The sequence below is a fragment of the Coregonus clupeaformis genome, chromosome 8 (genome assembly GCF_020615455.1).
Source record: "Coregonus clupeaformis isolate EN_2021a chromosome 8, ASM2061545v1, whole genome shotgun sequence".
Taxonomy (NCBI): Eukaryota; Metazoa; Chordata; class Actinopteri; order Salmoniformes; family Salmonidae; genus Coregonus; species Coregonus clupeaformis.
The window spans coordinates 24,702,552-24,907,246 of record NC_059199.1 but is presented as its reverse complement, the minus strand read 5'-3'; the positions used below and the strand labels follow the sequence as shown (position 1 = coordinate 24,907,246).

Here is a 204,695-nt window from a genome sequence, read left to right as displayed (position 1 = left end):
TCCTGACGGGCCGCCCCAGGTGGTAAGGGTAGGCAATGACACGTCTGCCACGCTGATTCTCAACACTGGGGCCCCTTAGGGGTGCGTGCTTAGTCCCCTCCTGTACTCCCTGTTCACCTACGACTGCGTGGCCAAACACAACTCCAACACCATCATTACGTTTGCTGACGACACAACAGTGGTAGGCTTGATCACCGACAACGATGAGACAGCCTATAGGGAGGAGGTCAGAGACCTGGCAATGTGGTGCCAGTACAACAACCTCTCCCTCAATGTGAGCAAGACAAAGGAGCTGATCGTAGACTATAGGAAAAGGTGGGCCGAACAGGCCCCCATTAACATCGACGGGGCTGTAGTGGAACGGGTCGAGAGTTTCAAGTTCCTTGGTGTCCACATCACCAACAAACTATCATGGTCCAAACACACCAAGACAGTCGTGAAGAGGGCACGACAACACCTTTTCCCCCTCAGGAGACTGAAAAGATTTGGCATGGGTCCCCAGATCCTCAAAAAGTTCTACAGCTGCACCATCGAGAGCATCCTGACCGGTTGCGTCACCGCCTGGTATGGCAACTGCTCGGCATCTGACCGTAAGGCGCTACAGAGGGTAGTGCGTACGGCCAATACATCACTGGGGCCAAGCTTCCTGCCATCCAGGACCTATATACACAAGTATTTTGGACACACACCCGAACCTATAGCGCTACCGCCAACGCATAAATTGACTATTGCGTTAGGTTTGTTAAAATACAGCCCTTAGAGTTAATTTCCTGCAATTCTACACATTCTGCCATGGGATATAGAGAAGATTTAGCAATTTTATAACACATTTCCTGCAATTTGACACATTTTGCCATAGATTGGAGAGAAATGTTAGCCGTTTTTAATAAAATCGACCATGATTACTACAAGTTTAGATAAATGGCTAGCCTCATTTACATTTCTTCATTAACCAGAAAATCAATAAGTTATTTGGGGTTGTTTATCAAAGATAGCTGGCTAACTCACTGATCCTGCTTTGTAGTTTACCCCTTTGTTGTGTGGTTAGTTTGTTTATCTCTGTAACCTGAGGTGGTCATTCTACAGTCACAAGAAAGTGCTTCTGTGCCAACATTCCCAAAGAAGTAAAAATTGAAGAGATCAGGGATGGAGTGCCATAGCTGATCACAGGCTCGAAAAGTGTTGCACCATATATTTATATATGTTTGTCTTACTGTAAGTACACAGTTTAAAATGTAATTTGACTGCTTAATGATTTAAGTGTCTACATCAAAATGCTGGTCACTGTATTGTTGAAAGAAAATTAGATGAAACCGCACAGTGTTAGATGCTAATAATTAAGAGAACAAAACCGTCCTTATATTTAAAATACTGCTTTGAATAAAATCTACTGTTGTCAATAATCCTGTTTGCCCTTTTGCCATAGTTCCTGACAAGGATAGCTCAGCAACACAGCACTCAGTGGATCCATTGTCTCTTTGCACACCTTGATCCCTTTTAATAACAGTTTCCCATTCCCCTCCTCGACCTTCAGCCAGTCTGGTGCAGCTGTTGGCTGTCAATGCAATGGTTCAGCCATCTTGGGTCTCAAGGGTCCCTTAGTGTTACTGGCCCAGTATTTATTTAATTTTATTTAATTTAACCTTTATTTAACTAGGCAAGTCAGTTAAGAACAAATTCTTATTTACAATGACGGCCTACACTGGCCAACGCTGGGCCAATTGTGCGCTGCCCTATGGGACTCCCAATCACGGCCAGTTGTGATACAGCCTGGAATCGAACCAGGGGGTCTGTAGTGACGCCTCAAGCACTGAAATGTAGTGCCTTAAATCGCTGCGCCACTCAGTAGCATATACACCTCTCTGGTTTGGCCTCACCCTCCCTTAAGGGAGACTTCAATCAGTCTGTCGAAAATCGGAGCCTGACAACGTTAATTGATCAAATGTACCGAGGGGGAAGGTTCAGTGTCAGTGTACTGACAGTTATTAGGGGGTATTTGAAACTTGTAGAATAAGTAAATTAAGGAAGGGAGAGTGAGTGAGTGATTGTGTCCATTTAAAAAATAAAATATATATATATTTCTTAAGGCTATAAGTTATTTTGTGTAATTATGATTTCACAGCTAACTTGTTTTGTTGTAGCAAACCATTTCAGCATGGCTATCACAAGCTCTCTAGAATGTGTGAGTGGATAAACATTTAACCTATGGCTTTGCACTCCACTCTGTGGGCTGTGTGAGCATGACTCAGCAGATTAGTGCAGTGTGTGTGTGTTTAACTTCTGATTGATGGATTGTGTTTCCGTGAAACCAGCTGACTCCTGGCAGTATCTGCACCCCATCCTCTTTGCACCCTTCTTTAGTCTGCTCTACATTGCTCTCTCACACACACACACACACACACTTTGCACCCCACTCTACTCAGCTCACACACACACACAGAGACTCACACATAGAGAAAGCTAAGCCTTTTATTCCACGGCTGCTGCTTTGGCATTCACTGTAGGGCTGAAATTCGCACAGGATTGCACACGACGCAGAGGGGCACAGAACCGTGCGGTTTAGCCCTACTCCTACAGTATATTATCTCTCTCCCTGTCTGTACCTTGGTCCATTCTCTCCTTTAATCCTCTTCAACGTGAGACACTGTCCTGGTTGAAGTGGGAGCTGTGAGATGCTGAATGGACTTTGGATGGTACCCTCGGAGCAGACTATTGTGCACTCTTCCCCTCCTGAACCCAACCCTGGAGGAACAAGATCATAGTGTTTTTAATTAAAGCACGCGACGGCTGAGTACGGTAGATAATCCGATTTAGCCTGATATCCCTCTGCAGTCATTATACGGTTCATGTTTCCTCTCCCCTCACTGGGAGTTTTCCCTTCCAACACTCTGGGGCCTTCAATCTGTCCATTGTTTAGGCTCTCTGCTGGTTTGGTGGAGGTGATATTGCCCAATACTGTACTGTACACCCTGGCATCACACCAAGGTCATCAATGTCAGCGATCTTAAATTTAAGAAGCTTCTAAGTGGTTAGAATATGTGTGTCATAGAGCAAATCTCTCATCTTAAATACAGTAGCCTATCACATTTAAGAAGTTGTCGGCAGCCAAGTCAAATGACATGGCGTTTCTGTGTCCGTTTCTGTGTCAGCAGCTTACACAGAGGGCTTTGGAGAAGAAAATAAAACCTGTCTCAAGGTTTACTATTACCCCTCAGCCTCCCACACTAGATACATTGACATTTAAATCCATCCTGTAGCCGTATAACCCCAAATTTGAATGAATAATGGAAATAAAGTAATAGGCATTATATTCTAGCTTCACTCAAGCCTGAAGGCAGAAGAAGCCTTTCATTTTTTCAATAAAACCCTCTCTATTCCCCTTATCACTCAGAGCAGCAATTTAGCACGGCAGGGCGCACAGGATGAGTAAGTATCTATTTCAAGTGCATGTTGTGCTTCATACTTTAATTTAAATAAAGATAGTTCACAAAGCAGTCTGTGCCGAGTAATGAATGTTAAAAGGACAGGAAACCTACCAAAAGGTGATCCTATTATAGTTTTTGTCCAGTGTATCATTAATAACGTAGCTTTAGGGGCTCACACAAGTTTGAATGGTGGGTTTTTTTTATCCAAAGAGGGAGATTATAATGACACATGACACATTAGGGATGATCCAGCTACATCTTTTACAAATACAGTAAGCCACTTCACCAAAAGGTTCAAACAGACCAAAGAGGGTACATAGATAAATTATACTGGGTAGTGTTGATCGCAGAATGACCACCAGGTGTCGCTTTCACACAGCTGAACTTGCAGTTGAGCTCTGCTCTACCGTAACACCATGAGTGAGGTATTAAACACCTATATTTGATGTACATACTGTATCTGTTGTAAAATAATGACAATGTATTTTTGTCTTAGAGTTGGTGTTATATTCGTAGTCATCAATATATTTCAGTGTAATCAATGGCAGCAACAATAATACAAAAAAAAATAAAGATGGAATCCTTAATTGAAACAATAACAAAGCGGCACCTCGTCTATGTTTTGATAGAAAGCTGAGGGATATGGCCTTGGAGAAATGTAATTTAAGAGCTCTTTATGGGAGCACTGACCATCCATGATATCAAAATTATAGTTTTAACCATGTTTTGAGGATGTACAGTGTTTGTTTACATTTACTTTGTTTACAAACATTGGAGTATAACAAGCTTGTTATATTTTGTGTTCTGATGGGGTACGACAGTTAAACTGAGCTCATGAGAGATGTATAAGTTATATTCTTCAAGAATCAATGGGTATAAGTCATGTAGCTAGCAACTAAGGAGTCTATCTTTAATTAAACGCTCATATTTCATGCTTTACGGTTGAGATACATACTCAGTGTAAGGTCTCGCGATGTTTGACAGTTGCGAGATCCTGGAGAAAAAGGACTTGACATATGTCAACAAATAAGATACATTAATACTAGCTAGCAACACGGGTAAGTTTACGTCTTGCGTGGTTAGTCATTTGGACAATATGAAAAGCGCCAAAGGGAACGTTTTGTTTTGTATAGCAAGAGGACAAATGCATACTAAGACAATAACTATCGTCTCGTTTGCTAACAGCTTGCTAGCTAGCTAACGTTAGCTAGCTAACCTACTGTAGCCAGCAATTTTAGCCATCTAGCTAAAAAAAACGTTATTACATCAACTGTGGTTTAGTAAGTTGGGGTGCAACGTTGCAGATACAATGCATAGAGCTCACATGTGGCTATTACTGTACTGTCAGGTTATACTGATGTAAGTGTTAATGGCTTCCAGAAATGTACTATATACAGTTATTTCACTTACCAGGCTGTTCTAATGCATGTGGTCATGTTATGCTGCTTTGTTACTCATGCATTATCGCGTCATAAATTATGTCTTATGACCTCATTTAAAAAAGGTATGCAGTTTTGTTACTCATACATTTTTGCATCTTCATTCAGTTTGGCTTATGATGTCATTATTTATTTATTTATTTTAAGGATACATGTATTTATTTTTACAACCAAATCTACATTTTTTAATGTAAATGGTATGTTATAGAACGGTCCAGACACCTTTTTTGTGATTTCACTTGTTTTTGAGACACTTACCACAAACAGCAAATCACTTCCTCATCCTCATTGTTTAGTATGGGGGCCCATAAACACCCAAATACGTCCTTTTAGAAACGGCAAAGCCATCAGTATAGTGATGCAGGTCTTTAGATGTTGTGCACATAAAATTGTGTCATTCTGAACGTTATCCGCAACGTTATATTCCCTTTTGTGCGACTCGAGACGTTTCCCCTATCACTATACTGAGAGCTTAGCCATTTCTAAAAGGAAGTACAGTATTTGGGTGTTTTTGGAGTCATGGTTAAAAAAAATTCAGGGCCCCCATACTACACAACGAGGATGAGGAAGTGATTTTCTGTTTGGGGTAAGTTTCACAAAATCAAGTGAAATCACAAAAAAGGTGTCTGGACCTTTCTATGACATGACATTTACATCAAAAAGGTAGATTTGGTTGTAAAACTAAAACATATCCTTTTAAGGTCATTCAACTTCAGTTGCACCTTCTACAGTAGCTGCACCTTGATTGTTATTATTAATCTAATCATCATGACTTACAGTTCACTAGAGCCTCAGTTTGTAGACTATTATGCCATGGACCTATGGTCACTAGTAAAAAAAAGAGGAAGGTGATGGGTCTCTTCTACCCCTACCCAAGTCTGCATGGGGAAAGGAGGAGGCTGATCCCTACTGTGATAGTGGAGACTACTGGCCCTTTGCTATTTTCCCCATGTGCGAAGAGGAGTTCGTCCTGCAGGGAGGAGTCCCTATATCGCGGCCTACCTTCAGCACCATGGGGAGTAGCAAAGATGAGGAGCAGACAGCAACTGTGGCCTCCCCTCTGAGAGATGAACTTGGCAGCGTCAAAGAGACTGCCTCAAAGCCTGAGGGCTGCGAGGCTTTTGCTGGCAAAGGTCTCAGCCTGGAAGAGGTTTCGCAGCTACCAGAGAAAGAAGGTGAGATCTTCCTCAGAGCGGACCTTCAGGGTGGAGGCCTGGGAAAACTGCTGCCTGCCTTATTTTCAATAAAAAAAAATATAACTTTAATGACTGCTGCTGTGTTTCTTTTACATTAGTTAAGATAAGAAATAGATAGATATAGATAGGTAAGTTCTAGGGTTTCAACAGGTGATCGCACACAAACCATAAAAACAAAATAAACATAAAAAGGAAAAACCAAAGAGACTGAGATGCAAAAATATTTATAATTTAGTTCCATACATTAATAAAAATACAACAATTGCTAGTGCAAAGTGCAATAAAGTGCTAAACAAAAAGAGAACACTCATTTTTGTTTAGCACTTTATTTCACTCCACTGGCACTTTTTGTATTCTTTTGAGTATGGAACTGGCTGATGGACTAAATAAGGGTTATGGTTAACGTGAAGCTTGGACATAAATAGCTTGCAATTAATTTTTGATAAATAAATAATTGTCACATAAGGAAATTTGTCTGGGAACAATATTGTTCATTTATTCATTCATTTATTTATCAACTCATATCATTGGGAATGTAACATCAAGAAATTAACCAGTCTGTTTCTCTTTCCCTGTCTCCCCTGCTCTCTCTCCCTCTCCCTTTCTCTCCCTCTATCCCCAACCTTTCCCTTGTCCATCCTTCCAATATCATACGACCAAGCATGCCAAGGTGTAACAGTGTAGAATAGGCTGACCCCTCGCTGCACCTTCAGGTCATCTGCTGTCTACATGACCACCCCTCCCATGGAGGCGTTCGCCGGGCAGCAGGCTCAGGCTGCCCGTGATGTCAACACGGCATCGCTCTGTCGCATCGGCCAGGAGACGGTGCAGGATATCGTCTTACGCACCATGGAGATCTTCCAGCTGTTGAGGAACATGCAGGTGAGTGTTTCTTGTGACTTTTTGTGTTGGGGTGGGTGTAAAGGCTGAACAAAGTTCATGGGTTGCCTTTGATTATGGATGGTGCTGGTCTGTCAACCACCTTTATTACACGCAAAGCATTGTTTGCATGTGCTCCTCTTCCATTTTACGCACGCACGCACACTCACACACCGATTCAGCTTCATTTGACCCCAGACTGACAGCATTACATAAACTGACAGCACAACATTGATTGACTGTCATCCAAGAGGTAAAAATTGTGTGGCACTGGTTGGAGTCTGTTGAACCAAATAAATATCCCTCTCTCTCCCCACAGTGATATCAAATAACAGTAACACAATATGACATGCATTGTCCCTCTGCTTTGTGGTGAGAATGGATGGGTATGGGCCTACGAGCAGAAAGCTAGGCCAACTAAGCCAGCTTTAATTATTGCCCTAGGAAGGCATGTCCCAATCCTGTTTCACACTTGTTTTTAAACATGGAGGATGATATAATTGGGTATGTAAAGGCCTCCATTTTATCATTAGACAGTCACCATCTGTTTATACCGCTTTTCGCCCTTCTGTTGACACATTGGAAAGATCAGACTGTGCCCTGAAGATGAGTTCAGGACAGGTTGGGTGCGTCCTAAATGGCACCCTATTGCCTATGTAGTTCACTACTTTTGACCAGGGCCCATACTAGGACTCTGGTCAAAAGTAGTGCACTATATAGGGAAAAGGGTGCCATTTGGGACATAGTCAGACATTGTCTCTCTCTGTCTGTGTCTCAGAGAAGATCCTTCCTCAACTCATTAAAACAACAACCGAGACAGTCAAAGACAAAAGAAGAATGCATTACCACAAGCCACACTGACTCGCCACAGAATGCACAAACAGCACTGTTGTGACTTGTTTCACTGATCACAGACTGTGTGTGAAAAAAAGATCACTCCTGTAGGCATGTATACAGGTATACAACTCACCTACCCTCATGCAGGGAATCGTTTCAGGCTGTACAGGATGTTTACGATCAGTTAAAAGCGCCTAAAGCTAGTTAGCATTAAAGCTCAGTTGAAATTATCAGTTAGAAGTGCCTAAAGCTAAAGTTAGTTAGCATAAAGCTCAGGTGAAACAGTCCGAAGCAGTTTTAAGTTATATACATATCATGTAGTTATATGTAACTTCTCCTCTCGGTGGAATGCCATGTAACAGCACAGTAAAATGAATCAATTTAAAACCGTTTTTTAGTCTACATTGCAATAATTCAGTTATTATTTTACAAACCCTCTACACTTCAGTTACCACCATAAACATTTGAGTAATCACACACTGATTACCAGTAGTCAAGGAGGGACTAGTCAATGAGTAAATAGGAGGCCCTGTATTGGCCTGTAGATATTATTAAAATGTTATTACATTACTAAAAGAGTATGTAACACACTTATTTCCTATGTCATCTCCCCCAGCTGCCAAATGGAGTGACGTACCACCCCAACACCCACCAGGACAGACTGAGCAAACTGCAGGAGCACCTGCGTATGCTCTCTGTACTCTTCCGCAAGCTGCGCCTCGTCTATGACAAATGCAATGAAAACTGCACTGGTCTGGACCCTGTACCCCCAGAGGTGAGTGGCCACTGTCCCAGAACCACTCTGTGTATCACAATCAATATCTAACCAGTTTGAACTGGACATCATTTACTTGGTGCCTGGGCGATTCTTATCTCTCCCACTCTGTCAGGTCTACCTCGGCAGGTCTACCTCGGCACACCATATTCCCTATATAGTGCACTACTTTTGACCAGGCTCTGGTTAAAAGTAGTGCTCTATACAGGGAATATGTTTCCATTTGGGACGCAGTCCTCGGCTCAGCTCTACATTCAATTCAATGGTGCTCTGTGTTTGCCCCTTAGTGGCTGTTATGGACACCCACCCACCTCTAAAAACCCACCACTTTATCTTACTGAGTTACTGGGGTGGCTACTGTTTCAGACCTCATGCTGGGCGATTCCACTGTTTTATTGTTGCAGTCTTTTCTCCTATTGGTTTGGAGCCATTTGGTTTTAATCCAATGTTTTAGAACTGACTGCATGCACACATTTAATTAGGCTTTTCTTACATCTGACGGAGGCATTTTGCGTTAAACATATGAGAAAGTCCAAGGTAAAGGAATTATGCTGAGACTCCCATTTTTCACTTTAAAATGTATACCAAACAAAACCATATTTAACAAAAACACATTTACAGGAAGAACTGTGCAGATACAAGGTTTGGTAACAGGATAAAACTTTTTCTCCCCAATTGGTAGTTACAGTCTTGTCCCATCGCTGCAACTCTTGTACGGACTCGGGAGAGGCGAAGGTCGAGAGCCATGCGTCCTCCGAAACACAACCCCGCACTGCTTCTTGACACACTGCTCGCTTATCCCGGAAGCCAGCCGCACCAATGTGTCGGAGGAAACGCCGTACAGCTGGCGACCCAAGTCAGCGTGCATGCGCCCGGCCGCCACAAGGAGTCGCTAGAGCGCGATGGGACAAGGACATCCCGGCCAGCCTAACCCGGACGACGCTGGGCCAATTGTGTGCCGCCTCATGGTTCTCCCGGTCACGACACAGCCCGGGATCGAACCCGGATCTGTAGTGATGCCTTAGACCGCTGCGCCACTCGGGAGGCCTACTGTCATTTTGTTACCAAACTTTGCATCAGCACAGTTTTTTCAGTAAATGTTTGATTTACTGTGTAAATTGTTCAAAGTAGAGTAGAGTTGTATGGTTTGTTCAACTTTGAAATCAATGTTTTTTGTTTGGCAGACATTTTCATGTGAAAAATCAGCGTCTCAGCGTAATTCCGTTAATGTGGAATTGCCCATATGGCATACTGGCTTGCTGTATTTCTCTCTCATGAGGGAAAAGTGACAAATATAATTAGCAATTCTGGTCATATGTAAACCTCACTGTCCATTACACTCCACAGTTGTACCAGTTCATTTAAAATGTTTACATATTCCCAGAGGCTGTGCAAACCACTGACTGTGCTGACCAACCAATACCTCACCACACCATGTTGTTTGGAGGAAGTTGATTTTGGCCCTCCTGACACTGCTATTTATCATCCCCTAAAACTCAAGTGGCTGACAAGCCTGCTATTGGCCGGCCGCAATCCTGACAGTCGTGCTATTGGCTAGCCGCTGAACGGGCTTTCCCCAAACAGGAAGTGGAATCAATGACTCAGCCAGCGTGACCTCATCACGTTCCTAATTAGCAGCAGGCCTGGTAATGAACAGCTGGCGAAGGCTGCCCACGTCAGCGGTTTTCTGTTTTCTCCCCGAGCCAGGCAATCAACTGAGCCCTCGTCGTTCTTTGGCATTTCCTGCACTGTGAGCGGCCATGTCATTTAATTTACTTATCCTCCACGCATTATTTTTCTTCTTCTTTCTTCTCCCTATTTCGTTCCCCCTCTCTAAGTAAGGCAACCTGGAGAACTTAATTACCCCCATTCTTCTCTGTCAACAGGCAAACCACATCCATCCTCGTGTGGAGGAGAGAGACGGGTTATAACTCACACGTACAGTCACAGAGACACACAGACACACACACACTCTTTCTCGCTCGCCCCCTCTCTCTCTACCCCTGCACATTTTCCCCCTTCCGACTGCCAAAAACAGCTCTTACCTTTAAATTCAAAATGCGTTTGGCTCATTGCTGGAATTATGGAAGTAGAAAAAGTTTTTTTCTCTCTAATACTTTTTGGACTCTACGCCCCTAACAATCACAGAGTTGGCCTAATATAATATCCAGCACGTCTTCTGTCTTCTCTCTAACACGAATCAGACAGCTTTGGGTTTGGCATCGGTCTCTCTGACTGACTAGAGAAAACTGCCAGAGCTGTCTCTTGTTTTTCTCATGTGATTCTCTCTCCCTGCCTCTGTCTCTGTCTGTCTTCTGGCCCTATCCAGCCCCATTCAGCCCTGCAGTAATTCTTTGGTCACAGCCTGCTTCAATCACTGTCTACACTGGCCTCTGCCAGTTGCTAAACCTCAGGTCACTGACTGCAATGAAACGCAATCAACAACTAGGCTATTCAGAATGTAGAATAGCACTCAGCCTCAGATTTGTTTTGGACTTCACTGTGTTTTCACACCTGCTAAGGCTTTTGGTTGGCCGGTAATCGTTATTCCTCTTGTACCTAATCTTATGTTTTTCTCAAATCATTACCTCGTTCCTACATAACCGTTTAAGCAATCTCACCTCACACAGCTATGTATGATAATAGAAACCCAGTAGACGATAGTGTAAAGCTAGTATAATGGTACCATTTAAGATAAGCGTGTTGGTCTTGATGCAGTGCAATAGAGAACAATGTGTTCCGTACGGCACTGCTCATTATCCTGCAGACCAGCAGGTGTCAGTGTGGTTTAAAGCAGTGGAGGAACAGCCAGGCAGATCGAGGAGGGAGGGAGGGAAAGACCTCAGCATTCTGAGAGGGTTTTCAGCACAGCAGTCGGTGTAGTGTCAGCCAGACAACGTCAAGCACAGCGAGTGCTTAAAATGAGTTAAGAACTTGGGTATGGACTGTGGAGAAGTCCTAGTTCTGAAATGGTGGTGGTGGTATGGAACTGTTTGTAGATTAAATATTATTATTAAAGTGTTTTCGTGATCTACACCAAATCCCAATTTTCGCAACTCTAAGGAGACAAGATTATAGCAGTGTCTGTACATGAAGGCAGTTCTAATTCAGTATTTTAACAGGGAATCGAATGTCCTAGAAATCCCTTTGTACAAGCTCAATAGGGAGAGTTAGTGCTCATGCAAGCAGTATAGATAAAGTAGACTTTTAGAGAAGGGGCTAGTGAAATTTCCATTTTTATTTATTTTGTTTGATGAGAGACATAAGCCAATGAGCCTTATTTATTTTTCATGTTTTATTTATCCTTTATATAACCAGGCGAGTCCCATTGAAATGGTAATCTCTTTTGCAACGGAGCCACAGACAAGAGACAATAAATGTATTTTCCAAGCCAAAGTACCAAACTACTATCAATGTACCATCCCCTCACTGAACACCAGTGGTCATTGTATCTTTTTATATACCCCCCACACACACACAGCAACTCATCCCCTATGTGGAAGACGACAGCAGCTCCAAACACAATGAACGCTCGGCCAGCCAGGCCCGCCCAGCAACAGAGGAGAGGAGGGAGATCCTGGAGGTTAACAAGGTGAGCTAGATATAAATGTACAGTACACTGGGCTTTAGAGCGCACAGCCCTGTATATAAAAAGATAACCCCAATAGGGATTCCAGGAGGAGAGAGATGGGCCAAAAGAGAGAGAAAACAGATTATACAAAGAGAAAAAAATAAATGGAAAAATATAGTGTGAAAACGCAAGCTACAATACTCTCAGTACTCTGTGTACAGTAATTTATTTTCGTATTAATAGTCTGTCTTTGACTGTTGAAAATAGTTTTTGAAAAACTGCAACATGCATTATTTGCCAGTGTTGCAGCTTTTTTTTAGCTCCCCAGTCATGGTGGGTGTGTGCCTGTGTGCGTGCTTGCCTGTCTGAGTGTGCTGAATCATAATGGAGAAAGGTCACGGGTGTCATTGATGAGTATTGGTTATTTTTAAGAGCACTAGCTCCCTCGCTGCTCTTAAAGGTAACTACTACAGTAAAACATGGGCGTGAGCGCTGAGCTTAACTCAACTCAGGCAGATACCAAACAAATGGTGTATCCTCTGCATGTACACAAACCTTCCATAAGCATCAATATCAGTATTCTAGCTGGACCATGTTGCTATGAAGCATACCACCACTGAAAGGAGAGTAACCACGCACATCCAAACATAACACCAGCTCAAACTATAATGAACAAAAATATAAAAGCAAAATGTGAAGTATTGGTCCCATGTTTCATGAGCTAAAATAAAATATCTCACACAAATTTGTTTACATCGCTGTTAGTGAGCATTTCTCCATTGCCAAGATAATCCATCCACCTGACAGGTTTGGCATATCAAGAAGCTGATAAACAGCATGATCATTACACAGGTGGACCTTGTGCTGGGGACAATAAAAGGCCACTCTAAAATGTGCAGTTTTGTCACACAACACAATGCCACAGATGTTTCAAGTATTGAGGGGGCATGCAATTGGCATGCTATCCGCAGGAATGTCCACCAGAGCTGTTGCCAGAGAATGTAATGTTAATTTCTCTACCATAAGCCGCATCCAACGTCATTTTAAAGAATTTGGCAGTACGTCCAACCGTCTCACAACTGCAGACCACATGTAACCACACCATCCCAGGACTTCCACATCAGGCTTCTTCACCTGCGGGATCATCTGAGAACAACCACCCGGACAGCTGATGAAACTGAGGAGTATTTCTGTCTGTAATAAAGCCATTTTGTGGGGAAAAACTCATTCTGATTGGCTGGGCCTGGCTCACAAGTGGGTGGGCCAATGCCCTCCCAGGCCCACCCATGGCTGCGCCCCTGCCCAGTCATGTGAAATCCATAGATTAGGGCCTAATTAATTTATTTCAGTTGACTGATTTACTCATATGAACTGTAACTCAGTAAAATTGTTGAAATTGTTGCATGTTGCGTTTATATTTTTGTTCAGTATACATTGAAAGCAGAGTAACTACGAATGTCCAAACGTGGCCCAGGAGCTGGATGAAAATATAGCAACGAAAACAATGAAAATACTCATTTAAAATTGGGAGCACTGAGCAAACAGTGAAGTGGACAATCGAACATTTACCGTCTTAGCTGCTCATACCACAATGTTACTACCCAAACCACAGGGCACATAGAAAAAACAAGGAGAATGAGAAGCTTCACTTGCATGTCTGCAGCAGCCATCCCCTCTTCACTTCACAATGCTCTGCTCAGAGCCCAAATGCCCAGCTGAATATTAAAGCTGCGATGAGAAGAACATGTTTTGGGGAGTTAGAGGTTAACTCATCAGGAGGGGAGTGATGTGGAAAACAGATGTTTAGGAGGCTCAGCTGCATCTGCTGCAACGACCTGAGCCAGATAGATAGAGCCAGATATACCAGATTCCACAAGGAAAAGAGATGGAGGGAAAGAGATGGGAAACGAGAGTTGACATGTAACCGGATGGGATAGATGGGAAGATTTTAGTGTGAAGACAGACCACATATTGAGCCAAATACCGGATTCCACAGGACGAGAGAGAAAAGAGAGGCTACAGAGAGAGAAAAACTAAAGATGGATGGATAACCGGACCGGATGGATAAAGAGGAGATTTTAGTGTGAAGACATACTGTACATATTGAGCCAGAGAACATTCCAGAGAACGTGAAACGGGCTGAAGATTTTAATGGAGATTTGAATGGGTAGACATATTGAGACAGATAGGATTCCAGTCGTTCCAGAGGAGGAGAGAAAGAAGGGAAAATAAAGAATACTGAGAGAGAAAAAATCTAGAAGACAAATAGATGACCGGATGGACAGATATGTAGACAAAGGGAAGATGTTGGAGGGAAGGTCTCCATATCGAGCCAGAGAGGATTCTCCATTAGAAGAGAGAGAGGAAAAGATGAGACACCTTGAAGGAAAAAGAGAGAGAAGATGGAAGACTAGAACAGACAGATGTACTATATATACAGAAGTATGTGGACACCCCTTCAAATTAGTGGGTTTGGCTATTTCAGCCACACCCACTGCTGACAGGTGTTAAAAATCGAGCACACATCCATGCAATCCCCATAGACAAACATTAGCAGTAGAATGACCTTACTGAAGAGCTCAGTGACTTTCAACGTGGCACCGTCATAGGATGCTACCTTTCCAACATGTCAGTTCATCAAATTTCTGCCCTGCTAGTGCTGTCCCGGTCAACTGTAAGTGCTGTTATTGTGAAGTGGAAACTTCTAGGAGCAACAATGGCTCAGCCACGAAGTGGTAGGCCACACAAGCTCACAGAAGGGGACTGCCGAGTGCTGAAGCGCGTAGCGCGTAAAATGTGTCTGTCCTCGGTTGCAACACTCACTACTGACTTCCAAACTGCCCCCGGAGGCAACGTCAGCACAATAACTGTTCGTCGGGAGCTTCATGAAATGGGTTTCCATGGCCGAGCAGCCGCACACAAGCCTAAGATCACCATGCGCAATGCCAAGCGTCTCTGGAGTGGTGTAAAGCTTGCCGCCATTGGACTCTGAAGCAGTGGAAACGCGTTCTCTGGAGTGATGAATCACTTTTCACCATTTGGCAGTCCGACGGACGAATCTGGGTTTAGTCGATGCCAGGAGAATGCTACCTGCCCCAATGCATAGTGCCAACTGTAAAGTTTGGTGGAGGAGGAATAATGGTCTGGGGCTGTTTTTCATGGTTAGGGCTAGGCCACTTAGTTCCAGTGAAGGGAAATCTTAATGCTACAGCATACATTCTAGACAATTCTGTGCTTCCAACTTTGTGGCAACAGTTTGGGGAAAGTCCTTTCATTTTTCAGCATGACAATGCCCCCGTGCACAAAGTAAGGTTCATACAGAAATGGTTTGTTGATTGGTGTGGAAGAACTTGACTGGCCTGCACAGAGCCCTGACCTCAACCCCATCAAACACCTTTGGGATGAATTGGAACGCCGACTGCGAGCTGTGGCTGAATGGAAGCAAGTCCACGCAGCAATGTTCAAACATCTAGTAGAAAACCGTCCCAGATGAGTGGAGGCTGTTATAGCAGCAAAGGGGGGACCAACTCCATATTAATGCCCATGATTTTGGAATGAAATGTTCGATGAGCAGGTGTCCACAAACTTTTGGTCATGCAGTGTATGTAGACAGTTGGAACGATACTGGAGTGAAGCTTTTCAGATCCAGATAGGCAAGTTCAAATAAAGTCACATAGTTGACACCTGTATACAGTAATATCCTCTGTAGCTCAATTGGTAGAGCATGGCGCTTGTAACGCCAGGGTAGTGGGTTCGATCCCCGGGACCACCCATACGTAAAAATTTATGCACACATGACTGTAAGTCGCTTTGGATAAAAGCGTCTGCTAAATGGCTTATTATTATTATTATTATTATTATTATTATTAGAACAAACAGATGTGAAGGCACACAACTATAGCCTGGTCCCAGATCTGTTTGTGCTGTCTTGCCCATTCCTATGGCCGTTGTTTGGCATGATCATAGGACAGAACGAACAGATGTAGGACCAGGCTAGCCCTCGTGATTGTCTTTGCTCCAGCCCAGCAGGAAAGGTAGGTAAAGAGTATTTTAGGTTATAGGAGGTACACTGGAGGAGCTCCACGATAAATTACTCCTCCATGGTAATGTCTTGCTGCTTTATGGGTCGTCCTGTGTGTGAGTGATAGCCTGCTCTCGTTATCTGTCGATTGGGAGAGAGAGAGAGATGCATTAGCCATAATTAATTGCCACCTAATGGTCTGCGATTGCTCAATCTCTGAGCTGCAGACCTTTTGTACTGCAGAATGTGATTGTACATATCAATTCCGCTTTCCTCTCCTCTGCTCCAACGAGAAACACAAACTCTGAAGCGCCCAAGTGACCACAAATTAGAGCCTTAATGAATGCCTTGCATTAGTGCTCACGCCAATTAATGAGAGGAAACAATGAATATGAAAAACAGACCAATCGAATCCCTTTATCGAATTGAAATTCTGAAGATGTTTGGTGGACAGGCATTTTCGTCCCATCTGTCGCCTTTTCCCCATCTGTCGCCTTTTCCGTCCAAGAAGGACCCCTGAATGACTGCGTTTTCTGCAGAACGGATAATGATTCACTGGGCTCAAGAGTACTAAATAATAATTCCATCGAGGATATGAGGCTGCTGCCCTGTCATCTCCCCATCACTCTTTCCCTTCCCTCCTCCTGCTACGCCCTCTACTCTCCTTCCTTTCCTCCATCCTTCCTTCTCTTCTTCCCCCCACGGATCCTAACTGATGACCAGCTCCTACGGGGGTGTCACAGTTAGTACCCTCCCCGTGATACGGGTGGGGACCCGGGACCATCTCCAGTGCCTCTCTGTTGCAGCCCTGCCGTCACCACTCGGCCAGCGTTTGATTTAATACCAGCGTAAGTGTGAATAAATTCCTGTCAAAGCCCATTAAGGAGGCCTTGGAGAGATCTGGCCTGTTATTAATTCTCCACAACTCCTCTCTTTCTCTCTCCGTCTCTCCTCCTCTCTCGCCTCCCTCCTTCCCTCACTGTCCCTCGCTCGCACACACTCCCTTGCTTTTTTAAATATCCTGTTAATTACCGCTTCTGTCCTCTTTATTCAAATGAGAAGGTGAGAAATTAAAAGCAAAGGATGTTTGTAATTCCAAATAGGGGAAGGGTGGGGGGGTTGGGGGGAGCTGTCGTGGATAATGAATTCCAGTGGTATTGGCAGATTAGCAGCGTTATCTGAAGAGCGGGCCGCGGGCTGTGGATGCCTGATGATAAACCAACAGAGACCTGGATGGTAATGAGACTCACTCGTCGAGAGGGATACTGATGGCTTCTCTCTCTCTCTCTCTCAACTACTCCCTATCTCAACTACTCCCTCTCTCTCTCTCTCTCTCTCTCTCTCTCTCTCTCTCTCTCTCTCCTCTCTCTCTCTCTCTCTCCTTCCCCTCCCTCCCTCCCTCCTTCCTTCCCCTCCCTCCTTCCCCTCCCTCCCTCCCCCTCTCCCTCCCTCCCTCCCCCTCTCTGGCTGGTAGGAGCGTTGGGCCAGTAACCAAAAGGTTGCTGGATCGAATCTCCGAGCCGACAAGGTAAAAATATGTTGTTCTGCCCCTGAGCAAGGCAGTTAACCCCCAACAACAACTGCTTTCCGGGCGCCGATGATGTGGCTGTCGATTTAAGGCAGCCCCCCGCACCTCTCTGATTCAGAGGGGTTGGGTTAAATGCGGAAGACACATTTCAGTTGAATGCATTCAGTTGTACAACTGACTAGGTATCCCCCTTTCTCTCTCTCTAGCTCTCTCTACACACTCTAGCATTAGCAGGCTGTTCACAGGAGGCGCACGAACCTCCATGTTATTAGCAGACTCATGTGTAGCCCATTAGACCAGTGTGTCGGCCAGGGGCTTTTTAATTGGTGAGCAGGAGGTCAGAGGGGAAACGCAGTGCGACACTTGTTGTTGGAGGATCGGGGTGCTGTGTTTGGAATGAGAACGTTTTTCAGCAGTTTGTAGTGCTATTAATGTCGAGTGAATTCTCAGATTATTTTCTATTTTGTTCAACCGTTTAAGGAATATGAGGGGAAAAAAGTATTTGGTGGCAAAACCCTTGTTGGCAATCACAGAGGTCAGACGTTTCTTGTAGTTGGCTACCAGGTTTGCACACATCTAAGGAGGGATTTTGTCCCACTCCTCTTTGCAGATCTTCTCCAAGTCATTAAGGTTTTGAGGCTGACGTTTGGCAACTCGAACCTTCAGCTCCCTCCACAGATTTTCTATGGGATTAAGGTCTGGAGACTGGCTAGGCCACTCCAGGACCTTAATGTGCTTCTTCTTGAGCCACTCCTTTGTTGCCTTGGCTGTGTGTTTTGGGTCATTGTCATGCTGGAATACCCATCCACGACCCATTTTCAATGCCCTGGCTGAGGGAAGGTTCTCACCCAAGATTTGACGGTACATGGCCCCATCCATCGTCCCTTTGATGCGGTGAAGTTGTCCTGTCCCCTTAGCAGAAAAACACCCCCAAAGCATAATGTTTCCACCTCCATGTTTGACGGTGGGGATGGTGTTCTTGGGGTCATAGGCAGCATTCCTCCTCCTCCAAACACGGCGAGTTGAGTTGATGCCAAAGAGCTCCATTTTGGTCTCATCTGACCCCAACATTTTCACCCAGTTCTCCTCTGAATCATTCAGATGTTCATTGGCAAACTTCAGACGGGCCTGTATATGTGCTTTCTTGAGCAGGGGGACCTTGCGGGCGATGCAGGATTTCAGTCCTTCACGGCATAGTGTGTTACCAATTGTTTTCTTGGTGACTATGGTCCCAGCTGCCTTGATCATTGACAAGATCCTCCCGTGTAGTTCTGGGCTGATTCCTCACCGTTCTCATGATCATTGCAACTCCACGAGGTGAGATCTTGCATGGAGCCCCAGGCCGAGGGAGATTGACAGGTATTTTGTGTTTCTTCCATTTGCGAATAATCGCACCAACTGTTGTCACCTTCTCACCAAGCTGCTTGGCGATGGTCTTGTAGCCCATTCCAGCCTTGTGTAGGCCTACAATCTTGTCCCTGACATCCTTGGAGAGCTCTTTGGTCTTGACCATGGTGGAGCGTTTGGAATCTGATTGATTGATTGCTTCTGTGGACAGGTGTCTTTTATACAGGTAACAAACTGAGATTAGGAGCACTCCCTTTAAGAGTGTGCTCCTAATCTCAGCTCGTTACCTGTATAAAATACACCTGGGAGCCAGAAATCTTTCTGATTGAGAGGGGGTCAAATACTTTTTTCCCTCATTAAAATGCAAATCAATTTAGAACATTTTTGACATGCGTTTTTCTGGATTTTTTTGTTGTTATTCTGTCTCACACTGTTCAGATAAACCTACCATTCAAATTATAGACTGATCATTTCTTTGTCAGTGGGCAAACGTACAAAATCAGCAGGGGATCAAATACTTTTTTCCCCTCACTGTAACCAAGTTGACTAGAGTATTTTTTCTTCTCAAAGTGTGTTTGGATTCGTTAACTACAGCAAGGCCGGCTGAAAGTCTTACTGGTTAGAAAGAGGAAGACCTAGGTGTACAACAGTACGTCTATCGTGACCATGGTGATGCCACCAGGTTGATAGGTTTAACAGCCAGAACACTGTGATTCCCACCTGTTTATAAATGGATCCTGTGAACTTTAGATCTGTTGGTGCGAAGAGTAAAACGACTGGAATCTTCTGCGCCGACAAAACAAAAGGGACACTTTGCCACTCTCTCCAACCCCAAACCTTGTTCTCATTCCCCTTGCATAAGAGGAGCAAAAATAACATCTCCAGTCGGTTGAGACTTTAAAGTAGAATTACAACGCCTTTCATCTTTCCCAGATATCTGCCTGCCTCTTTTTCTCTTCACGGTTGCGTATGAGATCTAGCCCAGATGCTGTAAGCCCCTGACAGCTGAGGCAGAGATGAAAGAGCCCGGCTCGTTGGCACTGAGATGGAGAGGGGGGCATTACTGAGCAAATGCCAGTCTAAAGCCCCCTACACCTCACACTACACCCGAGCTCTCCAAGCTAACCCTCTCTACATTTTTACATTTACATTTTAGTCATTTAGCAGACGCTCTTGTCCAGAGCGACTGAGTTAGAGCATTTCACAGGCATAGTAAATACACTTTTCCTCAATAAAGTAGTTATCAGCAAAGTCAGAGCTGGGGGGGGGGGGGTTTATTGTCATGCAAAAGTCTGACCGTTAATTAACATAAATAGATTTTACATCTCCAGGCCTTCACTCATACAAGCCGCATACAAGTCACTGATGCGCATCATTGGAACATCTACATTAAAAAAAGTATAATAAATAAATTTTATATACACCATCACAATAAATCCATTATTTATTTTAGGCAGGACTAAAGGAAAATTATGATATGAAGAAAATGTATTTCAGAAGAACAGAAATGAGTTGGCCTACTATATTATTATTATTATTATTATTACTGTATGTTATCTGGTTATGCTCCATGCCATAGGCTGTAGGCTTGTTCATTTAGCAGACAAGATATGCTTTTAAGTCCCGTGCCATTATTTTATATGATTTGATATTAAGAAGAATATAATTGAACCTAGCTGAATAAAATAGAAAGTATATTTTTCCCATTACAGAGTGAGTACGCATATGAAGTGGCTATGTTGAGCATAAAAGTGAACAGGTCCTATACGCTAGATTTAGAGTTATTTTACAACTTTAGTTGTGAATGATACAAACCTTAGAATGTCTTAGAAATCAAAACATATATGGGCTGCATGATGCGACTATTATAGGCTATTAATGATTTGAGAAAGTCTCAAAAAGAGCTTCCTCTGTTCCTTGCCTCAGGCTGCACACGTCCTGTTCTCTCATCAAGTGATCATATGTTCACCCATCAGACTATTCTCAATTTAATCTTGTCTTTACCAATATGTAACATTAGTTTAGATTTAGAATAGACCATTATCAAATGGGCAGGGGCAGGGGAAAAAAGAGATGTCATCTGTATGCACTCGAATGGCGAATGGAGGCCACTTTCCCGCCGGTTCGTTTTTTCAATCATGCCGGTTAGGCTACTCTGGTGGTGAGATACTCTGTAGCTTAAGGTAATGTCAGCCTATTAATGATGAAAACATAAGAAATGCCCTATTACGAGGCTATTCAAAATAAAATACAAATTCACTGTAATTGTAGGCTAACTCTGTAAGCCACCCTGCACAATCAATGAACCAACATCATCACCTAGGCCTATACATTCTCTCCCAGACTCATGGATATAACATTTGAAGCGTAGCATAAGGTAACCAGTCCACCAGTATGCATAATAATACAGTCCACACTCAAAGGCGATTACTAGAATTTGTTTAATTTTGGAGTATAGGCTAGACCAATATGTACCAAAGACATCTTAAATCAAATGTTTTTAAATGTTTTTCTTCCGTGCGTAATATGCGGTAGGCTATGTATTGTATAACGGAACAATCATTATTTAATTTTAATTTTAATTTTTAGCTTATATAGGCCTATGCATGTGCATAAACTCTAATATGCCTATGGGTGTTTTGAATTAATCATCACCGTAGAAAGCACTGTCCATTTCATTGTGTAAGGCTTTGAAACAACATCCACAATGTCCATGTTTTCCACTCAGTTTCAACCTGCTGTTGAACTTCTTTCTTCAAATTGATCAATCACAGTGAGGTGAGTTTTAAAAGCATAATACTGTTTTGATGATAAATGTTTGATGTGATTTTTGATTGCATTTGCATTGATGCCAGAGTGGTTAGAGGGACAATAGAGCCCTGAGTACCAGGCCATTAGCGACCTGATGATCATTAGCGAGTTGAGAAGATTACCGTGACTCAAGGGTATGGCGGTAATACGGTCACCGCAACAGCCCCATCTCCAAGTTACCCCTCCAAAACACCTTAAACCTTCTCTTTCCAAGCTTCCCCACCACCTCCTACCCCACACCCTCTTTCTCCAAGTTAACCCTCCACTATCTGCTCACTCTTCAAGAACCCTTCCAGTATGGACAACATCTCACTTGTTCTTGCAAGTGCAAGCCAAACCCTGTCCTATTCATTCACACTCTTTGACTATATGGCACCAGGCTCAGACGAACATTGATGGTCTGTAACGTTAGCACCCCCATAAAAAAGGTGAAACTTTAAAAGAAAGCTTTGTGCAGATATACACTATATATACAGAAGTATGTGGACACTCCTTCAAATTAGGGGATTTGGCTATTTCAGCCACACCCGTTGCTGACAGGTGTATAAAATCGAGTACACATCCATGCGACCTCCATAGTCAAATTTATGCTGTGCTAGAGCTGCCCTGGTCAACTGTAAGTGCTGTTATTGTGAAGTGGAAACGTCTAGGAGCAACAACAGCTCAGCCGCGAAGTGGTAGGCCACACAAGTTCACAGAATGGGACCGCTGAGTGCTGAAGCGCATAGCGCGTAAAAATCGTGTGTCCTCGGTTGCAACACTCACTACCGAGTTCCAAACTACCTCTGGAAGCAACGTCAGCACAAGAACTGTTCGCCGGGAGCTTCATGAAATGGGTTTGAATGTCCGAGCAGCCTCACACAAGCCATGGGCAATGCTAAGTGTCGGCTGGAGTGGTGTAAAGAAACGCATTCTGTGGAGTGATGAATCATGCGTCACCATCTGGCAGTCCGACAGACGAATCTGGGTCTGGCAGATGCCAAGAGAATGCTACCTGCCTGAATGCGCAGTGCCAACTGTAAAGTTTGGTGGAGGAGGAATAATGGTCTGGGGCTATTTTTAATGGTTAGAGCTATTCCACTTAGTTCCAGTGAAGGGAAATGTTAACGCTACAGCATACAATGACATTCTAGACCAGGGGTGGGCAAACCTTTTGGCTCAAGGGCCACATTGAGGTTTTGAAACCAAGTGAAGGGCCACATACCCATTCCAGCCTTGTGTAGGTCTACAATCTTGTCCCTGACATCCTTGGAGAGCTCTTTGGTCATGGCCATGGTGGAGAGTTTGGAATCTGATTGATTGATTGCTTCTGTGGACAGGTGTCTTTTATACAGGTAATAAACTGAGATTAGGAGCACTCCCTTTAAGAGTGTGCTCCTAATCTCAGCTCGTTACCTGTATAAAAGACACCTGGGAGACAGAAATCTTTCTGATTGAGGGGGGGTCAAATACTTATTTCCCTCATTAAAATGCAAATCAATTTATAACATTTTTGACATGCGTTTTTTATGGATTTTTTTGTTGTTATTCTGTCTCTCACTGTTCAAATAAACCTACCATTAAAATTATAGGCTGATCATGTCTTTGTCAGTGGGCAAACATACAAAATCAGCAGGGGATCAAATACTTTTTTCCCTCACTGAACATATGCTTGCAGAACAATTCTACCCTTGTATCATCTCTACCGTTGTTTTTTGTGAACACATTTCTCACAACATTTTCACAAAATGGATATAATTTATGAAAGCATATTAAGGAACAATTCTCATCTCCTTTGTGAGCCATATTTATAGTTATCCAATCACCTCATCCCAAATCTGACTGATTAGTTATTACCTGTATCCAAGTGTATTGATGGATAATTCTCACAGAATTTAATAAATTTGACCTGTGACGGGATTTGTTGTAATTCATGACTGAGAACGTTTGTTCACACACATATGTGGACCTGAATAAAACAAGCATCCTTTGGGCGTACTTTTTAAAGTTAGCAAACTTTGTTTCATTCAGTGAGCCATAGAACTGGTCAATTGTTGCTGTTTTGTACTTCTCCTTCAAAGCACTGTCACATTGGATGTTGATTAACTCCAATTGTGTGTCTGGTGGTGCTTTCTCACTGTCGAAAGACAGGGGGCATGATACAAGCTCCAGCTCAGTCTCAATCTTGGTGAAGTCTGAGAAGCGGAGGGAAAACTAAGCATGCAGGTCGATTAATGTGCTACTGTGTCTCAGTGCGGCACTGCGATTGTGGGCGCGTTCAGTGCGGCCAGTGTCGGAAAATTTGCGGTGTCTCTGATGTCAGTACTCTCATCCAGTGCTATAGAAAAAAGATTTAATCCATCTGCTTTTTTCTTCAACTCTGAGATTAGCTCCTCACCTATCACTTCCACACGCCTGGTGATGGTTCTGTGTGATAAGCTAATTTTCTCGAATTGGCTTTTACTCTCAGGACAAAGTATACCAGCAGTCTCCACCATACACTCTTTCACAAACTCCCCTTCAGCAAAAGGTTTGCTATGCTTTGCGATTTTATGTGAGTAGAGCACCGTTTAGTAAACATATTTTGTTGGGCTTTTAAGTTTGTGGCAAGTTTTGAAACCTTCCTTGCCTTTTTCTGAGAGGACAGATTGCTAGTGTAGTTAGCATGCTTGCTTGAAAAATGACGATTGAGATTATATTCCTTAAAAAACTGCAAAATGTTCTTGGCATATCAGACATACCACCTTGTGTCCAATATTAGTAAAAAAGTATTTTGCTGTCCATTCTTCTTTAAACACATGACATTCAGAGTCCACTTTTCTCATTTTCAAAGCACTCATTTTTCACGTCAAAAGTCGTCAAGCAATGAAGTGGCTATGATGACTGAGCGCATTCTGAATCTGACTGTAGTCCCAAATACAGAGCACGCTGCCAGGCAAAAAAATGTCTCGCGGGCTGGATTGAAGTGCCCGGCGGGCAGGATGTACTTTGTCCCCCCTTGTTCTAGACGATTCTGTGCTTCCAACTTTGTGGCAACAGTTTGGGGAAAGCACAAAGCAAGGTTCATACAGAAATGGTTTGTCGATCGGTGTGGAAGAACTTGACTGGCCTGCACAGAGCCCTGACCTCAACCCCATCAAACACCTTTAGGATGAATTGGAACACCGACTGCGAGCCCGGCCTAATCGCCCAACATCAGTTCCAACCTCACTAATGGTCTTGTGGCTGAATGGAAACAAATGTTCCAATGTTCCAACATCTAGTGGAAGGCTTCCCAGAAAAGTGGAGGCTGTTATAGCAGCAAAGGGGGACCAACTCCATATTAACACCCATGATTTTGGAATGAGATGTTCGATGAGCATGTGTCCACATACTTTTGGTTTTGCAACTCTGACTCTGCCGTAAGAGAGTTACTCCAGATGGGCAAATGCATTCCCTTTAATCATATTGTGTCCCTACTGGGTTCCGAAACCTATGGTCTCTCTCAACTCTTCTCCCAATATCATTTAAAGAGATGATGGGGGAAACTATTCAGTTGTTATTGTCAAACTCACATGAGACTGGATGATAATCCTTCTCATAGGCTCTGAATAATAAACTTTGATATGAAGGCATCATCTGCATCATCAAAAGTCTTCCCTTCCGTCGTCTGCTCCTTCATGTCTCCACTGTCCCTGTTATCTACTTTCTAAACTGCCTGATCACTGTGCAGATGCTTTTATTTGAAGGAACTTGTTGTGGGCGCTTGGAATTCAACCTACAACCTTTGGGTTGCGTCTAGTTTCCTAGCACAATTCTCTAACCATTTGCACCTTCTGAACCCTATATACAAGCTAATCATCTCACAGCCCCCAATCGCAACAGGGCAGGTTTCTTCTTGTGCTTCTAATTTAATTATTTCCATGTCACCACGCCCCGAGCGCACAACCTACACTCTACCCTCATCAGCCTGCTCTAGCTTTAAATCCTAAACACCGCTTTCAGGATTGGATGAACTTTTCAACTCTGGGATTACACATTTTCTGTACTGAAAATACATGTGTGCCTCCTTGACTGTAAAGCAACTTACATGCAGATGTGAGAGTGGATCCCCTGGTTTTAAAGCTAATATTTAGTGTTTCCCAAAGAATGCATCCATAGTCCAAGTGCTTGGGTCAGACTCACTGTTCTGTGATTCACGTTATCCAGCACGAAAACAGTTATACATCAACTCTACCAACTGCCCTGTGTAGCTCAGTTGGTAGAGCATGGCTCTTGCAACGCCAGAGTTGTGGGTTCGATTCCCACGGGGGGCCAGTATGAAGAAAATGTATGCACTCACTAACTGTAAGTTGCTTTGGATAAGAGCGTCTGCTAAATGACTAAAATGTAAATATGCAATGGACTGTGTTTGGCCCCACCATTGGTTTTAAGGAGAGGGTGTGAAATGGAAGCTTAGCCTCTGTGCCGCTCATATATAATCACTATGAACAAAATCCCAAAGTAGAGCCCAATCAATACCGCTACCTGGCGGCAAGTCAAGTGCTGAAGAAGGAAAAAAAGCACCAGCGGCACTGCTACTTCTAAAGCAGCAGAATCAATGGGAACTGTTCTGCAACAGTCGGCTGACACTGCAAGCTTTCCAGCTCAGTGCTGAGGACATACTGAAAGGCGTGGTGTATGTAGAGGATGACAACATGGCTATTATATTTCTGCCAGTGAGCAGTGGAAGGCTTTATCTTCTATACCTTGGGCCTTTGTCCTCCTGGGAGGCCCATGCCAACTAGGGCAGTTAAACTCTTCCTTAAAAAAGCCATAAAGTTTGTAAATTCAATTAAGGTTATTAACCCTTTACACTCGTGGGAATTGGCCTATATGGATAGGGCTAAATTTAAATGTTTCTTACGGAAGAAATATGAAAAGCATAATAACCATGGTAGCAATTGAAAGATGACAGTTTGGAGATTATGGGAAAATTAGTAGACCAAAGGTGAGGACACAACAGTTCACCTGACACAAGACTGAATCCAAACATAACACTGTTGATTTTATGTGCATTTGACATTTACTGTTTTTTTGCCGCATTTGTTGATAACGAAGTCTGAAAATACTCTGAATACATTCAGTAACATGATAAGAATAGTCCTGGAAAATGTGGGTTAGGTGCAACATAAAAAGAACAGGAAGGCCCGCACACTGTTTATTCTCCCAATTCACCGCTTTATTGACAACATTTCGATCCGAAACGGATCTTCGCCAGGTCAAACTGATGTGAGTGCTCACATCCCAAAATATACAAATTTCCCCTCCCAAATAGGTCTGTATTAAAACCACCCCCCTCCCTCTTTATCAAAATGTCCAGAAAACTTGTTTCATGCACATCAAAGGTGAGGGTGAATTTCAGATGTTCAGTGCTTATATTGATGAAGGAGTGGAATTTATAAAGTTCTCTGCTGTACTATGAAATAAAAGAAATATGTCATCAATTAAGCGTTTCCAGAGCTTGATATGGCACAATAATGGATTGTTAGGGCTGAAAATCACATTATTCTCAAACAACCCAACATACAGATTGGCATAATTCAGTGCCATTGAGCTCTGCTTCTAGCTCCTAAGCCACCTTGCAGTATTTTGTTTTTTTGTGTGTTATTTCTTACATTAGCCCAGAATGTTTTTTTTTGGTGTTATTACATACAACCAGAAATAACTTTTGGATATCAGAGCGGCGGTAACTCACCAACATTACGACCAGGATTATGACTTTCCCGAATTGGATCCTTTGTTCGTACCCCCCAGGGCAATTGAACTTATCCCAGAGGCTCCAAGTCGCCGCCGGCGGAGAAGAGGAATTCGGAGTGGACTTCTAGTCCGACTCAGGAGGCGGGCACACCATCCACCGCTTCCGATTATATTACTCGCTAATGTTCAGTCTCTGGACAATAAAGTAGACGAGCTCAGGGCAAGGATCTCCTTCCAGAGAGACATCAGGGACTGTAACATACTCTGTTTCACAGAATCATGGTTCTCTCGGGATATACTGTCCCCGTCCATACAGCCAGCTGGGTTCTCAGTTCATTGCGCAGACAGTAAGAAATATCTCTCCGGGAAGAAGAAAGACGGGGGTGTATGTTTCATGATTAACTACTCATGGTGGAATTGTGATAACATACAGAAACTCAAGTCCCTTTGTTCACCTGACCTAGAATACCTCACAAACAAATGCAGACCGCATTACCTCCCAAGAGAATTATCTTCGGTTACAGTCACAGCCGTGTATATTCCCCCTCAAGCTGATACCACGACGGCCCTCAAGGAACTACACTGTACCTTATGTAAACTGGAAACCACATATCCTGAAGCAGCATTCATTGTAGTTGGGGATTTTAACAAAGCAAATTTGAGGAAAACGGTACCGAAGTTCTTTCAACACATTGACTGTAGTACTCGCTTAGGGAAAACACTAGATCACTGCTACTCGCCTTTTTCGAGATGCCTACAAGGCTTACCCAAACCAGAAACCGTGGATAGATGGTAGCATTCGGGCAAAACTGAAAGCGCGAACCACCGCATTTAACCATGGCAAGGTGACTGGGAATATGGTTGAATACAAACAGTGTAATTATTCCCTCCGTAAGGCAATCAAACATGCAAAACGTCAGTACAGAGACAAAGTGGAGTCGCAATTCAACGGCTCAGATACGAGACGTATGTGGGAGGGTCTATAGACAATCACGGAATACAAAGGGAAAACCAGCCACGTCGCAGACACCGACGTCTTGCTCCCAGACAAGCTAAACACCTTTTTTTCGCCCACTTTGAGGATAACACAGTGCCACCGACATGGCCCGCTCCCAAGGACTGTGGGCTCGCGTTTTCCGTGGCCAACGTGAATAAGACATTTAAGCGTGTTAACCCTCGCAAGGCTGCTGGCCCAGACGGCTGGAGTGTTTACGGACATATTCAATCTCTCCCTATCCCAGTCTGCTGTCCCCACTTGCTTCAAGATATCCACCATTGTTCCGGTACCCAAGAAAGCAAAGGTAACTGAACTAAATGACTATTGCCCCGTAGCACTCACTTCTGTCATCATGAAGTGCTTTGAGAGGCTAGTTAAGGATCATATCACCTTACCTGACACCCTAGACCCACTTCAATTTGCTTACCGCCCCAATAGATCCACAGATGATGCAATCGCCATCGCACTGCACACTGCCCTATCCCATATGGACAAGAGGAATACCTACGTCAGAATGCTGTTCATTGACTATAGCTCAGCCTTCAACACCATAGTACCCTCCAAGCTCATCATTAAGCTCGGGGCCCTGGGTCTGAACCCCGCCCTTTGCAACTGGGTCCTGGACTTCCTGACGGGCCGCCCCCAGGTGGTGAAGGTAGGAAACAACACCTCCACTCTGCTGATCCTCAACATAGGGGCCCCACAAGGGTGCGTGCTCAGCCCCCTCCTTTACTCCCTGTTCACCCATGACTGCGTTGCCACGCACACCTCCAACTCAATCATCAAGTTTGCAGACACCACAACAGTAGTAGGCCTGATTACCAACAATGACGAGAGGTGAGGGCCCTGGCAGAGTGGGGCCAGGAAAACGTCTCAACGTCAACAAAACAAAGGAGCTGATTGTGAACTTTAGGAAACAGCAGAGGGAGCACGCACCTATCCCCATCGACGGGACCGCAGTGGAGAAGGAGGAAAGCTTATCATCCAAAAGGCGGGGTCAGTACAGGTGCATCAAACCTGGGACCGAGAAACTGAAAAACAGCTTCTATCTCAAGGCCATCAGACTGTTAAATAGCCATCACTAGCCGACTACCACCCGGCTACTCAACCCTGCACCTTAGAGGCTGCTGCCCTATATACAGGTTTACATACACTTAGGTTGGAGTCATTAAAACTCGTTTTTCAACCACTCCACAAATTTCTTGTTAACAAACTATAGTTTTGGCAAGTCGGTTAGGACATCTACTTTGTGCATGACACAAGTAATTTTTCTAACAATTGTTTACAGACAGATTATTTCACTTATAATTGACTGTATCACAATTCCAGTGGGGCAGAAGTTTACATACACTAAGTTGACTGTGCCTTTAAACAGCTTGGAAAATTCCAGAAAATGATGTCATGGCTTTAGAAGCTTCTGATAGGCTAATTGAAATAATTTGAGTCAATTGGAGGTGTACCTGTGGATGTATTTCAAGGCCTACCTTCAAACTCAGTGCCTCTTTGCTTAACATCATGGGAAAATCAAAAGGAATCAGCCAAGACCTCCGAATTAAAAATTGTAGACCTCCACAAGTCTGGTTCATCCTTGGGAGCAATTTCCAAACGGCTGAAGGTACCACGTTCATCTGTACAAACAACAGTACGCAAGTATAAACACCATGGGACCACGCAGCCGTCATACCGCTCAGGAAGGAGACGCGTCTCCTAGAGATGAACGTACTTTGGTGCAAAAAGTGCAAATCAATCCCAGAACAACAGCACCTTGTGAAGATGCTGGAGGAAACAGGTACAAAAGTATTTTACTTTTTTTTTTTTTTTTTTTACATTTTTAGTCATTTAGCAGACGCTCTTATCCAGAGCGACTTACAGTTAGTGAGTGCATACATTATTTTTTTTATTTTTCATACTGGCCCACCGTGGGAATCGAACCCACAACCGTTGGTGTTGCAAACGCCATGCACTACCAACTGAGCTACATCCCTGCCGGCAATTCCCTCCCCTATCCTGGACGACGCTGGGCCAATTGTGCGCCGCCCCATGGGTCTCCCGGTCACGGCCAGCTACGACAGAGCCTGGAAGTATCTATATCCAAAGTAAAACGAGTCCTATATCGACATAACCTGAAAGGCCGCTCAGCAAGGAAGAAGCCACTGCTCCAAAACCGCCATAAAAAAGCCAGACTACGATTTGCAACTGCACATGGGGACAAAGATCGTACTTTTTGGATAAATGTCCTCTGGTCTGATGAAACAAAAATAGAACTGTTTGGCCATAATGACCATAGTTATATTTGGAGGAAAAAGGGGGAGGTTGCAGGCTGAAGAACACCATCCCAACCGTGAAGCATGGGGGTGGCATCATCATGCTGTGGGGGTGCTTTGCTGCAGGAGGGACTGGTGCACTTCACAAAATAGATGGCATCATGAGGAAGGAAAATTATGTGGATATATTGAAGCAACATCTCAAGTCAGGAAGTTAAAGCTTGGTCGCAAATGGTCTTCCAAATGGACAATGACCCCAAGCATACTACCAAAGTTGTGGCAAAATGGCTTAAGGACAACAAAGTCAAGGTATTGGAGTGGCCATCACAAAGCCCTGACCTCAATCCTATAGAACATTTGTGGGCAGAACTGAAAAAGCGTGTGCGACCAAGGAGGCCTACAAATCTGACTCAGTTACACCAGCTCTGTCAGGAGGAATGGGCCAAAATTCACCCAACTTATTGTGGGAAGCTTGTGGAAGGCTACCCGAAACGTTTGACCAAGTTAAACAATTTAAAGGCAATGCTACCAAATACTAATTGAGTGTATGTAAACTTCTGACCCACTGGGAATGTGATGAAATAAATAAAACCTGAAATAAATCATTCTCTCTACTATTATGCTGACATTTCACATTCTTAAAGTAAAGTGGTGACCTAACTGACCTAAGACAGGGAATTGTTACTAGGATTAAATGTCAGGAATTGTGAAAAACTGAATTTAAATGTATTTGGCTAAGGTGTATGTAAACTTCCGACTTCAACTGTACATAGACATGGAACCACTGGCCACTTTAATAATGGAACACTAGTCACTTTAATAATGTTTACATACTGCTTTACTCATCTCATATGTATATACTGTATTCTATTCTACTGTATTTAGTCTATGCCCCTCCGACATTGCTCGTCCTAATATTTATATTTCTTAATTCAGTTATTTTACTTTTAGATTTGTTTGTATTGTTGTGAATTGTTTGATACTACTGCACTGATGGAGCTCTATTAGCCAATACAGTTGCATACGCAGGGTCTGTAGTACACAGTGACTAGGACAAACAAGGGCACTGTCTGGATGAACGCTTTAGACTGCGGGGTAACCCAGAGGAATGGCTGCATGACGCACGGGACCGCTACAAAAATATGACCCAGGATGACAGCCTCACTCACAAACCACCCCGCCCCCCTGACCAACGAGTCCAATGCTTCCTTCAATACTCCCACTTGGCAAACAGTTCAACCATATCATTAAAGAAACGTTGGCACATCTTGAGCACTGACCCACAACTGGAAAATAAGTTTAAAGAACCCCCGCAGGTAGTCTTTAGACACACCCCCAACATCAGTCAAATGGTGGTGCCACTTAGCACCTACCTAGACAATGTGCCGGACGGTAATTACAGATGTGGCCGATGTACCCAGTGTGACTTTACGAACAAATGCACAACGTTCAATCACCCCCTCATGGGCAGGGCCATCAAGATTAAGGATATCGTTACTTGTTCTACAAAAAATGTGGTATACCTGATCAAGTGTTTTTGTGGTCTATGCTATGTAGGAAAAACAAAACAAGCTCTGAAAACAAGGATAGCAGAACACAGGAGTAATATCAGGACTCTTGATTAGAGAAACCCTGTGGCTGCGTATTTCATGGAGGCTAGTCACAACATCAGCTCTCTGAGATACATTGGTATCGAACATCTTAAGGCTCCTAGGAGGGGTGGAGATACTGAAAATCTATTACTGAGAAGAGAATCGTATTGGATTCATCATTTGTCCACCATGTCTCCTAAAGGTCTGAACCAAGAGTTTGATATCAGACCATTTCTTACATGAATATGTTACGTTGATTTGTCTTGCCATCCAGGTCTCCACTTGGTAATTTTGTATACAGGTATATTAGATTTTCTGTAACTACTACATGTGCCCATCTCATTGATATCAAATTATTTGAGGTATGCAAGTTGTTTTTGAAATGGGTCACTGTAATTATATCTGTGTCCTGTGCGTAACGGTCATATGGGCGGTTATTCCAACAGTTTCCAACTATTAGTATTATTTTATTTTTTATTTTTTACTGTTGCCTAGGTTTTAACTCGGAACGATTTGTATGTACACTGAGTGAACAAAACATTAGAAACGACTTTCCATGACATAGACTGACCAGATGAATCCAGGTGAAAGCTATGATCCCTTATTGATGTAATCTGTTAAATCCACTTTAATCAGTGTAGATGAAGGGGAGGAGACAGGTTAAAGAAGGATTTTTAAGCCTTGAGACAATTGACACATGGATTGTGTATGTGTGCCTTCAGAAGGTGAATGGGCAAGACAAAAGATTTAAGTGCCTTTGAACGGGGTATGGTAGTAGGTGCCAGGCACACCTAGGGCTGTTGCAGTGACCGTATTAACGCCAGACATGAGTCATGACCACAGTAAAATTCCACGTGACCATTGAGTCAGGGTAATCTCCTTTTATGTACTCTGGACATGCTTTGGTACTACCCAACATGCTAGCTACCATCAAGTCCTAATGGCCTGGTACTCAGGGCTATATTGTCTCTCTAACCACTCTGACATTAATGCAAATTAAATCGAAAATCACATCAAACACTTATCATCAAAACAGTAGGCCTATCATACTTTTAAAATTCACCTCACTGTGATGATCAATTTGAAGAAAGACAGCAGGTTGAAACAGTGTAAAACATGGTTGTTGTGGTTGTTGTTTCAAAGCCTAACACAACGAAATGGACAGCGTTTTCTAAGGTGATGATTAATTCAAAACAGCCATATGCATATTAGAGCTTATGCATATGCATAGGCTTATGAGCCCAAACCCGAAAAAAAAAACTGAATACAAATTATGAGTGTGCGGTTATACAATACATATCCTACTGCATATTATGCATGGCAGAAAAACATACAACTTTGGTACATAATTGGTCTAGCCTTTACTCTACTTACTCAGAACTGACTCATCCTCGGCTGCCAATGAAAGCGAGGAAGCACTGATAGATTATGGAGGAGGGTGCTATCGCAGCGATACGAGTACACTCTTCTCCTTTTCTTTCTTTCCTCTCCTCTCTTCTGTCCTCTCCTACCCACCTCCCCATCTGCCTAATCCCCTCGCCTCACTCACAGACACTTACACTTGTAATTCCCAGCCAGATCCACCAGAGTGAAAGCAGCGATTTGAATCACCAGCGACAGGGCGGATTAGCCGAGTGAAATCCAGATTGAAGGCACGTTTTTAGCACGACCCGCTATTCTCGATTTTGGCCGGCAAACTTTAAATCTCGTTGAAACCGTTCGTCAGTTATCATCGAAATCCGCTCAATAAAAAAGGAACCGGGTTCTGAAAGGGTGGCGTGTTTGTAATTGTAGATGAAACGTAAAAAAGGGGGTATCTCTCATCTATTGATATGATATCATAACAAGATTAGTTTTGTCTAATTAATCAAAACCCTGAATGTCTCTATTGGGGCAAAATCCAACAGAATCAATTACTGAAATGTAAATGATGTAAGATAATAGACTGTCTATCTGTTTGTACTTTCAGGACTATACCAGACTGTTTGAAAATAATAGAAATTACAGTGTGAGGGTGGCTGAGATGTTGCCTCCAAAATGTGATAGGAGTGATAAAGCTTTTGGGGTTTGCTCTTAGAACTTTGTCACTCAGCCGAGAGAGAAATCTTTGGCATATTTGAATGTACCAGAATTGTTATAAGAAGATGTTTTGATCAAAAAGTATTCCGTCTCTCACCCCATTATTGAGGAGGGCTCCTTTGATCTCATTTCGAGATAAGGGTTGAAGAGAATCAGATGAAGGGAACGGAGAGAGAGCGAGAGAAAAAGTGAGAGAGAGAAAGACAGAGCAGCCCCAACGCTTCAGCCTCAACGTTCACTCAGTCCACACAGCGTTCTATATGATAAACCATCAACGCTCAGATAGTTCTCACACTTCTTCCAATTGTTCTCCTTTAAAAGTGCGACTAATAATGAAGTCATTCCGTTCAAAGTCTCCTCCTGTAAATCTAACCGTCCCTCAGATATGCATAACCCCTTTGTCTAATCTTTGCTTTTTTAACACACTGATTTGACTTGAGAGGAACCCTTTAAAGTCAGACTAAGAAAGGAGAAGATCACGGAAGCTGTCAAGATAAAAGTTCTGGGTATTAATGAGTAATGGGTATCATCTTGAATCGCTCTTCTCTCACTCAGCGGATTTGGAAGGACAAAGAAAAAGTACATATGAGAGGAGAGGAGATATGCTGACATGAAGATTGCCAGTGCCCTGGAGCACTCCAACATCTGCCCGGGTGAAACCGCCTCTCTGTCCTCTGCCCAGGTGTGCCATGAAAGCATCTGAGAGAGAGGCAGGATCTCCTTGGCAGTTGGCCATCACTCGTCACGTTCACCTCACATGCCCTGGAAACACTTTCATCCTCCATCTCATCGTCCCCCATACCGCAGCTGGCTGTCATGGGAAAGAGGAAACAACTATAACAATAACCTGCGTGCACGTACGCAAACACACGTCTGTCAGTTCACTGTACTGTATCAAGTTGTGTCTATGCTAGCTCAGGTAGGCCTATTGTCTGTGGGAGGCCTCTACAGACGGCAGATGAAAACACAATTCTGTGTTTACTTTCATGATTTGTTGACCAACCACCCTGCTACGCCCTACACAATGTCAGACCGTGTCAAAAGGAACGAATGTGGATGAAAACGGTCTTGAGTGGCAGGCGAGGAAAGGAGAGAGTGCATCCCCAGGATCCCTGAAGAGAGGGAGCGAGAAAGACTGAGGGAGGGAGGGAGTCGGACCCTGCAGCGGCAGGCAGGCTAGGCTGTTCTCTCTCAGATTTGACCGACCAGTCAGAACTATCAGAGCCATCACTTTCCATCAGCAGTGGGATCATTCATAGACCTGCAGCTTTGAAATATGAGTGTTAAAAATATATTCCACTTCTGTTTTTCTCCCAACGGTATTTAAATGTTACGTCACAAGGCAGGGAAGGTTGGAGTAGCAGTTAATTCAGTCATCTGAGTTTTTTTTTTAAGGATTTCTGATTAGTTTGTTGGTATTTATTATCACACTAACAATCCATATACAGTGAGGGAAAAAAGTATTTGATCCCCTGCTGATTTTGTACATTTCCCCACTGACAAAGACATGATCAGTCTATAATTTTAATGGTAGGTTTATTTGAACAGTGAGAGACAGAATAACAACAAAAATATCCAGAAAAACGCATGTCAAAAATGTTATAAATTGATTTGCATTTTAATGAGGGAAATAAGTATTTGACCCCTTCTCAATCAGAAAGATTTCTGGCTCCCAGGTGTCTTTTATACAGGTAACGAGCTGAGATTAGGAGCACACTCTTAAAGGGAGTGCTCCTAATCTCAGCTTGTTCCCTGTATAAAAGACACCTGTCCACAGAAGCAATCAATCAATCAGATTCCAAACACTCCACCATGGCCAAGACCAAAGAGCTCTCCAAGGATGTCAGGGACAAGATTGTAGACCTACACAAGGCTGGAATGGGCTACAAGACCATCGCCAAGCAGCTTGGTGAGAAGGTGACAACAGTTGGTGCGATTATTCGCAAATGGAAGAAACACAAAATAACTGCCGATCTCCCTCGGCCTGGGGCTCCATGGAAGATCTCACCTCGTGGAGTTGCAATGATCATGAGAACGGTGAGGAATCAGCCCAGAACTACACAGGAGGATCTTGTCAATGATCTCAAGACAGCTGGGACCATAGTCACCAAGAAAACAATTGGTAACACACTACGCCGCGAAGGACTGATATCCTGCAGCGCCCGCAAGGTCCCCCTGCTCAAGAAAGCACATATACAGGCCCATCTGAAGTTTGCCAATGAACATCAGAATGATTCAGAGGAGAACTGGGTGAAAGTGTTGTGGTCAGATGAGACCAAAATGGAGCTCTTTGGCATCAACTCAACTCGCCGTGTTTGGAGGAGGAGGAATGCTGCCTATGACCCCAAGAACACCATCCCCACCATCAAACATGGAGGTGGAAACATTATGCTTTGGGGGTGTTTTTCTGCTAAGGGGACAGGACAACTTCACCGCATCAAAGGGACGATGGACGGGGCCATGTACCATCAAATCTTGGGTGAGAACCTCCTTCCCTCAGCCAGGGCATTGAAAATGGGTCGTGGATGGGTATTCCAGCATGACAATGACCCAAAACACACGGCCAAAGCAACAAAGGAGTGGCTCAAGAAGAAGCACATTAAGGTCCTGGAGTGGCCTAGCCAGTCTCCAGACCTTAATCCCATAGAAAATCTGTGGAGGGAGCTGAAGGTTCGAGTTGCCAAACGTCAGCCTCGAAGCCTTAATGACTTGGAGAAGATCTGCAAAGAGGAGTGGGACAAAATCCCTCCTGAGATGTGTGCAAACCTGGTGGCCAACTACAAGAAACGTCTGACCTCTGATTGCCAACAAGGGTTTTGCCACCAAGTACTAAGTCATGTTTTGCAGAGGGGTGAAATACTTATTTCCCTCATTAAAATGCAAATCAATTTATAACATTTTTGACATGCGTTTTTCTGGATATTTTTGTTGTTATTCTGTCTCTCACTGTTCAAATAAACCTACCATTAAAATTATAGACTGATCATGTCTTTGTCAGTGGGCAAACGTACAAAATCAGCAGGGGATCAAATACTTTTTTCCCTCACTGTATGTAGAGTATATAGAGGGAGCACTGCATGTTTGTGACATTGTATTGTTTGGAACAGTGCTTATGTATGACTCAACAGTATATCAGAGGCTTACAGCTTGCTGTGTGCTCGAGTCTCATGACTGAACTGAAATTCCAAAGATAAATCTCTCAACTCATAAATAGAAGATAAAGGACATCTTTATTTAAAGAGTCGCTGGTGGGGTTAATGAGGTACATCCCGTATAGTACAGTACACACTCCTCCCTCCCAGTGACTCATAGTGAAAGCCTGGTGTCAAAAGAGAGAGAAGAACCCCCTAGAGACACACTTGAACTGTTCCAAATGTTCCACTCCGGAATATCTTCAAGGACAATCAGATAAATCGTTTATATTAAGAGGGGCTGTGTGAAATCGATTGCTGAAGGTGTTATCTGTGCTCGCAAAAATGGCTGGTAATTAGTCACGGCTAAAGGAGCATTAGAGAGAGAGCAAAATGGATTTCATCTTAATATACAGTGCCGTGGAAAAGTATTTGCCCCCTTTCTGATTTTCTCAATTTTTGCATGTTTTTTTATACTGAATGTTATCAGACCTTCAACCAAAACCTAATATTAGATAAAGGGAACCTGAGTTTACAAATAACCAAAAAAAATTATACTTATTTTATTTATTTAATTAACAAAGTTATGCAACACCCATTTCCCCTGTGTGAAAAAGTAATTGCCCCCTTACACTCAATAACTTGTTGTGCCACCTTTAGCTGCAATGACTGCAACCATTCTACAGGAGAATGTCAGGCCATCCGTCTGTGAGCTGAAGCTGAAGCGCAGCTGGGTCATGCAGCAAGACAATGATCCAAAACACACAATCAAGTCTACATGAAAATAGTTAAAAAGCAACACATTTGAAGTTTTGGAATGGCCTAGTCCAAGTCCAGACCTAATCCCAATTGAGATGTTGTGGCAGGACTTGAAACGAGCAGTTCATGCTTCAAAACCCACAAATGTCGCTGAGATAAAGCAGTTCTGCATGCAAGAGTGGGCCAAAATTCCTCCACAGCGATGTGAGAGACTGATCAACAACTACAGGAAGCATTTGGTTGGAGTCATTGCCGCTAAAGGTGGAACAACCAGTTATTGAGTGTAAGGGGGCAATTACTTTTTCACACAGGGGAATTGGGTGTTGCATAACTTTGTTAATTAAATAAATACAATAAGTATACATTTTTTGTCATTTGTAAACTCAGGTTCCCTTTATCTAATAAAAGGTTTTGGTTGAAGAACTGATAACATTCAGTATCAAAAATATGCAAAAATAGAGAAAATCAGAAAGGGGGCAAATACTTTTTCACAGCACTGTATTTTCACTGAACTGCAGATACAATAGCTCCTGAGTGTCTGTCTATTTCTCTCTCTCCCCTCTCTGCATGCTATCTTCTGATAGCTAGTCAGACCACTATCCTGATGCATGGCTAGCTAGACTTTGCCAACGCTGGTGCTAGGCCTAGGTCTGACTTAAGTCCTATAAGGACACTGTTGGCAGGTGTGCTTTTTGGAGCAGCTTTGCCATTATTTGTTTGTGCATAAACCTCAGCAATAAGGCAATTGAGTAAACCGCAGCTGTTGACTAAGATTGGATTAGTGTATTCAAAGGTAATCTGCAGGCAAACTGGCTGTGAGTGATTGACCTTTCCCTGTTGGGTTGTGTACTATACCTCTGAGTCAGGGCCAGATGTGTTAGTTTGGAGATTAAACTACTGCAGGGATTGATAATGTCAGCCAATCAGCTCTCCTAGTTCAAAAACAAAAGGAAAATCCTCCCATGAAAAACTACCATATGTTCTTTCAGTTGAGGCTCTTGAACCTTATGCCTCTTCCAAAGCTTTTCAAAGGCATCTTATCAACCAACCACCACTGTTTAAATATGTGTATGGCTACGGCTTGTTTGATCGGCTCTGACAATGTGATTTCATGTGCTTTATTACAGAAGCTCAAACAGAAGAACCAACAGCTGAAGCAGATAATGGACCAGCTCCGAAACCTCATCTGGGAGATAAACTCCATGCTGGCTGTTAGGAGTTGAACGGCAAACACGGCGACACAGAGAGTGTGACACACAGGCACGCATACATACAGTGGGGAAAAAAAGTATTTAGTCAGCCACCAATTGTGCAAGTTCTCCATCGCTGCGTCCTGCGCATGTGCAGGAGTCCCAGCGGAACCACAGAGTGGGCTGACGACATGAGACCCAAAAGTGACATGATCGACAGCGCCGTCACCGTGTGATTCGGACGACACTTCCTTAGGGCTAGCAACAAGGCTACCCTTCGGGGGTCCGAAATTCGAGCCCTCATCCTCACAGTGTCTAGCTGTATCCCCAGGTAGACACTCTGATGAGTGGGCCAGGGCGCGCTCTTTTTCCAATTCACAGCAAACCCCAGACTTGTGAGATGCATCACTGTCTGTGTTGTGTGAGTGATCGCCAGCTCTGCTGACGGGGCGAGAACCAGTAGGTCGTCCAGGTAGGCTAGTAGCCGTATTCCCTGACGACGCAACGGTTCCAATGCCGCCTCCACACACTTGGAAAATGTGCGAGGTGCCAGGGCATACCCAAATGGCATCCTCGTGTATTCGTACGCCACCCCTTGAAAGGGGCAGAGGCTAGCTCTCTGAAGCAGAGGCTAGTATCGACAATACATCCTCAAGGGGGATGTCCTCCCTGAAAAACGCCCAACGCTGCTTCCTCTCCTTTAAAGAAAGGAGGGCGCAGGAGGCGCAATTCGGGGGACTGCAGACGCCCTCCTTGGCATGCTGGGATCCCAAACACACGAAACATAAGTCATGGTGGTCACCGGCCGCCATGGAGGTGCATCTGCACTGAGCTCTGAAAAGAGCTTTTGGGGGGGAGAAAATCACCCGGTGTGCTCATTTAGACGACGTTGATGACTGGAATATCAACGGCGTTTTCGTCCTGAGTCTTCGTGCTTCGTCTCTTCTTGGCTCTTCAGTCTAGTCATCCAGTCGCTGAAGAAAAAAGGGGAGGCTGATTGAGGGAAGCGTCCCTCTTATAGGGACACCTGTACTCCTATTGGCTGTAGGTGTGTGCATAATTTTGTCTCAGGCTGCTGCTGCCTTAGGGCAGAGGGTAAACCATTAGGAGCAGAGCTCCCCTATGGGGCGGAGCTCCACGATATAGAACTGAACTTGCTGTCATGTTCCAGGCAATGTTTTTCCACTCCTCAGTTGCCCAGTGTTGGTGACCGTGTGCCCACTGGAGCCGCCTCTTTTTGTTTTTAGCTGATAGGATTGGAACCCAGTGTGGTCGTCTGCTGCAATAGCCCATTCGTTACAAGGATCAACGAGTTGTGTGTTCTGAGATGCTGTTCTGCACACCATTGTTGTACTGCGCTGTTATTTGTTTGTTTGCGGCCCACTTGTTAGCTTGCACAATTCTTGCCATTCTCCTTCGACCTCTCTCATCAACGAGCTGTTTTCGCCCACAGGACTGCCGCTGATTGGATGTTTTTTGTTTGTCACACCATTTTTGGTAAAGCCTAGACATTGTCGTGCGTGAAAAGCCCAGGAGGGCGGACGATTCTGAGGTACTGGATCCGGCGTGCCTGGCACCGACGATCACACCACGCTCAAAATCGCTTAGGTCACTCCTTTTGCCCATTCTAATGTTCAATCGAACAGTAACTGAATGCCTCGATGCCTGTATGTCTGCTTTATACAGCAAGCCACGGCCACGTGACTCACTCTCTGTAGGAGCAATCGATTTTCGTGAACGGGGTATTGTACCTAATAAACTGGCCAGTGAGTGTAGTTATCACCTACAATATGGTTATTAAGAGGACTTTCAGAGTTGTGGTTTGAAAGACTATAGTCATGACTTTCAGTATAATTAAAATCAGGTCTAAATGCAGGACAATATGTAGACATTTTATATATTATTTAATCCCTATATCCTAAAATATTTGACAAATACTAAATTTACCCATTTAGAGGGGTTTTGAAGTTCGATTTCCCTCAAGATGTTTTTATACATTCTTAAACCAATTTAGGTAAAAGGATATACAGGGCGACATTTTCGTGGTGCAGAAGAGCACAGATCTGTTCAAAAATACTAGGGCACATTGTTGAAAATAAGTTTCAAATTAAATCACTGGCAGATTGAAGTTTGCATTATTTTTCCCCGCACAGATCTGAGATCTTTTGCACCACGAAAATGGTATTGTGTGGTAAAACGAAGAGGGAGTCTTATTGTGTATTGTATTTTTTCTGTTTTGTGTGGTTGGCTGCTTGATGTAAAAGTGTCAATGCAGCATCTACTGGACTTTTTATGATCATCACAATGTCTCGTTAACTTTTGTACTTCTATGGCGCTATAAATCCTGCTGTGATTTAGGCCAACACTGTTTCTTTCTGTTCTATTTTTATATCTGTGTTCTCACTGCTCACGAGGACAGCCAGATCAAGTGGGGAAGTTTCTTTGTGGGGTTTTTGGATTGTCCCCAGGCTTTAAAAGCTTTTTTAAATTACTGGCAGAAACAGTGCCGGCCCAGCCAATAAGCAACATTAGGGTCCCGCAGCCACTGGGACCCCCTGACCCTTGGATTGAATCCCGGTGTTATTATACTGATGATTTGTCGGGACAGATGGTTTGTTTACATACAGTGCATTCGGAAAGTATTGAGACCCCTTCACTTTTTCCACATTTTGTTATCTTATTCTAAAATTGATTACATTAATTTTTTCCTTCATTAATCTACACACAATACCCCATAATGACAAAGCAAAAACAGGTTTTTAGACATTTTTTGAAATGTATTACAAATAAAAAACTATCACATACAGTACCTGTCAAAAGTTTGGACACACCTACTCATTCCAGGGTTTTTCTTTATTTATACTGTTTTTTACATTGTAAATTAGAATAATAGTGAAGACATCAAAACTATGAAATAACACATATGGAATCATGTAGTAACCAAAAAAGTGATAAACAAATCAAAATATATTTTAGATTCTTCAAAGTAGCCATCCTTTGATGACAGCTTTGCACACTCTTGGCATTCTCTCAACCAGCTTCATGAGGAACGCTTTTCCAACAGTCTTGAAGGAGTTCCCACATATGCTTAGCACTTGTTGGCTGCTTTTCCTTCACTCTGCGGTCCAACTCATCCCAAACCATCTCAATTGGGTTGAGGTCGGGTGATTGTGGAGGCCAGGTCATCTGATGCAGCACTCCATCACTCTCCTTCTTGGTCAAATAGCCCTTATACAGCCTGGTGTGTTTTGTCAGGTCATTGTCCTGTTGAAAAACAAATGATAGTCCCACTAAGCGCAAACCAGATGGGATGGCATATCGCTGCAGAATGCTGTGGTAGCCATGCTGGTTAAGTGTGCCTTGAATTCTAAATAAATCATAGACAGTGTCACCAGCAAAGCACCATCAAACCTCCACCATGCTTCACGGTGGGAACCACACATGCGGAGATCATCCGTTCACCTACTCTACGTCTCACAAAGACACGGCGGTCTCAAATTTGGACTCATCAGACCAAAGGACAGATTTCCACCGGTCTAATGTCCATTGCTCGTGTTTCTTTGCCCAAGCAAGTCTCTTCTTCTTATTGGTGTCCTTTAGTAGTGGTTTCTTTGCAGCAATTCAACCATGAAGGCCTGATTCACGCAGTCTCCTCTGAACAGTTGATGTTGAGATGTGTCTGTTACTTGAACTCTGTGAAGCATATATTTGGGCTGCAATCTGAGGTGCAGTTAACTCTAATGAACTTATCCTCTGCAGCAGAGGTAACTCTGGGTCTTCCTTTCCTGTGGTGGTCCTCAAGAGAGCCAGTTTCATCGCTTGATGGTTTTTGCGACAGCACTTGAAACTTTCAAAGTTCTTGAAATGTTCCGTATTGACTGACCTTCATGTCTTAAAGTAATAATGGACTGTCGTTTCTCTATGCTTATTTGAGCTGTTCTTGCTATAATATGAACTTAGTATTTTACCAAATAGGGCTATCTTCTGTATACCAACCCTACCTTGTCACAACACAACTGTTTGGCTCAAATGCATTAAGAAGGAAAGAAATTCCACAAATTAACTTTTAAGAAGGCACACCTGTTAATTGAAATGCATTCCAGGTGACTACCTCATGAAGCTGGTTGAGAGAATGCCAAGAGTGTGCAAAGCTGTCATCAAGGCAAAAGGTGACTACTTTGAAGAATCTCAAATATAAAATATATTTTGATTTGTTTAACACTTTTTTGGTTACTACATGATTCCATGTGTTATTTCATAGTTTTGATGTCTTCACTATTATTCTACAATGTAGAACATAGTAAAAATTAACCCTGGAATTAGTAGGTGTGTCCAAACTTTTGACTGGTACTGTAAGTATCAGACCCTTTACTCAGTACTTTGTTGAAGGCAGTGATTACAGCTTTGAGTCTTCTTGGGTATGATACTACAAGCTTGGCACACCTGTATTTGGGGAGTTTCTCCCCTCCTGCGTTGTCTTGGCTGTGTGCTTAGGGTCGTTGTCCTGTTGGAAGGTGAACCTTCGCCCCAGTCTGAGGTCCTGAGCGCTCTGGAGCAGGTTTTCATAAAGGATCTCTGTACTTTGCTCCGTTCATCTTTCCCTCGATCCTGACTAGTCTCCCAGCGGGCTGTCATGTGCCTTTTACTGAGCAGTGGCTTCCGTCTGGGCACTCTACCATAAAGGCCTGATTGGTGGAGTGCTGCAGAGATGGTTGTCCTTCTGGAAGGACAGAGGAACTCTGGAGCTCTGTCAGGGTGACCATCGGGTTCTTGGTCACCTTCCAGACCAAGGCCCTTCTCCCCCGGTTGCTCAGTTTGGCCAGGCGGCCAGCTCTAAGAAGAGTCTTGGTGGTTCCAAACTTCTTCCATTTAAGAATGATGGTGGCCACTGTGTTCTTGGCGACCTTCAAAGCTGAAAAATGTTTTTGTACCCTTCCGCAGGTTGTGCCTCGACACAATCCTGTCTCAGAGCTCTACGGACAATTCCTTCGACCTCATGGCTTGGTTTTTGCTCTGACATGCACTGTCAACTGTGGGACCGTATATAGACAGGTGTATGCCTTTCCAAATCATGTCTGATCAATTGAATTCACCACAGGTGGACTCCCAAGTTGCAGAAACATCTCAAGGATGATCAATGGAAAAACAGAATGCACCTGAGCTCAATTTCGAGTCTTTTTTTGCTTTGTCATTATTGGTTATTGTGTGTAGATTGATGAAGAAAATGTTTTATTTAATCAATTTTAGAATAAGGGTGTAACGTATCAAAATGTGGAAAAAGTCAAGGGGTCTGAATACTTTCCGAATGCACTGTAGGCGATGGTTTCTACGGTTGTGGCTGGATGGAGTAGGCCTACAGCTCCATTTAGTTGTTGCATCAGAGACAACTGTTGTTGACAACTGTATCATTTTAGCTAAGCCTCACCCTAACCTTAACCTCAGGTTCGATTCAATCTGTATCGCGGAAGATCCGCATTACACTGTAAAGGTCATTTCCAATTAGGTCGACATATGTAGCGTTTACCGTGAATGCACTCTCTGCGAACGCGGAAACATTGCCTTTAAATTTTAATTGAGCTATAACGTGGATATCCCGCGATACCGATTGAATCCAGCCCCTCATTCTCCTAATCTGCTATGTTAATTTACCTAACCTGCGGAGTTAGTTCTCCTAACCTGCTATGTAAACAAACCATCAGTCTCGACAAATAATCAGTATCACATCGGCCTCAATCATGTTCTGAGGGAAGCTCCGCCTCAAGAGCAGAACTAATGTGATTGGTTGGATAAAAGTAGGTGGTTTACAGGTGAGAGTCAAATAAAAAAAAAGCCCTTGGAGGCCATTACATGCGTTGCGACCCGCTAGATCACCAGTTCAAATCCGGATTCAGACTTTTGTTTTCCAACCTTACCGAACATTCTTAACTAATTACATTTAGAATCTATTAACTTTCAAAATGTCTGACTGAACAGCTTTAAATATGTGAAAACACCAGAGCATTAAATAACTACTGGTCAGGAATGTGGGGTAGGTAGCCTGTTACCCCAGGTAGTCTTCTTACAATCACTGGGTAAGCCCATGTTGGCTAAAATGTTTTAGCCAGCTATCTAAACCTTCTAGTAATCATGGCTGAATTACCAACCAGTTATGCAGGGAACGTGCCCAGGGGCCCTGACCTCCAGGGGGCCCCCATTGATTTTGTTAGTCACTCTCTCCAAGATGTCATATGAATATGGCATAAGCCATAGCAAAATGTGTAGAATTGCAGGAAATGTGCTTTTAAACGGCAAACCTTTCTATTAAACCCATGGCCAAAAGTTGATGTTTTTTTGCACATAAGTCTAGGGCCGGCTATGGGTGGAAAGATTGAGACTGTGGCCGACAACAGAGAAACAGAGAAAGGGAGGGGGGATAGTACCGTACATGTCGGATAAAAAATGCTTTTATGCTCAAATATTGAGATAATAACCCATCATATCGAAGTAACTTGGAGTCACGTGATAACATGTTGTGTGGTCCTCCCACTACGACTTGTCCGGGAAAGTATGCAGTTTATTAGGATACAGATGTAATTAATTTCACAGGGTGGTGAAAGTGCAAGGTGATGAGCCTTTGCAATAAATATCGAGGGTCTTATTCTGGTGACATGATCATCGATGCTTGGCTGCCGTTTGACAAATACAAATAATCGTGTTCTTTTGTCCATAATAATCACATCATGTAGACTATTTACATTTACATTTTAGTCATTTAGCAGACGCTCTTATCCAGAGCGACTTACAGTTAGTGAATGCATATTTTTTTTATACTGGCCCCCCGTGGGAATCGAACCCACAACCCTGGCGTTGCAAACGCCATGCTCTATCAACTGAGCTACATCCCTGCCGGCCATTCCCTCCCCTACCCTGGACGACACTGGGCCAATTGTGCGCCGCCCATGAGTCTCCCGGTCGCGGCCGGCTGCGACAGAGCCTGGATTCGAACCAGGATCTCTAGTGGCACAGTTAGCACTGCGATGCAGTGCCTTAGACCACTGTGCCACTCAGGAGTATATCCGCAGTGTATCTGCAAATGGTTGGCTAGATACCAGCGTGGACACACTATATAACGCAATGTTTTTGTAAGAAAACCATCAGTTGGCAAAGGGTAATATCTACAAAACGTCCACTCTGTTACAGATTCTAGTTTTGGAAACAACTATTGAGATCAAATGTTTAAATCGATAAGAAAATTTGCAGGACAGACACTTCAAAACCTTGTTCCTTATTTATTTTTGGACTGTCTGTTTTGCCATTTATGAATGTGTTATTCAATGTGTTTCTATGGGCTGTAGCAGTACAGGCAAACTTCAATGTTTCATCAAAAAACATTTTTATATCCTTTTTTTTTTTATACCTACAGGGGTCCTAAAATTCTAAATCAAATGGCTAAATGATACATTTTATGACAATCTTAAAACATTTCCATATGTTAGCTTAGTAGATATTGCAATCCAACGGCTTAGACCTACAGGGGTAAAAAAAAAAAAAAAACTAATTTACCTGGTCTATTCTGTAATGTAACTCAACATTACTATGCTTAACAGTAGGCTACACATTGCCTCAAAGCAATAAAGAATAGTCACGCAGCAATGATCAATTTATTTTTATTTTTATATAAATCATTCTTACAAAATTGGCATGTTTCTATTTCATTTACCTCTATAAAAGTCATTTGTTAATTACAAGGTAGGCGGGAGGAAGGCATCAGGACAGCTGGGAGCAAATTAAGTCATTACAAAATATATTGTCTGTCTGATACAGTTAAGTACTGATAAATAATTCCATAGAAGTGGTCATGCAGGCGCGTTGTTGGTCGTCACCACAGTTTAATATCCAACAGAAAAGAGCGGTCACGGATGAATGACAGCGGTGATGAAACTCCAGTGTATGTCAAGGGGAATGAGAGCCCTATATGGTGCTCCTCTTCTGACTGACGGTCAAAATGGCAGTTTGTTACCATGAGCTCAAAAACCTAAATTTTATAAAAAGGCACAATCAAGGACAGATAACCATCCTGCACATCCAATCACACTGATACAGATGCCATGCATTGGTAAACCATAGAATGTCTGGTATCCTATGGTTTTATGGAAGGACATGTTTAAATGAGAGTTGTATTACAAGGTCATATTTCTATTTCATTCAACATTACTGTTTTGAGTTGAGTATATTTGTACCAGATATGACAGTCAGAGAATCGACAGTTTCCCCCAATACATCAATGAGTATGCAGATGTGGACAGTGACACAAAAAACATTATGGTGAATCTAAGATACATATTACAGCAACAAACGAAAACCCTCGATCTGTTCAAGAGACCCAGGTGCCATTGTTGCTTTTGTTCACATCGAAATGCTCACAGCAAATCCAATTCTAGATTATTGGTATAATCTTGTCTCCATGGTGATTACGAATTAAATGACATGGTAACACAAATGTATTTCTATATAGGAAGATTTTAAAAGCAAAAGGGATGTTTTTATTCCGTGGAAATAAAAAAATATATATTGGCAACAATGTGAAAAAAATTAAAGAAATGTACATTTTACAAAATCTAATTTTTTTTTTGCTCATCAACTGTTCCTTCAGCCAAGAAATCCTGTTATTTCCCCCCGTCATTTCATACTATACACTGTCTGGTTTTGCTCACATATGAAAATAAATATACATGTTTATGTACAGAAATGACAGTTAAGGTCTTCTGAAATGTCTCTGGTTTTGCCCGTGAAGTCAATGTGCAAGGCTGGGGACTTTCGCTCTTGAGATAATATAACAAGTTCGTTCAGACAATCATAGATAGAAAAAAGCTTGATACGAATTCAAACAAAGATGGTTTACTGAACTTCAAAAGGGGACCAGATGCGGGCCAACATTTTTCATAATCATTGAGATGCCTGTCTAGTGCCAAGAGATCCAAGGCTTGCTGTAAGTCAACATCAAATACAACGTAAATCTCTCTTGGCCAATATCAAGTCATACAAGTTCATTCCAAACTCCTTCTCCCGAGTACATTTCCAGAAAGAAAATACATGATATTGAAAAATCTAGTGAAAAAACAATATATTGACAATAAACCAGCTTTGAAACTGTACTAAATCTAACTGTACTGCAGTATTAAGTGTTATGCTGATAATTGAAAATGACAAGAGTGGATGGGCCAGGCCCACCGATGACACAATATCAACTCATTGGCATATACACTTAGTGGACACTGACCTCCATTGATTGTATCCTGATATGGAAGGTGAAAACAACTAAATCAATGTGAAGGAGTCTACAACGACCTCGATAAGAAATGACGCGGATACAACGAAGGGGGAGAAGAAAACGGATTGTTGAGCTTTGGCTCACAGCTGACACACTATTGGCCGGTTTCTCGGAGCCAGATACAGCCTAGTTCTGAACTAAAATGCACTTTCAATGGAATATCTCCATTGAGAATAATTTTTTGTTCCAGGACTAGGTTTAATCCATGTCTGGGAAACTGGCCTTTTAAGTTCAGTCACCTTCACAATAAAAAGGCAACTAAAGCACACTACGCTCCTTTAAGTCTTCAGACATTCAAGTACCTGTTCGAGTGGACTGGCAGGGCTCTGGTGTGGTACAAAGACAAAAGCTTGTTTACAATGGGATATCACTATAAAGTAATGAGCTTCCACATCTCAAAGCTATTTCCTTGAAATTGATCAATAAAATAAAGTATAGAGGTTTTTCCTATTCGACCATAATACACATTACCACTAACTGGCTACAAAATGTGTCAGGCCAAATGTAGTTGAGCTGGGATGAATCAGTATTGTGAGTACAACAGCATCACGGGAAGACTAGGAGCAACAGAAATTATGGACAAAGAGGGTACTGAAGAACATTACAATGACAAGGCTAGGTGAAAGGGAGCTGGTTGTCTTTTCACTGTACGCCTAGAGCCAAAGGGTCAAGGTTGTGGGTCACTGCATCCAGAGCAGAGTCAGACATGATGGAAAATATAGAGACAGACGGTTTCATCAAGGGCTGCTCCCCAGGGAAACCAAAACTTCAAATGAAATGTCTTTCTCTAATTAAACAGAAAACATATGTCCTCTGACGAATGGTGTAGGAGATGGCTCTGTCTATCGAATGGCTTTGAGGCTTCTATTTCTCCAACATCATTATGATGAGGGAATCTAGGAAGAACAACGAATATTACAGAGGGCATTTCGACTAGATAGCATCTTCTCCTGCTTTCGATATCGATTTACGGGAAATATGTGCAATAAGAAATGTAAAAAAGGCAGCCCTAAATGTGAATTTCGAGGACATGGCACAACAGACGCATTTCACATTTAAATTTCAGAAATCTGTAACACTCCTGTGGAAATGACGCAGGCAACTAAAGACCTGTTTAGGGTCTAAATTTAGCATAAACTCCTTCTGCCACGGTATTGCTCATAAGCAATTCAGGGATAATAAATGGGTGAAAAGGGTTTGGTTTAGAAGGCAGTGTTCTGCTCCATTTCATCCAGAAATGTTCATGTTGCTCATTCCGACGAAGGGAAAGTACTCTGTTTGGGCTTATGGTGGGATGAGCCTACTTTGAGCCTCTGTACAGATACTGGCGCTGAACTTCTGAGGGGAAAATAAAAAGACGAGAAGAAAAGTGAAGGAAGGAAAAAGGGTACATTTAAAATGTGATATGCTTCTGGCTTATCGTTGCGACAAAAATAGAAATCTAACACCAGAAAATTAAGGAATGAGCATAGAGTGGATGTTTCTGTGGGGTTTGTGACTGCCTCATGGCAATATGAGTGCCACCATTTGAAAATGGTGGCTTTTAAACCGTCCTTCCAGTAAAATAATTTAATTTAATCACGGGACAGTTCTTAGGACGATAAGACCCCAAGGCTTCAGACCAGTGTACACATGGGAGGGAAGTATGGTTAGAAAAATAACAAAAGTAATGGAGGAACATGGTTTCCCAGGGTCCAGAGCAGGGGCTGGTGGTGAGTGTGTCAGGGGTCCTGATGCAGACATAGGGAGGTCATGAAGGAGTCAATATGGGGTTAGGAGGGGTTGCATTGAGTCTAGGTTACCAGCCCGGGGCAGATCTGATCTGAGGTTGGGTTGCCATGTTGGACACCTCCCTTCCTCTACCATCCTGCACATGTGCAGAGAGTGGCAAGAAAAAAAAAAGTATGTCGTAATTCGCTCCTTGGTGGCATAAAATAAAATAAATCTAAGAGTCTCATCATCAGTAGTGTCTTTGTGTGTGTTTATGTGAACATACTATAGATCCGTATATTCTTTGAGTGTATACTTATAGTTCTCCAGACACCGCCATTTTGCTTGTCAAGTCCTGGCGCTGCTGTGGTCATTGGCAATGTGCTGAGTGGAAGACCGAGCTGTAGCGCCGCCTAGGATCAGGCTCCAGGTGGCTGACTGTCCTACTGCCACTGTCGTGGTCCTCCTTCGGCTACGGCTGCTCTCCACAGAGTCTCTGGCTGTTACCGCTTCTACCGCCTCCCACGGCCTCTCTGGCAGGGGGCGCACATCCTGTCAGAGTCTCTCGATGTCCCTGTATTTCTTGCGCAGGATGGAGACCTGGTCCTTGAACAGCACCGGGTCCAGCCTCATTTGGGAGTGGACCAGGGGCATGCCGCCAAACCAGCTGGCGAACTTGTTCATGCACGTCTGCCGCTGGGCGAAGTGGTCCGGGTCGGCCCAGCGCGACGCCCGTGACGACTGCACGGCGGGAGGAGAGAGAAAGAAAAATTGAAGATAAGTTATTGTTAGATCATAGAAGCATGTCATGACACTAAATAATATCAGGGTTTCTCAAAATGGTGGGTGGGGACTAGAGCTGGGCGATATGGAGAAAAAGTTATATCGCCGTAAATGTAACTATTTTGCTCGATAACAACAATATATATATGTTTTATGGACAGTTACTTTACATTAGCGGCAGGGCAATTATTATTATCTAGACAATTATTTTCCAATGCTAAGTAAGACAACTGAGATGGTAGCCCATGATCAAAAAATAAAGCTAATTCATCTAACATCATTTACAGGAAATGCATGATTGATATTTTGATGTGCAACCTGTCAAAATAGGAACCAGAATTATCAGATTTATTTTTGGCTCTATAGAGAATATGACAACATATTGGCCTATGTTATTCAACATCTGAGGAAGTGGGAACTCAAAACACTTAGCTAGATTGCTAACTCTAAATATGATATTGCTGCTAGTAGGCTAATTTAGAATATATTAGTAAAATGTGGGCCAATGTCCTACAAAAACTTTCCAGTGCTAGGCCTAGGCTACTTGATGTAGGCTATTCACTGCAAATGGCGCGTCCGCATCGGCTCCGGGGCACCTCAAAACCATACTAACTACAGCCTACTCCGGTTGTAAAGTGGTGCCACAAACTCAGTATTAAGAGGTGAAAATTAAATTACAGTGCCTTCAGAAAGTATTCATACCCGTTGACTTATTCCACATTTTGTTGTGTTACAGCCTGAATTCAAAACGGATTACATAGATTTTTCTTATCTCACCCATCTACACACAATACCCCATAATGACAAAGTGAAAACATGTTTTTAGAAATGTTTGCAAATGTATTAAAAATTAAATACAGAAATATCTCATTTACATATGTATTCACACCCCTGAGTCAATACTTTGTAGAAGTACCTTTGGCAACGGTTACAGCTGTAGTCTTTCTGGGTAAGTCTCTAAGAGCGTTCCACACCTGGATTGTGCAACATTTGCCAATTATTCTTTTCAAAATTCTTCAAGCTCTGTCAAATTGGTTGTTGATCATTGCTAGACAACCATTTCCAGGTCTTGTCAGATTTTCAAGTAGATTTAAGTCAAAACTGTAACTCCGCCCCTCAGGAACATTCACTGTATTCTTGGTAAGCAACAAGTGTAGATTAAGCAACTTGTGTTTTAGGTTATTGTCCTGCTGAAAGGTGAATTCATTTCCTAGTGTCTGGTGGAAAGCAGACGGAACCAGGTTTTCCTCTAGGATTTTGCCTGTGCTTAGCTCCATTAAGTTTCTTTTTTATCCTGAAAAACTCCCCAGTCCTTAACGATTACAAACATACGAATACAATTATGCCGCCACCACTATGCTTGAAAATATGGAGAGTGCTACTCAGTTGAATTGGATTTGCCCCAAACATAACACTTTGTATTCAGGAATAAAAGTGAATTGCTTTCCAAATTGTTTGCAGTATTACTTGTGTGCCTTGTTGCAAACAGGATGCATGTTTTGGAAAGTTTTTATTCTGTACAGGCTTCCTTCTTTTCACTCTGTCAATTAGGTTAGTATTGTGGAGTAACTAGAATGTTGTTGATCTATCCTCAGTTGTTTTCTCCTATCACAGCCATTAAACTCTGTAACTGTTTTAAAGTCACCATTGGTGTCTTGTTAAAATCCCTGAGTGGTTTCCTTCCTCTCCGGTAACTGAGTTATTAGGGACGCCTATATCTTTGTAGTGACTGGGTGTGTTGATACACCATCCAAAGTCTAATTAATAACTTCACCATGCTCAAATGGATATTCAATGTCTGCTTTAAAATGTTTTACACATCTACCAATAGCTGCCCTTCTTTGCGAGGCATTGGAAAACCTCCCTGGTCTTTGTGGTTGAATCTGTGTGTGTGGGGTACAGAGACAAGGTAGTCATTAAAAAATCATGTTAAACACTATTATTACACAGAGTGAGTCCATGCAAGTTGTGACTTGTTAAGCACATTTTCACTCCTGAACTTATTTAGGCTTGCCATAAGCCCATAACAAAGGGGTTGAATACTTATTGACTCAAGAAATTTCAGCCTTATATTTTTAATGAATTTGTACAAATGTCAAAAAACATAATTCCACTGACATTATGGCGTATTGTGTGTAGGCCATTGACAAAAAAAACTATATTTAATCAATTTAAAATTCAGGCTGTAACAAAATGTGGAAAAAGTCAAGGGGTATGAATACTTTCTGAAGAAACTGTATATACTCACAGAAAGCTGTGACTCTCGTCTCAGTAACTAGAACAATAGTTTTTGAACAACGGTCATTTTCTTGTGCTTCTCTCCCTCCTCCGTGCGCAGTGGGGAGAGGGAGTGAGTCTTCAGCTGACAGCGAAACAGAGACATGCAGATAGGCCTACTTTCATAGCAGGAATCTACATAATGTATAGCCTATTAATGTTGACCAAATAATGGTTTTAGAACAATTTACAGGAACGTTGTGTAGCAAAATCACAGAAAATTACAGATGTAAGCACAATGCTTCAGTAAGAGGAAGACAATGTCGGTGTCTGTAATTTTCAATTTATCGTCCCAGCTCTAGTGGGAACTCAGTGGTGGCCCGTGGCTCTTCCTTTTGGGTTCCAGCTACAGACTAGACCTTGGACAGAAATGTTAGCATTGAATACTGAATGGGTCTCTAGAGAAACCAAAAGGCTTTAGAGGAGTCAGAAAGGCACAACATTTTCCCCACTGCTTTAAACTGACTATACTTATCACTCGATGAGTGACTTGACCCTCCTGTTGAAGATTCTTAGCTACCTCGATTTTTATGAAGATGTTGGGGAGGAACTACGATGGTACATGAAATACCATACCAACACCATGACAGAGATCATATTGTTCATGATGCACTACACACACCTGGCCATCATCTCTTTGTACTACTTCTTCAATTATAATATACCACCAATACCACTATAGATCATATGCGTTATAATCAAGCAATAAGGCCCGAGGGGGTGTGGTATATGTAAGGGATAATCAACGAAGGGCTATGAGTTCTATGGAAAATAATGAACGACATGGAAGGAGTGTTCCACGACGCGGAGAGCCCCGAGTTGATTATCCCTTTTATACCAAGGCTATAATTTAACACATTTGCCGCTATAAATGTGTTCAATATCCACTGAAGTAGCTAGCAAGTTCACCAGATGGCTAATGTAGTTGCCTTGGTAACCAAACAAACAGACTTGCTAATCTTAAAGGGCAATTCCACCACTTTTCAACCTCATATTCAATCTCCAGCACCAAACCAGTGTCTACATACAGTGGGGAAAAAAAGTATTTAGTCAGCCACCAATTGTGCAAGTTCTCCTACTTAAAAAGATGAGAGAGGCCTGTAATTTTCATCATAGGTACACGTCAACTATAACAGACAAAATTAGAATTTTTTTCTCCAGAAAATCACATTGTAGGATTTTTTATGAATTTCTTTGCAAATTATGGTGGAAAATAAGTATTTGGTCAATAACAAAAGTTTCTCAATACTTTGTTATATACCCTTTGTTGGCAATGACACAGGTCAAACGTTTTCTGTAAGTCTTCACAAGGTTTTCACACACTGTTTCTGGTATTTTGGCCCATTCCTCCATGCAGATCTCCTCTAGAGCAGTGATGTTTTGGGGCTGTCGCTGGGCAACACGGACTTTCAACTCCCTCCAAAGATTTTCTATGGGGTTGAGATCTGGAGACTGGCTAAGCCACTCCAGGACCTTGAAATGCTTCTTACGAAGCCACTCCTTCGTTGCCCGGGCGGTGTGTTTGGGATCATTGTCATGCTGAAAGACCCAGCCACGTTTCATCTTCAATGCCCTTGCTGATGGAAGGAGGTTTTCACTCAAAATCTCACGATACATGGCCCCATTCATTCTTTCCTTTACACGGATAAGTCATCCTGGTCCCTTTGCAGAAAAACAGCCCCAAAGCATGATGTTTCCACCCCCATGCTTCACAGTAGGTATGGTGTTCTTTGGATGCAACTCAGCATTCTTTGTCCTCCAAACACGACGAGTTGAGTTTCTACCAAAAAGTTATATTTTGGTTTCATCTGACCATATGACATTCTCCCAATCCTCTTCTGGATCATCCAAATGCACTCTAGCAAACTTCAGACGGGCCTGGACATGTACTGGCTTAAGCAGGGGGACACGTCTGGCACTGCAGGATTTGAGTCCCTGGCGGCGTAGTGTGTTACTGATGGTAGGCTTTGTTACTTTGGTCCCAGCTCTCTGCAGGTCATTCACTAGGTCCCCCCCGTGTGGTTCTGGGATTTTTGCTCACCGTTCTTGTGATCATTTTGACCCCACGGGGTGAGATCTTGCGTGGAGCCCCAGATCGAGGGAGATTATCAGTGATGTTGTATGTCTTCCATTTCCTAATAATTGCTCCCACAGTTGATTTCTTCAAACCAAGCTGCTTACCTATTGCAGATTCAGTCTTCCCAGCCTGGTGCAGGTCTACAATTTTGTTTCTGGTGTCCTTTGACAGCTCTTTGGTCTTGGCCATAGTGGAGTTTGGAGTGTGACTGTTTGAGGTTGTGGACAGGTGTCTTTTATACTGATAACAAGTTCAAACAGGTGCCATTAATACAGGTAACGAGTGGAGGACAGAGGAGCCTCTAAAAGAAGAAGTTACAGGTCTGTGAGAGCCAGAAATCTTGCTTGTTTGTAGGTGACCAAATACTTATTTTCCACCATAATTTGCAAATAAATTCATTAAAAATCCTACAATGTGATTTTCTGGATTTTTTTTTCTCAATTTGTCTGTCATAGTTGACGTGTACCTATGATGAAAATTACAGGCCTCTCTCATCTTTTTAAGTGGGAGAACTTGCACAATTGGTGGCTGACTAAATACTTTTTTCCCCCACTGTATGTGAAACAGCGTGTTTCTATGATCTGTGGTTAAAAAGAAAAGTCCCACAAAAAATGCTTCTCTGTCACATCACAGGGTAGGATAAGTAAAACAAACGGTGATTTTCAAAACCGGCAACATGTTTCTAGCCCAAGGGAGGGCAATTTCTTGCTCCCCACGTCACCGCGAATCTGTAACTGTTTGAAAATCACTCTTTTTAAAATGTTTTAATTTTTTATGTCATCAGGGTGGAACTTTTTCACATACAGTGGGGAGAACAAGTATTTGATACACTGCCGATTTTGCAAGTTTTCCTACTTACAAAGCATGTAGAAGTCTGTAATTTTTATCATAGGTGCACTTCAACTGTGAGAGACGGAATCTAAAACAAAAATTCAGAAAATCACATTGTATGATTTTTAAGTAATTAATTTGCATTTTATTGCATGACATAAGTATTTGATACATCAGAAAAGCAGAACTTAATATTTGGTACAGAAACCTTGGTTTGCAATTACAGAGATCATACGTTTCCTGTAGGTCTTGACCAGGTTTGCACACACTGCAGCAGGGATTTTGGCCCACTCCTCCATACAGACCTTCTCCAGATCCTTCAGGTTTCATGGGCTGTCGCTGGGCAATACGGACTTTCAGCTCCCTCCGAAGATTTTCTATTGGGTTCAGGTCTGGAGACTGGCTAGGCCACTCCAGGACCTTGAGATGCTTCTTACGGAGCCACTCCTTAGTTGCCCTGGCTGTGTGTTTCGGGTCGTTGTCATGCTGGAAGACCCAGCCACGACCCATCTTCAATGCTCTTACTGAGGGTAGGAGGTTGTTGGCCAAGATCTCGCGATACATGGCCCCATCCATCCTCCCCTCAATACGGTGCAGTCGTCCTGTCCCCTTTGCAGAAAAGCATCCCCAAATAATGATGTTTCCACCTCCATGCTTCACGGTTGGGATGGTGTTCTTAGGGTTGTACTCATCCTTCTTCTTCCTCCAAACACGGCGAGTGGAGTTTAGACCAAAAAGCTATATTTTTGTCTCATCAGACCACATGACCTTCTCCCATTCCTCCTCTGGATCATCCAGATTGTCATTGGCAAACTTCAGACGGACCTGGACATGCGCTGGCTTGAGCAGGGGGACCTTGCGTGTGCTGCAGGATTTTAATCCATGACGGCGTAGTGTGTTACTAATGGTTTTCTTTGAGACTGTGGTCCTAGCTCTCTTCAGGTCATTGACCAGGTCCTGCCGTGTAGTTCTGGGCTGATCCCTCACCTTCCTCATGATCATTGATGCCCCACGAGGTGAGATCTTGCATGGGGCCCCAGACCCAGTGTGATTGACCGTCATCTTGAACTTCTTCCATTTTCTAATAATTGCGCCAACAGTTGTTGCCTTCTCACCAAGCTTCTTGCCTATTGTCCTGTAGCCCATCCCAGCCTTGTGCAGGTCTACAATTTTATCCCTAATGTCCTTACACAGCTCTCTGGTCTTGGCCATTGTGGAGAGGTTGGAGTCTGTTTGATTGAGTGTGTGGACAGGTGTCTTTTATACAGGTAACAAGTTCAAACAGGTGCAGTTAATACAGGTAATGAGTGGAGAACAGGAGGACTTCTTAAAGCAAAACTAACAGGTCTGTGAGAGCCGGAATTCTTACTGGTTGGTAGGTGATCAAATACTTATGTTATGCAATAAAATGCAAATTAATTACTTAAAAATCATACAATGTGATTTTCTGGATTTTTGTTTTAGATTTCGTCTCTCACAGTTGAAGTGTACCTATGATAAAAAATTACAGACCTCTACATGCTTTGTAAGTAGGAAAACCTGCAAAATCAGCAGTGTATCACCCCTACAAATCAGCTGGGCTAGACAATCTGGACCCTTTCTTTCTAAAACTAGCCGCCGAAATTGTCGCAACCCCTATTACTAGTCTGTTCAACCTCTCTTTCATAACGTCTGAGATCCCCAGAGATTGGAAAGCTGCCGCGGTCATCCCCCTCTTCAAAGGGGGTGACACTCTAGATCCAAACTGCTACAGACCTCTATCCATCCTGCCCTGCCTTTCGAAAGTATTCGAAAGCCAAGTTAACAAACAGATCATCGACCATTTCGAATACCACCGTACCTTCTCCGCTATGCAATCCGGTTTCCGAGCTGGTCACGGGTGCACTTCAGCCACGCTCAAGGTCCTAAACGATATTATAACCGCGATTGATAATAGACAGTACTGTGCAGCCGTCTTCATCGACCTGGCCAAGGCTTTCGACTCTGTCAACCACCGCATTCTTATTGGCAGACTAAATAGCCTTGGTTTCTCAAATGACTGCCTCGCCTGGTTCACCAACTACTTCTCAGATAGAGTTCAGTGTGTCAAATCGGAGGGCCTGTTGTCTGGACCTATGGCAGTCTCTATGGGGGGTGCCACAGGTTTCAATTCTTGGGCCGACACTTTTCTCTGTGTATATCAATGATGTCGCTCTTGCTGCTGGTGACTCTCAGATCCACCTCTACGCAGACGACACCATTTTGTATACATCTGGCCCTTCATTGGACACTGTGTTAACAAACCTCCAAACGAGCTTCAATGCCATACAACAATCCTTCAGTAGCCTCCAACTGCTCTTAAACACTAGTAAAACTAAATGCATGCTTTTCAATCGAACGCTGCTGGCACCCGCCCACCCGACTAGAATCACCACTCTCGACGGGTCTGACCTAGAGTATGTGGACAACTACAAATACCTAGGTGTCTGGTTAGACTGTAAACTCAACTTCCAGACTCACATAAAGAATCTCCAATCCAAAGTTAAATCTAGAATCGGCTTCCTATTTCGCAACAAAGCCTCCTTCACTCATGCTGCCAAACATGCCCTCGTAAAACTGACTATCCTACCGATCCTTGACTTCGGCGATGTCATTTACAAAATAGCCTCCAACACTCTACTCAGCAAATTGGATGTAGTCTATCACAGTGCCATCCGTTTTGTCTCCAAAGCCCCATACACTACCCACCACTGTGACCTGTACGCTCTTGTTGGCTGGTCCTCATTACATGTTCGGTCGTCAAACCCACTGGCTCCAGGCCATCTATAAATCACTGCTAGGCAAATCCCCGCCTTATCTTAGCTCATTGGTCACCATAGCAGCACCCACCCGTAGTCTGCGCTCCAGCAGGTATATCTCACTGGTCATTCCCAAAGCCAACACCTCCTTTGGCCGCCATTCCTTCCAGTTCTCTGCTGCCAATGACTGGAACGAATTGCAAAAATCTCTGAAGCTGGAGACTCTTATCTCCCTCAATAACTTTAAGCATCAGTTGTCAGAGCACCTTACCGATCACTGCACCTGTACACAGCCCATCTGAAATTAGCCCACCCAACTACCTCATCCCTATATTGTTATTTATTTTGCTCTTTTGCACCCCAGTGTCTCTATTTGCACATAATCTCATGCACATCTAGCATTCCAGTGTTAATACTATTGTAATTATTCTGCACTATAGCCTATTTATTGCCTTACCTCCATAACTTGCTACATTTGCACACACTGTATATATATTTTCTGTTGTATTTCTGACTTTATGTTTTTTACCCCATATGTAACTCTGTGTTGTTTTTATTGCACTACTTTGCTTTATCTTGGCCAGGTCGCAGTTGTAAATGAGAACCTGTTCTCAACTGGCTTACCTGGTTAAATAAAGGTGAAAAAAAAAAAAAAAAGTATCAAATACTTGTTCTCCCCACTGTATGTTGACACTGGTATTGTGCTGGACACAATGAAAATTTGGTTGAAAAGTGGTGGAGTTGCCCTTTAACTTTAACTAACCAAACCATCAGTCCTAGCATGCTATAATGAAAATCGAATTCAACAACGGCAATTATGTTTTCAATTCGACTTTTGCTTTCAAAAGCAGCTCAAACATATAACATGTAAGAATGAACTTCATAGCCATCTAATTATAACATGAATTACAGGGAAATAATGCACGCTCTAGAATGCCCTTCAAGCCAATCAGAAACGAGTATTCAACAATGCCAGGTTATAATAAACATTTTTGCTAAAAGTATTATTATATTATTGATCGATTGACTATGACTTTTCAGATCACCCAGTAATGCTATCTGCAAGGTTAGCTCCAGGTAAATATTGCAATCCTTTAGCCATTCCTGGACCTGTGTCCAAAAACAAGCTACAAATGGACAGAACCAAAACAAATGATCTAATGATTCTGTCTCTTCACAGCAAAATCTGCAGAGCTGGGAAGATTGTATCCCCCATATAAATAACATTCTATTGGTAGCAAGAATTTTATTTAATAATTTAAATTGAAAGATTCTAATTTTTGAATCCGGTGTCGTTTTGCGTGTCAGTTCATAAACACTATGCCATGCGATCTGTACGTCAAAGATCTCTTCCCAACTATTTTGCAATCTATATGGGACGGCTGTCAATCCTTTGGTCCTTAAGTGAAACTGATTTACTTTTTTATTTATCACAGTTTTCCTTAACCAATTATGTTCTTTAATGCAAGGCCGACAGACAAGTTCCTTACTTTCTCCCCCTTCCACTTTCCTCTTCCACTTTTGCGGTAAGGCTGCAATTACTTGGTTGTAATTTTGGGTAGAGCAGACATTTCCATATGTTTTTGTTAGCTGCATGTGCGACATAACTCCACCAGTCCTACCGATGATATAATTTACGAAGATTATACCTTTTTTAAACATTCTGTCAAAAAATAAAGGTTTTTTGTCAATTAGTATATTTGAATTTAACCACAATATTTGTTGCATTATTTGTCCTGTCGTTTCTGGAGGATTAAATTGAAATTGCAACCAACTTTCTATAGCTTGTTTTAGAAATAGTGATATTTGGGAGATGATTTCCTTTTCAAATAACTGCAAATGAGTTGTTGTAATCTGAATAAAGGGAAAAAGGCCTTTCTTGAACATTGGGTGAGACAATCTTACTAATTTGCTTGAGAACCAGTTCGGATTTAAGTATAACTTTTGTATGACTGAAGCTTTTAGTGAGAGGTCTAATGCTTTAATATTTAATAATTTTTGTCCTCCGAAATCATATTCATTATATAAATATGCCCTTTTAATTTTGTCTGGCTTGCCGTTCCAAATAAAATTGAATATTTTTTTCTCATATAATTTAAAAAACTGTTCGCTAGGCGTAGGCAAGACCATAAGCAAATAGGTAAACTGGGATAATACTAAAGAGTTAATCAGGGTGATTTTTCCACAAATTGACAGGTATTTTCCTTTCCATGGTAGTAAGATCTTATCTCTTTTTGCTAACTTTCTATTAAAATTCATTGAAGTGAGATCATTTATTTCCTTTGGGATATGTATTCCGAATATATCCACATCACCATCATACCATTTTATTGGTAAACTACATGGTAATGTAAAAATTGTATTTTTTAGTGATCCAATACGTAATATAGTACATTTGTCATAATTTGGTTGTAATCCAGAGAGGTTAGAAACTGTATCTAGATCCTCTATGAGGCTGTGGAGGGATTCTAGTTGTGGATTTAAAAGAAAACATGAATCATCAGCGTACAATGACACCTTTGTTTTTAAGCCCTGGATTTCTAATCCTCTGATATTATTATTGGATCTGATTTTAATAGCTAACATCTCGATGGCCACAATAAATAGATATGCCGATAGTGGACAACCTTGTTTCACTCCTCTTGACAGTTTAAAACTTTCTGAGAAATAGCCATTATTTACTATTTTACACCTAGGGTTACTATACATGATTTTGACCCATTTTATAAGAGATTCTCCAAAATTGAAATGCTCCAGGCATTTATATATAAACCCCAGTCGAACTTTATCAAATGCCTTTTCGAAGTCTGCTATGAATAGTTGGCCTGGTTTCCCATATTTTCCATAGTGTTCTATTGTTTCCAATACTTGCCTTATATTATCTCCAATGTATCTTCCATGTAAAAAACCTGTCTGATTAGAATGAATAATATCCGACAATACCTTTTTAATTCTATGCGCTATACATTTTGCTAGGATTTTTGCATCACAACACTGAAGTGTAAGGGGCCTCCAATTTTGTAAATGGACTGGATCTTTATATTTTCCACTTGTATCCTGTTTCAGTAATAATGAGATCAGACCTTCTTCTTGAGTGTCAGATAATCTACCATTTACATAGGAGTGGTTAAAACATGCTAATAACGGTCCTCTTAGTATATCAAAAAAGGTTTGGTATACCATCCAACCCTGGAGTTTTCCCAGACTTAAAGTATTTAATTGCATCCAGAAGTTCCTCCTCTGTAATTTCACCTTCACATGAGTCTTTCTGTGTGGCTGTTAATTTGACATTATCAATAGAAAAAAAATCTCTACAATTAGCTTCAGTTAGAGGAGATGGAGGCGACTGAAAAGAAAACATATGCTTAAAGTACTTTGTTTCTTCCTTCAAAATATCATTTGGTGAATTATGGGTGACTCCGTCAATTGTAACCAGTTTCATTAAGTTCTTTTTGGTAGCATTCCTATGTTGAAGATTAAAAAAGAATTTTGTGCATTTTTCCCCATATTCCATCCAGTTTGCTTTATTTTAATAATATATTACACTTTTATTTTTTAAATAATATATTGCACATTTAAAGGTATCCCATACAATAAGGGGATTCGCTGTACCTATGTTATGTTGGAAAAAGTCAGTTATAAATTCCTTTGTTCTAATTATAAATAAATTATCATCCAATAGGCTTTGATTACATTTCCAATATCCTCGCCCACATGGAAATTCAGTAAGAGTAATGTATATGCCTATTATATGATGGTCCGACCGCATTCTGTCCCCTATCAACACTTTTTTTTACTTTTGGTGCCAACGAGAATGAGATAAGAAAGAAGTCAAGACGACTAGCTTGATTCAGTCTCCGCCATGTATATCTCACTAGATCAGTATATTTAAGCCTCCATATATCTACTAGTTCTAATGTATCCATGACATTCACAATTTCCTTAAGAGCATGTGGGTGATTGTTTGTGGTGTGATTTCCTTTACGGTCCATTGAGCTATTTAAAACAGTATTATAATCCCCCACCATAATAATATTGTCTTGAATTGCTTGCAGGGTTGATAATTTATTATATATATTGTCAAAGAATTGTGGATCATCATTATTTGGTCCGTAAAGGTTAATGGGCCATATCTGTTTATGGTCCAATAACATATTTAAAATAATCCATCTACCTTGCGTATCTATTTTGACAATTTGCACATTCGGATCAAAATTACTATTAATTAATATCATCACCCCTTTTGAATTTCTTTGCCCATGGGAGAAGTATATTCACCCACCCCATTCTTTTTTCCACGCTACTTCATCTCGAATTGTTGAATGAGTTTCCTGTATACAATAGATATTATATTCCTTCTCTTTGAGCCATGTAAATATTGTTCTTCTTTTGTTATTATCAGCTAAGCCATTACAATTATAACTGGCTATACTTATTTCACCATACACCATAATGAGATACAAGTTTCAAGTCTATTTATCATTATATATGTTTGTAAATTTACCAATAAAAAATACCGTAATGATTGAGTGTCCATATAGCTGTACCGTGATATTTGCATTGCTACGGAGTAACCCTTCAATTGTTCTCCACTAATTCACCTGCTAAAGCCCCTCCCCATCCCAAGTTGAGCCGTCATCCCAGTGATCAGCATCCCACCCACAGTTCACGCGTAGGATTCTAACATATAACCCGTATTACATTTAATTCATTGACAAGCAATTATTATCCTAGCAAATAATTCCCGTGGTCCATCCCATACCCCCCCCCCCCTCCCCCCCACAACAGATGCCAGACAAGCACACACGCACATACTCACATACTCCAACACACTCAACCCCCCTCCTCCACAATCCACCATAAAATCAGATACTCAACGGCTGTTATATCCCAGAGCCCAACTCGAGAAATAACCTGATTTACGAGTGCACATACAGTTAAAGCTGATTGAGAAAGCATGCAGATTGAGCAGAAATTGATAACAATGTGAGATTTGATTAATCTACTTAATCTATGTCAAGTCCTAGGTGATGGAGATCAGATCCACCCTCTTCACCTGAGACACATGTGGTATATTGGCCATATACCACAAACCCCCAAGGTTGCTGCCTTATTGCTATTATAAACTGGTTACCAACGTGATTAGTAATCAAGAGAGAACCATCACACTCTCCCAGAAGCTTGGCTGGTGAGTAAAACACGCAAATTCAGACAAACAAAAAGGTGTAATGGGTTCGCACTCAAAAAGATGTTGCAGAAAGCTTACTTCATTATTTGATTTTTTAAATAATGTTCACTGCATCAAGGATAGCGTACGCAGACGTTTCGGCTTTACAGCCTTTTTCAGTGTGTAGGTACAATTGAATTTTAATTCAAAACAGTATTTGTAAAGAACAACCGATGAGCAGCAGGTGCTTCTAATCAGGGTTGCCACTCATCTGCCAATCAGGGATGTGGCTTTTCTGATCTACCTGTATACAAATTAGTCACAAAGAAATACAGAATTATAGGGTACGGGAGCGAGCAGTAAGCTTTATGCGACATCTTTTTGTGTGCGAACCCATTACCTTTTCGTTTACCAACATAATTAGAACAGTAAAGATAAATAGAACAGTAAACAAGTATTTTTGCATCATACCCGTAAGTATATTGTCTGATATACACATGGCTGAAATGCTGTTTCAGCCAATCAGCATCCAGTACCCAAACTACCCAGTTTATAATGTGTTATAATACATACCTGTCCCATCATGGTCTCTTTGTACTGCTTCTTCTGGGTGACCTTGATGGGCGGCAGCTTGGTGACAGCTGACACCAGGAAGTTCATGAGGATGTCCTCACAGTTGGCCAGCTGGTCCACCAAGCCCTTCAGGCTGGCAGGCAGGAAGTTTGTGTACAGGAAGTGGTAATATCTGAGGAGGAAGAATAAATTAGTGAACAGGAAGTGGTAATATCTGGAGAGGGAGAAGAAGAAGAGTCGAGAGGGTGATTTGGAAGTGCTTGGAAAGATCTGGGATGCACTCAAGATCGAGTTTGAATCGATTTATTCGATTGAGTTAATCAAAGCTAATCAAACAGTTCAATGTCAGTTTTATAGACAGTGCTGAATTGAGTCTTTGTTGAACAACTGTATGAAAAAGACAATGTAATGAGGTTTGGAACAGGATCTATCATGCTCCACTCAACATGACTGACGTATGTGGCCTCAGGCTACTTCCTACAGTAGTGTTCAGTTCAGGCTGATGTCACTTTCAATTGTCTTTGATACCTTTCCAGCCATTACAATGAGCCCGTCCTCCGATTTCTTCCTCCACCAGCCTCCACTGGTAGTCAGTGCTTTGACTTGGACAGGTCACCGGACCAGAGTACCGGCACCTCAAGTTCTCTACTGCTTGTCTTCCTGCACCTCTTATAGAATATTAGCTCAAAGGTATTGTGGAGTTCCTGCACCTAAATATAAACAGTACCATTATCCAAAATAAGTACCGGCACCCATTTCAGTCCATGTCAAGCACTGCTGGTAGTGATGTACTGTATAGTAGGGTGAAGTTGCCCCTAGACACTGATCTTGGGTCAGTTTTGCATTTCCCCTACTAAAGGTTAAGCTAAGGATTGGGGGAGGGGAAGCTGATCCTAGATCTATACCTAGGGGAAGCTTCACCCCAGAGCTTGTACTGTAGCTTTCTGTACCTGTGGTAGATGGCAGCTCCGGTCAGCACCATGGAGTAGTCGTTGGTCCACTTGGAAGTGTAGCCCCAGCGCTCCTTGTTACTGTCCCAGAAGTGGCTCCGGGCCGGGTAGCCCACCAACCGCTCTGGAAAGCTCTGCCAAACCGTGAAGGCAAAGTCCACCTGAGGAGGAAGACAAAGCATCATGTTATTAAAGAGATACTTTGGGATTTTGACAATGAGGCCCTTTATCTACTTCCCCAGAGTCAGATGAACTTGTGGATACCATTTTTATGTCTGCGTTCAGTATGAAAGAAGTTAGCGGGAATTTCACGAGTCAATGCTAACTAGCGTTAGCGCAATGACTTGCTTGCAGATACCATAGACTTCAAGTCATTGTGCTGACGCAAGTTAGCAATTGCGCTAGCGCTAGTTAGCAACTTCCTTCAAACTGCACGCAGAGACATAATAATGGTATCCACAAGTTCATCTGACTCTGGGGAAGTAGATAAAGCACCTTATTGCCAAAATCCTGAAGTATCCCTTCAACATACATTTATACACTATGAAGGCACATTCTCTCCAGGCATAGACATACACACACACCCTCTCTCGAATGCCTCAACACACCACGCAGGCACGCACATGTGCGCACACACACAATCACAACTCATAACACAAACAGACATCTTATTACAAAAATGTGTTTTCAAATGCCCTCTTCAGTTGGCTGACCTCTCGCTGGTTGATCAAAGGATTTAAACAAATAATTAGAGAAAACATCAGACGGAGTCTGGCTGGTTCCAGCAGCAGCCACACAAACAGAGCCTGCGTCCCAAATGACACCTTACTCCCAATATAGTGCACTACTTTTGTAGTCAAGTGGTCAAAAGTAGTGCTCTATGTAAGGAATAGGGTGCCATTTTGGACGAATAGAGTGCCTCCACCAGAGACTGAATTAAGAGTGTATAATAACACAGCCACACGGTCGCCACAAAAACAGCCTTTATGGGCTCCCACTCAAAATCCTGTCAACATCTGTGTTCTCATGGTATTATGCCAAACTCTGTGCTCGAGGAATGAAGAGAAAAGCCACCCCAGGAAGGAGAAATTAAACAGCACTTGGTGGCCACAATGTTGGGTTCCTCAATATGCAGGGGATCACAATGTGATTAAAGATGACAATTAGACAGAGAGAGATGTAGAGAAAGAGAGAGACGGGGAGAGCAAGAAATTGAGAAAAGTGTAAGGAGTTGGAGGGATAGAGAAAGAGATCAATAGAGAAACTGCTAGAGTTAAGAAGAGGGCAAAATACCAGAGAGAAAAGGGGAGATCGCTACGTACTATATAAGAGAGGGAGGAAGAGAAAGTTGCATGTGGGACAAAAGTGACACAGAGCGAAGCAGTGAGAGAGGGAGGTTTGGAGCGCTCTATACTTTCACTCGCTCTCTCCCTACCTCTGTACTCTCATAATTTAATATAATATTTAATATGCCATTTAGCAGACGCTTTTATCCAAAGCGACTTATAGTCATGTGTGCATACATTTTTACATATGGGTGGTCCCGGGGATTGAACCCACTACACTGGCGTTACAAGCGCCATGCTCTACCAATTGAGCTACAGAGGCCCAGCCAGCCAGCCAGCCTTGGTCCCTGTCAGGTGAGTAGTGCTGGCGAAGCGTGGAGGAGTGGCGCTCCCTCTCTATTTCCAATTTGAGAATACACAGCTGGTAAAACCATTTCTGAAAGACGTATTCTGATAAATTCGAAGTAAATTCTATTTAATTACTACTAAAACTCCATGAAAAACTATAGAATGACAAATCAAATAAATATATATAGCAGCCTAGAGGTAGGTAAATGGTGGTTTCTTCCTGTCTTCTCTCTGACGGTGGCGAGAATTATGAACTATAGGCTACGTGTGTGCACTGCGGAGGCCTGTCGGAGGCTTGACCACTTTGGCCAATCAGAACGTTAAAAAAATATCCAAAGTCACTGTGTGTCTGCCTTGATGTTCATAAAACTCCACGGACCCCCTCTTGCGCAGTGGAACCCAGAATGATGTGTGACCACTTGGTTAAGGCGACGCCGTTCTTCCAAGGACACCCAAACCAGAATGGACACCGCAAAGCCCAAGGAGCCTGACCCTTTCTAAAAGTTGCTGTAGCCCTGCGTGGGATATTTAGCCTACATTGGCTATTGGTTGAGACGCAGGGCCCGTTCTAGCTTGGTATGTCAGGGTGGGCAATTGGAAATGTGAATTGAGCCAAGTTGGAGGTAATAACGCATTTAAGGTTATAGTTTTTTGAGATGCATGAATACACCACACCAAAAGCTTGATTTTATGGCTGTTTTAAAACAAATTTCCTGGAATTCTACAGAGTAATGATTTATGTTCACTACTTTGTCATTTGACAGTTCATCTCTCTGTTTTCTTTTATTCTGTAATAGGGTATATTGTAACCATGTGTTTAAGCTAATCAAATGATACAGCGTGTAAGCTACACAATACAATGAAACTCGCAATAAAGCTCTCCACGCAAACAGTGCAATGATATTAAGCTATTTGTATTTACATTAGGCTATACCCTACAAATAGCTATACCATGTAGTCGTAGGCCTGTTAAACTATACTGTAAATTATTGTTGTTGTTTCCTAAACTGGCCGAATGGCAGAGCTATCCTTCAGCACCACTTTAAATGATTTCTCATCAAGATCTGTTGCCTACGCCTAATAGTCATACTCATCACTTATTATTATTACAAATAGAAGATTATCACGTCTCACAATGGCGCTCGTTCAGTAAAGTTAGATCAAAGCTGAATCAATGTCTAGCAAGATCACATAATGATTCATGTGCATGTTTCATAACAGAACCGAATATAATACCATAGCATAGTAGGCCTATAATGTTACTGCTACACCAGAAACAGCTTATCATTTCTAATGAGATTTTAGGATGGTTAGCTGAAGCTGAAAAAGAACAAGCCACTAGGCAGGATATATGCTTAGATTGAAACAAAATACAAGAAAGGCTAATGGTTTAACACTGTCTTCTCTAATTCGCTCACAAAACAGTAATTCAAGAAGATCTAAATGCACACTCCCATGAAACTGATTGAGATTAATCAAATGATTGGCATGGAGATGAAGTTTCACCGGTAAAAATGTGAAGAATTATCATTGCCTATTTTGAAATTAGGTAGCCTATCCCTAACTTGGTGTTTGAGGGTATTAAAAATAGAAAATGTTCTTTAGACAATATGTGTGGGCATAGGCAGATGCTATTCAATTGGCTACATCTGTCGGTACAAACTTTGAGGAAATTCTGACGTCATTTACATATTTTCTTTGCACTCCCGCACCTAAAAAAAAATAGCATTATACCACTGGTCCTTGTGCTGACACAGCGCCACACAAAGCACTGAGGGCCCTGGAGTCATGCCAATGGTGACATTATCCCCATCAGCAGAACAGAGCGGAGCAGAGGCCCCAGCAGCCTGGTTGGCCACTACACTTACAGGGAGGGAGGGAAGAGAGAGAGAAAGAAAGAGGGTTGAGAGATGGAGAGAGAGATGTAGGGGAAAGATACAGAGACAGACAGGGAAAGAGAGGAGAGAAAGAGAGAAGGTGGAAAGGGGGATAGTCTGGGGAGCTACATGAGGAGAGAGAGTAGCCAGTAAAACAAAAGAACAACAGCATGAGGTGGAGTGAGGCGAGTTTAGAAAAGCAAGGAGTTCAAGGGTAGAAAAGCAGGGGAGAGTACCAGCGCTCTAGAGAGAAAGTAGTCCCCCATTCCAACATAGTAGTAGGCAGTATCCATAGTGATGTGTGGAGGAACACTAACCTCTGTTGTCGAGAGCACTGTGTCCTCATCCAGACTGAGCACGGCGTCGGTAACCATGGTCTCGTAGGGCAGGAAGCGACTGCTCATCACCTGCAAGGAGAGACCGAGAGCACACAGGGTCAGCACTCTGTAGCTCAGTTGGTAGAGCATGGTGGTTGCAACGCCGGGATAGCGGGTTCGATTCCGGGCACCACCCGTACGTAAAATGTATGCACGCATGACTAAGTCGCTTTGAATAAAAGCATCTGCTAATTGGCATATATTATTATATATTATAACAGCACAAGGGTGGGATGCCAATACATAAAGCACTGGATAGAGTCGTCCCATGAATTAATGGGTTCCTTTAGTCTTCTACATTCCTTTTGTGACCAGTTATGAATATGGTAAAAATATGGTGGAAACTTCACCTATAGAATAGATTGGATTGAGAATATTCGCTTGAATGTTGTGAAATCCTACAAACACACACACAATAGCCCTCATCTTACATTCATTTCCCTTTCCTGACTGTGACAGCTTTAAATAATTACAAAATATATAGTACGGGTAGCAGAGGGATGGTGGGTGTGTGGAGGGCCACACTGGGTAGGTAAAATATTGTCTTAATGATTATGTGGATATATATACAGTACATACATTTACTGACATAAATGCCAAGGGTGGATAAACACACACTTAAGTGTATGTAAACTCAGCAAAAAAAGAAACGTCCTCTCACTGGCAACTGCGTTTATTTTCAGCAAACTTCACATGTGTAAATATTTGTATGAACATAACAAGATTCAACAACTGAGACATAAACTGAACAAGTTCCACAGACATGTGACTAACAGAAATTGAATAATGTGTCCCTGAACAAAGGGGGGGTCAAAATAAAAAGTAACAGTCAGTATCTGGTGTGGCCATCAGCTGCATTAAGTACTGCAGTGTTTCTCCTTTGCCAGTTCTTGCGGTGATATGTTACCCCAGGCACCTCCAAGTTCCCAGACATTTCTGGGGGGAACGGCCCTAGCCCTCACCCTCCGATCCAACAGGTCCCAGACGTGCTCAATGGGTTTGAGATCCGGGCTCTTCGCTGGCCATGGCAGAAGACTGACATTCCTGTCTTGCAGGAAATCACGCACAGAACGAGCAGTATTGCTGGTGGCATTGTCATGCTGGAGGGTCATGTCAGGATGAGCCTGCAGGAAGGGTACCACATGAGGGAGGAGGATGTCTTCCCTGTAACGCACAGCGTTGAGATTGCCTGCAATGACAACAAGCTCAGTCCGATGATGCTGTGACACACCGCCCCAGACCATGACGGACCCTCCACCTCCAAATTGATCCCACTCCAGAGTACAGGCCTCGGTGTAATGCTCATTCCTTCGACGATAAACGCAAATCTGACCATCACCCCTGGTGAGACAAAACCGCGACTCATCAGTGAAGAGCACTTTTTGCCAGTCCTGTCTGGTCCAGCGACGGTGGGTTTGTGCCCATAGGCGACATTGTTGCCGGTGATGTCTGCTGAGGACCTGCCTTACAACAGGCTTACAAGCCCTCAGTCCAGCCTCTCTCAGCCTATTGCGGACAGTCTGAGCACTGATGGAGGGATTGTGCGTTCCTGGTGTAACTCGGGCAGTTGTTGTTGCCATCCTGTACCTGACCCGCAGGTGTGATGTTCGGATGTACCGATCCTGTGCAGGTGTTGTTACACGTGGTCTGCCACTGCGAGGACGATCAGCTGTCCATCCTGTCTCCCTGTAGCGCTGTCTTAGGCGTCTCACAGTACGGACATTGCAATTTATTGCCCTGGCCACATCTGCAGTCCTCATGCCTCCTTGCAGCATGCCTAAGGCACGTTCACGCAGATGAGCAGGGACCCTGGGCATCTTTCTTTTGGTGTTTTTCAGAGTCAGTAGAATGGCCTCTTTAGTGTCCTAAGTTTTCATAACTGTGACCTTAATTGCCTACCATCTGTAAGCTGTTAGTGTCTTAACGACCATTCCACAGAAGCATGTTCATTAATTGTTTATGGTTCATTGAACAAGCATGGGAAACAGTGTTTAAACCCTTTACAATGAAGATCTGTGAAGTTATTTGGATTTTTACGAATTATCTTTGAAAGACAGGGTCCTGAAAAAGGGACGTTTCTTTTTTTGCAGAGTTTATATTCACTAGAAATCAAAACACCTCCCACACTCACATTCAGCCAGAGAACCACACACGCTACACACGCGTCACACACACGCGCTCCCCCCCCCCCTTTCAAACGCTTTGAATAACAGCCACCACCCACTTCCTTGTAACCTTTTCTCTGGAGAAAGACTCAGCACTGAAGGTCGGGTCATTCCAAGAATCTTTCGAAAAGTTGCAGTTTATATAAAGTATAGTGTGTGTGTGTATAATGCATAAAGCGTTGGGTAGAGAGGCTGGAGAACAGAGGCTGATGTGTCAGAAATACACAGGTGGCCTCTTTTCTTCACAACACGTCATACCCACCGACCGCTGCCACAAAGTGCCCTGAACTGAACACACTGAGCCGAATGACTCATCAGATCGCTGTGTGTAACTGTATGTGGCAGAGAAGTGTGGCAAAAACAACTAAACGACTTGACAACACAATTGACTCAATATGTCTACAATTCCCAGCCACGTTTTAGTCGCTCAGACGGGCCAAAAGAAAAAAAAGAAAAAATCCTTCCCCTCCGTTCCGTTCTTCGCATTTCCACTGACGTGGTGGGAAAAGAGAGGAGAAAAGAGAGAGAGCGAGAGGGGGGGGATTGAGGATGAGAGACTCATCACAGATGGTTTGTAACGTTAGAAGTGTGACACGTTCGCCTGGGAGGGCTCGTACGCACTAGGAATGCAATGCAAGCTCTTAGAGGAGGAATCAGCCTCCAGCACTCCTCAGAGAGCGAGAGAGAGAGGGAAGGAGATGGAGGGCGAAGGAGAGAGAGAGAGAGAGAGGGAGAGAGAGGGAGGGAGAGGAAGAAAGAAAGAGGGAGATAGGAAAAGAGAGAAAAACAGTGACGTATAGCGAGAGGGTAAAGAAAGACTGCGAGAGAGTGACACACAGAGACAGACAGAGAGAGAGACACAGACAGACAGACAGAGAGAGAGACACAGAGACAGACAGACAGACAGACAGACAGACAGACAGACAGACAGACAGAGCGAGAGCGAGCGAGAAAGGGCCAACAAAATGTGTTGTGTAAACCACAATAACACTGCTGGGCGGCTCGTGGGGGCTTCAATTGAAGAGTCGTAAAGCAGAGGGCGCATGGCCACCATTCCAGCCCAGAGAGGCCAGGAATAGCTCTTCTCTCCTTCTGTACTCATACTACCCACTACAGGGCTGGTGGCTCAGAGAGAGGCTCGCCATGTTTGGCTGGGCCCGCCACAGTAAACAACGAGCCTGCCGCAAGCGCAACAAACCACAGACCTGGGTGGTATTCAACTCCGGCCGTTGTCGCCGACCCACAGCCAAAGACAACGCTCCCTCTGTGATTGACAGCGTAAGAAAACCAGAGAGGTGGAGAGAGATGTGGGGAGAAACCAAAACTCTGCCCGCTCCGTTGTGACTGATGAGTGAGAGAAACCACTCAAATTGATTGACAGCTCAACAAAAGTTGTGGTGTTAGAGTGAGCCTGACTAACACCACACTTCAGCCTCTCAAACTACTGGCACAGATCACACTTCCTGTGTCAACTTTTACCTCTCACGATGAGGGCGTAGAGATGCCAAGACACTGTAGTCGAACCCCCTACGGAACACTGACAGACCAAAGCGTTGTCAAGATAACCTCTAACAATCTGTTAGGACATTATTTCCTCGACCTAAACAATGGTTTATGGCATGGAATTGCAAAGTCAGCTGTCAACTTATGACATCTGCTATTCAATGCATATGACAGCATTATGCAGCTCCAAGGTCAATGATGGTTGTATATGAAGATGCCTAGAAACTGCTTCTCCAATAGAAATCCCAGATCACACTTGAAGGAGATGTCATGGTGATGTTAGCTAGTTAAGCTCATGCGCGGAAACACGTCATCAGGTATAACGGTTGTGTCGCACCGAACCTCATGCCGTCAAATCAAAAGCGCTCCTTCAATATAAGGTTGTTTTTTACTAAATGAAAACGTGTCAGTTTGTCAATTTCACGAGGTTGGAGAAATAACATGTTCAGCTACTTAAAAGGTGCTACGCAGAAAATGTCCATAATATATCTGCAGTAATAGTGGAAAGATAGTGTTTCACAGTGTTACTTACCCACCAGTGTTGTGATTGGCTGTGATATTTGCCTATTAAGTTCTCCATCCATTGTCAAAATGGGAAAGCTGTTTTGACTTTGTGGCTGTGTTATCTAGTGGAAATTGAATCAAGCGGCCAATGTTGAAATCACTCTGTCGTTTCCTGGTTGCTAAAATTCTACACTGTTCGCTAAATGTCCTTTTATGTGAGAAAACAAGTACTGACTAGTGTAGGAAATCATTGTGCCATCTAAATCATTGTGAAATATATTTTCAATCACAAAAATACATTTTTTTTTTTACAGCTGTTTGAAGCTGGTTGACCAAAACAGAAACTAAAAGGCTCAAGCCGAGTCTCCGCCATGTTACGGGGAAATGGGATGCGGGGGATATTTGTTTTGAATGCAGCCTAGTGCTGTTGCAATTCACCTAGCTTCCACACAGGGGAGAAATTCTGAGAAATTATATGTGTAGCACCTTTAAGACAATGTCTCGAATCTCGGTTGTGCCTTTAGAAATAGAGAAAATAAACTACTAAGGAATAATTTTTTACTTCTCTCATTGACTTCCCAAACCACAAACCCCGGTCTGGTCTGACGAGTCTGCTTCGAAGTGTTCCCGGAAATATCGTGATGTTGGGCCTCTGGGTTTATAAACGCTGTGGTCAAGTCCTCATATGATCAAAGCATACATAAGCCAAAATGATGGCACTGAACAACGCTTGGGGGCGTAGTGAAGCCAAAATGAAGGTATTGTACTTGAAGGCATAGAGAAACCAAAATGGTGTCCCAGCTCACCTTGTTTTCTCCCTCGATGACAATGACGGGCACAGAGGTGGCAGGCCAGTGGTGCTTGGCAGGGAGAGGCTTGTCACAGTTCCACAGCACAATGATCTGAGACGGAAGAGAGAGAGAAGGGGAGTTGGGGAGAGAGAAAGACAGAGAGAGACAGTGATTGAGAAGATAGGAGGGGGAGGTAAAGGTGGAGGGGGAGGTAAAGGTGAAGAGAGCGGGGGAGAGGGAGAAAGAGGGAGAGAGAGCAGGAGGAGAGAGATCTCATGAGAATCACAGATATGACATTCTAAAATTACACCTCATTTGCATTTTTATTTATTAACCAAATAACACTACATTCCCCCATCGTACGTCTTCAACATTTCTCATTATCTAATTCAAAACTGACATTTCAATCCATCCAAACACCCCACAGTTACATTGAATTGAGTGCTAAAACGTCTGTTAAATGGGATCCCTTTTCACCTTTTCAACAATAGTGCCTCAGATCATGTTTTACATGGGGGCTACATGGGAACTGTGTGTTCTGTGCCCTTGTGACCGACTTCCCTAACATGTAATTATACCTTGAGTTAACCTTAACGATCCACTTCACTTTGACACCCGTCCACATGCATGTTTAATGGAGGGACACACACGACACCTGAATGTACGACTACACAGGGATACGGTGTATCCCTCTGCGGCGGCTCTTCTTCTCTCACACATGCACACACACGCTTTTGTTTTACTCCAGCTGACATGGGAGATGACGTGTACGAAAGAGAGACAGGCGGAGAGACCCGGCGGAGAGACCCGGCAGAGAGACCCGGCAGAGAGACCCGGCGGAGAGACCCGGCAGAGAGACCCGGCGGAGAGACCCGGCGGAGAGAACCGGCGGAGAGACCCGGCAGAGAGACCCGGCAGAGAGACCCGGCAGAGATATGGCTGGATGGATGAAGGCTTGTAAAGGGATGAGCATGCTTACAGCCATGTGTGGTGAATGGACAGTGCTAAGACACACACGCTGTCAGAGCAGCGTGAGAATCCATTCTTAGATAGATCTATTCCTGCTTCCCTCGGATGATGACAGAGGAGTTGGCAGGCAGATGGCGTCTCTGTCAACCTGCCAGCTGTGGGTGTGAGAGAGAGGCGAGAGAGTGTGCATGTGTGAGTGTGTTGTCTTGTATGTGTGTTTAGTGTGTTCTGTATGTGTTGCAGTGTGAGTGTGTGTCTAGGTGTGCGTGTCAGTGACGTGAGCGACAGATGCACACCATTCTTCTGTAAAACTGTGGAGCACACGCACTCACAGCAGGAGGTCCACAATCTCTGCATGTATGTCTCTGCCAGTGCCGGCTCAAAGGTTTTCTTTCCCAATATTCTCTCCCCCGCCCTCTCCCTTTCATTCACTTATTTATATCCCTCTCTTCACCTCCTCTTCCACTTCCCGGCCCCCTCAACATGGAAGTCTTTGTGAGATGATAGAAAATGTTGATACTTTTAATATGTACGCGGCTCTCAGCTTTGCACAGGGAGCCTGGAATGTCGAATACAAACACTTCTATAGAGAAGGGAGGGTTGCACACCTCCCTATACGTTGGGAAACATCTAAGAAGCATTATGGTGGAGTGTGTGTAAGACACTATAATACACACAGCTATCGGGGGGGGATGACTTTGGTTTCATTTCCCCAGCCCTGGTTAAAACCAGCGAAGGGATCAATACTTCTTGTATCCAGCGGAGCAATGGGGCTTTCAGACGGACAAGCACGCACAGCCACATGCACGCACACAGAGAGAGAGAGATGGAGTCGGTACCATGGAGACCGATACCCGATCGGTACAAACCACCTTTCTAATTCAATCCACAGGAGTTAACGCTGAGATGGTAGAGAGAGGTTGGTCCTCTATTGGTGCTGGAGAAGTGTCATTTAAAAAACTGGCTCGGCAATAATGCTATGAAATCACTCACAGTTGGAGTAATATTGGGTTTCGGGAGTGTTCCGACAATTGAAGGGACACACAGGAATGTGCACACGCCCAGAAACACGTTTGTGGCTTCTTACCTGTGCACAGTACTGCGATTTGGCAACAGCCACCAGCAGCTTGAGGATGGGCTGGGATTGGGAGACCAGGGGGGTGACTGCATGGATGACTGCTGTGAACTTGGGGTACGGTTTTATACCTGGAACATAACACAGATCAAACTTACAGTATTACTGGTCGGGTTTGATACCTACAATACAGACAAACATATCATATTTTTTACAGTTTGATGGCTGGAACACAGACAAACAGAAAGTAGGATATTGACGTCACTCTGTCTTATATAACTGAACAAAGACACACATATTGGTGATTCTCAGAAGTTTAGTCTCCTCTAGGCACATTTCTTTTGATATCTCCAAATCCATCAGCTTGTTCAAAGTCATTATCTTTAGTTTCCTCAATTACCGCAGGCATAGCAAAAATCTGACAAAAAGAAAGACAAAACATTTGGGAGAAATCACTCTAAACTAGACCTAAATTGTTCCTTCTCTGTATGTTTTCACATTGTAGTTATTGGTTATTGGTGGTTATGCTTTAGTATTTACTTATAGACCATGCTTACATAACCAGTTGATTATTACCTCATTGTTTACGAGATGAAAGGAGACTTCTTATTAAATGATTGATCCCACTAGGTGTACAATTCATATCCACAACACCAATCAGTTTTATGAACTACGGTAAACAAACTAAGGGGTAGAGTTATTGGCTCCTCATAATAACAGATTGGATTCAGAGTGTCATTATGAGATAGAGAATACAGGAGAATCAGTTTCGTTTAGTTATCCAACACTCCACCCTCCACCTTGTCTCTTTAAAACATCCACATGCTTAATTGTCGACTCTGTGAAAAACAAATAAAACTCACCGCGGGGTAAGCCATGCTTGTCACTGCGCGATTGTTTTAATATCTGCGCCTTGCACCGAGGTGCTCGATCAAAAGGGTTGTGTATTGAGGGAGCTGACTTCATCGACTATATGAAGATAGAGTTACATGGAGGAAAAGGGCTGAGTCCCAAATAGCACCCTATCTTTTGAGCGGGACCCATAGGGCTCTGGTCAGTAGTGCACTATATAGGGAACAGGCAGCCATTTGGGACGCATAAAGGCCTTTGAGGTCACAGATTGTTACAGAGGCACAGTTTGTGTTGGTGAACCGGTGCAGTGGTATATGGCGTGCTCGCTGAGTGAAACGAACGACTGACTGACTGTTTAGTGTGTCAGTGGGCCTAATGCGAGCATCAATCAAGGGTACTTTGAGTAATGGTTTGTTATAGCCGCTGTAACAAGTCAATTGATAAGGTGGGACAGCGTGTCAGCTACATAGTCATTTAAGACTGTCACAGCTGGCGGTCAAGGTTCTGGAAACAATGGTTTCTAATTTCAAGGATGTTTGAAGGGGAGCTAGTAGCTAGTATATTATAGGATAAGAGAGATGTTTAAGACGACACAAGGACTCTACCCATAAAGATTGTATGTACGTAGTATGTCCTACTTGACCAAACACATAATGAGATTATACAGTGGGGAAAAAAGTATTTAGTCAGCCACCAATTGTGCAAGTTCTCCCACTTAAAAGGATGAGAGAGGCCTGTAATTTGCATCATAGGTACATGTCAACTATGACAGACAAAATGAGAAAAAAAATATCCAGAACATCACATTGTAGGATTTTTTATGAATTTATTTGCAAATTATGGTGGAAAATAAGTATTTGGTCAATAACAAAAGTTTCTCAATACTTTGTTATATACCCTTTGTTGACAATGACACAGGTCAAACGTTTTTTGTAAGTCTTCACAAGGTTTTCACACACTGTTGCTGGTATTTTGGCCCATTCCTCCATGCAGATCTCCTCTAGAGCAGTGATGTTTTGGGGCTGTCGCTGGGCAACACGGACTTTCAACTCCCTCCAAAGATTTTCTATGGGGTTGAGATCTGGAGACTGGCTAGGCCACTCCAGGACCTTGAAATGCTTCTTACGAAGCCACTCCTTCGTTGCCCGGGCGGTGTGTTTGGGATCATTGTCATTCTGAAAGACCCAGCCACGTTTCATCTTCAATGCCCTTGCTGATGGAAGGAGGTTTTCACTCAAAATCTCACGATACATGGCCCCATTAATTCTTTCCTTTACACGGATCAGTCGTCCTGGTCCCTTTGCAGAAAAACAGCCCCAAAGCATGATGTTTCCACCCCCATGATTCACAGTAGGTATGGTGTTCTTTGGATGCAACTCAGCATTCTTTGTCCTCCAAACACGACAAGTTGAGTTTTTACCAAAAAGTTCTATTTTGGTTTCATCTGACCATATGACATTCTCCCAATCCTCTTCTGGATCATCCAAATGCACTCTAGCAAACTTCAGACGGGCCTGGACATGTACTGGATTAAGCAGGGGGACACGTCTGGCACTGCAGGATTTGAGTCCCTGGCGGCGTAGTGTGTTACTGATGGTAGGCTTTGTTACTTTGGTCCCAGCTCTCTGCAGGTCATTCACTAGGTCCCCCCCGTGTGGTTCTGGGATTTTTGCTCACCGTTCTTGTGATCAATTTGACCCCACGGGGTGAGATCTTGCGTGGAGCCCCAGATCGAGGGAGATTATCAGTGGTCTTGTATGTCTTCCATTTCCTAATAATTGCTCCCACAGTTGATTTCTTCAAACCAAGCTGCTTACCTATTGCAGATTCAGTCTTCCCAGCCTGGTGCAGGTCTACAATTTTGTTTCTGGTGTCCTTCGACAGCTCTTTGGTCTTGGCCATAGTGGAGTTTGGAGTGTGACTGTTTGAGGTTGTGGACAGGAGTCTTTTATACTGATAACAAGTTCAAACAGGTGCCATTAATACAGGTAACGAGTGGAGGACATAGGAGCCTCTTAAAGAAGAAATTACAGGTCTGTGAGAGCCAGAAATCTTGCTTGTTTGTAGGTGACCAAATACTTATTTTCTACCATAATTTGCAAATAAATTCATTAAAAATCCTACAATGTGATTTTCTGGATTTTTTTCCCTCAATTTGTCTGTCATAGTTGACGTGTACCTATGATGAAAATTACAGGCCTCTCTCATATTTTTAAGTGGGAAAACTTGCACAATTGGTGGCTGACTAAATACTTTTTTCCCCCACTGTATATTCTAGTGAGGCAACTTTGAGCAAGGTAACTTTCCTTGTGTAGCCCTACTATATCTATAGCTCAAGAAATATTGGATAAAGGACTGCTGTTACACAGATACTGAACGACTGGTGCTACGATGCAATGAATGCGATGGAGGAGTGGAGTTTTTCCTAGCCAATGTGTTTCTGCTTGTGCTTGCTCTTTGGGGTCTAGACCGGGTCACTGTAAAAGCACTTTGTGACAACTGCTGGTGTGAAAAGGCCATATAAATACATTTGATTGATTGGTTGATTGAGAGGAGGGGTACTCACCTAGTGTGGCATAGTAGAAGGGGAAGTCTCCCAAGTGGGCAGAGTACTGTGGCAGGGTGAAGAGCCCCCCGGGGTGGCTGTTCCACATCAAGGTGCTCCTGGATTCCTGCTGCAGCACCCGGTCCTGGATGATCTGAGGGTAAGAGCGGATGGTTGGAGGTTAAACCAGTCCCTCCAACAAAACGATCATATAGACACTAAACACCAGTCACTCAAAACAGACACTAAGGTTATATTATTAATTAATATATATATATACATCTTTGTATTATACTACAACCCTAATCTAGCGCATCTGATTCTAATAATTAGCTGGTTGATAAGCTGAATCAGGTTAGTTACAACTGGAGTTATAGGAGGGTAGCTCTCCAGGAACAGGGTTGGAGAGCCCTGTAGTAGACTGATCCTGTTTAGTCAACTTTAGATGGCAACAGGGTAATATCAACTGTATTACTTTATTTATATTTGCAACGCTCTAAAATGTTTCAGCCACTTAATACTGTGAGACCTCAAACAGGAGCCACTTACATACATCTGTACTACTATGGACACCACGACAGAACAAACCAGTTATGCTTTAGTGAAACACCAGTCGCTACAATGAGGAGTCCACTCATTTATTCCCCCCACAAATAGACCAGTCACTCACATCCAAACACCAATACTGGACTGGCCATTTTCCCCTGTTGCTTTCTCTGAGTGGGGATGCAATTTGCTGCTGCCGTGTTATTGAGGCCCGCCAGAAAGAGATATTACCACTGTGCCCTTGAGCAAGGGCTAAATTGCTTCCGTAAAACAGACATGTTTGCAGCCGTGTTTTATGGCTCTCTATTGAATCCTACTGTGGCGGACTAGGTGGCAGGGTGACTTGGCCGTTGGTTTGGTAACAATGTGAAAAGTCTTGGTTGGTTTTGGATGGAAAGCGACGGTGGGCGGCTCGAGACGGGAAGTAATAATACCGCTGGAGGGGTTTTTATTTGTTCATTTGGATCCCCATTAGCTTTTGCAGAAGCAGCAGCTACTCTTCCTGGGGTCCACAAAAAACATGACAAGTAACAAAACACTGATAGACAAGGAGAGTCACACAAATGTAAAATACAATGATATACAAACAATACAACAACAAAAGAATACAAACAATACAACAAAAATGTGTGTGTTAGAGTGTGTGTCCCCTCATAGACCCCGCCGTTCCATGAGATGTTGTTTAATCCGTTTTTTAAAGGTAATTTTGCTGTTTGCTTGAGTAATTGGAGAGGGAAGGGAGTTCCATGCGATCATGGCTGTGTACAATAGTGTAATAATATTGACAAAGTGAAAATGTATCTGCGAAGGCGGGGATAAAGAAAAAAAGAAACGAGAGAGGCAGTTTTTCGCTGCTATGGCTCCTCAGGGCAGTCAATAACCATTTGCCTCAGCCCAACAGATTAACTTGGAATCCTTTAGCCTCTCAATAAAATGCAGTCACCACCTTAAAACTGGGGCCTTAAGACCTTATGAGGGGCTATTTTTCTTGCATGGCTGAAATCCTTCCCCTGGAGCGTCATGGCCGAGCATGATGGACGACTCAATCTAGCCTCCCAACAGCTACAATCAGCCAATTAGGAGGATGATACATAAATCCACTCTCTTTTGGAAACACACGGCGGGAACAGGGAAGGCTCCATTGGCTTTGTGATTGGTCAAAACAACCTCAACGTCCTGACAGGAAACGCAACGTGATTGGCTGGGCTTGTTCTCTCTCTTGTTTACTCGCTCGCCAAATGAGCCGCCCGCCACACACAGACGCTGGTTTGTGCAAGTGTGTGAAGTCGGGAGAGGATGACACAGGGAGTGAGTGTGTGTGAGGAGATTAAATCTGTCGAGAGAGATGGGTGTGTTTGTGTGTGTGTGTGTGTGTGTGTGTGTGTATCGGCCTAGATCTGCAGTTGAGAGAGCGAGACACCGCCGAATGAATAAACCATGGCGCTCGTTATCTCGGGGCTGCCAAGGCAATGCCATTTACATGTCACACACCCCCCCCACCAAATCTCTCTTACCCGTTTAGCCCTCGTTTCTTTCTTGAACACATTCTCCACATAAACAACAACACGGCTAAGTCACCAGGCTGTGCCGTGTTACAATCCCCCCACTCCCCCTCAGCACAGAGTGACATATCAGCGGGGTTATGCCTGGGTGCCACCGTCAAACAGCCGGGGCCCAGACACAGAGAGATATGGAGACACGTGTGTGTGTGTGTGAGATAGCAGCGAGCCCAGGTTGAGACTAGTTGAGAAAAAAGTGATTGGCGAGACAGACTAGAGATATCCATCAGGTTGGTGGGAGGCTAGCATGAATCCCCAGATTGGAGATATGGATGAGATTGTGGGGCAGGAGGTTGGTTTAGATACATTTGAGATTGGTGCAATGCTATCGCGTACACTGTGCCCTATGAGCGTTGAAAAGACATTAGGGCTGTCCCCGACTAAAAAAAATATTGGGTCAGCCAAGAGTCGTCTGTTCTTTCGACCAATCGATTGGTCGAAATTTTAAAAGGTGTATTTTTTCATATATAGAGACTCATCCTATGTGTTTTAATCAAATCAGCTATATGCACTGAGCTTGTCTGATGCTTTCAGCTCACTGAAATAATTAGGACACACAAATGACTAGAGGGAATCCGACCGCAATTGATTTGATTGTGCCAGGCCGGGCTCAGACTTGCTGCGCTGTTTTAAAAACAAATGACAGCGAGTGACTGTGTGACTAGCACCCGTTGTCTCTCTCCTCCCTGCTGCAGCGATCACTACAGGACATCAAGTGTTTCTTGTGCTTTCCGTGTTACTGAAGCTGCTACATAATTACAGCCATTTCTGACTGAAAAGTTATCTTACTGAAATCCCTAATTTGTTTAGGAAAAACATTCCCTATTCCCCCTTGCTCGCTTTACATGACACATGTATGCATTGCATGCACGTGACCAATAGGGCCTGACATATAGCATATCTTAATCATATCAATAAACTGTTTATAACAAACTCCGAACACCGTAACAGCAAAATGGATGCAGAGGACGTGACAGATCGAAACGGGGGAATGTTTACTGGTTGCTCAGGAGGTAAACGGGAAGTCAGATTGTGGAATAAATTTGACTAGTTGTGGAAAATACTGGAGATAAAAAAAAGAAGGTAAAGCGCAAGCGCTGCGTGCATATTATATATGCTAAACAGGTGCTGTAATATTACAATATAATTGTTGTGACCTTTTGGAAAATGTAAACTAAATAAATTAAAAATGATAAATAATTGTTTTGTTAAGCCTTTATTACAGCAAAGACTAAATACAGTAGGATTCATTCGTGAATGCAATTTCCGAAATGAAACGGTTTATTTATTGTTTACGCTAATTATTCAAGGGTCGCTTTGTTATATTATTATTTTACTAAAATGCTTGATTGCATTTCAAATCATGAATGACTCGTATGCTGTGTGATGACATGAACGAATGAATGACTGATAAAGTAGCCTATATAAGTATTGAAATATAGGCCTAAGTAAATTACGGTATTAAGACTAAACAGCATGCGCTCTTAGGCCTACAGCTCGATGGTGGTTATACAACGCTGCTATACTAAGCCTACTAATGATAATGACATTACTTATTATTATAATGATGATCTTAATAATAATAATAGTAATAATAACAATAAGAAGGAGATCAAGAAAAAGGAGGGTTTTTATTATTATAAATAATATAAACAGTGTAAACACTAAATAAATTATAAATAATACCAGAGGCTGTTACTAAACACCTCCCTCTGCAATTGGATCCTGGACTTCCTGACGGGCCGCCCCCAGGTGGTAAGGGTAGGCAACAACACATCTGCCACGCTGATCCTCAACACAGGGGCCCCTCAGGGTGCGTGCTTAGTCCCCTCCCGTACTCCCTGTTCACCCACGACTGCATGGCCAGGCACGACTCCAACACCATCATTAAGTTTGCTGATGTCACAACGGTGGTAGGCCTGATCACCGACAACGATGAGACAGCCTATAGGGAGTTGGTCAGAGACCTGGCAGTGTGGTGCCAGGATAACAACCTCTCCCTCAATGTGAGCAAGACAAAGGAGATGATCGTGGACTACAGGAAAAGGAGGGCCGAACACGCCCCCATTCACATTGACGGGGCTGTAGTGGAGCGGCTCGAGAGTTTCAAGTTCCTTGGTGTCCACATCACCAACAAACTATCATGGTTCAAATGGAATCTACTAATATGAAGGGGTGTCCACATACATTTGTATATATAGTTTATATCTACAGAAATAAGACAGATCCTGCTTCTGTTGCCTGTTTGAGTGTTTGTTTAATCAAATAAACATTTTCACATGCACCGAATACAAGCCCTTAACCAACAATGCAGTTTTAAGAAAATAGAGTTAAGAAAAGATTTACTAAATAAACTGTAGAACATTTTGAGAATCTGAGGGGGAAAAGGCGTTGTCGTGCCCTCTTCACAACTTTCTTGGTGTGTTTGAACCATGATAGTTTGTTGGTGATGTGGACACCAAGGAACTTGAAACTCTCGACCCGCTCCACTACAGCCCCGTCAATGTGAATGGGGGCGTGTTCGGCCCTCCTTTTCCTGTAGTCCACGATCATCTCCTTTGTCTTGGTCACGTTGAGGGAGAGGTTGTTATCCTGGCACCACATGGCCAGGTCTCTGACCTCCACCCTATAAGCTGTCTCATCGTTGTCGGTGATCAGGCCTACCACTGTTGTGTCGTCGGCAAACTTAATGATGGTGTTGGAGTCGTGCCTGGCCATGCAGTCATAGGTGAATAGGGAGTACAGGAGGGGACTGAGCACGCACCCCTGAGGGGCCCCCGTGTTGAGGATCAGTGTGGCAGATGTGTTGTTACCTACCCTTACCACCTGGGGGCGGCCCGTCAGGAAGTCCAGGATCCAATTACAGAGGGAGGTGTTTAGTCCCAGGATCCTTAGCTTAGTGATGAGCTTTGAGGGCACTATGGTGTTGAATGCTGAGCTGTAGTCAATGAATAGCATTCTCACGTAGGTGTTCCTCTTGTCCAGGTGGGAAAGGGCAGTGTGGAGTGCAATAGAGATTGCATCATCTGTGGATCTGTTGGGGCGGTATGCAAATTGGAGTGGGTCTAGGGTTTCTGGGATAATGGTGTTGATGTGAGCCATGACCAGCCTTTCAAAGCACTTCATGGCTACAGACGTCAGTGCTACGGGTCGGTAGTCATTTAGGCAGGTTATCTTAGTGTCCTTGGGCACGGGGACTATGGTGGTCTGCTTGAAACATGTTGGTATTACAGACTCAGTCAGGGACATGTTGAAAATGTCAGTGAAGACACTTGCCAGTTGGTCAGCACATGCTCGGAGTACACGTCCTGGTAATCCGTCTGGCCCTGCGGCCTTGTGAATGTTGACCTGCTTAAAAGTCTTACTCACATCGGCTACGGAGAGCGTGATCATATAGTCATCCGGAACAGCTGGTGCTCTCATGCATGCTTCAGTGTTGCTTGCCTCGAAGCGAGCATAGAAGTGGTTTAGCTCGTCTGGAAGTCTTGTGTCACTGGGCAGCTTGCGGCTGTGCTTCCCTTTGTAGTCTGTAATAGTTTTCAAGCCCTGCCACACCCGACGAGCGTCAGAGCTGGTGTAGTACGATTCAATCTTAGTCCTGTATTGACTCTTTGGCTGTTTGATGGTTTGTCGGAGGGCATAGCGGGATTTCTTATAAGCGTCCGGGTTAGAGTCCCGCTCCTTGAAAGCGGCAGCTCTACCCTTTAGCTCAGTGCGGATGTTTCCTGTAATCCATGGCTTCTGGTTGGGGTATGTACGTACGGTCACTGTGGGGACGACATCATCAATGCACTTATTGATGAAGCCAGTGACTGATGTGGTGTACTCCTCAATGCTATCTGAAGAATCCCGGAACATGTTCCAGTCTGTGCTAGCAAAACAGTCCTGTAGCTTAGCATCTGTGTCATCTGACCACTTTTTTATTAACCGAGTCACTGGTGCTTCCTGCTTTAGTTTTCGCTTATAAGCAGGAATCAGGAGGATAGAGTTATGGTCAGATTTGCCAAATGGAGGGCGAGGGAGAGCTTGTATGCGTCTCTGTGTGTGGAGTAAAGGTGGTGTAGAGTTTTTTTCCCTCTGGTTGCACATTTAACATGCTGGTAGAAATTAGGTAGAACGGATTTAAGTTTCCCTGCATTAAAGTCCCCGGCCACTAGGAGCACTGCCTCTGGATGAGCGTTTTCCTGTTGACTTATGGCCTTATACAGCTCATTCAGTGCAATCTTAATGCCAGCATTGGTTTGTGGTGGTAAATAGACAGCTATGAAAAATATAGATGAAAACTCTCTTGGTAAATAGAGTATCTTATGATAAGCTGTAGACCACACTACCTCAGGCGAGCAAAACCTCGAGACTTCCTTAGTATTTGATTTTGTGCACCAGCTGTTGTTTACAAATATACACAGACCGCCACACCCCTTGTCTTACCGGAGTCAGCCGTTCTATCCTGCCGATGTAGCGTATAGCCCACTAGCTGTATGTTGTCCATGTCGTCGTTCAGCCACGACTCGGTGAAACATAAGATATTACGTTTTTTAATGTGCCGTTGGTAGGATAACCGTAATCTTAGGTCATCCAATTTATTCTCAAATGATTGAAGATTGGCTAATAGGATTGATGGGAGAGGCAGTTTACTCGCTCGCCTTCGGATCCTTACAAGGCACCCCGACCTACGTCCACGATATCTCCGTCACTTCCTCATGCGAATGACGGGGATTTGGGCCTTGTCGGGTGTCTGTAGGATATCCTTTGCGGCCTCCTCGTTGAAGAAAAAATCTTAGTCCAATACGAGGTGAGTAATCGCTGTCCTGATATCCAGAAGCTCTTTTTGGTTATAAGAGACGATGGTAGAAACATTATGTACAAAATAAATTACAAATAACGCGGAAAAACACACATAATAGTACAATTGGTTAGAGGGCTGTAAAACGGCAGCCATCTTCTCCGGCGCCATTCTTATATGCTTATATAGATCACCATGCGCAATGCCAAGCGTCGGGTGGAGTGGTGTAAAGCTCGCTGCCATTGGACTCTGGAGCAGTGGAAACACGTTCTCTGTTGTGATGAATCACACTTCACCATCTGGCAGTCCAACAGACGAATCAGGGTTTGGCGGATGCCAGACGAATGCTACCTGCCCCAATGCATAGTGGCAACTGTAAAGTTTGGTGGAGGAGGAATAATGGTCTGTGGCTGTTTTTCATGGGTCGGGCTAGGCCCCTTAGTTCCAGTGAAGGGAAATCTTAATGTTACAGCATACAATGACATTCTAGACGATTCTGTGCTTCCAACTTTGTGGCAACAGTTTGGGGAAGGCCCTTTCCTGTTTCAGCATGAGAACGCCCCCATGCACAAAGCAAGGTCCACACAGAAATGGTTTGTCGAGATCGGGGTGGGAGAACTTGACGAGCCTGCACAGAGCCCTGACCTCAACCCCATCGAACACCTTTGGGATGAAATGGAACGCCGACTGCGAGCCAGGCCTTATCACCCAACATCAGTGCCCAACCTCACTAATGCTCATGGCATTAGTGTTCCAACATCTAGTGGAAAGCCTTCCCAGAAGAGTGGAGGCTGTTATAGCAGCAAAGGAGGGACCAACTCCATATTAATGCCCATGATTTTGGAATAAGATGTTTGACGAGCATGTGTCCACATACTTTTGGTCATGTTAGGCTATTGATTATAGACCTAATTAAGTTGAGGTTTCCTCTCTCCTCACTTTTCTTAGACAAATAAGTCATGGGCTGTTTTCTCATCTCCTCATTCTGCTGCTGCCTCCGCCGCATTGTTCTCAACACCAATATGCTGGTTAACTGTGCCATTATGCACATAGCAACATGATCTAGAAAAAGGCAGCAGTTAAACAGCGCACTGATGTTTTGCAGAACCGCGGACAGCGACCACTATCCAATGCTGGAGAAAGCCCATTTGTTATAAAATCATATTATTTTGTATTAGCGTTGCACCATTGATCTTACGTAATATAACCATATACAATTTCAGAAGCACGTCTTAGAGTGATGGACTGTGTCATACCCACGGCCTCCACAATGGATTAGCCCACTCAGACAGGCGCGAATCAGACAGGTGTCTTGTACACCACTGCTTGACTAAAGAAATCTCGGACAACCAACAGCCTATATCGACCAAACAATCGACCAGTCGACTAAATGGGGTCAGCCCTAAAAGACATTGAAAATATTATTTATTTTTGTGCTCATAGAGTGATGAGGGGGATCCATTTGCAACCATAGTGTGAGGGGTCTGTGTGCAAGGCTGGCTGGTGTAAGGTCAGTCTAGCATGAGACGGAGACGTGGGAATAAACAGAGAGATTGCAGTGAGGCTAGTGTGATATTGGAACTCTGGAAGAGAGAGCAATTGATAGCCGAGGTGACGGAGAAAGAAAGCAGGGCTTGACATTCACTTTACTTGTCCGAAAGCTCAAGTCACTTGTCCGTCCGTCCCCCCCTACCCCCCAAAAATGGTCTGTAACACCATGGGTCAAAAAGATGACAGAAAATTGTCTTGTATGATGCAAGGAACCACTTAACCATTATCACTGGTATTGACAATGGAAGGCTCCTGGTCTCTAATCCCATGTACTAGATCTCCTGCCGTTGTGGCCTTAAGCAAGGCACTCCACAAAGTAAAATACTGCACTGATAGGCTACTGTATAAAACGTGGTCCATCAACCCTCCATCTGGAGAGCTACTGGGTTTGCAGGTTTTTTATCGAACCCTGCTCAAAACACACCCAGTCAGCTCATCAAGGTCCTGTTGAGCAGCTGATTTTTTAAAATGTGGTTTGTTTGAGCAGGGCTGGAGCAAAAGCCTGCACACCCAGTAGCTCTCCTGGAGGATGGTTGGCCAACCTGCAACATTACAATTATAACCAAATACTTTGTCTAGAAAATAATTCCCTCATTCAATGAACCAGGGGTCAAATGGCTAAGGTGGGCAAGGTAGCTATCTAGGATGTTTATCTATTTGTAAGGTTAAAATATTCAGTGTTCAGGGGAGATCTTGACAGCATAGGAGTTACTTGTCAATTAGGCTATTCTAAGAATATTTTTTAACTGTCAGAATTACATGGCAAGTATTGAATAGAGGAGAATCCTAGCCAATTTTGAGCACTTGAGAGACGGTTTTACAACTGGAGTATGCAGCATTGGTTTCATAAACTGCGTGTCAGCCATTTGCGGTTAAACACGAGTGCTGGTGGAAAGTTATTTTAGGACAATGACAATGCATGCTAATAAATACTTAATTAACGAGATAACCAGCCAAACGACACAATATGTCTAGTTAGTCTGTTGTATATCATTATTTTACTTGCTGCGCAAATCTCTCTCTCCTCTCCCTCCCCAGCAATGGCCCACAAGCATGTTATGCACACACCATGATTTTTACTGCTGACCCAAAATGTGCTGTAACTGGGCAAGTAACTCACTAGCAATTATTTTCAACAAATTAGCAAATGCGGCTCGCTTTGATCTTAAAAACGCATCTCGCAACTGCATGGTTGAAAGACTGCTCGTGCCTGTCAATGCAGGTCTACAATAATTATACTCTGATGCGCTCTGCAGAGACTGGGAGGACAGTGAGCAAAACATCGCATCCAGAGGATACTTTGAACCAATTCTGATCGGAGTAGTCCATATTGTCATTTCTGCACAATTGTTTTTACTTGCAATGGGCAAGTGTTAATGTCAAGTCCTGGAAAGTGTGTGTGGGGGGGGGGGGGGGTCTCTGTGTGTGTGAACATGTATGTATGTACACTACCGTTCAAAAGTTTGGGGTCACTTAGAAATGTCCTCGTTTTCCATGAAAACATACATGAAATGAGTATGAATAGGAAATATAGCAAAATGCATAGGAAATGTAGTCATTGACAATGTTAGAAATAATGATTTTTAATTGAAATAATAATTGTGTCCTTCAAACTTTGCTTTCGTCAAAGAATCCTCCATTTGCAGCAATTACAGCCTTGCAGTCATTTGGCATTCTAGTTGTCAATTTGTTGAGGTAATCTGAATAAATTTCACCCCATGCTTCCTGAAGCACCTCCCACAAGTTGGATTGGCTTGATGGGCACTTCTTACGTACCATACGGTCAAGCTCCTCCCACAACAGCTCAATAGGGTTGAGATCTGGTGACTGTGCTGGCCACTCCATTATAGACAGAATACCAGTTGACTGCTTCTTCCCTAAATAGTTATTGCATAGTTTGGAGCTGTGCTTTGGGTCATTGTCCTGTTGTAGGAGGAAAATGGCTCCAATCAAGAGCTGTCCACAGGGTATGGCATGGCGTTGCAAAATGGAGTGATACCTTTTACCCTGTACAAATCTCCCACTTTACCACTACCAAAGCACCCCCAGACCATCACATTGCCTCCACCATGCTTGACAGATGGCATCAAGCATTCCTCCAGCATCATTTCATTTGGTCTGCATCTCACAAATGTTCTTCTTTGTGGTCCGAACACCTCAAACTTCGATTCGTCTGTCCATAACACTTTTTTCCAATCTTCCTCTGTCCAGTGTCTGTGTTCTTTTGCCCATCTTAATCTTTTCTTTTTATTGGCCAGTCTGAGATGTGGCTTTTTCTTTGCAACTCTGCCTAGAAGGTCAGCATCACGGAGTCGCCTCTTCACTGTTGACGTTGAGACTGGTGTTTTGCAGGTACTTAATGAAGCTGCCAGTTGAGGATCTGTGTGGCGTCTGTTTCTCAAACTAGACACTAATGTATTTGTCCTCTTGCTCAGTTGTGCACCGGGGCTTCCCACTCCTCTTTCTATTTTTGTTAGAGCCAGTTTGCGCTGTTCTTTGAAGGGAGTAGTACAGTCGTGGTAAAAAGTTTTGAGAATGACACAAGTATTGGTCTTCACAAAGTTCGCTGCTTCAGTGTTATGAGATATTTTTGTCAGATGTTACTATGGTATACTGAAGTATAATTACAAGCATTCCATAAGTGTCAAAGGCTTTTTATTGACAATTACATTTAGTTTATGCAAAGAGTCAATATTTGCAGTGTTGACCATTCTTTTTCAAGACCTCTGCAATCCGCCCTGGCATGCTGTCAATTAACTTCTGGGCCACATCCTGACTGATGGCAGCCCATTCTTGCATAATCAATGCATGGAGTTTGTCAGAATTTGTGGGTTTTTGTTTGTCCACCCGCCTCTTGAGGATCGACCACAAGTTCTCAATGGGATTAGGGTCTGGGGAGTTTCCTGGCCATGGACCCAAAATGTCAATGTTTTGTTCCCCGAGCCACTTAGTTATCACTTTTGCCTTATGGCAAAGTGCTCCATCATGCTGGAAAAGGCATTGGTCATCACCAAACTGTTCTTGGATGGTTGGGAGAAGTTGCTCTCGGAGGATGTGTTGGTACCATTCTTTATTCATGGCTGTGTTCTTAGGCAAAATTGTGAGTGAGCCCACTCCCTTGGCTAAGAAGCAACCCACATATGAATGGTCTCAGGATGCTTTACTGTTGGCATGACACAGGACTGATGGTAGCGCTCACCTTGTCTTCTAGGGACAAGGTGTTTTCCGGATGCCCCAAACAATCGGAAAGGGGATTCATCAGAGAAAATGACTTTACCCCAGTCCTCAGCAGTCCAATCCCTGTACATTTTGCAGAATATCAGTCTGTCCCTGATGTTTTTCCTGGAGAGAAGTGGCTTCTTTGCTGCCCTTCTTGACACCAGGCGATCCTCCAAAAGTCTTCGCCTCACTGTGCGTGCAGATGCACTCGCACGTGCCTGCTGCCATTCCTGAGCAAGCTCTGCACTGGTGGTGCCCCGATCCCGCAGCTGAATCAACTTTAGGAGACGGTCCTGGCGCTTGCTGGACTTTTTTGGACGCCCTGACGCCTTCTTCACAACAATTGAACCTCTCTCCTTGAAGTTCTTGAAGATCCGATAAATGATTGATTAAGGGGCAATCTTACTAGCAGCAATATACTTGCCTGTGAAGCCCTTTTTGTGCAAAGCAATGATGACGGCATGTGTTTTCTTGCAGGTAACCATGGTTAACAGATGAAGAACAATGATTTCAAGCACCACCCTCCTTTTAAAGCTTCCAGTCTGTTATTCTAACTCAATTAGCATGACAGAGTGATCTCCAGCCTTGTCTTCGTCAACACTCACCTGTGTTAACGAGAGAATCACTGACATGATGTCAGCTGGTCCTTTTGTGGCAGGGCTGAAATGCAGTGGACATTTTTTGGGGGGATTAAGTTCATTTTCATGGCAAAGAGGGACTTTGCAATTAATTGCAATTCATCTGATCACTCTTCATAACATTATGGAGTATATGCAAATTGCATCATCAAAACTGAGGCAGCAGACTTTGTGGAAATTAGTATTTGTGTCATTCTAAAAACTTTTGACCACGACTGTACACAGCGTTGTATGAGATCTTCAGTTTCTTGGCAATTTCTCGCATGGAATAGCCTTCATTTCTCAGAACAAGAATAGACTGACGAGTTTCAGAAGAAAGTTATTTGTTTCTGGCCATTTTGAGCCTGTAATCGAACCCACAATTGCTGATGCTCCAGATACTCAACTAGTCTCAAGAAGGCCAGTTTTATTGCTTTTTTAATCAGCACAACCGTTTTCAGCTGCGCTAACATAATTGCAAAATAGTTTTCTAATGATCAATTAGCCTTTTAAAATGATGAACTTGGATTAGCAAACACAACGTGCCATTGGAACACAGGACTGATGGTTGCTGATAATGGGCCTCTGTACGCCTATGTAGATATTCCATAAAAAATCTGCCGTTTCCAGATACAATAGCCATTTACAACATTAACAATGTCTACACTGTATTTCTGATCAATTTGATGTTACTTAAAGGGACAAAAAAAAAAGTTTTTCTTTCGAAAACAAGGACATTTCTAAGTGACCCCAAACTTTTGAATGGTAGCGTGTGTATGTGTGTGTGTGTCTGTGTACGTATCTATCTATCTATCTATCTATCTATAGTGGGGGAAAAAAGTATTTAGTCAGCCACCAATTGTGCAAGTTCTCCCACTTAAAAAGATGAGAGGCCTGTAATTTTCATCATAGGTACACGTCAACTATGACAGACAAAATGAGGGAAAGAAATCCAGAAAATCACATTGTAGGATTTTTAATGAATTTATTTGCAAATTATGGTGGAAAATAAGTATTTGGTCAATAACAAAAGTTTCTCAATACTTTGTTATATACCCTTTTCTCAATACTTTGTTATATACCCTTTGTTGGCAATGACACAGGTCAAACGTTTTCTGTAAGTCTTCACAAGGTTTTCACACACTGTTGCTGGTATTTTGGCCCATTCCTCCATGCAGATCTCCTCTAGAGCAGTGATGTTTTGGGGCTGTCGCTGGGCAACACGGACTTTCAACTCCCTCCAAAGATTTTCTATGGGGTTGAGATCTGGACACTGGCTAGGCCACTCCAGGACCTTGAAATGCTTCTTACGAAGCCACTCCTTCGTTGCCCGGGCGGTGTGTTTGGGATCATTGTCATGCTGAAAGACCCAGCCACGTTTCATCTTCAATGCCGTTGCTGATGGAAGGAGGTTTTCACTCAAAATCTCACGATACATGGCCCAATTCATTCTTTCCTTTACACGGATCAGTCGTCCTGGTCCCTTTGCAGAAAAACAGCCCCAAAGCATGATGTTTCCACCCCCATGCTTCACAGTAGGTATGGTGTTCTTTGGATGCAACTCAGCATTCTTTGTCCTCCAAACACGACGAGTTGAGTTTTTACCAAAAAAGTTCTATTTTGGTTTCATCTGACCATATGACATTCTCCCAATCCTCTTCTGGATCATCCAAATGCACTCTAGCAAACTTCAGACGGGCCTGGACATGTACTGGCTTAAGCAGGGGGACACGTCTGGCACTGCAGGATTTGAGTCCCTGGCGGCGTAGTGTGTTACTGATGGTAGGCTTTGTTACTTTGGTCCCAGCTCTCTGCAGGTCATTCACTAGGTCCCCCCGTGTGGTTCTGGGATTTTTGCTCACCGTTCTTGTGATCATTTTGACCCCACAGGGTGAGATCTTGCGTGGAGCCCCAGATCGAGGGAGATTATCAGTGGTCTTGTATGTCTTCCATTTCCTAATAATTGCTCCCACAGTTGATTTCTTAAAACCAAGCTGCTTACCTATTGCAGATTCAGTCTTCCCAGCCTGGTGCAGGTCTACAATTTTATCCCTGATGTCCTTAAACAGCTCTCTGGTCTTGGCCATTGTGGAGAGGTTGGAGTCTGTTTGATTGAGTGTGTGGACAGGTGTCTTTTATACTGATAACAAGTTCAAACAGGTGCCATTAATACAGATAACGAGTGGAGGACAGAGGAGCCTCTTAAAGATGAAGTTACAGGTCTGTGAGAGCCAGAATTCTTGCTTGTTTGTAGGTGACCAAATACTTATTTTCCACCATAATTTGCAAATAAATTCATTAAAAATCCTAAAATGTGATTTTCTGGATTTGTTTCTGCTCAATTTGTCTGTCATAGTTGACGTGTACCTATGATGAAAATTACAGGCCTCTCTCATCTTTTTAAGTGGGAGAACTTGCACAATTGGTTGCTGACTAAATACTTTTTTCCCCCACTGTATCTATTACATTTACATTTTGCAGAATCTATCTATCTATCTATATATATATATATATATATATATATACACACACACACACACACATATATACACACACATACATACACATACATACACACACAGTGGGGAGAACAAGTATTTGATACACTGCCGATTTTGCAGGTTTTCCTACTTACAAAGCATGTAGAGGTCTGTAATTTTTATCATAGGTACACTTCAACTGTGAAAAGATCCAGAAAATCACATTGTATGATTTTTAATGAATTGATTTGCATTTTATTGCATGACATAAGTATTTGATCACCTACCAACCAGTAAGATTTCCGGCTCTCACAGACCTGTTCGTTTTTCTTTAAGAAGCCTTCCTGTTCTCCACTCATTACCTGTATTAACTGCACCTGTTTGAACTCGTTACCTGTATAAAAGACACCTGTCCACACACTCAATCAAACAGACTCCAACCTCTCCACAATGGCCAAGACCAGAGAGCTGTTTAAGGACATCAGGGATAAAATTGTAGACCTGCACAAGGCTGGGATGGGCTACAGGACAATAGGCAAGCAGCTTGGTGAGAAGGCAACAACTGTTGGCACAATTATTAGAAAATGGAAGAAGTTCAAGATGACGGTCAATCACCCTCGGTCTGGGGGCTCCATGCAAGATCTCACCTCGTGGGGCATCAATGATCATGAGGAAGGTGAGGGATCAGCCCAGAACTACACGGCAGGACCTGGTCAATGACCTGAAGAGAGCTGGGACCACAGTCTCAAAGAAAACCATTAGTAACACACTACGCCGTCATGGATTAAAATCCTGCAGCGCATGCAAGGTCCCCCTGCTCAAGCCAGCGCATGTCCAGGCCCGTCTGAAGTTTGCCAATGACCATCTGGATGATCCAGAGGAGGAATGGGAGAAGGTCATGTGGTCTGATGAGACAAAAATATAGCTTTTTGGTCTAAACTCCACTCGCCGTGTTTGGAGGAAGAAGAAGGGTGAGTACAACCCAAAGAACACCATCCCAACCGTGAAACATGGAGGTGGAAACATCATTCTTTCGGGATGCTTTTCTGCAAAGGGGACAGGACGACTGCACCGTATTGAGGGGAGGATGGATGGGGCCATGTATCGCGAGATCTTGGCCAACAACCTCCTTCCCTCAGTAAGAGCATTGAAGATGGGTCGTGGCTGGGTCTTCCAGCATGACAACGACCCAAAACACACAGCCAGGGCAACTAAGGAGTGGCTCCGTAAGAAGCATCTCAAGGTCCTGGAGTGGCCTAGCCAGTCTCCAGACCTGAACCCAATAGAAAATCTTTGGAGGGAGCTGAAAGTCCGTATTGCCCAGCGACAGCCCCGAAACCTGAAGGATCTGGAGAAGGTCTGTATGGAGGAGTGGGCCAAAATCCCTGCTGCAGTGTGTGCAAACCTGGTCAAGACCTACAGGAAACGTATGATCTCTGTAACAAATACAAAGGTTTCTGTACCAAATATTAAGTTCTGCTTTTCTGATGTATCAAATACTTATGTCATGCAATAAAATGCAAATTAATTACTTAAAAATCATACAATGTGATTTTCTGGATTTTTGTTTTAGATTCCGTCTCTCACAGTTGAAGTGTACCTATGATAAAAATTACAGACCTCTACATGCTTTGTAAGTAGGAAAACCTGCAAAATTGGCAGTGTATCAAATACTTGTTCTCCCCACTGTATATAAGCCTCCTGTAGCTCAGTTGGTAGAGCATGGCGCTTGCAACGCCAGGGTTGTGGGTTCGATTCCCACGGGGGGCCAGTATGAAAAAAAAAAATGATGCACTCACTAACTGTAAGTCGCTCTGGATAAGAGCGTCTGCTAAATAACAAATGTAAAAAAATATATATATATATATGTAATTTGCTAAACAGGTTGGGCTCAAAACAGGTAGGGCTCTGCCCCGACATTATACATTGGGTTAGGGCCGGGTAGGGTCTTTAATTATTTTTTTTTATCAATAACTAGGGTACGGTAGGGCTCGGGTATCACTAAATTGATCAATACATTTTTAAACTGAGCCATTTGCTTGTGCTCTGCTGCACAGTACATATCATGGCGTCAGAAGTGCTTCCACCTTGTCAAATACAAGACAAGAACATTGTCCGAGTCCACATTTACCAAAAATAATCAAGTTCCTTGAGGTTAGAGTGACGAAAATTAGTTAGTGTACAGCTAACTGCTCTGTCTCGTCATTGAGCAGAACAGCAAGCAGAGGCATTGCTATGGATATTCAGACAAGCAGAGCCATGCACAGAGCGCATGCAGCAGCACGAGCTGCGCAGGGAGCGAGAGACAGACCAACGAGCAGCTAATCATACTAACGGAGGAAGTTATTTCTGATTTCAGATAGGGTAGGACCTTAAATCTGGTCGAAGCAATAGGGCCTGGGTAGGGCCTGAATGTCGAAGGCACGGGTACGGCTTGGGCTTAACATTCATGCCCTTGCAGGGCTCTACCTCACAATACGATATTATCACGCTACTTAGGTGCCGATACGATATGTATTGCGGGTCTCACAATTCTGTGTATTGTGATTCAATACTGTGATTTTATTGCGATTCGATGTTCCAAACTAATTGCTCACCATATTTCTGCTACAGAGGGACAAGAGAGAGCCATGTGAAGATGAGTTATCAGTCATGGACATAAAAGTACTGAAAGCAAATTGGCTCCCTATTTAAAAAGAAGATGGAGAACAAGCTATGAAGGAAAAATACTGGACTTTTGCTGCAGGTACAGCCAAATAGTGCAAAAATAATATTGCGATATTGAAAAAATTATACGATACCATATATTATCAAAAATAATATTCCGATATGTAACTGTATCGATTTTTTCCCACCATCACTAATATACATACGTACATACACTACCGTTCAAAAGTTTGGGGTCACTTAGAAATGTCCTTGTTTTTGAAAGAAAAGCAAAAAATTTTGTCCATTAAAATATAAAATTGATCATAAATACAGTATAGACATTGTTAATGTTGTAAATGGCTATTGTAGCTGGAAACGGCTGATTTTTAATGGAATATCTACATAGGCGTTCAGAGGCCCATTATCAGCAACCATCAGTTCTGTGTTCCAATGGCACGTTGTGTTTGCTAATCCAAGTATCATTTTAAAAGGCTAATTGATCATTAGAAAACCCTTTTGCAATTATGTTAGCACAGCTGAAAACTGTTGTGCTGATTAAAAAAGCAATAAAACTGGCCTCCTTGAGACTACTTGAGTATCTGGAGCATCAGCAATTGTGGGTTCGATTATAGGCTCAAAATGTCAAGAAACAAATAACTTTCTTCTGAAACTCGTCAGTCTATAATTGTTCTGAGAAATGAAGGCTATTCCATGTGAGAAATTGCCAAGAAACTGAAGATCTCGTACAACGCTGTGTACTACTCGCTTCACAGAACAGCGCAAACTGGCTCTAACCAGAATAAAAAGAGGAGTGGGTGGCCCCGGTGCACAACTGAGCAAGAGGACAAATACATTAGAGTGTCTAGTTTGAGAAACAGACGCCTCACAGGTCCTCAACTGGCAGCTTCATTAAATAGTACCCGCAAAACACCAGTCTCAACGTCAACAGTGAAGAGGCGACTCCGGGATGCTGACCTTCTAGGCAGAGTTGCAAAGAAAAAGCCATATCTCAGACTGGCCAATAAAAAGAAAAGATTAAGATGGGCAAAAGAACACAGACACTGGACAGAGGAAGATTGGAAAAAAGTGTTATGGACAGACAAATCGAAGTTTGAGGTGTTCGGATCACAAAGAAGAGCATTTGTGAGACGCAGACCAAATGAAAAGATGCTGGAGGAGTGCTTGATGCCATCTGTCAAGCATGGTGGAGGCAATGTGATGGTCTGGGGGTGCTTTGGTGGTGGTAAAGTGGGAGATTTGTACAGGGTAAAAGGGATCTTGAAGAAGGAAGGCTATGACATTTTGCAACCATGCCATACCTTATGGACGGTGCTTGATTGGAGCCAATTTCCTCCTACAACAGGTCAATGACCCAAAGCACAGCTCCAAACTATGCAAGAACTATTTAGGGAAGAAGCAGTCAGCTGGTATTCTATCTATAATGGAGTGGCCAGCACAGTCACCGGATCTCAACCCTATTGAGCTGTTGTTGGAGCAGCTTGACCGTATGGTACGTAAGAAGTGCCCATCAAGCCAATCCAACTTGTGGGAGGTGCTTCAGGAAGCATGGGGTGAAATCTCTTCAGATTACCTCAACAAATTGACAACTAAAATGCAAAAGATCTGCAAGGCTGTAATTGCTGCAAATGGAGGATTCTTTGACGAAAGCAAAGTTTGAAGGACAATTATTATTTCTATTAAAAATCATTATTTCTAACCTTGTCAATGACTACATTTCCTATGCATTTTGCTATATTTCCTATTCAAACTCATTTCATGTATGCTTTCATGGAAAACAAGGACATTTCTAAGTGACACCAAACTTTTGAACGGTAGTGATATATATATATACACATATACACACACACACAGTACCAGTCAAAAGTTTGGACACACCTACTCATTCAAGGGTTTTTCTTATTTTTTTAACTATTTTCTACATTGTAGAATAATAGTGAAGACATCAAAACTATGAAATAATACATATGGAATCATTTAGTAACCAAAAAAGTGTTACATCAAAATATATATAATATTTGAGATTCTTCAAATAGCCACCCTTTGCCTTGATAACAGCTTTGCATTCTCTCAACCAGCTTCATGAGGTAGTCACCTGGAATGCATTTCAATTAACAGGTGTGCCTTTTTAAAAGTTAATTTGTGGAATTTCTTTCCTTCTTAATGCGTTTGAGCCAATCAGTTGTGTTGTGACAAGGTAGGGGTGGTATACAAAATATTTCTTTAACACTTTTTTGGTTACTACATGATTCCATGTGTTATTTCATAGTTTTGATGTCTTCACTATTATCCTACAATGTAGAAAATAGTAAAAATTAAGAAAAACCCTTGAATGAGTAGGTGTGTCCAAACTTTTGACTGGTACTGTGTGTGTATATATATATATATATATATATATATATATATTTGCCTGTTTTGCATGTTATTTTGACATTAATACGTGTCACATATCAGTTTGCAAACAATGAAAAAATATATATAATTTAGTTAAGAAAGCCGCATACAAACATGGTCTCGTTTTTGCTTCCTTGAGTAAGGCAGCTCCAAAATGCAGATGTTTCAGCCTAACTCAGTCCTTTCTGTGGTGGTGGGAGAGCCAGCGGGAAATACAGAGCGTAGGGGTTGGTAATGTTCTCTAGTTGCGCCGTGATTGGCTCAGTGTTCTGTCACTTTTTAGGACACTACATCGCCACAAAATCTACGGGTAGAGCTCGAAAATTCAAGCCCCTTGGGTGCTGCCATAGACTTACATTAGAAGTGCCCATCCAAGAAGGCTCAAGGTCATTGGCCACAGATAAAATGACGTCAAATCACGTTATATCTATCGTAGCTTTGATTGGACTGAACATGTCAACATCATACTTTCAAAATGTTAGCTAGCAAGCTAGAAAGCAGTCATCATCATGAATCAAGTCGACAATCTACTGGCAAATCCTTTTCAATCTTTGTCATATGAAGATAAATTATAGTTAAAACGTATCGGTGCTCATCGGCCATTGGACATAAACATTACACAACAAGTTGGAAATCGCAAAATCAACAATGAGTGGTTTGGAAGGAATCAGTGGCTAACTGCACGCTTTGCAAAGCAATAACTAGCCTGCTATTCTGTGGAGAGGGTTTCTGGTCCAAGTCTAGGTTTAAGGGATTATTTTCCAAGCTTAAAAGGATAAACATTAACTCGCCACACACCATGGGCCAGAAAAGGTTGAATACATTGGCAATGCTGTCAATCCAACATGACTTCTGCCACGTTCAAAACAACTGGAAACTCGGAAATCTCAGACTTCAATGAATTCAAATCAAACGTTATTTGCCACATGCACCGAATACAACAGGTGTAGACCTTACAGTGAAATGCTTACTTACAAGTCCTTAACCAACAATGCAGTTTTAAGAAGAAAAAGTAAAAAATAGATAAGTAAAAAAAATTTAAATATTAAAGAGCAGCAGTAAAATAAAATAACAATAGGGAGGGTATCGGTACAGGGGGTACCGGTACAGAGTCAATGTGGGAACAACTGGGAACTCTGGAAAAAAAACTAGCTCTGGTCATCCAACTCGGAATTCCAAGTCGGGAACTCGGGCCTCTTTCTAGAGCTCCGACCTGAAGATCACTGACGTCATAATTCAACCTTGTTTTTTTCCAGAGTTTCCAGTTGTCTTGAAAGCACTATAAATCCAGGGAATGCCAGACTTTGATGACAAAATTTGTCCACAAGAAGGACCGCCGCGCCACCTTCAGGTTCAAGTGAGCACAGCACAACAAGGTGAGTCCAAAATTGTTGTGTGCTGCTGCATAAGTTATATAATATGCCAGGGAGATATTTACTGTAGCTAAGAAAGTAATACTAAGTGTATGTTGTGTAGTAAGCCCATGTGCCTCACCCTAATAATTTGGTACCGTTCCCCCTCATAACTTAGCCTACTGTTCTGACTTAGTGGTGCACATGTAGCCTCTAGCCTGTTTTAGAGAAATGTAATCATTGAATATTGTAAGAGCTTTCATTGTCTGCTTTTATGCCCCCTTTATTTATCCTACGGTTCTGACTTTGTGTACAGGGAGAATACTGTAAGAACGGCCCATGTTCTGAATTCTGTCGCTGTACATTTCAAAAGGGCTGAACAAATAGTTACATTGACTACGTCCGTCCTAGCTCGCTTAATCGGAATTACGTATTGCTCGTCGTTCCCTTAGTAGTTTGTACATCTCAACTGTCAGTAGAAACCACATTTGTATAAGCAAGTCAATTTTTTAAGAAGGCAGTAAATGACGCTGAATGAACTGTTTCACTGCCGGACAAGGCTCCGCTGATAGCCAGGTGTAGCGGTGGTAAGGATTCACTCCATGGTGCTGAAAAGAAAGCTCTGCTGTTGGGACAGCTTTATGTAGGCCCTAACAGTTTGTGGGCACCGTTTGTCACCGTTATAGTGCAATTAATGTATTGTTTACTGTTGTGTAGTGGCTTTGCTGGCATGCATCTAAAATAATTGTTTGGGTTTGCCCCACCAAGATTTACATGCTAAAAATCGACACTGGTTATATATAACCTCCCGAGTGGCGCAGTGGTCTAAGGCACTGCATCGCCACTAGAGATCCTGGTTCGAATCCAGGCTCTGTCGTAGCCGGCTGCGACCGGGAGACCCATGGGGCGGCGCACAATTGGCCCAGCGTTGTCCAGGGTAGGGGAGGGAATGGCCGGCAGGGATGTAGCTCAGTTGGTAGAGCATGGCGTTTGCAACGCCAGGGTTGTGGGTTCGATTCCCATGGGGGGCCAGTATGAAAAAAAATATATAATGTATGCACTCACTAACTGTAAGTCGCTCTGGTTAAGAGCGTCTGTTAAATGACTAAAACGTAATGTAAATGTAATATGTGTGTGTCTGTCGTTCTGTGTGTGTGCATGTGTCTGTGCGTGCATGTGTGTCTCTCACCTCCAGAGTGGTCAGCACAATCTTCTCCACAGAGGAGAAGTAGGCCTCCCAAAGGAACTGGGTCTGCTGCCTCAGAGCTAGGATCTTATCCTGATGGATGGAGCGCACCGTGGACGGGATCTGGATGTGAGGAAGGGGGACACGGTTAGAGAGAATGGAGAGAGGATGATGGCAGGGAGAGGATGGAGGGATGAGGGCGTGGAGAGGGGGGGTGTAGCGATGAGTGAGGGGGGGACAACGTACCATGGTCAGTCAGCGAGAGGGGGTCGAGGAAGGGAGGGAGGGGGGAAACATGGAGGGACTAACTGAACTTGTCCAATAACAAATGCCCGTTTTCATGTTCGCTACGGTGTGCCTTTAATGGACCCAGTGAGTGGACTCTCTTACCAATCAATGACAGTCATCAATCAGTTAATCAGGGAGAACCAATAGCAGTACAGGAGGATGGAGGGGGTTAAGGGGTTGATGTGTTGTGTGTGTGTCGTACCTGCAGCAGGAGCCTCTCGTCCCCGATGACGGCCGCCGTGTTCCAGTTGATGATCTCAGAGAAGGGCAGCTCCCAGCCGTTACTCAGCATCACAGGCACACAGGCTGCCTAAAGACAGATATATACAAGACAGGAATTGTAAAAGTATTCTTCTCTCTCATTCACACACACACCGTCTCCTCTCTAGAAGAGTGGACAGCCAGACTCAGTGGTGTGAGTCACAGTGAACGCGTAGGAGAGAGGAGAGGGAGAGACAAGTGTATACTTTCTGTGGAGAAGTGTGCACTAATATTAGAGGTGATGACGGAGCACTTCAGAGCGTGGAAGTAGATAGAGTTTGAGGTGGGAGTAAGTGCACTCTCAGTGAGGAAGTGTGCGGTAAAGTGTGCGACAGGTGAGAGGTAAAGGTTACGCAGTGTGCAGCGGTTGGATGGAATCTGACAAGTGGAAACGCTGTAGGGTTGGAGTGAAGGGCAAAAGTGTGCAGCAGTTGAGTGGTATATGGAAAGTGTATATGGAGTGGGAGTAAGTGTGCTTAAAAGTGTGTGGTAAGCATGTGGTATAGAAGAGGTTATGAGTGTGTGAGTGTTCTGTGGTTGGACAATACTTGGTGGAGACGTATGGAGTAGGAGTAAGTGTGCACTTACAAGTGTGGTAATGAAGTGTGTATATAAGAGAGTGTAAGGGTTATGTGATACTTGGGAGGAGATCAAATAGAGTGGGTGGGAGGGAGTAAAAATGCACTTCCAGTGTAAAAAATAGTGAAGTTGCAATATAAGTAGTTTCACTGTGTGAGAATCACAGTGTGGGAGTATAAATCATGCAGCAGTGGTGATGGGGAGAAAAAAATATTGCAATATTATTTGAATACTTTGACTCCAAGTTTTGGAGTCAGGTAGTGTTAGATGGCGCAAGTCAGCTGTACCGGTGCCAAAGTCCTGTATTTTTCATCCTATAGCTTGTTGTCAATCGTTTTATTTTTAAATAGTGAGAAAACATGTTTTCAGCACTTATTTCCATGACTGATCAAAACTCATTTTATCACGCTCTTTTGTCTCTTGGCAGCAGACATATACAGTGAGGGAAAAAAGTATTTGATCCCCTGCTGATTTTGTACGTTTGCCCACTGACAAAGAAATGATCAGTCTATAATTTTAATGGTAGGTTTATTTGAACAGTGAGAGACAGAATGACAACAAAAAAATCCAGAAAAACGCATGTAAAAATTTTTAGAAATTGATTTGCATTTTAATGAGGGAAATAAGTATTTGACCCCTCTGCAAAACATGACTTAGTACTTGGTGGCAAAACCCTTGTTGGCAATCACAGAGGTCAGATGTTTCTTGTAGTTGGCCACCAGGTTTGCACACATCTCAGGAGGGATTTTGTCCCACTCCTCTTTGCAGATCTTCTCCAAGTCATTAAGGTTTCGAGGCTGACGTTTGGCAACTCGAACCTTCAGCTCCCTCAACAGATTTTCTATGGGATTAAGGTCTGGAGACTGGCTAGGCCACTCCAGGACCTTAATGTGCTTCTTCTTAAGCCACTCCTTTGTTGCCTTGGCCGTGTGTTTTGGGTCATTGTCATGCTGGAATACCCATCCACGACCCATTTTCAATGCCCTGGCTGAGGGAAGGAGGTTCTCACCCAAGATTTGACGGTACATGGCCCCGTCCATCGTCCCTTTGATGCGGTGAAGTTGTCCTGTCCCCTTAGCAGAAAAAACCCCCCAAAGCATAATGTTTCCACCTCCATGTTTGACGGTGGGGATGGTGTTCTTGGGGTCATAGGCAGCCTTCCTCCTCCTCCAAACACAGCGAGTTGAGTTGACGCCAAAGAGCTCCATTTTGGTCTCATCTGACCCCAACACTTTCACCCAGTTCTCCTCTGAATCATTCAGATGTTCATTGGCAAACTTCAGACGGGCATGTATATGTGCTTTCTTGAGCAGGGGGACCTTGTGGGCGCTGCAGGATTTCAGTCCTTCACGGCGTAGTGTGTTACCAATTGTTTTCTTGGTGACTATGGTCCCAGCTGCCTTGAGATCATTGACAATATCCTCCCGTGTAGTTCTGGGCTGATTCCTCACCGTTCTCATGATCATTGCAACTCCACGAGGTGAGATCTTGAATGGAGCCCCAGGCCGAGGGAGATTGACAGTTATTTTGTGTTTCTTCCATTTGCGAATTATCGCACCAACTGTTGTCACCTTCTCACCAAGCTGCTTGGCGATGGTCTTGTAGCCCATTCCAGCATTGTGTAGGTCTACAATCTTGTCCCTGACATCTTTGGAGAGCTCTTTGGTCTTGGCCATGGTGGAGTTTGGAATCTGATTGATTGATTGCTTGCTTGTGTGGACAGGTGTCTTTTATACAGGTAACAAACTGAGATTAGGAGCACTCCCTTTAAGAGTGTTCTCCTAATCTCAGCTCGTTACCTGTATAAAAGACACCTGGGAGCCAGAAATCTTTCTGATTGAGAGGGGGTCAAATACTTATTTCCCTCATTAAAATGCAAATCAATTTATAACATGTTTTTGTTGTTATTCTGTCTCTCACTGTTCAAATAAACCTACCATTAAAATTATAGACTGATCATTTCTTTGTCAGTGGGCAAACGTACAAAATCAGCAGGGGATCAAATACTTTTTTCCCTCACTGTAGAGAGCAATATGTTTGGAACATCAAATGGCAATAAAATCACAGTATCGAATCGCAATACATATAGAATCATGAGAATCGCAATTCCCAGCCCTACAGCACAGGTGTTGGGATATAAAGGTGTGTCGAAGCCCACTGAACTGCAGCGCCTCCAGTAATCGTGTGTGTGTGTGTGTGTGTGTGTGTGTGTGTGTGTGTGTGTACGGGCCCACTCACTTGCAGCGCCTCTAGGAAGCGAAAGGATCCCAGGCGTCTGCCCCGAGGCACCAGGCAGAAAGTGGAGTTGTGCAGCATCTCTCTGTAGTCATATCTGTGGAGCAACACACACACAAACATGGTCAGTACATCACATACGGTCAGTACATGTCTCACACACACACACAAAGTAGAGGCTGTCAGGTTTCTCTCCTATAGTCAGTCATACACCCTCAGGACCAAACGTACAGTGCCTTCAGAAAGTATTCATACCCCTTGACTTGACTATAAGTGCTTTCCACACCTGGATTGGGCAACAGTTGTCCGTTGTTCTTTTAAAAATTATTAAAGCTCTATCAAATTGGTTGCTAGACAACCATTTTCAGGTCTTGCCATAGACTTTGAAGTAGATTTAAGTCAAAACTATAACTCGGCCACTCAGGAACATTCACCGTCTTCTTGGTTAGCAACTCCAGTGTAGATTTGGCCTTGTGTTTTAGGTTATTGTCCTGCTGAAAGGTGAAATAATCTCCCAGTGTCTGATGGAAAGCAGACTGATCCAGGTTTTCCTCTAGGATTTTGCCTGTGCTTAGCTCCATTCCTTTTAATATTTATCCTGAAAAACTCCCTAGTCCTTAACGATTACAAGTATACCCATAACATGATGCAGCCACCACTATGCTTGAAAATATGGAGAGTGGTACTCAATAATGTGTTGGATTTGCCCCAAACATAATACTTTGTATTTAGGACAAAAGGTTAATCGCTTTGCCACATTTCTTGCAGTATTACTTTAGTGCCTTGTTGCAAACAGGATGCATGTTTTGGAATGTTTTATTCTGTACAGGCTTCCTTCTTTTCACTCTGTCATTTAGTTTAGTATTGTGGAGTAACTACAATGTTGTTGATTCATCCTTAGTTTTCTCCTATCACAGCCATTAAACTAACTGTTTTAAAGCCACCATTGGCCTCATGTTGAAATCCCTGAGCAGTTTCCTTCTTCTCTGGCAACTGAGTTAGGAAGGACGCCTGTATCTTTGTAGTGACTGGATGTATTGATACATCATCCAAAGTGTAATTAATAACTTCAGCATGCTCAAAGGGATATTCAATGTCGAAAAACATAAAAATTCGAAAAACATAATTCCACTTTGACATGATTGGGTGTTGTGTGTAGGCCAGTGACAAAAAAAGCTCAATTTAATCCATTTTAAATTCAGGCTGTCACACAACAAAATGTGGAAAAAGTCAAGGGGTGTGAATATTTTGTATTCACAGTACTAGCTAAGCTCACCTTACTGAATAGAATACACTCACACTCGCATAACAGATCACACACCCCAGTATACAGTAAGTCCCTCAGCTCCATCCTGTAACATCAATCATATACAGGTACGGACAGAGGACAGAAATCTCTCAATTTCTCCATCACAAAACACACATTTTCCTAGGGATTCTCACTGCAGTGCAATTCCTCATCTCCCTCTTGCTCCCTCCATCCCACTCCTCTATCTCCTCTCTCCTTCCCTCTAAATCTCCAGTGAGGTGTGCCTTATTGCTATTCAAACAGAATGATCAACCCTGCCAGGGGTAATGAGCTGAGTGACACCTGCTACCAAGATGCAAGCTGCTGCTTAATCAGCCACGAGGGGGGAAGGGGGGTACACACTAGAGGTCTGTGTGTGTGTGTGTGCGCTCCAGAGAGCAGGAGCAGTGTGTACACACCCGAGTGAATTCACACACTCAGGGTGGCAGAGAGAGTAGGTACACAGACAGCCGTTTACTGGGGCTTTAACCTCTACTAGGCCCAGGAGAAAGACTTTCTGCCCATCTTTCTCGTTCTCCTCTCCTGTCATTGGGAGAGTCTCAATTGCATTTCCTTGATTCCTCTTCTCTACTCGCCTCCTTCTCAAAACCAATTTGATGAGAAGGTCAGAGGTCCCTCCACTCTGGCCTTCTCATCCAATTGGTTTTGAGAAAGAGGTGGGGAGAGGATGTGTGGGATCAAGGAAATACATTTGAGATTCTCCCATTGCCTTCCTGTTCAATTCTCTTAAATCACATTTATAAAGCCCTTTTCACATCATCAGTTGTCACAAAGTGCTTTTCAAATCTCCTCTATTCACTTTCTCCTTCTCACTTTTCTCTCCCTCATGCACTACCCTCCCACTTACCATCCTTACTCACTCTCCCCTTACCTCTCTCCCTCCCATTATAGCCACTACTGCAGAACTTGCAAGGGAGTGTGAGCGGGCTAAAGACAAGTCCTTCAGGTTAGGAGGTTAAAAGAGTGGAGAGGCAGAAAATCATTTCTCATTTAGCACGGTCTATATGGGGTGAAGGTGAAAGGACACAGTCATTCTCTCTATCCCCCGCTCTCTCTCACCCCATTCATAATGCCATGAGTGTGGAAACACCCAGTATGCAGTGGGATGATGGCCATTTACTGACACTAACGGAAGTGTGTGTGTGTGTGTGTGTGTGTGTGTGTGTGTGTGTCTGTCTGTGCGTACTCACACCACACATAGGCTCACCTAAGATGCAGAGGGACACATCTACTGCTAGGATTCAAAGCACATACAAACAGGCACACACATTCACTCTCGCCAACACACACACACAAGGCAAGAACTAATAATGGCCAGCGCACCGCACTAGTCAGTGCTGAAAGTCACATGTATAAAACATAGTCAGCCCATAACATGCATTACACAGACACACCTCGGTGGCCAGGAGCGGAGTAGCGGACGACAGCTGCACACCCAAGCATTGACATTCTATCACCTGCCGATGGAGACAGAGATGGGGCACACACATATTTCTGCACCAGCTGTCTCCCTGTACAGTGCTGCCTCCCTCCCGCCCCTCCCTGCCTTAATGCCATAAAATATCAATTTGACAAACTCTGACCTAAAAAGCTGTAGCGTCTCCCTCCCGAGCACATCTGTTTTTTGAGTTAAAGTTAAAGATAAGATGTGCCCTTGGCATTAGGATATCAGGGCCTGCTCAGAGAAAGCATTTGTAAGCAACGCCTCAGTAGAGTAAGGACGTACTGCGCCATCTGATAGGATAGCCTGGTCAGTTTAGATATGATAGTCTGGTCCCGTGTAGCTCAGTTGGTAGAGCATGGCGTTTGCAACGCCAGGGTTGTGGGTTCGTTTCCCACGGGGGACCAGTATGATTTTTTTTTATTATGCACTCACTAACTGTAAGTCGCTCTGGATAAGAGCGTCTGCTAAATGACTAAAATGTAAATGGTCAGTAGACTAACACAGCAAATGTTTGGTTTAGTTCATTTGGAGTGATGGATCTCTAAAAAGTCCACGTATGTAGTTAAAGTGAAGGATTAAATTGAATTTTTAGCTGGAGAAAACTCCAACACGGTTGCTGAGGTGAAGGATTCAATAGAAGCCTTAGTGGGGAGGAAACGCCATCTGTAGCTCATTTATGAGCTGAAATGGCACACTTGCTAGGGTGAAAACTGTGATTGGAGACTTAGCTGGAGGAATTGTTGCATTTCCATTGTTGTTTTCGTTGCACTTGCATTCAGTTGCATCTATGAATCACGTTATTATTATGAATAGTATTGACGTCAAACGGGAGAACCAAGGACACAGGTGATTCCTAATGTTGTGAGATTCTCGCTAGTGTTTACAGAACAATTGGTTCTTAGAGATTAGGAGCAGGACCTGCAATTGTAACAGTAAGCAACTAACAAAATGGATGACTGCAGTGTAGCCATTATGAGTACATGATGTATGGATTGCTAAGGCATAAGAATATGAAAGTGTGTATTCTTATTTTACATTTATGTAGTTCTGTACCTGTCTATCAATGTTATGTATGATTTGATTTGATGTAGTTCTGTCCTTCAGCTGTAATTGTCTAATAATGTTACTGAGTGGCTACGGATACAGAGTTTTGTATCCCAATTTGCCCAGGGTAGAAATACAGATATTTCTGCGCATGTGCAGAGTTCCCACGTAGCCGAATTCCCATTCCGCTGCCTACGTAGCTGCAATGCTGAGTGCTCCGCTGCTGCTCCCCACTCCTTAAGCGCCTTGGTCTGTTTTTTTACACAAAATACATTATCAACATGTACATACAAACTTTGCTGTCAGTATTGCAAACATAAGCGTGACACAAACAGGCAGTCTGGCAATTTCATATTTTTCTTAGCTGCTGAGTTACATGCAGCTATTTAGTCTTGCCACGATATCAGCATATACAGTGCATTCGTTAAGTATTCAGACCCATTGACTTTTTCCACATTTTGTTACGTTACAGCCTTATTCTAAAATTGATTAAATAAATAAAAATCCTCAATCTACACACAATACCCCATAATGACAAAGCGAAAACATGTTTTAAGAGGTTTTTGCAAAACAGAAATAACTTATTTTCAGACCCTTTGCTATGAGACTCGAAATTGAGCTCAGGTGCATCCTGTTTCCATTGATCATCCTTGAGAAGTTTCTATAACTTGATTGGAGTCCACCTGTGGTAAATTCAATTGATTGGACATGATTTGCAAAGGCACACACACCTGTCTATATAAGGTCCCACAGTTGACAGTGCAAAAACCAAGCCATGAGGTCGAAGGAAATGTCTGTAGCGCTCCAAGACAATTTGTGTCAAGGCACAGATCTGGGGAAGGGTACCAAAACATTTCAGCAGCATTGAAGGTCCCCAAGAACACAGTGGCCTCAATCATTCTTAAATGGAAGACATTTGGAACCACCAAGACTCTTCCTAGAGCTGGCCGCCTGGCTTACTGAGCAATCAGGGGAGAAGGGCCTTGGTCAGGGAGGTGACCTAGAACACGATGCTCACTCTGACAGAGCTCCAGAGTACCTCTATGGAGATGGGAGAACCTTCCAGAAGGACAACCATCTCTGCAGCACTCCACCAATCAGGCCTTTACGGTACAGTGGCCAGACGGAAGCCACTCCTCAGTAAAAGGCACATGACAGCCCGCTTCGAGTTTGCCAAAAGGACTTTCAGACCATGCGAAACAAGATTCTCTGGTCTGATGAAACCAAGATTGAACTTTTTGGCCTGCATGCCAAGCGTCACGTCTGGAAGAAACCTGGCACCATCCCTACGGTGAAACATGGTGGTGGTGGCAGCATCATCCTGTGGGGATGTTTTTCTGCGGCAGGGACTGGGAGACTAGTCCGGATCGAGGGAAAGATGAACGGAGCAAAGTACAGAGAGATCCTTGATGAAAACCTGCTCCAGAGCACTCAGGACCTCAGACTGGGGCGAAGGTTCACCTTCCAACAGGACAATGACCCTAAGCACACAGCCAAGACAACGCAGGAGTGGCTTCGGGACAAGTCTCTGAATGTCCTTGAGTGGCCCAGCCAGAGCCCGGACTTGAACCCGATCGAACATCTCTGGAGAGACCGGAAAATAGCTGTGCAGCGACGCTCCCCATCCAACCTGACAGAGCTTGAGAGGATCTGCAGAGAAGAATAGGAGAAACTCCTCAAATACAGGTGTGCCAAGCTTGTAGCGTCATACTCAAGAGGGTCTGAATACTTATGTAAATAAGGTACTTCTATTTTTGTATTTAATTTTTATTTGCAACAATTTCTAAAAACCATTTTTCGCTTTCTCATTATGGGGTATTGTGTGTAGATAGCTGAGGACTTTTTATTATTTATTTAATCGATTTTAGAATAAGGCTGTAGCGTAACAAAATGTGGAAAAAGTCATAGGGTCTGAATACTTTCCGAAGGCACTGTATATAAAATTATATTGGTTGCAAGAATTTTATACAGTGGGGAAAAAAAGTATTTAGTCAGCCACCAATTGTGCAAGTTCTCCCACTTAAAAAGATGAGAGGCCTGTAATTTTCATCATATGTACACGTCAACTATGACAGACAAAATGAGAATTTTTTTTTCTCCAGAATATCACATTGTAGGATTTTTAATGAATTTATTTGCAAATTATGGTGGAAAATAAGTATTTGGTCAATAACAAAAGTTTCTCAATACTTTGTTATATACCCTTTGTTGGCAATGACACAGGTCAAACGTTTTCTGTAAGTCTTCACACGGTTTTCACACACTGTTGCTGGTATTTTGGCCCATTCCTCCATGCAGATCTCCTCTAGAGCAGTGATGTTTTGGGGCTGTCGCTGGGCAACACGGACTTTCAACTCCCTCCAAAGATTTTCTATGGGGTTGAGATCTGGAGACTGGCTAGGCCACTCCAGGACCTTGAAATGCTTCTACGAAGCCACTCCTTCGTTGCCCGGGCGGTGTGTTTGGGATTATTGTCATGCTGAAAGACCCAGCCACGTTTCATCTTCAATGCCCTTGCTGATGGAAGGAGGTTTTCACTCAAAATCTCACGATACATGGCCCCATTCATTCTTTCCTTTACACGGATCAGTCGTCCTGGTCCCTTTGCATAAAAACAGCCCCAAAGCATGATGTTTCCACCCCCATGCTTCACAGTAGGTATGGTGTTCTTTGGATGCAACTCAGCATTCTTTGTCCTCCAAACACGACGAGTTGAGTTTTTACCAAAAAGTTATATTTTGGTTTCATCTGACCATATGACATTCTCCCAATCCTCTTCTGGATCATCCAAATGCACTCTAGCAATCTTCAGACAGGCCTGGACATGTACTGGCTTAAGCAGGGGGACACGTCTTGCACTGCAGGATTTGAGTCCCTGGCGGCGTAGTGTGTTACTGATGGTAGGCTTTGTTACTTTGGTCCCAGCTCTCTGCAGGTCATTCACTATGTCCCCCCGTGTGGTTCTGGGATTTTTGCTCACCGTTCTTGTGATCATTTTGACCCCACGGGGTGAGATCTTGCGTGGAGCCCCAGATCAAGGTAGAGTATCAGTGGTCTTGTATGTCTTCCATTTCCTAATAATTGCTCCCACAGTTGATTTCTTCAAACCAAGCTGCTTACCTATTGCAGATTCAGTCTTCCCAGTCTGGTGCAGGTCTACAATTTTGTTTCTGGTGTCCTTTGACAGCTCTTTGGTCTTGGCCATAGTGGAGTTTGGAGTGTGACTGTTTGAGGTTGTGGACAGGTGTCTTTTATACTGATAACAAGTTAAAACAGGTGCCATTAATACAGGTAACGAGTGGAGGACAGAGAAGCGTCTTAAAGAAGAAGTTACAGGTCTGTGAGAGCCAGAAATCTCGCTTGTTTGTAGGTGACCAAATACTTATTTTCCACCATAATTTGCAAATAAATTCATAAAAAATCCTACAATGTGATTTTCTGGATTTTTTCCCCTCAATTTGTCTGTCATAGTTGACGTGTACCTATGATGAAAATTACAGGCCTCTCTCATCTTTTTAAGTGGGAGAACTTGCACCATTGGTGGCTGACTAAATACTTTGTTTCCCCACTGTATGCTGATAATGGTGTAGATTCCACTAGATGTAGAGCTGTACAAGAAGTGAATAAATTGTAACCCTCGTACCTTCTTGATATATATGATATACAGTGAAGGAAAAAAGTATTTGATCCCCTGCTGATTTTGTACATTTGCCCACCGACAAAAGAAATGATCAGTCTATAAACAGTCCACTGCTTGCCCCTTCAGCCGGCTAGCTGGGGCACTTAGCAGGGTCACTGGTCCCCGGCTGAGGGGTACAGTAGAGCTCACCTCTCCTTTCTCCATCCCATTTTCTTTTCCCTCTAACAACAGCAGAGCTCTGTCATCCTGCTGACCTTGAGCTGCTGAGGAGGAAACCGAGTAGCCCACAGGCTGTGTGTGTGTTGTTTTAGTGTGTGTGAAAGTGTGTGTAAGAGGGATAGATACAGTTGAAGTTGGAAGTTTACATACACTTAGGTTGGAGTCATTAAAACTCGTTTTTCAACCACTCCACAAATTTCTTGTTAACAAACTATAGTTTTGGCAAGTCTGTTAGGACATCTACTTTGTGCATGACACAAGTAATTTTTCCAATAATTGTTTACAGACAGATTATTTCACTTATAATTCACTGTATCACAATTCCAGTGGGTCAGAAGTTTACATACACTAAGTTGACTGTGCCTTAAAACAGCTTGGAAAATTCCAGAAAATCACGTCATGGCTTTAGAAGCTTCTGATAGGCTAATTGACATCATTTGAGTCAATTGGAGGTGTACCTGTGGGTGGATGTATTTCAAGGCCTACCTTCAAACTCAGTGCATCTTTGCTTGACATCATGGGAAAATCAAAAGAAATCAGCCAAGACCTCAGAGAAAAATGTGTAGACCTCCACAAGTCTGGTTCATCCTTGGGAGCAATTTCCAAACACCTGAAGGTACCACGTTCATCTGTACAAACAATAGTACCCAAGTATAAACACCATGGGACCACGCAGCCGTCATACTGCTCAGGAAGGAGACGCGTTCTGTCTCCTAAAGATGAACACACTTTGGTGTAAAAATGCAAATCAATCCCAGAACAACAGCAAAGGACCTTGTGAAAATGCTGGAGGAAACAGGTACAAATGTATCTATATCCAAAGTAAAACGAGTCCTATATCGACATAACCTGAAAGGCCGCTCAGCAAGGAAGAAGCCACTGCTCCAAAACCGCCATAAAAAAGCCAGACTACGGTTTGCAACTGCACATGGGGACAAAGATCGTACTTTTTGGATAAATGTCCTCTGGTCTGATGAAACAAAAATAGAACTGTTTGGCTATAATGACCATCGTTATGTTTGGAGGAAAAAGGGAATGCTTGCAAGCCGAAGAACACCATCCCAACCGTGAAGCACGGGGGTGGCAGCATCATGCTGTGGGGGTGCTTTGCTGCAGGAGGGACTGGTGCACTTCACAAAATAGATGGCATCATGAGGAAGGAAAATTATGTTGATATATTGAAGCAACATCTCAAGACATCAGTCAGGAAGTTAAAGCTTGGTCGCAAATGGGTCTTCCAAATGGACAATGACCCCAAGCATACTTCCAAGGTTTTCCATAGCATAATCCTGAGGAAATATGATTCAGATGAGAGGAACTGAATGTGTGTGTGTGTTTCACAGGTCTGATGCAATTAGGTGACCCTCTCAATCAGACCCACCAGGAACAACTTTCAACAGTCACCATGGCAACCCCCATTTCGTACCTCCACTTAGAAGGGTGACTTAATTACATGCGTTCTGAACTTCATCCAGACGCAAAAAAACAAAAACCTTTTTTTTTTTTTACCATTCTTCCGATTTTTTTAAAGAAACTCTTTCAGAAACGAAGATCCTTCCTTAGTCCTCCATTAGCCATGTTTCTCAGAGGGAGGAGGTGGGGCTTGCCTGGGCAAGGCACCAGCAGTGCACTGCTGTCAGGCCTGATGCAGTATGGGTATCCGACAGACGCTAGCTAGAGCAAACCCTCCCTCCGGGCCAGCTCGTTCTAAAGTGATGAAAACACAAAACCGCAAACAACCTCGATGTTCTCCAAAAACACTGAGAAAAGGATCCAATTAAGGACTTTTATGAGGCTGTTGTCACATTAGCCTAAGAGATCTCTCGTCTCTCTCCCAATGTGTGTGTGTGCGCGCGCTGTGTGTGTAATTACCCTGTGTGTGTGTGCGCTGTGTGCATGTTTTGCCTGAAGGGGGCTGAGATGTGCTTTAGTCAGTCTGAAGCTGTGTGGCTTAACCGTAACAATGAGAGGGGATGGAAGTAATACCGCACCATGGAGGATTAGGGCCACTGTGATATAGTGCATCAGGCCTGGGAGCGAGCTGTATGCTACGGTCAGACCTTGAGGCCGTGGGTGGTGTGTGTGTGTGTGTGGGAGGGGTGTATGTGTGTGTGGGAGGTGTGTGTGTGCGAGCGAGCGAAAGCGAGAGAGAGCGTGATAGTGAATTAATAAAGGTAGATGAGTGATGCAGTCTGAGAGCATGTGTGCGTGTTTGTGAGAGAAAGCTTATTAGTATACCGGCCTATAGGTGTAGGAGTGATTAAGACTGAGCATATGGTGTGAGTGCCTGTGAGTGTATGCCTGTGAGTGAGGCCGATGTGCTGCATGGTACAGTATGTGACTGATTAAGACAGGCAGTGTACTGTGTGTGCTGTATATCAGGGACATATGTTAGTGGGTGTTTGCATTAATGATTATCTGTCCGCATATGCGTGTGGCTGTAAATATGAGAGACAGAGGCAGTGCGATGTGACTGACTAGTGTATGTGTTTGTGTGTGCATGTGCACGCTTGCCCCCGTAACCCTCAACCCTGGTTAGTGCTGAGTGATTAACCAAAATGTTGGTTATTTTTATGTTTTTAAACATCTAATTGACTGAAGTCGGTTCAATTATTTGAATTCCATTTCGTTAGTTTTTTCCCCCTGTGAGCTCAATGCGCACATTGCATAGTTTCTCTAGAGATAAATCAGATACAGCCTGAACTGTGTGATGTTGTAGGGAGTTGTAATTTCCAACAAGCCAATATTCTACATAGTTTAGGGCATACAATGTGGTAATTAACTACAATGACCATAATCCATTGTGCATTTACTTGTCTGGTCTGTTTCTTTTACGCCTGCTACAGAAGAGAGAAGAATATGAGATGGTGAGGTGATATACAGAGCAGCTGTTGCTTTGTGAGGTATCTCTACCTGAAAATACATGATCTAAGTGATTGATAGTTGGTATTCAGTGGTGATAAAAGTATGCCTTCTTTACTTTGAAGAACTACAAACTAGGGATTTTGTCAGACAGCATAGGCAGCAGCTCTATAGAGATGAGATGATGACTTGGAATTAAATAATAAAGTAATCAAATAAAACAAATATAATGTACACAACTGAAATATCTTTTTTCAGTAATGTGAATAAATTATGGTTAATAAGTGATATGCAATGTCGTGATGTGACTAATGTATGACTGTTATTTATCGAATCAACTAACTATGTTTAATTGTCACTCAATTAAATTAATCCTGTAACAATTAACTCATTAGGAATTTGGGGCACCATGGAAGAACTTGTTTAATGAGTTACCATCTCCCGAATTAAACTCTTAGAAGATATATATGTTATATATCGATAAGTCACTTATTAAATAATGACCTCTTATCAGTCTCATTCTGAACATCGCATAATAGAAATGCAACATGTATTTACGTGTAGCTGTCCTCGATAGTTGAGTTGATGTAGGACTGGTTTGCCCACCTGAGATCCCAATGTCCTTGGTTGAGTTTCTGGTTGTAGTGGTGGTTAGAATGAAAACTTCAGCGTACCCTGTAGTTCGTAGAGTTGATCTGTCAGAATAGATACTTCAGATGTATCAGTGGTTGTCAGAGAGGGATTGTTCTTCCCAATTCGTGTCTTCATTGAAAGTTCTCTAGACGACTATACATGCCATCTGCAGACTGAGATAAGGTCTAGTGCATTGTCTTCTTCTTCACCTCATGTAGAGGTTGAGAGTTTCAGAGTTTCTCCATTTCAAACGTGTGGACTAACGTCTCACGTTTTCTGGTCTTTCTGGTCTAACCATTTTGTAACGTGTAGCTTCAGCTTCACGCTTCCTGGTCTGGTAGAAATTCAACCATTTGCAACATCCATTTTACATTTACATTTTAGTCATTTAGCAGACGCTCTTATCCAGAGCGACTTACAGTTAGTGAATACATTATTATTTTTTTTATACTGGCCCCCCATGGGAAACGAACCCACAACCCTGGCGTTGCAAACGCCATGCTCTATCAACTGAGCTACATCCCTGCCGGCCATTCCCTCCCCTACCCTGGACGACGCTGGGCCAATTGTGCGCCGCCCATGAGTCTCCCGGTCGCGGCCGGCTGCGACAGAGCCTGGATTCGAACCAGGATCTCTAGTAGCACAGTTAGCACTGCGATGCAGTGCCTTAGACCACTGCGCCACTCAGGAGTTTATACCGTAATCTGCTTGGTCTTCCTTTGGTAATGGAGTTGTAATTTTAAACCATTTTGTAACATTTAGCTCACGCTTCACGTCTGCTGGTCTGAGGTGAATTTCGTCACGAGGGGCTTTATACTTGAGTAGAAAAGGGGGCTCATCTGGGCGTGGCCACTGACTGAGAACAAATCAATATGGAAACAATCATCTCATCTAGAATGCTAAAACCACATTATCTTCACAAAAGTATTATTATACTTAATCATTTGTTTTATACAACAATTAGATGCAAACCTCATAACTGGGAAGTGTACACCCCCAGAGATACAGTTATGTTGTTCCACCGTCTTTAATGACATCACAACATAGTAACGAATTTGACATGATTGTTCTTTAAGTCGCCACCGACCATTTCCCACATTCTTTTAAGTAGGAATATTGTTTCATTATCCACTTCTGGATGTTGGAGTCTTGGCGGGAAGAGTTCCTTTGTCTCACAGGGAAATTCCCTCTCCCAATACTGCATGGCACGGAAACGAAAGTGTCTGCAAGGAATTTACAACCGGTCATAAAACTGGCCCGCAGGAGAGGGGGTGTTCAAACCTTTACCTAGCCGGCATCTTTGATCCTCAACCCATGAGGGCAAGTCATGACAGCAGTAATGGGCAGTCACTACCATCATGGGTCTTTTATTAATTGTTTTATTCTGTGTTGTTACAGCATTCAACCCAAATAATCGAAACTAAATCGTAAACCTTGATTATTCTTTAAATAATCGAACCGAAACCGAATAGACCTCAAAAAGCACTAAGCGCTCAGCACTACCCCCTGTATTCCCCACTCATCATCCCCGCGGCTGGATGCCCTGCGGTGTGTGTCCGGTCTTCTCTCCTCCTCGCTCCTGTACGCTCTCCTCCACAACTAATTCATTACCCTAATTAGGCCTCATTATCCAGCTTATGCTAGTTCCAATTAGCATCCTAGCATAACATAACCCTGAGGTCCGCTTCCCCAAACAAAACACACAGGCTGTGTGCAGGGTCCCATGACGGCCGTGAGGTCTGGCTACACACGGGGGAATCCGATCACGCTCACTTACAGTCCAGAATCCAGTAAGTCTTACTCTCCACTTACCAACTGACTTTCAGAGAGGTCTCCCTTTCTAAATAGGCAAAAAAAACTCCCCTATTATGCATGTAGGAAGGCGCAAGACACTTTGCTCTTACAGTATTGTTCATCAAGTTATAGGGACTACACCTAAGAACCGACCATCAGTGTCAGTCACACCTAACTATAGTAAAAAATGTTTTTAGTTTAAAGTCAATTTGCCCATTTAGTTTTTACATTAGTATTGTCTTTATTATTCAAACAAGTGATAATGTTTGGGTTATTGTCAGTACTCCAGGAAGAAAGTGGACGTTTTCTTGAACAATCTACACATGACGATGGCTAGCTAGTTAGCATTAGCTTGTTGTGACTTGAAGGCTGAGTAACTCCAAACAAGGACTCAAAACCAAAACAGTTACCTCAGGAAAGTATTGTCAAGGTCCTAGCTAGCTTAGCTATGCTACCATATAAAGAAACCTTGAATGTTTAAGAGTAGCTAGAGGTAGTGAAGTGAGTGACAGCCCGTATGGCATGCTAACTTCTAGACAGCCAAGTGAATCCGTTTCCCACTTATACCTCCCCCCAGCATTTCCTCCTAGCCTACCATTCCCCTGTCACGTGTAAGCCTGAATATTTTACAAATACACAGATAACAAGGGTCCCTCCTGCCGAGATACTAATTCACTGTGACGGCTTTATCCAATGCAATCTTTTCAATTTGTTTTCTCCGGTTTTTTTCTAGCTGTTTTCCTCAGCAAACAGATGGAGGCAATTTTTCAGTTACATTTAGTATCTGCCCATTACTCAGACTCCCCAATGACTAACTCTCCCTCCAGAGGATGAGGGGGGACTTTTAGAGGGACTCTCAACTCCCCCAGACATACTTCAAATCAAAGATTATTGGTCTCGTACACTGTTTAGCAGATGTTCTAGTGGGTGCAGCAAAATGCTTATGTTACTAGCTCCTAACAATGCACACAGCCACGCACACATGCACAATACAGTCTCACAGCACCAAGACAGTTCAAATATAGTCTGACACACACACACACACACACACACACTACAGACACACACTTCACAATCAGTGCGATTGGCTCCCTGTTCCGGGCCCTGAGTCACATCAGAGGTCCAGACTGTCTGCACACACACTGGAGACCAGCTGTGTCTTATACTGCAGTGCACTTCACTTCCAGATGGCCCTCACGCTGACGCAGTGTGTGTGTGTGTGTGTCATGCGTGTGTGCGTGCCATCCGTGTGGGAGTATACGTGTTTGTGTGAGTGAGAGACGGTCTTGGATTTAGACAGCACATGCTTTGCTGCAGCCTCCTTTTAAACTCATACATTTGTCATCAGAGCTGCTGGAATAGATAGCACAGAGCAGAGGAGGCCATATTTAGCCATTGAGCGATGGACTTTTATCTGCAGCACACTAACAATCATATCAATATGGAAAAACACACACACACACACACACACACACACACACTCATAACTCATGTGCAAATCCCAGTGCATATGGCCCTGGTCTCATCTGCCTCTAGCTCCACTCCTCAAGAAAGATGACTGAAAACCTAATTAACTCAAATAACATATTCTAATTTATTCCATTTAAAGGCTAAAATCACAAACTCAGGGCCATATGCGCCCCCAGTTGCAGCATAGCATGCGATAAAGTACAATAAAACACAGACTCACAAATAAAAATATAAATGGATGAATGAATAAAGATCGCTAAAGGGTTCAGAATATGATTCCCTAGCATAAACAGTCATACTACATTTGAACAGTAGTATTTTGACTCTCGCTCTCTTCAACACACACACCAACACAAATAACTCTGTTCTCTTTCTCTCACTTACACTCCAACCCTAGCAATCATGCTCTGCGTGAGTCTGACATATTCAAAGGCGAAGCAGCAAACCCTCACATTATATGACAGAGGAGAGCTGCACAGGGATAATGCCTGACAGAGTGAGGGTGAATGAGAGCAAAGTGCTGTCTGTCTGTCTGTGTGTGTGTTTGTGTGTACACTTGAGAGGCTTACAAAGTACCAAGACACAGGAGCAACATGAATCAGAGAACGAGAGGATGAGAAAATACATCAGTATGACAATGGTTCAATTAAGAATTATTCAGAAAAATCTAATTCTATACAAAATTCTCCCACTGTTTTTATAAAGGGCTTAATCCTGATGTGAAAATGTGTGCACATAGCCCTTACCTTCGCATAGGTCTGAATGAATCATGCATTGATGAAAATTTGAATTATTCACACGGACCTCAAGCTAGGACCCTAAGAGAAAGGAGTCATTGTTTTTGTGCATTGTTTCTTGTCTGTTGATGTGACTAATGCCACTAGAGAAGGTGGCCTTTGGCCCTAACCAACACATCTTAGTCATATGACACACCTTAGCCTGGCAAGCCGTCTGGTCTCATATGACCCATCTTAGGGCTAAAGCCTGGGTGGAACCTAGGGTCGGGTCAGTGGGGTCAAAGGGCACTCTGGTCCCCAACCCAACAAACAAAAGGCACAGGGTGGTGGTAGTCTTTGAAGGGGGTTGTTGTTCGCTTTGTGGCTGTGGGGTGTCTAGTGTGTGTGCGTGTGTGCGTGTGTGTGTGTGTGTGTGTGTGTGTGTGTGTGTGTGTGTGTGTGTGTGTGTAATCCCCCGCTTAAGCCCGAGGTGAGAGCAGTGAGCAGCCCCCTGGTGCAGTGGAGCTGTCTGAGAGGAGGAGAGCTGTACGGGGAACAGCTGTTCCTGAGCACTCGGCGGCGAGGTCAGGGGGAGAGGCGGCCGCGCTGCAGCTGTGTTCTCAGGGCGGCTGGGACCCAGAGAGGAGTGGGGCTGTTCACAGACAGAGCCAGGAGAGGGTCACACGCAGAGAGACAACAGAGAGATGGCAGATACAAGAAACGCAGAATCCCGCACACAGACCAAAACAGAAAAACAACCCAAACACAAAGAATCTAAATCTACAGTGAATCTCTCACACTCACAGAGATTAGAGTGAAAGATCCAGCAGCACAGAGGCCAAAATTGCAGTAAACAGCCTTGCCAAAACTAGGCTTAGAGGCAGCAACTACAGTGAAAGTCCAGAAAGTAAGTCTACAAAGAAAGACCTTTCATGCAGAAACCTCAGAAAAATAGATTATTTGCAGAGAAACACCTTCTGCACAGAAACCACAAAGAAATAGCTTATCCAAAGATAGAAGCCCTTTGACTTCTTTACAGGAGTCTAGACTAAAGAAGCGGAAGAACTGTATGTCCGACCTTGTGTTAGACAAACCTACTCAGTACAAGAAAGATAAAAGTGAAGGTAGCTGTGACCCTTCTCCGAACTTCATCACGCTTCAATTCGTACTCGAGTTACAATTAAGAGCGCACATTTTAGACTGAACCGACTGTAGTTTAAATAATCAAATCCCAATAAGGATCGGATAGAGAAGGAATGTGTTTAAAATTGAATGAGAAAGTGAGTTTGAATGCTAGCCTTGACTTCCAGCCATGAACCCGTTAAGGTTGAAGAGAGAATATTATGAAAATGTATGCACTCACTAACTGTAAGTTGCTCTGGATAAGAGCGTCTGCTAAATGACAAAAAATTTAAACGTAAGAGAAGAAAGATGGGGGAGGGGAATCATAAGTCAATAATAGAGAGGACTAAGTAGTCTCCTAGCAACCTGTTTCTGATGGACCACAGCGGCTTACTTTGTCTCACTTGCAGATAGAGGGAGTGAGACAGACGGCCCCATCCCAAATCGACCACCTGACTCCTAGCCCCTATGATCTAAGAGGATTGGAAAGGAAGGCCTAAGCAATATGGTAATAACTCTACCTTGCTCTCTGATCTTCTAGGTGGAATTCGCGCATATATTGCATCCCTCTCAGATCTCCACAAATGCATAAGGGGTAAGGGCTAGGGGTCAAATCGGTATTAAGCAAGAGATGAGGACAACAGATGTTTGACATATGCACTAAATATGCAATATACCATCAAATATAGTAGATAACCACTAAAGTAATAGGCCAGAGGTTTACAAGACACAGTAATAGATTGGGATCTATTGAGCATGATTCTACACTCCTGAGGTGGGGTTGGTTGGAGGATGATGCCAACACCACCAGAGTTGTGGCTTTGATTCCTGCATGGGTCGCAACTACTGAATGTGTGACTGAACCGTAAGTCGCTTTGAATAAGCGCACCAGCCAAATGACCGTATTGTAATTTACATTCCTGAAGCTGAGGAACCATGGCTCCTTAACCCAGTAACTGGACATACTTAAGTCTCCTTCAGGGCTGTGTCATTTCACCTTTCATTCTCCTCATTCAGAACGCCGAAGAGTATTTTTTCCGCAGTGTGCAATCAAGCAGATAGTCTACGTTTTGAATCTACAACAGAGGGATATTGTTGCCAGAGAGCCATGACTTCAGTCACTAAGAATGTCAACCTCTTCATTTCAAAAGGGAGACGCTGAAGGTGAGTTGTCGGGAAAAGAGAGGAAAAAAAGAGAGCGATGGAGTAAGGGAAGGGAGAAAGAACGAAGGATTAATAGTAGCAATTACGCCGCGACTATCTCTGTTCGCAAGCAGCCCATGCATACTCTCAAAGTGCTCAAAGAAGTTTGTTTGACAAACAAGGACACCTTTACATATGGATTTCTCTTTGTGGGGTACACACAGATACACACACTCACTCCTCTATCTTAGACTCTCTCATCTTGAATGCATAATCTTGTCTTTTTCCTCACTGTGGTAATCTAGTGCTTTGATCCGTCTCAGTGAGGAGCTGTCGACTCATATCCAACCATGTAATTCAGCCCAATGAGGTGTTTGAGGAGCCGCCATTGTTAGCCACCCCCTCTGACAATCGAGACAATCTACCTCTGAAAGTCATAATCTCACCAAGGCTTTAACCGTCTCCGACTAAGAGCTCAGTTATTTTCGGCGACAAACACAAGCCACAAAAGCCACTCTCAAACACGATGGAGAAACAACTCAGAGAGCAAGTAAACCATTGCCTCTCATAATAGGCCTGGCTAACTGCTTCAGCGCCAACAGTGACTGCAATTACCATTGTAATAACGGCTAATGGTATTGCTAATCATAACAATAGCGCAGTGTGAAGAGAAAATTGTGCTTGCAGGCCCAGATGCAGTGTAGGGCAATTAGGCTAAGGAAAATAACTGGGGGCCCGGCCTCCTTTGTTTGATTCCATCTTATCAGGCCCATCTCTCTCTGGCACTCTGCTTTCACTCCCTTGGCTTTGAAGTCAAAAAGTAAACACAATAAACACGGCTGCTGATGTCTGACGAGAATTCAGTGAGAACGACTGACTTGGAAGTGACACAGGTGGACAGATGGCTGAGAGAACCGCAAGCCATGATGACATGACAGCTGAACCTTTGATGGAAGGGTAAACGCCAAGGAAAGAAATCCTAGAATTAGTCTTCTACTAAGCATTGTCAGGTTTCCGTAGACTCGTAACAGTTTGAGCTAAAACGCTAATGATAGGCAATGAAAGCGGCAGGTTAAAAGGTATCATCAGTAACAACACTGCGAGAGCTTGCACCCTCCATTTTAACTAGCGCTTCTATCGAAAAAGGCAGTGCAAGTCCCAGGAGCCCCTCGGTGCAATGCTGACACACTCCCCTTCAGCTGAAGCAGTTCAAAGAAGCTCAATAAAACATTTACAGCGCTGAGAAGGCTGCTTCTTCTTCTCCCTCTTTCCATCTATATCCCCGCTCGCTCTCTCTCGTTCCCTCTCTCTACTATGAATGACCTTGGGTTAAACACATTTAATTAGAGCTCACAGGATCTGCACGCCCCCTCCTGCTCTCAGAGCTCAAAGCCGAGCCCTCTGGACAGCCATTAAATCACATGCGAGCCGGAGCTTCCAACTGTCAGACCACACAAGCTTTCTTCTCTTCAGGCTTCGCAATCAAACATAACAGGGCCTTGATCGACGGGCCAAGGTTTCGAGCTGAAGAAGTGTTCCCCACACACATGCATAACATTGGTATACTACATGCACATGGTACAGAGGAGTGAACAAAGACCGATACACTCCTGCATCCCACTCCCTCAGACCTTCTTCATACAAGATAGTGCATTGCAAGCCATAGCTTTGAAAAGGTACCTCCATCTTGGAGATTTCCAGCACGCAAGCCAGAACTACATATTTCACATATGGGTCACTTGGGTCAGTAACACTGCATAGTGTGCGTTAATGTTGCATCGCCAACATTGAGAATAACCAGCAGCCATGATTAGCAATATACACTGAGCCATAAAAATGTATATCTAAACATGAGAAACTGTGAGGTACCTGTGATTATCGCTATTGGACACAAACACCGCAGGCTACCTATTACACATCATGATGATTGCAGGTTTTCTAAAGAAAGTCTATGCACATTGCCTACTATGTGCCTGGATAAAAAAAAAAAAACAGCCAGTCAGTAAAACAGAAGCGATCTAATTTCCAATGCAACATCTGGGGAAATAAAAGGTCACAGAGATTTATATTTAGATGCTCCAGGTATTTATTTATTTCCACAGAGCAGAGCTGACAATGGAGTTATGTGAAAAACTGCACAGAAAAAGGCAGAACCAAACGTTAGCATAAGCGCGAACGTTCCCAGGTTAGCCGTGTTTAGGGGTTTGTCTTCCTGAGGCGTCAGAGAGAGATCTCATTAGTCTCTTTATGAATATTTGTGTTGGAAACTCAACTCCCCCGAGGAAAGTTTCATGGTGACACTTGGAAGGGAAGAAAAAGAAGATGGATTCTCAACTCGGAGCCCCGATCCCCAATCAGATAATAAATCACACCCTCCTATCGTTAGCAACAAAAGGCAAAAAAAATGTTAAACACGCCACAAGAAGTAGACTCAGGAGAAAGCAAAGGCATACAGGAATGTACAGGCCCTAATTAAAGGCTGAGAAAGCTCTTGGGGTAGCTGCTAGGCCTATTTTCCCTTCCACTTTATGACGCTTTAGGTATTTTCTGCACCCCTCGAGGTGTATAAGAACATGATTAATGCTTGTTTCTAGTGGGGATCCGTTTTTTCTGTGGCATTCGCATTCCGACGAGGACAAACTCTTAACCTGGCAAATGAGGAGTACTGATTCACCTTTAATAACTCAAAAGAGATGTGGATCTCACTCAGCTCCGGGCGAGGGATGTTTCAAATGATATCCATCAACGGCAGTTAGCAGCGCTGCACTGTCAACAGGGTCGGCCCGCCCATTAGGCAGGATTAGGGTGGCAGATTGACGAGGGCGGCATTTTCTGAGGTAAACTGACCAAGACGCACACCTCACATAATTCTGCCCAAAAACAATGAAAACATGTCCATGCCCAAAGTGCCTCTCCAGTGTGCTGTTGGCGAGACGCAACGCTGCGACGCACCACCAATGCTCAAGTAACCTAACATAAATCATGTAGCCTATAGTAGAAAGAGTAGTAGCCTATGTGGTTTTTCTGTAGCCTAGACTGGAGATCATATTTATGACCATGTTACGAGACAAAATTACATCATGCACGTAGCCTAAATGGCGCCCTATCAAATAAAATGAACTTCGATTTTAATATTTTTATATACACGTTAACAAACACCATATCCTAAAAACAGGACATAAAAAAAAAAAAAAGTAAAGACAATATGGAATGAAATTAGGCTACTAATGACTGCTGTCCGGGAGTTAAATTGTCATGAATCAGTGATTTCAATTGTAGGCCTATTCATAAATGTTTGACAAGCTGATCGTAGCGAAGAAAAAAATACCTCTGCATTTCCCACTGTGTAAACACATTGATTCTCATTGCAGCTAGGCTCAAAATAACTCCTGATAAACTTGGGTAGCTGATATGCTTATAATCTTAAAATAGCCAAAATGATTAGTCTTAAGCCTTGGTCAAGTATCAGGACTAGGATAATGAAGCCAATGCAACTGCCTGCTTTACAAACGGTACGACATGGATGGGCATCCATAAAATTGCATTGCGGGCCGACACTGTAGGCTACACTATTCAAGTTTTGTGGGGACAGGGCGGCAGACCAGCCAGAACCAGGCCTGACTGTCAAAGCACCATTTGGCTGCTGTCCATTACAGGAATGCATTTTTTTTACATATTTTTTTTTACACAGGTATTCTCTTGCACACCAGTAACCATGCAGTGTGGGAGAATATAAGGGCTGAGGAGAAATTATTTCAATTTCAGTTTTTCCTAGTATGTGGATTGTGGATAGAGGTCCGGATGAAAAATAGGTCAATAATGAAGATGATTTTAATACGTTTCATTCCATTCCTCTAACAATGATAATTGAGCTTGACTGTGAGCATATGGTTTGTATAGTTGAGCGGAGCGCATGTTGTGTGATGAGGTTTTGTGCGAGTGACTTACTTTCGAGTGGCCTGTAGGCAAATAGGCCGAGCTGAACTAAAGTTTCAATTCAAGTGAGCAGGCCACGGAATTTAGCTAGTGTGTGTTAGTGTTAGTGTGTGTGTAGGCCACAGAGTTTAGTTTTGTGTCTCTGTGTGTGTGTGCGTTCATGTCTGATTCTCCGCTTCGGTGAGCATTGCAAAAAATTTGACTTAAACAATGATCCCAGTCAGTTTTTCCAGACGTACTTTCAACATCCTGGTGAGTTGTCTGATTCATGACTCCCAGTGTTTTGACAACAACAATGACTTTTTATGGCCTTGGCAGATGTCTAATCCAAAGTTATACAAAATGGTAAACAATGTGAGCTCATCTTTAAAAGGACGTTTAAAGTAAGCAATGCTACACTCAGCAGCACTCATTAGAGCAAAATGACCCTTTTCATTGTAAGCGTCAGTAAATCAGCCATACCAGATACATTTAATTGGCTCATCACTCTAGCTTAACCCCAGCCACGACGAACCCCAGTGATGGGTACTCATAGGTAGCCAGCCATGTATACTCCTCATCAAGACAACAGTCTGCATTCATGGTCATGCATTTCCACCCCGCCTGTCGAAAAGTACAAATTGCCTAACTGTGATGATAATAGCCAAAATCATCAGGAAAGTTAATCAAAGAATCTTCTTTATGCAAATAATGAGGTTGAACAAACCTGTCGGGGCAATCGCAAGCAAAGCTCGCTGTTCAATCAATGTCAGATTCTAATTCCAAGATATCACACCGCAAGATCCCTTAATTCAAACAGCCATATGAAATATCTCCCTACAAAGCAACACAGACTCAGATGGGCCCAGCACACCTCTCCACCGCTGTAGCCCTGGGAAGATGGACAGATCATGAAGCAGCGTTGTCTGGCTGCCATCTTGAGAGGCCAGAGAAGAAGCTGTGCATGCTGTTGGCTCCTCGGCCCCCCTATAGTACCCTCTCAGATATCCATCAGCCCAGCGGCTCTCTGTTTGACAGACAGAGGGCTCATTCTAAAGCAAAGCCCTTTCTTTCACACCACACACCGCTGGCACAGATCCAAATAAAGCCGTTCTGAGGGGCTTCCCTTGACCCAGAGTCTCCTATGGAGAACAGGAATGCTTTGTAGAGGAGGGACGGCAGGGAGGCGGCAGTCAAGGAGACTGAGGCGAGAGAGGAAATAAACAATCTAGACACCAAAGACAGACACACACTTGCGTGCACACACACACGCCATAGGGGATACACTGGGTCTGGGGACCTTTAAGATGATTGTCCAATAGATCCCATTAGACATTTGTGCCACGTTTTGAATTGGCTTTTGAAAAGGGTGATACAACTGATGTGATTTGATTACTTAATAGGCCTAAGCCGAGCTACGCATTGATTATTGAAGAGAGAGAAAAACAACTCCAACTGTGATTTGATTATCAATGAGGACCGCTAGCTGGTAGTGGTAATGTAAAGCGATGCTCAGGTTCCTAAACATGAACAAATCCTTTAGCTGTGTTGTAAAAGCGGCTACCTGACAGAAAGGCGCTCTGCTTCGGTTACTAAAGAGCAGCAGTACACAGTGGGGAAAAAAAGTATTTAGTCAGCCACCAATTGTGCAAGTTCTCCCACTTAAAAAGATGAGAGAGGCCTGTAATTTTCATCATAGGTACACGTCAACTATGACAGACAAATTGAGAAAAAAAAATCCAGAAAATCACATTGTAGGATTTTTAATGAATTTATTTGCAAATTATGGTGGAAAATAAGTATTTGGTCACCTACAAACAAGCAAGATTTCTGGCTCTCACAGACCTGTAACTTCTTCTTTAAGAGGCTCCTCTGTCCTCCACTCGTTACCTGTATTAATGGCACCTGTTTGAACTTGTTATCAGTATAAAAGACACCTGTCCACAACCTCAAACAGTCACACTCCAAACTCCACTATGGCCAAGACCAAAGAGCTGTCAAAGGACACCAGAAACAAAATTGTAGACCGGCACCAGACTGGGAAGACTGAATCTGCAATAGGTAAGCAGCTTGGTTTGAAGAAATCAACTGTGGGAGCAATTAATAGGAAATGGAAGACATACAAGACCACTGATAATCTCCCTCGATCTGGGGCTCCACGCAAGATCTCACCCCGTGGGGTCAAAATGATCACAAGAACGGTGAGCAAAATCCCAGAACCACACGGGGGGACCTAGTGAATGACCTGCAGAGAGCTGGGACCAAAGTAACAAAGCCTACCATCAGTAACACACTACGCCGCCAGGGACTCAAATCCTGCAGTGAAAGACGTGTCCCCCTGCTTAAGCCAGTACATGTCCAGGCCCGTCTGAAGTTTGCTAGAGTGCATTTGGATGATCCAGAAGAGGATTGGGAGAATGTCAGATGAAACCTAAATATAACTTTTTGGTAAAAACTCAACTCGTCGTGTTTGGAGGACAAAGAATGCTGAGTTGCATCCAAAGAACACCATACCTACTGTGAAGCATGGGGGTGGAAACATCATGCTTTGGGGCTGTTTTTCTGCAAAGGGACCAGGACGACTGATCCGTGTAAAGGAAAGAATGAATGAATGGAGCCATGTATCATGAGATTTTGAGTGAAAACCTCCTTCCATCAGCAAGGGCATTGAAGATGAAACGTGGCTGGGTCTTTCAGCATGACAATGATCCCAAACACACCGCCCGGGCAACGAAGGAGTGGCTTCGTAAGAAGCATTTCAAGGTCCTGGAGTGGCCTAGCCAGTCTCCAGATCTCAACCCCATAGAAAATCTTTGGAGGGAGTTGAAAGTCCGTGTTGCCCAGCGACAGCCCCAAAACATCACTGCTCTAGAGGAGATCTGCATGGAGGAATGGGCCAAAATACCAGCAACAGTGTGTGAAAACCTTGTGAAGACTTACAGAAAACGTTTGACCTGTGTCATTGCCAACAAAGGGTATATAACAAAGTATTGAGAAACTTTTTGACCAAATACTTATTTTCCACCATGATTTGCAAATAAATTCATTAAAAATCCAACAATGTGATTTTCTGGATTTTTTTTCCTCATTTTGTCTGTCATAGTTGACATGTACCTATGATGAAAATTACAGGCCTCTCTCATCTTTTTAAGTGGGAAAACTTGCACAATTGGTGGCTGACTAAATACTTTTTTTCCCCACTGTATATCCCTAGCTGTGATTTGGTTACTTAATGCGGGACACAAGAGCACCACAGTCAGAGCTATCGCTACACCCTACGGAGAGAATATTCACTGACTTTTTATTCATGAGTCCCTTGAGAGAGGTTACTTATCGGTGGGCACACACCCCTATCAGAAGAGCACTCCATAACACACGGCTGCAGAGGGGAGCAGTGAGAGCCTCTAAGTGTCTGAAATATACTCAGGACATACCTGATGACTCCTCTTCAGCTGGCTAATACTGTGTTAATGCACACATCTGTGTGAACGCTGTGCTTGGAGAGTGAAGGGAAAACACTCTCCCCTTGAGCTCATATTCTTTCTCAAGATGATAAGTGTGACATTCTGGCTTGTTGGTTGTAGAGACGGAGGTGAAATGGATGCTTGGTTTTATATCAGCATGTAAAGCACTATTTTCAAGTATGCAGCTTGTAACAGAAAATAAAAAAATCAAACGTACTCTTCCTCAGTAAGGAACACAAACAATTGTATGTGAAATATTGGCTCCATTAATTTATAAGCCATTATTTCGTCTTGCTACTACTCGTCTACTACTGTCCTCAAACCTTCCAGGGACGACGAAGCAAGTAACGCTGAACCCTGTCTCATCGCCATACTTTTCAAACTGGGCCTAGTCACTTCCAATTAGGATTATTGGGCTGACGCCAAGACAGTGTGGCCTAGTACTGTGTAGTGGGACAGACCGACGACACCTCAACAACGCTCGACTGACAGGAGTTGACAAGCGTTCTCCCCTCAGCAATTCACACAGGAACTGCTGACACTGGAGTAGGGAGGAAGATTGAGTTCCTCCCACAGATAACGACGGCAAGCCGCAAACATCAAACTGAATGTAGACTCTTCCTGAGACTGAAATGGCGATAACGGGCCGATGCAACAGTGCTCTAAACGTTGTTGTGGATAGCACATTTGGGTTGCCAATATTAACACTCAAAGTGCGTGTTACAGTTTGGAAGGGAAGAAAAAAGTGTTCGCAAACTGCACACTCATACTTTCTCACATCCCCCCCTTCTAGTCTTTTAAAGGAAAAAATACTTCACGGCATTCGACTAGCAAAACAGCCTTAGCGTGACGCTGATACAGGTCTACTAGGAAGGTATTTCCCAGCTAGTAGGGGCAAACAACCTGTGGAATAATTGTAGAGCACCGCTGAGGGTGAACATAACACAAGTAAAAGCAGGGAGCGTGTAGCTCTTAACCGGGTCTCTGAACGACGCTACACCTTCGCCACTTTGGCAGACTGATGAGTTCAAAGAGCTCATGGTAATAGCCTGTCTCCAACATCCCCCTAACCATACATCTTTCCAAGCAATAAAAATGGGAAAGCAATCAGGTGGGAAGAGGGGTGTGTGTGTGGGTATAAGAAAAAGATAATGTGAACCTATATGTGTGTGCCAGTGAGAGCAAGCTAATGTTTGTGTGTGTGTTGTGCACTGCATCCAAGATGAAGCCATGATTCCCACCCATCACTTAATATGATTAAAGAGTCAGACACAATAAAAAGCATTCCCCCTTTTCTTAAAGTAACCAAACAATTATGGAGAGCGGCCTGGGAGGGATATTTACTTTTTGTCTGGAGCCGGAGTGAGCGAGGCGCAGGCAGCCAAGCTTCGGGCTTCGACACGGACCTTCCAGGGCAAATCACTGCTGCATTTCTGTGAGGGCATCTGAATCGATCGGCCCACTCGTTTTGACTTTCCTGACCCTCACTCATCTCACTCCTCCGTTTCGTCATTCAAAGAACGATCAAGCATTGTCTAAGATCTGCTGATCCATGTTGGGTCGTTTACAGCAAACACGCATGGTTCTGGGTCCTTAACATGCCACCACTGTCACACACTCTCAGGCAGTGATTGACAAAGACGTAAGGCCTAATCAAATGCCGCCAGTGTCCACAGAGTTTCATTCAACCATCACCCCCATAACAGCACGTCAGACCTGCCAACCGGCCTGCTTCCACACTGAGGAAGAAGGCATTAAGAACAGAAAAGGAGGGAAAGAGGTGAGGGTTGAGAATACGATATTATAGGCTCACCGATGTTGTCGGCTGGTATTGGCCTTTTTGACGCAATATCGGTATCGGCCGATAACTCCACTGATAACCAATAAATAGAATGAAAAAAGGGAATCTCATGCTTATCTGAACATTTGCGGCCATTCTCAAGATGTGTCATTTCCACAATTAATGAATTCAACATTTGAAGCAGAGTTGTTGTACAATTGCTCTTTTGGATGACAATTTATGGATTACACTTTTTTATTTCCCCACTGTAAAACAATATATCGGCAAACATATTGGTATCAGTACGTTTTGCTCCCCCCCCAAAAAAATCTGAATCGGTACCGATTCGGCAACTCCCCTATATGTCCGGGTCAGGGTCAGTGGAGGCTACTGAGGGGAGGACGGCTCATAATAATGGCTGGAACAGAGCAAATGGAATGGCATCAAACATAGAAACCATGTGGTTGATACCATTCCACAGATTCCACTCCAGCCCGTGTGGTCAGGGTGCCCCGTCTCTTTCAGGGTCACAGACAGGGCACAGATACCTAACAATTCCCATGGCAGGGAAGAGAAAACAGAGGAGACTGTCAAAACTGTCCATGAAGAGCAGACAAAACAACAGCAGGTGGAAATAAACAGAGAAAAAGAGAGGAGGGGAAAAATATACATTTTGCTCTCCAACCAGCTGTTTCTTAATTTTTCTCATCAGAAATGTGTTCAGATCCACTGGGATGTAAAATACCCTTCTGATTAGTTAGTATGTAAATGTGAAAATCACTACATTTTACCTGCATCAGTTATTTTGAACAAGTGGGGCAAGTAATGCACACGTGCGTGTTATGTACAGTGGGGAGAACAAGTATTTGATACACTGCCGATTTTGCAGGTTTTCCTACTTACAAAGCATGTAGAGGTCTGTAATTTTTATCATAGGTACACTTCAACTGTGAGAGACGGAATCTAAAACAAAAATCCAAAAAATCACATTGTATGATTTTTAAGTAATTAATTTGCATTTTATTGCATGACATAAGTATTTGATCACCTACCAACCAGTAAGAATTCCGGCTCTCACAGACCTGTTAGTTTTTCTGTAAGAAGCCCTCCTGTTCTCCACTCATTACCTGTATTAACTGCACCTGTTTGAACTCGTTACCTGTATAAAAGACACCTGTCCACACACTCAATCAAACAGACTCCAACCTCTCCACAATGGCCAAGACCAGAGAGCTGTGTAAGGACATCAGGGATAAAATTGTAGACCTGCACAAAGCTGGAATGGGCTACAGGACAATAGGCAAGCAGCTTGGTGAGAAGGCAACAACTGTTGGCGCAATTATTAGAAAATGGAAGAAGTTCAAGATGACGGTCAATCACCCTCGGTCTGGGGCTCCATGCAAGATCTCACCTCGTGGGGCATCAATGATCAAGAGGAAGGTGAGGGATCATCCCAGAACTACACGGCAGGACCTGGTCAATGACCTGAAGAGAGCTGGGACCACAGTCTCAAAGAAAACCATTAGTAACACACTACGCCGTCATAGATTAAAATCCTGCAGCGCACGCAAGGTCCCCCTGCTCAAGCCAGCGCATGTCCAGGCCTGTCTGAAGTTTGCCAATGACCATCTGGATGATCCAGAGGAGGAATGGGAGAAGGTCATGTGGTCTGATGAGACAAATGTATAGCTTTTTGGTCTAAACTCCACTCGCCGTGTTTGGAGGAAGAAGAAGGATGAGTACAACCCCAAGAACACCATCCCAACCGTGAAGCATGGAGGTGGAAACATCATTCTTTGGGGATGCTTTTCTGCAAAGGGGACAGGACGACTGCACCGTATTGAGGGGAGGATGGATGGGGCCATGTATCGCGAGATCTTGGCCAACAACCTCCTTCCCTCAGTAAGAGCATTGAAGATGGGTCGTGGCTGGGTCTTCCAGCATGACAACGACCCGAAACACACAGCCAGGGCAACTAAGGACTGGCTCCGTAAGAAGCATCTCAAGGTCCTGAAGTGGCCTAGCCAGTCTCCAGACCTGAACCCAATAGAAAATATTTGGAGGGAGCTGAAAGTCCTTATTGCCCAGCGACAGCCCCGAAACCTGAAGGATCTGGAGAAGGTCTGTATGGAGGAGTGGGCCAAAATCCCTGCTGCGGTGTGTGCAAACCTGGTCAAGACCTACAGGAAACGTATGATCTCTGTAATTGCAAACAAAGGTTTCTGTACCAAATATTAAGTTCTGCTTTTCTGATGTATCAAATACTTATGTCATGCAATAAAATGCAAATTAATTACTTAAAAATCATACAATGTGATTTTCTGGATTTTTGTTTTAGATTCCGTCTCTCACAGTTGAAGTGTACCTATGATAAAAATTGCAGACCTCTACATGCTTTGTAAGTAGGAAAACCTGCAAAATCGGCAGTGTATCAAATACTTGTTCTCCCCACTGTACTTATGTATTTTGTATGCTTTCAAATAGATTTGTATGTTAATTCAACCCCTCTCATTTCCTCTGTGTGCAGATCATTAATCTGTAATAACTCGGCCCACACAGTCCCTCCACAGAAACACCGCTGCCCACACATTTTCTCTACACACATGCACGCGCGCACAGAAACACACACACAAAACATTTGCCTACAGGAACACAGACAAACATATTTTCCTGTTGCAATTCCACACCACATTCGGTCAGGGATTCCCCAGTAAATCTCAGGAGCATCACTTTACCCAGCACAACATAAATGCTTTCAAAAGCAATTTATTTAAACCTGCCCGAAAAGGCAAAAACAATGGAATGCTTTAATACCGCCGTGAATTATTAATTCCATGAGCTCAAAATTAACCTGAAACCTCAGTAATGCTAATCAACTTTAATCTACAGAGACCATTTATGCACAAGGCTGTTGGTCAGGTTCCTCTAGCCCAGAAAAATATTAACTTAAAAAAAAAAACTCATCTGAGGAGATCATCCCTCGCTCCTTGGTGGAGAGGAGGATGAAAGTGGCCTTTTATTCGGGTAGCTGAAAGGGCGTCTTGAGAGGCGTGACGGTGGGCCTGTGACAGCGGCCCTGGCCAAGCCTGCTTGCCAAGCTTGCTTGTCTGCTGGGGCGCCATTGACAGTCTGGGCATTCTCGTCACCCCGCAGATGGATGGTTCTCACGCCCCCCACCCACCAAAGCCCCTCACACAACACCCCCACCACAAACAAACACCTAGAAAAACAATCTCTTAGCATAGCAAAACTCTATTTTACCTCACATAGCTAATATTTTCAGACTTCATCCATTGAAACATAATGACACAAATTATTAAGAAATTAATTAGTTTTCTTACCTGAATTGAGTGGACCAGACAGGGAGGTAGGAGCATGGGGGAGAAAAAAAACAGAGAGAGAAAACTTGATAAGTGTTGACTTCAACAGTAAATAACCCATCTCCTATTCAGCCCTTATAGGTCTACGCTAAGCACAGTAGGCAGCTCGGTTACAAATCCACAACACTCTTTGGGGCATAACATTCACATTCTTTCCTTCTCCGTGCTAACTAGCTGCTGTGGCATTCCACACATCACAGCCAGCCTTCCTCTCCACGTTCTGAGCAGCATGCAGACACCACCTGAGGGATGCTGGGAAAAAACCCAATTAGGCCAGCCAAATCAGCAGGTGGGCCTTGTCGTGACAGCCCAGTCCTGACAGAGATGACCCCTCCGTACCCCCGACCCTCGTTTTTTTCAGTGCCGCTCCGCTCCTCCCGCCCCCCAGGGGGCGTGCATCAAACCGTCCCCTGCCAAAGGTCAAACACAGGGGTACCAGACGGCAGAGAGAGAAAACAGAGAGAGAGAGAGAGAGAGAGAGGGAGAGAGAGAGAGAAAACAGAGAGAGAAGAGCAAGGAAGGAAAAAAATGAACAGAGACATGTCCAGGCGATAGTCCCTTCACCAGCTGCCACCGTTCCTGTCTCAGTGTTTGATGGGTTTATGAGAGGTAGCACACCACAACATGTGAGATTAGGAGTGTTGGAGCGAAGAGGTTGGGGACAAATGTGACGGGTACATGCGGACACTGCCGTCTGTCCGGCACGGACGAAGGGACACGTGGACAAGTGACCCCGGGACAGTGTAGGGGAGAAGCTTCATTTCAGAAATGTCATGCGGTCTTGGTCAGCAGAAGCTGCGTTTGCGTACAGTGCACATCATGTGGTTTCATTAGAAGGTTGAGTCTAAAAAGGACACTGTCATAATGTTAAGGAAGTGGGATATTCTATGGTAGTCTACTTATCCTGCAACGTTCAGCATGACAATTGTGTTCAATGTCTTGGGGCACTATGACATTGCCATAGAGCAGAGGTTCCTAAACGTTTTCACTCAGGCCCCCCTTCCAGCATTGGGGAACATCCCGCGCGCGTCACATCTTTTTCTATGGTCACAAGCACTGATCATGACACAAACTGTTCATACCCCTCTTGTTGTCAGAGAGAAAATGTTGCAGGTTTTAAAGATAATTTTCTTGCAATTCTATACATTTTGCCATGTCTAATGTGTATTCATGTGATTCGAGTAACTCAAACATTACAACAAAATCTATGGGCTAACAACCTAGCAAAAAAAATTGCGCTGACATGGGCTAGTTGATCTGGACATTTCAGACAAGTTATAAATAGCTCTCTAAGGTATGCAATGACTAACATGACATGAGGAAAACTAATGATGCACTACCCAATTTTGAAATTGCACCTTGTGCATTCTACTATTACAACTTTCAAGAGTAAGTTGAAAGGCCCGCGCCCCCTCTGCCACACAGTTTGGGAACCACTGCCGTAGAGCACTAAAATAAAATAAAAACTAAGCCTGACACTGGACTTTTGTTAAGTGCCCTTAACTTCAATGTCTGAAACCCCCTTCAAAGCAAGCCAACTGCGAAAGTCCCTGTGTTGTGAGAACAGGAAATCACCTAGAGAGAAAACTTGCAGGCTAGATCAGAACGCCTTAAATGTGGGCTCCACAACTGATCAGATAGCATGTAATAAGCAGAGAAAAAAAAACTGTGCTCTGGCTAGCTGCTCTGGTTTCCTCTCGAGGATGTGTGTCTGAAGTGTGTGGTGTATTGTGTGAGTGTGTGTCGTGAGTGGGCAGCCACACGTCTAACGCTCGTTTGGCATTTTCTCTGAGAGAGGAAGCCCAGAAACCAGGCTGTGAGCCGCTCTCTGTCAGAGAAGAAGAAAGAGGAGGAACTGACTGGCTGAGGTTTTGGGTTTAGGGCACAGTCCCAGTTGACCATCAAAGACTGCGGCGTGAGGCTGTGTGGCCAAAGGGATGGGACTTTTCAAGTCAAAAAGACTCCAAGCCCTTGGTCCCAGCCTCCTGCTCCCCACAAACATACACACATAACGGAAAAATCGCAGAGAGCAGAATATTTCCAGCGTGATGGAATCGCTCTGAGCAGGAGCGGTTTGCCGGTTAAGGCTACCCATAAATCTCTGCGCTGTTGGGAGCAGCTGTGCCGAGCAGTGAACTCGATAAAACTCTCTCCTTTAAGGCTTTGTCAAATGCCATGGAACCAGGTGCTATGCAGGTAGAAAATTTGAGAGCATTCAGAAACTTCAATTAAGCGTTAACTGTTTTAATAGGGGTAAATAGGGAATTCGTAAGGACAAACGTTTTTGTGCACGATTTTGATCCTTGGAGGCTTCAACGGTCCTTATTGTGTTCTGAGAATGCTAGTGAACTCATCCCATTCAAATGCTAACTAGGTTGTCAGTTACCATTTATTACAGGGTCCATTAACAGTCTATGTCAGTGTGGGTGTTGTGTAGAGAAAGGTTGCCCTTCCTTACCATATTCAGGACTAGGTGTTGTCTGAAATGCACAGGAGGAGACATGCAAAACAGACAGTCTCGTACGAACAGCAGACACCCGAACAGAACGTAGGACGGTTTGAGTACTCACATTATTTTTTTCCCCAAGTACTGGAGTACTCAAATGAAAAAAAGGGCGGCAGTGGAATTTTTTTTCCTCTAATTTATCTACAGTGCATTCGGAAAGTATTCATACCCCTTTACTTTTTCCACATTTTGTTACGTTACAGCCTTATTATAAAATGGATTACATTGTTTTTTTTCTCCCTCATTAATCTACACACAATACCCCATAATGACAAAGCAAAAACACGTTTTTACAATGTATTAAAAATAAACTGAAATATTACATTTACATAAGTATTCAGACCCTTTACTCAGTACTTTGTTGAAGCACCTTTGGCAGCGATTACAGCCTCAAGTCTTCTTGGGTATGACGCTACAAGCTTGGCACACCTGTATTTGGGGGAGTTTCTCCCTTTCTTCTCTGCAGATCCTCTCAAGCTCTGTCAGGTTGGATGGGAAGTGTTGCTGCACAGCTATTTTCAGGTCTCTCCAGAGATGTTGGATCGGGTTCAAGTCCGGGCTCTGGCTGGGCCACTCAAGGACATTCAGAAACTTGTCCTGAAGTCACTCCTGCATTGTCTTGGCTGTGTGCTTAGGGTCGTTGTCCTGTTGGAAGGTGAACCTTCGCCCCAGTCTGAGGTCCTGAGCGCTCTGGAGCAGGTTTTCATCAAGGAGCTCTGTACTTTTCTCCATTCATCTTTCCCTCATTTTACATTTACATTTTAGTCATTTAGCAGACGCTCTTATCCAGAGCGACTTACAGTTAGTGAGTGCATACATTTTTCATACTGGCCCCCCGTGGGAAACGAACCCACAACCCTGGCGTTGCAAGCGCCATGCTCTACCAACTGAGCTACTCAATCCTGACTAGTCTCCCAGTCCCTGCCACTGAAAAACATCCCCACATCATGATGCTGCCACCACCATGCTTCACCGTAGGTATGGTGCCAGGTTTCCTCCAGATGTGACGCTTGGTATTCAGGCCAAAAAGTTCAATCTTGGTTTCATCTGACCAGAGAATCTTGTTTCTCATGGTCTGAGAGTCTTTAGATGCCTTTTGGCAAACTCCAAGCAGGTTGTCATGTGCCTTTTACTCCACTTCAGAATAAGGCTGTAACGTAACAAAATGTGGAAAAAGTCAAAGGGTCTGAATAATTTCCAAAGGCACTGTACATATCCCAACCAGAAGCCATGGATTACAGACAACAGCCGCACTGAGGCTAAAGCTGCCACTTTCAAGGTGCGGGACACTAATCCGGACGCTTATAAGAAATACTGCTATGCCCTCCGATGAACCATCAAACAGGCAAAGCATCAATATAGGACTAAGACTGAATCATAATACACCGGCTCTGACGCTCGTCGGATGTGGCAGGGCTTGCAAACTATTACGGATTACAAGGGAAACCCAGCCAGCTGCATGAGAGCATCAGCTGTTCAGGATGACTGTGTGGTCTCTGAGAGAAAAATGTACATGTAACATCTTTACCTGCTTTGTTTAATATGAATAGTTAACAATTATATACTTAATAAATAGTAAGACATTTCTGTTCTACTAATGCTGTGTTTTTGTAAAGGGATGGTTTCTACTCCAGCTCCCTGCAGCTAGTCTAGGCGTGTGGTCAAGGACATGGGTTTTACTCGAGATAGGGGTATCTGGAGCTGATAATTGATTTATGAATGGGTTGGTGATAAAACTTACAGCATGCATTTCATAGAATGAGTTGGTGTTTGTGTAATGTAAGGTACCAGGGAGAGATAATGATGAGAGAAACCTTGTTTTAGGGGCCAAACTCTGGTTTCTGTACAATAAGAACAGTCTTCACAGCAAATGCTATCTGGCTCATATATCAAACCTCACATTTTGACTCATTTCAGAGCTCTCGGCCCAACAGTGAGAGTCAAGAGTGTTGGGTTGACCAGCCTCAGTATTACAGAGCACTCACTCCATTCACGTGTGTGGGTGGTGTGACCTGCTGCCTTATTAATAAGTTTTGAATAAAGTAATATCCTGATTGGTGATTGACCAAGAACGCCAAGGTAACCTGCCTAAATGACAACCGCCCCGTAGCACTCACGTCTGTAGCCATGAAGTGCTTTGAAAGGCTGGTCATGGCTCACATCAACACCATCATCCCAGAAACCCTAGACTCACTACAATTCGCATACCGCCCCAACAGATCCACAGATGACACAATCTCTATTGCACTCCACACTGCCCTTTCCCACCTGGACAAAAGGAACACTTACGTGAGAATGCTGTTCGTTCATTACAGCTCAGCGTTCAACACCATAGTGCCCTCAAAGCTCATCACTAAGCTAAGGACCCTGGGACTAAACACCTCCCTCTGCAACTGGATCCTGTACTTCCTGACGGGCCACCCCACAGGTGGTGAGGGTAGGCAACAACATCTGCCACGCTGATCCTCAACACGGGGGCCCCTCAGGGGTGCGTGCTTAGTCCCCTCCTGTACTCCTTGTTCACCCACGACTGCGTGGCCAAGCACGACTCCAACACCATCATTAAGTTTGCTGACGACAACGGTGGTAGGCTTGATCACCATGGTAGGCCTGATAAGACAGACTACAGGGAGGAGACCTGGCAGTGTGGTGCCAGGCGAACAACCTCTCCCTCAACGTGAGCAATACAAAAGAGCTGATCGTGGACTACAGGAAACGGGGGGCTGAGCATGCCCCCATTCACATCGACGGGGCTGTAGTGGAGTGGGTCGAGAGCTTCAAGTTCCTTGGCGTTCACATCACTAACAAACTATCATGGGCCAAACACACCAAGACAGTCGTGAAGAGGGCACGACAACGCCTATTCCCCCCCTCAGGAGACTAAAAAGATTTGGCATGGGTCCTCAGATCCTCAAAAGGTTCTACAGCTGCACCATCGAGAGCATCCTGACTGGTTGCATCACCGCTTGGTATGGCAACTGCTCAGCATCCGACAGCAAAGTGCTACAGAGGGTAGTGCGTATGGCCCAGTACATCACTGGGGCCAAGCTTCCTGCCATCCAGGACCTCTATACCAGGCGGTGTCAGAGGAAGGCCCTAAAAATTGTCAAAGACTCCAGCCACTCTAGTCATAAACTGTTCTCTCTGCTACTGCATGGCAAGTGGTACCGGAGCTCCAAGTCTAGGTTCAAAAGGCTCCTTAACAGCTTCTACCCCCAAGCCATAAGACTGCTAAACAGTTAATCAAATGGCTACCCGGACTATTTGCATTGACCCCCTTTTTTACGCTCCTGCTACTCGCTGTTTATTATCTATGCATAGTCACTTTACCCCTACCTACATGTACATATGACCTCAATTACCTCGACTAACCTGTACCCCTTCACATCGGTACCGGTAGCTCCTGTATATAACCTCGTTATTGTAATTATATCATGTAACTTTTTTCTTACTTGAGTTCATTGCATTTTTTTTGCAAATATTTTGTTACTTAAAAAAATGTCTGCATTGTTAGTTTAGGGCTTGTAAGTAAGCATTTCATGTTAAGGTCTACATCTGTTGTATTCGGTGCATGTGACAAATAAAATTGGATTTGAGTTGGATACGTTTTTATAGGCATTTATTTCTGCAGTCACACAGCACGCGTATGTAGAGGGAGCAGTCAGAACGCAATTGAGTGAGGAGGGGAAAGGGAATTCAGGGAGCAGAACTGTGTGATGCTTGGCTTGGTTTATATTTTGTTGTGTCCTGCAAATGCACATGTACAAATGGAACTCTAGAGTCAAGGCAAATAACGTTGTCATCAAGACCAAATTTCGACCAAATAGTTTTACAGTATTTTAATTATTTATTTTTTGCTCTGGTTAAAGATGGAGTTTTGACATCAGTTCGAGTACTCGATTACTCATGCAGATCTCTACCACAATGTCTCTGCCACTGCCTCGGGCACTTAGAAATGTTAAGTTAATTTAAGAAGTGAAATCCACCCTTCAGAGCCCAACTCCAGTCAGTCTACATGCCGACAGTGGCACCAGCAACAGCCTCAGACCCTGACATTTGTCCTCCTCTCAGAAATGTGTAGAATGTGTGTTGTGTTGCTTCCTCCCACAATCTAAGAAAGAATGAGCACAGGTGTCATAACTGCAGAGGAAATTCAATGTGGTTGAAGAAAAGATACCCTGCAGGTGTCAGGAAATGCATTCCTTCAGGTGAAAAAAAACCTAGAAGGGATTTTGCCACGGCAAAAACAATGACTTTCAGTCATATCACACCTCAAACACTACAATCACAGCCTATATCCTTGGTATTTGAAACTATTACTTACTGAAGATGAAGACAAATTAACTGGACAAGGGTGTGAGGAAACCCTAGCACCACCTAAACAAAGCCCCCCCCCACAGTCTGAATCTGTGTGTTAACAGTCTCCTAGCCTTAGAAATGTCCAGTAACGCCTCATTGCCTGCTGTGCAGCAGCGGATGTTCCATCTCTCTCTATTAGGTTTTGCAGTGTGGTGAAGTGGCGTGTCGAAACCCAACAACTTCCTCCAGTACTGTAGCCGTGTGGGAGGAAACTAAAATAGCGCTATTTTCAGCATGCTAACCGCAGATTACCAGTAATTGATAGCACGAGAAAGTGTCTTGCTTTTACGGGGCAACTGTGAGAGTGTTCCTTGAAACAGTAAGCCTGTCTGTGTGTGTGTGTGTGTGTTCATCATGCCGTTAGTGGGAAGAGGGCTTGATGGGAAGGTTGATGTGGTCTAGGAGACGGGAGCATAGAGGTGCCTGTTGATTGCCCATTGCAACGCCTGCTGGCATTAGACTGACAACCCAGAAAATCCCTCAGTCCGAATTAGGGACATCCTTACAGAACCTCCGTTTAGGCCACAAAAAGAGTTGGGGCAACTGATTAACATGAAAAATAACATTGCTAATATCTGAGGGAATTGCGCTCGCATCCAAAAATCTGTTTAAAATCGCAAATTGGCTTAGGCCCCTTTTGAATTACGATCAAGTCTAATACTTAATTGTGTACTTTAGATGTATTTATTTGCTTGTTTCAGTTTCTCTCTCCTTGGTAGGAGAGTCTGATTGTAATCGCGCCAGGCACATAGTTGGACAACACGCTGTGGTTTTCGGGTCCCAATGGGTGCAACACTTGCCCTAGACAGGAAGTAACACTGGCACTTCCTGCCTCCAGCCCAATCAGAAACTTCTGTTGGCCTTTGCAGTGTGTGCTCCCCAGCATCCTGTAGGCTAGATTGTACCATTCCACAGGGAGGGCTATAAAAACACCAAACACAGCTGAGCCAAAAAACACAGATAGTCATGGGAAAGAAATAAGAAACACTTTCAGCTCAAAGCTTCTTAAAGTAACCATCTCAACACATACCACCTCTGTTATCTGTAAGACAAGCATACCGTCATGGACGGCTGTCAGTTCACCAAGGCATCAAGGGAAAAGAGGGTGGCCAATGTTTTCACAGAGCTGCTATCTATGATTGCGTCCCAAATGGCACCCTGTTCCCTATGTAGGACACTACTTCTGACTAGGGCCCATAGGGCTCTGGTCAAAAGTAGTGCACTATATAGGTAAAAGGGTACCTTTTGGGACACTGTCATTACGTTGTTTAAGATGACCTGGATACGGGTGTCTGCTGGATAAATAAATAATGATGGCCACTTATGGGGGCGGACTTCACAGCTCAGAGTGTCTGTATGTACGTGCAGAATATCTGTGATATGTATGTTTGTAATGCATGGCTGGCAATATTTAAGTGGAGAGGGTGAGTGCATGTGTGTGAGGTCATGGTAATTGCGTTATGTAGTGATTGGACCAAACCATTTTTCCTTATTACAAGAAGCTCAAAGCGCTCCAACCTCTGTGAGAGACCACACCAAACAGACCACACACTTTGGTTCTTCTTAGATTGGAAATAGACCTGGCTCGAACACTGACTGAATCCCTTTAAACAGGATAGGCTAATGCACTGTTATCATTAAGTTGACTGTTTTTCCAAAGGCGTTGTGTGCTGTTAGGGTGCTTCACGGGAGAGAGAGGTAGTTATTAATCACAGAGGGGGTTTGTGGGAGAGGAGTGTTGCACTGACAGAGAGAGAGATGCTTCATTAATATCACCCTCAAGGCTCCCGAGGTACAGAGGGATACACATACACACAGTCAGGGGCCACAAACACACACAGAGACATAACACTCTCGCACGCACACAGAGGGACATTTACCACGCACAAATAACCGCACACATCACCACCTAACCCACACAAGTGCACATCTACATCTATTTTACTTGCCAGGGGAGATTACAGTTTACAGATTGTTTGTAGTGTGTGTGTTGTACTGTACTGTTTGTAGGGTGCTGGAATTGTGTGTGCACAAACACCATTTCCTCTGGATCTACTATCCCTGCTAAGCCATGCCGCCTTCATCCATCTTCACTTCCCAAGATGCCAGAGGCTAGACTAGACTAGAGAGTGTGTGTGTGTACTCTGTGTGTGTCACAGCTTCGATGTGTAAAAGCTGATCAATTAGTCTGCCACTACACACCCAATAGTCCTGACCTTTCTCCCTCAATCCCACCTCTCTCCCCCCCCCCCTTTCTTCATCCCAGCGCTCTCCTTTCCTCCTCGCCGTGGAAAAGTCATTCTACACGCTCCGTTGCAGCGGCTGTTCGGCGCACTTAATTTCCACCTTCGCACCCCTTCAGCCACTAACCCGCTACACTGACTCCCACCTACCTCAAATAGTCCTACTGCAGCACACACACACACTAACAGACAGATAGGCTTTGGCTGCCGCACAGCAATGGACTTACATTCATGTCCAAACAGAAGTGTGTCTGCGACACAAACATTTACTGGTTAGACAAACCATAGTCCTTCTCGCAGGTTCAGAGTCTTAACGCTTCCCCTCACAAAATCATATTCAATCCATTCAGCATCAATGTCTTTGGCCCCTCTGTCAGTTGGATTGTGCAGATGATGACGTTAACCTGGCGATGCTGGCATGGCATCCTGCCTGAGCTGAGAGTCTAGCTATTCGCTGAAGTATGCCTGCTCCGATGCGGCCGACCATCAGCCTTATAAATCATTCAGTCACTCCCCTTCAGACTGCAAACACAGAGAAACATCAGGCGCATACCTTAGCATACCCTACCTTCAAGTGCCTGAATAGGGCTTTGCTATGTTTACGTAACTATGAGAGAACTTGTTTGTTGGAACAAGATGTTAGTGTTCCTCGTGCCTTTCAAAGGGAAATAGGTCCTATAGCAACGAAGAGAGGACTTGTGTGGCCTTATGTGCCCAGAAGGGATGACGAGGACTAGGAAAGTGAAATAAATGAACCAGTGATGACAATAGTTTGCGTAACAGTTCACTGAAGACTAATCAAAATAACAGATTCTAAGCCCACTTTGTAAAATGTTACAAAAAAATTGTTGTGTGTCATTTTTGGACTGCTGTCCGTGTGCCCCGGTCAGGCCAGTTTTGCTCCCTTCAGTCACCTTGTTAAAATAACGCTGCATGCAGCACATTGATCATCAGGGGGCCACCATTTTGCCTCCAATTTAGACGACAGAGGAACGCCGGAATGTCTCTGGCAGTCCGCCAGCAGCCTTTTCCTGGCTCGCTCTTTGACCTCTGCTCTGGGGAGGGGCCGGGTACACCTCGGCTAAACTAGGCAGCGACCACCTGCTCTCTCTGATCTTGTGACCTCGCCTCCAAACGACCGGCCGACACACCAGCCGACAAACATGATGGGCGGAAGGAGGGGGGGGGGACCAAGGGCTCTTCTATATACATACAGTACACAGAGTGAGCCTGAGACAAGGACAAACTCAAACTCAAACAAACACGCACACGTCTATGTACAAATATTCATGTCCTGTGCCCACGGATAAACACACACGCTAAGAGGCTCATCGAACAGCACGCACGCACGCACAAGCACACACACACAGGGTTTCCATTAGACGGTAATAGCCGGCTTTTGGCCGCTAAAAAAATTGTAAAGCTGATAACTAAAATTGCCGCTGGCCAATCTTCCCAAAAAAATTTATAATCCCATTACGAATTAAATATTTTTGGACTATTCATTGATGGAAATACCAGACGATGGAAATGCATTTGACCGGTCATTCTTATTTGTCTATAGGTTTGTCTATTAAATTGCCGCGTGTATATTGGTTATGCATGTTATTTATCACACGCGCACAGCATACAGATAGAGGGTTTACCATGAAATGCTTGCTTACGAGCCCTTCCCAACAATGCAGTAAAAATAAAATAGTAAGACGAGGAATAAAATAAAATACACAAGAATGAAGCTGTATACAGTACCAGATCAAATGTGCAGCGGTACGAGGTATTTGAGGTAGATACACTACATGACCAAAAGTATGTGGACACCTGCTCGTCAAACATTTCATTCCAAAATGAAGGGCATTAATATGGAGTTGGTCTCCCCTTTGCTGCTATAACAGCCTCCACTCCTCTGGGAAGGCTTTCCACTAGATGTTGGAACATTACTGCGGGGACTTGATGTTGGGCAATTAGACCTGGCTCGCAGTTGGCGTTCCAATTCATCCAAAAGGCGTTCGATGGGGTTGAGGTCAGGGCTCTGTGCAGGCCAGTCAAGTTCTTCCACATTGATCTCGACAAACCATTTCTGTATGGACCTCGCTTTGTGCACGAGGGCATTGTCATGCTGAAACAGGAAAGGACCTTCCTCAAACTGTTGCCACTATAGTTGGAAGCACAGAATCGTCTAGAATGTCATTGTATGCCGTCTTATATTCTGTTGCCTAGTCCTCTTACCCCTATACATATCTACCTCCATCACGCCAGTATACCTGCACATGTAAATATGGTATTGGAACTGACTTTTTAAATATTTCCTGTATATAGTATGCTTGCTTAATTGTGTATTTCATATTTCATATTCTTATTTCGCGTGTTTTTTTTCCTAGTAATACATAGTTATTGAATATTGCATTGTTGGGTTTCTGAGTTTGAAAGAAAGGCATTTCACTGTACTTGTGCATGTAACATTAAAACTTGAAGCGTTAAGATTTCCTTCACTGGAACTAAGGGGCCTAGCCCGAACCATGAAAACAGTCCCAGACCATTATTCCTCCTCCACCAAACTTTACAGTTGGCACTATGCATTGGGGCAGGTAGCGTCTCCTGGCATCCGCCAAACCCAGATTTGTCCGTCAGACTGCCAGATGGTGAAGCTGGATTCATCACTCTAGAGAACGCGTTTTCCACTGCTCCAGAGTCCAATGGCGTCGAGCTTTACACCATTCCAGCCGACGCTTGGCATTGCGCATGGTGATCTTAGGCTTGTGTGCGGCTGCTTGGCCATGGAAACCCATTTCATGACACTCCCAACGAACAGTTCTGGTGGTGACGTTGCTTGCAGAGGCAGTTTGGAACTCGGTAGTGAGGGTTGCAACCGAAGACAGGCGATTTTTCGACGGTCCTGTTCTATGAGCTTGTGTGGCCTACCACTTCGCGGCTGAGCCGTTGTTGCTCCTAGACGTTTCCACCTCACAATAACATGCACTTACAGTTGACAGCTCTAGCAGGGCAGACATTTTACAAACAGTTTTGTTGGAATGGTGGCATCCTATGACAGTGCCACGTTCAAAGTCACTGAGCTCTTCAGTAAGGCCATTCTACTGCAAATGTTTGTCAATGGAGATTGCATGATTGCTCGATTTTAAACACCTGTCAGCAACAGGTGGGGCTGAAATAGCCGAATCCACTAATTTGAAGGGGTGTCTACATACTTTTGTATATATAGTGTATGTACATGAAGGCAGGGTAAAGTGACTAGGCATCAGGATAGATTATAATAAGAGTAAAATAAAGAACAGAGCAGCAGTAAATTATGTGTAAAAGTGAGTGTGTGTGTGTAATGTGTATGCATGTGTGTTTGTGTTGTGTCGGTCTGCGTGTGTGTTGTGTGTGAGTGCGTATTTAGTGTCTGTGAATGTGTGTGGGTTTTGTGTGGGAGTGTCAATGTAGTGTGTGTGAGTGTGTATATGATTTGTATATATAGTGTGCGTAGGGTCAGTGCTAGATGGAGTCAGTGCAGTTAACCTCCACTTTAATGTAAGAAAGTCATGACCATCATGCTTTTAGGGAAAGAGGATCATTTTGTTAATGTATTAAACTGCGAGTTTGACCAATTCCAGTCCCCTGGCTTAGGGGGGGTCCAGTGTCCCCCACGGGATAATTTTTATGTAGGACTGAGAAGCTCAGTTCTGATGTCTTCAAAAAAATAATATGATGCTGACACCATCTATAAAATAATTTCCACCTGCAGAAATAGGCCCAATAACATATTGGTCAAAATGTGTAAATTATTTTAACATATTGGACCATGCATTCAGCCTAGTCATGGTCTATTATCAGATGGGCTATTACCAATAAGCATTATCACCTGTAGTCCAACTGATGAAGCATAGTGGCTATAAAATGTACATAGGCTGAAGCATGGGGTTTGACCATCTGCATTGAACCCATTGGACACCACATCCGGATTGTTGTTATTGATAATTATTTGAAAAATAAATTATATTACAAAGTATGTCATTGCCCTTTTAAGACGACTTTGCCCCTTTAAGAGCTCTGTTGAGCAGCTGGGCCTAAACCATGCTTGAAACTCCGGTTGTAAATCTGCATTTGTAAAACAATGCCACGCGCAATTGAAGGAATAGAGAAATAAAGTTGTAGCAAAACTGGGATCCCTTATTTCTTTTATTTTTTATTTTTTACAAATGCCAAAAATTGCTTCAAAATACATTGTTTAAACTGCTTTCAAAAGGGTTTTCCCGCGATTTCATTAAGAATAGTTGTGCATTGACTGCAGAATAAATGTTTCCCTCCTATGTCTCTCGCAATTTGAATGTGCCTTACATTTTAGTCATTTAGCAGACGCTCTTATCCAGAGCGATTTACAGTTAGTGAGTGCATACATGTTCTATACTTGAGAGGAATATTTATCTTGCATAGAACAGACAACAACAAGCCGACTAGGTAAATAGGTAAACTATTCTACTATGGGGTTGTATGATTTTGTTTTAATAACAACATTACATGGCAAAAATAGTAGCACTGGAAAGTTACATCCTGAGTGATAAAGTATAGGCTTTGAATTACATTGCCAGCAGCTACAGTAGGCTACACGCCGCTGTCTGAGTATTTAATTCCCTTTATCTGAGTGTCAACAACAATCATGCATGTCAGTTCAGTGCACACAGCTAAATTAGATTCTTTTTTTGGGGAATACAGTTATTTGGGAATATATTTCATAGTCTAATACAGACAACAGCATGTCTGTTCTATGTCACCTCCAAATCATCTATGCCCCCCACAACTGTCCCAGAGTGTTTGGAATAGGCCATTTCTTTCTCGACAAGCTGACCAATAGAATAGGTAAACTATGGGGGATAGTAGATCTGAGGCTAGTGATTTTGCTGTTCGTTACTTCTCTTGTTGGCTGAGGAAATGTAAATGTGGACAGTTATTCTAACATCTTCAAAGTGCCATTGGAATTCGGTAAGGACGCAAGTCATTGCATCCTCGACTTGCATGTTCTGTTAAGATGAATTACCATAAACAAAAATGTGATTTCTGTCATTCTGAGCACCGTGGGTGGACGCCATATTCAGGTTACGCACCCAATGCATATATGGGTCCGGTAGATTTCTCAAATGTCTGGTAAATTAAAATACTGATGTCCGGTGCCACATTTTCTTAACGGAAACCCTGACATACACACACGCCAAACACATCCCCACGCTAAGGGGATGAAAAAAAAGGCTGCAGCTGTCGACACCACTGTATTTCTATCGTTTGACTGCCATATATATATATATATATATATATATATATATATATATATATATATATAGGCCATTTTCATGTGATCGACTCGAGGCGGTACATAAAAGTTACCTTATCCAAGGCAGGTTACATCAGTGGAATGGAGTTCAAATGAAGGAATACATGGAACCGTTTGCAAATAAACAGAAAGTCGTAAATCAGAATGACTAATCAGCATGAACGCTGAGCTGAGCAGCATTACCAGAAAAACTGTGACCGTAACCAACGTAATCAGTCTGAAAGTCCTTTTATACACAACCCCCGAGCCTGAAAACATATACAGAGAGAGAGAGGAAGCCTGGGAGAACGACTATCTACAGATGGTCGGACTTCGAGAGATCATTCGAGAGATCTTGTGTCGACAGACATGTTCCCTGGGACTGAAGAGCCTGGGCCTAGCGAATAGCAGCAGCAGTTCAGCTGCACCCAATCCCCTCACATCAAGTATTCTCTCATCGCCCTGGATTTTGTGTCCATGGAAGCAAAACGGGAAGTCTCAAAAAAGAGAAAATTACATATCTCGCTCGCTAGTCTGCTTATGTAATGAAAACAGTCACCGCATAAGCATTACCGACCGTGGCCAGTTCAGAGCTGGGAGACATGGAATTAAGGCATGTGAACTGCTTCACGCAATTACGCATGAGGAGAGAAAGGGGCTCATTTTCAGTGACCGATATGAAACCAAATGACAGCAGAGCGCTCTTGCCCAAAATGGCAGTGGTCCCAGTGCTTTGGACCATAATATTGCTCTGTTCACCATCAAAGAGAATGAACTGCTTCAACCTCGGCATGGCGTCATTTCAGTCTGGACTGAGGATATACACGTGCTACACAACTACATATTTGATTATATTGTGCAGGGCAATGGGCATAGTGAAGTCAGAGAGAGTCATATGACATTGGGAGAGTCATAGTAACCCAATACAGAGTCATAGAGTGACACAGTGCAGAGTCGGAGAGTCATTGTGACACAAGGCAGTCAGAGACCCATAGTGACACAGGACAGTCAGTGTCAGAGACCGAGGTCATTGTGACACAGCACAGTGACACTTAAGCAAGGCAGAGAGTAGTAGTGGGGTACACTGACAAGCAGATTGCAAAATACATGGCACTATCACAGACAACATTCTTCAAGTGGGTGCTGCAACTCTAGAACATTTCTACACTTTCTCCATTATCACAAGTCAAAACACTCCAACACTCCAAGGGCAGTGCAAGGATAGAAAGACAATTTAACTTCTCTCAACCTTTGTTGAGAGGCAGTTGACGGCTGATGCTTTTCAGGAGAATTGACTGTTTCTGTGAATCTGTGGATCAAAGGCAGAACTATTCACCACCAGGCAGGTAAAAAGAGAGAACTGAGCTAGGTGGAAGACTGAGAAAAACCTTTTATATGCATCCACAGGTGACTCTGTTATCAGTGATCACATTAGACACCTCGACACGAGAACACATCTGAGCCTACCAGAGCTATCTGTCAGCACTAGGTCACTGCGGTATAGGCAGACACCGACACCATCTAACATCTATAGCAACACACAGGGACAAACAAGGCTGGGCACGGAGAGGAGATGGCTTTAAATAACATCTGACAGAATCTCTATGGACATGGGGTTTATGCAGGGTGGAGAGACTGAGCCCTCAAAGCGGGAACGGAGAGAGATCAAAGTGTATTTTTCAGAATCAATCCTTGGCTGGGTGTTGGGAAGCCTGCGACAGTGCCAGGATGAGAATATACACTGACATACACACGCGACATGCCGTACACACAAACATACATGTAGACTATGTACACACACACACTTTGTGCGGCTCTAAGTCTGTGCGCCACAAGGCAGCCGTGCCCTCTTGCCCCATTTCCAGTCCACTGAGAGGCAAGGTGGCCAGGGAGTGCGCCACGTATCGCAGTGCCCGGGGTCGTTTCCTGTGGGGATTCTAGCGGTGAGGTGGAGGTTGTTTGCTTTGTGGGAGTGCGTTTACACACACACAGGTAGCACTCACTCTCACACACACGCATGGCTTCTGGTCGCCCTGCCTTATAAGAGGCCTTCTAAGGCAGGAGCCAGGCCACATGCAGACATACGGTGGCTCCATACTGCTCTGGAGGCATGGCTGTAGGCAGTCTGAGTCCTTCAAAGCGCTAACAATGAACCGCTCGTCCCCCTTCTCACACTCTCCTCTTGTTTTCCTTCTTTGCTACCTACAAATCAAATAGCTACCACTTCCTTCTCGTAGCTCCTGACCTAAAGACGGAAGTTCTGACAGAGATGGATGGTTTTGACTGCGGTTTGACTGTTTTGGAGAATTTTATTGCAGTTACCATGTTTGAATTCAATACATATCTCCCCACTGAAGATTGACTTGAAGATTTGCAGCAAGGTTGATAGGATCTTAGTGGAGCGTTCAGAATCGCAGTGACGTGTCTGGCATTTAATGTGTATTATCAGCCAAAAAACATTGGGAAAGCCGATTTCTGTGAATCAACCATTTCGGACTCGCCTTCGTACAAACACCACATAGAAGCATATAGCATCCCAAACTATAACAGCATGGTTTATGTTCTAATAAAAACGAGCTGACAAAGTGTGTCGATGCACAGTCAGACTTCCCCATTGCACCTTTCACTTCTCTCAGTGGTAAAGCTTCTCATGCTCGTATCAGGCTCCGAGGCATGCGTTTGATCTCCTTTCCCCTTAAAGAAGTGTCAGTTTGACGATTGTAAACCACAAGCAGATCCAGCAGCAAAGAAAGGCATCGGGGGAATACCCGACCGCGCCGTACAAGCCATCTGATCATAGCTTCAAACTGAGGGGGGAAGAGAATGGATCTAGATCTCCACTGATAGCGAGGAGAGGGAAGGAGGTTTTAAGAAACAGAGAGAAAATTAGGAAAAGAGTGAGTGTGTGTGAGTGAGTTAGTGAGAGACCAATGGTCTGTTGATCCCCTTTAGCCTACCTCTTCCCCTGACTAACAATTGCCCAAATTGGTTGCTATGAAAAAAATTGGATGCTCCTCGCTTGATTGTCTCCAGAGATTCCCGCCCTCCTGATACCTATGGAGCTTCCTCCTCTGCCCCCCAACCAACCACCCTCCCTCTTCTTCCTTCCTCCTCTTCCTCATTCTCCCTGCCATGGCCTAATGAGGCACTGAGGGAATGCTGCCGCTTCCCTCTCCCTGTAGTGTACAAGGTCCTGCTATGAAGACTGGTATAGCATTCTTACAAGATGGCATGCCGGTCACACAGGACAGTAGCCTATAGCCAGGAATACTGCAGTACTAGGGCCCAGTTCTGCGCAGGATAACCATAGCTGGCACAGCATTGCGGGGCCAACTGTACAAAATCTAGCATAGGCTAGAACGTGATTTCTTATTACACTTGTATTCATGTGGAGTCAAGTCTATAAAATACTTGCCTATGTAGTCACATGCTAAGTGTTATGAGTCTAAGTATTATGGAAAAAGAGGAGAATAAGAAGCTGTGTGTGGAGATATGGGAGAGCCCCATGGTGGGTCAGTCAACCTTGTTCTTTGGACCAACTCTGCTCATGCGGTTAGCTAACAGACTTGTCTGTTTCTGCCGGGTATATTTCTGGAGGCCGTACTGCAGAGGAGAAAAAGAAGAAGAAAAAAACAGAGGGATTTTCTTCAAGCTTAAGGATCTAGGAAACCTAAACCGTTTAACTTCAAAAAATTATACTCAGCAAAAAGGACAGTCTGTCATGAAGACACACACAACCATTTTGAATGAATGGGGTTAAAACGCAGTAAGTATCTGTTATCTCCTGAACAAAGCAGCTGGGTAACCACCTCATTATAGAACGCTATGGCAGTTTCCTACAGCACGATAACCATTTAACAAATAGATATTGAAACAGAGCTTTAACTGGATCCCTTCTCTTGTCAGATGAAGATATGCTGCTATTTGAAAATGAAACAGCAGGTGGTTTACATGTAGCTCTGAGCACAGAGCCATGGGTGTCATCTCATACTACACCAAGTCCTCTTCCCTGCATGGTTTTTAGATGGTCGGTAAAAAGTCATTGTGATGAATGTTATTTTTCCTCATTGGGCTCTAGTGGCTTCCCATCTTTTGATTTAACACAAGCGTCTTCTTCCCTTTCCCACTGTAAAGCCGTGACAAATCCTGACAATGTATCATCCCTTCCATGATGTCAGCCCTGGCCCTCCCGGATCAGATACTCACTACCAGTTTACAGACCCCTAGTTTCTTATTTTACAGTTGACTGACAGGAAACGTAGGTCAAGGTAAGTTCAGCCCAGCTGTATCCTTGTGATATTTCTATGGCTAGTTATAGCTCTTCGAGTGAGTCACAAAAACGCCTTTAAAAAAGGTTCACTCAAAACCACTACAGTGTGTCAAGTCAACTCAGTGAGTCATGATTTACCAAGGTCAGTAGGATTAAAAATAAAGATAGATGGACTTAACTTGGACAAACAAATAACAGTAACATTTTGTTCCTCACTAAACCATGCATCAGAATGTGGCTGGCTGATGCTTATTCTTTCAGTGGGCTTTGATCCCTGACAAAGTCAGATTTTCCAGCACAGTGAGTGACAGGAAGGGAAGGGTTGGAATGGCAGACAGTTACTATGGGAAGCTTTAAAAAAATTAAATAATACTATCTCCATTCTTTTCTTGGCAGAAGAAACCTGACTGAAGTCTTTGGAGACTTTTTGAGTGGACTGTACCAAGGAGAAACGATTCCATACAAGCAGAGGACGTTTAACATTTTATTTTTTGTCATTTTAGCAGACGCTCTTATCCAGAGCGACTTACAGTTAGTGAGTGCATACATTTTCATACTGGCCACCCGTGTGAATCAAACCCACAACCCTGGCATTGCAAACGCCATGCTCTACCAACTGAGCTACACGGGACAATGGCAGTAACACGTTGTGGCTAACCGATACGAGTTGCTCTGACTTTTGAACAGGGTCAGGCTGTGATAGGCTGTTTCATGTCTATCATATAGCTTCTGTTCAACCCTTGCTCTTTGGCACAATCCTCCTCCACACCCTTTAATTTCCCCTCAGTATAAGGACATCCTTTGAAATACTTTGCAATCAAGTTCACACTTCTTGTTATTTCCCTGAAACAATGACTAATTTTCCTGCCACAAGCAGGTGTCTGTCCATTTTGCTCTTCACAGGATGCAGAGAGTGTCAGTACAATCGGGACAGTGAGTGAGACAGCAGTAAGCGCTAATAGACAGCAGTAAGCGCTAACAGACAGCAGTAAGCTCTAACAGACAGCAGTAAGCGCTAACAGACAGCAGTAACATGCTGACCACAACGCCCGCGTCACGTGCGCGAGCGTTGCAAAATAAATGTACACAGAAATGTTATTCAATCATTGCACCCACACTGCTCGCCCGCGTCTGCGTAGCAAGTCCCGCCTCTCCCATCTCCTCATTGGTTTTTAGGAGCATATACCCACGTGGGTGATTGAAAGATGAACTGAGGTCCACACTCCAGTCCAGTTGGTGGTGGTAATGCACCTTAAAGTTGGTTGCCAACCGCCATATAAAGTCCAAAGAAGAAGAAGAAGCCTGAAGGAGGAGAGATTAATAGAAACAAACTCGGTTTACCCTTTTATCTGTGGATTAATTGGTGGAGTAGAGGACCTTGTGCATTTCAGGTAAAATAACAACCCAATGTTTATATCTCAGGACAAATGATCTAGCAACAGCAAGCTAGCTAGCTAAATTGCCATAAATGTTTAAAGCTTTTCGACCTGTCCCCAAATTAATATAGTTGGTTCAGAGTTTGTTTTGATATTTCAACCAGTGTGTCCTGATCGCGTCTGGTATGGGTGGACAAAATCAACATGCGTGCGCGAGCGGTCTGGTCAGCATGTAAGTGCTAACAGACAGTAGAGCTAACAGATAGCAGAGCTAACAGGTTTGGCAGTTTTTGGTTACCGCTTAAAAATCCCAAGAGGGACAATGTTGCGCAACACTAAATATGGCAGGGGTCACCACAGCTCACCACAGCAACTGAGGGCAGCAGTCTGCCTATTCTTTGTTGTGGTAAAAGTTGAATGCAGTTCAGACAGTCCGTGTGGTCTGTCAAGACACAGGTTCTCTGTTTATGTTCAGGTCAAGTCCTCATGTGGTCTGTCGAAGTTTATGAGGCAAACACATGCACAATCTCTGGGCTGTGGTGTGTTTTGACTTAGGTCCGAAACACGTGTGGTATGTTTGTGTTAGGGTCAGGCTTTCCCAATGTCTGTTTGAGTTAGGGTCAAGCACATGTATGGTAATTGTTTGGGTATGTCTGTGTTAAGGTCGGGTGCAGAGGTGTGGTCTGATTTGGTCTATTTGGCTGTCTATTGTTGCGAGTTTAGTGGCCAGTCAGACTGAAAACACAGGCAGCGTCTGCATGGACTCAGACTGCGACTGCGCAGACTGCGACGGCTACAATAACCCCCACAGTGGAAGCACCCATGTGCTAAATTACTGCCACACATGCTCTCCTTCAGGTCTCTGCAGTCTAATCCAGGACATTCAGCCCTCTCTAGCACCGCCAGGCTTCTTTTTTTCACCACATAATTGCACTCGGCTTGCCCAGCCGCTGCTGCGTCAACCTAGCTCTGGGTTGGAAAGTGGGGACGTGTGGGGAAAGAAAGAAAAGAGGATCATTATCATTGTGGAACAAGTGCTGCACTGACAACGTCATTAGAGGAGAGTGTGGCGAACCTGACCGCTACTCTTGTGTTTCTCATAATGAAGTTCTGCATGTTGCTGTGTGTACACTGGCTATCTTACACTGAGGCGCATGATTAAGTTCCTCTGCTGGAAATAGAAAAGCCAGACAGTGAGACTGCTAGAGACTAGAGTTAGAGCCAGGGAGGGAAACTGTCTGTGTGAACTCAATGGAATGTGACATATAGGGAGGAGACTTCCCCTTCGTGAGTGATTCAACTTCCGCAAGTCCAGGCACTACCACAGCTTCATCACGAAAAATACTCTAATGAACAAACACTCATTCATGCACGCGCGCACACACACACACACACACACACACACACACACACACACACACAGCCCATGACTGGGTCTGTCCAAGAGGTCTTTCACAGTAGTGTACATTGACCTGAATGTGATTTGATCTCTAGCCCAATCCCAGACTGCACCTAGAGGGGGTAAGACAAACAGTCAAAAGGCGTATTCACAGCACCAACCAACACTAAGGGAGCCTGTGGCCCCAAGGCTGGATGATAACGAATTTCACAATCAAAGACCTGCACAGTGTCAACGTGGTAAGTAATAGCATGAATTACCATAGAGTAATGAGAGAGTGCCACTCTGATTAAGACAAAGGGCTTCCTGTACTGCTGTGTGCCTGCGTGAATCATTATGTAAGAGAGAGAATACAGCCTGCCGATGGGGAGGCTGAGCACACAATAGCCCAAACCGATTTCCATCTGCTTATTTCGAAAGTGGTAGGATGCTAGAACACTGCGATCCAACAATATACATACCTATTCAATTACAGTGAGGACTAGTCACTTCATAAAAAAAGTGTTTGAGATGTGCGTAGTCGGCCTCGACAAGGCGCTGGAGTGACAGTGGAACAGGGACCGCTATGATAAGGAAATGTAGGGCCCTGTCAATCATTAACCAGCAGGGTGATGGTGGCAATCTGCCCAAGGGCAGAACTCACTCATTCACTTCACTGTTAGGCTACATCCTAAGAGATATACAGCGCTTAACCAAACTCTAAATGAAGACAGCTACAAGATCAACACTTGCATGTTTGCTAGGCCTACATTCACGACTATCGCATCTATGAAATGAACATAATCCAACAATATATAGGTTAGACAACGTTGCCCCAGCCAGTAGGGACATCTGGCAAACCAGTGAGAGAGAGAGGGAGAAAGTTCTCCCTTAATCCAGAGAGGACAGGAGAGCTGGGCATCATTGAAGCGATTAGTTAACAAGAGGCAGTTCTGATCCTAATCCTCTTCTGGGATTAGGAGGGTAGGTGTAGCACTGCTGGTGCTGAAAATACAAGGGACCTTTATCACTGGCATTATCGCAGAATAAGTGACCAGCATAAGCTTCTTCAAGAGACCTTAACCAGCCTCCTGATAGAGCAAGGGAAGTTCACCAGGACCACATTCGGTAGCCAAACGTTGTCGAACATTGCAGACAGAAATGCCAAGAAAAGAGCCGACATGATTCCTTATTCTACATGTCAGAGACACGTTTGTTCTACATAGCATATTTATATCTGAACATTCCAAAACATTGCATCTTGCTTAACACGCCCCTGCTCCCACAAAGGGCAATGCGAACTCACCAACTCTTACATAGAATAGGGGGGCCTCACCTGGGCGATATTCAGTGAATACGGCATGGCACATCTATTGGATATGTAGCAGGATTTCAAGAATTTAAGAAAGTGGTTGAAATTAGTCAAATGATCTGTTTGCAATCAAGCCGACGTGCCTGTGTAAAGAAGGCAAAAAGGTACTACCCTTAGATATCCTTTTAGTCCACCACCAACCCAATAGGTAGGCTATGTGAAATACAGAACAATGCATCTTTGTGATGTATTCTGTAGTCTGAAAATGTATTGACTTATTGAAAGGTTATTAACATCCCAAGATGCCAGTGGCTTAGAGCCGATCCAGCCTCTGTACATCAGGGCTGTACAGACCTCGCAAAAAAATCTTAGTCGACCGAGTCTGTTCTTAAAAATGTTTTCTTCTCCATAAAGACACATCCTACGTGTTTTAATCAAATCCACTATATGCACTGAGCTTGTCTGATGCTTTAAGCGCACCGTTTGATGAAATAATTAAGACACACAAATGACTAGAGGGAGTCCAACCGCACTTAATTTGATTGTGCTGGGCCGGGCTCAGACTTGCTGAGCTGTATTAAGACAAATTACAGCGAGTGACTGACTAGCACCCGTTGTCTCCCTCTTCTTTGCTGCAGCGACCACAACAGAACATCAACAGTGTTCATCGCGCTGTCCGTGTTGCTGAAGCTGCAACATAATTACAGCAATTTCTAACTGAAAGGTTGTTACCGAAATCCCTAATTTGTTTAGGAAAAACATTCCCTATTCCCTCAACCCTTGCTCTCTTTACGTGACATGTATGCATCGCATGCACATGACCAATAGGGCCTGACCTGTAGTCTAACATAATCACATTACATTATAGCGAAGATTAAAAACAGCCGAATTTGTGAAATTGTTTATGTTGTGGTTGCGTGAGGCTTGGTACTCACGGAATCAGTAGGCTATTAAACAAACACTCAAACAGACAACAGAAGCAGAATCTGTCTTATTTCTGTAGATATATATGGATGATTTATAAAGCCAGGCACATTTAACAGTTAGGCTATTGATTATAGACCTAATTAAGTTGGGATTTCCTCTCCTCACTTTTCTTAGACAATTAAGGCAAGGGCTGTTTTCTCGTCTCCTAACTCCACTGCTGCCTCCGCCGCATTGTTCTCAACACCAATATGCTGGTTAACTTTGCTATTATGCACATAGCAACATGGTCTTTGAAAAGGCGCCAATTCAACAGCGTACTGATGTGTTTCAGATCTGCTGAGCGTGACTGCTATCCAATGCAGGAGAAAGCGCATTTGTTATAAAATATTATTTTTATTAGTGTTGCACCATTTTTCTTACATAATATAACCATATACAATTTCAGTAGCACGTCTTAGAGTGATGGACTGTGCCATCCCCACAACCTCCACAATGGATTAATCCACACAGACAGGTGTCTTGTACACAGTGGCGGTTCTAGACACATTTTACTAGGGGGGCCAAGGAGGGGCCAGTGTTTAATCAGGGGGGCACACATAAAAAAACTGGCAACACATGATATTCAAAGATTATAAACTTTATTTTACTTTAAAATCATATGACATTTATTATAACACGTATTTTGTACAAGAGTGCAGATGCAAGAGAGATAGTGCCATAAAAATGAAAAAATAAATAAATTAAAAAAAATTAAAAAGTACAGGGTACAAATACAGGGTTCATATTCAATGTGAACAAAACTCCAGGATACAACAAAGGGTACAACAATGTGCCATTTCCTATTTATGGAAGCCCCACTACTGTGGACAGTTGATTCCACATTTTGTTTTAAGAAAGAAAACTTTCTGAGTGATTTATAAACAAAACACACTACCCTGTATCCATTTAGGTAAAATAAACCAAATCAGAAAAGAAATTCTGTTTTAATGTATGCCTGATTTTCTTGTACTTGTTTAGTGTGTTCTTTGTCAAGGAGATCTGTTAGTGTTGCGTCAGTTCTAACAGCTCTTTGATAATCCCTCCATGCGATCATTGCACACTTGTGTCGTTCAGACTGCATGTAGTGAAAACCCTGCATTTCTCATAGTTGCCTTTTTCCAGTTTGTAAAACCAGGTGTTGAAACAAAAACGGTGTCTGGGGCATTTGGTGTGCTAAAATGTCTACATGCATAGCAACATGTAGAGTCCGTCATTACAGAATACTCAAGCCATGGATGAGTAGTGTACCAGTTTGGTCTGAAGCTTCGTCTTCTGTCCCCCATCAGTGTGGTTGGGAATATCTTCAAGTTCGGCTGTACTGGTACGTCATACTTAGACTTGCTGATATCTGAAGAAGATGGACAGTAAACATAGAGCACAACTACAACATTTATTTACTGTATATCTGCATGTATTTCAAAATGTAGGCAAAGTATTTACTTAAAAAAAAAACAGAGCCATATTGACACAAAAAAGAATTAACAGCAGAAAGCAGCATTTTAAGGACACCCAGCAGGCCTACCATTACATTGTAATTGCATTGCTTTGCAAATAGTAAGAACCTTCCTCATCACAAACCTGATGGTGCAGTACTTGATCCACATGGATCCACTTGCTGTCCCTCTGGCTGTTCATCTCTCTGTCCCTGTATGCTTTCTTCTTCATGCTTCTCACCCTCTTCTTCATTCTCCTCGCTCTCTTCTTCATTCTCCTCACCCTCTTCTTCATCCTCCTCACCCTCTTCTTCATCCTCCTCACCCTCTGGAATTTCCCTCTCTTTGTCAGACCCCTCACTTTCATCACATGCTGGCTCTCCCTCTTCCTCAACTTTCTCAAAACCTCGATTTGTTTCTCTCACTTTTTTGTTTGCTGGGGCAAAAAATGACTTTATGTCCCTTCCTCGTTTCATGATAACTATTAGAAGAAGAAAAAACGTAGGGGCATGCATTACATTTTGTTACCTAACCATCCCTCCCTACTTAACACTGGCAGATAACCTGTTGATTACTTTACTAAAAATGTATTTGTTATCGCGATGCAACAGCCAAGACGGATGAAGTTACGTGGTTAACATCACAACATTGTGTAGACCTAGCAAGGATAGCCTACTAACATTTGGATATTTGCTTCTGCTTCGATGAGTTTGCTTAGATATGATTACATTTCTAAACAAATCGAGACCAGACATTTAAAAACTTGATTTGATTTATGTGTGAGGAACAAAAGGAACATGTAGGCTATGTGCAAGAACAACAAGTCACTTATGATATTAAATCGTTTTCCTTACCTTCGACTCCTGCAAATCGTAGCTCCTCTCGCAAATAGTAGTTGCTGAGCTCTCATTCACCGAAGCAGCACCACATGTGGCAGGCAGGCAGATGGCAGGATACAGTTTTTGGGTGCGCCACTCTAATTTACCCGTGTAGAACGTTGCCGTGTAGAGCGTTGCATTAGTTCCGCTTTTGGCGCTCGCGTGTAAAATAGTTATAAATTCATAATTTTTTATTTGGTCAGCACGGGGGGGCCACAGGGGTGGCCAGGGACATTTCCAGGGAGGCACGGGCCTCCCCCGGCCTCCGTGTAAAACCGCCACTGCTTGTACACCATGAATTATTACATTTTGTTGCTAAAGAAATCTCGGTAGACCAACAGCCTGTCGGCCAAACAATGAACCAGTCGACTAAATGGGGTCAGCCCTAGTCCATATTCTTTAAATGCAATCGATTTTGACTTTAAGATCAGTTTCTTATTCTAATTAAATGTCTTAAGTCTGAGATAATACAAGACCCCACAGCATTCATGGCGCTGAATAAAAAGAAAAACCTGAGGCTACCTGAAAAAGGAATGACCAGTAGCACTGTATATGTGGACATACTACAAAAACGGTGAGTAAAAATACATGAATAAAAATCCTGCATATAAATTATTCATTTGTGTAGCTTCTGGGGTTCCACATGACTGGTCACAGTTAAAGCAGCTCCAGCGCTCGTCCAAACAAGATGCACCGGGGAAGCAAAGTGCCAGAGGACTTAAGAACATCCACAGGAGGAAGAGGAATCTGGAACGCACTACTGATTTGGCACAACTTAGACTAGAGGATACACACTGTACACATACTGCTCAGACTACAGGGCAAACCTAGCACAGCTTAGGCTGCCAACACAGCATACCCTCTCCTCTAACTGCAGTACAAACACAATGGACAGACTGACGGGAAGTACAAACCCAACTGTCTAAACAAAAAAAACAGTTGAAGTTGGATGTTTACATACACCTTAGCCAAATACATTTAAAACTCTGTTTTTCACAATTCCTGACATTTAATCCTAGTAAGAATTCCCTGTCTTAGGTCAGTTAGGATCACCACTTTATTTTAAGAATGTGAAATGTCAGAATAATAGTAGAGAGAAGTTGACATACACTCAATTAGTATTTGGTAGCATTGCCTTTAAAAAAAATTCAACTTGGGTCAAACGTTTCGGGTAGCCTTCCACAATCTTCCCACAATAAGTTGGGTGAATGTTGGCCCATTCCTCCTGACAGAGCTGGTGTAACTGAGTCAGGTTTGTAGGCCTCCTTACTCGCACAAGCTTTTTCAGTTCTGCCCACAAATGTTCTATAGGATTGAGGTCACGGCTTTGTGATGGCCACTCCAATACCTTGACTTTGTTGTCCTTAAGCCGTTTTGCCACAACTTTGGAAGTATGCTTGGGGTCATTGTCCATTTGGAAGACCCATTTGCGACCAAGCTTTAACTTCCTGACTGATGTCTTGAGATGTTGCTTCAATATACAGTGAGGGAAAAAAGTATTTGATCCCCTGCTGATTTTGTACGTTTGCCCACTGACAAAGAAATGATCAGTCTATAATTTTAATGGTAGGTTTATTTGAACAGTGAAAGACAGAAGGAACAACAAAAAAATTCCAGAAAAAACGCATGTCGAAAATGTTATAAATTGATTTGCATTTTAATGAGGGAAATAAGTATTTGACCCCCTTTCAATCAGAAAGATTTCTGGCTCCCAGGTGTCTTTTATACAGGTAACGACCTGAGATTAGGAGTGCTCCTAATCTCAGTTTGTTACCTGTATAAAAGAAACCTGTCCACAGAAGCAATCAATCAGATTCCAAACTCTCCACCATGGCCAAGACCAAAGAGCTCTCCAAGGATGTCAGGGACAAGATTGTAGGCCTACACAAGGCTGGAATGGGCTACAAAACCATCGCCAAGCAGCTTGGTGAGAAGGTGACAACAGTTGGTGTGATTATTCGCAAATGAAAGAAACACAAAATAACTGTCAATCTCCCTCGGCCTGGGGCTCCATGCAAGATCTCACCTCGTGGAGTTGCAATGATCATGAGAACGGTGAGGAATCAACCCAGAACTACACGGGAGGATCTTGTCAATGATCTCAAGGCAGCTGGGACCATAGTCACCAAGGAAACAATTGGTAACACACTACGCCGTGAAGGACTGAAATCCTGCATCGCCCGCAAGGTCCCCCTGCTCAAGAAAGCACATATACAGGGCCGTCTGAAGTTTGCCAATGAACATCTGAATGATTCAGAGGAGAACTGGGTCGAAAGTGTTGTGGTCAGATGAGACCAAAATGGAGCTCTTTGGCATCAACTCAACTCGCCGTGTTTGGAGGAGGAGGAATGCTGCCTATGACCCCAAGAACACCATCCCCACCGTCAAACATGGAGGTGGAAACGTTATGCTTTGGGGGTGTTTTTCTGCTAAGGGGACAGGACAACTTCACCGCATCAAAGGGACGATGGACGGGGCCATGTACAGTCAAATCTTGGGTGAGAACCTCCTTCCCTCAGCCAGGGCATTGAAAATGGGTCGTGGATGGGTATTCCAGCATGACAATGACCCAAAACACACAGCCAAGGCAACAAAGGAGTGGCTCAAAAGAAGCACATTAAGGTCCTGGAGTGGCCTAGCCAGTCTCCAGACCTTAATCCCATAGAAAATATGTGGAGGGAGCTGAAGGTTCGAGTTGCCAAAAGTCAGCCTCAAAACCTTAATGACTTGGAGAAGATCTGCAAAGAGGAGTGGGACAAAATCCCTCCTGAGATGTGTGCAAACCTGGTGGCCAACTACAAGAAACGTCTGACCTCTGTGATTGCCAACAAGAGTTTTGCCACCAAGTACTAAGTCATGTTTTGCAGAGGGGTCAAATACTTATTTCCCTCATTAAAATGCAAATCAATTTATAACATTTTTGACATGCGTTTTTTTTTACTCTCACCTCAATAGAACATTGACATTACATACATCTTGATAAACATAGGTTAAACACAACACACAACCATAGGTTAAGAGCCAGCCCAACATATGATACATCACAAACGCGCCTATAGACGTCATAAAGACGTCAGTGAAAACTCATTGCGATATAAAAACCCTCTCCTATGTGTGATAGTATTTGAAACACAAACACACACCCATGAACATAGAAAGCAAGTGGAGGGGTGGCAAACATGCATGAATAACTTTAGGATTTGATTCAAATGGCATGAAAGAAGCGAGACACTGACTCAGGGAATAAACGCTGTGTGAAAGACGGGAGGTTAGTCACAGTTTTGCTACCAGTCTAATGGCATAAAGGTGCAGTGCTACATTAAAAAGCTTCTCTAATCCCCAGCCCTGGCAAACCCCAGATAAACGTGCAGCTTCTTTAAAACCTTGTAACCGAATTAAGAGACAGCTCATCAAATTCCAGTGTCACTGCGCCGATGGCCCTACAACGTCGCTTCCCCGACCGACCTCCCTCCTGCTCTCACCTTGAGAGAGAGAGAGGGAACGTTGCATCTAGCAAGCGAGCGTCAAGATAAACAAGAAAGCAGAAGCTTTGAAAACAAAGTGCTGTCGTGTCAGAACTTTCTGGGGAAATAAACATTTAAAACCTCAGAATAACACACCTGCTGAACAGCTAACCGGAGTAAGACGCGCAAGCTCCGGTTTCCCAGCACAGGCCTCTCCTCAGCGCCTTCAAGTCGCTTTGATCCCGAAGATGCAGTTGGCTAAACACCGCAATCCAGGATGCAGGTTCAACATACTGTACAAGCGATTGTCAAAAACTACCATGGCCTTCTTCATCATGACAGATGAGAAACCACATTTCACATTTTAGTCATTTAGCAGACGCTCTTATCCAGAGCGACTTACAGTTAGTGAGTGCATACATTTTTCATACTGGCCCCCAGTGGGAAACGAACCCACAACCCTGGCGTTGCAAGCGCCATGCTCTACCAACTGAGCTACAGGACAGCCTGTAAAATCACTCGTCACAAAATCACTCGTCACAAAAGAGAACACACAGAGTTTAGCTTGTGGGAAACTATCCTTTCTCAGGCTGTGAGCCACCTCTGACTCACTCAACAGAAATGCAACCTCAAATGACTTTCACAAAGAATCAAATGCCTTCATTTCCTACCCACGTAGGCCTATAGCTTACTACTGGGTTTGCACTAATTGGTAAACGGCCAGTCCAGATTCCATATATATAGCAGATTAAGCTTGCAGAGCGTTAAAATAATTTAAAATGCCTGTTTTGAATCCATTTTCATTTCATTTCCAGGGGGTGGGAGAGAGAGCGGTCGTTAGTTCGTTGAGTCCAACAGTACCACCAGCTGCACTTTGTCCTACACTCTACAAACAATCGTATTCCCCTTTCCCTTATCTGAAAAGGAGGCCCTGTAGGAACTCATGAATAAACAGAGAAACATCAGAAACATTTACATTTTTACATCAGAAACAAACTGCAAAGTAAAAAACTGCCCTGATAACCAAAATAATTCAATATTCTCCCCACCCATGCTTGGCATAGAGTCTCCACCGTAAGACCAGATGCCGCCCCCTCCATCCACCACCCCCACTCCACCCCCTCAGTGTTGGCTTGGCCGGTGATCCGTGAAGTGTCATGGAATCTGCCAAATGAGGGGTCGCTGGAGTGTCTGAGCAGCCATTGTTGCCGGCATCCAGGGTCCAAAAGCAAAAAAAGAGTCATGAGCGAGCAGCCTCAAGTAATGACTGGCTAAGAGGAGAGATCTAGGAGGGGGTGGGCTTTTGGAGTTCAGAGCCTTGAGGAGAGGAGGTTTGGGGGTAGGGTGGCAGAGGGGCTGTGATGTCAACAAGGCACAGGCGGCGGCTAAAGAACCAGAGCAAACTTTCACACAAAAGGGCCCCTCTCAGCACCTAGGGCAGCAGAGCCTTTACACCCACAAAGGGGAAGTCAAACTAACCCATAAAGCACAAGCGAGGAGCACAAGCCATACGACCCTCTGCCACCACTTCAACAAAACACTGTCTGATGGCCAGGCCTCTACTTTCTACCAAACATATTGAAATTCTTCAGGAACATAATGCTTTTTTAACGCACCCCCTTTCACAACTTACTATTTGAATATCAATACAGTGGAGAGAAGTGTTTGTTTTCACTCTTGTGGTGGTGAAAAGTGAAGGGGTCAGTGTATTGAGGACAGATGGTGACGTCAACAATCTGCCGTTCTATTGAAGTATTGGCCTGAGGTGTTGTTACATTTCTCCTGGGGCCCATCAAATGTGCCCTTGCTGCCGTAAAACCGCCCCCCTTGTGCTGTAATGCCCTGAGGGAGGACAGTCAGGGAACAGGAAGCTAGTTTACCCTAGGCTCCAGTTCCCGGCCAGTGTCCAGGACAGAAGTAGGTCATAGTTATTGCCCCACGCTGACGAGATGGGTCGGTCATGGGCTTCAAAAGCCGGGTGGGTCACAGAGAGTCATTCAGGAAGAGCGACAAGTCTGAGATGACCACCCCCCTTCACCCATGGCCCACCACACACAGAGCCAATGAGTCCATGTAGGATAACAAGCATGCAAACACAGCCTATTCACACTGACCGTAAAGCGTGGGCCAACTGGGCTAGTTTGAGCAGCCTAACAGTAGGAGCTCCCAAGAAGACAATAAACAACAGATTACAGGAAGTTCTTTATGGAATATAATTTAGTGACCCACATGCTTCTCAGCCAGGGATTCATCGGTTGTAGATGGATTCTTAAAGTAGGCTAAATCTAATTCCAAGCAATTACAGTCAACAGATACCCAGAGAAATACAAACACAAGTGGGCTGTCATTCAGAATGTAGGCCATGTATGCTACACAAACCAAGAATAACAGTCAGAGGTGCTGAAAGAGTTGAGGAAAATATTACCCCAGAAGAATGAGGAGAAGTAAATATTGCAAATTGCCTGCGACGTAGAGAATATGAGATGCTCTGAGCATATCCGTGCCACATAGTAGAGAAAGCCGAGATGAACATGCTTTCATGCACTAAACGAGACAGATGTCAGAACTCAAAAATGTAAATGCCAGGTCCTCCTACTGCCGCCGAGCTAAAAAATGTATAGGCAACCAATCATATGTCTGTCTCACTCATAATTTTTTACATGGAACCAGTCAGCTTACCTGTCTCACTCAATTTACTTCACAAAGAGCCAAATCAGCTGTCTCACTTGATTCCTTAGTATCTTTTAAAACGGAGTGGTTAGCCTGTTAACTTACCTGCCTAACTCATCACTTTAGCAGAGGGAGAGAGATGGGGGAAAGGGAAGAGATTTACCACTGTACCCCTCCCACTGATTCATTCATGCCTTTCAAGCATTCCCTGACAGTCCAGGAATTAAAAGACTTTAGTTTTCTACCTTGTTATTTTGTACTTTCAATTACTGCTGCGTGATTTGCCTCCGGTTTTGGAGAAACGGTGAGCTCTTAACGGAGGAAATGATGCACGGGGGCAGCCCCGGCGCTTCCCTAATGCCCAGATCGATTTTCATTCGGAGTGAAACACTCCCGATTTATCAATCCCTCCCCACCACTAGCCAAGCGGAGGTGGCTGGACTGGGACTGAGCCAGTAAAGCCCCGGTTGGTCGGTCTTTCTCCATCTCGTCCAGCTTGGTCTGTCAGCTGCTGCAGGCCAGAAGCCACGTCATCATAGTAATCCCCGTGGTGACTGTGGGCCACTAAGAAGAGCCTCGGCTTCGTCACTCAGTCAGGCACAGACAGAGAGGTCATGACCCATCCTCGCTCCGCACACACACAATAACAGAGAGATGTGCAAACACACAAACAGATGCAAAGACAGACCAACATATCAGCATGATCAGGAGCAACCACCCCACAGAGTTGGGGCCAACGACCATAGAATACACAGCCTCGACAACTGGGATTAATAGGAGGGAGATTGGGCCATGGTGCCCTCACAATCAGAAAAAGGCACTAATGCTACACTATGTCTGCTTGTCTCATACAGTCACAACTGCCTCACTAGTATCCGACAAGACGAGCACTCTGCATGAGGTGTGAATAACTACAACATTTCACGGATTCAAAAAGGTACATAAACACATCGAGAGGGGGGAAATTGGATGGATAGATTGACACATCAGATAAAAACAGCCATGCCGGTGTAGACTAGACTACATCTTCCCCAGAAATAATCAAACAGCGCTAATTAAGGCAAACTAGCATTCCCCGCTAATCATTAGCATATTTTGGAGTGATGATGGCCCAGTGCTTTATTTAAGTGAGAGGAGGACGATGAAATATTCACGATGTATTCATCTGACAAGAGAAAACAAACAACGGCGACCCGGGGAGAATGACACCCCCCTGAGTATCGGGCTGCGGAACGCAGCAAATTACATCGTCTGTGTTAACCTCCAGTGCCACATCCACTCTAATAGCATGCCACGATCTGCCCAGAGAATAACCACCATTGACATTTGTGAGAACGGTATTCATAATGCTATTTTAACATGATAAGAAGGGGATGCTGTCTTTGCTTGGCCAGGTTTGCTAATCAATCTGTGACACTGTGTCAACAAAATGCTAAGCTCTGCGTCATAAAGGAGGAAATGGAAATATGGCAACAAGCCATCATCGCCCCAAATCACATCAGTGTTTTCATTTCATTCCGATAGCACCGAACAAACAGGAGAGAGCACGGCAGCATGGCCAGGCCAGCCCCCTCCTCTTCAAGAGGATTTACTCAAGTGGGAAAATTCCTGCTGATGACGCAGTTGTGAAAATGAAAATGCATCATCCCTCCAATCCATCCCTCGGCCCGATATTGCAGCCTTGGGGGGCTTCATACGGGAAAGAACACAGACACATAAATACACACATACATTGACCAACTCTTACACATGCAGTGCACACACACAAACTCTCTCTCTCTCTCAAACACCCCATTCAACTGAGCTGAGGAGTCCCTGGAGTGACCTTGAGATGTGGCGGCCTGCTAGTGAAGTGGCTAAAGTACAAAGTCAATACCGGCCGACAAAACTGGTTAACTATTAAATGGGGGGGATCATGATCCAGCCGTCTGCTGGGAATGTCGTAAGGAGAGGAAATAAGTAATACGCAGCAAAACTCACATTAGAGAGGAGACAGGTTGGAAAGTTGGGACAGATTTAATAGCTTATGATAGAGTAGTCTGATATAGGCTGTAATGTAACTAACAGCACATACACAGAGTACACCCAACATTAGAAACACCTTCCTAATACTGAGTTGCACCCCCTCCTTTTGCCCTCAGAACAGCCTCAATTCGTCGGGCCAGGGACTCTACAAGGTGTTGAAAGCGTTCCACAGGGATGTTGGCCCATGTTGGCTCCAATGCTTCCCACAGTTGTGTCAAGTTGGCTAGATGTCATTTGGGTGGTGGACCACTCTAGATACACACGGGAAACTGTTGAGCATGAAAAAACCGAGCAGCGTTGCAGTTCTTGACACAACCTGGTGCGCCTGGCACCTACTACCCAGTAGCGGTGCGTGGGTAAAATCACTGGGGAAGCCAAGCCAATAAAAAAGCCATATTACAACCTGTTGTGATAAATGCGTTTTTGCTCTATAACCCATTCGTTCATATGCCACTGTGATATACCATAAGGTCGTGACAACAAAAAGACAAGTCACAGTGGCAGAATAAATTAAAACTACACATACATTTGTTTCATTACAAAACCAGAGAACAACATCTGTCCGGTGAAGTCCACAAAGCAAATATTGCACATAACAAACAGTTATATGACCTGCAGCATGGTCAAGCAAGTTCATGTTTGACAGTTTACTAAACAACTACTGATTTAGAACCACGGAGTTACCACAAGTCAGCACAAAGACAACAGGAGCACTGTCTCCGCTATTCCAGCACCATTTCAACTTAAACATCAAATCAACAAGGCAATATGCTTAGTTTAACACATTGAAAATAATGTTGCTAAATATCACGTGGCTGTCCATTGTACTGATTTCTGTCTGTGTGTGTGTGCGTGCTTGCGCAAGTAAAAACAAAAAGTTGACTCAACCTACTTGTAGACTAGTTGAACGCCAATGCCATCCTCCTCTCTTTCATGATGGCAAAACGGTCTGTTACTATTTCTCTGTCATAGAGTACGCTTTTTGTTTTTATAGGCTACCTACAGTTGAAGTCGTAAGTTTACATACACCTAGGTTGGAGTCATTAAAACTTGTTTTTCAACCACTACACAAAATTCTTGTTAAACTATAATTTTGGCAAGTCGGTTAAGACATCTACTTTGTGCATGACAAGTAATTTTTCCAACAATTGTTTACAGACAGATTATTTAACTTATAATTCACTGTATCACAATTCCAATGGGTCAGAAGTTTACATACACCAAGTTGACTGTGCCTTTAAACAGCTTGGAAAATTCCAGAAAATGATATCATGGCTTTAGAAGCTTCTGATAGGCTAATTTGAGTCATTTGAGTCAATTGGAGATGTACCTGTGGATGTATTTCAAGGCCTACCTTCAAACTCAGTGCCTCTTTGCTTGACATCATGGGAAAACCCCCCATAAATTGTAGACCTCCACAAGTCTGGTTCATCCTTGGGAGCAATTTCCAAACGCCTGAGGGTACCACGTTCATCTGTACAAACAATAGTACGCAAGTATAAACACCATGGGACCACGCAGCCTTCATACCGCTCAGGAAGGAGACGCCTTCTGTCTCCTAGAGATTAATGTACTTTGGTGCGAAAAGTGCAAATCAATCCCAGAACAAAAGTAAAGGACCTTGTGAAGATGCTGGAGGAAACCGGTATAAAAGTATCTATATCCACAGTAAAACGAGTCCTATATCAACATAACCTGAAAGGCCGCTCAGCAAGGAAGAAGCCACTGCTCCAAAACCGCCATAATAAAGCCAGACTACGGTTTGCAACTACACATGGGGACAAAGATCTTACTTTTTGGATAAATGTCCTCTGGTCTGATGAAACAAAAATATAACTGTTTGGCCATAATGACCATCGTTATGTTTGGAGGAAAAAGGGGGCAGCATGCAGGCCGAAGAACACCATGCCAACCTTGAAGCACGGGGGTGGCAGCATCATGCTGTGGGGGTGCTTTGCTGCAGGAGGGACTGATGCACTTCACAAAATAGATGGAATCATGAGGAAGGAGCATTATGTGGATATATTGAAGCAACATCTCAAGACATCAGTCAGGAAGTTAAAGCTTGTTCGCAAATGGGTCTTCCAAATGGACAATGATCCCAAGCATACTTCCAAAGTTGTGGCAAAACGGCTTAAGGACAACAAAGTCAAGGTATTGGAGTGGCCATCACAAAGCCCTGACCTCAATCCTATAGAAAATGTGTGGGCAGAACTGAAAAAGCATGTGCGACCAAGGAGGCCTACAAACCTGACTCAGTTACACCAGCTCTGTCAGGAGGAATGGGCCAAAATTCACCCAACTTATTGTGGGAAGCTTGTGGAAGGCTACCCGAAACGTTTGACCCAAGTATAACAAATGTAAAGGCAATGCTACCAAATACTATTTGAGTGTATGTAAACTTCTGACCCACTGGGAATGTGATGAAAGAAATAAAAGCTGAAATAAATCACTCTCTACTATTATTCTGACATTTCACTTTTTTTAAATAAAGTGGTGATCCTAACAGGGAATTTTTAATAGGATTAAATGTCAGGAATTGTGAAAACCTGAGTTGAAATGTATTTGGCTAAGGTGTATGTAAACTTCCGACTTCAACTGTAGCTAAACTGTTTGCTAACCTAACTTCCTTGCATGGGCAAAAATTAACCAGCTAAGTTCAATATGTAGCCTAGTAGGCTCAAGTTAACTTCAATAATCTCAGGCCAGTGGCACAATATATGAATTTATGGTAAAATCAGAATCGCCATCATAATCATTGGCCTGTACAGAGAATTAAGTCAAATCCACATCTCCATCCATGGCTTGGGAAAGGGCCGATTTAGCAAGCCAGCTACTGCAGGACATCAACACAAGCATACCAGAAACAGACAAGTTTGTCTGACAATGATGACGTTTTGGATGTGGTTTGATTGGTGTGAAGCCAAATCCAAACTGGCCACCCTTGGGGGGCGTTTTGCTGCGCCAGAACAACCCACAGTTGAGCTCACCTCAATGGTGATTGGCTAATTATTTTATTTAAAAAATTATCAAGGGAGGCCAAACGCTTGCTGGCATCAATCAAATGCTACAGCGGCAACATGTCACTCTTTCATTCCAGACAGCATCAGATACATGGTCTACACATACTGAGACAGAGGGGTGCTGTTTCCCCTCTGATGATTTCTCAGGTGAGTTTGAGCCACTTGCGAATTGACAGAAAATACAGAAAACACGAGACACTAAATATACATTCTTTTATCATTTTTATTTGTCAAATACTTGGGGAAGCCTGGCTTCCCTTGACATCCATGAAGACACGCCAATGCTACTACCATACCCTGTTCAAAAGGCACTTAAATATTTTATATTGCCCATTCATGGTCCTCTGTAGCTCAGCTGGTAGAGCACGGCGCTTGTAACGCCAAGGTAGTGGGTTCGATCCCCGGGACCACCCATACGTAAAAATGTATGCACGCATGACTGTAAGTCGCTTTGGATAAAAGCGTCTGCTAAATGGCATATTATATTATTATTATTATTATTATTAAGTCTCAAGGCTTAAAAATCCTTCTTTAACCTGTCTCCTCCCCCTCATCTACACTGATTGAAGTGAATTTAACAAGTGACATCAATAAGGGATCATAGCTTTCACCTGGTAAGTCTATGTCATGGAAAGAGCAGGTGTCCTTAATGTTTTGTATACAGAGGCATCAGATACAGAGGCTTGCGAAAGTATTCACCCCCTTGGCATTTTTCCTATTTTGTTGCCTTACAACCTGGAATTAAAATTGATTTTTGGGGGGTTTGTATCATTTCATTTACACAACATGCCTACCACTTTGAAGATGCTAAATATTTTTTTGGGTGTAACAAACAAGAAATAAGACAGAAAACTTGAGTGTGCATAACTATTCACCCCAACAAAGTCAATACTTTGAAGAGCAACCTTTTGCAGCAATTACAGCTGCAAGTCTCTTGGGGTATGTCTCTATAAGCTTGGCACATCTAGCCCCTGGGATTTTTGCCCATTCTTCAAGGCAAAACGGCTCCAGCTCCTTCAAGTTGGATGGGTTCCGCTGGTGTACAGCAATTTTTAAGTCATACCACAGATTCTCAATTTGGATTGAGGTCTGGGCTTTGACTAGGCCATTCCAAGACATTTAAATGTTTCCCCTTAAACCACTTGAGTGTTGCTTTAGCACTATGCACACTGCTGGAAGGTGAACCTCCGTCCCAGTCTCAAATCCTTGGAAGACTGAAACAGGTTTCCCTCAAAAATGTCCCTGTATTTAGCGCCATCCATCATTCCTTCAATTCTGACCAGTTTCCCAGTCCCTGCCGATGAAAAACATCCCCACAGCATGCTGCCACCACCACGCTTCACTGTGGGGATGGTGTTCTCGGGGTGATGAGAGGTGTTGGGATTTGAGCCAGACATAGCGTTTTCCTTGATGGCCAAAACACTCAATTTTAGTCTCATCTGACCAGAGTACCTTCTTCCATATGTTCTCCCACATGCCTTTTGGCGAACACCAAACATGTTTGCTTATTTTTTTCTTTAAGCAATGGCTTTTTTCTGGCCACTCTTCCGTAAAGCCCAGCTCTATGGAGTGTACGGCTTAAAGTGGTCCTTTGGACAGATACTCCAATCTCCGCTGTGGGCGCTTTGCAGCTCCTTCAGGGTTATCTTTGGTCTCTTTGTTGCCTCTCTGATTAATACCCTCCTTACCTGGTCCGTGAGTTTCGGTGGGCGGCCCGCTCTTGGCAGGTTTGTTGTGGTGCAATATTCTTTTCATTTTTTTATAATAGATTTAAATGGTGTGCCGTGGGGTGTTCAAAGTTTCTGATATTTTTTTATAACCCAACCCTGAGCTGTACTTCTCCACAACTTTGTCCCTGACCTGTTTGGAGAGCTCCTTGGTCTTCATGGTGCTGCTTGCTTGGTGGTGCCCCTTACTTAGTGATTTTGCAGACTCTGGGGCCTTTCAGAACAGGTGTATATATACTGAGATCATGTGACACTTAAATAAAGTCCACCTGTGTGCAATCTAACTAATTATGTGACTTCTGAAGGTAATTGGTTGCACCATATCTTATTTAGGGGCTTCATAGCAAACTGGTTATTTTTTTCATTTCACTTCACCAATTTGGACTATTTTTTGTGTATGTCCATTACATGAAATCCCAATATAAAACCATTTAAATTACAGGTTGTAATGCAACAAAATAGGAAAAACGCCAAGAGGGATGAATACTTTTGCAAGGCACTGTAGGATTGTGATGAACCAAAGTCTCAAATGCCTTGTACTTTCAGCCATTGAATTGCTTCCCCCCACTGACTGTCCAAGACTCTACTGTCAGCAACCCACGAAGCTTATTGAATAACGTATCAATGAATGGGGTCTATTATTGATGCTTGCCCATGGATGGAAGTGAAACCAGTGATTCCAAATGGAAGTGATTGCAACTCTCAGGAAATCCATTGAGTATGTATTTGTGTATATGTCTCTCTTCCTCTGTGTGTGTGTCGGTGTGTGTTTCAGTGTCCAGGGCTACCAGGCACTGCCTGTGTGTGAATGTGTGTTTAACAGCCTTCCAATATCCGCTGCTCCTGCCACATTCCTCTTAGAGGCTGAAAGGTCAGAGGTCAAGAGGTGAAAAAGGGTGAGATGAGGCACCGTGTTGACACAGTTCCATAGTTTTACTGCTCTATGGACAGAGGAGAGAATATCTCAAATATACGCCATTTACCAGACGCTTTTATCCAAAGCGACTTAAAATATAGTGAGCGCATAGTCTACATTTTAATATATGTGACCGCATAGCGGAATCGAACCCACAACCCTGCCTTTGCTAGCACCACAAACTTACCAACTGAGCCACACAAGACCAGTGAGAGGATCTCAGTTGATACTGTTGCCATCACGAAGCCAAAGTGCGGTGAAATGCATCCAGGTATGCTGCAGTATTTTCACCTTGGCACCGTTCCCTCACTACCCCAAACAGTTGTTCCAACACGTGTGTGCATTCTTGCATTCTCACCATCGTCTCTGATTGTGAGAGACTCTCTGGCTGTGAACGCAGTGTATAGAGTACGCACCAGTCCAAGCCATGTCAGTGCTAACCTGAGCAGAGGAAAGGTGAGCAGTCGAGGGAGGGATACCTGGAGTTTAGATAATGGATGACACATTTCTACAGGTGACATGAGCCAAAGGCATCTCTCTGGGAATAGAAGAGCAGATTGCAAGGGGAGATAAAGGGTAAAAAGATGACAAAATGGACAAGCACTTACTTGTGGGGATGTTGTTACCGCATATTTCCAATTGGCGATGTGTCATAGGACAGTGTGTTCTCATTGCAGTGAGTTTCAATTCCTGAAAAGTTCAGTTTCAGTTCGATTTCCCTTTGACCCAACTAGGCCTATAGATGTAGGGTGCGTCCCAAATGGCACCCTATTCCCTGCATTACTTTTGGCCCTGGTCAAAACAAAGTAGTGCACTATATAGGGAATCGGGTGCCATTTGGGAAGTATTTCTAGTCATGGCCCCTCACCCGCTTTTACAAGTGACTGGAAATATTGAGTCTTCAATGGAGTACTGTGTTATCCAATCTCTCACTTCCCTGAACTTTTAAACACTAACATCATCGGCCTAAAGTATGAGGGGGGTTGAGTTATCACATGCCTGAGTTTACTGAGGATTTAGAGGCATATTCAATCAGAAGTAGGCAACGCAGCCTAAAACAAACCTGTGTCACTCTTGGAGAAGTAAACTTGGCATTGCGCTTAGGCTTCGTGTAAACTTCTATGACAAAGTTTCCTATCATGGTTACAATGTGATGCCTGTCCTTTGGGTGACTTGACTTACACTGGCATCATTACGACCCAACACGAGTTGTGGTCTCCGCAATCAGTGATAATACGCAAACCACAAGCCTAGCATCAAACTTATGATGCAAATTATTGTGGATGTAGGCCTAATTGATATAGGCTAGGCCTTATTGAATTAGCCTAACAGCATTACACAAAATTATTCCAACTGATTTGGCTAATAAGTCTAGGCCTAATAAATGTTGTGCTTATTCATTATAAAGTGGGAGTTTATAGCAGTGTGAAGCAAGGTCACACTCCCCCACAGTGCACATTGCTTTATTCCGTGAAAGTATACAGCAAATAAAACGTTTCAGTACATATCCTCGTTTGGCTGCAATATCAGGTGAAGTGGGTACAATTCCTGTGTTAGAGGGGGCAGAGGTCTGGGTGATTTATGCAAACCCGGAAAGGTAATTGACTGGCTGGCTGGAGAGGTTTTCGTTCACGCTTGAAAGGGAGCGAGGTTAGGGGGTGGGACAGGAAGAGAATCATAAACCATTTCAGTCCCTGAGAATGGCAGTCAATGGCTTTGTATGCCAATAAAATGAGTTCACAATCTGCTCGCAAAACACACACTCCAGGCAGCGCGAGGGTGCACGCAAGGGTGCCCTGTTTTGGAATGGTAAAGGACAACTATTGTAAACTCTGTTATGGAGACAAAAGGTGACCACTTTTCGTTTACACAGTGGTAATATGACCCACATAACACATGTATAACAGCTTTTTATAGTGCTTTTTAATCTGTCAACACCTCATAACTTACTTGTCATATTCTGCGTTGTCCTTGTCGCAGCGTGCATCCTTGTGTTTCTGCCAATCCTTGCCGTGTTTGCAGGTGGTGAGGAGCACCACATCCTCCTGGTTATGGACATGATATAAGGCATTCCTCGTGTCTGACCCTATACCTGTAAGGTATCGCTTCCCCTTAAACACAAGCATGTATTTCCTGAAAGGTGGGATGGCGTTGTACTTTAGGTACCCTCTGTCCCCTCCGGTCCTAGGGTGCTCCTTGGAGAACAGCGGAATGGACACATCAAAGTTGGGCCTGAAGATCTCGGTACTGATGCTGGCCTTGGCCAACATGGCTTGGCCTATGTCGAAACCTAGGTCTTCCGTGTAGTCCGGCCATGTCCCAGAGTACAAGTTAAATATGAGGTGGTTTCTGCCGTTATTCCAGAGATGAAGGTTCTGGACCTTGGTTTTGAGATTGTGCACGTACTGCGGAGAGAGCGAGTCCCGGTCCAGGGTGTCCAAGCTCAGAATGAATAGACAAGCTTGACCCGGGTCAGTGGTGTAGAACCTGGATCCCTCAATGATCGACAAAATATTCTGGTAACTTTCTGACATTTTCTCCCCCTTTTGCTGGGGGTATACATACACTTTGAAATCGTTCTTTTTGCATGCAGAGAAATCAAAGCACGAATCCATGCGACATCTTTTGCCTTTGTGCACACTTGTATTAACGTCCCTCTTCTGCCTTGGCGATATGTGCATGTTGTATTCCTCGGTGTCCAGTTGATCCCAGGGTAGGAACTGTTGTAAAGGGTCAGAGAAGTGTGGCCACGGCTGGTCGGGGCGATATCCATTTTGGCTACGGTCATGCCGGTTCCTGTCCGAAGCTGGAAGTTGTACGCCTCCAAAGTAGAACAGTAGAACTAGACATGCACCGGCGGAGAGCAGGATTAAATATCGTTTTTTGGCCTGCATGTGTCCTATGAATAGGGGCAAGTTGTTTACAAATAAATTTGAAGTGGCCAGAAGCTCGGCTCTCACCACCTCCAACTACACCCCCCTGCCATCTTCCAGCCTGCAAAGATTTGAAACTCGTGTCTTCCCACTTCTTCGTATTCCGTGGCCCAATACAGCGATTGATCCAGTGCATGTGGGCGATTTTAAATACGTTTTGTCCCCCTTCTATCTAGTTTTACCATTTCACAATATAACCAAATCTCCCTCGACCACTTAAAAACAATCAGATAACCTACGCTCTCTGTCCCTCATACAGCCAGGCTGTATTCAAATGCAAAACTGCGCACGGTTATAGGTGCCCGAAGCTTTTTATTAACTCTTTCCGCTGTAGAGAGTAGCGGCAGGGGTTCATGAGGTTCCCTGCCTTGGCCAACACAGAAAAGGTATCCCACGGTTGAGATGTAAAGTCGTTAACACGCTGTCTGGGGTTTAAAGTAGTCGGTGTGGCGAGGTTTAGATCCAGATGTCTCGGAGTGGAATTCGTCTGGTGCCTCGCGCTTTCTAAGGCGATATTTCACTCCATGGTTCCATGAACGAACGAGGAAAGTGTAGAAGAAGAGCAGTTCAACGGTGCAAATGTAGCCTCACAAATCCCTGCATTTCTCTTATGTTTTAATCTCCCGACAGACCTCATACACGCAAAAATAAAATAATCTCATCGGAGAATAGGGCCTGATATAAACGAAGAAACGTACGCAACGACCTCAAACAGTACTTACAGTTACAATGTGACTTCGAAAATACATTGAAATTGTTACAGAGATGGGATTCCCTGATCCTAGTGTCCAATTACCAAACGCTCAATTGTTCCGATTGTTACTCTGTAACATTCCAATTCCGACACGATTGCGGCTGACGTGACGTCCCGTCAGTGTGTATACGCTTTTCTCATTGGTCTATCTTTGGGACCGGAAGAGGCGGTGCTTCAAATGCACCCATTCACAACTGGAGCCCTCTCGCCGAAGAACATAAATCACGAGTAAAATACCGACAATTATCGAATATCTTTGCGTAATAAGTATATATTTTTTAAACATATTTTATTGCAAGTAATGATTATAAACTGTCACCACTGTCTTGAAAGAACTAGTTTGATGTTATTTCCTTTATGTTAGTAGAGGTGACACTGTGGCCAAGAACCAATGTTGCTCTTTAGTGTGCAAACAAAATCACAGTAACCAAATGGGAGTGCCCTACGGTAACGTTTACACAGCACAAATTGATGGTTCAGGAGTGAGTGAAAGTGTAGGCCTATAGTCTGTTCAGACATAACACATCTAAAGATTTTCACGAAAATATAAAATCATTTCTTTAAAACTATGTAGGTGGAGAGCCGAAAAGTATATTGAGTCTCACACAAACCAAAGTGCACTGTATGACTAATGACAAAGATTAATAGCACCAAATCACTCTTGAGGAGTTGCACCATGCCTCATATAATCTACACAGCTGCCATTTTGTGGAACAACACTCAGGCTGGGTGAAGGGGCCATCCTCGTTTTTTTATGGCCAATTAGTTTAGGGGGGAGGGGGGGAGGTGGTAATTAAACATGCCCAACGAGAGGGACCGGCTGGGAGCTGGGCCAGAATCCTGGTGGTTAGCCAGCCTCACTATTACCCTTTTCATACTATCATGCCGTGTCCGACCTGAACCATACCGTGCTGGCTAATTTTATTTATTTATTTGCCTGATTCACACTATCGTGCCAACCCAAACCATAGTGTGCTGGCTCGGATATTTCCTCTTCTCATGGTCCTTTCCAGCTTGGTTCCATAAATTATGGAAGTGTGGATCTGTACCCAGGCCAGCTCAGTTACCGTGTGGTCCTCTGTAGCTCAGCTGGTAGAGCACGGCGCTTGTAACGCCAAGGTAGTGGGTTCGATCCCCGGGACCACCCATACACAAAAAAATGTATGCACGCATGACTGTAAGTCGCTTTGGATAAAAGCGTCAGCTAAATGGCATATTATTATTATATTACAGTACAGCTCAGCTTGGCTCGGCTCAGTAGTGTGAATAGGGTATTAGTGTGCCATTGAGACAAGGCCTCCTTTAGGCCCCCAACACCAGCCACCTTTAGGGCCACAGGGACCCCTTCATTCACTTTTGAAAGTAATTGTGCTGTTCGTGTCAATCACTCGCTGGCAATTCCGTTTAATTTAATCACCAATGAATTGCTGTTATCATTTATACCTAATTAGACCCACTTTTCCGACATGGTGTTACATGAGCTAAACGAACCAACACCAGACAGGGCACCTCTGGTTGGTTGAGAATAGCTAGATTACCTGAAGGACTGCTTTTTATTTAACCTTTATTGTACCATGGTAAGCAGATAAGCTGTTTGTGAAGCAGCACTTCCTCCCCGCATCGGCAGGCAACCGTGAAAAAATACACTGTAAATTAGGGCGGCGGTAAACAAATACCTACGGCTGGGAAGGTAATCCCAGGGTTCAGGTAGTTCTAGGCAGATGGAAGACAAAACAGCCTTTGAGAGTGCAGATCGGGCACAGATAACTCCCCTTAGGATGATGTAACGAACTCGAGCGCTCCAGGAGGCTGGAGACGCAGATAGGCCTGGCTAAAGGATGTGTGTGTGGTGGGAGCACGGAGTGTGTGTGCGTGTGTGTGTGAGCACGGAGTGTGTGTGTGAGCACGGAGTGTGTGTGCGTGGGTGTGTGAGCACAGAGTGTGTGTGTGAGCACAAAAACAGACACACACAACAGGGCTGTGTAACCCAACCGCAAAACCCCAACACACCCTCATTGGAAACCAAAACACAGCAGGCCAGGATTTGTTGTGGGGTAACAATAAAGGGTCTGCAAACCTAATAGAGGACACTTTGTACAGACAGGGAGAGGGAGAGGCTCATAAAAACATGGAATTGAGTTATATTGATGTAATCTCCTTTTCATGGTCTCCTTGGGAGTGTTCTACTGTACACCATTTTTATCCGTGCCATTGTTGTGATGGGTTTAGGATACATTACACCTATTCAAATATTCACTCCACATCCATTGTCTTATCACCGACATGTTATTATAATTTCTCAAGGATGATATCTGCAAAGTCTGAGAGGTGAAAAGTTTGGAGGAGAAATATCAACTTAATCTAATAGAATCCCGCTCATTTAAATCCTTGAGGGCTCAACATCCCAATGCAATAAACATTGGTGGTAGATTTTCCCAAAGACAAAAGAAATCTCACAAAAACGACTAAAAGGCCAGAGGAATTTTCTGTTAGTCATATAGTACAGTAGTATTGTATAGGCACAGTGTGACTAATGTAGCTATGGTTACTGAGTGGGAGTTAGTGTGGTCTTGGAAGTTCTGTTCTTCTACTCTCACGCTCATAGAATACCTCCAGGCAAATGAATGTTAAGTTGTGGTTCCTAGCCTTTTCAAGTGCTGCTCGGAGCTTGGTGTGTGGGATGCTATTGCGATCTTCCTCCCTTTATTTATTTAAAATGACCTTTAGACTGCAGGAGCAGGGATTGCTTTTGGCAAAGTGAGGGTTTAAATGTTCTGGGATGTGGGAGGAGGGCGGCCATCGTTTGCAGGGCTCAAAGCGAGCTAGAGACGAAACTCTACTGGGACGCCAAGGCAGCAAATGAACCGGAGCAGGTTTGATGTGGTGATAGGTTTTTGTCCTCATTAAAAATCCCTGCCGCTGACTCCTGAACCCCTCATTTGTATTCCGCTGCAATTTATCCGAGGTGGATTTTGATTTGGGATTTGGGTGATATTGAAGCCGGGAGAATACATTTAAAAAATTTTTGCACAGTTTCTCATAAAAAAGCCTGCAGGAGGTACTTTACATATGGCATTGTTTTAAACTCCATGATTAAATAAATAATCTCTTCTTTTTGGTTGAGTGGCTTAGCAAAGAAGATACAACGGAAAATCAAAGAGTTTGTAGAATAGATCCTTAGATGATGAAGAGTGTCAAATAACAACCTTATGGAAACTTACCACATTAAATATGACTATCACACAAGTAACTGCAGAACCGAAACATAACAAGTGTCAGTATCATTAAAACTCTCTATACTATTTATTAACTTGAATAACAATACTGATTTCAACAATTTAAAATATGCTGATGTTGCAGAAGTGGATGGGTACTACAGTGCATGATGATTTGCGTGCATTCAAAGCAAAGTAACTAATTCCCATTAGGGATTCCCACTGCATGCTAATCTACTTAATGTACAATTATCCATGCAAACCACACTCGCATAGAATAATAAATGGACTTTACTAATCCCACAGATACTGGGAGTAAATAATATAGAACACAGATCATGTCTGCACACTATTCATAGTGAAACCAATGATACACACACACAAACCCTTGCGTATGCATGAACGCACACACACACAGAAGCACACACACACACATACAGTACACACACTGTATATTCCATCCACATACACACAATCTATTCCTGTCTTTTTCTTTGAAGAGATGCAGGGGCAAAGCCCTCCATTGCTGTGTGAATGTTAATGCATTAACTCCATTGGCAAACATCCGAGCAGGCTTTTCTCACCCCTTTGAACTGCCTCTTGCCCGATCCTCCATTTCCCTCTTCCAATCTGCTTGGATGGGAGCAGAGAGCTGGATGCAGTCCTTACCATGATTCTTTGCTGGAAAGATGCTCCAAACATTGTGAGGAAAAAGTCCCTCTTTCTCTCCCTCAACCTTTTCCTTGTTTTACCCATTTTAATGACTCCCTCTAATTTTAGACAGCTTCAGGGAGAGCAAGGTTTAGTGTTAAAGAGAAGTGAGAGAGATGGAGCGAGTCAGTGAGAAAGAGAACTTACAGTATGTGCTTTGATGCTGTCAGTATATAACAGATACCACTGCTTACCCACAGTTAAATAGACATGGCTCAATTTCTCACCAGTGATGTAAAATGAATCGGAAATCCCCTTTCACAAAGCATTATAAAGAAATCAATTTTCGAACGGAGTAAGAGAACCATTTTCTCCCCAAGTCTTTGAGACTTTGTGAAACACTGCAGGGATAGATCAAAGACCCACCCCTCATAGTCCCTCACAAGAGAACGAGGGATGCAGGCAGCTGGGTTGATGGAGGAGAAAATGATGCACACAAAAAGGTCAAAATGACAAGTCAGACTATTCACATGACTTGACAGTAGTGGGTTAATTATGAACGTCCTGTTGTGTTAGTCTTATCGCTACACAAAGTAGCACGGACTACTGAGGACTGGGAGCCTCTTTGCACTATGCAATATACACTGAGTGTATAAAACATTACGCACACCCGACTGACCAGGAGTATTCAGGTGAAAGCTATGATCCCTTATTGATGTCACTTGTTAAATCCACTTCAAATCAGTGTAGATCAGGGTTGTCAAACTCATTCCATGGAAGGCCTAGTGTCTGTTTTTTCCTTTAAATTAAGTCATAGACAACCAGGTGAGGGGAGTTCCTTACTAATTAGTGACCTTTATTCATGAATCAAGTACAAGGGAGGAGCGAACACCCGCAGACACTCGGGCCTCCGTGGAATGAGTTTGACACATGGTGTAGATGAAGGGGAGGAGAATGATTTTTAAGCCTTGAGACAATTGAGACATGGATTGTGTATGTGTGCCATTCAGAGGGTGAATAGGCAATACAAAATATTTAAGTGCCTTTGAACAGGGTATGGTAGTATGTGCCAGGCGCACCGGTTTGTGTCAAGAACTGCAACGCTGCTGGGTTTTTCATGCTCAACAGTTTCCCGTGTGTATCAAGAATGGTCCACCACTCAAAAGACATCCAGTCATCTTGACACAACTGTGAGAAGCATTGGTGTCAACAAGGGCCAGCATCCCTGTGAAATGCTTTCGACACCTGTTCTGAGGACAAAAGGACACCTTCCTAATATTGCAACTCAATATTAGGAAGGTGTTCTTAATGATTTGTACACTCAGTGTAGAGCGCTAATGTATTATTATCCAGTGTTACTACCAGGTGTCTTACTGGGCAGCAGGAGTTCTACCATGTATGGATTTACAGTTCTATGATGGGGTTGAAGTAGAAAAAACACGTAACTTTCTATTGTTGAAAAAGTAGAAAGTGTAAGTGTTGTTCCACCATTCGCAACAAACCAATCTAACCACTGATAAGTCTTATATCGTGACTGAAATATAATGAATTGGTCAACAAAATATCATCGATTTACCTTGTATGGTAAAAACACACATTTCTCTCCATATTCCACGGAGTAGAAAACACTTATAGTGTTAAAATGACACTACAAACTCAATCCACTGACTGTTGTTCCCTCAAATATAATGGATTAGTCTACAAAATTACTGGTCTATCTACCTTGTATGGTAAAAACATACATATTCTCTCAATATTCCATGTTTACCATTCATTTTGCCACAGTGTATATTAACTATCGATCGAAGTCCTTGTGCTGATGTTTGCTATCCACTGACACAGCTTGTATTGTATTAGATATTTTGTTCTCCAAGCTGTCTTTCTTTGCTGACCTGGATTTACCACAGAACATTGTATCTTGTTGCTCTTTCATCTGTGTCGCTGTGTTGTTGTTGCTGCTGCTGATTCATGGACTTTTGATTGCATGGATGCTGCAATTAACTCGGTCAGGCAAACAATGCTGGAGGATGTCTTTGGAAGAAACACTGTTTAGAGGTATGGATTGGAATGTAGACTGAAGACTGATGTCAGCACGAAACACAGAAGAAATCTCCCAACAATACAGTCGTGACGTGTAGATGAAGACAGTAAATATTAATGTACTTTATTCTTTGTCTGGTCATTTGGAACATCATGACATACAGTACCAGTCAAAAGTTTGGACACACCTACTCAATCAAGGGTTTTTCTTTATTTGTACTATTTTCTACATTGTAGAATAATAGTGAAGACATAAAAACTATGAAATAACACATATGGAATCATGTAGTATCCAAAAAAGTGTTAAACAAATCAAAATATATTTTATATTTGAGATTCTTCAAATAGCCACCCTTTGCCTTGATGACAGCTTTGCACACTTGGCATTCTCTCAACCAACTTCATGAGGTAGTCACCTGGAATGCATTTCAATTAACAGGTGTGCCTTCTTAAAAGTTAATTTGTTATTTCATAGTTTTGATGTCTTCACTATTATTCTACAATGTACAAAATAGTAAAAATAAAGAAAAACCCTTGATTTAGTAGGTGTGTCTAAACTTTTGACTGGTAGTGTATAATTAGGACTCAGTGTATTTTCTGGTCAGGTCATGTGGTCAGGAAAAACCCCTGGCTTTACCTAGGACGAAAAAAGGCCAACATATTTCCCGTTTTATTTTCAGCCCTTGTTTTCGGATACTTTTTTCTTGATCACGTAGGCTCAATCTCTCTCTCCTTCTCTTCTGCTTGTCATCTGTTGGCTCGCCCTCTCCCTCCCTCTCTCTTCCTCCCCTTCCCTCTGTTATGCCTCATCACCCATTTCTCCTCCCTCCTCATTTGCTTCCTAATTTGTTTAGTCCGGAGAAAAAAAGAAAAGAAAATTAAAGTAAGTTAGGCGTGGGTGCCGAGAAGGAAGGAAAGTAGAGTGTGGGTGGAGATGAGGAGGAGGTTGGTCGGGTATTTATTCTTGAAAATCAGGTTTGTTTTAAAGAAGTTTGCATGTACACTGTTTGTCAGTTAAGGGGAGTTTCTTTATTCATTTTAATGTTGAAGCAGGGACAGAATGCCTGAGGCGAACATGAAGATTATAGAACAACATTTGCATTCTGTATGATAAGGTAAAGATTTACTAGAAAGGCAAATTACTGATTTCAGACAAAGTTCCCACGAGACTTGTTTCAGACAGCTTGTTTGTTTCAGATTATTTTATGGCTTTACAACACCAATAGAAACCCAGTCTCAAGCAATATCGATGCCTTCGGAAATGAGTAGAGTCATAAGGATATAGTATTTGTATTTGTATTTATTATGGATCCCCATTAGCTGGGGACCTGGGGTCCAGCTAAATTAAGGCAGTTTAAAAGACATTACAATACATTCACAACAGATTTCACAACACATTAAGTGTGTGCCCTCAGGCCACTACTCTACTATCACATATCTACAACACAAAATCCATGTGTACGTGTGTGTATAGTGCGTATGTTATTGCTTGCATGAGTTACTTGATGTGGAATAGAGTTCCATGTAGTCATGGCTCTTTGTAGTACTGTGCGCCTCCCATAGTCTGTTCTGTACTTGGGGACTGTGAAGAGACCTCTGGTGGCATGTCTTGTGGGGTATAAATGGGTGTCCGAGCTGTGTGCTAGTAGTTCAAACAGACAGCTCAGTGCATTCAACATGTCAATACCTCTCACAAATACAAGTAGTGATTAAGTCAGTCTCTCCTCCACTTTGAGCCAGGAGATATTGACATGCATATTTTTAATGTTAGCTCTCTGTGTACATTCAAGGGCCAGCCGTGCTGCCCTGTTGAGCCAATTGCAATTTTCCTAAGTCCCTCTTTGTGGCACCTGACCACACGACTGAACAGTAGTCCAGGTGCGACAAAACTAGAGCCTGTAGGATCTGCCTTGTTGATAGTGCTATTAAGAAGGCAGAGCAGTGCTTTATTATGGACAGACGTCTCCCCATCTTAGCTACTGTTGTATCAATTTGTTTTGACCATGACAGTTTACAATCCAGGGTTACTCCAAGCAGTTTAGTCACCTCAACTTGCTAAATTTCCACATTATGCATTACAATATTTAGTTGAGGTTTAGGGTTTAGTGAATGATTTGTCCCAAATACAATGCTTTTAGTTTTTGAAATATTTAGGACTAACCTATTCCTTGCCACCCATTCTGAAGCAGCTCTTTGTTAAGTGTTGCAGTCATTTCATTCGCTGCAGTAGCTGACGTGTATAGTGTTGAGTCATCCGCATACATAGACACTGGCTTTACTCATTAGTAAAGATTGAAAAAAGTAAGGGGCCTAGACAGCTGCCCTGGGGAATTCCTGATTCTACCTGGATTATGTTGGAGAGGCTTCCATTAAAGAACTGCTATATTGTGGATGAAGAGTTCTTCATCCACAATATAGCATGGGGTGTAAAGCCATAACACATACGTTTTTCCAGCAGCAGACTATGTTCGATAATGTCAAAAGCCGCACTGAAGTCTAACAAAACAGCCCCCACAATCTTTTTATCAACAATTTCTCTCAGCCAATCATCAGTCATTTGTGTAAGTGCTTGTTGAATGTCCTTCCCTATAAGCGTGCTGAAAGTCTGTTGTCAATTTGTTTACTGTAAAATAATATTGTATCTGGTCAAACACAATTTTTTCCCAAAGTTTACTAAGGGTTAGTAACAGGCTGATTGGTCGGCTATTTGAGCCAGGAAAGGGGGATTTACTATTCTTAGGTAGCGGAATGACTTTTGCTTCCCTACAGGCCTGAGGGCACACACTTTCTAGTAGGCTTAAATTGAAGATATGGAAAATAGGAGTGGCAATATCGTCCGCTATTATCCTCAGTAATTTTCAGTCCAAGTTGTCAGTCCCCGGTGGCTTGTCATTGTTGATGGACCACAATCATTTTCTCACCTCTTCCACACTCACTTTATGGAATTCAAAATTACAATGCTTGTCTTTCATAATTTGGTCAGATATACTTGGATGTGTAGTGTCAGCGTTTGTTGCTGGCATGTCATGCTTAAGTTTGCTAATGTAGTGAGCTTGGATGACAGACTGAATGGACTTCAGTGTTTGTGTTCTTTACATTATGACTGGTGATATGTACACCAAACACAATATGTGGAAACCATTAGGTTTATATAACTCGTGCTTATGCCAAGTGGGCCACGTTGAATCTGTTTGTTATTGTACCCCACTAACGTACACTACCGTTCAAAAGTTTGGTGTCACTTAGAAATGTCCTTGTTTTCCATGAAAACATACATGAAATGAGTATGAATAGGAAATATAGCAAAATGAATAGGAAATGTAGTCATTGACAAGGTTAGAAATAATGATTTTTAATTGAAATAGTAATTGTGTCCTTCAAACTTTGCTTTCGTCAAAGAATCCTCCATTTGCAGCAATTACAGTCTTGCAGACCTTTGGCATTCTAATTTTCAATTTGTTGAAGTCATCTGAAAAGATTTCACCCCATGCTTCCTGAAGCACCTCCTACAAGTTGGATTGGCTTGATGGGCACTTCTTACGTACCATACGGTCAAGCTTTTCCCACAACAGCTCAATAGGGTTGAGATCCGGTGACTGTGCTGGCCACTCCATTATAGACAGAATACCAGCTGACTGCTTCTTCCCTAAATAGTTATTGCATAGTTTGGAGTTGTGCTTTGGGTCATTGTCCTGTTGTAGGAGGAAATCAACCGCCGTCCACAGGGTATGGCATGGCGTTGCAAAATGGAGTGATAGCCTTCCTTCTTCAAGATCCCTTTTACCCTGTACACATCTCCCACTTTACCACTACCAAAGCACCCCCGACCATCACATTGCCTCCAACATGCTTGACAGATGGCATCAAGCCCTCCTCCAGCATCTTTTCATTTGGTCTGCGTCTCACAAATGTTTTTCCTTGTGATCCGAACACCTCAAATTTCGATTTGTCTGTACATAACACTTTTTTTCCAATCTTCCTCTTTCCAGTGTCTGTGTTCTTTTGCCCATCTTAATATTTTATTTTTATTGGCCAGTCTGAGATATGGCTTTTTCTTTGCAACTCTGCCTAGAAGGTCAGCATCCCGGAGTCGCCTCTTCACTGTTGACGTTGAGACTGGTGTTTTGCGGGTACTATTTAATGAAGCTGCCAGTTGAGGACCTGTGAGGCGTCTGTTTCTCAAACTAGACACTCTAATGTATTTGTCCTCTTGCTCAGTTGTGCACCGGGGCCTCCCACTCCTCTTTCTATTTTGGTTAGAGCCAGTTTGCGCTGTTCTGTGAAGGGAGTAGTACACAGCGTTGTACGAGATCTTCAGTTTCTTGGCAATTTCTCGCATGGAATAGCCTTCATTTCTCAGAACAAGAATAGACTGACGAGTTTCAGAAGAAAGTTATTTGTTTCTGGCCATTTTGAGCCTGTAATCGAACCCACAATTGCTGATGCTCCAGATACTCAAGTAGTCTCAAGAAGGCCAGTTTTATTGCTTCTTTAATCAGCACAACAGTTTTCAGCTGTGCTAACATAATTGCAAAAGGGTTTTCTAATGATCAATTAGCGTTTTAAAATGATAAACTTGGATTAGCAAACACAACGTGCCATTGGAACACAGGACTGGTGGTTGCTGATAATGGGCCTCTGTACGCCTATGTAGATATTCCATAAAACAAATTACAACATTAACAATGTCTACACTGTATTTCTGATCAATTTGATGTTATTTCGAAAACAAGGACATTTCTAAGTGACCCCAAAGTTTTGAACGGTAGTGTATAGGATCTCTCAAACAAACAGATCATCCCCTACACATAGTACACACGTCATCAGAACATTAACACATTTATACCCCTAAGTCTCTCACATGAAAGCACACACACACACGCATAACCAAACACACATGCGTGGATGTGCATGCACGCACACACGCACGCACACACACAAAAACCCTTTCATTGACGAAGACCAGTCAGGCTGTCCATCATTAGTAACACAGCTGCAGATGTGTGTCATTAAACTAACACAGTATTTACACAAAAAAAAGACCACAGGAGAGACCCGAACTCTCTCTCTCTCACGCTACTACTCTCTCATGAAAAGGCCCTAAAATGAGCAGTGTCCAAAGAAGCATCCCCACCACCTGCTGTTTCTTCCACCCCTCTATTAGAGGGAGGTCTTTGTCATAAATCACCTCTCCTAGATCCTCACGATACCCTGGAAATTGGGGAATTTCTAAGCCTGAACTTTTGGCTTCGCCTTGTGTCAACAGCCCAGATGGTGAGAGGGAAGCAGAGCATCGCTCCAATGGCGCACATGGCACACAGAAGACAAAGATTTATCTCCTGTAAGTCAGGCCTCAACCGGCACTGGACAGGACGGGCTTGGGTGCAAACAGAGGAGGCTACCCGCGCAAAGAATGGAGAGACATGAGAGAACCAGTGGGCCTTGGAGGTTGTAGTAATATAGGTATATAACTCAGCAAAATATTTAAAATTGTTGCATGTTGCGTTTATATTTTTGATCAGTATAGTTGAAGTGTCAAGACCATGTCAGGACCGGCTCTTGGAAAGGGGTTCTCTCTATGTTTGTTTCTCTCGTTCTCTGTCTCTGCACTCTGTTTCTCTCCATATGTCTCTGTCTTGCTCCATTTCTCTCTCCCTCTCATCTGTTTTTAAGATTACTTCATGGCTGTCTACTGTATTTAAATGTGCCAATTCAGGCCAGCTGAAATTTCTCTCTCTCAGCTTGGAGAGTATCACTATCAGACATTCCATTCACTGTACTAGAACTATAAACCTAGAGGACTCACGAGTATAAAATGTGGAACAAATTCTTTCTCTTCAGAGAGAGAGATCATACTGTAAAACAGCATAAGGTAAAATAGAGTCTCCAGGTGAACTGTGAGAAATTAGGGTTAGTGTGTCCCAAGACAGTCTGGGCTGTATATGTATCTGCTAGTAGACTATGCATGAAATTCTACTATTTCTAGGGAGTGGATTGGGGTAGGTGGATTTATCATGTGTAGCAGAGGTGGTTCAGTGAACTAGACTCGCGTGATGAGTAACCATGACTGAGACCTGAAGGCTTGTGTTGGTGCCAAGAGATAATGCCTTGGGTTTAGCTCAGAGGGATAATGTGGGCTTGAATGCACAGACCACCTGGTTGATACTGTTGCACATAGTGGAAACTAGCATTAAACTGTTAATATATTCAAAGCACTGCTAACAAAAACAGTCAATTGAAATAAATAGATTAGGCCCTAATCTATGGATTTCACATGACTGGGAATACAGATATGCATCTGTTGGTCACAGTTAACTTTTTTATAAGGTAGGGGCGTGGATCAGAAAACCAGTCAGTATCTGGTGTGACCACCATTTGCCTCATGCAGCGCGACATCTCCATCGCATAGAGTTGATCAGGCTGTTGATTGTGACCTGTGGAATGTTGTCCCACTCCTCTTCAATGACTGTGCGAAGTTGCTAGATATTGGCGGGAACTGGAACACGCTATCATACAAGTCGATCCAGAGCATCCCACACATGCTCAATGGGTGACATGTCTGGTGAGTATGCAGGCCATGGAAGAACTGGGACATTTTCAGCTTCCTGGAATTGTGTACAGATCCTTGCGACATGGGGCCGTGCATTATCATGCAGAAACAGAAGGTGATGGCGGCGGATGAATGGCACGACAATGGGCCTCAGGATCTTGTCACGGTATCTCTGTGCATTAAAATTGTCATTGATAAAATTCAATTGTGTTTGATGTCCGCAGCTTATGCCTGCCCATACCATAACCCCACTGCCACCATGAGGCACTCTGTTCACAATGTTGACATCAGCAAACCGCTCACCTACACGACGCCAGACACGCTTTCTGCCATCTGTCTGGTACAGTTGAAGCCTGGATTCATCCGTGAAGAGCACACTTCTCCAGCGTGCCAGTGGCCATCGATGGTGAGCCTTTTCCCACTGAAGTCGGTTACAACGCCGAACAACAGTCAGGTCAAGACCCTGGTGAGGACGACGAGCAGGCAAATGAGCTTCTCTGAGACAGTTTCTGACAGTTTGTTCAGAAATTCTTCGGTTGTGCAAACCCACAGTTTCATCAGCTGTCCGGGTGGCTGGTCTCAGACGATCCCGCAGGTGAAGAAGCCAGATGTGGAGGTCCTGGGCTGGCATAGTTACATGTGGTCTGCGGTTGTGAGGCCGGTTGGACGTACTGCCAAATTCTCTAAAACGACGTTGGAGGCGGCTTATGGTAGGGAAATGAACATTCAATTCTCTGGCAACAGCTCTCGTGGACATTCCTGCAGTCAGCATGCCAATTGCACACTCCCTCAAAACTTAAGACATCTGTGGCGTTGTGTGCATTGTGTTGTGTGACAAAACTGCACATTTTAGTGCCGCATTTTATTGTACAAGGTGCACCTGTGTAATGATCATGCTGTTAAATTAGCTTATTGATATGCCACACCTGTCAGGTGGATGGATTTTGGATCTTGGCAAAGGAGAAATGCTCACTAATAGGGATGTAAACAAATTTGGGCACAAAATTTGAGAGAAATACAGTGAGGGAAAAAAGTATTTGATCCCCTGCTGATTTTGTACGTTTGCCCACTGACAAAGAAATGATCAGTCTATAATTTTAATGGTAGGTTTATTTGAACAGTGAGAGACAGAATAACAACAACAAAAATCCAGAAAAACGCATGTTTTAAATTGATTTGCATTTTAATGAGGGAAATAAGTATTTGACCCCCTCTCAATCAGAAAGATTTCTGGCTCCCAGGTGTCTTTTATACAGGTAACGAGCTGAGATTAGGAGCACACTCTTAAAGGAAGTGCTCCTAATCTCAGCTTGTTACCTGTATAAAAGACACCTGTCCACAGAAGCAATCAATCAGATTCCAAACTATCCACCATGGCCAAGACCAAAGAGCTCTCTCCAAGGATGTCAGGGACAAGATTGTAGACCTACACAAGGCTGGAATGGGCTACAAGACCATCGCCAAGCAGCTTGGTGAGAAGGTGACAACAGTTGGTGCGATTATTCGCAAATGGAAGAAACACAAAATAACTGTCAATCTCCCTCGGCCTGGGGCTCCATGCAAGATCTCACCTCGTGGAGTTGCAATGATCATGAGAAAACGGTGAGGAATCAGCCCAGAACTACACGGGAGGATCTTGTTAATGATCTCAAGGCAGCTGGGACCATAGTCACCAAGAAAACAATTGGTAACACACTACGCCGTGAAGGACTGAAATTCTGCAGCGCCCGCAAGGTCCCCCTGCTCAAGAAAGCACATATACAGGCCCGTCTGAAGTTTGCCAATGAACATGATTCAGACGAGAACTGGGTGAAAGTGTTGTGGTCAGATGAGACCAAAATGGAGCTCTTTGGCATCAACTCAACTCGCCGTGTTTGGAGGAGGAGGAATACTGCCTATGACCCCAAGAACACCATCCCCACCGTCAAACATGGAGGTGGAAACATTATGCTTTGGGGGTGTTTTTCTCCTAAGGGGACAGGACAACTTCACCGCATCAAAGGGACGATGGACGGGGCCATGTACCGTCAAATCTTGGGTGAGAACCTCCTTCCCTCAGCCAGGGCATTGAAAATGGGTCGTGGATGGGTATTCCAGCATGACAATGACCCAAAACACACAGCCAAGGCAACAAAGGAGTGGCTCAAGAAGAAGCACATTAAGGTCCTGGAGTGGCCTAGCCAGTCTCCAGACCTTAATCCCATAGAACATTTGTGGAGGGAGCTGAAGGTTCGAGTTGCCAAACGTCAGCCTCGAAACCTTAATGACTTGGAGAAGATCTGCAAAGAGGAGTGGAACAAAATCCCTCCTGAGATGTGTGCAAACCTGGTAGCCAACTACAAGAAACATCTGACCTCTGATTGCCAACAAGGGTTTTGCCACCAAGTACTAAGTCATGTTTTGCAGAAGGGTCAAATACTTATTTCCCTCATTAGAATGCAAATCAATGTATCAATTTTTTGACATGCGTTTTTCTGGATTTTGTTGTTGTTATTCTGTCTCTCACTGTTCAAATAAACCTACCATTAAAATTATAGACTGATCATGTCTTTATCAGTGAGCAAACATACAAAATCAGCTGGGGATCAAATACTTTTTTCCCTCACTGTAAGCTTTTTGTGACTATGGAACATTTCTGGGATATTTTATTTCAGCTCATGAAACCTGGGACCAACACTTTACAGGTTGCGTTTATATTTTTGTTCAGTATAAATCACTTATATAAATTGCTTTAATTTTGGGCATATCAAGATTTGTCAAAACACACAGTACAACCTGACCCACATGCAAGAACTAGACCGCTCCAGCAATGTTACGCAGGCAATTAATCACGGTGAGGCCTTACAAAGTGCTGCCATCCCTGGTAGTTAGGAGGGGAAGGGGGAAGGCATGGGCAATTATGACAGGAGGCTGACACGCCCACCTGACGCACCCGCCTCTCCTTGAATTCCCGCTCCCTTCTCAATGCATCATCACACAGCGGGTAGATAAAGAGGCTTTGAGTGTCTGGGGCCCCTGCTGTGGGCCAGATCATAAGCACCGGGTCCGCCGGATTGAAAAGGCTTATTAGGAGAGATCTGTAATGAATTCACAGATAGAGGTGTGCGTGTGTATGTATTATGTGCATGTATGTCTGTGGCATGTGTTTTATGTCTGCTGAAGTGTGAATGGAGATTTTATGCGAGTGTGTGTGTGTGAATGCCATGCCATATCTACACTCACCGGCCAGTATATTAGATACACCCATCTAGCACCGGGTTGGACATGCCATTGCCTCCAGAACAGCCTGAATTCTTTGGGGCATTCTACAAGGTGTCAGAAACATTCCACCGGGATGTTGGTCCATGCTGATGTGATGGCATCACACAGTTGCTGCAGATTGGACAGTGGTACATTCATGCTGCGAACAGCCCATTCCATCTTATACCAAATATGCTCTATTGGGTTGAGGTCTGCACAGGACTGCACAGGCCACTCAAGTAAACTGAACTTGCTGTCATGTTTCAGGTGATGTTTTTCCACTCCTCAATTGTCCAGTGTTGGTGGTCGCGTGCCAACTGCAGCCGCTTCTTGTTTTTAGCTGATAGGAGTGGAACCCGGTGTGGTCGTCTGCTGCAATAGCCCATCCGTGACAAGGATCAACAAGTTGTGTGTTCCGAGATGCCGTTCTGCACAGAACTGTTGTACTGCGCCATTATTTGTCTGTTCGTGGCCTGCCTGTTAGCTTGCACGATTCTTGCCATTCTCCTTTGACCTCTCTCATCAATGAGCTGTTTTCGCCCACAAGACTGCCGCTGACTGGATGTTTTTTGTTTGTTGCATCATTCTCAGTAAACCCTTGACACTGTAGTGCATGAAAAACCCAGGAGGGCGGACGTTTCTGAGATACTGGAGCCGGCGCGCCTGGCACCGACGATCATACCACGCTCAAAGTCGCTTAGGTCACTTGTTTTGCCCATTCTAACATTCAACTGAACAGCAACTGAATGCCTCGATACCCGTCTGCCTGCTTTATAGAACTAGCCACGGCCACGTGTCTGTAGAAGCAATCCATTTTTGTGAACAGGGTGTACAGTGCATTAGGAAAGTCTTCAGACCCCTTCACTTATTCCACATTTTGTTACAGCCTTATTCTAAAATGGATTACATTGTTTTCTTTCCCCTCATCAATCTACACACAATACCCCATAATGACAAAGCGAAAACAGGTTTTTTGACATTTTTGCAAATTTCTTACAAATCCCCCCAGAAATATCACATTTACATAAGTAATCAGACCCTTCACTCAGTACTTTGTTGAAGCACCTTTGGCAGTGATTACAGCCTCGAGTCTTCTTGGGTATGACTCTACAAGCTTGACACACCTGTATTTGGGGAGTTTCTCTTCTCTGCAGATCCTCTCAAGCTCTGTCAGGTTTGATGGGGAGCGTCGCTGCACAGCTATTTTTAGGTCTCTCCAGAGATTTTTATTGTATTTATTTCACCCTTATTTTACCAGGTAAGTTGACTGAGAACACATTCTCATTTACAGCAGGGACCTGGGGAATAGTTACAGGGGAGAGGAAGGGGGATGAATGAGCCAATTGGAAGCTGGGATGATTAGGTGGTCATGATGGTATGAGGGGCCAGATTGGGAATTTATCCAGGACACTACTACTCTTACGATAAGTCCCATGGGATCTTTAGTGACCACAGAGAGTCATGTCACCCGTTTAACGTCCCATCCGAAAGACGGCACCCTACAATGTACACAATCACTGCCCTGGGGTATTGGGATATATGTTTTTTAGACCACAGGAAAGAGAGCCTCCTACTGGCCCTCCAACATCACTTCCAGCGGCATCTGGTCTCTCATCCAGGGACCAACCCTGCTTAACTTTAGAGGCAAGCCAGCAGTGGGATGCAGGGTGGTATGCTGCTGGCAATGAGATGTTCGATCGGGTTCAAGTCCGGGCTCTGGCTGGGCCACTCAAGGACATTCAGACTTGTCTCGAAGCCACTCCTGCATTGTCGTGGCTGTGTGCTTAGGGTCATTGTCCTCTTGGAAGGTGAACCTTCAACCCAGTCCGAGGTCCTGAGCAGGTTTTCATCAAGGATCTCTCTGTACTTTGCTCCGTTCATCTTTCCCTCGATCCTGACTAGTCTCCCAGTCCCTGCCGCTGAAAAACATCCCCACAGCATGATGCTGCCACCACCATTCTTCACCTTAGGGATGGTGCCAGGTTTCCTCCAGACGTGACGCTTGGCATTCAGGCCAAAAAGTTCAATCTTGGTTTCATCAGACCAGAGAATCTTGTCTCTCATGGTCTGAGTGTCCTTTAGGTGCCTTTTGGCAAACTGCAAGTGTGCTGTCATGTGCCTTTTATTGAGGAGTGTCTTCCATCTGGCCACTCAACCATAAATGCCTGATTGGTGGAGTGCTGAGTGGTGCAGTGGTCTAAGGCACTGCATCGCAGTGCTAGCTGTGCCACTAGAGATCCTGGTTCGAATCCAGGCTCTGCTGTAGCCGGCCGCAACCGGGAGACCAATGGGGCGGCGCACAATTGGCCCAGGGTAGGGGAGGGAATGGCCGGCAGGGAGGTAGCTCAGTTGGTAGAGCATGGTGTTTGCAACGCCAGGGTTGTGGGTTCGATTCCCACGGGGGGCCAGTATGAAAATAAAAAAGAATAATGTATGCACTAACTGTAAGTCGCTCTGGATAAGAGCGTCTGCTAAATGACGTAAATGTAATGTTTGTCCTTCTGGAAGGTTCTCCCATCTCCACAGAGGAACTCTGGAGCTCTGTCAGAGTGACCATCGGGTTCTTGGTCACCTCCAATGCCCTTCTCCCACGATTGCTCAGTTTGGCCAGGCGGCCAGCTCTAGGAAGAGTCTTGGTGGTTCCAAACTTCTTCCATTTAAGAATGATGGAGGCCACTGTGTTCTGGGGACCTTCAATGCTGCAGACATTTTTTGTACCCTTCCCCAGATCTGTGCCTCGACACAATCCTGTTTTGTAGCTTTACGGACAATTCCTTTGACCTTATGGCTTGGTTTTTGCTCTGACATGCACTGTCAACTGTGGGACAGGTGTGTGCCTTTCCAAATCATGTCCAATCAATTGAATTTACCACAGGTGGACTCCAATCAAGTTGTAGAAACATCTCAAGGATGATCAATGGAAACAGGATGCACCTGAGCACAACTTTGAGTCTCATAGCAAAGGGTCTGAATACTTATGTAAATAAGGTATGTTTTTTATTTTTTTTTATAAATTAGCAAAACGTTCTAAAAACCTGTTTTTGCTTTGTCATTACGGGGTATTGGGTGTAGAAAATAATGTAATCCATTTTTAGAATAAGGCTGTAACGTAACAAAACGTGGAAAAAGTCAAGGGGTCTGAATACTTTCCCGAATGCCCTGTACCTAATAAACTGACCAGTGAGTGTATGTATGCTTGAATACCGTTGCAGCTTAATAGAGAGGGAGGGAAGTACACACTGGGAGCTGACTGTGATGTTTATCTGACCTAGCCGTTTTATTCCATATTCAAAAGGGGTTTAATATTGAGGCAGTTGGAGCTGTCAAAGCACATCAGAGTGAATGCATATTTCAGTGTGCTTGGCTAGCTGGGTTGGATATTCAACCCACTTTATGAGACACATATCTCAGTGACAGTGTAGATATCCACTTACCATGCATAGATTTGCTCATATCCAGGACAGGCCAATAAAAGAGATTGCGTAAAACTGATCTCAGTGCAGTATGGGGCAAATCCATACTTTGACTTAAGTAGAATTTTATTTTAAGTCGCCCATTGACATCAATTAATTACTACAGATGTAGGATCTTAATTTGAGCCAGTTTGCTACAGCAGGAAAATAATCCTGCATTAACAGGAAATGTGAATTGTTATGTGGATTATAATTAATTTACATTTTCTGTAGGGGTTGATGCATTTTTCATTAAGGCAAATCAAGTCAGCAATTTTAAAGTGGAAATTACAAACGTTAGAAGCCTTTTTAAACCTTGAATACACTACAAGTTTGAATTTCCTGCAGTGCATGAAAATTCTCAGCAACAAAAGTGATCAAATGAAGATCCTGCATCTGTAAGTGTAATTTGATTTAAGTGGAAGTTAGGATTTGCCCCTAACTTGTGGCATTTTTGCCCCTAACTTGTGGAATGCAATACATTCTATTGATAAGGAGGGGGTGTGGAGGAATCGCATGTTATAATAATAGGTGGGGATCTACAGAATTAATGTGGTGGAGAGGTACAGTGTGTTGGATCCTTTCTTAGTAAATTATATTTTTGAAACACTTTCTGCCATAGTCATTGGACAGTCAAACAGAGGGAAACCACAGTTTCTACTGTACCTGTACCTCTGCTCTTCTGCTATTGGCCCTCATTAACACTTGCTTCCCCTTTCCTGCTCTCCTATTGGCTCTCATTGACCCCAACTTAACTTCTGCCGCCATACTATTGGCTCCCGTCGACTTTCACTGCCTCTCTTCGCCACTGATTCTCTGAGTTGGCATGGCGGAGAGCTGTGCCGCTGTCCTGGTTGGCATCCTGGTCCCAGCTGTCGCAGTGCGCGCCTGTGCCAAGCTGGATGCCCACGGCGCTCAGCCTAGCCAGAGGCTGCCTTCTCTGCCAGCTGGCCTGCCAGGCTGAGCCCCACACCCCCAACTAACCCCCACCCTCCCCTCTCCTCCCTCCACACAGATACACAGTCGATGGGCACGTGCCCAAGCCCTCACATGTTGGAGCGGTGGAGCAGTCACTGGCGACAGCCAAAACATAATCCTTATCCCATGGGTCCAGTTTGATCAATATATCAATCCTCTTATTCAATGTAATGTCTTAAACCGGGGAGAGGTCACAATTAAATTGTGCTGGGGGGAGGTGATGTAATCCTTAATTCGTGACAATTTAAATGCGGAGATAATTTAAGAACTAGGAGAATTGGCTGATTTGATAGATACACACAATAGTCACAAACTACCCATCCCAAGAGGGCAACAACAGATCATTGACATAACATTGACAAAAGTCATTGTTGAAATGTCTGCGATTTAGCACGTCCTCTGAGTTTTCTGAGGTGTAGAGAGAGTAAGCTGTGCCCTCTCCATTGTTCAGAGGCTGTGAGAAACAAAAGTGTTAGTAACTAACCTGATCCCTGTGGTAGGACACTCCTACACTCTCCACACCCTTTTCAGTAAACTACAGTATAAGAGAAAGCGATGATTCACACCATTTCCTGTATATGACATCATCATATCAGACCACTAATATGACTGGAAAAACCTGACTGCACAATGTTTTGATCATTGGTGAACTGGGAAGGTTGCACAACGGTTAATGGAAAAGCAAGCTTGCCCAATTGTACAAAATTACCAAAACCCAACCGACATGTTGCGCAACGCGACAATTATGGTTTCATATTCCCCAGTTGCTTAGTGCCAAGGGGAAGTTTTGTTGGTGTCCTCTATTGGCCTAGATCCTGGAAGGACAAATAATTAACATGAGTTTCCTGGGCCAATTAAACATTGGGGGAAGAGGACACCGAAGCTAAATGATTTATGTGGAAATACACTGATATCAAATAACACTCATCCACGTGAAAAATGGGACTCAAAACACAGTTTGAATGAATATTGACTCATACATAGTGGATGAAAGGCACCATCAAAGCTCCATGTTTTGGCCCATCTGGATCCTGTACTTTCCCACAGTAATTAAATGAGAGAGGATTGAGGATTTCACACCAAAGGCTACACGTTACATCATCTCATCTCCCAACTTCCCCTTTACCCATCATTGTGGTGTAAGTAATTCTGCCAGTCACCTAGTTCCCTGAACTCGACACAGCAGTGGGACGTGTGAGGGAAAGTGAGAGGCCATTTTGTGCCACAAAGAGCCGGGGCGGTCGTGCCGAGCTCTGCTCCTCATTAGGAGGCAGTGACAGACTTCGAGACCAGACGGGCCTAGGACTCTTCACTGAGGGAGGGGGGGAGGTATGGAGGGAGAGAAAGCGCCGGCGGATATCATTAGGGCCGAGCGCCAGACTTTTTAATGAGTACGCTCACAGCACCCCTTCGTTCTCAGTGGCGCCTGCTGGCTGGAGGGCCCCAGGTTCCAGTTCCCCACTGTGCCGACTTCGGCCTGTTCCACTAGCTATTGAAGGTGGCGGGGGGAGGGGGGCATTATTGTTTCTGGCAACCTGTGGAGCTCCAGCACATTAACACAGTGGCGCCAGGTACAAACATTCACACACCTGCTCTCGGGATCACATGAACACAAACACAGCCTCTGGGAAGAAACAGCTTCACAGTGCTGCTCTCTCCATTTTGTTTCTCCCTCCCCCGTCAGTGACATAATTGACTCTCCCTGACACATAAACGCGGCGGTAATTACCCCGACTCTCCCCTTGATGTCGAGCAGTGGCAGGACGCTGGGAAAGGGAAATGTCGCCGGGCTTTACTGCTACACCCATTGACCGTTCGGCTTTCAGAACGCCCCCTTCAACTGGAAGCCGGAAACACCTTTCCCGCTGCCGCGGACAACGAACAAGTGCCGCACTCTGTCGGAATCCATCAGTGCGGAATCCAACAAGTCAGTCTAGGGCTTCCTATCAGAAAAGTTACCGGTAATTCCACAGGCACAGAGCAGTGAGTCAGAGTGATAAGGGGAGAGCGAGACTAGAGAGAGAGAGAGGCCCGACAGTCAGTAATGATTCATGAGCACTGTTGTGGTTCCTCTGGAGTGCTCACATAGGCCGTGCAGAGAAGTGGAGGAGATAAACGCATGAGAAGTAGCTTAGAGTGAGCTCAACCAGGTGAAGTGTGTGTGTGTGCGCGCATGAGTGGATGGGTGCAAATTTGATCTAGATCCTGCTGTAATAACTGATAAGGGGAAGAGGCGTAACCCTTGGCTGCTGAAGTGGGTCATCTGACACACCACCTGGAGTGAGGATGGGAGAGACAGACTAGCAGCCATGGACAGGATAGATAGTGTTCAACTCATTTACACCCAAAGCCTCATACTGGAGAGAGGGAGGAAGAGGATAGTGCAAGAGAGAGAGAATGAGAGCGAGAGAAAGAAAGAGCGGGAACATGAGAGCCCTCACATTTCAATACTAAAAAAATAACAGGGAGAGGGGAGAATTGAGTGAGAACAACAAGAAAGAGACAGCAAAAACAAACATTATGTACTGCGAAGTTCAGCGAGATAAGAGATGACAAAGAGCGAGAGAGAACATTCCACTCCGTGCTGCTTAGTCAAAGGGGAAAACCATATGTTAATAAAGTAGTGTGCTGCTTGTGCTTACTCCTCGGTTCTCTAACAATAAAACAGAAACAGATGCTGCCCTCCCTGCTGAATCAGATATAGTGTGTCTCACAGAGAGAAAACAGGGGAAGAACAACTGCAGACTTCCTCCAACACACACACGGACACAGATACACACTCCTCAAACATACATGCCGCTCACTTTCTCGCTCTCCGCTGTGGCCAGATCACCCCTGTGTTCGAATGTTCAGCTTGACACACCAAAGGGGCTGAGCGACAGTGTCCAACATGTTTAATTCATATGACAGCCTGTGTGTGTTCAACATACCTGACAGAGAGCGGGGATGCAAAGAGAGAGTGAGGAGAGAGCAGACAAGAGCTTGGAGGGGAAAAATAAGCTACAGTAACGAGAGAACAGGGATCAAGAGAGTCAAAGGGAAGAATTGAGAGAAGAGGGAGACAGAGAGATACAAAAGATAAGCCAGAGAGAAAGATGGACAGACTCAGATGTGTAGAGGGACAGCAGAAGTGATGGATAGAATAGGATTGCTTGAGAGAGCTAGAAAGAGACAGGAAAATAGAGAGAAATGTGAGAAAGACAAAACAGGGCAGATTTCATCCAAACCTAAAAGTGCTGAGAGCGTCTCCTGCATTTCTTGTGGGCCCTAGTGATTTACTGTCACCCCTCTCTCTTTTCATCTCTCACTCCTCCCCCGTTCCTTTCCGCCACATGTCCCAGGGTAAGTGAGTTTTAGCATCGACACCGGCGCGCTGCTCCACGGCGCTGCTTTCACTACCGGCTTGTGTGTAGCTGCTTTCTTTCTCCGTGTGTGTGTGTGTGTGTAGCAGAGCTGCTCTCAGTCATTTCCAACTGTGATTTATACTCCTACTGGATCCAGAGGGAGTGGGGAGGCTGGAGCGTGTTAACCAGGAGAGATGGTTTACATTCTATAGTATAGTATCGTATCACACAGTACCACTGATACATCATCTATCTTCAGGATCTGTGTCTTCACGCTTTATTCAGCAGTGTGGGAAGGTATTCAGTCCATACCTGCTGTATGTTAGGCTACACATAATACAATACGGTGTTTAAAAATATGCAGTGGGGCATGCTCAATAATGTACACTACATATACAGTACAACATTACTCAATATACAATGAGCAAGTATACTTAAAATACTAATAAGACTACAAACCCAATATGTTTATTTATTCATTATATTAATATTTGGTAACACTTTACTTGACACCCAGTGTCATACCACATAACCATGTCATAACAGCTAACATAACTTGTATAACATCATAATCATATAAGCCAGATAGGCCTATCATGTACATGCCTTATATCTGTCCTAAGTCAAAGAGGGTGTCTTGTCCTGCGCAATTGTGTGCACAATTAAGATGATAATTTAATATGGTCAATAAAAAATATATATATATAACATAAACATACTGTTGACACGTAGGCTATGGTGTAATGGAATGTTTTCCCTTGTCTGGTAGGTTTTGTGCATTTTGACACTTATGTAGGTGTCATAACCTGCCATAAAATAACTACCGTGGTAGGTTTTGTGGGGTTTTACACTCTTATCACAGGAGGTTGATGGCACCTTAATTGGGGAGGACGGGCTCGTGGTAATGGCTGGCGCAGGATTAGTGGAATGGTATCAAATACATCAAAAAAATTGTTTCCATGCGTTTGCTGCCATTCCATTCGCTCTGTTCCAGACATTATTATGAGCTGTCCTCCCCTCAACAGCCTCCGGTGACTCTTATGTAGGGGTCATAACCAGCGATAAAATAATGCAATATCTGTCACAACAGGTCTAAATATATGTGTTATGAGTGTTATGACCTTATAAAAAGGTTATGACAAGTTGTCAGCTGTTATGACATATGACGTGTTATGACGCTGGGTGTCAAGTAAAGTGTTACCAAAATGTCATTGATATCCATGATTAGGCACCCTATATGTAGATGGGGGGAACATATGGGGGCTGAAGACTCGGTCTGCATGCCTGTTTGATACAAAAAACACCAGAAAGTAAAAAAAATATGCTGTAAAAATTGCAGAAAATCATACATTCGTTTTTCTCAAATCATATACAAGCATTTTTTGGAACAATGCTTTCTCAAAACAAATACATTCATAAAAACTATATTATAGCCTACCGTCAAAATTGCAAATAGATTAAAAAAGAACACGACTGCCTGCAAAAAGATTAATGCAACCAAGCAGACAAAACAGTCCGTCTTTTAAAAATCCCATTAGATCAATACATTTTCTTCGCAGATACTAAATCATTATCAAAATTGGAAGAAAAACTACACAAAAGTGCAGAATTATTGGCAATTACTCTCCTTTTATGCATATTTGATCAAACAATTTCATACACATCAAGTCAAACATTATTCCTGAAAAAAAGAAAGAAAAAAATAACATTGTGTGCAGGATTAATTCATCGGTATCATCCAAGTCCATGTATT

General features: G+C 43.5%; 2 protein-coding genes across 3 annotated transcripts; one reads left to right on the top strand and one right to left on the bottom strand.

Annotated features, from left to right (window-relative positions):
* The first annotated feature begins 4,394 nt into the window (after positions 1–4,394).
* On the top strand, positions 4,395–39,666 carry LOC121571472 (mediator of RNA polymerase II transcription subunit 30-like). Of its 2 annotated transcripts, none has more exons than XM_041882952.2 (5): positions 4,395–4,483; positions 6,722–6,942; positions 8,393–8,551; positions 12,033–12,143; positions 39,476–39,666. In XM_041882952.2, the coding sequence occupies exons 2-5, from the start codon at positions 6,790–6,792 to the stop codon at positions 39,569–39,571; spliced, it is 519 nt and encodes a 172-aa protein (XP_041738886.1). In that variant the 5' UTR covers positions 4,395–4,483; positions 6,722–6,789; the 3' UTR covers positions 39,572–39,666. The 2 variants fall into 2 exon arrangements, with proteins under 2 accessions (XP_041738886.1, XP_041738887.1); XM_041882953.2 differs by lacking the exon at positions 4,395–4,483 and adding an exon at positions 5,490–6,039.
* Positions 39,667–47,168: 7,502 nt separating this feature from the next.
* LOC121571473 (exostosin-1b) lies at positions 47,169–179,539 on the bottom strand. Its single transcript, XM_041882954.2, has 11 exons — positions 177,736–179,539; positions 106,006–106,099; positions 103,130–103,237; positions 102,643–102,762; positions 80,307–80,439; positions 76,901–77,019; positions 74,860–74,955; positions 69,822–69,911; positions 65,994–66,154; positions 65,044–65,215; positions 47,169–51,299 (listed from the first exon to the last, which is right to left on the bottom strand). The coding sequence occupies exons 1-11, from the start codon at positions 178,677–178,679 to the stop codon at positions 51,114–51,116; spliced, it is 2,223 nt and encodes a 740-aa protein (XP_041738888.1). The 5' UTR covers positions 178,680–179,539; the 3' UTR covers positions 47,169–51,113.
* Positions 179,540–204,695: the final 25,156 nt, after the last annotated feature.

Bases quoted from the DNA above. Each gene is read 5' to 3' on its own strand.
- LOC121571472 (XM_041882952.2), top strand. From the start codon at position 6,790: ATGACCACCCCTCCCATGGAGGCGTTCGCCGGGCAGCAGGCTCAGGCT. The intron at 8,552-12,032 runs GTGAGTGGCCAC...ACACACACACAG, and splicing joins TGGACCCTGTACCCCCAGAG to CAACTCATCCCCTATGTGGA. The intron at 12,144-39,475 runs GTGAGCTAGATA...GCTTTATTACAG, and splicing joins AGATCCTGGAGGTTAACAAG to AAGCTCAAACAGAAGAACCA.
- LOC121571473 (XM_041882954.2), bottom strand. From the start codon at position 178,679: ATGCAGGCCAAAAAACGATATTTAATCCTGCTCTCCGCCGGTGCATGT. The intron at 102,763-103,129 runs GTACGACACACA...CCTCACATCCAG, and splicing joins ACGAGAGGCTCCTGCTGCAG to ATCCCGTCCACGGTGCGCTC. The intron at 77,020-80,306 runs GTGAGTACCCCT...GTTATGTTCCAG, and splicing joins CTTCTACTATGCCACACTAG to GTATAAAACCGTACCCCAAG.